Raw genomic sequence first — 281,360 nt, 5'->3', positions numbered from 1 at the left:
ACAAATAATATCTATAATAGAAATTTGTACTAAATCAATATGTTTAATATTGTTTTAAAAGTCTTCCCTCAAATTTTCAAAAAAAATATTAAAAATAAAATCTATAATGAATATCAATGGAATAAATTGGTTCACATAATATATACTAGTATAGTTTACAAAAATTAAATGGAAATAAAATATTTAAGAAAAAGAGTTTTGTTGTAGATATGTAGGTATAATATGATAATGATATAATAATTATGCAATGAGATAGTCATTATAATATTTGTTACCCGAACTGCAATTGAAATTTTAAAGCCAAAGCCATCGAATTAATATATTTAATATTTACGCAGCTTCATACTCATATATAGCAAAAATAAAAATTATGTATTAGTAATAATTATATACTCAAAATGTAAACGATTATCAAATTTAAATGATATTATTACGTTCAAAAAATATTTTATTAATTTCTTCGAATAAAAATAAATAATTTGAGCAATAGTTTATAGTTACATATTATTATATTAAACAAAATTGGATTATGCAGAACTGACTATTATTCATACTACTAAAAGCATTGGCGAACAGACAATGGATGCTGTGATGCGATCACATCCCGCCCCCGACCTCTTCGGGTCCCAACATTTTGACATTTGTGTTGACATCACGAGTTTAAAATTAATCTGATATAAATTATATCACATGATTAATTAACCATCACACAAAAATATATAAAACGAAATTGTACTATTACCGAATAATATCAAAACAGCAATACATAACATGATGTTTATTATTGTGTTATAGGTACCAAATTGATTAGTTTTGTTTTATTTTATACAACTGATCGACGATCGACCATATCTAGATAGGTAGTGAATGTCGAAACATATAGATGTATTTAAAAATTTAATATATAAGTAATTAGTATAATGCTGTGGTGGTTTTGAGTTTTTACATCAGTAAATAATGAATAATGATATTGAGAAGCGAGAATTCGTCACGATATAAGTCTGAACATATTTTACTGATTTATTTTTTCTCGATAGCCCGTGCAATCAACTTTCGAGCCCCGAAAATCCCAGTCCATCGACTTCCTTTTAATTTGTACTGTAATTGTTAATAAAAGGCATCTATTTTGGCATTTTACGATAACTACGACCGCATACCTGCAGAGAATTTATACCATTTATAATTCAGGCGTGTTAAACGCAACTTTTACGAAGTCGAGGGTAGACATTTCAGAGACAGTTTAAGAAATCATTATGTGGACTATGTGGCCTGAGGTTAATTAATCTATATAAAATATACGGTCATGACGACTTGTCAGTATATAATGAACACTCGTAAGTCAAAATAATAATAGTTAATTAATAACAGCGCACACGGTGTGCAATATTATATAATAATTAATAATATACGTGTTTATTATGAAGTCTGATAAGATCCTATGTGGTCGGTATATACACGTAAAATGATATTTTATCACTGTATGTACACTGTACAGTGTGTATTTTATTGGTTAAAGTGGTGTAATTTTTTTTAAAATTTATTTTACATAATTTTCAGTCATTAAAACACGACCTTTTTTCTATTTTTCATTTTTACAATTTAATAACCTATTTCTTTATTTTTTTAATGGCAATAACATACATTTTTAATTTCATAATAATCAAAGCATATATTATTTTTCTCACCATTTCTGTACATACAAATCGAATATTTAACCAGTAATTTATGTTAACTAGTTATACGTGTTTAAAACTTAAATGGTGAGCGGAGTAGTCAAAACCAACATTTTGCTTCCACTCCGCTCACCTAAACTACAGTTAATACTATTATAGGTTCTAAGGTACTAATTAACTATGATAATGACTTAAATTAACTGTGTAAAAATAATATTTTAAAAAACACATTCATTTAGCTGTTAAACAAATGAATGTAGGTACACCTACGTATAAAAAAGTGCTTATCGATTATGTCGACTGTCTAGGCTCCCTCCGTGCTATACTTTCGATAAATTCAATCGCGTTGTTCCTGTATTATAATATATATACGACCGCGGCATATATTATACGACAATAATTTTAAATTTTCCAATCAGGACAAAACAATATAAATAGGTTTGCCCGACAAAAGCGCCGTAACACCTAACACTATTCGTATACATAATATACGTATATAAGTTATAACCTATATATAATGATATATATTAGCTAGGTTCATCGCATAATAATACAATATATATACTGTTGATCCAATATAATATATATATTATACGAGCAGCAACAGCGTCGGTTTTACGACTGTCGTTGGTGTAGGGGGGGGGGGGGGGGTCAGTGGATGAAAATACTCTAAACCCCCAAACGAGATGAAACGTCGTACGAACGCCATGTTTAATCGATACATGTATATACACACACACAGTTACACTCGATGTATATATATATTATTGTAAATCGATCGAAACGGTGCAGGTCATAACTCGCGCCGTGATTGTACATATAATATAATATTATATTATACACAATGCAGAACAATAATATATATATATATATATATACCTATGCAATACAATAACACGTCGTATACGCACTGCAGGACTTATACAGACCTACGGTATATACTATATACCCGGTTACTGTCTTTTATATTCGAGGGGTCGATGTTTAACACAGGTATTGTACGCGCGTGCCGCAGCAGTGTCGGCGCGCGGTATACGCGCGCGTGCAGCAACAGCGACAGCAACAGAGCACTACTACGCGCGGCAGCCGCGGCGGCAAAGCGCGCGCGGCGAGAAGAAAAGTCGGCGGATAAGGTGAGACAATTGATTAACGAATGTGGGCCATTGGTTTTGCCCGGATTTTTGGGCACCGGTTGCTGGGCAACATCTCACCTGTAATAGCCGTTGCCACGGCGACCAGGAGCCCCGGCGGGGCCATCTGTTGCACGGGCAGAGCTCGGGGTATATACCATGACCAAAGCCGCTGCAAAACATTGATGTAGACTACATATCGGAGCACACTATTACTGCCTATTTATAGTAGCACTTATGTAATCGCCGGTGTCCCGTCGTCGTCGTCATCGTCGCCGTCGTCGTCGTCGTCGTCATTATGCAGCGGTCTTACAACGGCACACGGCCCGGCCAAGGTAAGCCAAAACCGACGTCCCCCCCCCACACCCCTTTGCATACAAGGGTTCGTCAGCATAAATAGTAATATCATTTTGTATAATATTATATAACATAGGTCGTATAATATTATAATGTTTCGGCGATATACCTATATTATACACGTCGTTATTGTATTAATATATATTGTATACGTGCGCACATAACGCGTAGGTATATCATAGACATATCGTCAAGTCATCCCCGACATTTGCTCTGACGTCCATATAATGTTATTCGGCGTTGAAAATTAATAATATGATGATTTAAATTTTTTTTTCTTTTTCTAATAACTCATCCCTATGTCTATCCAACTTTAAGGGCGAATGCGGGTCAATGACGATCCAGCAAGGAATTTTTTTCGTCTCGCTCATTTTTACGCGGTAAAAATGTAAAATACGTCACGATTTACATATTATTTATATATATATATATACCTATATAATATATACATATATTATATATAGATATATCTGTAGGTATGGGAACATAATATCCTAAAATATACCGTTTGAATACCTTCACCTGCACAATCCGTAATACATAATAAAAAAATATAAAAAAGACATGAGTATAATTTGTTAAAACGTTAAAGTCTATGTAATAATAATCATCTTTTTTTACTTTATCCATTATGGATCGTATCATGGCCTGTGATTATAATATTTTTTATCGTTAAATAAGAATCAACTATTACTATAATAATAATTATAGAAGCCGTATTCTATGCACCACGTCTTATTGGGACGTTTGTAATTAAACGGTACATTTATAGAAACAAATCGAAATATTTATCGTAAAACAATTAATTTACAGTCATTATACATTTAAGTACAAATAACCGCATATAACTAGATTTACATCGTCGAGACGATATTTTAAATAGGTGATTTATATTATGTACGAGTATATTTTAATCCAAACAATTACTGCTTATATAGTACAAACTGTTGACTAACTATAATTCGTTAAGATTTAAAGTATAATTATGAATTATGATTTAAGAACTTTTTAAGCGCATAACTAATAAAATGTTTTAGAAAAACGATAATTCCAATGCAAGTACGAACGTTGTTTTTACATGTTTAGAGTAGATACATTTTCAATAGTTCAGGATATACACTTTTACTTTCAGATAAATAATATAAACTCCTCTGTTCTTAGTTAATCATTAAAGTATTTAATTGATTAAATATCAATATTTTTTTGAGTAAATTAATTTAGAACGTATAAGTAATAACTTTTTTCAAAATATTATTTTTGGGATTTTCTTAATATGAGTATATTTTTTGAATTATTTGTTAACCATATAATTTTCACAATTTTTGTCATTCGTTTAAGTAACATCATTTTTTTTTTTTTTTGTCAGGTCTTCCTTGATACACCTAGCCCTGTATATTATGTGTACATAATGTACCTACACATATAATATAAGTTTTTAATTAAACATAAAAATGTTTATTAATAATTCGCTGGAATTAAACACCTAGTGGAAAAAATGTTTATATTTAAAAATCCCTATATTTAAAAGCTTATCCTCACATCGTTTAATCGTTATAAGCTTGTTGAACAGTTGATGTTACAAAAACTACCCCGAATCAACGCATGTTTAGATTATCATAATTACTATTTGTATAGTTGTATATTTCCACACGAAGTTTATGAAAATGATATTATCCGGTAACAGTTAATTATATATTTTTTCAATTTCATTGATTTATTAATGCTATATAATAGTTATGACAGTTTAAAAATTAAAAACAATATTGTAATATTGACCCATACATTTTTTTTTAACCACTTTTGCTATTTAGTACAAAAATGTATTAACTTTTGTTAGTTAAATTACATATATATATTTTATTTTTAGATACATTTTATAACTTATATGGCTTACATGGATATACGAAAGTTTCTTCTAATTAAATTTTAGATAATGGGCAGAGTTTTTTGGTATACCATATTGATTTTTAATTGTACCTAGTTTCATTTTTAAAAATATGTGAGTATTTAATATACTATATTGATATACTGTATAATATCAATGAGTCAAACTAGTTAAAACTTAAAATTCACACATAGATAAATAAATCATTTTTAGTAAACACAATTATGGAATAATTCATATCCACAATTCAAAAATATACTTAATAGTTAATATTCATTTAATTTATTTCAAATACTAAATATAATGACAGAAAGGTTACTGTGGTTGAGACATGAGACCAAATATTATGCACATTTATTTTATATATTGCTTAGATGAAATAATTTAAGAATTAAGAGTGATGGTTTGAACATTTATTGTACTAATTAATTTAAATGTTTGAATATGATATTGGCTACTTATCCTTATTATTTGTATTATTATTCAAGTAAGTAAACAATTTAAAATTGTATAAAAAAAAAAACCATTAACTTTTCAACGCATACTTATTTAATAATAATTAATAAACATTTTATATCTAAAAGGTTATTACTTTCTGAGCTATTGTTAGATTTTTGTTTGTTTAGCAATTTTTGAAATGCCGATAAAATACCAACTAGATACAATTTCAAATCCAACAGTTGGACTACCTGCAAAGTGTCAAGCACTTCTTCCGCTCAAAAAAAATGATAGCATACAAAACAAACATTAAAAAAACATTACTATAAAATCAACACATTCCACATTCCACACTAAAAAATATGTTAAAAAAGAAGATGTAACAAATTAACGCAACAGTCTATTTTGAGTTCCAAAAATGTTAACATTTAATTATTTTGATTAGTACTTACAACTGTAAAAATGAAAAACCATAATAAAACTCATATAATACTTAAAAGATACTTTCTTAATAATTATTGGAATACTTAACTTGGATAAAATTCATAAGTTACATAATAATAATGAGCCAATAGAATATCACTAATTTTCTGAACGATTCTAAGTGATCCTATACTTATGTAAAGACCAAAAAAATGTGTTTTTATTTGAAAGTTTATTTTTATACCTCCGTACACACTATTCACAAATATACCTAATAAATAATAATAATATACTTATATCCCATCTACTAAATCAATTATACAAGTTTTCAAACATTTGTATTACTTAAAAACTTTTATTCGATAATACTTAACGGTTAACAAGCACTGTCAAACTTTTGTACGAGTTTCCACTTTCACACTATACACTTATTATGATTAATTAATTTATTAATACATTTAATAAAAATTAGTCTATACTCTGTATGTACACAGTAAATCTTTTTAAACAATAATTATTACCCAACTTTTAAATGACAACGTAAATATAGTGGTTTGCGAGAGAACTCTTATATTTATTATATTTGAATGTTATTTTACTATTTTAGTAAACAATACAAATCGGAATCAATTAATTGGATTTGTTTTGTAGAAGTTTAATTATAAATTTGAATACTTACTCATTGTTATACATATAGTTATTACCTTTTAATAAAACAATTATGTAAAAAAACTTTTTAAAATTAATTTTAATGAGTTATTAATTGTATTAATTAATTTAAATTTATGTATACCTACCAAAAAGAAAAATATTTTCAATTTTTAATAAACAAATATATTAGAATCTAAATATTGTAAATATTCCCTACACAAATTTTTGAAACCTATATTAACGATTATTGTCTTTCAACTCGTAGCTTTGTCTAAAATAATACATTTTTTTTATTTAGATAATCCTCGGTAACTATGTGGCCGTTAGATTTTAAATTACCTACATTCATCATATTAATAAATAACTTATAACATAACTTCAAAATTATAGCTATATAATGTACTATATGCTATGAGTACAGACGTACAGTACAATACTACAATCAATTCATCATACTTGAATTAAAACATATATTGTTCACACACATATACGTCGTATTGATTAAAAAGTACTTGGTTTTTAAGACCAGTATTTTCTGTATTCTTCTTAGAATTTAAAAATCAATACCTACTGAATACTGATGAATAAAAAATATGCATACTGTGGCACATACTACGAGTTTCAAGTATAGGGTAATTACTAATTACTTGTAATTAGTTATATACCATTAAATTAATTAGTAATTACCCCCGCCCTCTGTTAAATTCAAATATGTGTGATGGGGTACTTGGTTCATGCTCAACATATATGAAAACACGCATATTTGAGTAACATTATTATTTATTTTCCTATTTTAATACATTTTAGTAACATTGCATAGTAATTTAAAATATAATTTTTCTACGTTATATTATTGGTTATTAATGGCACAACGTTTAAGGGTTATACAGCTATGTGAATAGGTACACATGATTTTGGCATGAACAAATACTCATACTTATATACAACAGTATAACATGTATTATTCATGTCCAAACGACTGTTCTGTACAACATTGAAAAATCAAACTGTCTTAAAATAGGGATCGATATTAATACATTACATTACTCGAATTATAAAAACAAAAAAAATATGAAAATACTACTTGTTTACTTATTCTCGTGTTACCTCCATTTTAATATTTATATATGTAGGTATACTAGTTTATTGTATACATAATACATTATTTCGAGGTATACCTTCAGAGTGTCTCCCCGTCAATAACTTTATAGCTCATTTTCAAGATAATATATATATTTACGCAGAGAACACTCATTAGATTAAAATTTAAAGATAAATATATATAGTTTATAAAGATGGTATCACTTCAAATGATTACAACAGCAAGTTTATAAAATAGCGTGCGTATTACCATTATTTATACTGTCTGTATAGATTCAATCTATATTATATATCATCCGTGTACTCAATAGTATTACCTACGTAAAAAGGTGAAGTGACAATTTACATAATTTATACCAGACTTAAGTATAGGTAACTATTAAATATAATGTATCTATATAACTCATAAATTGTGTTTTGCACAGCTTTTAATGTTGAATTAAAATAAATTAAATTTAAATCTATACAATTCAAATAGCTAGGTTCTGTGATTGAAAAAAAAATATGTATATAAATACCATAATATTGGGTCAGTTGCGTCTTATATAGGTATCTACCAAATAATATGTGAAATTATGGAATTCGAAATGTCTCATGATAAAACCTATTGAGACATCAAATGGATTACCATTAAGAGGAGTCTTACTTATACAATAATTATTATTAAACAAAAACAAAGTAATGGTTAAAATATAATGTTGCTAAGTGCTTGCTTTCTAATTAGGCAACTGACAATACATAAAATAAATACAAAACATGTAAATTATTCTTAGGAGCTATAATTTTCTTTGAATAATAGATGTACCAGATTTTTTTTAATGTTGACTTACTTTATAATTTTTATTGTGTATTAGACTAAGTTAAAATATAAATCAATAACTTTCCGGAATCGTCTCAAAGCGTCTATAATAATACTATTTATTATAGTTCAAACACACGTGCTCAGTAAAAACAAATTAAACATAGAACTAACTACTAAGTCTTGCTAAATCATGAATAATGTAATAATTTACATAATTTATCATAGTTTGTATGTTTTCTGAACACTGAAGAACTCAAAGTTTCGTTCGGCAATTAGTCGTAATGAGTAATTTGATTATACGCAGCATGTTATTAATAAATATAAAATAATATATTATGTACGCGTAGGTAGTCATATTAATGATGAATTCATAGTTTCAAAAATATATTTTACATGCAGTAATTATTATTATTGTTTAAGAGAAAATTTTTATTAAAACGTATTTTAACTGACAATGCTTTTTTATTTTCAATGTTTATTTCTTTTCTCTAAAAATAGAAGATAAAAAATAAAAAACTAATACAAAATTAGTAAACAAACCAATTTAATGTATGTTCTTGTTAAAATATCATCTGGTAGGTATATAAATACAATAGCTTATGGTTCAAAATAATTTGTTTTGTAGTGAAACTGAGTAGTACCTAATATAGTAGGTAATATTTACCACAAATCGGTATTTTAATATCTCGCATAATATACTAGTAAATAATGTTGTTACGAGCACTTAAAATTATAATATCATATTATATGGCAAGACCCACGAAATTATATGTTCCAAAAATGAATGGAATTGCATATTAGCTATACTAACTGATAAAGTAAAATTCCTCTATTTTTGTTCTATTTATGTACCTATATAATATGCAAGCTAATAAATTTAAGTGTCCACAGTTGTAGTCCCTACACTCATTGTTTAAAAAGTATTCACTTTTTGGAAATATTTTTTTAGGTACTTAATTTAATATTATTGCAAAACAACATTTTTGAAAAATATTATATTTCCTATAATTTTTTTGTACACTTTTTAATAATAACAAACTTTATTATTTCATAATATTCCGATAATTTAAAGTTTTGATGAGTGGAGTGGAAGACCAACATTTTGCGGGGTGCCCCAGTTTCACTTTACTCTGTTCAGTGCTCATCTAAATTTTAAATACTTATAAAATATAGCAACTAGGTATGAGGTAGTAGGTACCTATTTATATTTAACTAATATATAGAAATTCGAATGAAACATAATAAAATAAAATTGTATGCATCGAAATATTCATAAAAATATTCTGCTTCGGAATATGATATTAAATATGTGCTTATACTGTCATTAAAAATGGAAAATCTTAAAAAATGTAGTTTTGCAATGAAAACAAAATGTATATACTATATATTTATTATTTATACAAAGTCCACAGCTACACATGCATTTATATTTTATACTTGTTAAGTTTAAATAGGTAAATTAACGAGTTGCAAGCTTAGAGATAGGTAGTTGTTAATCTACTATATAGTTGACCTGATATCCAAGTCTTTGAATTAAATAGGTTTGTAGGTACAATACTTTATAAAACACATTGTAAAATAGTGATTGTAAAAAAAAATTTAACTTTCAAAATTAAAATTAAAATTTTTTTTTTCAATAATATAATATTTTATAGTTTCTTCACACATTGACTTTTAATTTCAACTATACTTATAATTTAACTTTAGCACACGAAAACTAGTTAATGGGAATTATAATATTGGTATAGGTAGGTATAGTATAATATTAGGTACCCCGCGTGTACCCAAGTCATTATTTTCTTTCAGAAATTTCAATTTAAAATGTTAACACTCCGATGCAATGTACATTGTAGGTCGGTGCGAAATACCTATGTAAGATTTTTCATTAAAAATATATTCTGCGTGGCATTGTTTAAAAGTTTTTTTTAGAGGGAGAAAGAAAAAAAAATTGAACATTGTTGATTTAAAAGTATTCTTACTCACGACACTTGAATTAAAATGAAATATTTTAAGTTATAAATATAGTATTTTTATTGATCCTATATATTTTTATCATTGAATTAACTACATATACAAGTATACAACATACCTGCCTTAGTTGACAGTATAATAACTAATCAGTATGTATTATACTCGAATATTAATGATACAATGACATTCGTAATTATAGTATTATACTCATGTCAAGTTAGAAAAAGTAATTTTCAATATAATAAAAACAATGATATTTAAAATGTTACCTATAGGCAGTGAACATTACGAAAGTTTTTTATTCAATTAGCACCTAAAAAATCTATCTGCCTAACTATAAATAAGATAATTGTATACTTTTTTATTTTATTAAAATGTATCAAATATAATTTGAGTTTGGAACAATAAATCTACATTAAATAATGTACAAAATTGAACTCTTACAATACATAGCAAAACATCTTATCAACATTTTAGATTCTGAGTGGAGCGATGAATGTATTGATTTTACAATGATGTGTGTGTTTTTTTTGTCCGTGTACACGATAAGTAGTTAAAACAATTCTTTAATTTTCAACTTCAGTATCTTGTTCGATGGGAAATTAAATCTAGTTGGTGCTTCAAAAAGGTCAACATTTAAAATTCTCAGTAATTTTCAAAAGCGCCAGGAAAAAAAAATGGGAAAAACAGGGAAATGGAAAGTTCTACGAGGTTTTGGTTTTTTGTGTAACTTTTAAACAAATTACTGTAGATCCATTAAATTTTCACTAAATACTAGAGTCCTAATATATTGTTACAATGGTAGTTGAAAAATATTAAAAATATAGTCACAATTTTTTTTTATAAACATTTAAAGTTTAAATTTTGACAAAATACGTAAAAATCTCGAAAATATGCAAATTATTTTGAGTTAGAATTTATAAGAAATTTTCTTTTTTAATCTAAGAGGTGAAAAATTAACACAAAATTTATCATTAGTTTATCTACTATTATCAAAAAAAAAAGTGTACCGGAAAGTCAGATTAAATCTTTATGAGCGTTTGAAGTTCAAATTTTTACAATATTGGATATTCACTCGATTTCTCCTGTAGCGATTTTCTTATTTTGTTGTAATTCAAAAACCAATAACCGTAGATACTTAAAATTTACACCCTATGTTTATTTTATCAATTTCTTTACATGATAAAATTCATCCTGACAAAAATAACAATGTTTTTGAGTTAAATACAATTATTTATAATTTCAATTCAAATATTAAGTAATAGTATATTGGTCAATAGTTGTTGTTTTATTATATCATACTTATTTTGATGATTATTTTTTATATAATTCTGCCTTTGTTAAATGGCTCACAAATTTCTTTTCAAAAAAATAATAACATGATATTTAAATAATTTAAATTACCTAATATTTAATAAATCAACAAGATCAAGAATATATGCAAGGTTTAAAATACCTGACAAATGAAATAACTTATGTTAATCAATATTTATTTTTTTTTACATATACATTTATATTACAAGGTCAGTACACCTTTTTTTTTACTGATAATAAAAATTTTAAATTAAATTAAATTTGTTTCGGAAAAATTCGAAGTAAATATAATTTATGGACTGATTTAGTAAAAAAACGTTTATTTCAGTCAAGTAGTTTGTGTTTTACAATTTTTAAAATATTAATATTTTTTGAAGTAAATTAATTTGGAACGTAATAACTTTTTTCAAAATATTATTTTTTATTATTCATATAATTTTCATAACTTTGGTATCAATTTTTATTTTTATTTTTCAAGTCTTCCTGTTACACCCTATATACTTAACTCGTTAGATTTATGTTTTTTTTATTTTAAATGCTGTTTTGAATAATTTATTAGAGTTGATGCGTGCACTGTGTTGAAAGGTTTGTGTCTTTAATCTTTATATACCGAAAATGATTAACTGCCACGTATTAAATTTATTTCCTAACAGAGTTATAGATTTTGAGAATATTTTAAACCATTTTTTTATTAATTCCTCCCAAAATAAAGTACGTTCTTCTTTTTTAAAATTCCTGAAGTACAATTTATATTTTATACCCAACTTACATATTGTTATAAATCATGATACGAGAATATTTATGTTTTATATCTCAAAATCTTGTGTAGAAAACTTCAAAATAATATAATAAACAGTTTAATTACTTTATATACAGTTTTAAATAAAAACTGCGAGTCCACAAATAAAAAAAAGTATTGTCTTTTTAATCAATTAGGTATTGCAAGACACAGGTTAATAAATAATATATTATACCTAGCATTATAATAATTGATGGTTTATTAAGTATAGGTACCTACCCATACATTTTATAGGTGCGTAGTTTGTATAAACACTACACTGGTATTAAAATCTAAAATGTTAAAATGTTAAATTGGGTCAATTCTAAAAAAATATATTTTTACCGTAATTTAAAAAAAGCAAAATATAAGATCTTACTTAAAAGTTCAAGATCAAAAACTAAAAAAAGATTGCACAAAAAAAAAAATAATTGTATCTCAATAATTGTTGATGAAACGCTAGTTCGAAGTTTACAAGTGTCCTCTCTTTCCGTGAGCTTGACATCAATAAATAAAATTATGACAATATTTATAAATGTATAGTAACTAATATTTGCGTAACAAAAAAAAATTAAATTAAATTAAGTACCCATTTTTAACCAATATAGGTGCTTATGCTTAAAACCTATATTAATCAATAGTTTTAGAAAGATTTTAATATTTATGTGGTACCTTGAAAAATACAATTATTAGAACAAAACAACTATAATAGCTTATCGAAAAAAATAATGTTTACCCCAATCTTACCTTTTAATTATTTTTATATTAATAAAAACCATTTTAAATTGTATTACTTGCTAATTTTATATTATGTTCCAAATTAAATATAATGAAAACATTTTTTTTAGTGTCAACTTTTGATAGTTGGAAAATGATTTATTTTGAGTTTATAATATTGTATTTTATAACTCTAAAACTTTAAAAATACTTTTACAACCACTGCCCAAGACATTTTTGATTCAAGTTTTTAACAAATTTAACCTTAGTACTAAAAACGATCAAAAAATTAACAAGGGCCACTGTACAAATCGATAAATAAAGTATTTGTTTTATTTAATTTGTTAAAAACTCTATTTTGTAAGTTTTTTAAATCTACTCAAAAAACTGAGGAAAAGGTTCAATTTTAAGAAAATATTTAAAATAAAACCCTTAGTCTAAATAATCTAGCTCCTATAGCTCAAGAAAAATTCAAATGATATTGCAATTACAAATAATAATTAATCATTGAGAATATTAAATCTTAATAATAATTTTAATACATTGTTCTGTTACCTACTCAAATTCTTACATTTTCCAGAAAATAACGGGTTTGTTCTAAAAATGAGTTTTTTGAACTTTGAAATATACTGCCATTTTGTTGAGTTTATAGTTTTATACCTCCTTTATAATGGCTTTATATAACTTTCTATATGAATATACCCTCGGTATCACCTACAAATAAAAAAAATAATACAAAAAATATCTGTATATTTAAAAACTTTTAAAAAAACTTGTGACATTATACTATACCTTGTAAATGATATTGGTTTTTTTCTTACAATTCAGTCACAAATTACGTAACAGTAAGTTAATTTAGCGTACATTTTACAGTATTTATTCAATAAAATAACTACCTACCTCAAACGCTATTAAATGCTTGGTTTCATATTGTTTCAGACCTGTACCCATTAATGTTCCATGCGTTTTATTGTCATATTTAGAAAGTTTGTAAATATAATTCCTTGTAAAACTTATATTAACTATACATGACATAGGTTGTATATTATATTCTGTATACATATATAAATATATAATATACATATATATGCAATATGTAATATGTGTATATATTATGTACTCATTTGTGTGTACAGCTTCCCTGCACAAATAAATTTGAAGAAAATGTTTTCCATTATAAATGTCAAATACTTACACAGGATCGATTACGTAACTGGGTTCTGTAGTTTTCTTTTGCAAACCCAGTGAACCAAAATAATTATCCCATGTCAATCAAAAAAATAACAATACAAATACACGTGACAAAATAAGTTCCTTTATGTAATCATTTTATACAATTAATTTATGCATTTGTGTAAGGATTCTTAGTAAATATTTTCTATTATTATACAGTTTGATACAAGTCAATTGTACCGCTGTATTATTAATTATTATTAGTTATTACTATAACCAATGTCCACAAAGAACACATTTTATGATTTATACACTTTAAAGACATTGTACGGAAATTATTATTACTAATTACACTTTTAAATAATTTAACTAAATGTAGGTATCATAAGAATTAACAATCCAACATTATGTATTATCAAATTATATTTTCAGAAAATTGCTACAAACTACTAATTAATAGCCTTATTTGCATCATAGTTATGACAGAATTTACTATTTTAGATACCTAATTTGTAAATTACTTCGATACAAAATTATAATACTATACCTCTCATTCAAAAAAAAATATTTTTATATATATTCCTAAAACCTTTACTCACGTTTTTTTAAAAAATAATTAAATGTTTGAAACATGACTTAAGTATGATAATACTGATATATTATATTATAATGAACTGAAAAAACCTCCTTTCGGCAACATTTTTTAATCAAACCCATTCATTATTTTTATGTTTATATAAAATAATAGATAATATTATTTTGTGATTCAACTTCTATCTTCCGTAGAACGACGTACGAAAACATATTACTTGAATGCCCAGTACACAACTTTTATACTCAGTTCGCTAAAAAAACTGTTTTCAATGTTAAACTATATGTATACATTTCTGTGTCAACTTTGTTTATAGACTATTAAGTAAAGATACTTGAGTATAGTATCGCAACTAAAATAGTAATTTGTTATAGTGTCGAAATGTATAGTTAATGCCAATTAACGTCATTAAAATGTTATTTTATTCTAATTTTAGACTGTATTAAGAATCTGGAAGACTGTAAAGATAAAATATGGAAGAAATGCAATGTGTCCAGTTCAGTGGACCATTCACCACACCCTTCGTGGGATAATGTATGCGTCGAACAACTTGTTTGGACATTCAATATACATGCATACGGATTTGCTTGTCTTTTTTTCATTTTATCATTCTATGCCGTTTTTTCAATCTTAAACATCAGGTAAGTCTATACTAGGTAATTTAATCTTTGACATAGGTACCCCTCATTAACTTCTATGCTCAGTAATTATATTTAGGATGTCTTCATCTCATACAAAAATCTTGGTAGAAACTAGAAATTAAATCTAAAAGTTTTAAAATAAATAAATACTTATACCAATACAAAATTAATTAAGGTAATCAGATATTGCTTTTTTGTTGATTGATAAGAATTTTAAATAGTTATTTTCTAAATTACCCACCATCTGTGTTAATTTAAAAATGTGTAGAGGGCTATATATAAAACTATTGGAGCACGTTTGTCGTTTACTATCTCAAAAATTGTTTTGATAAACAAAAAGAATGAAAAACGTCATATGTAAAAACTATTATAGCTACCTACACTTAGAAAACACTAAAAATAAATATTGTTTTTGCTCTCTCGTAAAATATATTAAAAGAGACATACCTTGTAATATATAGAACACACACGTTTAACTTTGTCAAGTTAGTAAATGTGTATCATAGGCAGTGAGTACACTTTTACCCACCTTTTAACGTGTTTATTTTTGCCTATATTATAATATTATATTAAAAAATTGATTTTACAAAAGCCCTATAACTCCCCCCCCCCCCCCCCACACATAAAATGTCTGACTACGCCACTGATAAGAAGTGCATATAGTACCTAGTATGTTACACGAATACTTAAATTTATTTACCATCTATTACATTAAATTCTTAAAAAGTGTTTTTAACTATATTATATGTTAATATATTTGTATTCGTTTTAATTAAAGATCACAAACAGCTAACAAAAAACCATACATGGCAGCAATTAATGCGTTATTACTGGCTACAGGTATTTGTAGGGCGTTTGTGTTATTTGTCGATCCATATAATACAAGACGAGTAAGTCGATGTCAATTAACCGTGTGAAAACATACTTAAATTATAATGTTTCAGAACATTTCATCCGTTGTCACACATTTGACATGGGATCTTGGCTTATGCAGCTTAGTGACAGCCCTGTCTTTATTACAATTAGCCTATTTACAACTAACTCAAGTACGTTTAATTTAAACACAATATCAACTTTTAAAAAGCAAATCATATTTTCAAATTGTGTTTTAACTATAGTTGCAAGCGGGGCCTTCAAATATGAGACGTAAATCAGTCGTAGTGACAGCTACTGTATTAATTGTTGGAGTTCTTGTTCCAGCAGATATAGTTGCATCCGTTGATTACAAATTATGGGTATTTTATTAACTATGTAAAAATAATTTCCAACAAATAATAATATCAAAAATTACTGTGTAATAACAGGTTTTAGGTAATGCTGTGCGTATTCTTTTGCATATTTGGGGTATTTGGCTTTGCTGTTTCTTCCTTTACTTAGGTGTTAAAGTAATGACACTTGTTAAGCGCATGCCAAAGTCGGTCTTACAAAACTTTGATTCACGACACAAGGGTAAGTGCGAGTAATAATTCCTCGATTTATAATATTTCCCTCGATAATTTTTAGACTCTGTACTGTCTGTAGTGATAATGATTAGAGCCTGGTATATTTTGTAAGTAATATTATCCTTCTGCAGATAAATATAATAAGTGTACAAATATAATTTTTTTTTTTTTAATAAACAAATTTTATAAGTCTTTTAAAAATAAAAATATTTTTTGAAGAAAAAATGACTTTATTGATTTAAGGTTTGATTAAACATTAAATGTCGTTACCCTCTCCACTCAGAATCTAAAATGTAGGATATATTATTAATGAATGTATTATATCTCGTACTAAAATATTAAGGCATAATACATGTAAAACCTAAAAATTATATTTATCATTATAACTTATAAGTAATTACCTATATTCTAAGGCATCGTAATAAAATTTAAAAATATCTTAATAATTCAAATTTAAACACTTGTAAAAAAAACCATTATGCTATTAAGCTATTCGCATATGAAACTATATTCTAGCCACGGAACTCTGTTAAAACTCGTTTTTTATAGGTAAGTAATAGTATGTTTTTCTAACATTTTGTGGTTAGGGTGACCCATGGAAAACTGAAAATGACCTGTACAACTCAAAACAACTCACTTGACTCCTGAAAAAATATTTTTTTATACTTAATTGTAGAACTCACTTTGTCACATAAAATCTTAGACTCATCTACGATTATATGAAAAGAGCAGTCACAAAATTAAACTCCCAGTAATTATATTATAAATTCACGGAAATTAACAAAACAATGTTGTACCTATTAAAGTTTCCTTACTTTTGAAATTTTATTAGCATTTTGTGAATCGTGAAATTAATCTTAGGTAGGTACTTATCCAGGTTAATTATCCAGACTTAAAAATGTAAATCAAACATTTTAAAAATAAAAAAACATCAAATAATATCTAAAAAGTAGGTAATAAGAATATCATGGAAAATGATTATAAATTATAATATAATTATGTATTATAAATATCGATAGTTAGTATTAATAGTTAATATTTGTAATACATAATAAGTATACTTAATAAGTAATAACTATAATAAAATATATATCTTAAAATAAATTGTGATACATAGGTATTATAATTAATAAAATAACTTGTTAAATTTATCATGTAGAATGACCTATATCGAATATTTCATATTTGTATTGTTTTAAACAGGTATAATGCAATTAGGAATATTAGCTCCATACAATAACTTAGCTACCTCAATGGCCGCTGCATTCGTACCAGCACTATTAGTTCCACATCAATCAAAATCAGATTCCAAAGATAGGCCCAGTAAGTTTGATTAAAATAAAATAAATTTTAGTTGAGAGTCTTGTATTAATATCAACTGATGGAATTAAGCTGTCAAGATAACGGCACCATCAGAAGTTGCTAATAGCTTTAATAGAATGAATCGACGAGCTAGTAGTTTCGTGCAAAGACAAAAAAGATCTGGATCAATTATGTTAAGCCCAACTACACCTTCAAGAAGATCGAGTGAAGTTCAAAGTATCATTCAAAGTAATTTTCTATCTAATATACTTTATATTATAGTATAAAATTTGTAATTGTATTACAAACATAATATATGATCATCGCAGAACGACTGAGTTGTGTGGAAGGAAGTAAGCAATTTCTGGTATTAAGTCCTAATAACAATGCTAGCGACAGTCCAGAACCAGAAGAAAGTTCATGGCGTAAGAGTTTCGCCAAATCAATATCATGGCAATTCCCAAAAACTGGAGAATCCGGTATAACAAATGATACTTCCCCAACAACTTCGTCATCGTTACTCACGCCATTACAAGTAAAACTCACATATACAAGTATACAACGCATTATTTTAAGTATATAATTTGCTTATGGTACATCACATTGATGGCAAGTTGGCTGTTGCCTGTTCTTTTTGGTCAAAAATATCAGAATATGTGAGGCGGGTACGGCCAATTTTTGATCTGTCGGTAACAATATCTACTAGGTATACAGAATGACGTGTTAGTTGAGATCTCCATTTTTGAACGGGTTTTTTAATATTTTTTTAAATTTATTGTCTGCTGTCTAGTCCTAATATGATTGCCACTGCTGAGTGATGATATGGTTGATTAGATATTCTTAATAGATAATATTTGTACGTTACTACATTTATTTCTAGTTTCGTATCCAGTATAGGGTTAAGGGGTTGTAACCTCTCCATCCAAAATTGTTAAATAATAACAACATTTGTATTAATAAATCTTTTTCAGAAAAAATTTGTCAACAATTAGTTTTAACCCCCCCCCCCCCCCCCCAAAAAAAAAAAAAAAATAAATAAATAAAAAATGCTGGAAGTACCACTGTTTATTTCAGTTGATTCCGGGGATGATATAGCTTGGTTTGCTTATAAGTCAAACTTCATTACCAGTGTGTGAAGGGACATACATAATCTCAGTAGGTAATACTATTTGAGTTGACCATAATGTTGAGTATCTGTTGGGAGATTTCATTAGACGGATTATCTGATAGTAGAGAAGTTATGGCGCTAAGAAAGTAACTCATGACGAGTGTTTTATTTATAGGAATGGATTCATTCGGCTTAGACAATTGCTTCTTTGATGGCAATGATTTCTGATACTGGCGTCAATAGGGTAGTTTTTAGACTCTTTTTGACTAACGATTAAACTCCACTAACCCATGTACAATGAAGAACGACACATCTCAAGCATAGACCTATTAATAGGTCTATGATCTTAATAGCCACCCCACCACACGGAGGAAGCGTAGGTGAAACCAACGCAGATGATATTTATAATTTACTAGACTTGTAAATCAACTATAAATAAACAATTCAAATGTAAATATGTAGGTACCTAGGTTTACTCTTAAAATCGTATTCACTATTATTTACATGTAAAATAATATGTTTAATTTTAGGCCCATATAAAACTTTATAGGCTAATGACCCTAATTGTCAAAACATATTCATTCCTAATATAAAAAAAATTTACTTTGGTATGGTTACAATATTTATTATTTTCAGCCACAAAGAAGTTTTAGACTTAAGTCTACCGGTCAAGCTGATCAGGAAACCAGGCCTACAACCAGACATTCGAGCAGTTTTTCAGATTTAGTCAGTATTCAATTATACGTATAAAATATAAACCTTACACTAACTGACATTGAAACGTAACACCTGTCATATTATTTTAGAGTTCTGAAATGACCTTAAGTACGATATTAAATCATATTGCATTTGTAAATCGAGGAAATGGAACAGGAGATGCTAAAATGGACAACGTTCGAAGACGTACTTCTAAAGTTGCTATTACTAAATCAGAAATCGTTTTAGTGATAAAAACCGTACATGTCTGTGCAGGATTAGCAATGTTATTATGTTTTTTCAACTTTGCTACAGATATTAATTTGATTGGTGAGTATTAGGTTGTATTAATATATAACATGCTAAATGTATAACCTATATTTAAAATAATTTACCACATCTACTTAGAGTGGCTATTTTTTTTTAAAGATAAACAAATACAATTTTATACCTTATGGGTAATATAATTTAAACAAAGGTAGGTAGCTAATCTACAGATAAAACATAAAAACCTGAAAATTGAATTACTACTGTAAATTAAACGTATTTTTACAATCTTACAACTTTGTTATTCCACTAAATGTATTAATAATACGTATAATTCTAAAATTAGGAGGACGATGAAAGTCCTTTACTTTTTTTTATATCTATAATTTGATATCACCCGTAATTCCATAATCCTTACTGATTGTTTCGGGCGTTTAGGTACTAAATACAATAGAACGGGAGAAAACACTTTATTTTTTACAAAATATTTTTTAAAATACTTTATTTTCTAATTTTAATTTTGCTGAATTCTATTAAATAAAAAATGTAATTACATTTTATGAACTATACAACTTATTTTTTTTAAGGCTTTGATGACTGAGGTCATTAGCCTCTAAGATGGGATAGGGTTGGAAATGTTGGTACGGTTGGTTAGGAACTCACATGTATATATGGCAAGGTTTTGGCACACTACGAACCCGGGAGGTCACCCATCCGAGAACTAGTAGCAGCAGCCGTTGCTTTCTCTCAATCACGTAGCGTGATTGGTTTCAGCCACTGCGCCTCGCCGAGCCACATAGTGTATTTGTTTTAATTAATGATATTACACCTATATATACGATATACCTAAATAAAATTTATGAAATGTAATTAAATTTTAATTTATATACATACCTATAAATTAATATACATTTAATTCATTCAATACCTAATGGCTACTGTAAAGTTAAGCTAATATTAATTTAAATTTTAAACATTGATAAATACATTTAGGTAGGTAGGTACCTAAATTATATTATGTTGACTTACCTATAGTAGATATTAAGATTTAAGACATGGATTACCATAAGGCAGTCTTAAATTTCAGAAATAATATACCATTGTAATTTGTTTAAAAATATTATATTGTTATTTTTTAGGAGTTTACTCATACGACAAACCATGGTGCTGGCTAATAGTGCAAAGTGTGGTACGAGTTTTGGAATTATCGTTGGCGTGCATGTTAGCCAACCTAACAAAACAACCAGTGAACGTTATACACCACACTCAATACACGCATCCGTTGAGAGCGAAACTTCGAGGGTCATTTTTCATTTAGGCCCTAAAAATCTAAAATAAAAAGGGTTAATTTTATGACCTAAAAAATAATACAATCACTGAGTTAATCTTAAGTCTGACAGGAGTACTACGCAAATGAGATCGGGACCATTATTTCAAACGTGCAATAACACATTTTACAATAACACATTTTACATTAATATACATAACAGGTACTTATAAATTTTATAATATTACCTTTATGACTTATTTACTTGAGATATTATTATTTGATTTGTTTTCAATTATTATTCACTTGAATGTTTTTAACATTATTTGCGCAGTATTCCTTAAGAAATATGCAATCGATCTTATTTTTAAATTTTTACCTAACTCACCTTACACATATTATATAGGTATCTATCACCTATACACACGAATATCTTTATAAATAATAAATATATATTTCATTAGTGGTGTAGGTATATTTTTAGAAATTAAACTACTTTATTTTACACTATACAATATTAAGTATCAGCGAATGCATTCGGGAAAGAAATCTGAGTTACCAAAAATGTATTTATGTTACCTATTATAAATGCGTATGTTATACCTATAAAGCGAGTGTGTGTGATTCGGATTCACTAAGCATATATAATATTTTGTACCATGTTCAATTTTTTTGTATGCAGTGGCGGATTTAAGATTGAATTTTATTTAAATGATAGGTACCTAGTCGGCAAAAAATAAGAAGGGCTTTGTGCAAAAGTTATCCGTGAGTCACTGTACCTACCTTTTACAAAGCCTTTTCGCTGTAATAACAACCGTTAAATCAACTACAGCTGGTCGTATGGAGAAAGAGTTCAAATAGGTACCATATAATTTAAAGTAGCATTAACAGTTTCTCGCAAACATTATTTAGGCTTGGCAATATATAATATATAAATATATGACATAAAAAATACAAAGTATAAATAATTTTTAAGGAAAAAAGTTAAGCAAAACACCTGAAAACCGTCCCCGATAAATGACCCACTCTTCAAAACCACCACTGCGTTAAAGTAAATAATATGCTTAATGAATTATTATTATACTCTATACAGAATAAACTATAAAAATAGATTGGGTATTAGTAAAGTACGTATTTATTACTATATAATATACATTATAATATTATTATTCTTTTAAAAATAATTTATTGGTTTTTTTTTTGCTTATGCCTAAACAGGTATAATATATAATATAGGTATTAGGTTCATTATCCTACGCATAGTAGAATAATAAATTATAATATCAAATATTTTAAAAATGTCAATTATAATTTTTAGGTAGGTAGGTAGTTGTTACCTATTATAGATTATGAATATAGGTGCCTCTACATTTTAAGACCATGGAAAATAGATATTTAAATTATAATGACAGATAAAATTATCAGGATTTACTATTTGGTACTTACAGCTGTACAGTAACATGTTTTTTTAGTCATATTATAAGGTAAATCTACTTACAATATAACGATAGATGTTATGTCAATAATATACGTTATCTTTGCACGTCATAAAATAATGATATTATTCAAATAACATCAAAATATTTTCTTAAAACGTTCATCATATAGGTAATCTTCAACACCTATAAATTTATTATAATCTATATTTCTATAGGTAAAAAGTAAATAAATATTCCTAATAACACAGTGACGTACACAGAAATTTTTGATTTAGGAGGGGGGTATTATAAAAAAATATTTATGTTTTATAAAAACATTTTATATATGGAAATTATCTCTTTTTTGTATAGTGAAAAAAAAAGGCAAGGGGGATTTCAACACAACCCCCCTCCCCCCCTTGTTGTGTATGCCACTAAATAGCATGTATAATTTTATTTACCGAGCATGATCACCGTTGTTTTACGCTTTAACAATGAATTTATTCTAATTAAGATTTTTAGAATATTGAAGTACTTTTACATAGGAAACATATTTTGAAATACTTTTTATATAATTTAAGGAGTGACCTGTAATGGCTTAAACTTCTTTTTTTGCAAATAAAAGCCAACCCATTCCTCTGTCAACTGCTAAGGTAGAATATTTTTTTGAAAAATAATTTAGATGTATATATAAATCAAAATTTGAACGAATTCTGAGTTATTAAAATATATTATTTACTAAGGATAGTAGACTTAAGAGGACTTAGTAGGTCTCCTGTTGATGAAAAAAAATGACTTTTAGACCAAAAAAGCCAGACAAAACTGGAGGAAATTCCTTTTGGAGGAATTTAATTTTGAAAAAGGATTATGATTGATTAAAAAGTTTACTAGGTTTGACCAGAGGCGATTTTTAACACTCCAATTATTGTTACTTGTTAGTGTCATAATGAATAATATAAATACAAAAATTTGGTAATCAATGAAAATCAGTTTTAAAAATTGAAATCCGTCAAATCAAATTCCTACGGGTTTGTCTAGCTTTTTGATTTTGGTATAAACCCCACTTTTTTAAATTTAAAAATATTATTGACAATGCCTGCGCGTACGTAAGTAAATTGACGGCAAATATAAATAACGACCAACCTACCGAGCTACCTACTGTTATAGTTTAGGACATTTCTAGAAAATATTGACCGAAAACTATTATAGATTAAACTCACACATACTAATGTCCGTTTAATATGCACACACTTACAAGTCACTTTAATGTCATCATGTTAAATTGCCTATATTAATTTCCTTAAAACACGACTGAACCCCTTAAAAAATATTTTACAAAAGTATGTAATAGAATGTGTGTTAATTCGCGGGTTTGGATCCAAAATGTTCTATGTGTAAATTTAAAATTTTTCAGAAAAGCCAATTTAAATGTATTTAAATATTTTTCAGCTTATAATTATTTGATTTGGACGCATAAGTTATCAAAACCTTTTAAATTAAATCAGAATTTGTATTATTTCGACAGTTAATTGAGAAGAAATTTTGAAATCAAAAAATAATAAAATATTTATATAGAACCTTTTGGATCCAAACCCGTGAATTGATAATTAATCTAGAATAATATACTAGATATCTCATATATACTAGGCTACCTACCAACTTATTACCCAAATTATAAAATGATAATAGATTTTTATTATTTACCTACTATCATTTTCAAATCATCATAACCCCCATAATATAATCGGCCATCCCTAACTATTATCATAACCAATACCCACAACCTACACAAAGTTAAAAGTTTACGTTCAAATTTCGATGTACATACATCAACATTTAAACAAAAAGTTATCTATTTAAAAACGAACAGGAAAATAGCGATTCTTATTTGACCAAAATAAAGTTCACAGAATAGGTATCCTTAAATGGTTACCTACTCCTTAAATGGTATAAAAAAATCAAAGTACCTATTTGAAAATATTTTCCTCAAGACTCAAGAATAGATATTTAAAAATTACGAAATGAGAATTTAATAAATAATTTACTTATAAAAAGAAAAAATGAGGTGAGCATGCTTGGTAAAACACTCTGTTATATATTATATACACCTATACATATATATTATAATATATATCAAGTTACACTAGCTAAAAAGTAGATAGATTTTTTCATTTTAAGAGGACATGATGCCCTCATGTAATTGTCTTTGTCTTACAAATGAACAAATGTATAACTTGGTAAATTTGCATTCAGCAGAACCCACTTGTGTTTTAATATTGTTGTAAATTGGAATATTATACAATTTAATGCTAAGAGCATTATCTCTGTTCTCAAGTTATTTATTTTTGATGTTTTAAACAATTTTAAATCAAATTATAAGTAGTTACGACCTACATAAACTTAAATTTAATTTAAAAATGCTATAAAATTAAAACAACAAAAAATACCAATGAGAAAAGAGTGGACGGAAAAAATATTCTTACCTTTACATTTGATAATATTAAAACTATCCATTGGTTAATTTATGGGGGGGTAATTAAGAGGATCAATCCCCCATAGGCTGTATATTATATGCAAAAGTTTTCAGTCCTAATTTAAGGCCTCTAACTATAAAGGCGGGGCTACTGGATAAAATCATACCCCCTCCCAGACAAAAACCTGAATACGCCACTGAAACTAACTACACAAAATGGGTTTTGCTGAATGGAAATTTTGTTTGTAAGATAGAAACACATGTAGGCATTGTGCCCCCTCTAAATATCTGAACTGCAATAATTATATCAATAATATTTTTAACTACTAAATATTATTTTTCATAAGTGTTATGTTTGTGGTATTTACTAGGTTTATAATTAATGATAGAGTTTAGTTTATTTTGTCATTTATTAATTATACAGTAAATTATATTAGCTATATATTAAATATTATATAAATCAATAAAAACAGCAACATTTTATTGAGATAGTATTTTTTAAAATCATTTAGTTTATAAAAATAATTATTACTCTCGGTAAGAGCCAATAGGTAATCGCTAATTTACCTATTACGAACCAATTTATTTATTGGTTTTAATTATTTTTAAGTACCCAAACGATTCATCGAAAATTAATAATAACAATAGTCTAAACAAATATAAAGGTTATATACTTATTACCTATCCATTTAAAAAGTTTTATTTATATTATAAATGTCATATAATTTATTATACAAAATAATATACCCAAAAGCCCTTTACTTACTTATCTATATCACTAAAATTAGTAATCTTGTATATTTACTTAAACAATAATTAATACTATAATTGTAATTGATCCCTACCTATTATTTATTTTATTATTATTTTACTATTTAAAATATTTTTACTCTATGAATTATTCAAAGTTTCTAAAGAAATCTTTAACACCACAGTTATAATATTACATTGTGTATAGTATAAGGGTAAAAATAATTTAACAACAATTTTAATTGTTTATTTTTTATTAAATTACATTATAAAATGTATAAATATAAAGTCTTATAGTTATTAATGTTCATTTTTAATATCATTTTGTTATGATGTATTAAAATAAGGTAATTATTAAGCATATAGTATTATATTGTATAACCAATGAATGTTTTATTAAGATACAGTATACAATATAATGATCAATATGGACATAGAAGTAGAACTAATATCTTCTATTCATTGACATTTAAAAAAATATATGTACTTAGTTCTTTATCAATAAAAAAATACATTAATTTACCTATGTAGTATGTTTGTATCTGTTATTTATATGTAATGTTAATTTCTCAAACCCTCTACAAACAGTTACTAGTTAGGACATGTAGCTTGCTTCAGTCGTTATGACGTTACAGTGTGGCTAGATAGGCCAAGTAGGGTGTAAATGTGTAATAAAAAATAAGTATGTACATTAAGTACAATATTCATCATACAAAATATAATTTCTATACATTTGATCTTTATTTCTTGATTTTTTAACATTTTAAACAAACTATATTTTGGGATTATAGCTAAAAATTCTAAATCTCTAGCATTGATGAAAATATATATTATAATACAATATATTAATATGTATAATGTATATTTAATTAATGATTCTAGTTTATGTTAATTTAGTATTATACATCTAGTATTCTATAATTAAGTAGGTACCTAGACTACTAGAAAGTAAATCAAAAACACAATTATTAATAAACAATTTTGAAAACGAAACTATGATTTTTTAAGTATTTGGCTTCAATATGTAGTGTGCAACTGTTGCAAAATTAAGTATAACATTTAAAAACATGGGCTAGTTGGTACCGCTGTGCTGTACATTAGGTGCCGTGTGGGTCTCTGTAATGATTGTGTTAAATTTTAATTTAATGATATAATATTATATCTGATTTTAAATGAAGACGTCTGTCGCTCAGCTTATATTATAATATTTTTAATTTCAAAAAGTAACTAAAATCATTATTCTCTGGTTAAATATCCAATTTTGTCAAAAATTTGAACTTGGAATATCTATTAAAAAAGACTGTTAATATAATTTTTAGATTTTTTGATGAAACATTGAAAAATTTGTGATAATCCATGTTTTAAATGTTCAATTCTTAGCTATAAAAATTTAACATGTTATACATTTTTAACTACAAAATAATTATATGGCGTATAGAAAATGTTAATATAAATATTCAGTGACCAATTCTAGTATCTAGGGTAAATAGTTTTTGAGTTACATTAAGAAACAAAATCTATTTTAAAAATTTTCTTTTTTATTTATTTTTAAGGATTTTTTTATGCATAATTATGAGATATTAATTAAATTAAACAATGTATTACTATTATTTATTTTTATTTGAAAGTTTTATAATAGTATAAAAAAATATAGTAGTATATAGGGATGGTCAACCCAGTGGTGGGGTAATAAATTGTACATGCATTGTGGCGGGGAGATAACAAATAAATACAATGTACAATTTGTAAAATTCATGTAAAGTTACTTTTACGACAACAATTGATAATTTGATTTATAATTATTTATTTGAATAACTAATGAGCAATAAAGTTATAAACATAAATTTATATTTTCTCAAAAAAATATTCATTATTTAAATAATTATCAGATAGTAAAAAAAAACTATATATCTTTAAAGAAAAGATCCATAGTATTTTGATATATTTGATTTCCTAAACATACAGGGTCTTCTTTTTTCAATGAAGCTAATACATCCAAGACTTGTCTAAAAAAAACATAAAATTCAATTAAATAGGAACTTACTACGCATTATGAATTTTTGAACATTAATAAAATCATAAGAATATTCAATAGGTAACATCTTACAAATACATAGCATAGAATACAAGACATCACTTTATGTAATAATATGAAATATAAAAGTATGTATACTGTACATCAGGGGTCACCAATTAATATTTTTCGTGGGCCACATTAAGAATTCGGAAAATTCTCGCGGGCCATAAAAATTCAAAGTTTATAATAATTATTATAATATGCCGGTTGGTCAAAAATACTTTATTTCTAAAAAAAAAATATGTACACTTATTAATTATTATGTAACTAAAACTAATGAAAATATAATTTAATTTAATAAATATATGAAACAATTATCAATTAATATTTTTAATGAGAAAAATGGCAGATCTTGCTTTCAACTAGCTGCTTTAAGTCGGGGTTATGGTTTGTGGTAGCTATCTTCATCATCATTTCAAGGTGTTCGTTGGTGAGTCGGGATCGGAATTTGTTTTTGATATAATTCATTTTTGAAAAAGCAGACTCACAGACGTATGTGGAGCCAAACATTGTACACATTTTCACTGTCAATAATTTCAACGTTGGGTATTTCTTTTCAGATACATATTTCAACCAAAATTCATCATATGTAGAATCAATTTCAGTTTTTGAATACTTTTCATTATACAAATTTTTTAGGACATCATCTGATTGAAATTCAATTATTTTCATTTGAAGATGTGCTCTATTGCAGTTGAAAACATTTTCTGCTTCGTTAATCCATTCACCATCAGGCTGCAGAGTAAAACTACTGTTCAATGGTTGTACAACGTTTTTGATTTTTCTGAAATCAGCAAAGCGTCTTTCGAATTCAGTTTTTAAACTTTCCAAAAACTTCGTAAAATTTGTCAGATCAATCTCGTGATTTTCATCTACAACTTTTTTCAAGTTATGAAAATGTAAACGTTCATTACCAACATCTTGTAAAAAAAAGTCAATTTTTCTACAAAAACAATTTACCTCAGAAACTAAATGGCAAATTAGTTTCTGATTACCTTGAAGTTTCAAGTTGAACGAATTTATGTGTTGAAATATATCTGTCAAAAACGCAATAGTTGCTATGTTACTATTATCACTGATAAATTCGTGATAGTCTTTGGCAGACAAATGTGTACTCTGAATTAAAAACAGTTCAATTTCATTCAGTAAGTTAAAAAACCTTTGCAAAACATTTCCTTTGCTCAGCCATCTCACATTATTATGAAGTAATAAATCGTCAAACTGAGTATCATTTTCTTGAACAAGTGCCTTAAATAGTCTGTGCTGGAGTGAAGATTTTGCACGTATAAAATTAACAATACTCATTACTGTTTTCATAATTTTTTCCAAACACGGATCCAGTTTGCAGCAAAGGACGCTTTGATGAATGATACAATGGTACGATAAAAGATCAGAGTTGCATTTAGGGTCATTTCTTAATCTTTGAACAAAGCCTTGATGAGCGCCAATCATCTCTGGTGCACCATTGGTTGTAACAGAGATAATTTTTTTCAAATTTAAATTTTCTGTTTCAAAATACAATATTACAGCATTGTACAAATCATTTCCTTTGCTGGTCCCTGATAACGGCAAAAGTGTTAATAACTCTTCGTAAAATGCCCCACTGATATTGCTCAAGTATCTCACGTGAATTATTAGCTGAGATGTATCTGTGATATCACAAGATTCATCCAAGGCTATAGAATAAAAATCAGCAGTAGATAGATCTTGTTTCAACTGATTGTGATTATCTTTGGCCAGTACTTCAGTATTTCTCGTGTTAGTGGATGCTGATATTGGGATATGACGAAAAGTTTCGACAATTTCCTTTTTATTTTCAAACAGTATATTTACAGATTGAAGCATACATTCTTTAACAATATCAGCATCTGTAAATGGCTTCATATGTTTACCGAGTATCCACGAAATTTGTAAAGATGCCTGTGCACATTTCTGTTGTTCAGTCATTGCATGGCTCAAAATTTGAGTTGCCGATTTATATTTCATTTTTAGATTTTCAATTTTTGTTTTACAAATGCCAGTACCCATTTCTAATCACTGTGTGACGGGGAGTTATAAGACCATTCCCTCGGGGGTTTTTACACCTATGAAATAAATGCCAGTACCCAATGGGAATTTTTCGGCAAATGACTTGTGTGTCTATTAATGACGTTTGATATTAAACACTTTCATAACAGCCACTGTTTGATTACAAATTAAACAAACAGGTAAGGCACCTACTCTATCTGATAAAATAAAACAATATAAGTCCATCCATTCAGGACAAAACTGTCTATTTTCATTTTCTACTTTTCTTCTTTTTCTATCCATAGTCAAATTAAAACAAAGAATAATATATTATTTAATTATGAAAATTAATAAACAAAACGGAACGGACGAACAAAAATTACGTCGCAGCGGACACCACCGTCTCACCGATAACTGACGGACTGACGTGTAGTACGTATATTAATATGTGTGACTTAACGAGTTGTCGACTTGTCGTAATGAAATTTCAAATAAATAATAAAACAGATAAGATAAGATATGCTTCACGGCTAGTATAATATTTGTTGCAGCCGAAAAAACCTAATAATGCAGTAATAATGTACAAAGATAAGAAATTACCTGCAACATTTATTATTACAACAGTCGCGCTTTATAATAAGTACGTATTAAATTATTGGATTTTCCTCTCAGTCTGTGGGCCGGTTAAAATGCATTCGCGGGCCGGATGCGGCCCGCGGGCCGCCATTTGGTGACCCCTGCTGTACATGAATAATATATGAATATTAAAATTTTTTATTTTATGAACTTACTTAATAGTTGATGGTTCATTTCTTCCTTTGACCATAGAACCATCAATAAATTTTTCTTTTTTCACTGAATTAAATTTGGTTTGTACGTAAGAATATGATGGATGTGTTTGTTTTACTTCACACCATGGGCAATCTGTTTCCAGCATCAAACGATTGACAGGCAATTCTGATATTGTTTTTAAATTATCGTTTGTCCGCAATGAACTAGAAAATTTAATTTAACCATTATATATTTTTAGTTCAGAAAACTCGGTGACACACCCCAAAAAAAATTAACAAATATTTTACAAGTGAAAAAATGTACATTTTACTGTGTAAAAATAATTATAATTTAATGAAAGTAAAAATATTATTATTTTAAACATTAATCAAATTAATATAATTCATAATCATGAATTACTTTTTAATTATTACTTAGTAATATGTTAGGTATATTGATGTATAAAAATATTTTCAAAATGTTTTTTTTTTTTTAAACTTACCTAATTACTGTTTCTAATTTGTATATTCAATAAAATCTAACAATTAAATTACATTTGATTAAAAAGCCTAGGAATTAAAAAAATTTAAATACATTTTGTATGGGTAAATATAGTGTATAGAAGAAAGTGCAATAAACAAATTAAGTAACAAAATATTTTATGTTACTTAAAACAATTATATGTTTTTTAGTGTTTTGCTTACCATCCATTGATACCAATATAAAACCCCAAGTTAATTATGTCTTTAGCCTCATTTAAACTTCCATCAAAAGAATGTACAACGCCTCCTGATTTAATAAAATTGGGATTTCTCTTCAGTATATCTAAAAATGTAGGAGCTGCATCACGGCAGTGTAGAAATAATGGTAAATTAAAATCTTCACTTAATTTTAACTGCATTTCAAAATATCTAAAATAAATATAATTTATAATAAGTATATGATACTTAACAGTAATAATGTGATGCAACAAACTTTTCTTGGATCTCTTTGGAGCAAAAATGCAATCGTTGATTATCAAGTCCACATTCTCCTATTGCTACTACTTTTGATCGATTATTTTTTATCAAGTCTGTTAAACTATTTAAATACACTTCAGGATTCTTGGCTTTAGTAAACTCATCACAACGTGTTGGATGACAACCAACAGTGCAGTAAAGATTTTCTATAATGCTTGTCAAGATTAAAAAATGTATTACATTATATTGTAAGTAAATAATATACCACTCAAGGATGCTAGCTTTAAAGCTTCAATGGAATCATTTAAACTGCCGCTAGTTATAATAATCTTTTTAAGATCATTTTTCCAAGCACGTTCCAAAACATCTTCTAAATCTTCTTTATGCTTTTTATTACCATTGTATATTCCTTTAAACATGGGATCTGTCAAATTTGCTCCAATATCTAAAATCATAAGTAACCAACATAGAGGTCTATAAGGTCAATGGTAACCAATAAGTAAATAATATACCAGAATATTTTTTTTTATTTATAATATACTATAGGCCCACCAAATGGTGGGCCTGTGGACAAATTTAATTGGCCATATTACATTTTTAGCGACATCTGCAATTTTGGTATTTGGAAAAAAAAGCCCCGTACTAACTAAATACATAACGCATTTTCATTATAGTGTACATTTTATAATTTAATATTTGTACATAGGTAACCTAACCTTTTTTGGACATAGGTATATTCTATAACCATGTATTATATATGTATAGTATATAATTTTACATCATAATAATATTTAATAAAATAATACACCAAATATTTATTTAACTATAGATATAAATATACATTTGAAATATAAAAGATTAAAGTATAGTAGGCAATAAAAGTAACTGACATTTGACTTTATCTTAAAAATTATGAAGGTGTTATATTTTATTGTACTCTATCTGGAAACTAGTCTTGGTATCTAAGTAGGACATAGGTATTTACAACATTGTATTGTTATAAATGTGGTTTTTTCGTTTATATAATATGTTATTTAACTATTTATTATTAATTATTGTTTAATGTCATATACTAGATGTAATTTTTTTTATAATTACCTTTTAATAAAATAAATATTAAATTAGATACATACCTAATAATATAATAATTATTTTAATAATTAATGAAAAACAATTGTTACTAAACTAGTATTTTAGAATATTATATATTTTATGGTTATAGATATTATATTAAAGAAGTGTTGGGTACATTGATAAATGTAATGATTATATTTAATTATGTAAATCATAATAAAAAAGAATAATGTATTTAGTTGGTACGGGGCTTTTTTTCTTATGACAGGGCTTTTTTTTTCAATGAATGTTGTCCGGAGCTTTTTTTTCCTAGATTCGCAATTTTGATGGCCCTGCAAACTATTTCCAGATTCTTAATGTGACCTTTCGTTACGGTTTGTCAATGAAGAAACCCATAAAAGACACGGCGACAACATTTTTGGACAAGCTGGCATAAGCCAGAGTTCAACCAAATCAACCATAAACCAACCAGCCATGACAATTAGCCAAACTAAAGTGTTAGATCTGGCCACAGAATACAGATAAGTATACCTTTAGAGTTCAACTCTTATATGTATTATAGAGGTACTTAATAACTTACCGATGAATGGAATAGAAGACATATTTGTAAACCTCCTGGGCAGGTATGACCTTAAATTCATTCAATCATATATCATATATCTATCTTAGTTCATGATTGACATCAATCCACCTTAGTATATTATATTACAGTATATCTTAATTCGTCTTAATTCGTGGTATGGACAGATTATAATATTATTATTGTGCTATGATAAAATCTTATCTGTGGTAGTATATGATCTAAATGTGTGTGATAGTAAATAGTGTGATAGTAGATTAGTTGAATATAATTGAGTGGTGCAAGTTTACAAATTTGAAAATATTTAGTAGGCACCACGAATTAAGATTTTAAATCGTGGGACCATTATCAACAGCCGTGATGCTTATAGTACATATTAGCATAGAATATTCTATGATATTAAGTGACTTAGCGCATAGATCATTCTTACTTAGAGTAAACTTAATCTGTGATTATAGACTTATTTCAAATTTCTTTAGGTCTATGCCGATAACACACTATTTTGGCGGTATTCATTGGATAGGTTAGCACTTAGCAGGGCTTGAAACCGAAAACATTTTTTCCGATTTCGATTTTGGTTTCGGTCTTTGGATATTGTCATTTATTTTTTCCAATTTCGTTTTTGGTTTTGAATACCAATATTGATTTTTTTTCGATATCATTTTCAGCTTCGATATTTATTTCGAGTTTTAAAGGTTTTAACCGGTATTCAATATCGTATTCAAGCTCTGCTAAACAGTTTTACAAAACGACTCGACAATTATAAATATTAAAATTAGATATTATAGACATTTGTTTAATAAACAAATATATAGGTACTTTTCAAAATAAAAATAGAAACTATTGGGAAAACAAGCTAACCATACGCGCTTTGGTGGCATAATCCTCAACTCGCATATTCGGAATGTATAGATATAATAATTTTATATTGGTTATTTTACTTTTTATAATAAACTAGGTTGTCTTATCTTTGTTTTGTCCGTTTGACGCAATATAATTCTGGTCGACATTTCCAGTTTCCACTTCCGATGCAGTACAGTCTGTGTATATACGTCTCAAAATCCGATCCTCGTCTTCCATCTTATGCCATTTTTTTTATCATCATTATTATTGTTATTATTATTATTGCACTGCCTAATCAAAGAAACGGTATACTCTGACAGTGGCGTATCTAGGGGGGGGGGGGGGGGGTTAGGGGGTTGTAACCCCCCCGAAAATTGTTCAATATTAAATTAATTTAATGATCGACCGACACAGCACGCGGCACCCAGCGGTCACCATTACACGTCAAAATATTATAACTTTTAGATTCTTGTAACTTTCAAGATAACTTTTCGTATAGTGTACGACGCACGTATAAAACTGACTAATAATTAGCAAAACCCGAATTACATGACATTATGATACTTTTATTTACATTGCAGTGCCCATTGTTTAAATTTAGCAATAACTTTTAGCTGTAAAGTCCCAGAAGTAAGAAATTGTATGGGTACTATACAAAGTGTACAAAGAGTACTTTTTTCGGTTATCCAAAAAGGCAAAGTATTTTGCAATTATCAATAGTAGAAATATTTCCACAGACTAATCGTTTTAAACTAAAAAATTTATGTGCAACTCGATGGGTCGATCGCCATGATGCAGTTATATTATTTGAAGAACTTCAACCAGCCATTTTACATGCACTAGATAAAATAACACTTTGGCCAGATTCTGACACTTCTAGTTCTGCAAGTCATCTACTTACTGCGATAAGACAGTTAAAATTTCAAACAGCTTTAGCTATTTTAGTAAAAATACTTTCCATAAGTTTTCCTCTCAGCCGATATCTTCAAACAGTAAATCTTGATCTAAAAACTGCACTAGAAGCTGCATCTAATGTTCAAAATACTATTCAGGAAATTAGAGAAAATTGTGATGTAGAGTTTCAACAATTATTTTTATCTGTGATAACATTGTGTGAAAAATTTGATATTACTGTTAGTTTGCCACGTCAATGTAAATCAGATAATCCATAATATTTTTTGAGAGTCTCAGTATTCATACCTTTTATAGATAATTTTCTAGACCAATTGAACGATAGATTTATATCACACAGGATTGTCTTGAATAATTTTGATTGTATTTTACCCAAGATAGAAATGAAAATATCTGAAGAGATTAAAGGTAAATTCAAACAATTAATAGAAACATATCAAGATATAGTTGATGAATGTACCGATTCAAATCTAAATGATAATTTATTATATGGAGAATTAGATTTGTGGTACACTAAATATTCAACTTTAACATCTGCTGAACTGAAGAACAAAAATGCTATTGAAGTATACTTTCAAACCTGTCCAGATGTTTATCCAATAATATCTAAGCTTCTTCAAATATTTATTACACTTCCAGTATCTACTGCCACAGGAGAACGATCGTTTTCAACACTCAATCGTTTGAAAACTTATTTGAGAAATTCTTCTGGACAAATACGTTTAAATGGTTTAGCCTTACTTAATATTCATCGTGATATTAACGTGGATATTAATGATGTTTTAGATGAACTTGCTAAAAAATCGAAACGAAAATTGAATATAAATTTAGTTTGAAAAAAAAAATATTTACATATTTCAACTTTTTATAGTCAGCGTTATAAAATAGTTATACACTTATAAAATATTTAATGTATGATGATTTATTATAATAAAAACACACAATTCAATAAAATGTTATATGTTACACTTTTATTAACCCCCCCCCCCCCCAAAAAAAAAAAAATTCTGGATACGCCACTGTACTCTGATATCGAACGGTCCGGCATAAAAGGCGTCGGATTTATCCATTAAGAGGATGTCAGCGCACTATTTATTTTCTCTCTGACCCACGCGCAACATAGACAAAACGCAGTTGCGTAGAATCGTTTTTTCTATGTTTTTAAGTAATCTTAGAGTAAAATCAACCCATTAAAAAAAAGATAGAGAATAATATTTTAGAGGGAATGACATATCGATTTTATATTTTATTGTTATTTGACTTTGTATTCGACTTTAAAAATAAACAATAAAATGTTGTAAATTTAAATGATGTTTAAATTGTTTTGAAACAATATTTAGAAAAATCTATATGTCATTCCCTCAAAAATATCATTCTCTATCTTTTTTGTAATGGGTGTTTTACTCTAAGATTACTTAAAAACAGAAAAAACAATTCTGCACAAATGTGTTTTGTCTATGTTACGCGTGGGCCAGATAGAGAAAACAAATAGTGCGCTGACATCCTCTTAAGAGCTGCTGCATCAGCAGTGCTACAGACTGCAGTTGCACAAAAATATAATTTTTTTAACACGTATAAATTAAATATATATTATAGGCTTTTGATCGGCTAATACCAGTGAACTTGTAAAATATAGTAACTGTAGACTGCAGTAGTCGGATACGGGATAAACATAATATTAAAGTAGACACTATACTACACTAGACACCCATAATCCAAACCGGGAGTCGCGTCAAATTCGCGATTTGTATATTATTATTGCCGTTCATGTTGATGTTATTATAATAATACTAGGTATATTATTTTCATTTTAAAAATCTCAAAATTTGCTATTTTTCACAAGAATTTACGGTTTTTAACTATTAATAAAATGCTATTATAATATTTGGCTAAACAAAAAGGTAATTTAATTTTTGAAAATTCGCCTTTGGTGAATTTTGGATCTGCTACTGAGTCACTTTAATGGAAGTATTAAATTTAAATTTAATGATATACAATCATTGTACATTAGTACCCATACGAAAAACGATTCTGAGAAAAGACCCAAACGGTCAGCCGCCTATATATTATAATAATATTTTTAAACTACAAAAATCTATCGTTGTTTTCCGTGTTTAAATATCTAATTTTGTCCAAATTTGGACTTACAGTGTACCTATTAAAAACTGTGTTTAAATCATGTTTAGATTTTTTGTAAAAAAAAAAAAAACACATCATTAAAAAATTAATACATTCATCACTCTAAACCTAAAATTACCGACAGTAAAACTAAAAATATAATTCTGTTTTTCATGATCACGATTTAATGATCTGCCATTGAAACAAAATAAAAACGTTCCAATAAAGCTATTGGAAATAAAATACCTATAGGTTTTATATAAAAAAAATATTTAATACATATATAGGGTGATTCGCCAAGGATACTCTGTTCACCCTCATTTTTCATTTCATATAATGAATCTATTCAATTCTTCAATAGCGTTTAGCCATTTATTAATATTTCATAAAATTGAAACCAATTGAATTATTTAACACAGACATTTATTTTTGTTAATCATTACAATAAATTTACAGCACTAATCAGGCTAATTAATTTTTATGTAAGCATATAATCATTCTATATACAATAATATTTTTAAAATTTTTTATAGTTGTAGGTGGTACCTATATATGGTACATAAACTGCATACAAAGCAACGGTCACAACAGCAATTTATCGGCACTACGCACATCCGCAGCACAATACACGCCTAAAATTTTTCTTAATGCTGGACCATATCGAACGGCGTTGAGGTTTGATCGTTTTTCCTGTTATTACTACCGTGTGGCGCGCATTAACGAGTGGCATCGCCACATAGGGTCCCGTCAGAGTCTCAAACTCTGATTGTACTGCAGCTGTATCATCATACGGTGCTTTGATTTTCATTTCAGTGGTCATCACATCGATGTTTGGAATTGAAAAAACCCGTGTCATAAGTCGACCTTCAGCGCTCATACGTTTCTTGGCCTCAACTAAATCCTTGTCATCAAGTGAAACCGTGGTGCAGAAACGCCGTCTGGGTTTAACCGTTTTCGCGGCTCATTACTAAAACATTTCGCCTGCAAAAGCAGCACTTTTCTAGCGGACTAGCAGCGTAATTGACTGCACGTCTCTTGGCCAAATGTAATGCACATCGTTCAGAGCCGTGTTAAAGGGGGGGGGGGGGGGCAAAGGAGGCAATTGCCCCTGGGCGCCATAGTTTTGTAAAAGTAAGGGGGCGCCTTTATTTGCGCCTTTATTTGCTACTTGTGGCCCAAATTGTAGGGAAGGGGCGCGAATTACCCCGGGGCGCTGAATTGCTTGACACGGCTCTGATATCGTTAGAAATAATTGAAGACATGATAACAATAATTTGACAATAATTACAATTGGTTACTGGTTAGCTATATTATGTAATAGGTATAGACAAAAATCAATTCGTAACAATAGTCAATAACTAACATTAAACAATTGTAAGACGAATGACAAATTCCATTGAAACTTAATTTGTATGTTAGCCATTAAATAAATAGTAATAAATAAATAATAAAAGTTTCTGTAGGAAGGAGGAAGGATTAATTTTTTTATCGCAACTTTATACGCTTTTATAGCTAACTGTAGGTATAACTGGTAAGTACAATTTCTACTAATATTATCAAATACATTTAAATACACTTCACTTAAGACAAAATGTATGCGAAATGTCGGGAAAATAAATACAATCTCCCACATTGAGTCCCACATCGACGTAGGGGGGTACCCGCCTAACCATCAGTAGGATAGGCGTTGACAGCGCTCCCAGTGTTAATTTGTTTTCCCAATAGGTATACAAATATTATTACATATGATTTTCTGGTGGTGCAAAAGAAGGGTTATATTTTTTCGGAACTGTTTTTTGTCTGAAATAAGTCTATAATGATCACGGCTGTAGATAGTGGTCCATTGATGCCTACTACCCACGGTCATATATAAGTAGTCTTAAAGTTTTGAGGTACCTATTTAACTTTGTGTTCTAAAAATAAAAGGTCCATGGTAATGGCCACTAATGGGTTTATAAGATTGGGGCATATTATGGAAGTTTGAAAATTTTAATCATTGATATTAGGTAATCTGGAAATCCATCAACATAAATAATTTGTAAAAATGGCTTTAGTATAATAAATATAAATTCCAATATTACGTCTATTTTATATTTTTGTACAACCATTTTTAAGGACTATTATCCTTAGTACAAACATTTTAATAAATAAGAAACTACTAAATCAATAATTATTGCATTAAATATTTTAAAACAATTAGTTGTATAAGAATACTGCAAGCTGTAACCAATAGTAACCTGCATTTATATACAAATATTTCAATCGTAAATCTCAAAATCTTTCTTAAAATGTTCAATAAAAAAAAATTAAGAGAAAACAACTAAACTTATCGAGATAACAACTATCCTATATATTTTTAAGTTGGACCAAATCACACATTGAGCATAATCTTATCAAAATCGGTTGAATAGTTTTGGAGTGCATTGCACGTAAACTCATTGTATGAGTGATTTTTATATATATTATATTATAGTTAGGTACTTTGGCCTAGGTAGTTGTCCCTATGTATAATATTTACCTAATAAATTGCACCTACTATTGCATAATATTATAATGTTACCTATAATTTATATTATTAATAACAATTTAACGTGTGGCATCTATATAATATAAATTATATGGTACCATTTTTATACGCCAAGTCAATCATATTACAATATAATATATCATTACAAAATATTGTACGTCGATTACTGGTTACGGAGTAGGGGACGAATTATGACACCACTGTAGGTTAAGAAGACGCGTTGAATGTAACGATAGAGTTAGACCAGTTACACATGAGCTATTGTCAATCTGTAAATTTAGAGTAACCCGGCTACGTGTCAGCGTCTTTTGGTTTGTATTAAAAAATAAATTATATTTTATATTTTAATAATTTAATGTACGATATTATAATATGTGTGCAGTGCTTGGTTCCTTATTGACTCCTTCCATAAGTCATAACTATAATAGGTAGTGGATTATATTTTCAACATTCATCCGGAGGACTACATTATACACAGGTGAAAGTTGTTAAATTTATTAATTTTATTATGATAGTAAATAGTATTGTATAGGGTATACCAAATAAATGCACCTGGGCCGACGATTTTGTACACAATTATAATAATTGTGTTTAAACCCCCCTCCCATTGTTTTTTTCTCTTAATGAATGTACTTACTATTTATATTATTTATTTAAAAAAAAACTATAAAAATCTTAGTTTAATTTATACTTAACCTCCTCCCCTTACATTATCATGGCTACGACACTGCCTATATATTGTAGCTTTGCGTAGGTATTTAAGGTTGTTGCTCTCACATTTTTTGTTTTTTAAAATTGATAAATTGTTTTTCATCATAATACATTATTAGCTACATGGTGATTTTTTTTTAACAATAAATAAAGAAGTAAACACTCATTATTTTAAAAAGTATTGGAGTTTATGAAAATATTTTTTTACATATTTTGAATTTTTAAGTCATTGCGAAGCAATAGTTTTAAAAGAAAAGGTTTTATCATTTTTTAGTAGTTTATTTTATCGAATAAAAGAATGCATTTTTAATTTCATACTCCAAAGAAGAAAAATAATATCCTTGAAGACTTGATGTCTAAAAATCGTAATTTGAACTAATATAGATATTTACTAAGATCGGTGACGAAGTGGATAGGTACAAATGTACAATAATGTTATCTCATCCAAACTTTAAATACTTATAAGTAGGTGTACCTACATGGCTACATAACAACGGGATGCTCAACATATATAGGATTAATAGCCAATATAATATTACATATGTGACAGATATATTACTTTTAATTTTTTTTGTGCATGATTAATAGGTTGACTACAGTTGAAAGTCGATATCGATATAGTTCATATCGATTTAACAAAAATGGTGAAATGTGCCACTTTTAAATAATATTTAAAAAAATACCTAGCTTAAAAATAAATGTAATTAAATTATACACTATAGTCCATACTCATACTCTATAATATTACCTATGTAATATGTATATTCCACCAAAATAATTGCTGGCTCACGTCGATAAAGATTGAAGAAGTGTAGTATATTTCATTTTATAATTCACTGCAATAGCTGCCAGCTGAAAATCTATTATTTATTCCTTAGGTATACCTATAGTTCATATATATACTGTTTTATAATAATAGAATAGAATAGAAATAATTGAAACAATTATATAAATAGGTACCTACTACGACTACCTACCTAGTAGGATTTTTATTTTTATACTAAGATGGCAAAAGATTCCTTTGAATTTTTAAATAAATCACGTATTTTAAAAGTAAAATATTTAAAATACTGCAGGTTCCTCCTATATAATATAATGTACGAAAAAGTATCACAGTTTATCCCAATATTGTGGTTGTGCTATTTATTTCAACTTCTTTGACGATTATTGTAGGACAGAAAGTAGTTTATCATGTTTAAAACGCACAAAACTATAATTATTGCAATCTCTAAACCAGAACGCCACACATTTCAAGCATGCCGAATAATACCGATAAAATATGTATTATGCGGTGGCTCAGTGGCGACATGTATATATATGTATATAAATGCATACATGTATAATTTAGGTATATTCAAGGTGGATTTATCCATATTAAATCCACCTTGGGTATGTGTTCTATTTAATATGATAGCGGTGAGTGCTTGTATTATTTATATACAGGTAACAGGTAACTCTTATCAAATATTCAAATAAGAATTTTAAATAAAATATCTCACTGTTATTTATAGTAGATAATCTATTTCTGTTCTCCAATACAGATTAGATGAAATCGGAGTACCAAAATTACTGTTATATCAACGCTACCCACATTTTATATATTGTCATATACCGTGTCACTGCATCAGTTCACGCACTATAATACTCGTATAGACCATAGACGTATATAGTACTTGTAGAATGTAGTTATCTATAAGAATATATTTATTAATTGAATAACAATTTTCATCAAGAGGACGCCACACCCTCATGGCCTCATGTGATGTCTCTGTCGACTGCCTTACGAACTTACTAAGTAGAAAAATATTTGAGTTCAACAAAACCAGTGTTGTGTCGTTACCTTATGAATTATAATTTTCATATAATATAATAATAATTAGTAATAACATAATTTAATTTAAGGTTAATAAGAGATATTTGATTTGGTTTTATATGAGATAAGAACGTTAGATGTGTATTTTTCTTTGTTTTTTTTTACGATAAAACAATTTTCGAGCGAGTTAAGATACATAACTGTATGAGGATTTTTATAATAATATATAATTAAACATTTAAGTAAGTATAGCTAAAAATACTAAAAACTAGAATATCGTAAAAACCCAAAGCACAAACACCGTAGTCCGTAATATAATGTTCATAAGTTTGATCAATTAATATTCTTAAAACCGGTAACCGGTTTCTAACAAAAACCGTACATTTTAGAACCGAAAACCGATAACCGCTTTTAGTTTTGGAATGCTGGAAACGATTATTGGTTATCGGTAATCAATAAAATATCTAAATATTAACATCAAAGCGGTTACCTCGTATTTTCAATCAAGGTTTTATAACCAAAACCTATTCCCGACCAAAATAATTAACTGTTTTTTCATGGTATTTAATACTTGAATTATTTTATGATTATATTATTATAGTTGAATTTAATTTTCGATCTATTTTTAAATTTTTTTCCCCAATTAATTGCCATCGAGTATTGCTCATCTGTTGTGAATATCATAAGACATAAATTATATTATATATATATATATATTATAAATACCGTCATAAACGTCGTCGTGCGCTGATTCCTATTATGAAATAGTTGGTGGAATAGGGGCTTAGTCTATATTATTTTGGTATATTTTAATATTTTGTATTTAGTACTCTTTACGATATTTTAATCAAGAATATAGTCTGAGATTTACGTCGTTTTTATACGTGTCACACTATCACAATTTATACTTTGGTCAATGGTATTATTTTATTGTTTTAACTTTTTGGTGATGTTTAAAGTTTAAATTAATAAATAATTTTAAAATTATAACAATAAAAAAAAAGTGGATAAGTTGATGTTGCTCTGCTGTACAGTAAGTGACAAGTGGGTCACTGTGATGGATGGTGTTAAATTTGAATTCAATGATATAATATCATTGTATAAGAAAAACGATTCTGAGCGAAAACAGTCAGTCAGCCTATGATATTACCAAGCATATTTGATGATATTATTGTGAATAAAGTAATTTATATTATATAACCTATTTACGTGGAACTTTGTCTTAAATTTTTAATCCTTAGCTATAAAAGTTGAACATTTTATAAATTTTTAAGTACAAAATAATTATTAAAATTTTAATTTGATTAATGTTGTCAAAATTTGAAATTTAAATGCTTATAAAAAAAAATTGGGCCTATGTATTTTTAATATTTTTCAACTGCTATTGTAACAATATATCTGGAGCCCCTTGCATTAAATTTTCACGCTTTTTTACCCAAGAAATAAAATTTTATTGTTACTTATAAAAAAAAAAACTAAAAAAATTAAAAACTGACAATGTCCGCAAACAGCTCAAAAAAGAGTCAAATTATTTTCAAAATGTTATGGTGTATAGAAAATGCTAATACAAACATTCAGTGAAATTTTCATGTATCTACAGTTATTCGTTTTTGAATAACAACAATATAGCAAAATCGTTACGTGAGAAATCAAGTGAATATCAAATGTTGTAAAAATATGAATTTCAAACGCTCATAAAAATTTAATTCGACTTTCTTGTAGACATTTTTTTTTGATAAAGGTAGACACACTTATGGATAATCTTGTATTACATTTTCAAATCTTAGATTTAAAAAGAAAAATTTTTATGAATTTCTAACTCAAAATAATTTGCTAATTTTCGTGATTTTTGTGTTTTTTCCGTATTTTGTCAATATTTGAACTTTAAATGCTTATAAATAAAAACTGTGACTAAGGATAATTAATATTTTTCAAATGTCATTGTAACAATATGGTAGAAGCCTTGTATTAAATTTTCAAGCTTTTTTACCCAACAAATAAAGATATATTGACATTCACAGAAAAAAAAGACTAATAAAATTGAAAACAGAAAATGTTCCTAAACAGTTCAAAACAAATCAAAATATTTTGAACATTTTATCATGTATAGAAAATGCAAATATAAGCGAACAGTAAAAATTTAATGTATATACGGTCATTAGTTTTAGAGTTACACCAAAAATCAAAATTAATTTTGTTAAAAAATCGATTTTTCATAAAATTTCCCGTTTTTCTTAATTTTTATATTTTTTTCCCCGGTGCTTTTGAAAACTATTGGGAATTTTAATTTTACGTCCCCAATGCACCTACAATATTCACTTTCTCATCGAATAAGATACTGAAGTTGAAAATCGAAGCATTATTTCGACTACTTATCATGTACGAAGACACACAAAAAAAAACACACATCTTTATAAAATCAATACATTCATCGTTCCACTCAGAATCTAAAATCTATAAATTATACACGATGCTAGTGCGAGTAGAACTATATTTTGTATTTTATATTGAATCGTATTTTTAGGGATCAGATAGCTGATGACATGGACTTATTATAGGCAACAGACGTCTGTATACGTGCGTAGGTATAGCCCCTACGAAATGCCATGAACACAAATACCTATATGCCATGCAGTATATATAGAGCACGATTGCATTATAATTTATATTTATTTCAATTTAACAAGTCGACTGCAGTCTGCAGTGTAATATAATATGACTAGTGAGTACTGCTGAGTAATTGTACTGAAATTAAAAAAGTTATCCCCACTAAAAAAAAAACTATCTTACACAGAAACTAATTAGGTATATTTACTGTTATATAATATATATCTAGTCTTCGTGATTGTTATTATTGTTGTCTCTGATCTTTGCGACCAGATAATGTATTATGATTTATGTCTTACGAATAAACGATTAAACTGAATAACGCTCTAACGAATAATATTATATATGATACATGTATAATTTCCTGCTAAATTATTTTCAAAAAATATAAATTAATAGACACATTATTATCAACTATAAATAATGTACAGAACGTACTAACTGTGTTGCAACAAAATGCGTTATTTCTTTGAAATGTTACATTTACAATTCTAAAGAAATATAACCATTCAGGTCGTCCAAGATAAAATAGAGTTCCGATGAAAAATTTAAAAAACTTTTTCCATGTAAGTAATAGGAAAATTGAAAACGTGGACCTACCTTATGTTTGTGTATAATCCCGGCATTTCGCGGTTGTTTACTGCATTATCGTATTAAACCAACAAATAGCAAATGTTGATTATAGGTGTACTTGAAGGTAATAACTTAATAACTAGTCCTATCAAAATATCAAATATTCAACTTCAAACATGCTCAAGCAATTGAATTGATTAAATAAAAATATTGATGAAAAGTTGGCGGGATGACTTTATTGGCTTTCAAATTGTCGATACCCAATTATTATTGTTGATCAGTATAACACTTGTAATTATCAATAAATGTTATTTAGATCTTTGAATAAACATAATCTGCCGTGTATTGACCTCTTATATAACCCCAGACCCGTTATTCAACACATATTGCTGTGTAGTGTTCTGTGTTATCTAATATTTACCAAAATGTTTACCAAACATAAATCACCAAGTTCCTTCAAAATTGCCCACGGGCCACGGACAATAAACTACTAAAAATGTTGATATGTATAGTATGTATGTAGCTATAATACCCATAAACCCATACCTATAAATAGTGTAAAATGTTGAATAAACAGTTTTTTTTATTAAAAAACATTTGGTTTAAATGAGCGGAGGAAATGGCAAAGGGTCCGCAAAAGTTATATAACATTTTTTTTTCCAAAATACAAATAAATTAAATTAGGTCTTAGATATAAATCAAAAAGTACATTGTATATAATAATAAATAATTATAATATAGCCGGCAAACGCTAGTTACATACAAGGATCGCCACGTATCAATCTGCAAGTCAGCGGGCCTCGACTATATTGCATTTTTAATAGTGATAAATTTTAATTGTCAATTATTCTTATAAAATGTGTAGTGTAGATGTAGAAAATATATAACTGTTAAAATTGTGTATAGGTAGACGACAGTCGTTACACAGTGGCGAATTTAAAATTCACAGAGGTACCTAATATAACGTCCAACCCCTCCCATTATTTTATATTGTAATAATGGATAGTGGTGTGAAAACCCCAAGGGGGGTCCACCAATTGTACCCTCCCCCCCAGATATCCACCGCTGTCGTTACAACAACTGGTACTGTTACAAGATAGATTTAGAATGTGTCATGTTGTCACGATGTAGAGAAGATATCTTCTCTACATCGTGCATGTTGTACATTGTTATGCTGTATTGCTGTTTTTTTTTTTATCTAATCCAGTGTCGCCATTTGAGAAGGGATGAGCCTTGGGGGGGTGGTGAAAGCAGGAAGGGTGTACTTTATCACCACGATTTTTTTCTGCGTCTTATTGGCCACTGGCCAGCTATAAAATTATTTACAACCAAGTCGGTCCCAGCGATGGTCGTTTATAAATCATAATATAGATATTATGAAAACTATAGGTAATGCTTAAATTATTATAATTCCTCTGTATAGGTATGGAGGACGGAGGTAAACTTTATGTTTACTATATTAATGAATTATAAATATATATATATTAATTATTACCACGATTAAAGGGTATATGTTAGGTATATATTTAATCGTGATTATTACCCTATGTCGGGCTATGTACTTAGATCATATACTAGTAATGTAGTATATGATCTAAGGCTATGCATGACAAAGCTATTTCTGACAACCAACTCAAAAAAAAAAAATTAAGCCTATACGACTGCACATATTATCACTACAATGATAAAAAAGTAATGAGGCTATGAAAATAAAATTGGCGCGTTCAAATGTTGGCACCCGCCGAACCCTTATTAAAAAAAACTCGAATGGGGCGCCACTGATCTAAGGTATGTCCATAGAATAAATACAATTATTATTATTCATTTTTATTTTTATTCTTAATTTCTTTTGTACTTCTATGACTATACGGTATGGCCCCAAGCCCAGAAATTTATTGTGCTGTCCACATTTTTTTATTATCACGATTCAATTTATCATAATAAATTATTGTCAATTGAGTGATCGATTGTACAATCACTACAACCTACAACTACTGTCTACTTTCAATATTGGCAACAGATGACATTGTGTCGGCAAGACGTCGTGGTAACCACGATTACTGATAAACGTTTATCCACAATCGCAAGTCGACGGGGACGGGAACTTTACTATAATAAAATATAAATTAACTATGTATAAATAATTATGCAGGTTATAACTTATAGCCACTATATTATAATATAATATAATAAAACATAAAATTAACTCATTCAGTTTGAACTTCTAATCTTTTTGATTATTTAAAATCATTTAATTATTTAATGGTTATTTATTCGCTTTGCCATCTAGTACCTATCGACTATTTAGAATTTAGATAGCTAGAAACATCGCAATCGGCATAATTATAATCGCATGATTGATCCGTAATATGGAACATGTGAAATGTGAGATGATGTGACAGTCTGACAGTGGCAATGACCATAAAATCAAAGTTCCGTTGAATTCAATAATAAATTGTGCTCATACTAATTTTTAAGAGTTTAAACTATAAATAAATAATCTTCCATCTACAGATTAGATTGTTATTATGTTCTTAATTTGAATTTTGAATTATATCGTTGATCTGTAGTGACTAATAATATCAGTTATGTGACAGTTCACTCAATTGTAAAAAGTAAGCACCAATAGATTTGACAGACATACAGTGAGCATAATATTTTAAGATAATATACCTATAGAATATTGTTTTGATGCTGGAGCATGATTTGGCATGTATTTAATATTTTTACATAATATTGTGTAATTTCATATTATACTTACTGTTAGTTAAATATTATTTGTTACCTATTTGTACTCTCCTCTACTTAAAGTAATTTATAATATCTAAATGGATAGTGCCCTAATGAAATTTGGCAATGACCTATTAAACCAAATTGACATTATATTAATTGTTAGGTACTAAATTAATAAATTTATATCAGTATAGTTATCATTTATTTTATTAACTATTGCTTCGTTGATTTCAGGTACCTATTTGTTACGATTGCATTATAACAGTGACCGCGATGGCGTTCGGTATAGTTGATTATATTGTGTTTGGAATAATGTTGGCAATGTCTGCTTCAATAGGCATTTACTACAGATTTACTGGTGGTAAACAGAAAACCACACAGGTAAAATTTTATTTACTCATTGATATTATTTTCAATTTTTATTATTTTTATAACTCATTTTTTCAAGGAATACATGCTGGGTAACAAAAACCAAGGTATTGTACCAGTTGCATTTTCATTGATGGCCAGTTTTATGTCTGCTATAACATTATTTGGTGTGAGTGCAGAAAACTATTATCATGGTACACAGTTTGTTGCCATTAATATATCTTATGTCTTGGGAACTCCAATAATTGCATATATATTTTTACCTGTATTCTTCAAACTTGGAAATTTATCGGTTTATGAAGTAAGATGTTATTATTGTTATTGAAAGTAGAATAGATCATTTTTGGTTTTATTTACTTACAATTTATTTATTTATTGTTCATATACTTACTAGATATTTTGTATAGTAAAATGCTTGTAAAAATAAAAATATTTATTTGAGTAGGTACTTATAACATGTATTTTATATTTACAGTACTTAGAAAAAAGATTTGGTCGTTGGACAAGGACCGTTACATCTATAGCATTTAGCGTGCAAATGATACTTTATATGGGAATAGTTTTATATGCACCATCATTGGCTTTTGGAGCCATAACTGGATTATCAATAACCTCTTCTATTACACTAGTGGGTTTAGTATGCATATTCTATTCGACAATTGGAGGAATTAAAGCAGTCATTATTACAGACGTATTTCAAGTAATTATTATTCAATCAATATAATCATGGTCGACTATATTTTGTTAACTGTATTATCTAATATTTTGTTGAACTTATGAACTATTTTTCTTACAATATTATGCTTACATTGATTGTTGTAATAGTTTTATAAATTTAAATTTTTGATTCATTCATATTTATTAATTATCTTGGGTATAGTTATCTTTTTGATGAATTAAGATCTGTTAAGATGAATTTAACATCTACAACATTTGGTATTAGGAAAAAAAAACCTCAGTATAAAAATTAACTAAATTACTATAGTTAGTATGCTTAAATGCTTAAAATGTAGCAGTATTAGAATAGTAACAAACTTTTTTTGTTGTTATTTAATATCATTAAATGTTATTAATAATTAGACTGCAGATTATATGCATGCAATAAAAATACTTTGTCGATGTGTTTAAAATACCACGTTCAAGTATAATTTTGAATTATTATATTTCATAATATCATTGAATTATATAAATTAAAGTTATATATCAATACTTGTACTTGCATTTATATTATATTTAATAAATGGTTTATATATATATATAAAAAAAAAAATCAAAATCAAAAAATACTTAAACAAACACAGTATTTTAAACACTTAAACCAAGTATCTATATTAAATTTTTAAATACTTTTTTAATTTTTTCTTATTTTTTACATATTTAATATTTTAAATTTAATCAAATTAAAAAAATATATTTATAAATAGGTATATGCTTAATTCATAAAATATAATATTATAATATCTATATAAGCATGTTTTCTGGAAGCTTCATTTTATTTTATATTATAAATATATAGCTACTATGACACCTTTATTCCAAATAATAGAAACAAGTTAATCATCTCATATTGTGTACCTAGTACTTAAATTGGGAAATCACTTATTAATAATGCCATTATACCATGTACTTTACCTTCTATAATTTACTTAATTATTAAAATTATTTATTATCATTAAAAAAGTACAAAAGTTAAACAATTTTTATATTGGGGATTTTTTTTCTGAAATTCACAACATATACAGTTACCATAATGTCATATTGGATTTAATATTATTGCCGAGTTCACACTAGTCTGTGAAGTCGTGTCACTTGTTTAATATGTTTGTAAATGTATATTTATTCACATTTAATATATAATAACATGAGTTAGCGTCTTAGCGAGAACTCGGCTTGATAATTTTTTTAATGTCAAACTTTATTTGTTTCAATTAAAATTTTAGTCATTACTTATGTTTGCTTCAATATTTGCTGTAATTGGAGTTGCCATGTATGAAACTGGTGGAATATCAAAAATTTGGAAGATTGCTGATAAATATGGACGAATTGAATTTAATAAGTACTTTTAATTTAAAATTAAGATAGAAAATAGAACAATAAAATATTCATTGAACATTAATAAAAATTATGTCCTTGTTGCACAATTCTAAAGTATATTTGTCTAAAATTGTAAAAATTATTTTAGTTTTAATATAGATCCTACAGAAAGACATAGTTGGTTTAGTCTGGTGATTGGTGGTATGTTTACCTATGTTTCATTGTATGCAATTAATCAAACACAAGTACAAAGGTATTTAACCATGAAAGACTACAATACAGCTGTGAAATCTTTATGGTGTAGCTTACCCCTCTTGTCATTGCTATCAATTTCAACAAGTTTTTCTGGGTTGGCAATATTTTCAAAGTACTATGACTGTGATCCAATCAAGTATTCAATATTGTTATATAAGTTTGGAATAGCATTGTAACACAAACATTTTCAAAGGTCAAAGCGTATATCACGCGGTGATCAACTGATGCCTTTGTATGTATCGGATACTATGGGATCAATTCCAGGATTAACTGGATTATTTGTTGCTGGTATATTTTCAGCTGCATTAAGTTCTGTTTCACCGGTGCTTAACTCTTTAGCTGCAGTTACAATGGAAGATTATCTTAAGGTATACATTTTAAATAACTATTTTTATCAATTGTGTTGTGCATATTAAAATAATAATTTACTGTTCTATAATATATTTAGCCTTTTATGAAACAAGATATTTCTGATAAAAAACGAGTATTTTATTTGAAATTATTAGTCCTTGTCTATGGTGCAATTTGTTTGCTATTAGCTTTTTTGAGTCAATATTTGGGCTCAATACTACAAACTTCATTGGTCATATTTGGAGTGATTGGTGGACCAGTATTAGCAGTATTTACACTGGGAATATTATTACCTCATGTTAATCAAAAAGTATTTTACTTCTACTATTTTATATAACAAACTTCCAGTATACAGTAAATAATATTTTATTATTTTAGGGTTCATTGACTGGCCTTGTGATTGGTTTGGTATTTTCATTTTCAATTGGATTTGGTAGACCTGCAGCCAAAAATTTGCCCACAAACATAAATGCATGCCCTACAGTGCTAAATCAAACCATCCAACAATCTCTGTTGTTACATAATGAGTAATTACAAATTAATTATATTGTTATTTGTTTTTATACTTGGTGATTCTTTTATCATAGAAAATTCATTATTTCAAAAATCTTATCAACATTCTTAATTATATTTATGTCGTTACTAAACAAAATATTTGAAAATAATATTATATTTTTTATTGTTAGTTTTTTAAATTTTTTTACTTTTTTGAATTATAAAATTATTTAATTTCATATTCCAAAACAGAATATTATATAGAGAATATTAGAGAATTAGCTATAAATATTAAAAGTTTAGACGTTGAGTAGGGGGCACTGGATAGAGGACTAACATATTGTTTAGTAACAACTTATAAATATGTAAAAAAAATATTTTTTCAATTAAGTTGAAATAATGATTATTATTTGATAAAAGTATCATAATATAAAGCAGTGCATAATAAATGATTTTCCATCAATTACTATGTAAACATAATTTAATTATATTTTTAACTTAAACTATAATATAAAGTAACTTAGTTTATCTCAAACATATTACTTTATACTTAACAAATAAAAATGTATAAAATAAAGCCGTTTTATACAATCACTGTCAGATTTTCTTTGCATATTATTGAAATTAAATATTAAAGTTAATTTTAATTAATTGAATTTGATTTTTTTAAGGTCATCAAATGATAATTATTTTTATTTGCATCGCATTAGTTACATGTATTGTATAGTTCTTGGATTTATGGTAACATTCTTAGTTGCACTTGTGGTTAGTTCAATGTTCAAAGGAGAACATTGTGATAATCCAGATTTGTTTACACCATTTGTTGCTAAACGGTTAAGGAAGAATGGATTATTGTTAAAAAAAAAATTTGTCGAAATGGTATGTTTTCAATAGTCACATTGTTATCTATCTATTTTTTGTTTTTCTATTGGTTACAAAAAAATTGTTATTGTTTTACAGGATATAAGAAGTCCAGATGAGTTAAATCAAATATTAAGTTAAGATGAATTTGTTGTTACTTTTATTTTTAAATTATACATTGTTGAAGATCTTTTTACATTAATATCATTGATACATATTGTGTTTTAAATAATTAATAAAAATGATAAAACTTTTTTAAATGTTTATTATTCAGTTGTTATTTTTAAAGACCTCTATTGTTGGTTAATAATCAGTGCGCAATAAATCTGGAAGGTAATTGTTTAAAATAGTCAATAGACCAACAAAAGTTAGTAACGTACCTTTAAATCTGTCTTATATAGAATAACCTCAGGCAACGTCAAAGGGTATGGCTAATCGAACACTCCTGAAAGAGTCACTTTATTATTTTCCAACTAACACCTAAATTTAATCGAGTGATGTTGACTGACTGTACTGGACAAAAATTTGTCACTGCTCGAGGTTACTATTATGCTAGACAAATTATAGTACAGTATTGACAATGGAACCAATAGTCCATTGTGACTATTGTAGATGGTTGTACTATCTATAATGTCACATGATTTTTATCTTAACATTGAAATTCATAGAATCATAATTACGAAATAACGGAAAACTGACCGTGGCGTCATTTATAGGGAGAAGTACGATGGACATTTGCCCGTCTGATTTTAAAACAGGTGCCCAGTGGTTATTAATTAATCATTATTATATTATATTAGCGCAAAAACATGCCTATATTTATAGAAAAATATTATATTCTATAGGTACTAAGAATTATAGTCACAATGATAAATTGGTAATTAATAATTAATAGATGGAATATATTTATATTTAGACACATGTGTGGACGTGTCTGAAAGTTGGTATGTTTGTAAGTATTTGTTTTATGAAGGAAAAAAAAACATAATATATTAATATGTGCTTGCGAGTTGTTTTTTTTAATTTAGGGCTATTTGAACTGGTCAAAACGTTTGCTCTACTATTAAAAATTATGCCACTGTTTTTCATAATGTAGGTATAAAGTCTGGTACGATAAAAGAGATCGTATCAAAAGCATACACTAAGTAAATAAAGCCACAAATGGATCATCTCAGATGAATAAATTTAATTATACAAATTCTACAATATATTTGCTATGTAATTAATTTTTATTATAATTTATACTAGATAAGATATAATAGAAATGATACAAGTATTTTATTATTCTATTTTATTTATGTTTAGTAAAAATATGAACACTATACAATTTAATTACTAAAATAAAAATGTATTGTACAATTTTGTGTTTGAAAATATATTAGAATTAAATAATGATAAGCATATTAAATGGATTTTTGGGTTTTATGATAAAAGTAAAATATTAATAATAGATATAGTAACTATACTAATTAATAATAAAATAGGTAAATAATAATGTATTATACAAAATGTAATATTAACTAATATTGGCCAAATATTTGTTTTAAGTTAACATAGTAGAAATCATGATGTTTAAGCACTTTTTGAACTTTAGCTTTTAATCTACTATAAGCTATATATAATGGATCTTCAATAGATAATTGTATTTCCCTGTTTCTGAGTAACACTTTGTCAATGTCAAATAAAAACAGGTAATATCTTAATTGAAACAATAGTTGGCCGACTGAATACTAAAAATATAAAAATATATTTCAAATTAATTAATCATTCATTCATTAAGCAAATAAATACATTTTTTATTGAAGGGAAACATATAATATGATAATATATTAAAATGTTATGAATAACAATTTCAGATTATTTCAAGATGATTATATTATAGTTGAAATTATGCCAAGTAAAAATTGTTTTATAATATATTTTATACTGAACAATTAAATTGTATTATTATTAATTACATATACTTAGTTATGAAATTATTTAGGTATATGTTACATTTTAAATAACCTTCGTTATTAAATAACCCTATGTTTAAAGAAACGTTTGGATTTCACTTATTATACAGGAAACTCGAATATCCGAGAAAAATAGGGAAAACTGAACTCCAAGCAAATTCTGTGGTTAATCTACAAAATACGAGTTGTAACTAAAAAAACTATTATTATATTATTAAAAAATTATATTATGTAATATTAAATAGTATTTAAAAAAAATGAGATAAGTATACATTCTATTTTTATTTAAACATTAATTTACTATATACTACATTTACATTTTTTTTTTCATAAAAACATTATATTGTACCCATAAACACTATTTATAGAACTGTAGACAGAGCCATGCTAACTTTCATTTGCGCCCCTATTAAACAAATATATTTAAAAATGTGCCGCCCTTTAAAATACAACTTTTGCTGCCCTAAAGAGCGTGCCCCACAGTTTCATGGAAGATCACTGATAATTATTAGCCCATGGATGATCGAGAGTTGACTGTGCATTGAAAAATATATGTTACACGAGGGAATGATATGGCAACAAATTTCAACTTACCAAGACTATGATATTTGAACATGTTTAAAATACTTAATATATGAACCACTAACAAGTAAGATTATAAATATTAACTGAGATTCTTACTTCCTTTTTTAACGTTCCTGATTCACATTGTGTACAAATTTCATCACTTGTTCGGGGTATATATTTGCTTTTATAATCACAAGTACTATCATCACATACATAATGACTCTAAAAAAATAATTAAATAAATTATAGTTGAGCGATGTGCAAAATACACATATATAAAGTAAAACCTCTGAATAGTGAACACTCTCAGTCACCGAAATGCTGTTTGCTATTTAAAGGGGCTAAATGTTTGAGTTTCATTAAATGTAAATAAAACATTAACCAACAAAATCGATGAAACATTGGCTGTCAGTCAAGACCATTAATATTTATGTCTTAATCGTTTTATGTTGTCGTAATGTTATTGTAGTAATCATTTGTGTTTTATTAATGTCCACGTTCCCAAACGTCCGCTATTGGAAGGTTTTACTATACATAGAATATCATTAAATAAAATGCAAAAACAAATTAATTACCTTATAAAACTTTATCGTATGCTTTCTTATAGCTGACCATAAAGTATTTTCCATCATCCCAATATATTTATATGGTGAAATATAACATTCTGAATTAGAACAATTTTCTAAGGAAAATTCTAATTTACCATTAGCCTAAAATATTAAATCAAATTAGTTAAAATTAAATTTTTTATTGAGATCAATAATAATCTAAATAATACCGTTTTAATTGCTGGTGAAAATATTTCTACTTCGGTTTTACAGCCAAGACATTTGAATTTAAATCTAGATTTACAATTTAAGATATTAATTACTTCAAGATAAAATAATATTGGTGTGCACATTAGGATTTAGGAATTGTACTCACGGATCACAACTACTAAATCTTGTTGCATCATCTAAATCAATTGCATTTTCTTCAAGTGAATTCTCATAAATTGTCTTTGTCCTTTGATTTTGGTACTGCGTGGGATCAAGACCTATTAAAAAAAAAAATTAGATTTTGCAAATTCATAAGATAGCTACAACCAAACCTAGATGTTCGGCAATCATTTTAGCATCAATGTCTTCTAATGGTGCACATAGTCTCATTATTACTGGATGTATTTGTTGTGATAAATAATACTTGAAATCGATTTTTAAAGTAGTATTGTTTTTTAGCTCGTCTATATGATAAACTCTTTGATTTGATGCAAAATTTGTTCCATCCTATTGATCATAAGTCATACCAAATATTTTTAACTACTGTTTATCAATCTATTTATCTTTAAAAATATAAATTTAAACTTACTTCACAAACCACATATGATACAGTATCACCTTGTCTAAATTTAATACTTTGTTTGTTAAGCCGTTGAGCAATGGCTACATGTGGTAATGCTTTAGAATCTGAGTAATCTTGAGGTGCTTTAGTTAATGTTTTACTGATGGCCAAAAGTCCCAACGGAATATTATTTCCCTCGCAATCAACTCTAAGTTTTTCCAATTGAGCACAAATATTTGATACTCTTTCTTCAGGAGATTGATCAGATAATATTTGTCTCAAGACAAATCTATAATAATAAATTATGTTTAATTAGCAACTATGTTACCTATTGTTAATATGGATGAATAAAAAGATTAATTTTACCGCCCAGCTTCTTGTGATAGTTGTGACCAATCCCTTCTTACAATATCCAACCCTTTGATCTCTTCCTTAGTTATAAATTCGCCTGAGGGAAGTTTTGATATAGAAATAGCTGCATATTTTTTTTTTTTTAATAACAACATGTATTTAAAAATTCCATCAATATCTAATTCCACTTGTTTGTACATTTTATTGACTTCAGCTTTAATCTAACATCAAATAATACATATTTAAAAATGAGAAAAAAGTATACTATATAAAATACACACTTTATAACCAATTTTCATAACTTGATCATAGTCAACACAGTTTGAGTTGATCATTAATGAATCTGTATCTCCATAAATAACATCAAATGTTAATTTCTCAACTAATGCTTTAGTACTAATTAATATCTCTCTTCCTTTAGCGGTAATTAATGCAGCCAATGGCTTAGCATAAAAACGGGAATGAGTAAATCCCAAACATCCATACATACTATTGGCAGTAAGTTTGAGTGCAGTTTGCCTCAAATTATACTATAACAAAAATAAAAACTCAAGATAATAAAATATTGTTTAAAAAACATATCTAATGGCTAATGTTTATATTTTGATTACATTTTAGTCTCTAACCCTAGAATGCTAACCATTTTATCCAATATCATTATTCCCCTCCTGTATATCTCATAGGTATATTATGTTCTATATCTATCCTGATAAATTTAACGATCTAGCATGTCCAGTGTCTTCGCAGCATTTGTTTGTTAAAGAAATACATCGCGGAATCGACAAATAGTAAGTAATAGTAGTATATTTGACGAATAGTTAATAAAATATTTACAATTAACTGAAGATTGGTTGAGATCAAGACTTTCAATTACTAAATTTCCAACAAATTTGGAGAAAAATATTGAAGATAGTTTAGGAATAAAAGACACAGTTCCACTACAATCTCAAGAAACAGAAGAGGAAACATCAATCAACAAAAGAAAAATGTGCAACAGTGGTGTGGTGAACTATTTTAATTGAAGGAGCCAAGTATATTTATTCCATCCACCCACCCCTCAAAACAGGTTGTATACCAAATTTTTGATCGCAACAAATACCATGTAGAAAACATACAAATTGGATAAAATAAAAAACATTTTAAATACTATAAAGAAAAAATAGTAATCATTTTAATTAAATATAATTTATAACAATATTTAAACAAAAGTTTCTTTAACATATCTTGTGTAGAAAAAAAACTTTAATATAAGCATTCAATTTATAATGGTAATTTCCAATTTTATCCATATTATTAGAAATAAACTTGCTTATATGCGTCAACTCGTGTGTTCATAATTTAGAAGCAATACATTTTACAAATCTACCACCACCGGGACTACCAGGCGCGGACTGGTAAAATAGGGTACGGGATACTACATAATTTAAAGGACAAATAACAAAATGGTGGGTAAGTGGATGTCGCTCTGCTGTACAGTATAGTACAAGTGGGTCACTGTAATGGATGGAGTTAAATTTGAATTCAATGATATAATATCATTGTATAAGAAAAACGATTATGAGCGAAAACGGTCAGCCAGCCTATCATATTACCAAGTATATTTGATGATATTATTGTAAATAAAGTAATTTATATATAACCTATTTACGTGGAACTTTGTCTTAAATTTTTAATCCTTAGCTATAAAAGTTGAACATTTTATAAATTTTTAAGTACAAAATAATTATTAAGATTATAATTTGATTAATGTTGTCAAAATTTGAAATTTAAATGCTTATAAAAAAAAATTGGGCCTATGTATTTTTAATATTTTTCAACTACTATTGTAACAATATATCTGGAGCCCCTTGCATTAAATTTTCACGCTTTTTTACCCAAGAAATAAAATTTTATTGTTACTTATAAAAAAAAAAACTAAAAAAATTGAAAACTGACAATGTCCGCAAACAGCTCAAAAAAGAGTCAAATTATTTTCAAAATGTTATGGTGTATAGAAAATGCTAATACAAACATTCAGTGAAATTTTCATGTATCTACAGTTATTCGTTTTTGAATAACAACAATATAGCAAAATCGTTACGTGAGAAATCGAGTGAATATCAAATGTTGTAAAAATATGAATTTCAAACGCTCATAAAAATTTAATTCGACTTTCTTGTAGACATTTTTTTTTGATAAAGGTAGACACACTTATGGATAATCTTGTATTACATTTTCAAATCTTAGATTTAAAAAGAAAATTTTTTATGAATTTCTAACTAAAAATAATTTGCAAATTTTCGTAATTTTCACGTATTTTGTCAATATTTGAACTTAAGATGCTTATAAAAAAAATTGTGACTATAGTATTTGAATTTTTTTCATCTATCTGAAAAAATATACTAGGAGCCTTCTATTAAATTTTCAAGCTGTTCCTAAGCAATTCAAAACAAAATAAAATATTTTTTAAATTTTATTGTGTATAGAGAAAATGCAAATATAAACAACCAGTGAAAATTTCATGTATATATGCTAATTTGTTTTAGAATTGCACCAAAAACCAAGATCGATTTTCTCAAAAACAGATTTTGCGTAAAAATTCCGGTTTTTTCTGAATTTTTCTTTTGTTTTTCTTGTCAATTTTGAAAACTACTGAGAAATTTTTACTTTTGACCCCTCAAAGTACCAACTAGATTCACTTTCCTATCAGAAAAGATACTGTTGAAGAAAATCAAAGCATTTTTACTGTCCTAAAAGATGACAACAGACACAAAAATTAAAAATTAAAAAAAAAACCAACACATAATTGTAAAATGAATACATTCATCGCTCTGCTAAGAATATTACCAAGTTACAACAAATTTCAATCAAAATTGTACAATATTATAGATTACTAATTATTGTAAGTTGGTAACGATCTGCTGTTCATTAGGTGTCTAGTCTTTAAATATATAATAAATAATATTAGACAAATATGCTGTAATAATGCTGTAGCATCCCAGCCAGTCTTTGCCTGGGCACCACCCTCAAAAATCAACAGAGCCGCGACTCAAAAAAAACCGCCTCGCCACTAAGCTATTGTAACAACAAAAAAATATCAAAAACTCAATGTGCAACATGTAAAAACATATTTGTGGAATGTGTAACTTGTCCAATGTGTAATGTAACCTGTGTATTATCTACACTTGTTTAATTGTTTTGTACTTTTATGAAGTTATAATTTATGTTGAGGTTGAACGACTTTATATTTTAAAAATGAGGGAAAATGTTTTTTTCCCTAATATTATTAATAATAAAGTTTTCTAAGAGATTAATTATTGTATTTTTATTAATTATATTTTTGATTTATTGAATTAAACCAATTAGTTGTTCATAGTATTTAAAGTATTCGTCATATTGACGAATGGTTAGAAATAAAGTCGGATAAATATGGTTAGTTATTTAGGGTTAATAAAATATTCATAAATACAATCTATATATTCTCTTTTGTTTCAATTTTATTGAATGTATTAATTGAATAACTCTTAAGTTAAGAAACCTAATAGTATTATGTACATGAACGATACACTTTTCATCTTTATAAAATATACTAGATGACCATGGAAATAAAACTAAATTGTCAACTACTGACACCTGATGGCATAGTCATGTTATGTTATGTTAAAATTAAATTAGTTCAACAATAAAATATATTTAATCACCTGTTCTTTAAGTGTAGCTGATATTTTTGGATCATTCATTAACTTCTTTACTTCTCTTCGTGAATCCACCAACGACTTAATTTCGGCAGGTAAGATACCACGAGCAACAGATTGATTTGGAGTTAACTTTAATAATTCAGCTATTTCATCATCACCCTAATTTAAAAAAATAATTTTTTGATAAATTAAACATAATATTTATTAAATATAATTTATAATTTATGTGAACCTCTTGAGCAAGCAATGTTCGAAAGCTAACTGTAGTGAAGCAAATATTGTATTCTTGAATTATGCTTGGATAAAGTGAATTGAAATCCATTAATAATATCATTTTGTCATAAAAACCAATTTTTGGATCAAGTACAAGACCTCCTAAATATTGAGCTTTTTTACGTCCATTTTTTTTAGTATTCTCTTCTTCTACATTATCTTCATTCTAATTTAATTAATAAAATATTAAAAACAATTATAATAAATAATGAATATATAATATATGTACACATAAAAAAAAAATGATTTACTTTATTCATTGATCTTTTTTTATACTGTTTATCGGGAAGTATATAACCTTTTTCATTAAAGGCATGCAATAATAGATACTCATTCCTTTCAGCACGACCACCAATTAGGGTTCTGGATAGTAAATTTCCCGCTACTTTAGTAATTTGAAGTGCTAAAGGCAGTACATTCATTTGACACATAAGTCGCATTATGCATGAAGTATCCATAATTGTAAATTTGATGAGCTGCATTAAAGATACAGCTGAACTGAAAATATAAATTATTATATTCTTTAGTCTTATTTTTAAGATATTAATTTATTCTAGAAACATACCAATACATATAACTAACTTCATCATCAGATAAATTAAACTGTTCATTTTCTTTGACATTGAGAATCTAAAATTAAAATTAATAATAATATAAGAACAGAACACAGAGAATAAACAGGGTGAGGTGTTTGAAACTTGCCTAACCAACCTTATTCATATGCAATGTTTACCATTATTATTATTTAAAGTTCCATATCAATTATAAATCATCTAACATTAAAAATTGTGGAGCAAAGCGCAACTATTTAGTACTCAACGCTTATATGGTGTTATTTCAAATATTAATATTCATAATTTTTAACTTTTAATAATTGTTTCATAACCATAATTTATATCAATGAAATAAAGGGCTCAACTTCATATTGCTTAAATCTTTGGATAATTACCAATGATGTTTAATACAGTTTGGTAATACTTATATTTAAAAATATAATATACCTGTTCGGATAACGAGTATAAATCATAGCTTCTTGCTTTAATCAATTCTTTTGCAGAAATTTGAGTATCACAAATCAATCTGCCACTGAGCACACTTTTTTCACTCATAAATTTCCCCTAAAAATTAATATTAGTAAATAATATGTTGATATATTAATATATGTTATAATTACTTTTTTGGGAAATAAAGTCCTACGAAGACGACCTATTTTTGACCAGTTTTGTATTTTATTTGCTTCTAAACGGCCTACAAGTGTTGATAATATATAACTACATATATCGTGTCCAATTATCATATCTGGATCAATTTTGGACAACTTGGCAAGAAAAAAAGTTAACAATGCTCGTTCAGAATCCATTTTAATAATTTTAGAAGGATCTCCACATTTTTTTAATTCTTCTTGATATCGAAGTGGCCATGGAATGTTACTTGGACGTGATATTGCTAATTTAAAAATTATATTTTAATTACAAAAATAAAATAAAATATATAGACGTATTAAACTACTGATTTACAATATAATTTAATTATAAGGTCATTAAAAAGAAAAACATTAAATAAGAATTTTGAATATGCAGGTAATGATAAAGTGTATTTTAAAGGTAAAACAATTAACTAGAAAGTAAAATAATATAAGTAACTACATATTAAACAATATAGTATAATTTTAATCACCACAAAAAAACTGATTATGAAGATGAGACGGTGGAGCTTGATCTATTGGGAAATGTGTATGCACCAAACAACTTATAATTATTATTTCATTTTGTTTTGTTTTTCTGTTATATGTAATTCTTGGATTTAAAGTCATTATGACTATCGGTGGCGGTGAAGCAGTAGGTGCTAATTGTATATTTTTCATATCTAAACACAATACCTAAAAAGTATAATTTATTAAACATTAATTGGTGAAATGCAAAATGAGGAGCAATTCAATGTATATACGTATATACATTATATATACCTCGATTTTGCACCAACTCATAGGACTATTTGAAAGTTGAGGAATTTTTATGTCCAACCAACATGGTCCTTTAATCTTTTGATCTAAGAGCAGAAGCTCTAAGAATGAAGTATTAGTACCAAATACTCTGCTAAATGTTTTACCACTTAAATCTTCAGGCAAAGGTGGATGGGAAGCCTAGAGAAATTAAAAAATATATTTATTTATGAAGATTGTTATTTAACATGCATATAAATATTTACTAACAGAATATCTTATCTCTAAATATTCACTCTCATCTGCGACATCAGCTAGATCAAATGCATATTTTTTAGTAATTTTGCGTGATTTAAAATTTTGTATTTGGTACTTGTCAGTGAGATTATTAAATTCATTATATACATCAACCATTTTTACTTCTTCATTGTCAGATGTCTGTAATGATATACATGATATTATAGTAGTAAATATTATAATATTAATACTTTTAAAATTCAATTTAGATCTTACTGTATTTCTTGGAAGTAGAAACATTCTTCTTTCAATATTTTTAACTACTACACAACAGCTTACATATGTATCAAAATTAACAGGTTTTACTTTGCCAAAAAGAAATACAACTCCAGGTTGTTTAAACACGTCTTCAAATGCATCCAAGTAAAAAAAACGAAAAACCTAAAATTAAATTATCCAAATTGTTATCTAATTAATAAATCATATAAATTAGTATTTTAATACAGTGAATACCACTTAATAGGATTGATGAAAAATATATTTTTATATTCATTTTTAAATGAGTATGACGAAAGAAACTGATTATTTAACTAATATTAAATGATGGGCACTGTATTACATATAAATACGAAGAAAAATAATGACAAACTTGAGTTCCATTCTTATCTGATGTCAGAGGCAGTTTAGAAGAAATGTCATGTGGTAAAGCAACTTGTTCTTCCTCTTGAACACTATATATAATATAATTATAAGATTTTATTTTAACAATTTTGAGTAATTTGTTTATTTGAATATCTATCTGTAGGGTACAAACTATAAATAATACAAAATTGAGAGGACTTATATGACATATCTAGTATTCAAATTTCGTTAAGTTGTAGTGTAAGTAGTGTAGTAATAATGTTACTCTATTTTATAATATACAAACATAGTTGTATTAATGTACTTATTTGGACCATCAGTGTAAATAAGTATAAATAAAAATATAAAATATCTTTAAATACCTACTAATTTAAATTTTAAATAAATATTATTGAATAGGTTTGAGGTTCTTCCACTCTCCAAATATTAGTACTGTATGATCAGGGAGGTAACAGAAGTGTATATTACAATTTACTATTTTAGAAAGAAATATATTTTTAATATTATTAAGGAGAGGTCCTTCTTATGATTATTGCTTAAAAATTTAATTAGGGTTTCTCAACATCAAATGTTTTGCTTTGTAAAATAAAACTATACATAAATAACAAATTATTTAAAAATTAAGAAAATAACATTACTTTTCAATCGGCCATTTTGTATCTTCAAAGTCAATTTTAATTTCTGTTTTTGTCAACTCTTTTTTCACACTTAATTCTGTAAGTTCCATAAAACTTTTTTCCGCCTATATAAATTTAAAGGACCAGTTATAATTACAAATATACATACTAGTAAATTTGTTTTTTTTTATGTAATATACCTGGATAGCTTCTTCAAAATCAAAATCTTCAATACAGTCATCCATACTTTCATCAAATAATTCTTGCTTTATGGGATTTTCTGTTGCCAATTCAGGCTGAAAAATAAATTAAAAAATATATTGATTTATATCACTAATTTGAATCTTATAGTCATCAATAATTCAATTTAATACAATACTTTTTTTATTGGTTCTGCATTAAGTTCTTTAGCTTGAGAAATGTTTTTATTTACATCATTGGAATCATTTAATTTAGAACTTGGACTTTCTACGTTTTCATCGGTATTTTCTGTTTTTATAATAATATTATTAACAGGTGTCCGAGGAGATTTTAACACAGTAGAAAATGATTCTAAATATCCTCTGTAAAATATTAATAATTAACTTTGTGTTTTAACCAAAAAATAATCAATCTGTTTAAGCTTCTATCGATTTCACATGGTTAAATTATTTACAGACAAATTTGAGTAATAACTTATATAAGTTTTAAATAAACTAATAAATAACTAAAAATTAGAACAATTTACTTCAATAATGAAAATCAATATACTCTACCTGGTTTGATTTTCTCTTTTAATTTTTTCTGTAACTTTATTATGAACTAATCGTGGAGCCCTTGTAATTTCTGGTTTATCCAATTCTTGAATTAAATCATCAAGAATATCATCTTCGTCTATATTAACTGGCACCTTAGTAAATTTAATATAAGAACAAAAAATATATTTTACACACAATATACTTGAATTAATAATAAACCTATTAAGTTTGGATGAAGGATTACAATTGAATTTATATAAACTTATTTTTAGAAATATGTATAAATTTAAACAAATACAAATAATATTAAGTGTTTGCTTTAAAAGGCTGACAAACACTATAATAGGTACTGCAGTAACTGCTGTAACTTTAGTCTGTATAGAATTAAATTTGAAATATATTCTATGCTAAATTAAAATTATTTAATCTACGAACCTCTTTTTTTTTTTTTATAGGCATATTAGCAAACATTTTCTGGATATCCCTATTTGAAGATGGAAGATCTTCATCAAAACTTTTATCAGCTCTACTTCTTTTTTTACCTCTTCCTTTTTTTTCTTCTTTGACAATAGATGCCTCGTCCAAATCATCATCAAAAATTTCTCTTCCATCTTCAACATATCCATCAACATCATCTAGCAGAAAACAATTTAATAATAGCATATTTATACTATATATGAGATGCCTAACATGATTATTGATTTGCATTTGTAAATTAAGTATATTTATTTACAATCATCAACAATCCAATTATCCTGTTGTCGTTTAACCACCCTATCTGTGTATTCTTGTTCTGAAATTTCTTCATATACATTTTTCATTGGTTCCACTTCATATTTATGTTTAGTTCCATCAGATTTGAGCTTTTTCAATTTTGCTAATGCTTCAAAACGACTTGTCTGCCCAGCTTTTTGTCGCTTTGGTCTTGATGTCTCTGTTTATTATATAAATATAATATTATACTAAGTACATAAATCCATGAATCACTTTCTCTAAAGTAAATTAAACTTACCTGGATTATCATTCATTTTTAAAATTAATTAAATAAAATTGTTCATTCGTGCACACAGTGGATATTACAAACAATTTAGGTTAATTTTTAATAAATAAAATATTTATTTTTTATTTATAATTAAAATAGTAAATACTAAATTATTGCAAATTGCAAAAGCCAAAAGACAAAAAGTATTATTCATAATATTGATATTATACAATAAAAACACAACATAACCTATAACAACTTAGGATTTCCCGCCAATAAGCAGATTAACCAATATTATTTTTTAGTACAAAGAGTAACCACGGTTAATGATAGAAAATAAAAACTGAATAAAATTATGTCGAATGGTGATACCACTTAAGAGATATCGATACTTATTTGTGATATGCATGTTTGTTTATGTATAATGTTTATCATTAACCATGATTAATTATTATATACTATATAGTATTAGTTGGGTATTCAGTTTTGTACTTACGTTTTTGGGTTTTATACTTTTTGTCTATTGACAATTTACAACAGGTTTGTACTCGACGTTTTAGAATTTTAGATCACCACGATCCATTGACGAATGCGCATATTTTGAAGATATTTCCTGGAGAGTTTTTCCTTTAACTCGTTGTTTAATACTTGACCGTTTCGATCATCAACTATTGACATATTATTATATTGTGATAAAGATATTTTGAACAAAACTTCACTATAAATGATTCAAAGTCATGGATTTGGATAAAACATTTGAAATAATGCAGGGAGAAAACGACAGTATTAAATCTGGTAAGAAATAATAAAATATTTTCTTAATAATTCTTTATGAATTACTAATAAAATTCTTATTTTTATTTTGTATATCATAATAACTACAACATTTTTTTAATTGTAGAATTATTCTTTTTGATTGCCAAGTTTCTGAAGGATAGTCAATTTAAAAATGCTTTTGAAGTAAGTTATTTACATGAGTATTTTTAATTATTTAGTTTAAATACAATTAGACTGATATGAATGTAAAGCATTCATAGTTTAAACATCAACTAATACATAACATTCAGGTTTAAAATGTACTCAATTTTTTTGTAATTCTATCTATTCTATTTATTTATTTTATTTTTTATCCATAGGCACTTAAATTGGATTTGAACGAATCAAATGTAAGATAAAACTTTGAAAAATTATAATTAAATTGTATTTTCAGTAAATACGTATTTTATTTTTAGATTCTACCAACACGTATTGATTTTTTAGGAGAAGAAAACCAGCAAACTTTTGATGAACTGGTATTATATATTTATATATTATTATTTATTATTTAAAATATTAATACAATATAAAAAACTTCCGATAACAAATTCATAGAAATAAATACACTTCACCAGCAGTGTGACAAAAAAAAAAAACTAGTTGATTAAAGTTTATAAGGTCCTTAAAAAGATATAATTCTAATATTAAGCATTACATCTATTTCTAAAAATTCATGAATTTCATCAAGTATACAATCATTTACTTTGTCACTACACTTATAAGTTACCTGATATGAAATAATAATAAAAAATATATTTTATAACTAATAAAAATAAAGTTAAACAAAATTTCACCTAGATACCTCAGTACCTACTTGTTGAATACCTAATATACCTATACTTAATGAAATTCATGAATTTTTAACTATATAATATATAATTATGTTAAACTCTTATTATCGGTTAATCATAATGTTTTATTGCTTAATACAATTAACGTACCAGGCAACCAATTTTTATGAAATTTTTTTTTTTGAAATTATGGTGTAAGAAACTACTGAAAACATTAATTTGAAGTTATGATTGTGTTAATAAGTTATAATTCAAATTCATAACTTTACACAAATTAATGTATTTCGAGTTAGAAAAAAGTACATTTAGTGGTTTTACTTGCTTCACAATTCACACCTCGTTGACTGCTCTGCTCCATAAAATGAAAACATTCCTCGATTTGGTATGTTAAATCATTCGGATTTGGTCACTGGGTAAAAAGTAATTTTTATGTCTGCAACTGGAGACCTGTCAGGGGCACTCATCCCTACAGACAGTTTAAATTGTAAATATTCTTCGATTTGTTTTGCCATTTGCCTAATCCTTGTGGGTTGTAGGTAGGACAAATAATTATACCAATTACAAATACATAACATCTATGCGTACATACCTAGAATCTACCAATGTATAAATAGTAATGCAACATAGCCACAAACATTAAATTCCTATAACTTTTAAACTACTTGTTACCACACATTTTATTCTGAGCAAAGCAATGAATGTACCTATTGATTTTACAATAATGTGTGTGTTAATATTTTTTTTGTACACGATAAATAGTCAAAATAATGGTTTGGTTTTTAACTTCAGTAACTTTTGTGGTAAGAAAGTGAATCTAGTTACTGCAATTAGGAGTTAAAAATTCCCAGTAGTTTTAAAAAAGCGTCTTAAAAAGTAGTTTTAATAATAAAACAATCAAGGAAAAATGGGAATTTTTGTTGGAAACAATTATTTTTTTTGTGTTACTAAACTAATAATTACAACATTGGATATTCACTCGAATTCTCAAGTAGCTATTTTCTTATTTTATGTAATTCAAAACTGAACACTTAAAGTTTATATCATATGTTTATTTTATAAATTCCTATACATGATAAAATTTTCAAAATATTTTGACTCATTTTCATTTTCAAGTTTCAATTTTTTTTAGTTTTTTTTTCTATAAATGTCAATAACATTTTATTTGTCGTGTCAAAAAGCTTGAAAATGTAAGTATATTATTTCTTACTGTATACAAATATGATAATAAACAAATAATAATAACTCAACTTAATCGGCTACCGTATTAATAATAACAATATAAATATAATGTAAAATATCCTAGGCTCCGCTCAGAATCGTTTTTTGTATACAATGATATAATATTATCATTGAATTCAAATTTAATGCCATCCAATGTAGTCACCCACTTATAACCTACTGTACAGCAGAGCAACTTTTTTTTAAATTATTAATGATAAAAAAATTTTTTCACTAAGTGAAACTTTGAATTAAAAAAAAATTTGAGTGTAAATTCGCAATAGTTTTTTTATGAGGGGCTAAAGTTAGAATTTTAACAAAATTTGTCAAAATCAAAAAAATTTGTAAATTATTTTCAATTAAAAATTCATTAAAAATTTTTTTATATCTAAGATTTGAAAATTTAATACAAGGTTTCTCATAAATATCTCTTACATTAACCTTAGATCATATACTATATGTTTAATTAAAGATGTTAATAAAAATATATATATATAAACACAGTTTTTTAGTATAGGTATATAAGTTCAATATTAGATATTTTAATGGATAATAATAATATTTTAAACCATTGTTTTTGATGTGACAAATACGCTTGTACAAAAAATACTTAATGAACTTGAACTTATTAGATTTGAAATAAAAATACTATTTATTTTAATTATAATTAATATATTTCATTTCTACTAAAATCATTTGAATTAACACCAAAAATATCATTTAACAGTTAAAAAAATTAGATAAATATAGATACATATTGTCATTGAGAAAAAATTTATGGGGGGGGGAGGGGTGGTCATAATACGTTTATATGATAATTTCCTATAAGATTTAAAAAATATTTTGACTCTTTTTCAACAATTTATGGTTTATTCATTTAAATTTTCATTTTTTTCTTTTTCTTTTTCTACAAATGTCGGTAAAATTTGTTTTGCTTGTTAAAAAAGTTTGTAAATTCAATACGAAGTTCTTCCATAAATTGTTCATATACCAATTAAAAAATACCGAACTACTGTCGTACAAATATTTTGTATGCATTTGGTGTTCAAATGTTGATAAAATGTATCAAAATCATTCTAATTAAACACATTCATTACAGCAGGGAACCCCAACTTTTTCCAACAAGTGGGCTACATTAAAAATTTAACGTACCTGGTGATTGACCATTATTTGTTTAGGTATATTATTTATATTATTACATGCAGCATAATAATATTCTTTTATTATTTATCCATAAGAAAATTGTGTTTTTCTTCACTGGTAAATAATTTACTTTGTATATAAAGCATAAAAGTGTATTTATCTCTTAAACTTTATGATTGCGCACATGATCAACGGATATTGATATAATTAATTTTTAATACAATCGTCTAAAAATCGACTAGTCTATCGCGACCCATGCAATATAGTAACCCACTTATCCACCCTTTCTTGTACCTAATTAATGGTAGGTAATGGGTATTATTTTCATAATTAGTATTACAACTTGAATTTGTTATTTACTCAAATAATACAACATTTTAACAGCTCCAATACAAGATAACAAAAAGCATTGTCCTAGATCAATATTTAGAATTGTCGAAACTGCCAACTCTGGCCCACCAATAAAATCCTCTTTGGTATACCCTTGTGTGTCGTTCCGGTTTTGATGAAAATTCGTAATAATATACCATGTTTAACTAATTATTGTTAATAACAAATATTTGAGCAGATAATAAATTAGTTATAATTCAATTAATTTAATGTCTTAATAATTTCTGTTTAGAATACTTTTAAAATGTCCAAGAATAGAGTTGACATCTAATTGTTTCTGTACTTTTTTATGGTTGAATTGATTAGTTTAAATAACATTGTAATTTTTAATGTTGGAATTATTATTTATGAACAAAGCGAGTGGTTCTAATACCTATATGTGTAATGACTAGGGTTCGGATTTAAAGGCAATATAATCAATAAAAAAAGCATTTAAAATGTAAAAAAAGGCAAATAAAGGCATTTAATTTATATAAAAAGGCAATTCATAAATATACTACAAAATAAAAAAAGTGAACATTTTTTAAACACTTTCAATTGCACACATTTTGAGAAAAATACAAATTAAAAATTAAAACTGCATGCAAAATAAACTAGTTGGTATTAAAAAAAAAAATTGACTACCATGTACTTTGATAGGCTGTCTTCAGTAAATACCAAATACTCGATAAGACGATATCGATAAATATTGCGAATAATAAAACCCATTTGTAGCGATATACGCAAGCTGTGTATAAAATTATAAATCAACTGAAAAATTAAACACAAAATAGGCATTTATAAGTACAAAAGGTAAAAAAAGGCAAAAAGGCATTTATAAGTAAAAAGGCAAAAAAAAAAAGGTTCCATCGTCTAATAAATTAAATGAAACACATTTTTGTATAAAAATTATTTTTCTATTATGATTAATAAAAGAAAGGCATTTGCCTTCAAATCCGAACCCTAGTAATGACTAATGAGCATAATGCTCAGCCCCCATTCTCCAGTAATTACACTAAATTTCTGCGTATACATGAAGTACAAAATATATCTAGGTTTATACTTTTATAGGTATGTTTAAGGTATATACTATATAGGCATAATAATATTTACAAATATAATTTATGCAGAAATTCTGTTTACTATAATCATTGATCAAAATAAATTTAAACATTCAACAATCTACAAAAATGTATGATAAATATATAATTTATCTATTAACTCACATTTTACATGTTTTAAATAAGGTGTTATGATCTATATAATTATTTTATCTTTGTGTATTTTATATAGTTTAATATAATAATTAAATTAAAGAAAAGTACTATACTAAGGATATGTATGCAGTGGTGTGCTGAACGGGGTTTTATGACACCTAGGCATCATGGTGGAATTTTTTTTAGGGGGTGGTGTGGTTGGATACATTATGGTAACCAATAACATAAAACAAAAATTAAAATATTTACAGTCACATAATAATTATGTGTACTCAATATTATATTAAGGGGATAAAGAGTGGGTAAGTACTGAAATATATGGTGGGCATCATGGTTTATAAATGTTCAGTACGCCACTATATGTATGTCCCCATACAGTCCAATTAGATCCCTCTTTGTTATTAAATTTACCTATATAAAATAGTTTTATGATCATAAATCATAGTTAATTAATGCTTTTAACTAGCAAACATTTTATAATTAGATAGAAAAATAAATTGTTATACTAATATACTATTTTTAATATATTTTTTTTTAGGAACGAAAGTATAATCATATTAAATCAAATCACTTGTTAGACATTTGTAAACGCATCAGATTATTAAGCAACTATGAAAAATCCTCAGTTCCAGTGGTTTTCTCATTACTTGGAAAAGGAAGCTTTTCACTTGTTAATACACAAAGTACATTTTTCATAAACTATATTATTTGAATTAGTATTTGAAATACTTTTCTGTGTTCTAGAAAAACGTAAATACCTATCACTCGCCGATTGTGTTACACGTCAACATAATGCTTTGCCATTGCCTCCTTTACATATTCGAGGTCAAAACATTGGTAATTATTTATTAATACCACATCTGTCCCATTTATTTACTTAAATTATTATTTCAGTTAAAGTGCTATTTGGTCGTGAAACGTCTGGTTCAGTTGATAAAAGATATTTACTTCCTGTATCTAAATTTTCAAACGTGGAGTTTCATGGGCGAGTTCTTGGCCATTTAACCGCCGTTTACTGTGTCTGTTTTGATACAACTGGAAGATATATAGCTACTGTATGTTACATATAATTACAATTTAATATTATTTAACATTTTTATTTATTTCAGGGAGCTGATGATTATTTAGTTAAATTGTGGGAGGCTAATACTGGAAGACTTTTATCAACCTTAAGGGGGGCTAGTGCTGAAATAACAGATATAGCAATCAACACTCAAGCCACATTAATTGCAGCTGGAAGTATGGACAAAGTATTGAGAGTCTGGTGTCTTCAAACAGCTAGACCAGTAAGTTTTAATAATAAGTTTACAAATAAAAATCTATGAACACAAATCCAATTATTTTATTTAGATTGCTCATATAGTAGCACACGCTAGTATGATTGTAACTGTTAATTTTTGCCCTCAAACATTTAACGGACTTGGTTATATAGCTTCTACTAGTACTGATGGTTCAGTTGTGTTTTGGCCATTTCGATCTAGTAATGGAAATACAATTTTTGAGTGAGTTGTTGAATTATTTTATCTTTGAAGTTTTAATAGTAATATATTTACATATATATATTTTTTATAATACTAAACATTTATTTTTATTCCTACAGATCTAACTTAACTGTTTACAATGAACGCATGAGACCTGGTAGTGCCAAAATACTTTGTGGTGCTTTTTCAGCAGGTGGTGTAATGTTTGCTACAGGTAGTGCTGACCATAATGTTAGAGTGTACAAAATGACTCCCCCATCACCAGATGCATCAGCTCCAGTGCGCTTAATGGAGGTCGAAGCTCATTCTGATACTGTTGACTCTATACAATGGGCTCATAGTGGTTTACGATTTAGTTCTGGCTCAAAAGATGGAACAGCTTTAATTTGGGCTTACAAAAATCAAGAGTGGAAGTACAAAACATTGCACATGACGACAAAGTTAAAAAAAAAGTTAGTTAAAGAAAAATATTTATTTATATTTAATACATATTTTAAAGAAAAACAATTAAAATAAACTATAAAATAATTTAATTTAGTCTTGGGGAAAAAAAATCTGATGAAGAACTAAAACAAATTAAACCATCTGTAACATACTTATGTTGGGATCAGAGTGATCGTTGGATTATTACTGCATGTACAGACATGACCATAAAAGTTTGGGATTCATTTACAACTGAACTCCTACAAGTGATGACTGGACATAAAAAAGAAGTATATGTTTTAGAATCGCATCCATTTCATTCTAAGGTTTGTATGGGATTCTCTGTATTATAACTTTTTTATAAGTTAATAAATTAATTTTACTAGATTTTATTGAGTGCTGGTCATGATGGCAAGATATTTATATGGAATATTATAACTGGAGAAGTATTGGTATCATTTCAAAATTCCATTGAAGGTCAAGGTTTTGCTGCATTATATGATGCTAAATGGTCACCAGATGGGACAATGTTTTCAGTGACTGATTCACAAGGTCATTTATTAACTTATGGACTAGGAATACCCTCGCCTCGCAGAAAAGTATATTATTTTATCAAAATATTTATAATTTATCTTAATTGGTAATTATTATAACTTTCAGTAATAATAAATAATAAATATGTTCTAGGTTCCATATGAAGTATTTTTTCATACTGATTATCGACCATTGTTACGGGCAGCAGACCATTCCGTGTTAGATGAGCAAACTAACATGGAACCACATTTAATGCCTCCTCCATTTTTGGTTGATTCCGATGGTTCACCTTATCCTCCAGAAATTCAAAAACTAGTTCCTGGAAAAGAAAATGAAGGTCTTTTACAATTAGTGGCAGATGTAATAATTAATGAACTGGGTTAGTAACCATTATCATATTTCACCTTCAAAAATTCAATAAACAAAGCATTACCAATGTAAAACCGATAAATTCCATGCTTTGCTCAAAATTTTAATAATATTTTATTTTAGGCCGAACTGAAGTTATTGGAATTCGAGGAACTGCTAATATGAATACTGTTGAGCATTTATCTAACAATTCACCTAATCAGTCCAGTATGTACACAATTGTTATTTATTATATATTAATATTAACTTAATGAAAATCATTATATTTTTAGGAGTTATTAGTTTACATCCATCAGTAGAACAAAATAGTAGTTCATTTTCGTTTGAAAATAGACCAAGAATTATTTGTAAGCCATTAAAACCATCAATAATGGATCAAATTCAAAATCGAATGTATGTTATTAATGAAAGTTCTAAAGGTCCACTTTATACAAGCATGATTATTGTATTATTACAGTATCTTTAAAAACTTAACACTGTATAACATTATGTTAATTAATATGTATTATATATTAATAAATGTTTTTCTAGAAAAATGTTGGGAGTTATGGAAGAAGAAGAGTTTACTTTAGAAAGTAATAAACCACTAGTAGTTGATGAAAAACCACAAGTTTTATCTGTGAAGCCAAAAAAAAAACCTCAAGCAAAACATTCATATAGTACCAGAGCAACTAATGTAGAAAATGATCCACAGGTTTTTAAATAGTTATATTTTCATTAATATTTCAATATTGTAGCAGCCAAAATATTATTATTTAAATTTTATTTTAGGAAAATAGATCATCATCTAACCCTGAATCTGAATCTGAAGATGCTGATTATACAGATGGAATTGGTTCAGATGGAAAAGTTGAATCATTGTCAGATACTGATTCTGGTACTAGTTCAGAATATTCTGATTGGGTGGCTGATAGTGGTACCAATCTTGAACCCCCTAAACGTACTCAACACCGAAGACGCCGTGTTAAGAGACCTACTACTCCGCCTTCATCGCCATCACCTCCGTCATCTCCACATGAAGGACCTAAAACTGTGCCTCCTCGAAAAGTACAAAAGGTAAATACTAAAAGTTAATACAATTTTTTTTTTTTTATAGTTTTATATAGTATATTATGTTTTTATTAGGATGTTCCAGAAATATATAGACCTTCTGAGTGGTTTTCAGAAGTGTTACCAAAAAAATCACCTTATTGTCCACAAATGGGTGATATTTTAATGTTTTTTGAACAAGGTTATAATTTATATTTAGAAGCAGTAGAAGCTAAAAAAGTTTACAAATTAAAAACAACACAATCCACTCCATGGGGGGAATTAGAACTTAAAGTAAGAAATATTTTGTAATATTTATAGAATTATATTTAATATTAATTTATTAATTAATGATAAGGAACCTCAAATGGTAAAAGTAATTGGAATAAAATATGAGATTAGACCACCTCGTTTATGTGGATTGCGTTTAGCTGTATTGAAAGAAAACGGGGATCATACTTCTTTCAGTTTTGACCTAAAGTACCATGATATGCAAGATGTAATTGACTTTTTAGTTTTACGTCAAACATATGAAGCTGGATTAGCCAGAAAATGGAAAGAAGGTTTGTTAATTTATTTCAATGTTTAAATTGTATGGTTCCAAGCTATTAACCATTTTAATTTATTGAAGGACAACGATTCCGAAGTATGATAGATAATGCTTGGTGGTGTGGTAAAATAGTTGAACAAAGTGCTTCCCGGTCACCTTTTTTGTGCTATCAAGTTCTTTGGGATAATGGTGAAAAAGAAAATTTAAGTCCTTGGGATATGGAGCCTGTAAACCCTAAAAGTATGGTTTGTTCAGTTTATTAATGTATTTTACTATTTCTTTCTAAATTTATGTTTGTTAATTATTATTATTATAAATAAAGGAGAACCGCTGAATGGTATGTCATTACCGGTGACTACAAAAGAAATGAAAGATATATTATACCGACCAGAGTCAGGTAATAAAGAATGGCCTAGTGGATCCCGAGATTTAATTTGTGACCGGATATTGAGAGGATTACATGATCTTATGGGAATGTCACTTGCAGAACCATTCCTTGCACCAGTTGACATACAAGAGTATCCATCTTATGCATATATTGTGGAATATCCTATTGATCTATCTATTATAAAAGTAGAATAATTTATAAATATTACAAACTATAGTCATAAACCTAATTCAATTATTTAATGTTCAATTTTAGGCAAGATTAGAAAATCGTTTTTACAGACGTCTAGCAGCTGTACAGTTTGATGCAAGATATGTAGCAAGTAATGCTGAAAAATTCAATGAAGAAGGTAGTGATATAGTGAGAAGTGCTCAAATTATCACTGAAATCTTATTGAAAATTATTAAGTATGTTTTACAGATTTTTATATTTATAATACTTTACTCTCAATGTGATGTATTAAATAAAACACCAGTTTATGTTTAAAAAATTAATTTAACTGTAATAACATATTAACTTTGTAATGACACAATGCGAACAGATTAACATTGTTAGTTCTATGTTATATAAAAATAATTAAAATTTAAAAAAATCATACACCCACATCGTCCCATCTTATCATATCAAATATCTATATTAAATGTATTACATTCAATTTTCAACATTTATGGTTCAAAATGTTGGTTTTCTAAAATAAAATGTATTCATGTTTAAAATTTAATTTCTCTAAATTTTCACTATGCTAAAATTTTCATTTCTCGTTATCTGTGAGGTATTGTTGGTATATAGACTAGACTACTAGAGAGTCAACTGTATTTTTTCTTAACACAATTTTTTATAATTTTGCTAAAACTTAAATTTTTACAGATCTTCTTCACCAGTTGAAGTTCCTTCTCTTTGTCGCCAATTACAACAAAATTATAAAAATAATGAAGAAGAAAAAAAAAATGTACTGACTGATGATCGATCACGTAAATTAAGGCCTAGATCATTAAGAGAAAGAAGTCGACGAGAATCTAATCAGCCATTTAATTGGAAATTGGAATGTAAAAACTTTTTGAAACTTATGTGGCTGTCAAAAAACAGTACCCCTTTCAGGTAAAAATGTAAAACTATTACCAATGATTAATCTAATTTTATAGAAAATATATTTGGTTTATTTAGTGTTGTCTATTAGCACTTATGAAATAATAATATTTAATTTATTTATGTCTTATAAAAATCAATTCAAGTTGAATCAGTTATATTCAATCTGTAAAGAATTTCTATCATGACTTCATGCAATTTTTTGTTAATCGTTTTAATAATTTCTATTAATATAGAGTAACTTACTAATGTGGAATATTCATTAAATAACTTATATTTTAGAGAACCAGTTGATTATGGTAAATATCCGGATTATGAACGAGTCATTAGTACACCAATGAATTTAACTACCATTCGAGAAGATTTACGTGGAGATAATTACAATACACCACTAGATTTTTGTGAAGATGTTAGAAGAGTATTTAATAATGCACAAACCATTTATCAATTTTATCCTGATGAAAAGGTATGTTTTATTTTTAATGATAATTTAGTTAAGATAATGGTGCATTTAAAAAAGTTATAATCTGGTGATTCATTGAGAATGGCCAGGAGTGACAAACTAGGGGATCTTTATACTCCCCAACTTACTGGTGAGGGAACATCGCACATGTATAACCCTAATATATTATAATATCCATTAGGTCGATAATACCAATATTATGTTTTAGAAATCTTCAGATTAAAATTGAATACTTTTTAAATGTTGTATTAACAATTTATTCAGGGTTATAACTTTATTACTTAATGAAAACATCTAATGAATTTTCATATAGCCACATAAAAATGGAAGATAAAAAATAATTAAACAGGAAAGTACCATGTTAAAAAATAAATATATATAATTTTATTTTAAACTTAAATCTTTATGTACCATTAAACTTAAACATAGCTATATTTATGGTTTATAACTAATATAAACATTTATTTATGTTTAAGTTGGAAAAAATTACTCAAGAAATGATAACAATGTCAGAAGAGAACATAACTCAAATCCTTAAAAATTGGGAAAAACAATCATCCAGACGTCCCACATGTATGTAAAATATTATAAGACAAATACATTTTTAAATAAATACAAATACATTTTTTCTATATAGCTATAGTGAGTCAATTAAGTTCACGCCCACAAAGAAGATGTCGCTTAAAAAGACAAAGAGACTTAGACAATAGCCCAAGTGAAGACGAAAGTGACGCTGATTTTAATTTAAGAACAAAAAGACCGCGTAGATTAAAAAGAGTTGCAATTAAAGAGGAAACTACAGATCAATCATCATCAGAAGAAGAAATAAAATTTGATCCTAACCAACCTTCAACAAGTTTTGCACATAGTAAGTTTTCTTATAAAGTTAATTATTTGTTTTTTATTTATATAATAATTTATTTTAGATGATAGAAGTGAGTCTAATCGTGTCAAAATAAAAAAATCAATGGATATGCCATCGACCAGTTATGAGATTAAAGAAGAAGTTCAAAGTGATGAGGAAACACCACTTAGGCGTCATTCATCAAGAATACGTAAATCTACTTACCGTGTACAAGAGAATAATGATGAAAGTGATGATGATGATGATTATACTCCTAATGAACCTCAGCGGCCAAAACGATTGGTAAAACCACATCCAAAAGATAATGATAATGATAGTGATGATGAAGTTATGCCTACCAAACCATCACACAGTAGGAGACTCCCAGTATGCGCAGAAAGATTTGAAGTACCACCTATTACTAGAAGACAAACTACAAGATTCCATGATGAAGAAGATAATGAGGAGGAAGATCAACCTACTAGAGCAAGAGCTACGCGATCAAGATTTCTAAACACCGAGGAAACTGATCAGAGAGGAACTAGAAATTTGAGAAAGAAAAAACGTTGGGATTATGCCAAAATGTTGGATGTATCTGGTGTAAGCAGTGAAGAAGGCGCTGATGACTGGAAACCTACACCAAAGTTTTCAAAAAAAATACCTTCCCGTCATAAAAGCCAAGCCAAAAAAAAAAGGAATTATACTGAACATAGTGATCAGAGCTGCAGTAGTGATGATAATAATGATGACGATGATGATGAAGACGATGAAGAAAATAGTGTTAATATAAGAGTATCTGTAAGTAGTAGAGGGCGGATTAGAAAATTAACAGCAGAAGCCAAAGCACATTTGTTTCGGAGATAATAAAAATTATTGTTGACTTTTATCATTTCTTTACAATTTGTATTATACGTTTTAATATTTTTTAATATTATGTTAAATTTGAATTGTCAATATAATATACAAAAAACTACAGACAAATATGATTATTGATAATAACATTCTATAAAATAATTTAATTATATTTTTAATTTACTAAGATACATTTAATACCTAATTATATTTTTATATTTATTAGTATGATATTGTATGTTGTAGAAATTCAAATTGTTGTCTTTGAAAATCTAGGTTTTATTTTTAATTAACTCTGTTTTAATAGGCGTGACATTCTTGTATTATAACATTAAATGTGTTAAATTGAGGTTACAATTTATAATATTGGTCAGGCGTATTTTGACATTTTCATTTTTATTGTTTTTATTATTTAAAATTATTATTTACAATTTTAAGAACAAAATGTAAGATATTGATTAAAAAAATAATTTTAAAATATATAAATAAGTATGAGAGCACCTATATTTTTTTTAAATATTTATTGTGTTTAAATTATTTAGTTTTTATTTTGTTAGTAACTTTAAAATACAAACTAGGAATTCAGGTGTAGTAATAGAGTGCTCTAGCTGCTCCTGATTTCCTGAAATGTATTGTATATATTTATTTAAAAGTTTTATGTAATAGGGAATGATTTCAAAGATAATTGAATTTAAAATAAAATAAAACTATTTATGTTCAATGTGCGTGTTGCTGCACCACACACAAATATTGTGTATGCCAGACGCCCGATGAATATTCTAAAAATATGTACTATTTTTTTTAATATGTTGTTGTTTTATAATATTGTTGGGTAAAAAAGCGTGAAAATTTAATATAAGGCTCCTGATATATCGTTCTAATAGCAGTTGAAAAATATTAAAAATACATAGGCACAATTTTTTTTTATAAGCATTTAAAGTTCAAATTTTGACAACATTTATCAAATTTATAATTTATTAATTATTTTGTAATTAAAAATGTATAAAATGTTTAACTTTTATGGCTAAAGATTGAAAATTTAAAACAAGGCTCCGAGTAAATAGGTTATATATAAATTACTTTATTCACAATAATATCATCAAATATACTTGGTAAAATCATAGGCTGACTGACCGTTTTCGCTCAGAATCGTTTTTCTTATACAATGATATTATATTATTGAATTCAAATTTAACACCATCCATTACAGTGACCCACTTGTAACCTACTGTACAGCAGAGCGACATCCACTTATCCACCTTTTTAAACTTCAAAGCTATACTAATATAGGCTATATTTGGTCAACCACCTCGACCTCGCTGTTTCGCAATCTTTTAATTAGTAATTTACTTAACTTTTCCAAAACAACCCCCCTGAAATATAAAACTAGAATAAATAAATATATTACAGATCACAAAGATTTCTGTAAAAAACATATGATTTATCAATAGACCAAACAGAATGTAACAGAAAGATCTAAAAAAAAAATTATGCTACATAACGTATGACAAAAATTATGTGATAAGTAAATAATTTAAGGAATATACTCATGCCAGCAAATTCCCAAAAAAAATATTTTTAAAAAAGTTATTACGTAAATTAAAATAATTAAAATAATTTAATAAAAAAAATTCTAAAAAATAAATAACTTGATTTATATAAATGTTTTTACCATCAAAAATGTTCTTATAATCAGATTCATAAAATGGCTATTTTGAATTTATCCAAAAATATTTAAATCTTATTTAATTTAATTTTTAGTATTAAAAATAAAAAAAATTTTAGTATATTATACGTGTAACGCGAGTGACTATAATTTATGTATAAAAATAGGTAGTGTAGGAGTGGTACATTTTGTTGTGAAAACATGAGAGAATAGGCCACTGTATGATAAGAAATAGTGAGACTGTGACAGTGGCTATAGAAGTTAATTTAGGGGGAAAATGAGAGGTGAGAAGACTGAAGAAGAGATGGATAGACAGAGTTAAGTTCCGGTGGGTTTAAGTTAAGTTCCAGTTGAATTAAAGTTAAGTTCAAGTGAAGTTTTATTAAAGTTAAGATCCAGTCGAATTAAAGTTAAGTTCTAGTGAAGTTTTATTAAAGTTAAGTTCCAGTTGAATTAAAGTTAAGTTCCAGTCGAAATAAAGTCTAGTAAAGTTCAACTAGAACTTTAATAAAACTACACTAGAACTTAACTTTAATAAATCTTCACTTGAACTTAACTTTAATTCGACTGGATCTTAACTTTAATAAAACTTCACTAGAACTTAACTTTAATTCAACTAGAAATTAACTTTAATAAAACTTCACTTTTAAGTTAAGTTCTAGTTGAATTAAAGTTAAGTTCCAGTCGAAATAAAGTTAAGTTCAAGTGAAGTTTTATTTAAGTTAAGTTCCAGTTGAATTAAAGTTAAGTTCAAGTGAAGATTTATTAAAGTTAAGTTCTAGTGAAGATTTATTAAAGTTAAGTTCCAGTTGAATTAAAGGTTAGTCGAAATAAATTCAATTGGAACTTAACTTTAATAAAACTTCACTTGAATTTAACTTTAATTCGACTGGATCTTAACTTTAATAAAACTTCACTAGAACTTAACTTTAATTCAACTAGAAATTAACTTTAATAAAACTTCACTTTTAAGTTAAGTTCTAGTTGAATTAAAGTTAAGTTCCAGTCGAAATAAAGTTAAGTTCAAGTGAAGTTTTATTTAAGTTAAGTTCCAGTTGAATTAAAGCTAAGTTCCAGTCGAAATAAATTCAATTGGAACTTAACTTTAATAAAACTTCAAGTTGAATTAAAGTTATAATAATAATATTAATAATAACCTACTAAAGTTGTATTATTTTTTTTTTTAATTTGATGAATTATTAACTTTTTTAGCTAATGAGTTTTTAAAAAAAAATATAAATATGGTTTAGTGCAATAATTAACATGAAAATAGATTGTGTACAGATTATAAATAGGTACCTAATATATTAAAATGTAACATTTTTTTAAAATATAAAAATGTTTCAAATTAGGTATTCTAGATAGTTTATTGATACCTAATATAAATAACCTATTCTTTTTAAGTTTCTATCACAATATAAACCTATATATTTCATATAATTTACCTATATTATCTTTTTTAAAAATCATACCATAATCTTTTTGACATTCTTCCAACGGTTTAGAAAGCGATGGAGATAATGAATGACAGTTATTGCGATTTGCGTTCAGTAATAAAAATAACACAATAATCAATACAAAATTAAAATATACAACTATACAAGTAAATAGGTTTACCAGAAACAACTTCTTAATCTGAGGAATAAAAATTAATATTCTTGTATCATTACTCATAAGTAATTTATTCACAATACATATATATAACAATTAGTTTATATTTGAAAGCTGTTGTGTAATACCAGTATAAATAGTAGGTACGATGAGATACCTATCATAATTTTTAAACATTGTACAGTACATTATTTATACATCAAATCTATAATTTCAATATCTTATACTTTATTAATTAATTTTAAATAAAGCTTATAAAACTAATGTACCTAATATATAATATTATAAAAATATATAATTTTAATATAAAATTGGTTAGAGGTAGAAATTATGACTTACGAGTTGCGGGTGGCAAGACGACTTACATGAATAGGTACATGATAGCCGATAGGTAGAACAAACTATTGCCCCAATTAGGACTTTCCAGTATTTTTCAGGAATCAACGAAGATTTATTTGTAAACTAAATCAATTGATCACAGACTTTTTATTAATTCTTATATTAAGAAACCTACCTACCAAAAAATGAACCAAAATAATAAATAATAAAAAAAAATTTTGTATTTTAAAAACAATATCAATTAAACGGCTTTTCAAATTATTATGAAACGGAGACATTGGTATTTTGTATTTATAAGTGTATATTAACATGATGTATTCGATTCCACTTACATAACCACCATATACATTTGAAGACGTTAGTGTTAATTTTGTTGCTCCCAAAACTATATCGTTTTATTTTGCTCAAGCTCATGACAGACAAAAAATAATAAAATAACTTAAACTAATATTCATATTTGGTCAGCAGTTTTAGTTAAAGTAGTTCTATACTTTTATATGGAGTTTAATAAGCGATTGATGCTGTATAAAAAACGTGATTTTGTATTAAAACTTGAGAATTGAACATTTTATTCAGTAAAATATAACAAAGTAATTTTGTCAAACAACAATATACTTATATACTCGTATACAATAGTAATATAATGTAATTACTACCATCGATAAGTTATTACATTTAGGTAAACCAAAAAACAAAGATTTTGAAAAACACCTAGCACTGCGTATCCAATAAAGACGCTGTGTGCCAGTACGACGTCGTTACAGCACCCGGACGGGTGATTTGGTTTTGCGTAAAAGGGAGAGGCGTACAAATTTTTTCTATGAAGGGTACAAATGGGTGCAAATCGGGTATAAAACAACAAGATATGTTAAGGGGGGGGGAGGGGGGTCTTGACGATTTATTCGTGCCAAGACGGCGCACCTAGAGAAATGTCTCATATTTATCTATGTGAATTGATATGTATCAATAAAAACGTCAGAGACTCGTTGCTCGCTTATATGTGATTCAAATTGTTTACACTGGTGTGCTGGGCATGGGATATGGATCCATCCATAGTATATATGATCTAAGCCCTAAGGTGTCAAATCAATAATCAATAGTTTAACTCAATAATCAAACACATAAGTTCGGCGACCAACTCAGCATCTTTTTATTCAAAATGTCCTAATAAGTCATAAGAAGGTTAGTTAGGTAAAACTATGGTTAGTTGAAGCTATGGCGATGATAGACGACTATCATCACTGGTCGTGAGCTTTGCAATGATCTTTTCCTACTATCTGTTAAGGTGTGCGATATTGTAAACATAACAATGAAAGAAAATATTTAAATATTATTCGTTAGGTAAGGTTAGGCTCCCGGGTCAGGCTATAGGGTAGGAAAATAGAACCTAACTAATTATCATCATTTTTAACACGGTTTGAAAGATTGCCGGCTAGTGTAATTTAAAAACCTAAATACAGTCAACCATAATTAATATTTTTTTTACCACAAAATACAATAACAATTTGTTTTAAAATATGACAAAATATTAATATAAAAATTAATTAGGATCGACGGTGTATATAGGGTTTTAAAAGGTACCTATCTATATGTCATTGTAAATAGAAAATATATACAACCATTAGTTTTAATTTAAAATATGGCTTTGTGTTTTGATATCCTATAGACTTAGAACTCCCAATGTTACCTCCCACTTTTTTCAAATTGTATTAAATCTAATTTCTAACCTACAACATTATTTGAAACTTCTTTTGCTTCTTAAAATTGATTAACCTCATATAATTTTCTTTGCAATAATTAAAGTTAATTCTTTAAATATTCATTTTCATACATTTAACTGCTTAAACTAATAAACTCTGATAATTACCTATGCATTTAATTGTATTTAATCTTTTAAAATTATAATTAAAAATTTACTGCAGCCCCAGGGCCCAGATTGAAACACAATAATATTTTATAATTTAACATTAAGTTATATCCATAAATTATATAAATATTTGGTGATATCCTTTTAAATATTACCTATAGTACCTAAGTACCAAATCTAGCTTCGCACCCACGCTAATTTTTCAATTTTTTTTAACTCATAACAATAAACTGGATATCACATTAAACTCTTTAATTAAATGTTCATTCAATAAGTTTAGACTTTCCGCTACAAATACTTTATATTGTGAATTAAAAATATTAAAAATGTTTTCACTTCATTTTCATTAATTGTATGTTTTCAGGGTTTGCAGTTTTGCACCTTACTTAAGCATAAACTATACAACCTAATACTACCAAATCCTTCTCATTGTATCCGCTTTAAGCACAATATAATTATAATACTATTCCTGAATTAAAAACTTTTTTTGCGCACTTGTGACCTGATTATGTATTTGTAAATTGTTATGTCAATTTAAATTTAACCTTCATATAATTTGTATTATCCAACGTATTCAACAAAAAAAATATGACCACCATTTTTTTATAATATAATTTAGATTAGGAATAGTTTTCAAACAGTATACTGTCATTAATTATTATATCATTGTAAGACTCTGTATTAATATTGTTCCATGTTCTTATTTATCCCTTTATTTTGTTCCCTATATGGCTATATAGGTACACTAAAATTTACTTAACCAATATTATTATATTAATTTAATATCTTATTTCTTATTTGTAATCCATATCATTGAAATAAAAAAATAACATGTTGTGTTTCCTAAAATATAAGAATGTGCAATTATATGGGTCAATCACGGGTGTAGATTGTATGAGTATAATATGTATATGTATACTTAACATTAAAATTGTTTAGAAAAAATATCACGTGAGAACATGGAACGCTGTTTCAGCAGATTCCAGAAGCGAGAGACCAACGAGTACTCACTTCTCACGGACGCACAGTAACGACGCAGCAGTGCAGTATTAACTAAAAATCGTAGTGTAGTAAACTTGTCCGGAAACTATTTTCTGTTTTTTAATATAGATTTTAGACGTTTGATTTTAATAAGCTGAGTGTAATTTCAACAGTGATAAATTGTTTGTGTAATTATTTGCTCATTATATTTATCAACTGCCTTATAATAGTTATAACCACTGCAGCGACGAAGACTTCAATCGTATTGTGTTTTTTCAGGTAAAACGTGCACAATCATAATATATACTGTCAAAAAAAAAAATCCAACAATAACATTCCGGTACAATATCCAATATCTGTTTTTATAATACCGTATTAGGGTACGTAGGTGCTATTATTTTGAAATTAACTTGTATTTTACTTTGTTTTAATACCTATGTATAAACCAAAAATTATATTCATACAAAAAAAGGTAGGCAAGTGGGTAGGTACCATTTAAATATCTATAATTTCGTAACAGCAGTATACTACTTATGAGAAAAACCTTGTTTGGAATTTTCAATTCATAGCTATACAAATTTATTTTTTCTTTGTAAATTAACCTACAATTTAATCTATACCTATAGGTATTATCTTTGTGTAATCTAGGAATTTTAATGTGTGTGTATAGTATATATTATGTGGTTATACGTTATGACAAATACATAAAAATCGTAAACGCGTTTTATATATGTCGTACGTGTCGTATTCACGGGTACGAATAAATGAGTCTGCCAACACTATGTAGATACCTATCCGTTTATGAAGGACGGGTAAAAACCAAGGTGTATAGTGTATGCTGTATATTGATACACCTTAGTAAAAACGTATACGTCTTTGACGAATATGGTAATGGTGGCCAAACTCAGCCGTTTTTAATCCATATTAAATTAATATCCGATAATTTATTTTTGTAACAGACCGTGGTCAGCGGGGCCTTTATTAGTAGACTTTATTTATTCCGGAGAAATCATGATCACTGAAAACAATTTACAGGTAGTAAAATATAATGTTTGATTTTATTATAGAAGACAAAATTATTTAAATTATTTATTGTTTATAGCTCAAGATTTCGTCCCCGTATTATTCGTATCGCATATAATTATTATTTTATTTAATATTGTCATCCACTCACGCTGGCTCAACTCACAGTGGGCATCTGTACACATGGCACACCACCACCCGGATCGGTAACCCTTATATTATAAATTGTACGCACAATAAGTTATTTATAATCAACGGTAGAAGTACGATTGAAAATGGTCATTATCGTCGATACTTTTTTGTCTATAACGCTTAGTTTTTATAATTCCAACGTGTTCAATCATATTATTGTAATCGAAATTATCGTTTGAGATGCAAATAACCCGTCAATAATAATAATTAATATGATAGGTAAGTTACGTCGGAACATTTGTGATGCAACACAAATATTGCTATAACATTGCAAACTTTTATCAACAATCTTACGGGACAGTGCTTACAAGTAACATGCAGCCGTTGTAATAATAATAATTAATACTCAACAGCTGTTAGCTAATCATTTTTCTCATATCGAAAACAAAAGTGCCACATCCGAGTATTTTTAGTTGTTGTTATTAGTGCGATTTGTTTGATGTGAGTAATAGGTACGTCTATGATTATATTAAATTATTTTTTCATTGTAAAAAAAGCAGTGTTTATATTATTATAACGTATGCTTAAATCGTGACTTATTTTTTTGTTTATCCGTAAGACGTAAGCGCAAAGATGCTCACGAACTATATAGATATTGTTGTATTTAGCATAAGCTCGCATAGTCTTTACTAATAAAGTGTCTTATATTATTTGTGAAACAAATATTATTAGATAGGTACTTAAATTATTTGTAGCAGCCCTAATATCTAAGGTTGGTCTATTATATTAATATATTATTATTATTATTATTAAATTTATTTCGTAGGTAGCGAAATAGCTGGCCAGTCTACTCACAGACAAAGCCGTGGGTTATTATTAATAGCTATTATTTTATGACCGCATCAAGCGATCGCTAAAGAGCCCACATATTTCCACTCGATCACTCCCATCACTTGTATCATATAATACCTTAACCTAGCTCCTATTTTGCTACATCTACTAAAATTTACTAACTAAGACGTAATATTAAATGTTGATACAAATTATACATAAATGTTTATTCATACATGTACCTACTATAATATGTATTACCTATGTATTATTATAATATGATGCATGATACAACAACGTATATCGTTATTATTATTATTATTTATCTGTTTATTTATATTTTATTCACTAACACACAGTTATACGCACAATCAAACGTAACTATACAGTTATTATCATACATAGTATACTCACCAATCATTACGAGGCTCGTCAATTTTTCATGGCGACCCCGCCCTTAATGGTTGAACTGCTTATCACTTACCAGTTACCATACACACTTCTTATAAATCGGTAAAATCAACAAGGTATAGGATCAGCGGCGTATTTAAGAATTGTTATAGGAAGGGGATGGCCATTGAATGGCATAAAATAAAGTGGAGGGCTTTGGACCCCCCCACACCTCCTCTAACCTCTTTGAGGTTCCAAAAACTTACTCACTGCAGAATGCTGTATACAGTTTACGAGTAATACAATAATACATTTTTACAAAAATAATAGTGTCATAATATTTTTTTATAAATGTTGTCAAAAATTGAACTTTCAATTTTATAAAAAAAATTGTGCTTAAGTATTTTAATATTTTTCAACTACTATTGTTTCAATATATCAGGAGCCTTGTATTAGTTTTTCATGCTTTTTGACCCAACAGATACAATTTTATTGAAAAAACTAAAAAAAATTGAAAATTGAAAATGTCCGTAACCGAACAGGTTTCGAGATGAAAACAGTCAAATTATTTTGAAAATTTTATCAAGTATAGGAATTATTGATAAAATAAACATATGATATAAATTTCAAGTATACTGTTATAACAACAGTTATTCGTTTTTGATTTACAACAAAATAAGAAAATCGATAGGTACTTGAGAAATCGAGTGAATATCCAATAATGTAAAAATTTGAACTTCAAACGCTCATAAAAATTTAATTTGACTTTCTCATTGACATTTTTTTGTTGACAAACTTATAAGGAATCTTGTAATACATTTAAAATAATTTTTTCGTGATTTTTACGTATTTTGTAAAGAAATGAACTTTAAATGCTTATGAAAAAAAATTGTGACCATGGATTATTAATATTTTTCAAATGTAATTGTAATTATATAATAGGATGCTTGTATTAAATTTTCAAGCATTTTTACCGTAAAAATAAAATTTTATTGACATTCATAGAAAATTGGAAACTGAAAATGTCCGTTAACAGTTCAAAACAATATTTTTTTCCGGCGCTTTTGAAAACCATTGGGAATATTAAATTTTGACCTCCCGAATGCACTATAGATTCACTTTCCCATCGAACAAGATACCTACTATGAAGAAAATCGAAGCAATTTCCTGCCCAATTTTGTTTTTGATGTTCAATACATTTTGAATATAATATGATGATAAAAATGTGAATTTTGATATTACTTTTTATTTCACAGAGAACTTTTAACAATTGGTATCGATAATTTTAATTGATTTCGAAATTGATAGTAAGACCAGATTTTAGTCTTAAGTCGTCTTCCTAGTGCCGAACTTAGTAATGCAAAATACAAAGCAAATTCCGGAAACCAGTAAATGTGCAACAAAAATATACGAATGTAAAAAATTGTCGAATGCGAAAATATTGAAAGTATTAGAATCCTTACGCAAGTAAGTAGTAATAGTGACTTACAATAGGTATACTAGATAAACACACGAGTACGTGACTAAATAAACATGCATGTCAGCTCGATAACACTGCGCATAAAACTGTGATAAAATGTTCCCCAGACTCGGAATAAACTCTAAAATATTGTAAGCTATAATTATAAACTACATTATACATTTTATATTATTCAATATGTCTGAGAAACATGAACATGCTCAATGATATCAGAAATGAAATTTTAGCTGACTTGTCTGTTTTATTTAGTCACGGATAAATATAAGTAAAACATTTTTGTTTTTAGAGATGAGGAGTTTGATATTGAACTAAAAACAGATGATGGTAGAGTTATTTTCGCCCATAAAGTGGTTTTATCATCGGCTAGTCCATATTTCCACGCAATGTTCACAAATTTTTCAGAAAAGAATCAAGATTTTGTTGTTATCAGAAACATAGATTATCTAGCCTTACAGCTCTTAGTTGACTTTATTTATTTTGGGAAAATAATGGTCACTGAAAAAAATGTACAGGTAATAATAGATAATGTTTGATTTTATTATAGACAAAATTAAAATCTTAACGTGTACCTATTGTTTATTTCTCAAGGTTTTGTTACCAGCAGCGAATTTCTTGCAGTTAATAGAAGTAAAAGATACGTGTTGTGATTTTTTAGAGGAACAACTGCGCATTACAAATTGTATTGGTACATATGTGTTAGCTGATTTACATAGCTGTAATAAATTGTTAACAATATCAGAATCATATATTCAACAACACTTTTCGTACGAAATATTATTTACTGTTATGATTTTATAAGGATATTGTATTTATTAATGTAATATTTGATTCTTAGAGACGTGGTAGATGCAGACCAATTCCTATCCTTATCCCCCGAACATGTAGCCAATTTGATCTCCAGTGATGAACTTATAGTTCTATCTGAAAACATAGTAGGCATACTAAAATTGATTATTGTTATATTTTAGTACTATGAAATGAACAATTATTTAACCTACTTACTTATATATGCGGGTAGTCTAATTAGTTCATGACTACCAATATTTATTTTTGTAGGTATTTGAATGTGTTATTCGATGGGTAAAACATGATTTGGTTTCCAGAAAAAGTATTTTACCCCATTTATTGGAATATGTACGTTTACCATTAACATCATTAAATTACATAATGAAAAATGCGGTGGAGGAGCCTCTTCTTAAAAATTGTCCTAATTGTAAGTTTGTTTTTTAAATATGCTTAAAGAATGAAATCATATGTTTATGTTTATAATCATTTAAGGTAAGAATTACGTAAATGAGGCATTATATTTTCATTCACTTAAGCCGGATGACCCTATTCCACAAAACATCCGGACCAAACCTAGACTGGGCGATAAAGTATAATTCCATTATAATTTATTTATCTTTCCAATATATTTTACCGTTTAGTTATAACAGGTTATTTTTGTGGTTGGTGCACTTGGGATCTTAGAAGGACATGTTATTACAGAATGGTACGACCCAAAAATCAACCGATGGCAGTCTTTTACAACAATTATGACACCACATTTTCTTGGTAGTCTAGCTGTAGTAAAAGACAATTTTGTGTTTGCTGTGGGTCGTATTGGTTATAGTCTTGATTTACCTTGTCAATCTGTTAATGTGCTAGATGTATCTTCAGAATCACCTCATTGGAAACCAACCACTAACATGTTAGTCAAACGCCGAAATTTAGGAGTTGGTGTGATAAATGATTATATATATGCCGTAAGTTGTATTGTTGTATGACTTATTACTGTTAACCGGGGGAGATAGCGTCCATGGGTATAGCTCAGTGGTAGAGCAATCGCCCGGTAAGCGAGACTCAGGCGAGTTTGAGTCTCGGTCCGGCGGCTAGATTTTTGACCTTTTTTCCCCCTGAAGAAGTTAACATTACTTAACAAATAATCTCTATTATAAAGTAGGTACATAATATGAATTATTTGATAAATTCAAGGTTGGTGGTTTTGATGGAAACAGTTCTGTAAATAGTGCAGAAGCTTTTGACTGCAGAACTCAAACATGGCGTATGATATCTAGTATGTGTACTAGAAGAGATAGTGTTGTGCTTGGAGTACTGAATAATCTTTTATATGCGGTAAATTTACATTTTATATTATGTTTTTCAATTTGTATTAGGTAGGTACATTTGTTATAATTGTAATCGAAATAAGATCTTATAGATAGGCAAATAATGGAATATATCTTCAAAATAAAAAAGGTGGGCAAGTGGGTGTCGCTCTGCAGTACAGTAGGTTACAATTGGTCACTGTAATAGATTGTGTTACTTTTTAATTCTTAGCTATAAAAGTTGAAAATTTTCTTAATTTTTAACTACTTGATAATTTGTAAATTTTCAATTTGATAAATTTCGTCAAAATTTGAAATTTAAATGATTATAAAAAAAATAAACGTGCATATGTATTTTTAATATTTTTCATCTGTTATTGTTACAATATATCAGCAGCCTTGTAATAATTTTTCACGCTTTTTGACTCAACAAATAAAATTTTATTGATATTTATTATTTATAGAAAAAAAAAACTAAAATAATTTAAATTTTCAACTCTCCGCAAACAGCTCAAAACTAGTCAAATATTTTCAAAATTATTTGTTGTATAGAAAAAGAAAATATATACATTCAGTACATTATTATATTTGACATATTAAATAGGTATATTAATAAATATATGTAATTAAAAAACACTATAAATTTATTCAAGGTATTATAAATATATTGTATTCAATCGCTGAAATTGAAATATACTTAATATTAATATATGAATCATGAAATACACATATTTTATTTTCAAGGACAACAGATTTTTAATCCGCAAATGTTATTAATGCATTTGTGTATAGGTTGGAGGTCAAATAATTCAATATAAAGATCAATATAATTCGTCAATTCAGTATTTGAAGTCGGTTGAATGTTACTATCCCAGTATCGATACATGGAAACCAGTCGCAGAAATGTGTGTACCACGCATTGCTGCTGGTGTAGGAGTCTTAGATGGTATACTGTATGTTGTAGGCGGTTATGATGGAACAAATACTCACAGGAGTGCTGAAGCATACCAACCAAGTACTGGAGTTTGGACTACTATTCCGGACATGCATTTTTGTCGATATTATCCAGGTAATTACTCTAAATTATTTTATGAAAAATATTTTGTTAAATTATTTTAAGTTGCAGGAGTAACTGTATTAAATGGATTATTGTATGTGGTCGGTGGTTGCGACAAAAATACTCCTTCTTTGGATTCTGCAGAATTTTACAACCCCAACACGAATACCTGGACTATGGTCACAGCGTTATTAAATGTTTCACGAACTTTTTTCGGAGCAGTAGCTATTGATAGATCACGATATTTTAAAACTAAGCATTCATGATTATTTTTGATTGAATTTATATGAATATTGTCTTGTACCTATTGTAAGAGTATATTATATTATTTGTTTTCCTATTAAATCATAATTGTACAGTTTTCGGTTGATTCTTTAAAATGTTTTCACTTCATCAATATTACGAAAATGTGCTGAGAATTTTTTAATAAAAATATTTAAAATATTTAATTCTTTTAATATTTAAGATTTCTCCTATTTTATCGAGATATTTAAATCTCAAATTTTGACGAAATTAGATATTTAAACAAATAATAAGGATTTTAGTTTTTTTTTGTAAATTAAACTGCCAGATCCTCTTCGATAAGAATCGTGTTTGGAATTGTGTCAGAATCAATGATTTTATATTATTGAATTTTTAAACATACATCCATTACACGACACCTAGTGACTAGTGTACACCAAATGTACAGCAGAGTGGTACCCAATTGACCGCTTTTTTTTACATTTGACCCCCCCCCCTAAAAAAGCTAAATTAAAAATGCTTTAAAAAACCACCCCCGAATTTGATGTCAGGACTTTTTGTTTACTAAAATAAGTGCAGTCTTTGGCCATTTTCAGATAAATTTAAAAAAATAACATGCATCATTGTAAAATCAATAGGTACATTAATTAACTCTGCTCAGAATCTAATAAATGTTTACCATATTGTTTAACATGAAAAAAAGTTAAAATTCTCGAAACATTCTACTATTTTCTTAAATTTAATAGTATAGACTTAACGGTCTTAACGCAATATTCAGAATATTTAGATTTATTTTAACTTCCTTATTCCACGAACCTATGAGTTCTACGATACTTCATTGATCATTTTTGAGTTTTAAGTTAGTAACAGCAAGTAATATTATATAGATAATAGGTACAAATGTACAATATTATAACGATTATATATACTATTATTGAAATGTGCGATTTGTTTTTGACACATATAAAGTACAACAAACCATTTTAGTAAATCAAAAAAGAATAATTTTGATGGTCTGTAAGTTATTGTCTGAGATTATTTACTACCATGTTTAAAATTTTAAATATAAGTTAAATTTAATACGTGTTTTTTATAGATAGTAGCGGTGCGTAAATAAAATATTTACGGGGAGACTTATAGTAAGAGTAAGGAAACCTATTTTTAAATGTATAATTTGATATTTAAGTATTTGTCGACTTATTCGTTATTTCTAAATATTAGGGGGATGCTACGATGTTAGATTTATTGCGTATCAATGAACCATTATTTACTTTATAGAATTTTATATAATTGTTGAAACTAGTCTAAATAGTAATTTCCTTTCTTCCGAACTTGGTTTTCTTTCATATGATATAATATATAGATGTAATCGTGACTATATAAATTCTGGTATGAGCCTAGGTGGTGCCGCCCCTCCTTCCCCCCCCTAATCCAGGCATAATCATCAGAACTAACAACTGACAACTAACAACTGCGTTCATGATCAAAACGATAGATCGTGAAATAACAAAGATATATAAACTATAAAATATCTATCTTATGAGTTAGAAATAATTATAAAAATTAATATTAAATTTTTTTTTGAAAAATTGTTACTTGTCGGTGCCGTAAGCTATGTAGCTTAGTTTTGAAGTTCACTCGACAATCCATAAACCACAAAATTCACTAAAAGTAAATTTTGTTTTAAAAAAGCCATCAACATGTTTATCGCCAACACCTAATCTAAGTTCGAGGCAAATTATCAATAAATCATACCAAATAAAAACATTAACAACATTGTTTACATTTTTAGAGGCAAAAAATTCTCATGTCATCCGAGAGATTAAATCTTACGCCATAAACATTATCAAACAAATAAAAATATTACATTTATAATAATTGTACACCTCACCATGGCTGTCGTATGTGAAATATTATTATAAATATCTATGAAATATCATTTGATATTAACTGTTGTCCTGTTGGCAATACTTGACTTGCAGCTATGTGAATGGCTTTTTTAAAGTCAGCATAAATATATTTCAGTGAAAATTCGAGTATGAATTTAAAGCATTTTTAATTTATACTGATATAATTAAAAACTTCTACATAAGAATTTCACTAATTTGTATCTTTATCGGGTAATAATAATAATGCACATAAAGTTATGTAGGTAATAATCATTTTTAAATCCGTGTGTACTGAATATTTGATAGAAAAATTTCGAACAGTTATACCTATTATTAAATGTCCTCACATAAATACACGTTAATGAACTAAGGAATTTAATATTTTTTTCAGTTGAAAATTAAATAATATTCTTTTCAGAGTTATATTCCAAAACAAAATTTTCTTTTTCTGCAGTTAACAATTACTTTGTTACGTAATGACGTAAATACGTAACTTTTACAATTTTTTTTATAATACTCCCATCGTGAGTTATTTCCTTTTAAAACTGTATGAAATCCAAATTTATATCCATTCACAACTTTGAAATTCTTATTCAGTTTACAGTTTTTTCAATTTTGGTGGAGGCTCCGTATCAATTAACATCTGAAACTAGGTCAAATACTAAGTTTGACTGTTGTTTTTATTATAGCACAATGTATACCAATGTAAACCACGATTTTTTTTATTAACCAACTAATAATTTTTTTTATTTTAAATTATAAAAAGTTTAATTTAATTTTAAATTTTAATGAATATGGTGGGTATGTTGTTTATTTTAAGAATGAGAAAATAAATAGTGAACATTTTGCATAGGATAATATAATATTACCAAATCAGTTAACCGAGTGAGTAAAAAGAAAAGAATTTTAAAGGAAAATATTTCAGGGGTAAATCTTTGGAGGACATCATAGACAGTTTTATTGAAAATTTGAAATAATAGCGATAGTGAATGGATGGGGAGATGCAGAAAAAAACAATAATATTACCGGCCGTTATACTTAACTGATTCAGCGGAAAGTTTTGTCAATATTCTAAAAATAAGGTATCAAAATCATAAATGGGGCATTTTAAAGTATCAATTATTATAAAAATTCCCCTTAATCGAAAAAAAAAACAGTTTTGGCGAGCACGAATATATCAAAGAAAATTAAAGGAGAGGGAAACACTTAAAGAGTATATAATAAATATGACTCAATTATGCTATAAATTCGATAGGAGTGTGACCGATGGAGAGATTTTCGAAAAAATATTAAAGGGCTTGCCTGAAGAAGTATATGAAAAAATTGGACTTTTAGAAAATAACACAATATACAAGATAAGGGCTAATATGGAAAGACATGAGTTGGTGAAGTTATTAAGAAGCATGGAAGAACCTAGTGTGGCAATAAAAAACTTACTGAGGAAGTAAATACTTAAAAAAATGTTATTAAATATTTAAATCACTTAAGGCTGACGATACCAAAACTGAATCAAAAGGTAAAAGTTATTCAAATTGTAATAATTTTTTTCAAAAGGCTGACCTTGGAAATATGAATAGTAATTGGAGCAATAACGATTATAAAAATTGTTTACTAAACATAATATATGTATAGATTTTAGGAATAATAACTATAATCCAAACAATAACGGTTATAGTAACTGGTTGCATAACACCAGGTCATGCAAAGAATAATTATAATCAATATAATGGTGGATATAGTAACAATTTTTTCATGACACTGATATCTGTTATAATCAAGATGGTAATAAATAATAATGTACAAGACACTATTAATGGTAGACCTCAGTTTCAAACTTTTTACCCACAAAGATACCCAGAACCAAATCAAAATCCTTTTCAAAACACGGGAAATAGGAGCAGTATGATAGGACCTGAGGTATATATCCAACTACCTTATATACAAAATTATACGAATGATAGAATAAGTGCAGCTAATTATTTTAATGAACGAGCTCTGCATAAAGAGTGTTTTTAGATTCTGAGCGAAGCAATGAATGTATTGATTTTACAATGATGTGTGTTTTTTTTTTTATTTTTTTTTTGTGTCTGTCATCACCTTTTAGGGCAGTAAAAGTGCTTGGATTTTCTTCAACAGTAACTTTTCTGATAGGAAAGTGAATCTAGTTGGTACTTTCTCAGTAGTTTTCAAACGCGACGTGAAAAACAAAAGAAAAATTAAGGAAAAACGGGAATTTTTACGCAAAATTTGTTTTCGAGAAAATTTTGGTTTTTGGTGCAACTCTAAAACGAATGACCGTAGGTACATGCAATTTTGACTGAATGTTTATATTAGCATTTTCTATACACCATAACATTTCCCAAATATTTTGACTTATTTTGAGCTGTTTACGGACATTTTCAGTTTCCATTTTTTTAAGTTTTTTTTTGCTAAAAATATCAATAAAATTTTATCTGTTGGGTAAAAAAGCTTGAAAATTTAATAGAAGGCTCATAGGTTATTGTTTCAAAGGCAGATGAAAAAAATTAAAAATCCTTAGTCACAGTTTTTATTTATAAGCATTTAAAGTTCAAATATTGACAAAATACGGAAAAATCACGAAAATTAGCAAATTATTTTGAGTTGAAAATTCATAAAATTTTTCTTTTTAAATCTAAGATTTGAAAATGTAATAAGTACCCATAAGTTTGTCTACCTTTATCAAAAAAAAAATGTCTACAAGAAAGTCAAATTAAATTTTTATGAGCGTTTGAAATTCATATTTTTACAACATATTTTGATATTCACTCGATTTCTTATGTAACGATTTTCTTATTTTGTTGTAATTAAAAAACGTATGACTGTAGATACTTGAAAATTTCACTGAATGTTTATATTAGCATTATCTATACACGATAAAATTTTGAAAATAATTTGACTCTTTTTGAGCTGTTTACGGACATCATCAGTTTTAAATTTTTTTAGTTTTTTTTTCTAAAATATCAATAGAAACTGAAAATTAAATGTATTCTATAGTGCATATAAAGACGATATATGTGACACCAAAATTAGTAGTACAACAAAATTTAATATAAACCCAGGTTTATCAATGGAACAGAAAGGAAAATTACACACAATAGTACATAAAAAAGAAATAATATATGAAGAGGGGGAAATGGTTTTAGTAAAAGCAGAAGTAAGAAATCGAAATTTTATTTCAGATATCGGGGCCCATATAAAATAGTTAAAAAAATTTCAAATGTGGTATACCTAGTCGAAATAGTTAGGAATTCAAAATTGGTTAATGATTATAAACACGTGAGTCGGATCAAGAAATTTAGAGATCGTATTACTTAAAATTCAGGAAAAGGGAGTGTTATTATTTGTAATTTTGCGATTAGAAAAATATATACAAATATATCATCTGTAAAGGTAAAGAAATTAAATAGTTAACAATACGAAGCAGTAAGTATAATATAAGTGAAGTGATATATGTGAAAAAAATGTATTAATTATAAGTGTGTATGAGAAAATAAAGATGTTAATATGAAAGAATATAATATGCAAAAAAAATATATTAGTTATAATATTATAAATTAAGGAAATGTATAGGAAAATATGTTAAAATATTAAAGTTAAATGTATATGTAAAAAATAAAAATATAAGAAAATAATGTATTAAATATAAGAGAAGATGTTATAATCAAGAAAAATTTAAAGTCAAAGATGTATTAAACTATTAAACATAAGAGAATATGTTAAACAAAAAAAAAATTGAATGTTAAATGCGGAATGAAAAAGGAATGTATAATATTAAAATCTTGATTAGAAACGATAGGGGTATTATTAGTAGTAAGGGGGTATATTATTATAATGTAATATCATATGTAAAAATATTGGTTAAGGTAAAATATATGTAAAGAAAAAAGTACTAGATTATATGTAAAAATAAAAAAAAATAGGAGCTACCTATATAATGTGAAAGGTATCTAGTTTTATTAAATGCACGGTATTATAGTTAATACAATACACCTAAAACCCTACAGGCTGAGCACTGTACAACTGACCAAGCGGCACGACACACAGAATCACAGCCTAGTCAACTTCGGGCAGCGATGATGAATAAATTTCAACCAAGTACAGTCAAAGGTGTCATACAGTACAAAGTGCTCAAAGATGACAAGTAGATATAGTATTAGGGTAAAAGATTTTTAAATGACTCATGTTTTTCTTTTTTAATTTTTAAGGGAGGGGATCATGCAGCGGATCACATATAGGTGACACCGTTTCATGATAAACTATTAAACTGTACAGTATAAGTATAAATAATAACAATAATAAGATAAAACAAGGCTTATATACGTAGTATAGTTATCCGGGTATACGCATATACACAAACAATTGTTAGCATATATAAGAGACACACCGTGTTAAGTTCGTTAGTTCTGGGACCAGTACCCACAGGCCGACGAACTCCGGATGACGACACTGTTAGTAAGTCTTTCGATATTTTTGTAGTTAATAAATATTGCGTATTTATTATTTAATAAGTTTAATAAGTATTTTTTATGTATTTAATGAGCACTGTGTATGTATTTAATGAGTATTGTGTAATTATATAAAAACATATCAATTAGAACTTAATATTTGATTTATCTTTCCTGAAGCTCCCGCCGAGTTACGGTTGAAATATAATTAGGGCTCTGAAAACCCTCACTGAATTATCAAAAATATAACAGGTTCCTCAATCCCGTTATATTTTGGCCCTAAACTATCTAGCTTAGTTTTGACGTTCACTCAGGGCTCAGCAATTTATAAACCACAAAATTCACTAAAAGTAAAATTTGTATTAAAAAGCCATCAAGAAGTATGTCGCCTACACTTAACTTCCAGGCAATTTGTCAAGAAATCATACATAAAAACATTGCTTACATTTTTAAAGGCAAAAAAGAAAGTCCAAAAAACTGTTTAAAAAATTTTCCATTTTCGGAGTTTGACTTATACTCATGTCATCCGAGAGATTAAATCTTACGCTACCTTCAATAAACATAATCAAACAAATAAAAATATTTAAAGTATGTGAATGGCTTTTTTAAAGTTAGCATAAATATATTTCGGTGAAAATTCAAGTTCGAATTTAAAGGATTTTTAATTTATACTGATATAATTAAAAACTTCTACATAAGAATTTCACTTATTTGTTTCTTTATCGAGTAATAATAATAATGCACATAAAGTTATTTAGGTAATAATCATTTTTAAATCCATGTTTTTTAAAAAAATATTTTTCAACTACCATTCTATATCAGGAGCATTGTATTAATGTTTTGCGCTTTTTTACACAACAAATAACATTTTATTGAAAAAACTAAAAAAATGTCTATAAAAAGCTTGAAAACAGTCAAAATATTTTGAAAATTTTATCAAGTATAGGAATTGAAAAAATAAACATATGATATAAAAAATGCAAGTGACAACAGTTATTCGTTTTTGATTTACAACAAAATAATAAAATCGCTACTTGAGAAATCTAGTGAGTATACAATGTTGTAAAAATTTAATTTGACTTTCTTATAAAAAATTTTTTTTTTTGAATAAAAATAGGAAAACTCATTAGACATCTTATATTAAATTTTTTAGGAATTCCTAAAAAAATAATTAGCACATTTTCGTGATTTTCACGTATTTTGTCAAGATTTGACTTTTGACTTTTAACTCTCCAAAGTACCAACTACTGTTGAATAAAATCTAAGCATTTTTACTGTCCTAAAAGGGAGTGACAGACATAAGAAAAAATATATTCCCATTTTTTTTAAGTTCAATACATTTTGAATATAATGACAAAAAATGTGAATTTTGATATTACTTTTTATTTTACAGAGAATTCTTAACAATTCGTATCAATAAATTTAATTGATTTCGAAATTGATAGTAAAACCAGATTTTAGCTTTAAGTCTTTCAAGTGCCGAACTTAGTAAACAATTAGCAATGCAAAATACAAAGCAAATTCCGGAACACAGTAAATTTGCAACATTAAAATACGAATGTAAAAACTCGTCGTATGCGGAAATATTGAAAGTATTAAAATCCTTACGCAAGTAAGTATAGTAATAGTGACTTAAACTACTAGATAAATACATGACTAAATAAACAGGCATGTCAGCTCGATAACACTGCGCATAAATTGTGATAAAATGTTCCCCAGACTCGGAATAAACTCTAAAATGTTGTACACAATAATTATAATCTACATTATTATACATTTTATATTATTCAATATGTCTGAGGAACATGAACATGCTCGATGATATCAAAAATGAAATTTTAGCTGAAATACTTGTTTAATTTAGTTATGGATAAATATAAGTAAATCACTTTTGTTTTTAGAGATGAAGAGTTTGATATTAAACTAAAAACAGATGATGGTAGAGTTATTTTCGCCCATAAAGTGGTTTTATCATCGGCTAGTCCATATTTCCACACAATGTTCAACAATTTTTCTGAAAAGAATCAAGATTTTGTTGTTATCAGAAATATAGATTCTACTGCCTTAAAGCTCATAATCGACTTTATATATTCTGGGAAAATAATGGTCACTGAAAAAAATGTACAGGTAATAATAGATAATGTTTGATTTTATTATTGACGAAAAAAAATCTAACTGTGTACCTATTGTTGATTTCTCAAGGTTTTGTTACCAGCAGCGAATTTCTTTCAGTTAATAGAAGTAAAAGAGACATGTTGTGATTTTTTAGAGGCACAACTGCGCATTACAAATTGTATTGGTACATATGTGTTAGCTGATTTACATAGCTGTAAGAAATTGTTAACAATTTCAGAATCATATATTCAACAACACTTTTCGTACGAAATATTATTTACTACTATGATTCTATAAAGATATTGTATTTATTAATGTAATATTTGATTCTTAGAGACGTGGTAGATGCAGACCAATTCCTATCCTTATCCCCCGAACATGTAGCCAATTTGATCTCCAGTGATGAACTTATAGTTCTATCTGAAAACATAGTAGGCATACTAAAATTGATTATTGTTATATTTTAGTACTATGAAATGAAAAATTATTTAACCTACTTACTTATATGCGGGTAGTCTAATTAATTTATAACTACCAATATTTATTTTTGTAGGTATTTGAATGTGTTATTCGATGGGTAAAACATGATTTGGTTTCCAGAAAAAGTATTTTACCCCATTTAATGGAATATGTACGTTTACCATTAACTTCATTAAATTACATAATGAAAAATGCAGTGGAGGAGCCTCTTCTTAAAAATTGTCCTAATTGTAAGTTTGTTTTTTAAATATGCTTAATGAATGAAATCATATGTTTATGTTTATAATCATTTAAGGTAAGAATTACGTAAATGAGGCATTATATTTTCATTCACTTAAGCCGGATGACCCTATTCCACAAAACATCCGGACTAAACCTAGACTGGGAGATAAAGTATAATTTCATTATAATTCCATTATAATTTATTTATCTTTTCAATATATTTAACGGTTTAATTTTAACAGGTTATTTTTGTGGTTGGTGCACTCGGGTTTATACAAGGATATGGCGTTAGTACAGAATGGTACGACCCAAAAATCAACCGATGGCAGTATTTTACATCAATTATGGCACCACATTTTCTTGGTGGTCTAGCTGTAGTAAAAGACAATTTTGTGGTTGCTGTGGGTCGTATTGGTTATAGTCTTGATTTACCTTGTCAATCTGTTAATGTGCTAGATGTATCTTCAGAATCACCTCATTGGAAACCAACCACTAACATGTTAGTCAAACGCCGAAATTTAGGAGTTGGTGTGATAAATGATTATATATATGCCGTAAGTTGTATTGTTGTATGACTTATTACTGTTAACCGGGGGAGATAGCGTCCATGGGTATAGCTCAGTGGTAGAGCAATCGCCCGGCAAGCGAGACTCAGGCGAGTTTGAGTCTCGGTCCGGCGGCTAGATTTTTGACCTTTTTTCCCCCTGAAGAAGTTAACATTACTTTACAAATTATCTCTATTATAAAGTATGTGCATAATATGAATTATTTGATAAATTGAAGGTTGGCGGTTCTGATGAAAACAGTTGTGTAAATAGTGCAGAAGCTTTTGACTGCAGAACTCAAACATGGCGTATGATATCTAGTATGTGTACTAGAAGAGATAGTGTTGTGCTTGGAGTACTGAATAATCTTTTATATGCGGTAAATTTACATTTTATATTATGTTTTTCAATTTGTATTAGGTAGGTTATATTTGTTATAATTGTAATCCAAATAACTTAACTCCTGCAGCTAGACAAATAATGGAATATATCTCCAAAATAAAAAAGGTTGGCAAGTGGGTGTCACTCTGCTGTACCATATAATACAAGTGGGTCACTGTATCCCAGCAAATCCATTGATTGTGTTCAATATGAATTTAATGATATAATATCATTGTATATAAGTAAAACGATTCTGAGCAAGGACAGTTAGTCAGCCCATGATATATTATACTATAAGCAATTTGATGATATTATTTTGAATAAAGTAATTTATATTTTTAATTTTTAGTTATAAAATTTGAACATTTTATAAAATTCCAACTATAGGTACTGAATAATTTGTAAATTTTCAAATTGATAAATTACGTCAATATTTGAACTTTAAATGATTATAAAAAAATAATATAAGTAACATTCAAAAAAGTGTATTTGTACTTTTAATATTTTTCATCTGCTATTGTAACAATATATCAGGAGCCTAAACAAATACAATTTTATTGATATTTATCTATAAATAGAACTAAAAAAAATTGTCCGTAAACAGCTTAAAACTAGTGAAAATATTTTCAAAATTGTATGGTGTATTGAAAATGAAAATATAAATATTCAGTGAAATGTTCATGTATCTGCAGTTATCCGTTTTTGAATAACAGCAAAATATAAGTAAATAGCTACATGAGAAATCAAGTGAATATCCTATGTTGTAAAAATACGAACTTAAAACGCTCATAAAAATTTAATTGGTCTTTCTTGTGTATAGAAAATGCGAATATAAACAACCTGTGAAGAATTCATGTATATGCGGTCATTTTTTTTAGAGTTACCTACACCAAAAACCAAAATTGATTTTGTCGAAAACCATTTTGCATAAAAATTCTCGTTTTTCCTTCAATTTTATGTTGTTTTTCCTGGCGCTTTTTAAATTACTGAGAATTTCAAATTTTACCCTCCCGAATGCAACAACTGGATTCACTTTCCCATCGAACAAAATACTGTTGAAGAAAATCAAAGCAGTTTTACTGCCCCAAACGGAGGTGACAAAAAAAAAAATTAAAAAAAAAAAACAAAAAAACACATCATTGTAATATCAATACTTAATAATATCGCTCCGCTCAGAATCTAATGTTATGATAAATTAAAATTTTAAATTGGCATACTATAAGTATTAAACTAATTTAAATATTTGTTATATACTTGCTCGTTCAACAATTTTGTCGTTGACCGACTATAGGTTAAATACTTTTGGTATTAAAACTATATTTCATTTTTTTTACGGATTATACACTTATATACATAAAGTGATAAAAAAAAAAATCATAATAATATTATAACATAACCTTTTGTGTTTTGTTTATCAATATTATTAATGTATGAAATGTTTTAAAATTATAATACAAAGTTAACAAAAGTAAATTAAATTTTTTTTCAGTGTCTAATTTCAACATTTCCAGCTTCATTATTTAATTTTCATTAAATGAAATACTGATTAATCGATTGATCAAGCTTAAATTTTTTTAATTTCCACAAATTTTTTGAACATATACAATAATATACAATAATATTATAATATATATTAATTGAAATATACTATGTATTAATATATATTATTTTAAAAAACAAAAGATTTTTAATCCGCAAATTGTATTAATTCATTTGTGTTTAGGTTGGAGGATGTAATGGTCGAGATAACTCAATTCAGTATTTGAAGTCGGTTGAATGTTACTATCCCAGTATCGATACATGGAAACCAGTCGCAGAAATGTGTGTACCACGCATTGCTGCTGGTGTAGGAGTCTTAGATGGTATACTGTATGTTGTAGGTGGTTATGATGGAACAAATACTCACAAGAGTGCTGAAGCATACCAACCAAGTACTGGAGTTTGGACTACTATTCCGGACATGCATTTTTGTCGATATTATCCAGGTAATTACTCTAAATTATCTTATGAAAAATATTTTGTTAAATTATTTTAAGTTGCAGGAGTAACTGTATTAAATGGATTATTGTATGTCGTCGGTGGTTGCGACAAAAATACTCCTTCTTTGGATTCTGCAGAATTTTACAACCCCAACACGAATACCTGGACTATGGTCACAGCGAGATTGAATAAATCACGAACTTTTTTCGGAGTAGTAGCCATTGATAGGTCACGATATTTTAAAACTAAGCGTTCATAATTATTTTGATTGAATTAATATTGATATTGTCTTTTACCGATTGTAAGAGTATATATTTTTTGTTTTCCTAATAAATCATAATTGTAGTTTTTAATTGTTTTATTAAAATGTTTTCCATTCATCAATATTACGAAAATGTGCTGAGAATTTTTTAGTAAAAATATATAAAATATTTAATTCTTTAACCATTTAAGCTTCTTCCTCTTTTATCGAGAATTATATTTAATGGACATTTTTTTGATAAGGATGATGTACCTCCCAATTAGAAATTCACAAATTGCCAATCACAAAGCCATCAATAGGTATGTCGCCAACACCTAAGTTCGAAAAAAGTGACATTTTCTAATTTTTTCCATAAACGTAATAAACAGATGGCCCTGCAGTTGGTTAAGTTGAGTTTCTATCAGAGTCGGACTTTCACCTGCGCTGTATAGTAGGTATAATAGTATCAGGGGCGCCCACAGAGAAAGCCCAGTGGGTGCCATTGTACCCACCGGGATTTTTTTTAATGAACAAAAAATCAGTGTATAATAAAGTAAATATGTGACTACATATGTATGTATAACATAAATTTAATTTTGCACCCACTGAGCTGATTTTCTGCGGGCGCCCCTGAATAGTATATAGAGTAGTATCACTAGTATAATATATTGTATCTATTATAAGGTTTTTCAGATTTGTGTGAACCTTATCGGTCAATGCACCGTGTCATATAAACCGAAACTAACCAGAGGACACCAAATATAAATATATAAATATAACACCCAATAATCATAAGCCTGCACTATCCATCATCTTTTTTTATAACCCTCCTTCGCTCCTCCGTAATATTATACTGATACCTCTGGCTCTCTCCAGTTGCCACCAACTTGCCCCGCACGTTTCCTCGCGAGCCACTATAGACATATTTCTCGTTGATTGCCTTCCCAACTGAAATCAGGCACCTCATATAGAAGAGGTACCTTAGATTGCCTATTCAGTACAAAATCGTACGCAGTTCGAAATCAATTCGTCCAGTCGATTTCGGCTGATTCAATCGAACATTCGTTTATCCCAGAGTAACTAACTCGAATACGATAACGGAGTATATCGCGCGTTTGTCGACCCGACACGGCGACACGTACGGGACTCCGAGAGAAATCGACTTACATACTTAGTAACTTAAGTTTTTTTTATTGTGTTCGAGCATTTTACCTTTTAAATCGATCACCATTGTGCGCCACGGTTGTCAGCCACAAATGCAACTTCGTGTTGCTCGTTTTGCTTGTTCTTGGCAGTCACTATTTTCCCTTCTTTTTTTTACTTATTATTTCTTAATAATAGTTACCCCTTTAACAACTGTTCGTTCAATATCCATTATCTTCATATATTATATTCTGTGAATATGCAATTACACTATTATTATACATTATTATTAACGTTGTTTTGATCACCATTTAGAGAACCAGATATACTGCGAAACACTTCGATACAGTACAAATTACTGTAATATTTTATTCTCAAATACAGTTAATCCAATTAATCAAAAAGTTGCTAGGCTCTAGTCACTACCTACCAGACCAGTTAAGTACTTTGACTGTTTTGGTTTAAAAAATAAAAATTAATAGGTATATGTGAAATTCAGCTGTATATAATGATTATAATAAACAATAATAAAATACTAAATAATATTACGTAACAACATTAAATTTAAATTATACGTTCTTAACCGTTATGTATTGAGTTTCATTAAACATTGTTAATAATGCTGAACGATAAAAAATAGCAAAAAAAGTGTCGTCATTTGTACCATAAATACAATCTAATATTAGAGTATTGAACATAATATTATACTCTAAAAACAAACATTATAATAAATAGATACATACGAGGATTTATATAAAATTGATCGTTTGAATATATTCACTAAAATAATGTATTGTTTATATAGTGCGCTTTATAGGAACTATACGAGAAATAATATAGTTTTGCAAGAAATGTATATGACATACAAATTAATAATTACTAATCTACTTAGACAAAGGAATGGCATGATGCAATGTGCGTGCTTCGTGTTTCAATAAAGTAGCATCTGGCGATGGGTCTTGAGCGATTTTAGACAGCGACTTGTCTAAAACTTGTCTCAGCGCCAATGCCTCGCGATTGGTTTTGGTCGTTTTGTTAATGTACGCTTGACGTCTCTTACTCTCTTCTGTCAACTGATCCCTCAACATCGCAACCTAATATACATCATATTATTTAGTCAACTCGTAGGCATTCAAATCTTAATCTTAGGAGTTATAAATTATTTTACTTGATTCTCTAATCTATGTATTTGTTGTCTATGCGATTGCTCGCGTGCTTCTAACATGCGTTCAGCTTGCAACTGCCCCGCACGATAACGTTCTAAATCGGTGTGTTTTACAGGTATATTTGAGCTGATGAAAGAAAGATATAATAAACATTTTTTTAAATAATTTTAATTTGTGTTACCATATATATATTTACCTGTAATCAGATGAAGACATTTTAAGATTTTTTAATTCAACTTCTTTTTCGTATAATTTCCTTTCTAAATCGTCACATCTACTTTTTAAATCTCTATTTTCTTCTGTAAAGCGCCCACCATGACTAAATTTTCCTTCATAATCCACTCTTTCAAAACTTTTACTCCTTGATAAAGCTTTTTTCTCCAAACTTCGTTTTTCTGATTCTAGCATACGAACCTATACAATAATTTTAATTTTCAATTACCCATCATATAACTTGTTCTATTTCACTGTACCTTATCGTTGAGTGATTGTAATTTAAATCTAAGATCTGAGCTATCATCATAAAGATCTTTGTTAGATTGTCTTGGCAGTGATTTATTTCCCAAAGCTCTCAATTGAGCTTCTAAATTAGATTTTTGTACTTCTTTGTTTTCTAAATCCATTTGTAGTCTAATAATAGAATCATTCACTGACTGTTGGTCACGGCGACAATCAGCTAAATTGTGTTGTGCTACATCCAAACGTTCAATAGCAATTTTTTTTTCATTTTCACAATTTTGTAATGCTCTTTGCAACTAAAAAAGTTTAAAATTAAATTGAAATTCCATGTGATGAGTAACCATGTATACCATATTTATCAATTAATAAAAGAAATTTAAAAAAAATTATATTTATAATCAAAACAATGTGTAAATTAAGAAATTGAGGAATTCTCGTTCATATAATACGCTGATATGAAATAATATAACATTACCTGTTTATATTTGTCACTATGTGAAGCAGAACTCATAGAAGCATCATGCAAAGATCTCTGAAGAGCTTGGATTTGAGCCTTTAAATCACATTCATTAGCAGTAGCATGTGCTAATGAAGCATTCAAACGCTCAATAGCAGCAGTTAATGAAACACATCTTTCCTCGAGTGCAGCAGAAGCTTTAGAATGACTCTCACGTTTTTCTTCAAGTTTCTAAAAATTAAATTAAAATATATAATATTATGTAGAAATGACATAATATTTTTCTAATATTATTACTTGTATATGACTATCCTTTTCTTGCAACATCATTTGTAACCGTTGCAAATCTCCATCAAGGCCAATTCTAAGTATTTCCAATTTAGTAGCTTTTGATTCAGTTTGAGTCAACTCATCTTGTAAATGTCTTTTTTCTGCTTCTAGTTGACTCATATGGAGTTTTAGCTTTTCTAAACGTTCTTTCAATTGCATTTTTTCATTTTTGTCAGCATGCATGAGAGTTTCTTGACTTGTTAATATTTCTTTATTTTTCTTAATTTCATCCGATTTTTCTTTAATTTCTGCTGCCTATAAAGCATCTTGATCAGCACAAAATGTAAATTAATAATAATAAATATATATATATATATGTACTTGAGATAAGAGTATAGATTGTTTTTGCCCGAGCTTTGATTCCAACTCGACTTTTTCGTCTTGAAGTTTCCTTAATATATGAATGGTTGAATTCAATTTACTATCAGTTTTTTTATGAATATCTCCTATTTCTTCAAGTTGCCTATTCATATTTGAAATTTGAGATTTGTAGTCATCTTTTTCTCTTTCTACTTGAGCTACTTGTTGCATCAAATTTCTTACACCTTTTTTAACTACTTCAGGATCCACGATTTTCCCATCCATACGAATTGGCTCAGAACCTTGTTCCATAACTAAAATTACAAAAAATGTCATTATATTTATTATTTAAAAATATTAAAAGTTGTTTAAAGGCATACTGAAATAATACACCTATAATCATCCAATATTTGTAATAGTAAAACATAATTATAATATTTGTAATCAGCAAAACACAATTGATTTGGTAAATTTTTAACTGACTATTTTTTTTACTTATGAGAAAAATATTACAGTAAAAATAATAAAAATAATATGTATCATGACAATACATATATATTAAAATCATAATAATTAAAATAAATAATTATGTTTTAAATTGGTTACAAATTAACATGTATATGCTATTAAAAAAATGTGTAAGTGAAGTAGTTTAAATAATATATTAATGATAAATATTATTACTTCTGCTTGGACTCCATTTCCTTATTCTAACTGACCCATCTGCTTGCATTCCTGTAACTCTTTTTAAAGTTGACCAAATAGTGTTTAAACGATTTTCCACATCACGTTTAGTCCTTTCCAAATCTCCAAGTTGAGTGTCCGCTGAGCGAAGACGACCCTCTGATGCACTCAATTTACATTTAAGTTCTTGGATTTGAACAGTTTGATCAGACAAACAGACTTCTAGGTTATGTTTTTGATCTTCAAGTTTTCTTTCATGGCCTAATCCATCATCCAATCGATCAAGTAGTTCTTGTTCACGAGTTTTCCAACGTAATTCATCTTCATCAACACGATGGCGTAACCGCATCACTTCTTGTTCATATCCCTCCAATATTCCCTCTAATTCGTTTACCTATAATAGAATATACATTAATAATTATAGTCAATTACCTATAACAGATATTTATAGTTATCTACAAATTAAAACTACCTTTCTTCTAAGTTGTTGAACAAGTTCACATGCCCGTTCTTTTTCTTCGGTTTCAGCATCCAATTTTGTCTGTAGTTGTTTCTGTTCATTTCTACGAGATTCTCCTGTTACAGCTGCTCGTTGAAGATCTTCTTGAAGAGCTTTACTTGTCTTTTCAGTTTCCTCAAGTCTTCTACATGCTTCTTTGCATTCAGCATTTAAACGAGCGCGCTCTGCTTCAACTTGATTACATTTATCTTCTATTGCAGCAATCTTTTGCAAGGCCTCTTCTAAATGTCTTCCTTGTTCGCGTTTATCTGTTTCTGATTTTTTAATAAGTTCTCGTAATTCCCTATTTGAATTTTGGTATTTTTCTTTTTCAATGCTGGTTTCATTCAAATTTCGCCTAGTCTCCATCAAATCTTTTCGAGTATGATCAGCTATTGAATCAGCTTCAAAGAAAAAAAAAATCAATCAAGTTAAAAAGTAAAAATACAAATGAAAATTAATAATACTTACATTCTTTTAACTTTCTACTTATATCATTTAAATGTGCCTGGAAATTATCGAGTTTGTCTTCTGCCATACACAGTTGAGATTTGATTTCCATACATTCTTGTATGTGTCTATCTCGTTCTGTTTGAATTTCATCTATTTGACCAATCAACTGACATTTTTCACTTTCGGACTGCATACGAAATTCATTTAATTCATTTTTGATTTTTGCTAACTGTTCACGTAATGAGGTCACTGAACCTTTTTCATTCTCTAATTTTCCACGTGTTTCTCGTAGTGAACGTTCGTAACTCTCTTTTTCTCCTTCTAATTCTTTTTTGACGCTTTCTAACTTACTAACAATAGCTTTTTGATCTCGATGAACTAAAATGAAATGCTTGAATTACTAAATGTTCAATTATTTGTGTAATTTTTTTTTTAATATACACAAATAATTTACCTAATAATAAAGTTTGTTGTTTGTCATTTTCAGCCCTCAAAAGTGCTTCATCGTGTTGCTGTGTTATTGTGTCGATATTTTTTTGCAACATATCTAATTTTTGTTTTAATTTTTCTATTTCAGAATTTTTGTTTTTACCCAATCGATTTAAATCTTCTTGAATTTTTCTTTCATAGTTAACTTTAAGAGTTTCCTAAAAATCAAGGATAAATACAATTATGCTATAACAATAAATTATAATTTAAGAAAGAACATATTTCAAATTTCAACTACTTTTTCACTAGACAATTTTTGAATATTTTCTTCAGCTTGTTTCTTCAATGCTTCAATGGTTTGCTGGAATTCTATTTCTAGAGTCCTAGATTGACTTAGAAGTTCAGACTTAGTGTGATTAGCTGCTTGCTCACAACTTTCTAAATCTTTACACAAACGATATATTTCACCTTTCATTGATTCCTAAGTAAAAAAAAAATACTGTAAATAATTGTTTACAATATAAGCTATTTTAATCTTATACTTGTTTTATTAGTAATTCTTGTTTTTCCCTTTCTGTTTGTTTACATCGATTTTCTGATACTTCCAAATTATGTTGCACATCATATAATATTGATTCGAGATTTTCTTTCTCTCCGCAAAGAGAAGATAATTGTCGTTCCAAATTATCCAATTGTTTAGAACAACTATCAAGAGCAATCTGAAGAATATTATTAATCAAGTTTATTTCTTCTTAATTGAGCAACATTCATGTTATAACTTTACCTGTTTTTCTTCACTTTCTTTTACAATACTTTGAAGTTGATTATTTAATCTAGAGTTAGATTCTAATGTATGATCAATTTTTTGATTTAATCGCATTAACTCTTCATTAAGAGATTGTTTCTTGTGCTTTTCATTTACCAACTGACTTTCCAAGTGGGATCTGTCTTTTAATAATTCTTCTAATTCATTCTCCAACTAAATATATAATTAGTTTTACATTTAATACTTGTTACTTATATATTACTGTTTAATCAATGTATTGTTAATGTTATTATTATGGAAATACACAAATAAATTTGAGTAATTTAAAATATTTAGAAATTATATTGTGACTATAGATATTATATTAAAAAACTGGCCCTGTGAATTGAAATGTATGGGTGTAAATGTATCGTAAATGTATGGGTGGCCGATGCCCACAAGCAATATTTCTTTTTTATGTACATAAACATCATGTTCCGATTATAATAGTCACTTAAGAAAGATCTCAATCTCGGTACACGACATGTAATGTTAGTAATATAGGCATAGAAAATTCTTGGGTGGTAAAATAACTTAATTTAATTAATATTTATTATTAAAGTACCTTTTCTTTTTCCAACAATACTGATTTCCATTTATCAGTTGCATTTGACCTTTCACTTTCTAATTCTTGCTTATCTTGTTCCATTTGAAGTAGTTCTTTTCTGAGAGCAACTAAATCACTAGATAAATCATCTACTTGAACTTGTAAATTTTTTTTGTCTTCAACTAATTTCTCATGTTCTTTTTGTAAATTTTTTTTCTCTGTATTTCCGTCTAGGATAAGTGACTCCGCCTTAGCTAATGATTCATGGCAATCAGTTCTGTCTGATGCAATTTTTTCTAACTCGGATTCAAGATCACCTAAGGCAATTTTATAGTATTAAATAAACAACAGGTACATTTGAAAATTAAATAAAAAATAATTTAAGAAAGTTAAACCTATTTTACAATATACATTTAAACTACACTATTTAGGTCTAGTTATAATACAATATGAGTGATGATTTATAGAAAAGCATTAAATTAGAATGTTTATACTTTATACTTAAATTGTATCTTGTGTTTCTGAAATAAAGTTATTATTATTATTATTATTATTATACTTTATGCATGTTAATGGCATGCTACTGATCTTGATTATTAATATTATTATTTATTGGTTTATGCATATTACATTAAAAATTATAGAAGTTTTAGAATTTAAGAAGTCAACTAAACATTAAATGACCTGTCACCTTGATTCGACCATTAAATTTTAATAAGTCTATAAATTGATCATACTGTTGTGCAACCTGACATAAGTGTTTCAGTTTATAACTAATTATTAATATAATATAATCATGGTTATATATTTTAAAATTCAAAAATAATATTGACCATATTTTACGTTACTTTGAATAGTTAAAAATATTTTTCATTGTACAAAAAAATGTTTAAATAACTACCTTTATTTTTTTCCATTTTAGCTTGCAAAATTTCAAGTTCCAGACATCGTTGTTCTAAAAGTTCTTTATCCAAATAAACTTGATTCAATTCTTCTTTGATACTAATCAATTCTTCTTTTAAACAACTACACCTATCTTGTACATCATTTTCTGACAACATTCTTATGTCAATTTCCTTTAGTAATCGATCTATTTCACCTTGTTGGAACATTTTTTCATCTTCCAGGGTATCATTTAATTTTTGTAATTTACTATTAGTTTTTTGTATTTTATCATAATCAGAATTCATATTTTCTACCTAAATTTGAAAAAATTATAAGTACTTAACTTCTTATTTATCTTATTAGGTATGTCGGTATGTGTTAATATTTATACAAAAAAAAGAACTTATATATAATAATATTTTTAAAAAAAAATGTATTACCACAGCGCTGACATGCATTCTGTTTTGTTGTAATGCTTGAGCCTCATTTCTTAGTCTTTCAAGTGTTTCTGCAAGCGAGTCACGTTCATGGCCTAATTGATTATTAACATTTCGACAATCATCTAGCTCTTTACTCAGTTCTTCAATTTTTACTTGTAACTCTTTTTCTAACATTTCTAATTGTTCACAATGTTTTTTTGTATCTGACATTTTATCGACACAAGATGATAATTGAACTTGAAGTTCATGAATGTTTGATTGATATCTATAAACGACAGACTGAACGGCTGACAAAGTACTATCGACAAAGTTACTAGTTGCAGATACTGGTTTTAATTTTGTGTCAGACTTCATAATTCCAGTGCTAAGATGAACATGTGGGGGAGCCAAAGGTCTAATTAGATCACCAAGAATTTCTTTGTCATGCTGTAACACTTTAACTATTTCCTGCATTCCGGACATCAATACATCAACATCAATACGTAAATTATCTGCTTCTTTTTCATTTTTATTAGAATCCATACATTTGTCTTCCTGTAATATAAAATATAGTTCAGTAAACTAGTTGATTAATTTTAAATAATAATACTAACAAATTCAGAAAGATTAGCTTTGAGATCTTCTAAATGCATTTCTTTTTGTCGCAACTGTGAGCATACAGTATCATAATCATTTTGTAGTTTTTCTACTTTGTTTTGTAATGTTGTATTTTCTTTTAACAGATGTTCATATTGTTTTTCCTAAAATTGAATAGACATAAGAATTGTGTTTAGTTTGTAATATTTTTTTTATAGGTACTGTACTTCAGAATACGTTGATCGTTTAACAGCATTCACTAAGCCACTGCAAGTAGTAACCATGTCGTTGGATGCTAACGAAAGTTCACCTCGAAGTTTATTGAGATCTTGTTGAGTTGATGATTTCATATCGGTGAACATCCGTTTTACTTGGGCTACATCCTGCCAGAGACTCATCATTCTACCGTGTTCTAATGAACAATACTCATTAAACATTTGCTCTTCTTCTTTCCATTCATCTTCTTTAGCATTCATTTCATCTCTCATTTTTTCCCAATCGCTAGTTAACTTTTGCAAATCTGTAGACAATGTTTCATTGCTTGTTTGAGCATCATCTAATTGTTCTCTAAGCGTCGAGTTTAGTTCCATGACTTTTTCAGATCTACAATTTTGTAAAGAATAATGCAATGACTGCCAATTAAAAAAAAAAAAAAGGAAAATATATTTACTTGGTTCGTTCTTGTTCTAAAGCACGTATTGCAGAATCTAAGTCCATTGACTGATAATCTCTAACTGAATCACGATAACCCCTAACATTATCAATTGCTGGAATACTAGTTCTCATCTCCCTTTCCAACTCGGAACACCGTTCTCTATACTGCATTACCTGAAAACCAAAAATCATAAATTTAATAATACCAATAGCACTAATGCATGCAGCAAAATCAAAAATACCAACCTTTGCTTGAAGCCTGCTAACAAGAACGGCCTGTCTCTGTTGTGCCAATTTATATGTATCCAATCGTCTATCATACCGAGCCGCTTCTTCCCGCAGGCGCTCGTGCAAAGCCTGGTTCTCCCGAGCTAAATCCATTGGTTGTTCAGTTTTTTGTGAACGATTAGTTGGTAATCTTAAACTTGTTCGCCCTCCATCCAACCGAACTATACCTTCAGTGCCCAATTTCGGAACGTTTCTGGATTTACCTGGTGTAGCGGTTTCTTTCTTGGAGAACTAGTTGGATATAAAAATAAAAATTGTATAAAAAAAAATAAATAGTTTCTACACATTTTGTTGCGCAATAGTGTTGAAAAATACGAGGTACCTATTATAGGTATATCTACTAAAAATGTTTCATTCAAAAGTTTCATCGTCACCCTAAAAAAGTTTTGTAAATCTGATAAAAATAAAGTTTATAATTGATTTATTACTAGGTAAACTTATAAGGTATAGGTAAGCCAATAAATCCAAAATACTTCCGCGAATAGTAAACGTGGTAGAAGGGGACCCGCGTTGTGTTTTAATCGAATGGCCGTTGAATTTAAAAATCTTTTTTTGGAAATAGTTAAATGACTTACCCTAGGCATTTTAGCAACGGCCCTGCGGAATTTCTCAATCGGCCTCAGGGACACCACCTCAACAACGAGTGTCTTTTGCGACTGTTGTTCAATTTTGGGGGATTCAGGTGCCAGTGCCATCTCCATGTTGGCGTCTTCGGGTAGGCAAAGGGGTAACCGTGATCTCGCCGACAGATACGGAGACAAATTGCTCTCGTCACGTGACACTTCTGATTCCATGACACACGACAGTAAAACCTAAAGGCGGAGTTACTGATCGCATGACTGATGCATATTTCGGCACGGTATTAAATCATAACGTTTTTCTGTCATTGATTGTTTTATTTTGGGGTGAAATATGATGGGTAATAAATGAGGGTGATTATATGATCAGATAATTTCGGTATTTTTATTATTATGTTACGGTGGCGTTTAAAACTAAACGTGATAGGTTAACCCGTAAAATCATACTGGCACTGTTTATTTATTTTTTACTCGGAGGAAAAATGTGGGTGAAATGGTTCAGCCTTTCAGACATTATATTAATCACAAAAGTTTTGAAAGTTGACAGCAGGAAGCGATTATAAAGCATTGAGAAATTGCATTGCACGTGCAACAATGAGTAAAAAAAAAAATTATTCGTGAAAACAAACCACTGGTAAATGATAATGCAGTGTTAATAGTTAATAATACTAGGTGGGTAACTAAAATAGATGCATAGTTCAATGTGTTATTTCAAAGATTATTTTAATTACGAATATTTTAAAATATTTTACCTTGGTCGGTGATCATCCATATTGACGCCAAAAATTACCTAAAACAAAAATAAATCACGCACAAGATTACGAATAGGTAAATATAATATGATATAAATGGTAGAATATATTATCATGCATAAAATAAAAGTATATAGGTACAATAGGTACGTGTTATATATAAATAATAAATATATTATACAAAAATCAAAGACTGAACATCAACTCGTTAAAATAATATAATTTGTGAAATTTACATTTTTAGTGACTTCTATAACTCAGTAATAGTTATTTTATTTACTCTTTAATCGTCAAATTTAACTATAAAACTTTTCACAAAATTTCACATGTAAATAGTAGCCAATAATTTATATAACTCGTATGTTTTTAAAAATGTACAATAAGTTAGCATTCATATTTTTCACGAAGATGTTTAAAAAAGCGTATACCGGATGGTCCGTTTAACGTAACACTCATTGTTTCAAAAAATATTGACGTTTTTAATAATATTTTTTTACATAATATGTGTAAGTCCTTAATTCGTTAAAAAGTAATATTTTTTTACTATTTATTTTTTTCAAGATCTTCTTAATAATTAATTAAATTTTTACTTTTTTTTAATAACATCATTCATTTGTATTCCTTATTTCAAAGCAAAATATCTGTATTACCTAATACTTCAATATAAAAAAAAAAAAAAAAATCAAATTTTGGGCGAGTAGTTTATGAGTTACAATTGTTTAAAGTTTAGATGAGCGGCATAGTGAGAGTGGAGCGATACAGGTGTTACCCGCAAAATGTCTACTGCTCCGTTCATCTAAACTTTAAATACTTATAAGTTATAAGAGTTATAACTTTTAACTTATAACTAATAAACTACTTTTCCAATATTTGATTTTTATCTATTGAAATACTCGGAATAATATTTTGTTTCGGAATATTAAATTAAAAGTGTGTTGTCATTCAAAAGATTAAAAAATGGTAAAAATGTAATTTTTTGATTTGAAAAATGTTATTTTGTAACTAATTATCAGTGAGGGATCCAGGGGGAGAGCAAAGGGAGAATTCCCCTCCCCCCCCAATCACCATAGTTTCTCTTTGTTTTACACTGTGTTTAGCCAATTTTGTAGCAAATGTGTGTACTTTTTGTACTTTTGCCCCCTCCATGCCCCCGCCAAAATTAAGCCCTGGATCCGCCACTGCGAATTATAATGATATAAAAGAAATATTTTCATAAACTGATATTTTCTAAAATAATGAGTATCTTACGTTAAATGGATAACCCCGTATATCTATATAGTAAATGGTTATTGTACAATTTAGATTAATCATTAATGTATATACAATTATTAACTATCATAGTGTTTAATGTTTATTATGTATTTGTTTTGTTTAATAAATACCTATTAATATGTGGTACCTTATTAATATTCAGAAAATTATGAATAATATAGTATAATTTATTCGTGATTGCGTATAATATAAATTACATAAAATTATATTAAAAATTATATTATACTATAACTCCCTAATTCTATTACAAGCTTTACATTTATATAAGATAGCCGATAGGTTAATCAAGTGTAAATATTTTGTAATTTTGATAAACCTCATTTTATTTATACGAAAAAAACTATGTTTAAAGATTTAAATAAAAATCGAAAAAACAACCCATGTGATCAATTTTTTACTCTTTCACTGAGCAAAGAATTCTACGTATTGTTAATATAATATATAAAATTAATGTAATAATATATTACAAGTTGAAATTGGATGATTTGTAAAATGGATTAAATACATATTTACCGAAATGAAAATTAATTTTATAAATTGTTTATGTAGATATTTTAATAACTAACTTTTAACTGAATTGTAATTTCTTTCATTTATGTATTATTAAAAATACTTGTCCGTTCATTTTTTAAGTACCTAACTGCAACTACCCGTCAATCACAATGGATAAATTAACTATCTTTACCCAGCCTTATGTCGAATAGAGCTGAAATTTATTTTTTGTCTATTTTTAATCTCACGATAAGATAATGAGCATCACTGAACAATCTCAAATATGTATACCTATTATGTGTTTAAAAACTATTAATTTTGAATCTCTCTTAAGCTAATGTACCTATGTAATATCATGCTTATATTGAATGTTATCTAAATATGTGTTAAATAGTTTTCTTTAAATAGTTTGTCTATCTAACTATTACTTCCATATCCGCAGTGTTAATAGTTAATACTCCTAATTTTATCGATAAAAATACTTATTAAAAACGAAAAAAACAACAATAATTAGGCGAGTTAAAGTTCAAACTACAACAATTTATATTCTCCAACAATTCATTTGTAATTGTAATATTTCTTAACATTCGTATTGTTTTTAGAGTGTCTTCATATGTTTCTAAACATAACATCGGGGTGTACAAGACAGACATCACGTTTGAGCAAAACAATTAAACACGGCCGTAGCGAATGCTACCGATGCAAGCCTTTCTATATAGAACGTACTTGACCTCTAGCGTTATAGTATGTATAGTAATAATAGTATATACAAAGATATACCTTTGAAACACAAACAACACAGTCTATGTATGCGTTATGATAAAAAGTTTGTGAATGAGGAAGAGACGACGGAATTCTCTTCTACATGTGTATGATATATAATATATTACAGTTCAACGTGTATAACATATACAATTTATTTGTATACAACAGCATATTAGTACAATCAATACATATTATCAAACGAAGGCTTATTAAAACAATTCGTTCGTTTATATAATTATTTTGATGATACGTTTAAAAATCATAATTAGATAAACCGTTATCATTATTATTATTTAAACACCATTTAATTACGTTAAGCGCTATACAAACCAAAGGTTGAGAATGAGCGAACCGTATACGGGAAAAAAACCGATAAAACTTTGATAACGATGGTTTAAAGAACTTTGACCACTGAACGCCGAGAACCAAGTCTCTCGGCTCCGACAGTGATCGTTCGTTTGTTCAGGATGCCGGACACGGTTCGCCAAGTGCCTATTTCCGACGACCGCTACCGGTACAGCGGGGCAGGTACAGACAGCTACCCATCCTCGCCGGCCGTCTCGCCGTCCCACAGCTTCAAACGCTCAAAGTCGACGTTCTACCTGCTGGACAGGCGCACGTCCCCGCCACCGGGCCGCCTGCTACAGCCGCAGAACGTGACAGCAGGTACGATCCACGGGTGTGCGACGTTCTTCTGGACTGTGGCCAACGCGCTGTTCGGCCTGCCGTGGGTGAACGTGCTGTTGGTGCGCCTGCCGTCCCTGTGCCTGTGCCTGTGGTTGCGGTGCGTCTGGAAGTGCGCACGGGTGCCACTGGTGGTGTCTAAGCACGTCTTGCGGCTGTGCATCGCGAGCTCGAGTAGGCTCGACAGGGGCCGATTCACCGTGCTGATAAACGGCGGAAGCACCGTGCAGGCGTTGCACCTAGCGAGGAACTTTCACCAGACAGGCGCCCGGGTGATCGTGTGCGAGATAGACGGTCGGGCGGAGCTGTGCTCGTTATCGGTAGCAGTCGACGGCCACTACACCGTGCCCGGGCCGAACGAGGACAACTGCGTACTGTACGTGGACGCTTTGAGGGCGATCGTCGAGAGGGAACGGGTGGACGTGTACGTGTCCACCGGCGTCACCGTGTCGGCGTACTACGACGCGGTGGCCAAGCCGCACCTGGAGCTGCTTGGGTGCCGGTGCTGGACGCCCGGGTTGGACGGCGTTGCGGTGCTCAACGACCTCTCCGAGGTGTTCCGCATATGTGAGGCGGTCGGCCTGCCGGTGCCCAAGCACCTACTCGTGTGCTCCAAAGACGACGTCATCAAGCTTTACGACAACGTGTCGTTCCGGGCCGACCGGCACTTCATCGTCAACGTGGGCCAGTCCGGCTGCAAGTCAGCGCACAGCCTGCAGCTGCCGGCCACCAGGAGGTCGCTGAGGCTACCCGGCCTCGTGTCCGACGACTGTCCGTGGCTGCTTGTCCAGCACTGTCTCGGGTCGTACTACACGACGTGCACCACGGTGCAGGCCGGTCGGGTGGTGGGCAACGTGACGTTCACCGCGCACGACGGTCGAGCCAGAGACCACAACGAACTGATTGACGACTGGACCGCACGGTTCGTGTCCGCGGTCCCGGTGCAGTTCGACGGCTACCTGTCGTTCAGGGTGTGCGTGTCGCCGTCACGGAAGGTCGTGCCACTGGGTTGTCGCGTTGGTGTGCCCATCATGTACGCGTCGTACCGCAGCAATTTCGAACACGTCGTCATGCAGTGCCACCCGCCACAGCGTGGACACCGTTCCAACGGTGCTGCGGGGGCCGGTTCACATGCGGATGCGGCCGCCAACGGCGCACCACCGCAGTCCACCGAGCTCGTCGTCGAAACGACGAACCGGTATTACGCGACGACGCTTCTCTACGAGACGGTCACCCGGATGATGACCGTCCAGTCGGTCAAGCATCTCGTGCGCACGGTGGTCACGGAGCGAGAAATGGTATTTACGTATTGGGACCCTCTGCCGTTTTTCGCCCACTACAGTCTGCAGATGATTGTGGACCGCATAAACACCGCTCTGGACGAGGCGGCGATACTGTCGTCGTCGACCCAGAAAAACAGATACACCACGTTTTAATGTGCGGCGGCAGATACTGTATAGTATAATATAATATACACGCGTACAAAATTTTTTATTTATTTTTCACTTAAGTTTTGTATGGTAGCAGTCCAATGACGTGATGTACCGAAAAAATATTATTATATTGTGGTTCGATCTACAATAGGTGTATAATAGTATATAATATAATGATCTACATGACTAGATATACTTAGGCTCGTATGATAAATTCACTGTTAAAGTCACCTCATTGTCTACATCATAGGTGCATAATATCCATTACAATTTCTGGGGAGGCTAACATTAATGTGAATGGGGGAGGGGGGGGAGGGAGGGGCTATATATTATTATTATAGAATTCACAATGAAGCCAAACACATTTAGGTAATCCATTGAAAAAATAATGGGTAGATAAAATATAGTAGGTAGTACTTCCTACTCGAGACACTGCAGAAACACGAATTATCCAATTAGTAATTCTGTTATTACTTATTATACTTATTAGTTATTATTAACCAGTTGATGTCTGTCATTTGATTTACCTTATACTTTATGACCTTTAAAATATTGTGTATAATTTATAATTCAATGACACTATAAAAACCATTTATGAAAAGATAATTTTTTTTTTGTAGATCACATATTGGACTGTTACTTGACATACCTATATTTAATCACACAAATCTATCTATGTACAATAATAAAATATAATTTATAGTTATATTAAAATGTGATATGATATTAATATAACGGAGGCGATGTGTAGGTATATATAATAAGATTTTTTTATGTAAGATTATAAATTATAATATCATCTTATTTCGTAGAATTGAAATTTCGTGGAAATGAAAACACGTAATACGCCAACTTGTTTTTTTTTGTAATATACTCCAGTAGTTAGTTGCCAGGAACGAAAAACGTATTATTAGTATATTACCTATAAGGAACTGTGTTATGGGGTAAATCATGAATATATAGTATATACATATCTGGTGAGGTACCTGTATAATATAATGTATAAAAAAGATTTGGTGCAAGGAAGTACCTGTTACGGAATAAATCCAGTGAAGCGAATTATACTACACGGTCGTTATGATGATATGGGTCATAGAAAACGAAATGCATAGTCACTTCAACACGTAATATAGTTTACAATTCGGATTTCTAAAAATGTAAATAGGTGTACTGTATACAGGAATTTGGCAACATAAAACAAAACAAAAATGATTTATCAAAAATACAAGGCCAATTTATGTAATATGTATAGTTTAGTAGTACCTATACATAGGTAGGTAGTAGGTAATAACTAATAAGTAACCAAGTAGGTAAAATAATAAATATATTAGATTGTATAAACCCAAAAAGGTACTTATTACTAATATTTAATAATCATGTTATAATTTAAAAATATAATAACTAATAATTCATTTTATAACCAAATTGTATATAGGTAATAACCTAATTTACTTTTGAATTTTCCAATTGCTTAAAACTTCTTTCAAAACATATAATTTCAGTTATTCAAAAGTTATTTAACAACAAATGTATAAGATTAATTTTGTGTATACATTATGGCACATGCATTTTTAATGTACCTACACTCAATTATGTAAACAAAAACAAATAACAATTGTCATAGTAACCGACTAGTTTATTGATTTAAAAACTAATCAAACATTAGCCTGACAAGAACTCTTTTTCTGTGAGATAATAGCTAATAGGAATATTATACACAATTAGACAAACTATATTTCAATATAATATATTTATCTTATCTTATTTAAACAATTTAATGTACATAAAATCACAGAACAAAATTCTGTGATAAAATGTCGATGTTTTATAAATATAGATAATATAAATACTTACATAATAATAATTGTATTGGGTACATTTTTAGCTATTAGATAATACTACTGCTGAGTGATTTTTAAAATTGCCCATTACTTAATTGTATTGTTATAATATAATTATTAAAATTAGAAATTACTTAATGTACAAAACTTACATAGAAATTATTATTGTATCTAATATAAATAACAATAAATAATAATAATTAAAATAATAAAAAAATGAGAATTTATTGGATTTTAAGAACTAGGTAAGAACCTATACTTGGCACTTGCACAGTTAATTATATTAATAATTAATTGAGCTCATGCTTTATAACTAGCAAATTTATACAAATTATTTAAATTTGAAACAACATACAAAAATACGTCTTATATATAGATAAATCTTAATCAACGGTTTATTCTATGCGAGGAGTAACCCCTGTTAAATGTAAATCTAATAATAAAATGTATTAAGGCGCCCGGTGCTGATGCCATTTTGTCCTCAAAAATACACTCTGCGGGAATAACGATACCGCCTTGTAGAATCAACCAAATTTCATAATTTTTGTTTTGATTGCTAGTGAGCAATATTCTACAGCCCCCATTGATCTCTGTTTTTTAATATTTTATTCTCAAACTTTAGAATATGTCTAAAAAAATACAAGATAAAAAGCATTTTTTACAATTTTTTTAAAACAACTATTTGAAATAACATACAAAATCAGAGATCGATGCGGGCTGTAGGAAGTCTTCTTCTTTCAGATAAAAAAAATAGTCATCAAAATCCGTCAATTTTACAAAGCTTGAGAGTTATTCCTGTAAAGTCATTTTTTCGATATAATACCCTATCAACCCCGCCTAAATCGGGTAGTAGATTAGTGGAAAAGTCTTATAATTGAGGGGGCAACTAAAATATAAAATTTTATTTTCAAATTCCATTGAATAGTGGAAAATTTGAAAAACTGACACCGGGACCCTTAAGAAAAAATAGTTATTACAGTATCATTGTATCATATTTTAATAGTAGGTATGAATGGGTAAATGAATTAGTTAGTAAATTATATTTTACTTTCTTTTAATTAATAATAATGTAAGCCCCTACGACCTTACCAATACTAAATATTTTTTTGTGATTTCAACCATTAACTGAAAACCAAGACTTTGAAATGTAAATAACTATAGGATAAAAATATACAAATTATAATTATATCTGAAAAAATGTGTGCGAGATGGGCAGTGCCGGCAGAAGAGGCAGCTTCCCAGGGCTCCGCCATTTTAGGGGCCTTTTTCAGGATTAAATCCCTATAATTTTGTTTTTCAAATTTAATATCGAGTTTCTATGCCATGTGAAAATGATGTATGGTGTTTTAATCTTTAAATTCAATATTATGTTTAGCATGTACCTATATTATATTAAATAATAATAAACAATAATAAATTATTGACGCTTTGATAATATCCATACTAAGGAATAATCAACTGAAAATGTTTGGCATGCCCGTGTTATTGTTTATAATGTTATACAGTGTACTCTCGGTAACTCGAATAACACGGGAAAAAAAAAATTTGACTTACTAAAAATGTTAAGTTATTAAAATCTTAATGTGTTATTGTTATTCAAAGGAAAATTGTTGAGTTATCGAGGTTTGAGTTACAGAGAGTACATTGTATTTTAAATGCAAGAATTATTACTGCTTATCTTGTGTATGCCTGCGTGCAATATTTTGTAGTTGATTTCACTATTAGTAGACAATGACAAAGAATAATATTTATTTCGAAAATTTTGCTACAACCAAGACTAGAAAAAAACCATTTAGATATTAAAATCTTGAACTTTTTTTTTTTTTGATTGTTATATAAAACTTAGGTATATACTTACTCTTAGTGTAGACATTTAATTTGTACATATTTAATATTAATATGAAAATTGTACCTCTATAAGCAAAATAATATTTGTAGTTCAATGTTTTAAAAAATAAATACATACTGAAGAGTTTACATTGAATACTTTTTTTAATTGTATGAGTAAAAAAAAATGTTTTTATATAAGTTATGTGAGACAGAAAAAATGTCATACAAGTTCTAGGGTGTCCCAAAAAAAACCTTTTTGGCTTCATGGAATAAAATTTCTTAGGCCTCGTGAAAGAATCTGTTCCAGGGCCCGTAAAACCTCCCCCCGGGCTCCTGGAAATGGGTCAATTATTTATTAATCCTTATTATTAACAATTAGACACCTATGAAATTAAAAAGGAATCTAAAGCGAAGGATCCAAAACATTCACAACTTAATTCTAAATAATAAACTTAATTAAATATCTAACGGGAAATCTATAACTATCCAATAAGTTTTAATTAATTTAATTAGAGTTAATACATGAAAATTGTAAACAACTGAACAATATTATCAATATGTTACTATAAAAAATGATCATTATTCGATAATCAAAGATTATAGATAGGAAGGTGTACCTTCCTATATATTTTATACCATATACCTATGAGTCTATAAAGTATAAAGTATAATTATATATTATGTAAAACGTTTGTGATTAGGTAAAATTATATTATATTTCATGATAAGTAATTTTCAAAATATAACACACTTACTACTTTTAATGTTAATCCCATTTTCAATTAGATATTCGATGGAATCATATTTAAAAAAAAAACATTTGTTACAACAAAACTGAATCGTTAGTTATTACTTATTACTTATTATGTATTATGTAAATGAAACAATATTCGGTAAAAAATATGAGTTGCTGTAAATATACTTTTAATTGTATGTGAAAAAAAAAATTTAACTACCTATAGGCTATAGTACCCGCAACTTACAACTATATTTTGTTTATTATTTACGTTTTATTTACTGTTTTCATTTCTCGAATGTCGGTTATCATAATAATATGCTACTATCAATATTCATGTTATTATCATTGAATCAGTCATTGCTCATTATAATATAAGACATTCACAATATTCAGATTACGCAACACGTTGTGACATATTCAGTCATCAATGATAATATTATTAAAATTGAAAATTATAAAATATAGTGTAATAATATATCAGAATAAAGATTTAAGATAATTTAAAATTAAAATTGCTCTTTAATCTCAACTGTCGAGGCATAAAGTCTTTAGACAGGGCCAATTATAAAATATAAATGCTTTGAATTATAATTTAGTTAATTACATACACAATAATGGATTTATTTGCAATTTATTTAGCCCACAGTTTACAGTGATTGCTCCACCAATGTTATAATAATATATAATTTATATTTTTTCTCATTGAAAATTCTATGCCATCATGATGTTAAGTACTGTATTTTTGTTGAGTTTGTGCGTGGCAACATGTTTTACTACTTCAATAGCCGACAACGATTGGACATTCACTTTTAACAATACAAATAATGGAGAGTTGGAAATGGGCAGCAGTACTAAAATAGTATTCTACGCACAGACAAATACAACCTGGGAGGACGAAGATTTACGACTTCAAGTAATCAGTTCTGATGAAGATGTAGCATATCCTAGTAGGCATTTTTTTAAATTACCCCAAAATAATTCAATGCCGGCAAGTTTGTGGGAAAAATCTTTTAACTTAACTTCCGAGTTTCTTGGGTACACAACATTATACCTTCAAGTAGTAAAAGTTGGTGAGTTGAATAAAATATGACAATAAGTACTCATGTACTTGCTGTAATAACCTGTTTTTTCTAACCGAACTATCTAAAATTTTTTCCAGAAAATAATACAACACGTGTTCTAAATTCAAGCCAAGATCACATGAACATTAAAGTAATTCGAAAACCACAATTGATTGATAAGATATTTGTCATTTGTGTCGCCGTTTTGATGACTATTATATTTATTAACTTGGGATGTGCTCTAGATGTTGATCAACTTAAACAGTGTGTTAGAAAACCAATTGCTCCTGCAGCTTCATTTTTTGCTCAGTTTCTAATCTTACCAATAGTAAGTTAGTTTTAACAAAGTTAACTAATAATAAGAGTAATTGATATGTTTTATTTTATTTCAGTTAAGTTTTATTTATGCTAAGCTAATATTTCCAAATTCAGTTTCAATGCAATTGGGTTTGTTTTTTACGGGAATAAGTCCTGGAGGTGGTGCATCTAGTGTGTGGTCCCTTCTTTTGGGTGGTAATATTAACCTCAGCATTGTCCTGACGACTGTTGGAACCCTGGAATCATTTAGTATGTATTTTAGAAAATAACTACAAAAATAAATATCTCAATAGCCTTAAACACATTAATTATTATTATTATTATTTAATTATATTGATATTAATGTAAATTATAATGTTGAGTTATACAATGTCAAAATTGAGAAGAATGGGAAGAATTAAAATATAAAACTATATTAATTTTTCTTTAATGAAGTGTACAACTTTGTAATAACTAATAACATTTCATTTGTTGAAACAGTTAATTAATTAAACAGTAAAAAAAAAATTTAAATAGGTATTCATTGCGTTAATTGCTTGTATTTATTAATTCAAAAATATATTTTTATTTTGCAGTTATGATACCATTTTGGATTATCTTTCTTGGTAAACGTATCTTTTCTGTGGGTGAAATGCCTGTACCGTATTCCCGAATTGGATTCTCTATTATTGCATTAATTATTCCTTTGTGTATCGGGTATTGTATTCAGCGTTTTATGCCTAGAGTAAGTCGAGTTATGACACGTATACTGAAGCCAATGTCTAGTTGTTTGATAATATTTATAATTATCTTTGCCACAGTCACTAACTTATACCTGTTCAAAATATTTTCTTGGAAAGTAAGTTTTTTTTATTTTGTTTGTCGTATTGAATTATTAAATTTCTCATGTATTTTATGTTTTAGATTATTTTAGCAGGTGCAGTGATACCATGGACAGGTTATTTAATAGGGTTATTAACATCTATCTTTGCACGTTTATCTACACCAGACATAATATCTATGACAGTCGAATCTGGTATACAAAACACTGGTATTGCCATATTCATGTTAAAATTTTCCCTGGGACAGCCAGCTGCAGATATAACAACTGGTAATAACAATTTATTTTTTAAATAGTTTTAATTATTTAATAATATCAAACTGTTGATTATTTTAGTTATTCCAGTTGCTATCGCATTAATGACGCCCATTCCCTTATTAATATGTTTTATAATTAAAAAGTGTTTTGGAAAAAAGGATGGAATAGTAAATATTCAAGATCCAGCAACTGAATCAATGCTAGACAAGAGAGAATGTGAAGTTCCATCAGCAAATTCTGATAATAATCAAGCGTGAATATAACCAACAAGACTGTTATAATATCACACAATGTTAGTTAATCTGTTAAATTTTATCTTCAATTATACGGATTGTGAATGTTTTTTTTTTTTATTATAAGAAAAATTTGTGTTTAATATTTTAATTAAATAACACAAGTGTATTTTATACGATTAAAAAAATTGTTTTTCTGGGCAGCTTTGACAATAAACGACTTAAGATAACGTCTCACCCACATGTGTTTACGCAGTCTGAGTAGAACTCGCTCAATTTTCGTTTTAGAATAAAAATACCTTTTATAAAATTGAATTGTAACAATATTTCTGAGGGTAAGACGTTATGTTTTTTTTTTAAATTATAAATTCTTATAAGTTAAAGGTATTTTAAGTGTTGAAATTTTTTCTATTTCTAAACGATATAATGAACTTTGTATTGGGTATAATGGAAAAAAAGCAACAATTTGCCCTTAGAAATATTAAAAAACTAAAATAAAAATTGAGCGAGTTCTACTCAGACTTCGTAAACGCGTTTTGTTTATGTCGTACATGTGTAAGACGGAGACAACACATTCGGGTATGACGTCCTCTACGCTCTGTTCCATTTAAGAGTGAACTGCTTTCACGCACATAGACCAAGCCGGCCGAACAGTGCCTGACCCTCCATGCGATGCCTGTGCGTTCTTTGATTGGCGGACAGTCATTGCCAGCCTTCAGGCGCCCGTGTTAATTAAAATAATATTGTTGAGAATCATTAATCATGTGAGGCTTTTGTAACTAATAATGTATTTGAATTATTATACACGTGGATATTAAATCATGTTTTTGAATGATTTTATATCTATTTATATTCATGCATGACTTGAAACAAGTAATAATAAATATTAAATACAAGAGCTAGTTAACCTATCATTAAAAGCGGATGATTTATTAGAAATTCAGTTAAACTTTTGTCCACTTTGTCAGGTAAATTAAATTACATAGTCTGTTTTTTAATGAACTAATATTAAACTGTAAAAATATGATTAAACAAAATGTTCATGTAAAAAAAAAAAAAAAATGTTACACTAATGTTAAACATGAATTACCTACATTAGATAAAATACTAGGTCACCATTACATTTAGTAAATATTGTAGCAAGATATTCAAGTACAATTATAAATATTAGATAAACACGTATTTAAAAAGTGATATATTGTGTCAAAATTCTAAAAAAAAATACCAAAAACTATAAGTATTAATTTTAAATAGATCTAGAGTAATAATGTTTATAAAAGAAAAATAATGAAACGTTGGTTTATTTTAGGTTTTTTTGTTAAAATAATTGAAATTATTACATTATATTGGAATTTAAGGTGAGCTGCTAGATCCAGAGCGACTGTGCTTACGCCTTCTTGGAGATCTCGAACGAGATCTCATTCTACGTGGACGAGGAGAACGCCGTTTAATAGGCATTGGTGATCTACGTCTGTATCGAGGTGGACTTCTTCGGCGTCCACCGCCGCCACCACCACCACCTCCTCCTCCACCACCACCTCCACCACCCCAGCCACCACGGCGAATAGGACTTCTACGAATAGCTGGACGTGGCAATAACACTGGTGCACAAGTTATTTCTTGTCCATCGATTTGACCTATAATAATTAAAGGTTAATTATTAATAATAGTTAGAATTTCCAAATAAATGAAACTTACCTCCATCCATATGTTTCATGGCATTCTCAGCTTCTTCTGGCGAAGAATACTCAATATAAGAAAATCCTTTACACAATTTATTAAATCGATCTAGAGGTACATCTACTTCTTTTATTGTTCCAAAATCCGAAAATATTTCTTGAATATGTTCCTTAGTAATGTTCCGAGTCAAACGACCAACATGAATACGGCAGGGTTTTGGAGTTGGCGATCTTTCTTTCTTACGCCGTACTGGGCTACCTGATCTAAAATCATATCATAAATAGTATTATGCTAATATGCCCTAAGTGAATATTTAAAAAAAATTAAATATTAGATTAATTATTTAAAATTAGGATTATTACCTTGTTTTTCTAGAAGTTCTAGTTTTATTTTCAGTTTTTTTTACTTTTTCCTCATCATCACGTCTTGATTTTCTTGGACTACGGCTTCTACTCTTAGTCTTACTGCCACTTTTCAATTTTGGTTGCCTTAAGTTATTTAAATTTAATAATAATTATAAAAATCTCAACTTCAGTATAATACACTGACATATTACTAAATATTAATCACTAAAACTCACTTTGTTTTTACTTTAGCTCTACCAGTAGAAGTACCAGAAGAACTAGTTGAACTTGATGAACTTGAGCTAGAACGTGAACTGGAACCAGAACTGCTTGAGCTTGAACGGCTACTAGATCCTGAAGAACCACTGCCAGAGCGAGAGCTACTTGATGAAGAACTAGATAAACCATTTAAATATTAATTCAAAATAAATCTAACAAAATAATATGAATTCATACCGACTACTACTCGAACCACTGCTTGATGAACGAGTACGTTTTTTCTTTTTTATGTTTTGTTCTTCTCTTTTATTTTCCTTATCTGAATGATCCCCTTCCATTTTTTCTTTTCGATTCTTCGGCCTATATAGAAATTAAAAACCAGGATTAAGTTGATAGTAAAGGCAATAATAGTTTAAATGTATTTATGAGAACTTGTAAAAAAATAATTCTAATTTACTAATTTAAATACTTGAGAAAAATAAATGGTAACATTATTTATGTTAAATATCTTTACTATTCATAAAGAAATCTTGTGGGAGTTAGGTTAGGAACATTATAATATCATGAAATACCTATATTGTTAACCATTCACAAAATAAGTATTAGTTAAATACATATTATATGTAATGAATTTGTAGTTATGTTAATATACAGTTTAATAGTTTGTACTTAAGAGTAAATATTTTAGTAACATTATTAACATAGTTTAAAACTTGAAAATAGTCTTCCAAATTGTTGGATGCAAAAATGGGAATGATGTTTATTGTACAGTTTCAACCATTATTGTCACACAAAATTTTAAATAGGTACGCTTTATAATATTATATGATGTAACTTTTAATCCAGATCAAATTAATAGTATTGTCTACTTAAAGTTGTTTATGCTTACATGCCCGAGTTAAGAGGGGGCCACGTATAAATGTATAGTTGTTTTTGTTATCTAACTACAATGAGACCGACATGATCATGGGTAAAAATTATAACACTAACACATGATTGCATGAAAATTGAGTATACTTACAAATCAGAAACAACCATTGCGGCGACCGCCAAAGGGTTTCTAAAGCGGAACTAAACAAATTTATCAACTCAGTTCATAAAAACGTTCACCATTCACCGACGAAAACAAAAATAAAAATTTACGGCACATAAATTAGACACTGTTTACAGACATATTTGATATTTTGTTGTCGCCAGTCGGCATTCGGCATTCGGCGGTTGTACAATGTTACCTGGTAGTCGGTTCGACAAAGGCGGGTTTCAACTATACACGTACTCGTGAACGTGCATAGAAATTACACGTTCGAACGGTCTTCAAAACGTTTCACACTGGTTAAATTGGTAACTATGGTTATATTATATATTGTTCTTGATAATTGTTGATAACGGTACACAAAGGATATCCCGCCTTTTATTAAAAATATTTTAATATTATAATTTGATTGTGGTTTGCGCTGATATTTTTTTACTTATTTACTACTAAGTATGTACTATTTACTTTATTTGAATTTATGATTAATATACACGATTGTGAAATGGAAAACGAAGATATACAATGGTGTAATTATGTAAACCAAGTGCATCATAGAAAAGTGTTACTTGTCTATTAAGCCACTTTACACAAAAAGAACAAAAACGACAGGTAATAATATTATAATCTTTTATTTCAGTATCTATTGTTTTTTAATACTAAATTATTATTTATTAGATCATAACCCAGATGGCATGTTGAACCATTTCTAAAAGAAAGGAGAGTGCATGGGCATTGTCATTGTTTGACAAGTGATTGCAATTAACAAATTCAGAACTCTACCAAAACTTTGTTCGAATGTCTGCTAGTACATTTGAAGAACTGGTATGCGTAGTTGGACCCAAAATTATGAGATTTCCAAGTCGGCCTGTTATATTATCAGTTGGAGAAGTCCTAACGGCAACTTTGCGGTAATTATAATTCATTACTATTTACTATCCATTTGCATTTTATTTTATTTATTTGAACAAATAAAAATAAGATGTATTACAATTGTACAGTCATTTGCAAATAGTGGATCTGAAAATTATAACTTTAAAGGATTTCATAGTATAATACTGTTGGCAATGTGTGACGCCAGTTATAACTCTACTATAGTAGACATTGGTACAGCTGGAAGATGCAGTGATGGTGGAGTTTTCTCTAACTCTGAAATGGGTAAGAGTTTTATGGCAAATAATTTAAATTTCACAACTGCTAAAGATATAGATAGTAACAGTGGTCCAATTCCATACTATGCACTTGGTGATGAAGCGTTTCCAGTTTCCACTACTAACTAATCTTATGCGCTCTTACCCAGGAAGAGGTAAAAGAAAACTACCATTAAACGAATCAATATTTAACTATAGGTTAGTTGTATTTATTTAATACAAAATTAAAATATAAAACTTTTTTAATAAATTAAAATATAATAGGAACAACACTTTTTTTTAACACAGACTTTCCAGAGGTAGACACCATTGAGAAAATACCTTTGGAATAATGGCCTCAAAATGGCGTGTGTTCAGAAAACCAATAATTTCCGGATGCAATACTGTAGAAGCAATTACAAAAGCTGCAGTTGTTTGCATAATTTTATAAAAATGTCTTAAAAACATGCTGGTTCTTTATTGTAAATAATACTTAATGTTAAATGAAATTTTTTGTAACTTAAGACGTGTATCATAGGCGTACTGTATTATAGTGGCCCTTTGGACATTAAACCCGATGAAGATGATCAATGGGCAACACTAGAAATGGGAGCCTTAAGACCAGTAAATCAATTAGGAACCAATACCTATTCAGCAAATGCTAAGATAATCAGAAATAAAATTTAGGATCATTTTTCAGGCTATGGTGCAGTTGCATTTCAATATGAAAGATTAGTTAAATAACTATTTATTGTAAATAAACTTTGAATATTAAAATCAAATCTCAATATGTAAATATGTTATGAATGAAAAACAAAAAACAAAGAAATTGTAAAACCTTTTCTAGACTAAAAATAAACAAAACAAAATACAAAATTGAATATGTAGAATTATTCAAATTCAAATAATAATATTTTTGAAATACTTTTCAAAATAAAATAATAAATTTATAAGAAGTTACTTTCAGTCTTATAATTTAATCTGTCTTAAATTTCATAGTCAGTCTTCCAAACTATCAATAACTTGGCATATAAATTGTGGTTGCAATCTTAATTTTTTTTTTCTGTCATATTTTTCATTAAATGTGCCAAATATTTACAGAAGTGTAAGTGCCCGTTTTCTTCATTAGTTGGTGGAGCCCTTGTTGGTGCAACCGGTCTTGATTCACGCTATTGGCTATTCCTTTAAAATTGATTCTTCAAACGTATTATTCTTTGATCCTAAATACAAATTCTATTAATTTTAATCAGAACTTCATATTATTATAACCATAAAAAAAATGTTTGGAGAAATTTAAAATTAATACGATTTGAAATGTATTAATAGTTTATAGGTAATTAATGTCTAATTTATTGGTATACATAATACATATATATAAGTGTAATTTACTTTTTGTTGGCTTAGTACTCTGTTCTGGACTGGCTTCACTATCTAACAGTGACATATTATTTTCAGGATTAATATTACTTGTAGTTCTGTTAAAAAAAATATAATATTGATAAAGTGATAAATTATTTAAAATATGCATTTATATGCAAAATAAAATTTAAAAACTAGCTTTGTTTCAGCATGAAACGTATTTGTTTCTTACTCTGCTAATTTTTGACCGTTCAAAAGAAATATGCAAATGCTACAAGTTCTTTGCCCTAATTATAAATAATTATTATCTTACCTATAATTGCCTGTAATTGCATCATTTAAAAATTCTAATGAGTTCATGTGGCGCCGCCATATTTTCCTTTTCCCTCCAACAGCACCACTTGCAGGTTTTTTTTCTCTAACAAACTTTTCTCTCAGATACTTCTACTTTTTTTTCAACACATCTATTGAATATATACCTGCATACGTTTAATAACCATATCAAAATTATAGAGAAACTTAATGAAATATTAGATAACAGATGGAATAAAACTAACCATTCAGTGCTACGTAAATCTCATTCCATAAATTTTGTTTTATGGGCTCATAACGAGCGGCCAATGGGAGACGATGGTCCCATAGTGGATTTTGTTCATTTACCTCAGCAATAAGACTGCTATAAAACTCATTATCATCATCATCATCATCATCAGAAGTGTTTTCTGAGAGGTTTGAAGGTGATACATTTAGTTCTTCACTTTCAATTTCATACAAAGTCTGAGAATAATGATGGTTTTGATGTTGAAGGCTCTGGATATGCTGATACGGTTGAAGCTAAAAGAAAAAAATATTTTATAAAAACTATTTTTTTGCCATTGTCATAATTTTATTAATTTAAATAGAAATGTAAAGCAACATGTTGGAGAATGATGGCTTATCTGTGATTTAGCAGAAATTAATTTTACTAAATTAGTAGTTACTTACATGACATTTTGGGCTCAATTTTTTTGAATTTATACATCGCTTGACCAGTACCTAAAAAAAATAGATAACAAAAAAAAATCGTATTTGAGACAAAACAAAATACCATCAATGTTATGTTATAAAAATAAAAATATATTTTTAATTTTCTCACTTGCTGAACATTTGGGGTTTTTATAATTAATTGGTATTAACTGACCGCAGTGTCTGCACAGCATTCCCTTAAACATTCAACATAAATATACAATTAAATAAATTATATAAATATGCATATAATTATTTATTTAATCATGTTTGTTTTTTATTGTTAATATGTGAATGTGTACTATTATTCATTATTATATAAAGTGTATCCCCTAATAAAATGTAAGTGTTCTAAAATTTAGCAAAATATGATTTTTATAAATTAAACTTACTTTGTTCTTTGTAATAAATAATAATATAATAATAAACACAGTAAAAATAATTAATTATAATAGTATAAGGTACTTACTAATATTTTAGAAGGATCCATACTCGATATTATTTTTTTTTATTTCAGTTTTCAGTTTTTCACCGTCCAAAAGATAGGTATATGGAAGTTAATTATCAGTTACTTTATCATCTCCTTATCACAATGGTGAGCCGTGTACACCATGAACTAAGATAGTTATCTTAGTTCGTGGTGTACACGAAAAATGTTCAGCTATGTCCAACAACACGGTAGCCTGTTAATCGTGTGGTAAGAACGTATAAATACTGGTATACCAAACGCTTACCATGTATACCAACCAATCACAGCGAAGAATTTGTATGCACGTACATGCAGCGTCATGGAATATTTATACTCAGTATACCACGGTCATAGATTGTTATTATGTTACCACACCACAGTCTGGCATATTCATATCTGTACTATCATGAACGACATGAACGGAGAGGGAATCGTTATGCACACTTACCGCTATCTAGTATCTAATAGTTTATATTAAAAAAACCGGTGAACTCTGCACGGCGATTCGTGGTCCGTTTGGTGTGGACTACTTGGTGTAACCTAACTGCCACTGGGCACGGATTATTACATATTATGTGGTACCTATATTAATCCGTGTTCGTGTGGGTATGGTTCTCATAGATAATAAGTAAATAGATAGACCGGCCGTACAGATGGCAAACACGGATCACTTTAGTTGAAATAAATGTAGCACTTCCATAAATTTAACCCAAAGTAGGCCTATGCAAAATAGGTGTTGCCTGACCCCTCCCGACAAAAACTGGCTCCGCCAAAGATCCTTCTTAGTGTGAATGAAGTATATAATAATACTCCATAAAGCAACAAAATTATAAATAAATCAGTATAAAAATAACTTGAAGTTAACACGTTAATAAGTTAAAAATTAGTTCCAATAAAACGGTTATTTAACTTAGTTAATATTAACTAAACGTTTTAAGTTTTTAAATTAATTAATTTTAATTATTAACTCGAGCTAATGCCCAGCCTTGCCACACGTTGTTTTGTATCACATCATATATTTCATTTTTCGAAGTTCAAAATTTCAAAGCACTAACATCATTCATTAAACTGTCATTCATTTCTATCGTTCGTGAGATTATGTAGGTAATAAAATTATTTTTTTTACGCACAGTACAATGTTGTTCCTTATTTTTCGTATTACGATCTTATTTATTTCAACATAATAATGGTTCCACTGAACATATGTTCGATTATTATAATCGTGTTCATGTAGTACGCCCACAAAGAATATGCTTAAGCCAAACATTTTTTGTTACCTACCAAATCTCAATGAAATGTATTGAAGGTTTTGGCCACGTGAAAGTATAAGTTCGCCGTAGTGGACAAATGGACAATGGTGACATTGTTTCTACCCCAAAACGTGATAAAAGAAGAAAAATTAATTTAAGAAAACACACACTTATTATTTTGAAATCATCCATTCATCGCTCATTCGCTCGGCTCAGAATTTAAAACAATAACAATAATAACTATTGTTTTTGTATGAACACCACATTGTGTTTACGCAAAACTAGGAAGGTACTGCGCCGACCCGTCTAAATGATTTTCGAATGAAAATATTAGGTAGGTATTAAAGCATCATCGCGATTTCGGTTCAGCATATTATAAAGAATTAATGATGTTATTAATTCTAACTATCCACGACAAATGTGAACTTAAAAAACAACAAAAAATGAGAACTAAAAAGGTGGCCAAGTGGATGTCGCTCTGATGTACAGTACATTAAAAGTGGGTTACTGTATAATGGATGGTATTAAATTTGAATTCAATGATATAATATCATTGTATACGAAAATCGATTCTGAGCGGTGACGGTTTGTCAGTGTGAATATTTTATATTATATTTATATTGTTATAACTTATTATCAATACGGTAGCCAGTAAGTTGAATTAATTTTATAAAATTACAACAAAATAACTAAAATAGGTACCTAGTTATTCTTAGTTATTTAATATGTAATTTCATATAAATTTGAACAAAAAATAACTATAAAAAAAACTGTGTTTTCATATTTTTGAGATCTTTTGGTTACAGAATGAATTACTTCCATGGCACTTTGTTTTAAATTTTTAATCCTTAGTTATAAAAGTTGAACACTTTATAAATTTTTAACTACTAAATAATTTATAAATTCTTAATTTAATAAATGTCGTCAAAATTCAAACTTTAAAAGATTATAAAAAAAAATTGTGCCTATGTATTTTTTAAAATTTTTAACTGCTATTGTAACAATATATTAGGAGCCTTATATTCAATTTTGTAGTTTTCCAGACGTTTTAAGAGCTTGCATCATTTTTCTTATAATGCCAGCAATCACTGTGGCAGGAGCAGAACGATCATTTTACAAACTAACTAATAAAAAATTACTTAAGAAACGCATGTGGACAAGTGTGTTTATCTAGTATACCAATTTTAAATATAGAAAAAGAACGAACCAAAAATCTAAATATTGAGAAAATAGACCTATAATTTAGTCTCCTCATGCTATGTCTGCTCTCGTAATCTCGTTCTTTTTATTTTACTATATTTTATTAGGTTATGCAAAATTAACATAAGCTTTTTAATTACCCTATCATCATAGTTTACAAATTACAAATATATTTTGTAATAGTAGATATGAACACTTTTATAAATAAATAAAAATATTACAATTTTATTATTAAATAATTGACAAAACTTTAAACATTTATAAAATAAAAATGGTAAATACTAAAATATATAACATGTAAAATAATATGAACAATTAATTTTCAACAAAGAAGAATTCAAAAATATTTTAACAGTTGTTTTTTTCAATATAAATATATATAACTATCTTAAGTTAATTTAAGCTTTAACTATAAACAATACGATTCACATGACATTAACAATACCGTTTTTAATTTATATTTTTATACAAAAATCTACAACTTAATATTTTACAATCATTACAATAAAAATTATGAATATTAAAATAACTTACATTATTAATTATATTACATTTACCCTTGTTATTATTGTTTTTATAATAACATTTCCTTTAAACTCTAATAATACATCGATTATAATATAGATCCTATTATACAGTTTTACCTATACCAATTTGTAATAAGTCATATTGTATATTTTATGGATTATTGATTAAATTTTATCTTATGTATACAAATGCGAAGTCTTTATTTGGTAATGTATGTAAAATAAAAAATGAGTAAAAAAATAATTAAAATGATTCTGTGATTATAATAATAAATCATAAACATAAAAATTATACAGTAAAATAATATAAAAGGGAAATACCTTTCCAAATATTTCCAAGTACTAAGTAGGTAAAGGTAAGTCTTAGAATAGTCACATCAAATGTATGTAATATTGTAATAAACACTTAATATAGGTAATGTATAATGTATTGCCTTTGATTTCTAATTTTTATTTACATATTTTTTTCAATTATTTTTATTGATATTTCATGAACTACTAATTAGCAATATCAACGAATAATAAAATATTTAGTTCAAATATCAAATGCTTTGGCAATAATTTTAATTTAGGTACATAGAGCAAGAAACTAAAAATAAACCGATTGATAAAAGTACACACTGCTGTCCCATTCATGTAACGCGAACATAATATAAGGAACTTTATATTACGGTATGTCACTAAAAACTATTGATACCTTACAATTAATTTGTATGTAGTAGTCCATATTTTGCAGTAAAAAAAAAAATGTGTTTATATAGACTATCCTTTTTTGAATTTAATCAACAGTACACTAGATGTGAGGAATACAAAAATCCATATTATTGTGGAAAAAAAACCAATGTAAACAGAAGGTTCGGTGATTGGCCAACCTCTTGCCAACATTGATCGCATCGATTCCGTAGACTGTGTTAGTGGCAAAAAAAAACTTATTGATTTTGTCGCCGCGTGCATTCCTTCCACTGGCCATATTATGCCTAAAAACACGAAGAAGGTAATCAATTATTTGATATTAAATATGATGCCCTTTCACACAGTTATCATATAATCTTGTGTATGATCAGTAAAAAACATTTTCACAAGGATTAAGGATTAAAGTGTAAATATTTAAAAGCTTTTGAAAATTTAAGGACAAATAGTCACTTATGAAAAACTGGGCTATAACTATAAAATAATACAAACCGCAAAGCATGACAATAGGAAGAAAACTGCCCATTGCCAGATATGTCGCATTCCTCTCACTGTCAGTTACACAAGAAACTACAAATCCTAAAACACATAAGAAATAATTTGGTGTTAAATTAACACGTTATATTTTTAGACTATACGTTGCGATTTCATTGTGAGATTAAAATGTATAATTCAAATAATTTCTTACCAAAACACATGCCACACAGTCCAGTCAGTATCGTTAATAAGCATATCCAAAACACATCCCCTTCGTTGGTAACATCAAAAATAACCAATGCGAATGCAATGACCATCAGTGATTGGAACACCATGATTACAAGTTGACACGCCACGTGCCCTAAAAGTACTTCAATCCCCGTAATACCTAGTAAAATTATATTGTGATACTTTTATTAATATTTGTTTTATTTCTATCCTTTATTTATATATAAGTTATGTCAGTATTTAAGTTTACCTGAAACTAAACTTCTTTCTAATATGCCTTCGTTTCTTTCGATCAACATAGCGCCAGACGTCAAAGCTACAGCCAGGAAAAATATAATCCTAGAATTTCAGAAATTAGTTGTACATTTTTCATTAACTCATTATTCATTACTCATTAGTGATATGGATGGTAATACTATAAATATAAATAATTATTACTCACGTGAGTATGACCCCTGGAGCAGCAAAATCTGTAAAATTTGGTACGTATGGGCCGTATATAGGTTTATGGAACTAGAAATCAAATAGGTAGGTACACAAATATTAATCTAAATTCTAAATTATACCTATAAATTTATAAAACCTGTGTAGGTAGTATTTTTCCATAAAAATATTGGTAAAATAACAAATTCATTAACTTAAATATATATATATATATATATATTTATAGTTTTAACTATGATTAATTATACCTGTATAGGGCTAGTTACAACTTTTGTACTGAAGTTACAATTCACCGCCAGAATTTTAGCAAAATCTTCGAAAGCAAACACAAGATCTCGCCGAAGCAGCATGGATATTTGTTGATCTAAAATAATAATTGTGGTACTTCAAAATTGCATGATTCTATTGCAAATATATAGTTAGTAATAATGGAACAAATAATAATTTCAACAGAATTTATCGTTCTTATATTTGTATAGGTGTAGGTTATTTTAATTTTATTTAGAATTACTCGCAGACAAAAAATAATTAAGATCAATTACTCGATTCGTCGAGCCAAATGGAGACAACACTATCATCTAGTGCCAACTCCGTTGTTTCCGTCCCATCATCCATACGTTGCATTAGTGACGTTGAATAGTTTGAAGTGAAAGATATAGCACCCCAAGCTTTACCACGTTTAACTGCTCGAAAAGCGGATTCTTCGTCGTCGAAATAATCCTATTGCAGAGTTTAACATATATGGTAAATATTATTATTTTTTTTTTTTTATTAAAATATAATTACAATCTATACGCATTTGATACAATTAATTATTTTGATTAAAGATAATATATACATAGCGAGACTAACAGATATTGGTAGGGCACTCGGTAGTGCCACCCGACTGGTAAATGTTACGACTTTAAAATCATAAAAAAAATTACTGTTCACACGTAATTTATTGAGAAAATAGTAATCAACGATTTTAATTCATAAAAATCACTCACTAATACTTGCCGCCGTAGTTCAATCTGACGTAGGAACTGGCAACTGAGTTGAGTTAACTCGCAAGATCCGGTCGGCGGGCACGTTCTGTTGTTGGTTTCATGGTTGACGATGGCCAAGTGCAAGCCATGAGGATCTTTTCCAACGGACAAACAAAACAACACGATTTGGGCAACTGGAAGTCCGACAATAAACATCATTACCCTGTGAGCAACAGTAAAATAATTAATAACTTCAAAGTCCAATGCAATGTATTTCAGTATTTGTATATCCAACGATTGACAACTTAGTTATAATTGCCGTTGACCAGACTCGGACTAATTTTAACGATCCTTAAGTAGCAGTGTATAGAACGGTGCTTTTGAAACGAAAGGTTTTACATAACTTAGCTATATAGGTAGTACCTATTACATGCATTATTGATTATGACGTTATAGCAACTAACAAAAAATTATAAAATAGTGTATCAAATTATCGTACCAATATAATTTTACTTTGTATTTTATTTTAAAACATACATACATGTTGAGTATGAATTTCGAATACATTAGTATTCAAAACTATATTCATTTTTAAAAAGTAGTGTGAAAAATGTCGTTTCTCAATCACTGGTAATATTACTCTCACAAGCAATATTTTGTTTTATTAGTTATTTTATTGGAGTACCTACTTATTATACGTTGGTTTTTAACATAATATTTGAAATATCTATAATTCAATATTTATTATTTACAATTTAATTTGTTTCTTTCCAAATAACATACTTACAGGTTAAAAAATAAAACAACATATTATTATAAAAATAAATCAATTGTATTTTTAAATAATTTATTATCCTAACTCTTTATTCAAATATTAATAATGTATTTTCAACAACGACCACAACTAAAATTATATTAGTGAATTTGGGTTTACATTTTAGATTCTGCGCGGAACGATGAATATATTGATTTTACAATGATGTATGTTTTTAATTTTTAATTAATTAATTAATTATTTTTTCTGTAAATATCAATATATAATCATATAAGTAAGTTATTCTGTAATCAAAAAATCTTAAAAATATAAAAACACAGTTTTTATAGAGATATTTTATGTCTAAATTTGGACGAAATTACATTTTAAAGAACCAAAAATAACGATTTTAGTTATTTTGTTATAATTTTATAATACTAATTCAACTTACCGGCTACCGTATTAATGATAAGTAATAAGTAATAACAATATAAATATAATATAAAATATCCACACTGACAAACCTTCCCCGCTCAGAATCGTTTTTCGCATACAATGATATTTTATGATTGAATTAAAATGTAATACCATCCATTATACAGTGACCCACTTGTAACCTACTGGCAACTGTACAGCAGAATGACATCAACTTACCCCCTTTGTTTTTCTTGTTAAACTCATTGCTACATTTATTATACTAAACGTAAGCCAAGGTTACATACTTACATTACCATAATTTAGTGTTAATAATTTATTAGTCCCTATCGATTATCAGATGTCATGCAAGTTTTTCTTATAATACATGACACATGTATTTAATATGGGTAGGTAACCTAGTTTTATCAAAACACGATAAAGAACTTTAAATTTAAAATATTTTTTTTCCTAAAAATAATCGGTTATATTACATTAACGTATTCGTATATTAAGGTCACTTACGCCACATTTCTCCACATCCACAGAAAGTTTTTCCATATCAATGCTCGCATGTGATGCGTCTGAAATATTTTGCATTGGTCCAAAAATTTCATTTTAGTATTTACTTCTGGTGGAAGTTCCATTTCCGCATTGTTGACTTGCATTGAAGATACAGACATACGCTTACTTAGTGGAACGGGACTAATGCTGTCTCCAAATTCTCCGCTCATTTCCGACGAGTTGTCACATATCGAATTCAGCGCTTCGATAGCAGGCGTGGGAGATGATTCCTATATGGATAGAGTTTACAAGGATTCATTATTATTATACATTATATAAAAATTAAATTTTAAATTGTTTATAATATAGATCATAATACGATATAATTTTTACCGGAACAGAAATGGAGGCTGTTATGTCATGTAAAATGCTGCTACGCCTCCGTTTTCCACGGTTTTGAATGACACTAAGCTTTAGAAAAACGTCTTCTAGTGATTGACAATTGTATTTTTGTAACAGCGATGTAGGCGATTCTTCAGCCAAAAATTTACCTCCTCTCATTAATCCAATCTGTTAAACACCGGCATTTACGATTTTCAAAATAAATGTTTTGTAATAGATTTAAATCTAACTGGTAACATGTTGAGACAATATTTTTTGTACTACCTACTTAAGGTGCGTCATGCCTCGATACAAACTTATGTTTTTTTAAATAAGAATCCCCCTTATTTACAGTAAATTATTTAGTGGATAATTTTATAAACATTTTGGTGCATCTAATTCAATATTCAAACGATTATAGTTTTTCAGTTATTAAAATGTTTATATTAAGGATAATAGTCCTTAAAAATTGTTTTAAAATAATTTATAATAGGCGTAATATCGGATCTAGTATTTATTATACTTTGACCATTTTTATAAACTATAAATATTGATGGATTTATATAAAATTATAAACTACAATAATTTTTAAACTATTATAGCACTTGCCCCCATATCTTTATAACCCATCAACATGGATATATTATCCTGACCTAGACACCTTAGTACACAAAGTTAATAACTTGAACTACTGGTTCAAATTTTGATTTTGATACGTCAATATTTAAAAAAAATTATCTGCTAAAATATTTATAGTTAACATGAGTGGTTCTCATTTTAAAAACAGAATTTGTGTCACCATAGGACTTCACCATCACTCACAGGTAGTAAAAAAACACAATCATTTGAAAATGTGGTCTACAAGTATATTGAAGTATATGTATATATTATTTATCATTATTATATATGTAATAATTACCATATGAGCTTGCCTAGTCTCATCGATGTAATGTGTGGTTACAATAATGGTTGTTCCTCCATCCTTAGTTAAATGGACTAAATGGTCCCATATTCTGTGTAAAAAAATCACGCATGTTAATAAACGTATGATTGTATAGGTATGTTATACGAACCCTTGTCGAAGAACTGGGTCAACGCCAACAGTAGGTTCATCCAAAATCAGTAACTCGGGATTGTGTAACAGGGCCGCGGCAAAAGAAACTCTTCGTTGCTGTCCACCACTGCACCAAAATGCATTGAAAAAAGTGTTATTCGTTATATTCAGCAAATAACTTACATATTATAAAGAGATTAATTATGTACCTCAAATTTTTTACCGGCCTGCTGGCCGACGGTAACATTAAGAATTTAAGTAAAAATTCTATTTCGTCATCCACTTGTTTCGGTGTCATGCCGTTTACCATGCCAAAAAACTGCATAGTTTCCCGTATCGTAAACTCTCCATAAAGAGCAATTTCCTTTAAAAATATATAAAAACCATTTTTGAGTAAAAATCGATTGCTCCGGCTGTATTCAAAACAACTGTAGAGGAGTGAGGACATATAGCTACTATACCTGAGGCATGTATCCGATACGAGGTCCTGGAACGCCGCTGCCGGCAGATCCCGGTTTACCACCCAACACCCATATTTCACCAGCGTTCAGTCTTCTGCGGCCAACTATGCAACTCAACAATGTGGTTTTTCCACATCCACTAGCTCCCAAAAGACCATATCTAGAAAATGAATGCCACGTACAATATACGTTCGGGGCCACAATATAATACCATGGATACCAAGTACCCTCACACGTATAGTCCAACTGATAATTATAATTATTTATACCTATATGTAAGTATATATGTATTATTTTCTTTGTGTTTTTTTTTTTGTTCACCACAAACACATTATAATAATATGTAACTACCGGCTATATATTTTATAATCATCACATCAATCTTGTGTAATATCTATATAAAAATATGATTAACCTACACATTATTTTTTTGTTAAGTTTTGTGTTTTTCAATGTCATATAATAAACACATTCTCGTTGATCAGTTCTCAGAACTCTAATTAAGTAACATTATACATAACTACTTCTTAAACATAACAAAATAAATGTCCTTTATGAATGATAATATACAATTATGTAAACATTTTATTTTACGTTATTCTTAGGTGATTTTCGTGTGTGCCATTATATACTATATAATTATACATTACCAACATATTATATTATTATGTAAGTATATGTTAGGTATATAAAATTCGTAAGTGTACGTTTAATGTACACTTACGAATTTTTCTTCATGTAAAAGAAAACATTTTAACAAACTTACATGCAGCCTTTTGGGACAGTCATGTTAAGCCCATCAAGTATAACATGTGGATTTGAGCTCTGTCCATATTTCTTGTAAGCACGTCTTACGCACACAGCTTGTTGGCGCCTCGTCCATATTGTTGACTGTTGTGTTTCCAACGGAGGCCGTCGCTCCGTCAATCCGATTGGCAATTCTGGACGCATCGCTATAATATCGTGTAAAATAAATGATTATTACTCAATTGTTTTTAATTAAACATAAAAATAATTTTGCTTTTGTGAAACAGAGAGGAATGGGTTTGTATTATTCTATGGAGTCCTTACTCCTTAACATGTTTCACAAAAAAATTAAACCATACCATATTATTCCCGAATAACATAAAGGTCGGTAAGATATAACTACAGAATAAATGTATACATGCACGTTATATACATAACTTTAGTCGTATTATTGCTAATATCGAAAACTCACGAGCCCCCGAGCTGTTTTAATAAAACAATTAATACTACCTAGTCGCGTTATTTACAACATCAGTCTATAATCCTCACCTTGTCGATGGGACCTTGTGAAAAGCATTAGACTTAGAAACATTTTTCGTTTGTGACTGTAACTATTATATGATTCAACTATTCAATTATCTCTAATGAGCTATAATATTATACTATTTTAACTATGTGTGGCTACACTCTAAATCGATAGATTTGTAAAAATGCATAAACCAATTAGTCTATAAAATAAATATTTATTATTTATTTATGTTATACACAAGTCACTATACCGTCTATACCTATATAATATCGCCAATGGTGGGCAAACAATTAATTACATATTATTCAAGTAATAATAATAACTCAATATATAAACTCGTAGTTTCAACAAATATATTTTTATTTCATTATCATTATTTTTGGAATGTAAATTTTCATTGTCTTCGGTTTCAACATTGTTAAGAATTAAGGAATTATAAAAAGTTATTATAATACCTACTCAATTTGAACTCAAACCGAATACTTTGCACTCAATACTCATATTTTGTAATATCTGGGATGCTGTTGTACAAAATAACTATACCATATATACCTACGTCTAGTTTTAATTTATATAGGTACATGATCAAAATCCACATATAACTATAAATCCAAAATTATGATTGAACAATTTACATGACAAATCGAGTATAATATTATTGTTATGATATCAATTCTCAAACGGTATCCATTGTTACATAAAATATAAGTATCTATGCCGTATCTAAATGTACCTTGTGTCCTTGTCATCCTTGAAAATTCACATACTTAAGAATCCAACCAGTCATTGACGTGTGCAAATCAACGTGTTACGGGTAATCATTAACGTGGGTGGAAATAATTATATGTGTAATTGATAGTTACTAATAACTTATAACACTTATAACACGTTTCGATGGTGAGAAAATTCGCATACATAACACGTGTATTGAACAAAATTAATGACAATTCACATTTCACATACTTTGTATTGAATATATATTAATGTACCATACTACCATGTGTCCATGTACGATTTCAATGGTTAATTTGATATTTTTATCCACAGCGTCGTGTTCATCTTAATAGTTAATACTATATTATACACAATCATTATTTGTCTTGTTATAAATATTAAGGTATTCAAGTAGGTATATTATAATTTATAATGCATTTGCGGTTTTTAGGTTTATTTTAGAGAGTCCAAACGTTGGTTTTCCAGGATTGTCTCGGTATCCCAAAAATCTTTATTAGGACTTTGATATATTATGATATGACCAGAAACTATTTCGTTATTATAAATGTGTGTGAAGTAATTTGATAATTTATATTACCTTTCTCGTAACTCCCGTTTTCGTCATATTTATTGTAATTTATTGTAATTTTGTTTATCACGTTTTTGTTATTAATCTGTTCACTATAATCAATTAATATAAAAATTGTAATAAATCATGAAATATAAACTTTATACAAAATGTATTGTAACACAAAAGTTGAAAACAATTAATGCATTAACTACGGCCTACGAGTAAAATATAATAAACTGAAAAACAAATAAATCGTAAATGTCAATAGGTACTATTATTATTTCAATATCATTAATTGCGATTCTGGTGTTATGTTTTTCTGTACACTTGATGGCTGATACCCTCCCCCCCTAGATATTGGCTTAGTTAAATTTTCTAACAAAGTATCGCACATGAATAATTTAGTCCCACTCATTTATAATCTCACTTTTTATGGTTTTTTTGATTTTTTGGTCAAATTTATTTGCATAACATTTTAGTATACGTTAATGAAAGTAATTTTGATCATTAAAATAAATAAAATACAATTTTGTTAAACAAAAAAATTTGTAGGTACGAATATTTTTTTATTATTATTAAAAGTTGTTTTCTTTACAATCTATTTATTAATAACGGAACGAATATATAGAATATAAATAATAATCAACGATTTAATTATTGTTTTATCTCTCTATATATATTTAAAATGTAATATGGAACCTACATTGGTTCTGGAATCTAGCCATCTAGTAATCTGTATGATAGATATTGATTTAATCCGCTGTAGATACATAGTGTTATAATTTAAATTTAAATAGGTAGGTATATGATATGATAAAATATGTATGATAATTATTATAAGAAATATTTTTATAATTATAGTAATTTAATAAAACGTCCTTCGGTACTTGTAAATCAGGGACACTGGTAAAATTTATCAACATTAGTTACATTATGTATTTATGTATCTAGACACTGAGATAATAGAATAGATGAATTGACCGTTTAAAATAAATATCTAAAAGCTTATTATAAATACCTATACTTATTTTATTTTACTATAGGTTAGTTAGTAGTTGTTTATATAAACATGAGCTACTACTACTAGAGTAGTAGAGTGCTGTAAAATATTTAGGATTGGTTCTGGTAGTTCTGGTAGAAAATTGGTTATAATTGAATTTGGGAACTAAAAGTAAAACTGTCAAGTACATATCTAAAAAAATGAAGTGTATACACTTATAAGGCCAAACATTTTTTATGAGCTTTTGTAGTTAAAATTCTGATGACAATATGACATCATTATTCAAAAAACACTTGAAATATCTATGTCAATACACTATACACAGTAAAATATTCAAAATATGTAGAATGATTTTAGCTAAATGCCTAAATCATATACCATGAACCTATTCACACCGTTCTATGCACCGCGGTGCACCGTCAGAATTGACTTATAAGTTAATGCTTCAGTAATAATAATACTATACTAAAAATATTATTTTGACGAAATTGGATATTTAAATGAAAAATAACGATTGTAATTAGATATTTTGTTGTAATTCAAAAAATATTATTGGTATGATTTTTTACCTATTCGTATATTGTTATTATTTTGGGAACTCTACACATTATTCGATGCAATTTTTAAAATATTTAAATTTATTTTAAGCTATTTATACGACAAACTTATTTATATTGTTGAACAGTACGTCTGCATTGAGTATTGACTTGTAATTTATACGTTAATAAGAGCTAGAAATATTTTATGAAATAATATTACAATAATTATTATATAATGTTTATGTACGATTTGTTGTTGTCAAAAATTAGTTCAACCTTTCGTATTACTAATATAAAAATAAATTACCTATAACAATATTAAAATTTACTTAATAAAATATCCTTAGAAATATAGGCGAGACTACACCAAGGGCGTCCGCAGGGGGACGGGGCAAGACGGCGTAGTTACCACCCACCTTGGATTTTTTCAGAGAAAATTATGATTATCATTATGTATAATACAAATATCACAAAATAAACAAACTATAATATTATTTTTACAGAGTGACTCGATTATGAATATCAAAACTATAAAAACTTTGGTTTTTATAGATTTATGGTATGTAGAGGTGGAGCCAAGTAACCAAGTGTTAATCAAGTTTTTACTTTTATGATAAAAATAAATAAATGCTCTTAGATTACATAGAATAGTTTGTCTTATCAAAGTCTGGTTTATTATATTTATTAATTCAGTTACGTTTTGTTTTTTGATTTTTTAAGTAGCCAATAAAATAAATAATAGTTCGTTTCTACCGCTTATGCTGTTTTACAGTAAAATTAAAATTTAAGATTTAAAAAATTATTTTTATTTGTAAACCAAGATAACCCTGGGCCTCCACACGAGTTTTCCTTAGTGAAGCCCAGTAATCTTTTTTATATTAATTTAAATTTAAAAAAAAAAAAATTGAATTTCAAAATGGTTTGATTGTTATTTTTATTGATTTTTTAAAACCTAGAAAATCAGTATATCATGTAGATATATAAAAAAGATTCATTCGTGAATTTAAAATTTCATATAAATGAATTTAAAATTATGTATTTATAAGAGGGTGTCAGCGCACTATCTGTTCGTTCTCCGACCCACGCGGTCACGCGCAACATAACAAATGTACGTATAGGCGTATAGCAGAACCAAATAACCAACCCTATGTTATTAGTTTATTACTTTTAATATTAGAGTCAATTCACCTTTTATAAAACTTTAATTTAAGAACATTACTTATTTACTTGTGAGTTGTGTCCCTACGTTGGCTATTTTAATTTTTATGTAAGTTATGAGCGTGTAAATTATTAAAAATTAAATAAAAACACAGAGTAGATTCTCCTAAACATAAATTTCCCATGTTCCGCGTGGGACAAAGGTTGAAAACAAATGGTGCGCTGACGCCTGACATCCTCTTAATTTAGATATAAATTCTGCCAACTGTAAGTTTTAACCAATTATCTACATAATTCATAAATAATTTTTACATTCCCTACCTATATAATAGAAAACTTGTCATAACTCACAAGAAATAAGTACTTTTTCACTTATCGTTTAGTAAATCTAAAAATTCAAAAATGAAAATATTTCGCTCCCCCTCTGGTAAATTTCTGTGTACGCCCTATGTCTCCACTCAGAAGCGTATTTCGTATGCAATGATTTACTATTGATTTCAAATTTAACATATTATACATTATATTACACTGATTTACTTAACGACGATAGACTCGTACACTCGAAACCTACTGTACAGCAGAGCTACTTCCGCGGTTTTTTTGTGTTCGTTAACAATTCACATTGTATGTTTTTGATGACATACTTAAAATTTAAGACATGACTAACACTAGATTATTATCTATCGATTAGTGACTATGAAACATTATATGTATAGTAGATTATCCGACAAGGCATTTTGTTCAGAATCACAAAGAACACAAAATTATAGCACTTTAGGAACATACCATGTTACCACACATTATTACGCATAGCGTATATTTTTAATATTATAATATTCCTTTAAAAGCGTATATGTACATTTCTATAAAAAAAATAACACTTAACCTTGTTACGTTTGTATTTACTGTTTTACTGTTTTCCAAGAACGGACGACAACATTTTATTTGTGTTTTATGAAATATGGTGTAGGTACACCTACCCACTTACTTTTTACATTTAGGGTCTGACAATATCATAATATTGTAAAATTGTAAACAGAAAATGAGAATATTATAAACAATACAAATTCGGCTTTCGCAATGTTTTATTTCCGTAGTATGTGTATCGCAATGTAATGCGGTATGTAAATTATGTGCGCGCATGTGTAGTCGTCAGACCTTGTTTATACTATTATTATAGATACATTCGTTTAGCGTTTCGTGCCTCTCATATCGTTGTACACATACATAATATCGTTGTTACCTACGTATTATTATACAGGTACTTTACACCTAATGATTTTAGTATCTGTGGTCGACTATAATAATATAATATACGATTATCGAAATGAATATTGAATATGACTACCTATAAATTATATCATGTTGTGTGCATGATTTTATTTTTTTCCTCATTTTTTTGTATATGTTTATTATACATCACTGTTATTTTCGAGCCAGATATATACCTATTATTCATTTTAGTATTTTCTTTCTTATAAGGACCACCGATTACTTCACAATCGTACATTATGATCCACATTATGCAACACAACGTGCACAGTACACACATACACCACATACGTTAGGTACCTAGGTATACTGCTCGCCGCTGTTGTTACGTCTATTATATTATATTATATTATTATTATTATTATTATTATTATCATACATCGTATTTTATCCGCAGCGCCACTGTATAATATATATTATATTATTATATATACCTGACATACTATACACTGTGTGCCTGTAGGTATAGAGAGTTTTGGTGTTTATTTGTGCATATATATTGTATATATATAAATACATTTGAACAATTGCTCAATCTCATAAGTCACAGTCTGATTGATGTCATACGATTTGTTAACCGCAGTCGCCGTCGCTGCGCTCATGAGTAAGGTTCTCGTAGTTATAAAACACTCGCTACCTACATGTATATTTTATTATTATTAAAACGTCGTTTTAGTCACAGAAATACAAATGAATAATAAGATGTGTACCTGTGTACAATATACGAGTAAGTATTGCGTATGCAAGTTTTCAATATATCAGGAAACCTCGAAGAGTGGAATTAAACGCATTACCACCCATTGTCAATGACGTGTGATATTCAACGATGTAAAAACTCAGAAAACTCAGTTCAAAAACGTTGTTGCATACAAACGCAAGAAAAAAAAATGTGCAAAAAAAAATCAATATTATTATAATATTACGGAATTGACAAAGTATGGTACTATGATTAAGTAGACAAATAGTGTATATAGCTGCAGGAGGTACGCCGTGAACTGGTGGATTGTGGACCACCTAATAAGATTTCTTCAGATATAGATCACATAACAGCTGTATGACCGACTGCTGCAGTGTATATTGGTCATAGAACATAATATATAGTTCATCATTTTTATGATTTTCCTTTGAATATTATTAGCTTATGCGTTTTAAAATTCTTGTAATTTTCAGATAGTTTTTGTTTCCCAACGAAGGAATCATCCTCCATACTATAGTATATTATTACGATTTACGAGCACATAATCTTTCCCACCTCAATTTTACTTTACTACATTGTCTTGGACTGACTGACTGAGGCACTGTGCAACTGTATGTATTATATATTTAAAGAATTAAAGTGTCAGTTTGACTTTCCCGCACCGACTTTTATCAGGATATTCTGTTAGTTAAATTATTACAATTACATCATATACTCAATAAAGTGTAAGCAGGCACGGATACAAGAGGGGCTATGTGGGCCCCCCTTTAATCTTAGGTACTTAAAATATTTCACTCTTGCCTACGTAATTATATATAATATATGCAATAAAAGGTAATTTTGTTATTAAAGTTTGTTATTGCTTATTATTATTTTATAATATACATGTATGATAAATATTTTATTCACCATAAAAGCTTAAACTTAATCTTAATGCTTATACTTTTATGAACTTGAACTACATATTTTCACCTACCTCCCCTTTTCTTATTTCTAGATCCGTACCTGAGTGTAGGTAGATATACCCATTACCCATGAAATACACGTCATGCGCGGTAAGCTAAATTAAATATAATCGAAAACGTGAAACTAATCTCACCACGTGGAACGGTTTTTGCTCTGAACAATTTGAAGAGATGATGATTATCACTACTTGATTCCAAACAAGAATTATCTATTAATTAATCCGTATGAAAAACACAATATATTCCAACAATGGAACATTATATTAATGGTAAATTTTAAATAGAAATATTCGACTAATGGTTATATTTATGGTGTTTGGTGCAGTTACAAGTTACATGTTATACAACATACCGTAGTACCGTATAGAAATAATTAAACATTTTTGTAATAATTTCCATTACCCTTTACTATACCATACATTATGGTTAGATAATCATAATATTTTAGGTCCATTGAAATAGAATTAAATTTAACTACTAATAAATATTAATATACCTACATACATCATACTGTATATACGTATAATAGGACGTAGGTGTATTATTACATACATCTGTAATGCTGTTTATTATATGATAAAAATATACAATAAATTTTCCAATCGACGATGTTTAATAGTATATAATATATATAGTATGTACTATGTATATAAAAATAATTTTACAAATTTAATACTTATGTAGTTTTATAAAATATCACGTTAAATAAATATAGTTCGTACGATATATTATTATGACCACTATGTGCATATACTTAATATTATGTGATAATGTTATATACATATATAATACATTGATATTAATTTCAGTGTAATATTTACTCCAAAATAGATAGTTAAAACAACCCTGAAAATACGAGTAATATAATACTAGTTTCAATAAAAAAAAACAGCGTTTCTGTAGATTCTTGCCTATTAGAAATCGATGACATTGCACAAAATAATTTATACTAATACATTGTAAACATTTCAATTGATATTATCCAGCGTGGTTATTTTGTCTTTCGAAAAATATTCATAAGCCATAGACATCCGTTGTCACTTAAATGGCGTACCTACTACCTACCTATACGTTTCACACTTTTGTGCTTAGAATGGTCCACAGTTCAATCAGCGAATTCATAATTTTGTTTATATTTAAAATTACGATATTCATTATTATGGTATGACTGTCGGCGGTTTTATAAGATAAATAATATATTTTATCATTGCCGAAGACTCTGATATGCGCATTTAGGAAAGGTCATAGCAAAAAAACCGCACTGTATATTTCCAAAGTATGTACCTACTACCTATGTGCGTGCACGTGTGCCTACAGAATGAAGAGGCCGATTGGAAATTAGGTCAAGATCTGGGAGGATATATGTAGACAGTGGACGTCCTCTGAGAGCAATAAAAGTCGACCGCTGGGAGTTGTAACACAACCGTGGTATATAAACTTGATCATTTTGTTTTTCGCGTATCCACGATAATATTATATACAATGTTCCTGGGAATATTAATTTTTTATACTATCGACAAATCACTATATAGTAGAACATTAGATAATATTATGGTAATTTAGCCGACCATCGTATATGGGCACATATTATATAGTCATTACTCATTAATCATTGGACTACAAAATTCGTCATCCCATCGACACCAAATGGAAGAAAATGTTTTCCCGACAATACTGCAACACACGGGTATACATAATATGTATATTTTATATTCATACCATTGGTCAAGGACACCAAATATCACACTGCAACCGCCTCAGTCATTAATAATAATATTTCAATATGTTTGTATACATATTATTATTATGGTCGTAAGCTTGCGCAAGTGCCCATACCTACTATCTATTTTTATTATTTACTATTTTATATGATTATATTTGAATACGCGTCTTGTGTCGTCGCGTATGCCCCATAAACTATCGATGCGTATCATACGCAGAGCTTTTTTTCGTATTGTACGCGTAAACCGGATTCTTTCACCTGCTCTCCATAATAAATATAATTATAACTCTACACTATAATACACACACAAACTTGAGTATATATATAATAAGTGTTTACATATAAATCATCAAAAATTCGTTAATAAATTCTCCTCTTCCATAATACGGTCTTTCACTTTCACAACAATCCGGTATATTAGGTAGGTGGGTACTACTATAATACGACCCGGTGGGATGCGTCTGCGTTTGAAACACGAACGTATCTCGTATATAGATACACTTTATGGTGGCTGTGTATAATAATATTATGTAACAACAAATGTAATAATTGGTGTAACCGCGAGAAAACTAAAATTTCCGGTCAAGGTTATGCGATTGGGATTGGTAACAACTAACAATATCATAAAATTGTGCGTTAGCCGCAAGAAATACCTTTGGTACCTATAATGTATACGGTGGCTATAGGTAGAGTCTATCTATAGGCTATAGCCAGTGTCCAGTATAGTCACTATATATAATAATAGTACCTGTGTGGTTGTCAGTAAAATATACAAGTACATAATATTATACCTATACCTACATAGGTATCTGGTATATTCGTTTAAACACGTTTAAAAATACAAAATATTACAACTATATAATTGTATTATAGTCTGCAAATCAACAAATTGTTATGGGTGGGATTGCGGGAAGATTTCGTTACCAAAAAAAAAATTGTTACATATTATAATATACTGTACCTACATGCTTGAAAGCGAAATGAAAGAGCCGAATAAAATATCTAATTACTAATTAGTAATTACATATTTTTATGAACCATGGCTCGTGTCCGGCTGTTCGAGAATCGACCAGATTGTCAAAAACTGTAGACAAGACCCTTAGTGCAGGAGGGGCAATACGTTGTAGTAGTGTAGTATAACTGTATATTTCGTAATATTGTTAAAATCGTAATAACGTATTATTATTGTGTAGAAATGGTGTTAAGAGGTATTTAACCGAATGAGAATAGATGCGATTTTACCTTGAGAATTAATTGTAATAATAATATTTTTATTTTTAATCAAACTATTATAATATGAATTTGTAATATATTTTAATGTATATTAAGTATATTGTGTATCGTGTATTTCTTTATGTAAATTTATACCACACCAGCTAGTGAAAAAAATAATGTACAAATATATTTTTAATTAGTTTGGGCATTATAACTGCACGTTGGTCGATTCAAACGGCAATGACTCAATTATGGGTAGATACAAGATCACATTACCCCGCGGTCCCCTATATATAGTTTTCCAGTTCTTGGCAAGTGTTGTAAACAATTGTTAAATTATTGTAAAATCGTTTTCCCATTGACCCCATTACTTTATTCCAGAACTAATGTCTGAATGAATTATCTGTCCCACTAATTTCGTATTTTAAATTCAAACCGTTGTTAGTGTCCGACTAATAAAATATTATAAGCCTATACGAAACGTGTATACTTAATGCACTGTGTACGGTGTATATAATGAATTCGCAACGGCTGCGGCGGTAGCAGTGGCGGCCACGACGATTTATATTAGACTGGGTGAATTTGTGACGAACATCATTTCGTGAAGATTAATTAGCAGTTTAAGTTTAAGTTACATACATCAGTTGTAGATATGAATAATCGTTTAAAAACATCGAGTCAATGAGCTATATTAATCATTGAATATTACTTCTTTCTTGTACCATATTATGTGAATATAATAAAATAATACAATGTTTTTTTACGAAGGAGTAATGTTCATTTATATACATAATATTCTAACCATATAAAAATCTAAACAATGAGCAATCGAAAACTGAAACTTTCTCTTGATTTATTTCCCAATCTTCATAACGAAAAATCAACTTTCCTAGTAATGTAATTGATAGTTGATATCTTTATTTGCATTTGTATTTTAAAAATGATTTATAATTTTAGAACAATCCTATGGCATGATTTTAAATAACACCTAACAATGCGATCTTGACAAGACATGAAAAATCGAAGACAACTCTCAGCCGTATAACAATAATATGTTAAACAGTATGCAAAAGTTATAGATACCTATTAAAGTAAATATTCAACACATACAAATACAAATATGCGGTTTAATGAGTATTTTAGTCGAGTAGAAAGAATTTGAAAAAAACAATTTATCTCTTTTTTTTTCAACATCATTGGAATGTGCAAGCAATAATAATATATGCTACTATTCGTTGTTCGCACGAAGCGCATAATATTGTTCTATTGTAGGCTACTGTGTATATACCGTATAGGTAGATTAGTTCTTGACGATAGGCAAAATATAGTTCAGAAAAATAAAAATCACAGTTGGATTTATTATTAAAGTATCATATTATTATTGCATCATTTTACACCGTTGGTCAATTTATAGCAACTGATGTGTATACCTACGTAAAAGCGTTTAAATACAAATACAATTATGAATAGTTTGTTTTGAGTAATATACTTCCGTGTTTTTAGATCTGACCAAGTTCTACGTACGCAAATTTTTATTGTCATTTCATACTTCACATACCTACTATACACACGTACAACTTATTTTAAAATGTACTTGGAAGTGGTAGCGATATTAGTATCTATATGAGTATTTGGCATTCCAGATGTAACCAATGTAAATCATGTACAAATAAGAACCATATCTCTCACAAACGCTTATTTGAAAAAAAAAGGAATATATTTCATTGAAATATAAAATCGCGTAGAGTATAGGTATAATAATATTATGGATTACAACTTCAAAACGTTTATCATTAACTATACATGTATGCATTATGGTACATTTAGATATAAAGAACAGGTGCTTGACCCAAAATGTGTAAATTAAATATTCCCATCAACCACTTTGCATACTATAATAGCTGTAATACACACAGATCATTATAATGACGTCAGTGGATTGTATCCGTCATTACATTTATGAAATAAAATACGCACACTACACGGGAAAGCCGGTATTGGTCACCCATACAAGACGCAAAATACCCACTTAAATCATGTTTACGCAATTATGTGTTGATGTAAATTTAATGTTGGCCAGTGATCGTTATTGATATTAATTTTCATAGGTAAAAACTTATGTATAGGCTATACATCTAGGTATTCTATTATAATGGCCATTGCAGGGTATGGTATATATATATTAAATTTTGTAATCACAAATTTGTTTGAACGTAAAAAGAATATTAAACATTCAAAAACCCAAATTATTAATATCAATAAGAAATAACTATACAATAATATTATTATGAACTATAATTTTCAAATTTAATATTTATGCTAAATTATTTAAATGTTTAAAAATATTGACTGACTTACATTAAGTAAATAAAACAGATCACTTTGTAGAGGCTGTTTACAGTTTGTTAAAATAAATTAGATTAAAATTGATTACATTTGTAAAAAATCGATTTAAAATTACATAATATAAATATTATTATTTTTTGATAACTTAAAATACTAAATATATAAATACTATAATATATAATATAGTTATACAACCATAATTATATATTATACAGGTACTGGTTTATCTAACAAATTTCGGTTTTTTAAATAGGTATTTTCCATGAAACGTTTTTGAAATATTATTTCTTATTTAATAAATGACAATAGCATTTATAATATTAAGTCAAAAACCTTACTTACCGATGGATACATAACAAGTAGAGTCTACTCTACTTAGTCTGACTATAATCAACAATCAGCAGACCTCAAAAAATTAACCACACGCCCACGTTTTACTAAAATGTGATACCGAACTCTTATTTCATACTTGAATTCTTATTATTATTATATATACTAGTATATACTCCTAGGTATTATATTTTAATGTTATTTGACACTTTAATACACTCATATATTGAATGGATGTGGATTTTAAGGTGATATTCTGTTAATATTCTAACGTTTTCGTTATCAGTTTCGGTATATATATTATAGTATAATGGCAAGTGGCAACCGCCACCATAATAGAATATTTTTTGTACATTTTAAACAAAATAATTTGTATTATCAAATTTCCGAGTCTTAAATTCAACGATTTGGGTAAGTGTTAATAATATTTTTTTTTATTAAGAAAACTAGACGTTATTACTATTTATTTATTTATTATAATCAATATCATATTTGATTTAATATTATACCTAAAGTCAAAATATACAATATTTCTATCATTATTGTTTACAGGTATAAACTAAAAATTGTTACTGTTATATATATATTATATGTTATCAAAAATTTACTAGTGCTAACTTTCACCGAATTAATCGATAGTTAAGTGATCTTAATTCTTATCGATTAAATCAATAACGCAATAATTTTATATATTCAATATTGATGGATATCATTCCTACTTGCAATACCCAGAATAAAACGTACATCTTCAAGTTCAACAATTTATTATACGGATATTTTAGCACGTAAAATGCGTTTAACTATTTAAGAATTAGCATTGTGTGTTAAATGATTTTTCGTACATCGTTATCTCGTTCGATATTTTGTACATTGTTGGACAAATTTCCAACATATCAAACAATATTCAAGATTCAACAAACAGGTTTACACACTTTTAACCATTTTAATGTAAAATACGCGAAGGTGAAATGTGAATCATGAGGCTAAACGTCGAAATCTTTATCTAATGCAGGTCGCAAGTAGGTCTAGGTGAATAGAAATTTAAACTTTACAGAATCCGTTATTATTACAAGATTAATACAAAAATACATACTTTTTTTTAATTCTACACAATAAATTTAAATTACCTATACGTTTGACATTATTATACTAGGTACGACTATATTGTATACTATTAAGAGGACGTCACAGCCGCATGACGTGTTGTCTCCGTCTTACACACGTACAGCATAGACACAACGCGTTTACGCAGTCTGAGTAGAACACCTATTACAAAATTCAAAAGATAACAATATTTTAGAGGGCAAGACGTTGAGTTATTTTTAAAAAATTTTAATTTTGAAAAATTAAAAGTTTTTTTTAAATGTTGAAATTTTTGCTATTTCTAAACGATATAATGAACATTATATTAGGTGAGATGGAAAAAACGCAATCACTTGCCCTCATAAATATTGTCACAATTCAATTTTATAGTAAGTATTTTTACACTAGAACCAAAATTGAGCGATTTATACTCAGACTGCGTAAACGCGTTTTGTCTACATCGTACGTGTGTAAGACGGAGACAACACATATGCGGGTGTGACGTCCTCTTAGCACGTCTATAAAATACGAATTATAATAATATATCGGTCTTCGTCTGCAGTAAGAAACTTTATCGTTACCTAGCTAGAATTTTTGAATTTTCGATATTTAATATAAACATTTTTAGTATCATGAAAGGTTAAGGTAAGTACGATATCTACGTCGAGACTATATTAATGGTAGGTAGTTATGATTAATTATTCAAAATGTTTACGTTGCAATTAAAATCGTTTGGCAAAAGTCATTAGTCCGTATCGACCAAACGAAAATTAAACAACATATATGTTAAATAGTACCTACATTAATATGCACTTAACTATACATGTTGGCAAGTGAGTACCTATAGTCTATACCATCTGTAAAGAGGTGGCCGGCTTACAATGTTTTAAAATATTTAGTTAAACCTAACGCCGCGACGAGACGATACACATTAACATCGATGCGTAATTACATATAAACAGTGAACAATACCACGAGTGCTAAGTGTATACAATATATTTTGGATGGGTTTATCTTGCGACCCCCCCTCCTCCCCCAACGACGAAATGTACCTAATAATTATAAAGACATCATTCGTATTCGAATGCGTGCACGGCAGATTTTCCATCGTGTACTTATTTTTGCTACTATATACTCGGCGGGACTACTGCGACTACTTTATTCGGTCTCGAAATCGGAAATGGCATTGTGCTTGTAATTACCCCGTATCGTACAAAGTCTATATGGTACTTACCGGACTTGCGTTACGAATCCTCCGGGCGAGTTATAATATATTATAAACGAAGTGTATATCGTGTTGCACTGCGCTAGAGGAAAATATTAATAAATGAACTGATTCGCGTGCGTGAAAACTGTCGTCCGTTCGCAAGGAATATGATAAAAAAACTAAACCGATGACGACGGTCGAGTCATTTGATCGCGACAACGGGGTGGTTCGCGTGCAGCACTCGCGGCGATCGAACGGCGGCACATCAGACACGGACAGAAAAATTGATCACAATATAGTACCGTCGTCGTAGGTAGTGATCGACGGATATAATATTATTGTATTGATTTATTAATTTATCGATGTATTATCGTTTTTATTTTTTTTTTAAACTACGTCGTGTCGTCGTCGTCGGTCGCTCAGCGTTATGCGAGTGACGGTAGTGTTCACTGCAGCGGACCGCGCAGTGGCCGTAGTGGTCTATAACGCGCGATATAGGTAAGTGGCGTGCGCCGGCACACTACAACAGTTGAGTGTGCGTAAAAACCCACCGGAGGTGGTGAATAATGTACGAGAGGCAATGTAAATGCACGTCGCGGCGTGAGCCGATTGCACCGCAAGAAAATTGTATTTCACATAATTATTATTATTATTATTATTATTAGCACCTGTACGGCGGACGTCTCTAGGAATATACATATATATTATTTTCCATGATATATAATTATTATTACGTTGCGCGTCTAATATAATATTTGATATACCATATACCATATCGTATATACATATAGGTATGTACACCCCTAATGTCGTAAACCGTAGGTACATGGATATAGACGTATCGTTGTTATTATTACTATTATCATGATTCGTCATTAATCGTTTTATTAGTACATTAAAAATAATCATAATCAATTTAATAATAATCGCCATGCATATAATAATATGTGTTTTTTAACGATCTAGGTATAGGTACCTCCGTCGGCGTGCGGACGTGTGTTCGGCCGTGTACGCGATTGTTGTTGCTGTTGTTGTTGTTGTTTTTGTTATTCGGGTTGGCCTACGATTTAGTTATATAAGCTCAGAGATTTCCTAGGTACCGGTCCTTGAATTACCCCTGGAACGCGCTTGACGTCATTCGTCTGCGCAGATTTCAAATCATTGCGATATGACGCGTGGACTTAAGTATAAGGTACGCGTGACGATAATAATGATACAACATACCTATATATAACAAAATATATTTAACTACATACCTACCACCTAAATAACGATATGAACAATAATATATAATGAGTTATAAAATTATGTCTTTATTTGTTGCACGATTCGGACGTTTGAAAGCGCGTATCTATGTATAGGTACGTTGAGAGTATTTTTTTATTTTTTTTTTTTTGATATCGAAAAAGGTAAGATACTGGGTCTTGCTTGGTTAAAAATAAAGAATATACGTAAAAATAACCACGAAATTGGTAGGTACTCGAACGAATGCAAAATATGTGCAAATGCCTAAGTTTATTTGGTGTATTACCTACAGTCGCGTCATAGGCGGATATTGGGGAACCTTGGGGGGGGGGCTTAAGCCCCCCTGAATGTAACCTAACCACACTAGATTTCAAAACAAATTGTGTATTTTAATATACTTGGTGCCTCTGCTAGAATAAAGTAGGAGTACTGAGTAGCCACTAGTTAGTAGGTTGAAGCGTTTAAAAATGTATGTTTTCGCTAATGGATAAGACAAAAATGTTAAGCCCCCCCATGGCTGTGACCAAATATCAACCTATGAGTGGCGTCTTGCACCCATAATCCGATTTCTAGAGGAAGAAAAAAGGAATACCTACTAGGTATATTATATTCTACGAATATCGTGTATATACGAGGTATGTATAAGTTACATGGTTAAGTTCTTATATATATGTGTATAAATTAGAATGTACATACCTATACGGCTATACCTTTACAACATTTTATATATAGTTCCTACACCCAAGTTAAAATTGATAATGTTTGTTCCTATTTTCATAAACAAAATTAGATAAATTTCCTTCACACTTTATTCAGACATTGGACTTATATGACTGACTTCTTGAAGTGATTTTAGAGCGGTTACAATTTATTAGTTTTGTGTACTTGATTTTACTTAGTATATCACAATATATTAGTAGCGGATTTCATTTGTCTTATAGTGGGTGGGGGCAATATCCTTTTGGTCAGACAATTGTACTTTAACTATTTACCCACTTAGGCCTATACAGAGGGAAAAACATGTATCCAATAGCAAAATTTGTAGGCCGTGATTGTAACTTATAAACACTCTGAACTTCTATACATATTTTTGAAAGAAATTATTATGTATAGGTACCTATAGTGGCTATTTTATTATGTCTAGGGGGGGAGGCATGCCTATGCTGCCCCCTTAAACGGCGGGCTTGTCACACATTAACAACCACATCGTAACCACATGTCCACGCCGGCTACTATATAAGTTGTCTGTCCTAACTCCAAAGTCTACTAAATATATTGTAACTCGACTTAACTATAACATAATCTTGACAAATGTATGGATTTACCTGACATGTCCCGTGTAGGAACTTACCTGCATCTCTCGAATGGTGTCATAAGTTGGAAAATATTCTATACGCAACCGACCCTCCATAAGTCGTGAGATGTTCTGTTTTTGCCATAGACCTTATAGTCCAAATGAAGAGCGCCCTCTATCGATTACCGTTCAACGTGTATAAAAGGCCAGTCTATTAGTATAAGGTTTATGGTTTTTGCTAACAGATAAATACATTTTATACATTTCGTTAATATTGTTGTACACTGATTATACGCAGATTATAATATAAGCATTTTGATGTTGAGTTTTTGTTTAGCAAATCTGTATTCAAGACTAAAATGTCCCCCCACCCATGGAACTGACCCGAAGACGACCTTGCATAGGTAAAAGGTAGGTATATCATTATATATAGAATAATATGTTTGCATAGACATTTTGATGTCCTTAAATAATAAACGTATCAAACATAATAACATACCTAGGTATACATATAACCTATAATAAAAATATGGTATCCCGATAAATTTGGCGGCAACTTTCAGGACGTCAGTGTATAATCTTTTAACAAACCGTTGTCAACACATGTAAATAACAATCATTGTATCCGGTTTTGTTTTCTACGATTTGCCAAAGGTAAAGATACATAAAGATTTTAAGATTTTGATTGTATAATAATGAAATTTTGTTCAATGTAAAACTGTATACCACTTGTATACCTAAGATTAACGTAGTAAAGGGAAAAACGGTGAGTAAAAAAAATAAAAATCGTTGTACGATTAGTGTTTGTAAAGTATCCTGGCTTATATTTGAAACATAATTCAAATAGTATGGTATTCTTGGATACGACATATTACTATAGTTTATTTATGCTGAAATTGTACATGAAAACTAGCTCAATTTTAAACACAACTATCAAAATAAATCATAGCAATGACGAGATGTCTGACCGATGTTTTGAATGCATATGTATAATATAATGAATAATAACAATAATAAAATGCGTGTTACGTGTTATGAGTTTTCTTATAAACTATAAACATATTATGATTTAAAATTTTTACCGTCTTTTATTAGTCGCTTAATGTTATCAGCATTGTATAAACAATAGTAAAATGATTAAGAAATCAATTAAATAATAAATTATTTCTAAATCAAATATTTCACAATATAATTTAACATGTACCTACCTATTTCCCATATAAAACATGGATTTACAATATACAAATATCATCTTAGAATATTATCGTTACATAATTTGAATGAATCAAATTTTAACTTGTTATTGCCCGTCTTATCCACTCACCAAAACAATAAACTTTTATAGTTTAGGTACTTATATGATATTAATTCAATGTCAAATATTTTACTTTCTTTTAACTATTTTATATAAATTTAATGACTAACGATAGAACTTCTATTCCATCCGACAAAGAGTCTTAAAATAGATTTCTACAGCTTATTTTGTGATCGAAAAAGTTGTTTTATTAGAAAAATGATTTTGTCCTTGAACATCTTGAACAATACAATTATTTAAAAATTCCTTTTTTATATACCAATTGGATGTACCTATGTTATTATAGTCTTAGGTTATTAGCTACCTACCTATATTTTATTATATTTTTTTGGATTATTTGTATTACTTCAGTAGCTCAATGTCACATTCACTATTTTATTATTCATCAGACAATATTGAATCTATATATAGGTTAGGTCACCCAGAAAGTAGAACTTAAAATATATGTATAATATAATGTATATTGATTAAGTAGATAGGTTGACAAAAAAAATAAAATAAATTTGTGGATCAATAAATAAAGTTAAAAATCTAGTAATAAATAAAAATTATGAATATTAAAGTACAGTATAATATTATATAGGTATAATATAAAATTAATAAATCAATAATGAGCTATTACATATACCTTAAACAGTTAAACATGAATGGTCCAATAAATTAATCAATCTATTATGAAACACGGCATAAATATAAAACCCAGAGATTTCATTCTGCTGCGTATACTGCATAATATAGTATAGGTTTCTAGTGTATACCTTGTTATTAAGTAGGTCACAGGAATTGTAACGTCAAATTTGAATTCGATGATAAATCGTTAAATACAAAAAATTTTAAATTTGGCTGTTAATCAAAGGCTTGAAAATCAAAATAACTATTATTTCTAATTATTAAAACACCAAACTGCAGTCTGCAACTCATCGACAGCGATTGAACATTTACGTTTTTTCACATCACGTGGCATTACTAGTTTCTCACGTTTTTGCTATGCGCACAGCAATTGAAAACTTGTATGATAATAATAATAAAATATGTTTTCTTTCATTCGTACATTATTCTATTGTCAGATAAGTATTTCCATTACGTGCCTCTCGATGACTGCAGTTAATCGCTTTTTTTATTTTACCCGAATGCGCTTATTATTATAATTAAGTATACCGACTTCCTCAATTTTCGCTTTTTGCATTAACTATCAAGTATAATATTTAGCCACATAGGTAGGTCGTTGACAGTAGTTAACGAATATCGTATAATAATATGATGCAATTGTTTCCATTACAATATTATTTCTTGGAGAATAAAATACTATTATAGAATATAATATTATTAGTTTGTTTAAAACACAAATTCCAAAGAAAATTCTGATAGTATTATCTCGAAAATCATTAGTCATTAGTTTCTTTAAACTCATAAATTGTTTTCGTACACAATTTGTGCACAAACACGGTTCAAAATCGTGTATAGAATTTGATGAATCATCATTAAAATTAAAAACGACAAGACAGCAAGCTCAGTCGCTCAGATGAATTATTTAGATAAGTGGCATATTAAGTTGTACAGATAAGTACCTAGTTACACAAAAAGATCTTCACAATTATTTTCAGTTTTTATTTCCTTGCTTAGATTATTGTTATGTAACAAATAAAAATGTACGTTAAAATAGAAGTTGTCAATACTCGATAATAATTGGTTGTTAATGGAAAAATAAACTGAAACATTCGAATGTATTATTTATTACTTGCCACTCATATTAATATTTAATTATTTTTGAAATACTTTTTGGTGAATCCTAACTCAGTATAGAACATCCTAACATTTTATAATAATATATTTTAAGTGTAGTAAAATGTTCAGAAGTTAAATACACTACTTTTTCCGGTCTAAGATGTTGATAGGTATTTAGCTTTAAATAACGTGGATGACTCAGGACTCTTTTTAACATCGCACATTTCTTCTAAAGTAGGTAATAGTTATACCTATTATTAAAACATATAAGACAAAAAAAAACTATTACGTTTACCTATTTATTTATAACACTTATATTTTAATCAGACTTTTATATTGATAAACCATAAATGCTTAATTATACTACACGCGAATGGCGAGTCTATACATAATTAAGTACTATCAATTGAATATTTTACATAAAATATTTGAAGTATTTTAACCGATACCAAAATATATAGTTTTACATAAAAAAAACCATATCATTGTAAACCCAGTAATATTATTATAGCTTATAATATTTACTTCCTCTATCAGTTAGAAGTCAAAAATAAAACATTTTATAGTTACAATATCGGTTTTTAAAACGTGCAATGAAATGTTAAAAAAAAATATAATTAAGGAACAACACGTAATGAATTGTTTTGTCTTTTACAACTATATGATATCTTGTTATATATATAGATGAATAAAAGAAGGACTTATGCAGTTATCGGAAAAAATATCATTAAAAAAATGTCAAATAAAACAATACTTGATGATGTGAATATTACCGTTGAAAAACAATCAATGTACGTATATAACTTCCCATAGTTCAGTACGAGTGTAGCACAGAAATTTGAATCATAAAATATGAATTATAATGTATTTAACACCTTTTCTTAATTTAAGATGACTTTGTAAATATTCTAACAAATCCAATAGCCCATACCTGCCATGTGGATGTATTTCTTTTTTTTAAATATTAAATTTTATTTTAAAATAACGTTCAATACATTAACTTTAAAGTTTTTTTTTGCTTTTTATTTCTTACTTAAAATATTCTTGGAAAAATTCTATAAACTGTGCATTGAGGTCAAATAATTTTCTTTTTGTAATTTGTTTCAAGGCAATATTTTCAAATTTCATAAAACATATAACAACGTCAATCATTATGCAAATGTAAATTGTTTATAAATACATATGTTTATTTCCTTATTTTACGTTTTGTACTTATAGAATAATACATAATGTCCTCAATCTAGCGACTAGCATAATAATATTGTCTTGATTAATTTATAATAATTCAACAGGTAACATGCTGTTTTTGTTTTATCAGAAAAACAAAAAAATAATTTAAATAGATATTACAAAAACAATCAACATGCATAATTGTAATGTATTAATATATCATTACAAGTACATAATATACCTATATAGTTCGATATGATAAAATTGTTATTAGTAAAAATTATATTCAAAATGGTTTTATTATCTGCTTTATTATCGACAATTTTAATGAATTTGTAATATCTATTTGATATAGTTATACCTATACGTAATGACAATACATATATTTGTACATCATATTTTTCTCAATTTTCCAATTTATTTTGTCTAAAATAGTGAGAAAATGTGTTTACTTAGCTATATATTCTGTGATAAATGCCGTGTCGATCGTTTTAGATGTATACTGTATATAGGTAGGTTCAAATTTATATAAAATATTTTGATTCCATAAAAGCATTAAGGCTTATAACGTACCTAGCTGTGTATTAATTTACATAAAAAAATGTTTAATCAATTGTTAAACATATTTAGTATTACAATGAAAAAAATATTTAGAAGCAGAAGATGACCTTAAAACAATATGAAGAATATTTTATGTCCTTCCTGTATTCTATTTCCTAAAACATCAACAGTTATATAAATAAGCCTCGATGGGCATCCTTCAAACGAAAATGAATCACACTTGACATTTTTTTTATTGAATTAATTATCTCTGCTGAACTTGAAAAAATAATTTAGACAAGATTAAGGATTAAGATGAGTATAAGTTTCATAAGCATATATGAAAACCAAAGTTATTCTCAGTGCATGAGCCCAGTATTTCTTTGTTATACAATTGTAGGACATTTAATAATGGTGGCGCGCTACTAAGAGGTTTAGAACACTTATTGTCTTGGTGAATAATACATTTTTTTTACAATTCATTACAATAAGTATACATGTGATTATAAAGGTATTATATCGTGATTATCTTGTGGAAGAAGCCACCCATTTTTTAAATTTTAAACTATTCGTTATTTACCCATATGAATTACGAATTATGATAGTAGTTTTATTAAGCTGAATGAGAGCACATACATAAATGTATAATCATTCAGTAAAGGTCATACTACCGATTAGCGCAAAACAATTTGTTATAAGTTTCATTATTGTGTCCCCCAAAAATCTAACCCTAAGGTTGGTTTTGTGAGAAATTCATAATCTAGTAACGCAGGTCCTCGGCTATAATTATATATTTTAACCTTTCACTTTTAATACTTCCATATTAATCTATTAATGATAAACAGTATTTTATTTTAAACAACGAGAGGAACAAATCCTCTGTTTATGGCAATGAGATAATTAGGTACTTTTTACCGCGCCAATAATGTAGTCGCAATCACGTAATGTATAAGACATAGGTACATTATAAACGTTCTTTTGACCGATTACGAAAGTACGTAAGTTTTCACGATAACTTTAAAGTTATACATGTTATGGAAAATTGAAAATATAAAATGGTACTTAAACGAATATAGGTACAAGTAACTGATGTTTTAACGTGTATTCTGTACACAACATATTATGCACATACATATAGTTACGCCGTATTGGGCGAAAATAGTTCGGGCAAGTCAGTATTGCTGAGGTGTCTGTCGGGCATTTTGGAACAAGACGGTGGTGACGTGATAATGACGGACGACGTTCCAGTGACCTCCGGTGGCAGTGGCACGACAGGTGGTCCAGGGGGCAGTGGTGTCGGTCCGGAGCAGACAGTCACGAGGCGACATCCCAAGATCGGGTTTGCCCCGCAGGTACGCATTTTTGGGGATTTGCCTATGGTGGTTAACATTGCAGTTGTGTAATTTATTTTTCACATCGTCTATAATTATTGTTTCTGTCTAATGGCCACAGAATTTCGATGTGCCTGGACCGATGCGAATATATCACCTACTGTACTTTATCGGTGCCGTCAACGGGCTAATCGTTTCCCAAATCGTAGACAGGTACAAGAGCATAGTACCGATGACCGGGCTGCCTGTGAACACGAACTTCTTGGTCGATCAACTAAGGTTCGTTTTAAATCCATGACAAAAAGCATATTGTATATAGTACATAGTTGCGTATAGTTATATGTTGGTACATATTATATAGGTACCCAATGTATTTGTATGTTTCATATGCCTAATTCAATATTATAGACAAATTGATATTTGAAAAATATGTGTTTTCACGGTAACTTGTGGACTATGAGTACGACTAGACTATAGTCTATAAGATTACCTATATTATACAGGATGATTCATCAAGTATGCTCATACCTTTTTTCTCATTTATTTCGCAACTATTCAAAATCTGATTTTTAAATTTTTAAATATACCATATTCTAAAATTCTTGCAATTGTTTGTACTACTAAAGGAGTGTCCTGTGAAAATTCTGACGAGTCAAAATCAAAATTCAAACGAGTAGTTTTTGAGTTATTTAACTTTGTGTACTAAGGATAATAGGTCCATGATATAATGGGTTTGGAAGATAGGGAGGCTATATGATTTTAAAATTTTAGTAATTATCCAAATAAATATTAATCTATCAGTGTTTATAATATTTTGTAAAAAGATGTCTAAGTATAAATACGAGTTCCAATATTACATATATTTTATATTTCTGTAAAAATTATTTTTAAGGACTATTATCCTTATAGTATAAACTATAAAAAAAAAAATAACTGAGAAACTACTAGTTTGAATTTTGAGTTAGGTACATGTATATCAAAATTTTCAAAAAAATTATTAATTAATTATTTACAGTAAAAAAGGAACGTTTTTATTTTAAAAACAGAAATTTGTATTTCCACAGAACACTAGTTATATACATATACCTAGTACAAAAATCTCAAGAATTTGAAAATATGGTCTTGAAGTATACTAAAAAATTGCATTACCAAAGTTAAAAATAGGGGTGAGCACTGAGCATGCTTGGTGAATCATCCTGTATATTATGAACACCCGCATTCTTGATTGTTTTTTTTTATTTAACACGTATTTTCGAATAGGTAACATATAGGACATAGGTATCCAAATATAATCGTATAACGGTATCAATATGACAATATATAATATATCCATTTTATAATACAATAACTTAAAATGACAGTTGATGAAAACCTTAATACCTGTTAAAAAAAAAAACACTGCAATAACATAATAATATTACAATATTTATTTTAATATTTATGTAGGTATATTGTATATTGTATAATGTATAGAATACTATTTTGTTAAAAATCCATGATACCTATTATGATTAAATATAGGCATATATCCCGTCTACAATGGTTATTTCATAATTTATTCAAATTTTGTTTATTTTTTTTTTTTTTTTAAATGTCGTTTATTTGTGAAAATTTACAATCTATACTAAAATGGTACAATAAGTAAATTTGAATGAAAGAATATAAAATGAGGCAGTGAGAAAAAGACAATGAGTAGGAGTTTCACATTAGAAATTCCTACGTGGGTGGTAATTTAGGGAGAGATAGTAATAAACACGTTGAGTTTAATGTGCGTTGAGAAGATCTCTGGGCCATTCACGTTTGAGGCGTCTGGCTGGGTTGTCTGGAAGGGCGTTGGTGTGAAGTTGAGCGATGAGGGGGTTTGAGTGATGTTCCATATTGGAGTGCATAAAATATAAACTATTATTATATTGCTCTTGTATGCATACAAAAATGCATATATTTATTTCTGATACTTACATTTTTTATAATGTACTTATATACTATATACAATAACTGAATAACAGTAAATAGGTAATATAGTATACGTACTAAATTACTAATTACAACTTAAATAATTACAATTACAAAATAGAAGTTATAAATCTTAATTCGTGTGAGTAAATAATTATGATAAATTAAAATGTAGTCTACATAATTGTATGTACAAAAACACACTTTTACCATTTACCTTTATCATGTGGTGTGTATATGTTACGGGTGAAGTACAAAAACGGTTAGTGTACATATTACCCGGGTAATGTGAACCTCATCCATACGAACAGTGTAATGTATACATTATCCAGTGTGCTGTGGATAATGTATTCGTATAACTATAACCGTAAACTTATAACGTCGGTACAACATGACCAACGCATCAAACACTTAAAATGGTACAGATTATACAAAGTCTTTCTAGTAGCAAAAACCAAATTATACTAATTCAAAAAAAAATTATTTATTATTATTAGTATTAAACTATAAATGATATATTTGAACAATTTTACTATTTACTTAATTAAAATTTAAAAGCGAAATACAATTATTTATTAGAACAATTTGAGTTTGGATGACATTTAGAATTACAAAGTATTCCCCCGAATTTGCATTTACATTTATTTGTTAAGCATTTAGTTTTACATAAACACTTCTTAAAACCTTGACCACCGGAAAAAGATTGTTCATTAGCTATTTCAAGCAAAGATTTTTTTGTGGCTAAAACTTCTAAAATATCTATTAATGGTTCAGAGCATACAGTAAATTGATGTCTGGAATAAAGTTGATGAAGAGTGCCATTTTTATTACCGAGTTCGTAATATTGATAATCACTTATAGACGTATTAAATATTATTCCGTGTGTTTCTTCATAAACATTTATCTACAATCGTTATTTTATCGTATACATTTTATCAAAGTACTTTACCCACTCAGTCGTAGATAATGTGTAAATTAATACCCGAGTAAAGTACGAAATAAACGTTTTATAAATAGTATTTTTACTTTATCCAATAGGTACAGGTATAGTGTACACATTACCCGGATAATGTGAACACTAACCATATTTTGTACTTTACCCGTAACATATACACTATACAGGCAATTACTTAAAAATATAATTTTAATTTTAATAAATTTACATATAGATATGAACTGTTAATCATATATTCATATCTGTCTAAATTCTAATAGATACTAAATACTAAATACTAATAATTATTTAACAACCATTTACTAGGTGGATAGGACGGTACCTACCATAAATTATAATTATTAATTTATTGGTTTTATCGTATGTTATATAACTATTAACTAATATAATATTATGTTCTCAAGATTAAGCCAGAAGAAAGTTTTATCTCTGGTGTTAGCAATTCTACACGATCCCGAAGTTGTTATTTTAGACGACATCACTACTGGCATGGACTCCGTAACGTTAAAAAAGTAGGTTAACCTTTTTCATTGTACTATGCATTATTGTTGTTACATGTATCAAGAATCGTTTATTATTATTCATTATATATACTTGAGCGGATTATGTATGTTGCTTAAATCGTATCTATATGACTATATCTAATATATATGTAGATTGTTCTTTAATACACATGATGATGATGTCCCATAAGACGACCCACTATCCCCTTTGCAATCATCAATATGGTGTTAACTGGGTTACATATATATATATTAATTATTAGGTAGGTACATTAAACTGTTTATGATCTCTGTATAAAGCAATTATATCCACGTACACGATAAGTTCTTTAATTACATTTGTCATAATATTATGTACAATGTCATTATTTAAATTATTATAAAGAAGAAAATAGCCTTATTAAAGCTGCAAACATAGGCGTAGGGTGGTTAATTTTTTTTTTTTTTTTGGGGGGGGCTTAGCATTTCCAGGGACAGATATGTAACGACTCGTGGGAGGCTATTATTCGAACTAGGGGGCTAAGCCTCCCTAGCCCCCCTAACTATTCCTATGCTGCAACATAATAATATATACCTAATTAAACCATATATTAAAATATATTTAAATAATATAATATAATATATTATTATTAAAACCATATAATATATATTATAGCTAATGTTGAACCCTTTTTTTCTTTCCATGTCAATACCGATCCGTACTTCAGTATGACAGTATTATTTGTAATTTGTACCTATGTCTAATATTAATTATATTATAAGTTCTTTTTTATCGTTCTATATGGTGGTTTCACTCCTTTTTACATTATCATAATATCATCAAATGATGAATTAATATGTTTGTTGTACCGCGGGCAAAACTTAAGCATATAATCAATATAAATATTATGTTAACTGTTCTCTAAACTATATATTTAACACAACGTACATAGCATTAACATAGCACATTTCCTAATTACTAGTAAATCCAAGAGGTTAGCAGTCAGTACTAGTACTATATAGGTAACGTACGTAATAATTTATACAATTATAGATCTTTCCGGTCAACTTGAAAAATTCTATTATTAAATAATATATACTTAAATACTTTACGGTTGTTTGAACGATTACGTGATATTCCTTCAAACTAACAGGTTGTGTACATTATTGGGTTAACGTATTACATTCTCGTAGAAATATTATCAGGTCGTACGGTAGCAGGATACTGGTTTGGATCATACGTAGGTATATTATGTGTTAATCTTGCCTTAAGGTAATATTTGCACCGCACGGATTTAGTTATCGAACATTATTAGTCCAAGGCCCTGCAGAGGCGCAAAACATAATAATAATTTACCCGAGTAATTTATATGGCGGGGGAAGCCAGAAATTTCCTTGAAGATTTGTTTACAGACATTTTATTTTAAAAATCAACTTGAAAAAACTAAATTTGTCGACACTAGCTGTTCTTTAAGATGTAAATAATCTGCGAGTGACAATTTATTAGTCATAACAACAACATTCAGTATTATCGCAGAATATTATACAAATAAATACGATAGTCTTTGTAACCGCCCGCGATCGACCATATTTTGGCAACCCACCTTGCGGCCATGTACTATAAAGAGGTAGACCGTATAGACTCCAAGTCTGTGAATTAAAAAAGATAAGCAAGTAAGCAACGAACTATATTCGAGTACCTATACATTTTTTCTCGATTGCAAAACAAATAAAACGAAAATTATGTTTAAATAATATTTACTCATCTATGCTATAAAATATAATATTATGTTCTCCGCATATGTAGGGTCTCTAGATTTGTTCATATTATTGTCCTTCTAGTTTCATTATGTAAATATGTGTTCATATTTTTTACATGTTCTAGTATTTGGACACTTTTAACATATATTAACTTATCCAGAAAATGTACAATAATCGTATCGGCTTCCAATAATTTTTGCTTTATGGAAACGGCAGTTACGCACGTAATGACTAATGTTCTTGTTATTTTTCACCTAAAACGACATTATTACAACTAACAAGGCTTTAACTAAAACCAGATTGGAATATTGATGAATGGAAAAATTATAAGAGAAGACACTACAAAAAATCTTATGGAAAAATTTAAAACGTCTTGCGTAGAAGATTTGTTTGCAGCAATAATATTCGCCAAAGATAAACTGCACAGGAATACTGTAACACATACAATTATAATTATTTAAGTGTCTATTTCATGTACACCATAATTAACCATACCTATATGTTTATTTTTAAGTCGGAAAAAAGAATCAGGAGATTATCGATCTTTAATGATCGTATTTCGCACCAATATACGTCATTACTAAGTTCCACGTTCAATACAGTAAATATTAAAATGTATACATTAAGTATTAAAATCAGAAAAAAATCAATAAATATTAGACGGTATTATAGATAATGGTATGTAATATATAGGTAATATATATTTTTTATGGCAATAGACAGTACCCGCGGGGCTAAAATACTGTGTCCCTTGAAAATCAATGTGTGTCCCTGAATGACAAATGTGTGTCAAATATTAATGTGTAAGGTATGTGGTATATAAAAGAGGGTGTATATTTTGGGTGTTACAGCCCTCACAGGTTTTTTTTTGCCAAAGGTATACCCAAAGGTATACCAGTAAAATTAATATGTGTATCCCCTAAAATCAGATGTATTTATTAGGCCCTGGCCCAGTAGTATTATATCATTATGCCAATGACTTGATGTATTAATATTTTATATACCGTTTTTGTTTACATTTTTATTTGGTTTATTGGCGTAATAAACTTACAAACATAAAAATTAAATTAATTAAGTACCTACTATTCACACTTTTTAATGGCATAATAGAGAGATGGCCATGGTTATCGACTCATAGGCGGAAATCCATTAAAATGGCAAGGGACTAACATTGTTAACATCAATGTGAGCGGAGGGCTAAGCCTTCTTAAGCCCCCCCCCCCCCATTTCTGCCAACGGGTATTGTGTGTTTTATAAGAATAACCATTATAAGTATTATGATAAAATAATTTCGTAGGCAGGCGAACATCGAACATGCATTATTATGAATTTTGATGTCTACAAAAATAATGATAACTATTTTAACAAATAGGTTTTGAATTATTTTGTTGAAATAATAAATTCACCATTTTGTTTGTTGATTTTAGGAACTCAGTGAACCCAAAAAACAAAAAAGCGTACTACAGGCACTAATACTAAAAAACATTTGGACTTTGATCAGAATGTATTCGTAAGCGTCCTTTAACGATATTAACTTAATAAAATATTAGTATTATATAAGTTAACACCTATTTATATACCTATATTTATAAATGCGATGTCATTGCAATTATATATCTACGCCGATTCTAATCACCGTGTTAAATGTTTGTAAGAAAATAATCTTGATTTTGTGCCACGCACACAAATACTGGGTGATCCATTTAACGTAAGACACTTATTAAGTATTTCAAAAAACAAACGTTTTTTCATACATTTTTATCTTCATAATCGAAGAGAGTATTAAGATCTATCAAAATCAAATTTCAGAAAATTAGATTATTAGTTATAACTTATAATTATTATACGTATTTAAAAACTCTGTACCACTCCACTCTCCACTCTGCTCAAAAAAACTTTAAACACTTATCGAGTTATAAGATAGAACTCATAAAACACTCATCCAAAATTTTATTTTTGTATATCAAAGTACTAAAATAAGGTTCTAATTTGAAATAAGGAGCAAAAAAATGTAAAAAATAAAAAAATATTATTTTTTTTTTTAGAAAAACCTTGTTGATCACCCGGTATACATATAATATACTACAGCTGCCTCCAGCTACACGTTATTGATGCTTTGAGTATCATGGTGGTTTATATTCACGTTAGGTACGTCATAAAATCATAATGTTTTTGAATATAGGTTATTCAGTTAAATTTAAGTAGGTATCCACAATTTTAATTTAGTGTTGTAAGCAGGATCTCATAAACGGCTAATCGCAATGTAATATGTACTGTACGTATGTACCTATTGCATTGCACGATTTCATAAATCACTTTTAATATTACAATAATACTAAACATCAAAATTTGAAGGTACCTAATAACTAATAAGATATTTATTAGTACAGTTACTTATATCGAGATTTTCAGCAATCAGGGGAGTTTCCAGGGGGAGAGGGGTCTAGGGGCCGCCCCCAAGCAGTATTTCTAAACAATTTTATATACTGTTAAAAACAAAATTACAAAATCATCTAAACTGTCTGAAAATTATGACGCCCCTGTTGGCAATCGTAACAATATCCGTTCTTCTTGGTTTATCTGATCTCCTAATATGGTTTATGGCGACCGTATGACACTAAGACACTCTCTGCAATGTAGTTGTCAATAAAAAGTGCAACATTGTTAAGCTCATAAGTTATAACAGTCATAACCGTCGTGAAAATATTATACTGTGGTTGTCCAACTAAAAGGAATTAAGTTTGTGACATACCTACATTTAAAAATATATAATATTTTTCTTTACTTATATTATTAATTATTATTCTTCAAAATATAATCTTTAATATTACACGATGTCTGCAACTGCTCATTGATTGAATACATATCAGTTAAACCTCTAGGAAACCGCGTATGATTAAACATTTTTTTTTTTGCTTTCCGGTAAAATTTAGACAAGGGGACGTTAGAAATTAGTGCTTTTGAGTTTTAATGGAACGCTTGTGATATAATATTATATATCAAGTATGAAGGTAATAATTTAATATACCTACATATATATAACCTAACCTAACCTATATATATATACATATTACATATATAAATTATTTTAAAATATGTGATAGGTACCTACGTTGCCGGTATTTGGCCAGTACAACTGAATATAATATGCATAATATTTATATAGCCCACTTACATTCCACAGCAGTTGCAGTGCATCACACGTTATTTATTAAACGTTGGATAATTTCGATCTTTCTACAATTCCAAATAACACATATACTTTACACGAGTAATCTGATATATTATATGTTAATATGCCAAATACGCAATCCGTTGTCTACACATGCAACTTGGGTGCGGCTAATGCATGCTCAACGATAATAAACGATGTATATAATAATATATATAGGAGTTGCAGGTAACGCGGGAGAATTATTCTGGTTCATTTTTATAATATCGTATATAATATTATTACCTAGCATATTATGTAAGACATTCGAATTTTAAACATAATTATTAACGATTTCTACTACCTGACTGCAACAATCGTAGTAATAATAATAATAATAATAATAACAATAATAATAATAATAGTAATTAATAAAAAATAATTCTTACTGATACCCCCATCGTTATATTTCCAGTTATAGTTATAGTTATAATAAATGGTTCAATAGTCGGCAACACATATACCGGAAGGCTTTTACATTTTTTCAACACATCGAAACTGACGAAATCGTATAGATTCGTGGAAGTGAAGGTCCAAACGATACAAAATAAAAATAAATAATCATTTGAATAATTTATTCGTATTTTTTTAATATTACTTTGTAAATTCTATAGGCTATAATATTATATTTTGTTAAAGCATTATCCATTAAACAACATTTACCTATGTTTTTTTTTTAGAAATGAACAGGTTAACGGCTTAAGAATTAAAACAACTACATTCGCTAGCTCATATCGACATAATAACAATAATATGCTTTGTCGCAATATTTTGGTATTTTTAGCTAGTAATTAGTAATTCTATTCTGTATACAGAAGTATAAATTAAGTATAATTATTATTGACAGAAGTCGAATAATAATAAATAAATGTTTGTGTTCTTGCGTATGTTTACAGCTTATCATTTTCTGCATTTGCGTGCGTAATTCTGTTTCCATTGGCCGTGCACTGGTCGTTTTCGGCGTACCCAAAACTAAACGTGTTTATAATGGTGCATAACGAAGATTTGGGTGACTACAATAATGAGACGATCGAACCTATGAGTAATATGTTCATCAGTCGTCACTTAAAATTGTTTTTCCCTGTGGTCAGTGAAATAGTTTTTATACTTATGACCTACCAACACACACGAGCCATGATAATATATTGTTTATAGGTACCAGTGTGGGCATTGTTCACTGTCTATAGGCAGTATAATAACGTGTATATAACTTATACAGCTAACTTTTGGATTAAACTCCAATTTGTGTTAGTTTCCTGAGTATTTGTTAATGCACTGTATAATGAACTTGTGAACACTTTAACAGTATGATATTACAAATTGTAATAGTAACATCACACATACACGATATATTTTTTTAGTTTTTTTTTTTTTATGAATGTCAATAAATTTTATTTGTGAAGTAAAAAACCTTGAAAATTGAATACAAGGCTCTTAATATATTGTTACAATGACATTTTAAAAATATTAAAAATCCAGTCACAATTATTTTTTTATAAGCATATAAAGTTCAAATGCTAACAAAATTATTTTGAGTTAGAATTCATAAAAATTTTTCTTTTTAAATCTAAGATTTGAAAATGTGAACAATATTCATCATAAGTTTTTCTACCTTTATAAAAAAAAAAAAATGTCTACAAGAAAGTCGAATTAAATTTTTATGTGCATTTGAAATTCGATTTTTGACGAAATATTTTTAAAATATAAAATTTAATAATTATTTTGTAGTTAAAAATTTATAAAATATTCAACTTTTATAGCTAAGGATTGAAAATTTAAAACGAGGTTCCACATAAATAGGTTGTATATATAAATAAATATATTCACAATAATATCATATTATTATATAGGTACCTACTTAGTAATATCATAGACTAACTGACCGTCTTCGCCCAGAATCGTTTTTCTTATACGCGTAATGATAATATATCATCATTGAATTCAAATTTAACACAATCCATTACAGTGACCTACTTGTAACCTACTGTACAGCAGAGCGACACCCACTTACCCGCTTTTTTTAATTTAAATTACTTTTTATATGAAATCATAGTAAAAACTTATAAATTATCATGTACCTATACACTTTCTATATAGGTACCTAGTATTATTTTGATCCAAACCAAAGATAGAATATTGATAATACTCTCTAAACCAGAAGTCTCCTACCTACGGCCAGCGGGCCGAATCCGGCTCGCCAAGGGTTTTTCACTGGCCCGCCAAGCTAATTAATGTTTTGATTAAATGACTATTATAAGCTGTTACGAATAACACCAAAAGAAAAAATAATTAATTAATTTTATTTAATTAATTCAATAAGTTATTTTCTTTTGGTGTTCTTCGTAACAGCTTATAATAATCATTTATACCTATATAGGTACTAAGTACTAACACTAACTTATAATAGAAAAACTCATTATAAAATAAAAAAGTGTATAAACAAACATTAATTTTTCTAAATAAATCTTATCTATTCTTCAATTTCTTAACCGATCTATTCCTCTAAAGATGTTGGCCCGCGATGCCAAAGCGTATCTCAATTTTGGCCGCCGTAAAAAAGGTTGGAGACCCCTGCTCTAAACACTTAAACTACAATTATTATTTGGAAAAGCAGCAGTAGTGCAGTACCTACCCTGGTGTAGATCATTTGATATTATAATATCGTTCAACTTAATTGTGAATCAGTAAGATTTTAGTATTTAAAAACACTGTTTATAGAACGCACAGTCATGACGGACTGAAACTTAATTGAGACTGGCTTTTGTCTAAATATAAAATAATATATATTTTATAACATATTTAAATTAGAGTACATACATAGTTTCATTATTATTAATTGTTAATCACATTATATTAATTATTACGTATCTAGATGTACACTTAAAAATCATCAAATAAATTATATGATTACAGAAATTATTCGAAGATGCTGATGTGGGAAGGAGTCAGTGCTTACTGTACTTTGATAAAAACTATACAATGGCTCTGCGACGGCGAATCGAAAGAAAAATAAAAAACAACGCTGATTTTGAAAATAGTCAGATAATAATCACAATGAACATGACCGGTATGGCGGTATAATACAATATTCACTTATGTATAAAACGAGCAGTAGACTTTAATGTAAGGGGCAGGGGTCTCCAAAGCTTCTAAAGTATCACGTTTAGGTACACTAAAAAAATAATATTATAAAGCAGTTCTTTAAATATATAATAGACACGTAGTTAGGAGGTAGGTACCTATTTATTTAAAAACTAAAATAAAATCCATAAGTTTATATACCTACTTATAAAGTTTATTATTATATTATAAAAACAATTTTATGTTGCCTACTCGAAAATCATTATGTAAATTATTATAGCTATCAAGTAATAAATAGGTCCGGCCGTCCGGGACTTATTACAATTGCATCATTTTTATAATAGTTTGAAAAATTGATTAGTCAGATAAATATGTAGGTACCTACTGCAATTTAACAACTAACAACACCAAAACACCAAACAAATTTGAATATTTTGTTATTTTTTTGATAACGTGCATTTATCGTGATCATAACGTATCGTACAAATAACGCATCATTTTGATTAATTTATAAAAATTAATAATATAAAGCTGATGCTATTTTTATGAAAAATAAAGGCTACCTGCAGCACTATACGTCTATAAGTACAGTTTAGAATATTATAAAATATGGCGAAAAATAAGAAGACGAACCTGAAGATTTAAGCGTAAATAATATTAAAAATAGCCCAACTTCGATTGATGAAGTTTTTCATCGTACAAAAATTTGCTGTCCTCAAATAGGTATTTATTTTAGTATGAAAACGTCAAATATTGTGAACTGTACAAGTACTTCAATAAAATTTCCAATTTAAAAACAATGTTTAAATAATTATTTTAAAATTGGCGATTCAAAATGTTCATATATTGATTTTGGAACCTATACAAGAAGACTTATAATCGATATCCCAATTAATGTATCTCGATATTATTAATTCACACATTGTTATATTCATTCATTTTGTTAATAAAATATTAGATTCTGTACTATGAAATTATTGTCACGATGATAAATTAGTAATTACTAGGGATGTGCACGGAAGTTGTTATGTATAGTGTGTATGTGTGTGTGTAAAGAAAAGGAACATATTAATATATTAATGTGTGCTTGCGAGCGGTTTTTTTAAGTTAAAATATGGCCAGTCAAAACTTGTGCTCCCTTTATTATAAACTGAAATGACACCAAATAGGTACCTATTTAACAATATTTTGATCATATTAGCTATATACAAATAGTCTAAATCCCTAGACCCTATATTATTAATTACTAATTAGTAATAACATACCTACAACCTACTTACATAGTCAAAAACAGTAAAAACAGTTCAGCCCCATGTAATGACATCACAAGGAATAAAAAAGTACATATTTACTATATATTATAATTTATAGACGGGCGAAAATCTGCTGTCGTAAAAGATCAACTAACGGAACTCTATAAACAATTTCTATCGGACTACGCGCACAACATGATGACGGAATACGTTACGGACATCAATGATGATTCTTTAAAGGTGACATTGCTGACTAGTGACTAGTACTTGGTTGTATACTTGTATTTTGTACACGTCTTGTATACTAAGCTGAGGTTTAAATTTATATAGAACTTTTATTTTATCTATAGTTTTCACAGAACATTACGTACGATGCCAACGGCGAATATCCTATTTACGGACGATTTGTTAATTCAGGACTGATTGTCATGTAAGTATAACAACCTGTCTGTCCTATCTATATTCTATAGGACGAAGCTTATCTACATATGAGACGTGCGTAGGGAGGGGGGTCACCTGTTGTGCTTGGCCATATCCTGCTATTTTGAAATTAGGACAATCAGCCGAGTCAGGGGCCTACATTTTATTTGTTGTTTAAAAAAAAAAAAAAAATGAAAAGTGAAATTGTTCCGTGTTATTATATTATGTAAGTATGTAACATTGTAACATAAGTACAGCATTTTATATTTGAGTGTAAAACCCATCGTTTATAATAGGCGAGTTACCAAGACCCAAAACTCGGTTTTTAAAACCGTTTTGGCAATTAGGTATTAAGTCTACTAGCTATTTAGTATTTAGTATTTACAGGACAATAAATAACTTCGAAATACTTTAAGTATCTACCTAATATATTGTGTGTCATTATATATTTTTATATTGAATAAATGTTAATGTTATTGTTATTATACCTATAGCTAATAGGTACGTACATATTATAAAAATAAAATTAATTAATACCTATACACACATATTATATACCTACAAATAGTTATTTTTCAACCTCGGTGACTAGACATGTAGCCAAAAAATGTATAATATAAATAATATAATAATGGCCCACGACTGACAACAGAAAGGTAGTTAGATACGTACATAAAATGTACAAGACAGGAAGTACCTATTCGCGGGCATTTAATCTTTCTCTCTCTCTTCTATTTTCCCGAGGCACCGAGATCGACGCTGCAAGTATACAATATAATATACATATTAATTATCATACCTGCGCGTTGTGTTCAAAATTATATTGTATATTCGTATCCCTAAAGACAAATTGTGCTACACCGCTCTCATATTATAATAATAATATTATGTGTGTGCATATTATATTAGTTTGGCATTCTTTTTTCACGGAGCAATCGCCGTTCGGCTACAGCAGGTCACAGGCGAAGACTGTTATTACGACGGTAGGACGTCATATCTGGCACGTCTTATCGTTCAGGTACCGATTGCCGTCGTCTGGAACGCGTTTATGGTCGTACACGTGCACTTCCTATACGATATTATCAGCACACATCTCTACTACGTGTTTTTGGGTTTGTTGCTTGTGAGCGTCTGCGGAATACACTTAGGTAATTAGATTATAACTTACTACTTAGATATAAGTATATAACATTTAGAAGTTGTACGTATGTTAAGATGTTCGACTTAGGCAATTTTGTCGTAAAACCGTGAAAATATACAATGTTTAACAGACCCACAGTATTCTATACAACAATGATCCGTGAACAAACCTTAACCAAAACTAACCACATTAGATCAATCTGACAATCTATGATTTGGTTATCGTATAAATATTAAATCGCAGCAAAATTCGTTAAAAAATGTACATTTTCAAATTTTTGAAACACAATTAAATTAAATTTGTAATTTTATTTTTTTTAATTTACTGAAAACTTGTGTAAAATGAACCACTCTGTACATAAATGTACAGGAATTTTCAGTGTCAGTCAATACAAGTGTTTTATACTGAAATATTATTAAATGCATTTTGTTGATAATAGTTATTTTATAACTCAATACTTATCGTCTATTCGCTTCAGTAATTTCAGACGACTGCCAGTTTGTAATAAATATTTTATCCAGTTTACTTATATATACAACAATTGTTTTCCTTGATTCCCACTAATGTATAGTATACAGCATAAGTTATAACACCTTAAACAGATATGGTGAAAACTATTCGTACATGTATGCGTATATTTATTTTTTGGTACTGTCCATTGAAATATAAAACTAAAATAATATTCTTATATTAATTTTTTTAGGATATATCTTATGTTCAGTTGTAAAAAATCATTTCGGTATTACAGTAATACTGTACTTAAAATTCACAATATGCGTCTACGTCTCAGGTTAGGTCCTACATTATTATTATCAATAACAATAATAATTTTAAAAATCTTATTTTTTTTTTCTCATAGGACTTTGGTGGCCCACATGTGAATTATTTGGTTGGAGATATGCGGTAAATCACTATTTCCCAATTTCAGAAGGCATTTGTTTTATCAGAAATTTGATTGAAAAACAGACTTTTGTCACAAAACCATTCATTATAATAACTTTTTGGTCTGTAATACTTGTGATGATCACAGTAGTTGATATAACTAATACTAAAAATGAGAAAAGGTACAATAAATTTAAAAATCTATTATAAATATTAATATTTATGATTTATTATTTACAAATAATATTAATTTTTATTGACACACATAACTAATTTGTGTAAAAAAAGAAGTATATATATAAATGAAAAAAAAAAAAAAAATTACTCGTTTTCTTGCTTTTTACGCAATATAACAAATCCTTCCATGACAGGTGTAAGACATTTGTATTCATCAGTAGCGAGTTCTGCCCTTTCGCCTACTGCCAATAGAACTGGTGTCGTGTGGGTATGTACTCCAGCTATTGTTTTAGGGGTACCGGCTTTTCCAATGACATCAACAGCCTACAAAATGCAATGGTTTATCAATTCAATTAAATATTTACCATTATTTTATGCTAATCATAAATAGCCATAGACCCTTTATAATCATAAGAAATATATCAAAGTCAAAAGATTAAAATATACAGTCTTGGATTTTAACCCACGAACAATATGTTTGAAATACTACATCCTTATAATTTTAATTTAAATATATTTCTATCTGGGATGGAGTGCATGCATTGAACAATTGAGGATAAAACAAGACTACTATAATGTAAAAAAAACTTACTTGACCAACTCGAACTGATACAGGGAGTGGCTCAAGGTCTTCATCCAAAGTCACCAGCCATCTTGGGTACATAGCAACGACCAAAGTGTAAAGTAAGTAATGAGACTTACCTAAGATAACTAGAGGACAACAAATATTTTAATATATATATGTAAATAATTTTTTTAAATTATAACTCATGTTAACATATATGAAAAATACCACAATATTATGTTATTAAAAGTATGGACTTACTGTTACGAGTGTCCAAGAAGCTAAATAGTGTGATAAGAAGACCTGATACAGCCACAGGATTCATTACTTGTCTGTCAGTATGGAACGGCGACAATGATAGCGTACCTTTACCCATGTGTGTCAAACCCTGGGCAATGCGCACCATGAACAAATGACCAGTGTTTTTAGCATGGTATTGAGCTAACTGACGCAACATAGTAGCTAACCTGAACATTTTCAAATTTATTATTATTTATATAAACTCATGAGTTTTACAATGACAAAAAAAAAAATAAGTTTAAAAACAATAAAATCAATAATTTTAAAAATATAAACATAAAAGTAGTTGTAATGTGAATGAATTTAATTAATACTGTGTTTCTTCTATAAACCACAAATTCTCTACTCTATTCCAAATAAGTTTGGAAAAATTGCGTAGGCTCGGAACGGTAGGACTGCTGTGATTGCCCAGTAGTCTGTAGTGTACTAACAGAATAATAAGACTGCACATGCGCGGGCCACAATCTGGTTACGTCATGATTTATACCAAACTTACTTACAATAGAGTTAAGTTAACAATAGATGCATAGATAAAATGCATTCACATTGTTTTATGATTTTTGAGTAATTATAAGAATAAAAATTTTTTTTGTTATGAGTGGTACCAAAAATGGTTTAAAAATACAGAGTTCATTTTTTAGTTCAAATATTTTGTAGTTTTGAACATTGCCAGTATCTACAGCCACTCCAGAGAGATCTTTTTCAACCTTAAAATTCTCAAACCTTAAGGAAATATTTTTATAAAAGTTATAAGTTATAACATAACTACATTAGATTTTAAGCGGAGCAATAATGTGATGCTAGTGGTTTTACAATGGTGTTTATTTTTTTTTTTTGTATGCATAAAAAATGTTTACATAGTAGATTTAGTATAGATTTCAATACTATGTACCTAATCTTTTAGCAAATTGGATCAAGATGTTACTTTAAGGAGGTCATTTTTTGATTTTCTCAATAGTTAATTAATGCCGCAGGAAAAACCACAGAAAAATACGAAAAACCACTTAAAAATAGGATTTTAATTTTTAACGCTTTGTTTATCACTATAGAAACGAATAAAATAAAAAAAATATTTTAATATTAATTCAACATACAGGCTATAATAAATAATAACAATATAAAATATCCAGACTGACAAACCGTCTCCGCTCAGAACCGTTTTTCTTATCAATAATATTATATCATTGAATTCGAGTTTAATAAAATCCATTATACATTGACCCACTTGTAACCTACTATACAGCAGAGCGACATCCACATACCCGCTTTATTTAAATTTGTTTTGTACATATTATTATTTAATAATTAAAAACTCAAACATTTTATATCATCTTATAAATATGGTATATTTATTTAATAAAGAGTAATTGGGTGGTATGGGGGGCTTTGCCCCCCGAGGCTGTTTTCTGAAAATTATCTGGACCTTCCCCATAAAAAATTCCTAAATATGCCACAGGAGGATTTGACATATTGGTTATATATTTTATCATTGTTTGACTTTATGTTCTACTTCAAAAACAAATTTTTGTAAATTTAAATTGGTATTAAATTATTTTGAGACAATCTTATAGATTAGATTTTATCAGACTGCATTTTTATACCTACTTATTTATATTTTTTTTTTTTTTATTACCTAGCATTGTTAGTACCAGCTCCAACCAAACCCATTGAAAATATAGCATTATGTGCTACTTCTTCATCTAAATCATGGGAGTATTTATTTAGCACATCGATGATATTCATTTGAGGGTTTGATATAGATAACAACGCAATTGCTAATGGAACAGCTCTTCTTACAGGTGGTTCACCATACCGACCCTAAAAATAATAAAATTATATTTAAATACAGCTCTATGATTTCTAATTGTATATAGAAATGTCTTACTAATTGTCCAAAAATTCTGGTACACATTTCTGATCCAGTATCTTCTCCCATAGCTACAACAGCTACAGCTAAAGCTGCAACAGCTTGCATGGTTGAAAGGTCCTTACTAGCAGTCTCTTTGTTTTTTTCTTTCTCCTTTTCTTTTTCTGCAGACGTAGTAGTTTCTTTTTTGTCACTATCCTTATCTTTTTTTTCACTTTGTTTTTTAGAAACTTCTTCTTTCTAAAAAACAAATTACATCATTATTAAATATTTACAGACTTATAAGAGTTTATAAGTAGTAATAACTAATAATTATTAAATTAACAATTACTGGAGCTGGTGTATAATGTTCACTACATATATGTAATAACTCTTGAATAGTCAGTACATCACCAGAGCCAGCACAAGCACACATTTTGACTGTCATTTTAGCCATGGACTTAAATGGATCAGCTAATACATTCAAATCCCCATCAAGTGCATCAGCTTTGTCCTTAAGACCTTTAAGTTGTAAAAATATTATTTATAGATTTATGTACTTTAAGGGTAGACTAAATTTTATTGAAGCCATACCAAGATAACATAATCCAAGAGCAAGCGGTAAAAATCTTGAATAATGGCCATCTTGTAGTTCTGTAGAAGGTAAATCCACCAGAGTTTGTAGAATTGTGGATATAACATCTTGGTTAGCAGCCCCTACACTAATCATTCCACAAGAAAGAGCAGCCAATGCAACAACTTCTGGTGTAGATTTATTATTGGACATAACTGGCAACAATAATGTTATAACATCTTGTCGTCTTGTACCAGCATAGGCAAGTCCCAAACCTAAGCAAATTATATGATATACACTTGTATATACACTTATAACATTTATAAAAATAAAAAAGTTACCTAAGACAGCTCCAATTCTAAGTAAAACACTCTCGTGTAAAACATAATCAGATAAAAGTGAGTAAGCTGGATCGCATTCATTGCGTACTCCAACATTTACAATTCCCAAAGCAAGGAGAGCACCAGCCTAATCATTATAGGTGGTTACAAAAGAAAAATGATTAATTTATAACAAGATATAAAAACTCAATATTTACTTTAATATATTCTTCAGATGTATAAAGATACTTGTCAATTGGAGTTAACCCACCATGGACATCCCACAAATGAATAAGTCCAAGGGAAGCAGCTGCACTCAACATTCCTGAAAATGTACACACATTGAATGAACACAGCACTTTCAAATTACATTTTCATGATCAGTTTATTTATGCAGAAAATTCCAGAAATGTACCATGTTGTTTATTTTTATACATCCATTTGTTGCCATCTTCAACAGACACCAATTTGTCTCTAGAAAATCCAGCATTGACAAAAGCGTTAACAAAAGTTGATGCAAGATTATGTCGTGCTGAGTCTACAGGCACATCTAAATTGTATGATGGACGTAAAACTAAACCTTCCAACCAAGTTTTATACACATCATCTGGTGTCTTCGGTTCTAATATATCCAACTAAAATAATTATATTAACAGCATAAATAAAAACATTCATAGCAATGCTTATCCATTCCTAATTAAAAATGTTAACTTGAAAGACTTACTTCTCTTGCCAAGCTATTAAAATGTTCGTTGATGTGAGAATTAGACATAATATTAGTAAGATCTGCTTTATCCTTAGGCTCATCATTTAATTCTAAACCAACATACTGCCGTCCAAGCATATATGCCAATTGCTTTCGTACGACTCTGTTCAGCACAAAAGTAAGGACATTAATATAATATACAAAAGTATATCAAATAGACATTACATAGCCATTATCACAGCTACAAGAATACCAAGCGCTACTTAAAAACTAATGCCGGAAAAAGTTGCCGCTAATAAAGTCATAATTGTACATTTTTAAATTATTTTTTTATTTGTAAATAAAAATATTATTTTTACGTTACGGGTATATAGTTACATTTTACATGTTACATTAAAAAAAGATATACACAGAAGTACAAATAGACGGTGTTGTGAAAAAGGGCACAAGTCAGTTTTTAAAATTTAAATATCATACTTTTGTTTTGAAAATAATTTTATGCTAGATTGACTGGTGGCACTGATATTTGGCAATCTTATTCTCAATAATATTATCTATCGAGATAGCTAAACTGCAGTGCCACGTCCAGTCGATCCGGCCTAAAATTATCTACAAAACAGAAGTATATTTAATTTTTAAGAACTAACTAGAGCCCTTTTTCACAAACTCCATCTAAATGTAATCACATTTTAGTCTTTAAGGACTTATTTTCCATTTACCTTAAAACTGTGTTGATTTTAACATGGATTTTACAACAAAATTAGTTGTTTTAGATGTGTATAAAATGGGTATGTACAAGTGTCAATTTAACACACAAATAATTGTTGTTTCTTAAAATAATGTTAAATACGTCAAGTGATTGCTACTTCTTAGACATAATCTTTAACAGTGCTGCAAAAATCTGGTGTGTTGAATGTGTACAACACACGAGAACAGGGTCATAGAAAATTTTAGGAAACCACTCTTTAATTTAAATGAATAAATTGTTTAAAACGAATATTGTGTTTTGACATTGTACCACTTCATATATATTATATCTATTTTGTATTTGTAATTTATTCTAGTATTAGGTATGTGGTTTGTGATAACCCACTAATACAAAATAATTATTTGAGAATAATATATTGATATAAAAAAACTTACGGATCCTGGCATGCAACAAATATTTTCGTCATTGTATCTGTATCATTAACAGACATAGCCAAACATAATGCTCTTGGGTATTCTTCAAAATTCAAATAATGTTTCATTACTTCATTATAAATATTAGTTCGTTCAGGTTCGACAGCGTAAATTGAACAACTGATAAAATTAACAAAATATATAATTTTATTAAGTATTAAAATTAAATTAAAATTATTATTTATTTATATTATTTATTCATAACTGGTTTAAAATTCAAATAAATTAATAATTTATTGTTAGTATTATACTGTATATTTAAGTATAATTTATTTGGATATTACAATAAAAAAACTTACTTAATTAAATACAGGCAGACTTTTAGATAATTTGATTTATCTACTTGTAAGAGATCCAATCGATCAATTTCCATCAATAAATCACAAGCTTGAATTTCAGCATTGTGTTTCATATCAAAAGCCACAATTTTTTTAATCAATGAAAGTAATTTATTTCGATTTTCTTGATCACTATTCCATTCTTCTGCTATCTCAGCTTCCAACTGTCTAAATTACATTAAAGTAAATCACAATTAAAACATTTTAATAAATAAAAATTAACCTAAGAGTTCATATTAATAATAATCATAATTATACTAATGCCAATATTATTTACTTACCTAACATATTCATGACCCCAATCACCAACATCTACTTCTCCAGCTCTCAAGCAATAACGTAATGTATCTCTTAGGTTTCTATCTTGTCCCATAGCTAATATGGATACAACTGAACAGAGTAAAGCCTTTGTTTTCTCATCAGTTTCAATGGTATCACATCGTTCCTTTAAACGTGCATAATAGCTACGCAAGAATTTCAATGGTAATGGCACACTGGTCATTGATGTTGTCGATGTACGAATTAGTTTACGTAAAGTTTCTAATGCAAGTTCATAAAGAGATGCATCTTTTTCCTAAAAAATAAAAAATTCAAAATTCAATGGATGTATATAAAATGTATAATATATATAATGAATAACAATACCCATGTACCTATATAAATAAAGTAGGATATTAAAATGTAATAACCAATAGGCAATTGTTACAGTTTATAAGAATAACTTTATATCATTGTAAGACCACAAATTATGTTTAAATCAAATATGTTTAACCTATTGATTAGTTCTATAGTTAAATATTACAACCTAGGTACCACACATTATGTTGCTATATGGATAAACTAAACATAAACAATAATACCTCCTATTAATAAAGTACAATATAACTTACTAATATTCTGTCCACCAACATATGAAGTTCTTCTTCCAGTCTCTTGTCCTCTTCGGACTAAAAACAAATTAATAAAATATAATATTTGTCATATTAAAAACATTAACAAAATAGGTAGTTTCTAATGAAATAAAAATAATATTATTGACGAAAAAGTCTCACCATTTCCTCGGTTTTCTTTTCAGCCTTCTTCATGGTTTATAACAATTAAATCCAAATGCAACGAAAAAGTAAAGCTTAAAACGGTTCACTTAGTTAGTTGGATGACAAACAATATTATCGACGATGTTGCTAAAAAAGCCGTATTCAGATTTCTGAGAGTGGATGACAAGCGAAATGTAATAACATTATAGTACCTATCATCTATACCAAGGATTGTTTGTACTTTGTATGAAAATGTTAGGTTAACATATACCACGGTATTGTTGACGATACAATAATAAATATTATATCTTCGATATTGGTATGAATACCACCAGATGGCGGTAGAGTATCGAAAACAAAACTTTTTAAATATAAAACTATATATAGGTATGCCGGGGTGCACAAAACATCAATAGCGAGCTAATGGTCCCTTAAACAAGATTCAGTGGCCCACGATTGGTCCATTCAATTTTTAGTGAATCATTAAATTTAATAAATTTTTTATTATTAATTATTTTAATCATATTATGTATCGAATGCGCCTTACTCTTGAGTCTTTCAATCTAATATAAAATCGAAATAATGTAAAGAATAATTAACCTACGGATAAAATTTTTAAAACTTCATTTAATACACATAATTTATAATGATTTTTGATCGTATTTATGAACAGTGACAGTAGCTATAGCTGAGCTGTATATTAATTTTCTCTAAGTTTTGCATCACATCAAACGCACCGGCAAGGATAAAATCACAACCATGGCAAAATATAATAAATATTTACAATCCGATGATAATTACAGTGATGTTGATACTAAAGTGGATGCAAATATGCAATCAAAAATTATCAGGGGGGAATGGCCCCTTTGCCCCTCTGCGGGCGTCATTGCATCACATCGCATGTTATTGATAAGCAAACAATAGACCTACTGCGTAACATTTTAGGTATAAAATGATTCACATACTAACGACTTTATATGGAATGATTTTTTTGTTTTCAGAATATCACGTCTGAATTTTGTTTTTGCGTTGAAAACTTTAAAATAAAGAGAAAAATTAAGGTTAACTCTGTGAAACTGACACGCGAGTTTATACTATTAATAACAATATTATCTACTAGCGTACCTGATCTAAATCCTAACGTGTAAGTTATCGACTACTTACTAGTTATGAGTATAACAATATAATAAATAAGTATAGGTGCGTCTTTTATAAGTCAATCATCGTCCGTAGTCCGGACGACCGGACAAGATTTATAAGTCCTATACCTATACAATTAATAGGACGCAATACCCGCATGCGTTGTCTCCGTCTTACAAATGTAAAACATAACAAAAACTGTTTTGCGCGGGGTAGAACCTCACCATTGGTATTTATAGTAATTACGGAAAATTCCACAACACATGGGGAACAACTTTATCTGTATTAGGATAACATAAATAATATTAAAGTTATCATTTTGAGAATAATAGGATTTTTTTTGTTTTTTTCATTTAATTATTAAAAATTATTGGTAAATGCTATCAAAAAATTAAAAACGCTACGACACAGATAAAGTTGTTCCTTATGCGTTGTGGAATTTTGGTGATTCTATTATATATACCTAGGGAGTAAGTGGTTCTATCCCGCGTAAAACAGTTTTTTGCCATGTTATACATTTGTAAGACAACCAAATCCGGCTCAAGGGGTAGGCGACATAGGCCCACGCCTAGGGCGGCACTTAAGCTGCACTTTAGTATGTGGGCGGCATTTTAAAAATACTGATAATATTATATTGTTGGGCGGCGAAATTTGATTTAAAAAAAAAAATAGCGTCCTCTTAATAGAATAATAGATGTACCTATACTTGCTATATTACATTTATACATTATAATATTATAAGTCATATAAGTCACCGATTTGTAAGTATTACAGGTACCTAAATTTAGGCACAGCGACACTTCGTACATGTTAAATACCTACTATAAGTAATAAATACTTACTAGGTATCCATAATATTTATACAAGCATTTATATTATACAATTCACATACAATTATATAATACAATATTATATAAGAATAAGACTGACAATATTTATATTATATATATTTATAGGTAGGCATGTGGCGGTGTTATCAGCAAAAGAAGGCAAATTAAATTTGCGAGCAAAATGCAAGCGTAATTTCTTAATTATCTAAATATTTGATTGGTAGGTAACTGAGAAATTATATACGACTAACCTATATAATAGAATACATATAGATACGTAGAACAATAGATCATATACAGTGCACAAAACATTTTTAATTGGGAAGTCGACCATCGTATAAACACCAGGTGTCCAGGTATAACGACATTATACAGAAAGTTATTCGATAACTTCTCTAAATATAAAATATATAAAATGCCAGCTTATAATTTCACTATCGTGGATTAACCTTATGCGTTTCATTTGTTGATAATATACGATGAAGTGAAGTGGTCAATAAAATTACTAACTCGGACGATATTATAATGTAAGTACCAATCCAATAATTATTTTCAAATACATTTTTTATTCTTTAGTATACCTAATATATTATATTTATATTATAACTTGCAATTATGTAGGTATAGTATTATAGTAACCATCTCGGTAACTATTAGTAATAGACAAGTAACATTATTTGGGCATAGAATAGATTTAATCTATATGTGGTTTGGGTATTCTAATATTTTAGCTATATGCGACATTGCTTATATAGGTACAAAATAATTGTTATATTAATTATTGATAGATAGATCCTTAAAGATAAATCATATTTAATACCTATATAATAGTTTAGCAACAAACTATAAACATGTTTAAATTATTTATTTTAAACGGACTTTAAATTCTAATTCATATTTGAAAAAAATGTATTTTTATACCTATTATAATGTCATGTGACTCATAAGTCATAAATCATAATATATGATATAATATAGTAACTTTAAAAAAAACGTATGTCATATTATATGTACTCATATAAGTTTATGACATGTGTTTTTTATATCCCCTTTTTTATAATTTTAGTATGTTAATTAATATTAAATAATGTTAAATAATTATTTTATGAAATTTATAAGTCAGCTATTACTTATTAGTTGCGTAAAACTTTCTTAAGAAGATGAGTTGATTTTTATGTTTGCTATTAATTATTATTAAAGTCATAAATTAATGATAAGTATACCTTTTATATAAATGTTATATTTAACGTGTGGTTTTAAACTCTATAATTATTATGATCTTAATATTATAAAATAACTATTTTAAATTGTTAAATTATCATACTTAAATAATCATAATTAGTAAATCAAAATCAAATATTATTCACTAATATAATATAATTAAATTTTTTTTTTTATTAAGTTGCCTATTTTACGTTTATGCTACCTATGTCATTTAAAATGTTAATTTTTTTTTACCATTAATTTATAATTATTCTTACTCATAACTCATTTTAGTTAGGGTTTACATTTACTTATATAGTTACAATAGTTACATATTACATAAAAAAATATTGATACATAACAATATTCTTTATTAAATTAACTTACGAAAGACAACAAAATTGTTAAGATGATGTCAGCGCACCATTTTGTTTTCTCTCCAAGGCGTAACAAAGAAAATTTACGTTTAGAAGAACCAATCTTTTGTCATTACTTTTAATATTAGAGTGAATTCGCCTATTGACTATTGTAAAACGTTGGCTATTAGATGATATTTTAATTTTTGTATAAGTTATGAGCGTGTAAATTATTATAATTTAAAAATGGTTATAAATTGTATAAAACTTAAAATATCAAAAAAAAGCCAAAGTAAGTATACTGGTTATGTCCTTAGCTTAAAGTTTGATAATAGGTGAATTCAATCTAATATTAAAAGTAAAAACACAGGGTTGCTTCTGCTAAATACACATTTGCTTTGTTGCACATGGGTTAGAGAAAGATTACAAAATATGGTGCCCTGACATTTTCTTAAGAAAAATAACTTAAAATTGTTTCATGTACGATGTACCTACTAAGTTTTTAAGACAGTCGTAATATTTACTATATTGTGTTAAAAATAGTGATAAATATTATATATTTCCTGTTTATCAATCCTGTTGTGTTCACGTTATCTTAATTATCACATAGTTTGTTTCTTAAGGCATAATAAATAATACAAATAAAATAAGTATTGAATAGTATCAATAAAATGCACTGCGAAAATTACATCAAAACTAGTTTCATTAAGTAAAACGGAAATAAAATATATCTTTCGAGTTTAGATAAGTACTTATTACCTGTATGAACTAAGTCTAACACAATAAATCACTAATCCGTATAGACACAATCACGATTTTGTAATAATATCAAGTCGATAAAATTAATAGTTAGATTTTCCCTATATTGACCATTGTTAAATTTAAACAGCTTGAACATTATTGATGTGAAAAAGTAATAATTTGTTAATTTAGTAAAAATGTCATGTAAATAATTCGACTCGTTATATAAATGTAAAAATATTAATTAAATAACAGTTATTTCATCTTTAAGCCTGTAAGGTCTTCCTGTTACAACCTATATACCAGAGGGCAGAGATTGATAGATGGCTATTGTCTATATGACTATATAGGTACAATGTGTATCCATAATCCAACTTCATAAAAATCATTTTAAATACCTATCAAGCTCCCACCCGAACTAGTGGTGTTACTAGGATTTATGTAAGGGGGTGTTATTAAAAATATTATACAGGAACAGTATACATAATAGATATTATAAACTACAACTTTGATTTTAATTAGCAAAAATATTTATACATTAAGTCTGTTATGATCAATATTCAATAAGACAATATAGATAATGATATTAAAAAATTATAAAACTAAATTAATACCTTTAAAGTTGAATTTATATGACACGTCTCAGTGGGGGTGTCATAACCCCCAAACATCCCCCTTGGATATGCCACTGTGTCCGGCACCCAAGCACTCAAGAAAAGTATGTGTATCAGTCGATACACTATTGAGATGAATCGCGGACATTTCCTTGCCGGACAATTCCCCCCCCCCCCCCCGACTGTTTTTGGTGTATAAGAACATTTTCCCCCCGATATATTCTCCCCATTTTTTTTGAAGTTTACTATTTAATAATATAATATTATTATTTAATATGAATATATTTATGGATATTGACTAATATTTTCAAATATTTTCATAAATACCTATAATAAATTATAGATGTATATTTTTGATCAACTGAACTACCTGAATCAAATTCACAAGTAATTATTAAATTGTTAAATATTCAAACTGGTACAGTTTTAACAAAAAATAAAAAAAATAAATATGTACAAAGGCTAAAAAATATAAGTTAAGAAATAACAAAAGAATCAGAATTCAAATGTTTTTTACGAAATGTATCATTTTTATGTCGGAATTTTTAACCATTTTTATTAATTATTAATTATATTTTACTTTATATCTTCTTATTTTTTTAAAAATTTTTATTGTTTCAAGTAAGTAGTTCAGTTGATATACATTTATAATCTATTATATTTATAAAAATAAAAACTATTTTATATATTTTATTTAAAAAAAAAATTTCATATTAAATAATAAATTATATTATATTATTAGTCAATAATTAACTTGGGGGGGGGGGGGCGAAATGTCCATTTACCTATTGAGATATAGGATAGCTACCACTGGTATACCGTATACCTATACTATAATATAATATAGTAATATACAGTATATTAATTTTTTATTTATATTGAAGTATATGTACCTATAATAAGACATTTTTTTTTATCATATTTGGATATTGGAAGACGAAGATAAATCTGACAAGATTTACTTGTCAGTTCACTTTATAAATTTTCAAAATGTTATTCTTTTAGATTCTGAGTAGAGCGATTAATGTACTTATTGGACATATAATGATATTTTTTTTTTAATTTTCATTTTGATGTGATGTCAACCTTAAGAACAGTACATTATTAACTCTGGATGGTTTCTACTTTCTGGTAGAAAATTATAGTTGGTAAAATCCACAATATTTTTCAAAACAATTGGGAAAAACAAAAAAAAATAGTAAAATAGTATAAATAGTAAATTCAATGTTTTTTTGTTATTCAAAAATGAATAACTGTAGATAGGTAGGTACAAGAAATATACACCAAATTGTTTAATCAATACCTTTATCTATATAGAGACATGATATAATTTTAAGAATATTTTGATTAGGTATTTCTGAGCTGTATGGATCATTTATAATTTTAAACTTTTTAGGTTTTTATATTAATTTTTTTCTAAATCAAAAAAGCTTGAAATGTAAAATGTAATATAATGTTCCTATACGTTGTCACTAAAAATGTTAATTACTTAAGTTAAATTTTGACAAAATAGGATATTTAAATGTAAAATAACGATCTCCTTGAACGATTTTTGTTATTTCATATTTGATATAAACTTGAAATATTAAACCAGGTACCTACTATTAAAATTATTATTTTCTATACACTATAAAATTTTTGAAATATTCACTTATTTTAATTTTCAAGAGGATGTCGTACCAGTAGATTATGTTGTCTTCGTTTTACTAACGGATAAATGTATAATATACCGAAATGTATTTCCATCAGTGATCAGTTCTAATTTTGTATTGTTAGCTTAAATATTATATTGTGAATTGACCTATTCTCAAATTTAAATGTTGCTACCTACCGTAACAACCGTTAAAACAATCGTAAAAATCAACCCACCGTACCAACCTTACCCCTACCACAGTTCATAACCCCTACAACAGCTAATGTCCATAGTCGCCGGGCTTAAGTTCAAAAAAAAAAAAAATTTAAATGTAAGAACATTATAACAATATAAATTATAATTATAGTAAGAACACTACAACTCTGTTCATTTAAATTTGATTATAGGTCTACTCACTCTAATATTTAAGCTAACAAGTAACAACACATAATTGGTACTGGTGGTCGCTGGACGTACATTTTGATATATTATGCGTTAGTAAGACGGTGACGACACGTGGGTACGGAGTCCTACCAATATTTACTCGCATTAAAAAGTCAAAAGAATATGCACAATTTTATTTTATAAACATTTATCAACATCAGAAAAATTTGAAAATTATTTTTAGTAGTTATTTCAGTTAGTATAATTCACACAATTTTTATATCTATGGCTTGAATTTTGAAAATATAATACAATGTTCCTAACAATCTTATCTTTTCTAAAAAGGTATATTAAATAAGTACATATGATGAACAATTATTTTTTTGTATATATTTAAAGAATTTAGATATTGAAATGAAAAATTACGACTTTCCTTCAACGGTTTTAGTTATTACTTTTTTATTTGGTTTTTTTGGTTTTTATTAATTTAAAAAATATATTTATCATAGCAATAACTTAAAACTTTTTGCGATGACTATTATTTTCTATACAGATTACAGAATAAAATTATTAAATAGGTAATTTAAACTAATATTAAATATAAAATATTTAACTATTTATAGCACAAACCTATTTACACCGTTCTACTGAACGTCGGTATTAGGTACCTATTAACTTATAAGTTGACAATAATTATGTAAATTGTAAGGTACATGTTTAATAATATAATATACTCAAAGTTTTCAACATTCTGTAGGTACCCATTAGTATATACTAATAGAAAAATAAACCTAGTAATAGACAATAGTATGCTAGAAAGGCATAATATATATCCAAATATCTAATATCATGGAGTTTTTCGTGATCAATGATTTATTTTGAGTTCAAACACATACAATATTAGTAACAATGGTCATTGACCTAAATAGTTAATGACGATGTACCCTTAAAATTATAGCCAGTGGTTTTTTCGTAAAAAATCTATAGGGTATACGCTCATTTATGAACTTAATTCAATGATAAAAATATGGCATATGCAATGAATTTATAAGCGAAAAACTAATCAGATTCAACATTTCAAAAAGTAGCTCACTTCGCTAAAAAAAATCTATTTTTCGAATTACGAGGCTTTTGCGTAACACATTTTCAAATTCCCAAGCTTTACAAAAAGTAAAAATACATTTTTTATTACCTAGTTTTATTCCTGCATTTTTATTTTTCACAGGTCAAATTAAACAATTTATAACGTTTAACTTAATAATTCTCTTGGCAATTCTTATTACTCTGTGGCGGCAACTCAAATGGTTTATTAAAAAAAATTGTAATAATCACTTTAATAAACGATAATTAACTTTACTATACCAATACGTTAAACATTTTGGTGGTAATAATCAATCCTCAATATTTATAATCTATTAGGTACACGGTTCTAACTTATGGATAATTAGTAATTGTCATATGGCAATAAATAATACAGAATACGGATTGCTTAATTATTTTAAATTTACTTCGAACACATACGTGCGTATTTATACTATTTTCACAGGGTATAATATGCTAATTATTAATAAAATGGTAAATAATACGCTCCGTATACCCTCAAAAACACCACTGAGTCCATAGCTCGAGTTTCGTTATTTTTTAACATTTTTAACTAAATCAATTCATAGCATAGACATTACTACATTAGACACTAATTAATTTATACTGTAATTTACCCTGTATTTAATTTATATACACAAAATTGTCTTTAAGCGACAAGATACATTCTACAGGTATAATATAATTTAATATAATTTATATAGTAATATAGTACAATATTACATATTTACATCGAATGTCATTAATTTCGATGTTAACGTATTATAATTATTAGTATTACTACGAGTAATATTTTCATCAAAAATGTTGACTGGCGAATAATAATAAAATAATAATAAAAATAATCATAAAATACTGATGGAATAATTATTATTCCATCAGTATTTTCCGTTACAAACGTGTAGCTAGCCGTGTAGGTACAAAACCCATAGATAATATCATTGATCGGACAAAAATGTTAGGTAAAAATAATTATTATTTATTAGGAAAAACGCAACAATTTGCTCGTTGTTCGCAATCGATAATGGCGCGCGTACTCGATAAAGATTAACGATATTATATTGAAGTGGATAGAACGCTATCGCATCGACGTAAACTCGTAGCGCGTTGCTAAAAATAGACGGAAGAGAGTCGGGAATCCCGGGACGAGTGCGGCGAGGCCGCTCGCGCGTTCCCATTGGCCCAAGGCCGCCGCCGCCGCCGGCACGCCGGACCGCCGGCGGTCGTGCGCGGACCGAGGCTTTTAGTACGAACACTCCGAAGTCCGAAGCCACCCGCGAACCCGTCTCTCAGAAATAAACGACGCCGTGCCACGGAGTTACCACACTCAAGAGTCCACCGGTCGCCAACGACGCGATAGTCAACGATACCCGTCGGAGGAGGGCGAGAACAATATTATAATATATTCTTTTCGTTCGGCGTCTTTCCTCTCCCATCCTCCTCGCCAGCGTTTTTCCGTCACACGTAACGCCGCCGGCAACGTCCAACGGCACGCACATTTATCTGGTTACCTTTGGCCAGCACACCATGGGCAACTCCCGTAAGTATCCATTTTAACACGTAACCCATCACCCGATCCGCCCCACTCGCCACCCACTGGAAAAAAAAAACCCCCGTGATCCGCTTTATTCGCCGTAGGTAGTCCGCCACCGCGCCGCTTCGTCATTAATTATTAATATAATTATTAATATTTTAATCGCGCGTTATATGCTAAACGAAATCCGGTCCGTACGACGGGACCGCCGCTGTGTGTGCAAGTCTCTGACGTCCGTCGTGCGTTCGTTTTCCCACCGCGTAAGTACACTGAATATAAATTATAAATCTTGCGAGTATTACGTGGCCCCCGTGATTAAAATTATATTTTGGTATTTTAATATTTTGTATTAATATTGTCTTACGTTCGACGTTTTTCACCTCCCGCAAACCATCGTTCACACCGCCATTTTGAGATTAAATATATTTTATTACGAGTTATGGCATGCACTTTCTCTAAAGACACGCGCGTAGTTCTTTTCACAATCATTATGTTATCGACCCTATTTTAAATTATTATTTATAGGTAGGTGTTACACCTATTTGTACCGTGTGTTATGTACCCTCCCCATTGTCGAATTTCATCAAACCGAATTTCTTCGACGCCCAATATCGCCGGAGACATAATTTTTTTTTTGTTCTTTTACGTCTAATAACTTTTCTGGGACTCTCTTTTATTTCTATCCCTGTGGCAGGTATAATAATTAATTATGCCCCAACCCAACCATCGTACCTATTGTAAATTTTGTTTTTATTTCCCTTCAATAATTTATTATCCATGTCATGCCTATTGACGGGCAATAGACATGATTTAATGTAAATAATATATTTTGTATTGTTAATATTTAAGATGAAATAGTTGTCAATAATTTCTATATATTTTTAATACATAATACACAATATAGTTTTTATCTAAGGAAAATCAGCTTGAAAAATATAGTAATATTAGTAACAACTAATAAGTTAACCTATCTCTGGCCAGTGAGAGAACACTGATCCTGCTCATCCGCACACATCAGACTGGTTCCATTACTGAAGGGTGGGTGTCCTGTGGGTAAGCGCAGAAGAACCAATTTATGACTGCCACAGTGTGCAGTTCTCTCGCTGGAAAGAGAATAGTGTAATTAACCTAATTAAGAATTTAACTTGCTTAAAAATTTCGTTAAAATCCCTTGAGAAAACAATTGGATGTCCTTACTTTTAAGTTATAATAGGTAAATTCTTTGTATTATAAGATGTTTTTAAACAAAATTGAAACTGCTGCACAATATTCCATGTTGTATGCTTGTAAGACTAGACATCACATGCGTGTGTGGCTTCCTCTTAAATAAATATTTATTTTTATTTATCTAAAAGTAAAAATTAAAACTAGGTAGGTGATATTTTCAAAACTTGTTTATAAATTAAATATGATAGATATTATGTAGATATTAAGTTTATTATGTTGATTTTAATAAATTCTTATGAATAATGTATTGAAACAACTTTTGTAATTTGATTAGATCTACAACAATTTCCTAACGAAGGTTTACAATTGAGAAATCCACCTAGTCCAAAACTTGTAGTTTCTGGAACCATGAGTCAACAAAAAACAACAACTGGTTCTCCAAAGAGCCCTAAGTCCTCTGATGATAATTCAAAATCTGACAGTGCCTCATCAAGCCCGTCAAAATCTGGACGTTCCCCATCTTCAACTAAATCAAGCCCAGGAAGTAATAAATCGCCTAGTCTAGCTGAACGACTTGCTCAATCAAATAAGGCCAAACTTAATCAATCATTGAGGAGTCCTGTGTCTAAATCACCACCAACAAGTCCTACTGCTGCTTTGGGTTAGTTAACAATAAGGTATATGCTAAGGCAGAGATATTCAAACTGTGGATCGCGTAAAAAAATAACTACTCTTAAATGAATATATAATAATATATTGTTTTTTTAAAACAATTAATTTCAGTTTTATTTCATAATTATTTTTAAATATATTTTCTTGATAGTATTTATAATATTATAATATTATTATCAATAATTAAATATTAAAACATTTTCTTTATGCGTATTTAATAATTTGAGTCACTAAAATGTTGCCAACAGCTGAAGGAGCCGCGGGATGAAAAAGTTTGAATGCCTCTGGTCTAGCCTACCTACTACTTATTGTGTTCAATGAATATACCTATCATGTTCATAACCTATTCATGATTTTAATTATTACCTGTAATATATGGGTATTAATCTTTTTCTTAAAATTTTATTTGGTTCTGTATTTACCAGATTCATTTTGAATGTTAATTAAATTGTAAGTTTTTGTATTTTATATATTTATAGCTTCTCCTAAAACTGAAGTGACCAAAGAATGTGATGACATTAAATCTGAAGGAACCGATAAAAGCAAAGTTTATAATGGTTCTGTTGATATGAAAATGGAAAATACCAAACTTTCAAATGAACAACATTCTGCTATAGTAGAAAATGGAATAAGTGACTCTAATGAAGAGGTTAAACTAGATGTAAGTGTGGAGTCAAACGAGAAAGAAATAAAAGATACTGATGATATGAATAAAGTGAAAGAAATGGAACATAGTAATTTAAATGATGGCAATCTTGCATTAGATGTAGGCTTAAAAAATAAACCAATGCGCATTGATGACAGTGTCATATTAGAGCAGACATCCAAGAAAGATATTCGTCAAAAAGTTTGGGAATTTATGGAAGAAAACTCTCTAGTTATATTTCCTAAACCTTGCTTTAACCGTATACCAAATTTCAAAGGATGTAATAATGTTTCACTATTGTTAGAAAAGTTGGAAGAATTTAAAAAAGCAAAAACTGTCCAAGTGACCCCTGATAAAGCTCAAGAAACAGCCCGTTTTCTGACACTTAATGTAAGTTCTTACTTCATTCAAATTAGTTTTTACATGCAGGCAATTTAAATTAACTAATTTTTACTATTAATTTCAAATTGTTACTCAATGTAAAATAATAAAATTATTTACCTTCATTTTCTAGTGGGGTAAGAGATTATTAGTTCCATTGCTTCGTTTGAAGGAAGGACTCTTGCAAAATGTGTCCTTGCCATTTGCTGAACCATCAGCAAAAATGCTGAGATCAGCTAGTACTCAAAAAGGACTTCGTAAATGGGGTAATAAATTAATAACATTGGATCAAAACAATGATGTTCATATAGATATGGTTATTCTGGGATCTGTTGCTGTTGATAAAAAAGGTAATATAACTACTTAGTTTGTTTTAATCTTCATATTAAAAAAAATGTATTTTATTTTTAGGGCGCAGAATTGGTATTGGAAATGGATTTTGTGATTTAGAATTTGTCATCTTAAGTTCTATGAATATGGTGACTGATAATACTGTAGTAGTTACTATTGTACATGATGTACAGGTATGTGATTTATTATTAATATAATAATAATTTAGCTTTAGGTGTCGCACGTTTCCTAGTACCGTAAAATGGGATAACTTTGATAATTTGTTACTGTTTTATGACAATCTTACTTTTTATTTTATGGATAACTTCAGTAGTTTTAACGATAAAACTCTCAAAATTAAATACTAGTTACAGCTAGTTATGATAAATATTTAAACGTTAAATTTCTGATGTTATCTTTTGAGATATTAATCTTTTTAATATGCTATCAAAGTTACACAATGTAGGGGGGAACTTTAATACCTATATTTCTTAATGTGATATCTAAGTAACGCCAATTTATGAAAAAAAATCATCGTGGTACTCTGGTGAATTAGAACATAAGTATATCAAAGTTACCCCATTCTACGGTATTCAGCTTTTTTTAAATTTGTAAGTTTCAATGAATTTTACTGCCAGCTGCTGTAGTTAATGTTATTTTTATAGCAAAGGATAGGGAATGCAAACTGCCTTGGACTATCACCAACGTAGTGCTTTCCCCCCCCCCCCCACCCAATTACATTTCCCCTAGTAAATTTATTTAAATTTATTCTTCAAGAAGATAATGGGCCCCACTAAACATGTATATATATAAAACCTAATAAATACATTTTTTTCATTAGAGTTAGCTTCACTTTCCATTATTTATGTAAAACTTTTATGTAGGATAATATTTGAATAATTTTTATGAAAGTAAATAAAAATTTTTTCTTTGTTTAAAGGTATTTGACACGCTTCCAACAGACATTTTCAAGCCTTATGATGTACCTGTAGACATTATTATTACATCCAATGAAATTATACGGGTGGAGAATCGTCTTGATCGTCCCAAGGATGTGTTTTGGAATTATATTTCTAAGCGTAGGTTATTGGAAATGCCACCCTTGCAATTATTACGTACTAAACAAGAACAAATTGACGACTTTGATTGTACTCTCAAAGATGTGGACAGTGAACCTGAAGAAATACCTCCTTCACCAAGAACATATAGAAAACCTAAAGGGTAAAATTTCATTTTTTTAAATGTTAAGAGTTAATTATTTTTTTTAAACTCCTATTTAAGACCAAGTTTTTATTTTTAAAATAGATATCGTCAAAAGCGTTACTCAACCCGATCTGAAACTAATGACTCAGTATTTAAAGATAGTGTAGTGTCAAAACATCGGTCTTCTTCTAAGCATTCATTAGCACCTGCTTCTAAGAATACTGACTTCAAAATCAAACATAAACGTGCTAAATCTACTTCCAGCCAACATCATCGCAGTAGTTCAACTGAAAAACGTAGTAAGCAAAATGATAAAAAAGAACTACGTTCTTCTTCAAAAAAACCTAACAAACGTCGTACTAAATCAGAATCTGCTAAGACTGTAACATCGCCGGTAACAGTAACTGAGTCCAAAAGTGCTAATGGTACACAAGCTGTTTCTCCATCCATTGATACTCCTAAAAATAAACGTAGACCTCGTCCAAAACAGTCACGCAAACGTATTAATTCAGATGATATTGATAAACAATCCATTAATCAATCTAATAGTAATAGTAAATATAACTCTCGTAGTAATTCTCGTGCTACTAGACGTGATTATATTGATCGTGAAGATCGCGGTCGTGAGATATCTGTTGGGCGTAAAGTTCAAAGAGATTATTTACCTAGTCCAAAAAAATATTTTTCACAAAATTATCGTCAGAACAGCTATTCTCAAGAAAGGACATCTTATCATGGAAGCATAAGGTCCAATAGCAGAACACATCATCATGACTCCAATAGGTCAGCCGTTATGCAACAAAACAGATATTCAAATGGTCCAACTGTTCGTCCTACTAGATATTTCAATGGCCCTATGGTACGCCATGATAACTTTAATGGCCCAGATTCGCGACAAAATGGTGGAATTAATAACCATGGTATTCGTCATAACAGTTACTCCAACGATCTATCGTCTCGTCAAAATAGTTTCTATGACGGAGTAATTTCTCGCCGTAATAGCTATTCTAAAGGTTCTGCTACTCGTCAAGATAATTACACCAGTTCTAGAGTTTTCCGTCCACCACAATATCATCGTAATGGAATGGCATCACAAACTGATGAGGTACAACATACATAAATTTAATTTTTTAATAATAATTATATACTCTAAATTAATTTTTTTTTAAATGTTATCAGAGAGACTATGTACAAGAATCAAGACCTCATTTCAACAACAATAACAACAACCATATTGGATACTACAACTCAAGTGAAAAACCAAATTATTCAAGATCTTCTAGTGGTGATGAATTTGTACTTAAAGTCGGAAATATTGCAAATAATGTTAGAGTACGTGACTTAAAGGCTGCTTTGATGGAACGTGGAGTTAAACCACTGTATGTATAAACAATATGATTATATTTATTTTCAAGATTTAAGATAACATTGTACCATTTTCTAGGCATATTACTTGGAGAGGCCCTAGAGGTTTTGCATATTTACGCTACAGTAATTCTTCTGATCTGGATAAAGATGACGTCATGGGATCATTACAAAATGTGCGTATTAAGCCAAATGGTATTGAAACTGCTCAAACTCAAACACTTATTGTTACTGAATGCCAATTTTCATAACTACAATTTTTGACTTCCCATTGATTAATTTACTTAAAAAAAATCTATTTCATTCTTATTTTAAATCTTTAAACAACTGAAAATCTATTTTGTAAATGGTATAACGATAATTTTAACTTCCATTTTCTCTTTATTTTATTCTTTTTTTTTTTTTGTGCTTTAATATTTACTGGTTAAAATAGTATAGAAAGTTTTATCAAAGCGTTTTTGATGTTTACCTTTCCTTGAAAAATGTAAGCACTATTGTTTCAAATTTAATATTTAGTTTGATTAATTAGTTTTTGAAATTATATTGTTCTTAACTTCATAAGTATGTTCATATATTTAGAACAACTTGTTTATTTTTATTGTAAAGAATTATTAGGGAACATAACAAAAAAAACCTAATCTACCATTATTAAACAATAAACTACACTAATTAATATTATGTGGGTTAAGTTCAATTAATTTGTAAAAACATTGAAAATTCAAGTTTTTAAACTTAATAATGTTTTAGTCTAGTAATTAATCTTTGTAATCTGGACAATGTTTAAAATCCATTTACAATTGACATACTGAGAAAGTGTCAAATATATAACAATCAAATGTGTTAAATATATATTTAAGAGTTTATGTCTATTAAAAAAATAAAACAATTCAAATAATTTCAATTTTATTTATTTTTTGTTCTATTCAAAAAGATAACTTTTTATTTTTATGCCATCTAAATACACCAATACTAAAGATTATCCCTATTACAAAAATCATAAAGATAAGTAATGTAACGCTCAATTTTGAATTATCTCCATCCATGGACTGACTGTATCGCAGAGATTCCATTAATTCCCAAACATTTTCTTCTTCATGTTTTGTGCTAGTTCTGTCCTGAACATTCATAGTGTGATTCTGGTTTATGATCGTCAACTCTACCTAAAGTGAAGAAAATTACACTTTAAAGTTTGGAAATTACATTTGATAATAATTTTAGTATGTATTTATTAAATATGGAACTGGACTAAGGTGTATAATATATAAACACTGAAAATGTAAAATACTAGGAAGTTAAAAATGTTCTCATCACAATTAAAGATTTTTTTTATTTTTCTAATTGATCGTAGTAAAGCCCGGCTAACTATGGCCATTAGCTTTTTTTGTTTTTGTAGGGGGCGAAATTGTAAATTTAGAAAACACGTGTGTTTTATGGTTTGGCAAATTATTTATTGGTCACCCGTAGGTATCTACCATCTCCGGGTGGGGGTTGGCAGTACTTCTCTACAGATATCGTGACTTGCCCGATGAAAAATTCCGCTTGTGGCCGAGGTTTTGAAACTGCATTATAACCGACACCTTAGTCTGCATTGCCACTCCGCCCCCCCCCCCCCCCCCCAATTAAAGATAGGATGGTTGCCCAACAAACCATGCTCCAAACGATTAAGTATCGAGTCATACATTTTCAATAACGTTTTATAATAATTGATTCATAATACTTAATTTTTATCCTATGAGTGCTAGTGTAAGTTTCTAGAGTATCGTTGATAATAAAGGTCTTCTAGTTTGTTGGGCAACTATATTATTCAAGGTTCTCATTGTATATTACACATTCAAAATGGTATTTTTACTGATTTACTTGGTAAAAAATACTATACAATTATACAACTAAATAGTTTTTTAATTTAAGTTACGAATAATATAAATTACTCAACGAACTCTATTTTTTACTGCATTTAGCTTTTTTATTTTAACAGCATATGCTAATATAATATGGGCATAATTAATATTCTCTTATTAGGATGGATATTATATCATAAACTTGTGTTCATTAACTGTGTGTATAATAACAGTTAATTATTATTTTATTTTACATACAAGTTTGAAACTGCACCAGTCCAAATTGAAACCATTAGCTCGAAAATATCTTTCAACACTTGTTCTTTTGAAATCCTTTGGACATTTGTTCATTTTTTGCAATGGACTAATTTCTTTCTCGAGATCATATAATATTGTTGAAAAATTTGATGAGCTTCCTAAATTGACAATAACACTGATGGACATATTCATTATTCAAGTGGTTATTAAAAAAATTTAACACATAAGTTGTATATTATTTTAAATAACATTATAAATTAGCAGTATATTACCTACCCCTCTGTATCATTTGGGTCTAGTGGTAATCGTTGTCCTAAATCACTTGCAGATACTAGAAATGTTACATACAAATTTGGTTTACTACCCAACCATAAATTTTGTCTAAATATATCCAGCAAGTATTGTATGCGTTCTTCATGAAACATGTCTTCCACATTCAAGTTATTAATCTTAAATCTTACTTCATTTGTTGCATATTCTGTGAAAGAATTGTATATTTATTTAATTTTAATATTAACTCATGAGTTATAACAAATTAAAATGACTTAATTTCTTTGCAGAATTTATAATTAATATTTACCAGATTTTTCAAAAATGTTAAATTGGATAACTTGTGTCTCAACCTGGTATGTTTTTTTGTTTAGTCCAATAATATCCAACTATAAAATGTAATATGAAATACCTGTTGTTAAGGTGGGTTTACATTAGAGCCCGAACACGAACGAGTTCGTACCCATATTGAACGCTATCAGATCGCATTTAGAGCGACCGCAAACAAATACTTTAAATGTTTCGCTAGACCGTTTACATTGGTTTGTTCGTGATCGAACTCTAGTGTAAACCCAGCTTTACTGTGAAGAAGCACAGAGTTAATTTGAGAATAAGTGCTGAAAGAAATAAATAATTGTGAGAAATGATTCGCGACTAAAAATATATGAAGGCATACAGTTTATAGGGCTATTCCTGACAAACTATGTTTTGAATTTAATTTGTATAATCGGCAAAATAGGTTGTTTACTATTTAACTAATTTAAACTACAAAGTATGGTCATTGGAAAATAGAAACTTTACATTCAATATTGGTTACAACTTACAATATATACAATGGATAATACACGATTAATATTAACATATTGATATCATTAAAAATCCGTCTATAAATATCAAGACGGTTTTGATATTTTCAATATAACCAATACTTGATTGTTGGTCAGTAACATTGTCAATATCGAATATTGACCGTGTACGAGTAGGTATAAACTAAACATTTTTTTAAAAAGCATTCAGCATCAAATACTAAAAATTTAAAATATAGTAGATTGCCATTTAAATATCAAAAGTTGATGGTGGTTTCTGTAACAAAGATAAGGGTGAAAAAAAATATTGGGAATATTAAATATTAAAATTGTGTGCATCTCGAATTATGCCCGTTTCTGGTTCCTCCACTTAAATAATCACCGTATGTGTTCCGATTTATAAATATTTCTACACGAATTATGAAAATATATATTTTATTTTTACTAGGATTTGTCTGTCCGACGAGTCTGCTGGCGGTGTTCCGTACAAGTATCCGTGTCTATTTTTACTGTTGAATTTGTAATGTATCCAATGTAGCAAGTCTGGATAATTTTGTAAGGACGGCGTGAACACAAACCCGGTATCCGCTCCTAGATTGTTTGAAAATTAAGTTTAAAACCGTCTGAAAGAGCCGAGAATGGTACCTAGCTATTTCAAATTATTTGAATCAAATACCAAAATACCGTTCGTCCAGTTAAAAAGTTCCGGGCGTATTTCGTAGTAAAACATTTCTGTTTCGTGCACATCTCTCGTAATAATTGCCGTCGGCTCGACATGCCCCAGTGCAGCGATAATGCACACGGTATTAAAAACCTTAGTGGTGAAATGCATCGTGCAAAACCTAAAATGGATCGTGAATAATAACAACAATAACCACAATAAACGACGCCTGAAACTTACTCGGACGTTGAGCGCCGGCGTGCACGATTAGTCACCTACCTCGGACGGCGTTTAGCGATCGGCTGATCCAATAATTATTCCAACAATCTCGCGCAACACGCTTTCGGTTGTTACGTGTCACACATTTAAATGTTTTACGTTCGTGAATCTACGGTGATTTATTATCGTAGAAAACCGTACCTGTAGAGAATACAAAAATCGGTTAAACGAGGCATAGGCGCATAGACGTGCCGGGTCTGCGGCTGTTGTTTGATCAGCCGGTCAGAGCGCGTACTGGGGACCTGCGGCACTCGTGAGTTTCCGCCAAATATTTGTTTAGCCCGTGGCCGTATTCCAAATCGTCGTTTTTTGACATATTTTTTACAATCGTTTTCAAGTTCCACAAATACGCACATCGTCGGGATATTATTGTTATTATAGGTATCCATATACGCACGCGCACTGTAGCCTGCAGCTGTCTGGCGCGTCGTCGCGATAGTAATACGCGCGTTTCAGGAGACACATTGACGTCAGCGTGGGTGGGCGTGTCGTTTAATATGCACCTTATCAATAATAGTAATAATAAATAATAATACTATAATAATAATAATAATACGTCTGTACATATTAAAATAGTAATAATGATATTATTATTATGATATAGGTAGCTGCGGGATCGACTCATTGTTTTAAAGTGTTTTAACGGCGTGCGCGGGCGTGTGTGTTACGAATACAATCGCTACTATAATGGGTACATATTATTATGGTAGCGATATTATACGACTCCGCGCGAGCATGTGCACCGGACGCAGAGTCGTTTTTTCCGGTCAAACGCAGTCGCTCCGTCGTCGGAAACGGTCTTCCGGTACTCGATTGATCGCCAAGCTAACGTGCCGTAGTTATATAAATCGTGATTATCAATTTCTCATCCATTCCAGTCCAACATGGCTTGCGAATCTTCCACTCGTGTTCTGTTGGTCACGGCGAACATTGGGTCGATATTCGAAAATGTGAGTACCAGTGTACATCCCTATCTATTATTATTGTTATTATTATTATTATCCTCTCAAAAGTAATAAAAAATATTATGTTATCTAAAAATCGCTCTGCAGCCTCTCTCCCGTAGCTCTTCTGAAATATTTTGATCAACTGGTTTTTGGAATAGCAAATACCTACCTATACTATTTGTCTATAATATTTACCTATAATAGGTACATTCTAAAATATCTGAAACATACATACAGTTATATGCATACATTTGTTATTTAAATAGGAGCAAAGAGAAAAAGTACTCATTATTGGTCTTGACTTGGTTCTTTATTAATATAAAATACCTACAACCTACTTATATACACCACTGACTTTGAAGTTATCCATCCTTAGTTATTTTCTCACACTGATTTTGTTAAAAGTCGGAATTATAGTATTATATTTTAACTATATTTACAGAGAATATAAGATATTATCTACAACATTATTTAATGCTAAATCTAATCAAACAAATTAAATTTTCATGAGTGAATAAAATTATGTCTTAATATTAATAAATAAATATTAATCATTAACTCATGTTAAAAAACTATTACTATTACAAATCACTTATGACTAACATTTTACATCTGATGATTCTAAAATGATGTATCCAACTAAAAAAGTTGAGAATTACACTATTAAATTGTTATCACATTGGATTGTTATCAATTATGATAACAACCTGAATTAGATTTCTCTTGCTCAAATAATTTATATTATTATTTATTATGTATTTTAATTTTTATACTTACAAAATATAAGAGTAATATTGTTACAACAGTAAAATTGTTATTTTAAGTACTAAATATAAACATTTACATTTTACCTTATATTAAAGTACCTTTATAATATAATACATATTTAAATATTTTAGTTAAACGTGATACACGGTGTATACTGACATTATGTTGGCTGTTGCACAATTTAATATAAACTCAAAGTCTACTTTTGAACGTATAACTAAAATAACAAATATTTAAATAAAATAAAGTATATTTTGATGCGTGATATACCTGTATTAAATGTTATATATATTTATATTTTATTATATTAATTATTAATACACCAATTTGTGTATATAATAATGTGCAGATAATAATTGTACTTTTTATACTATGCATTATGTACAATTAAATTTAAAAATAAATAAATTGAAATTACTATATTCAAAATATTCAAAATAATGTTTAGACCAATACTTTAATTTACCTCCCATTAACTTAGCAATTCATTCCCTACATAGGTATATCGTATATATGTATTTTTATATCCAGTTTCAAGTATGTAGGTCTAATTGCAATAGCTATATTATAGTACAATACAATAAAGCCTGGGCACTGTCCCACTTTGCTGTTGGATAGCTACACCATTAAAGTCCACAATTAATTATATCTTGTTTACCTAGTCAACATTTTTAGTTAGTTTTACTACTAATTATTCCATATCATGGTATAATCTACTATTCTAGTGAGATTTTAAGGATGATTTCGAGTTATCAACTTAACCATGTTTTAAGGTTAGGTATTTACTTAAATGTGAGATAATTTTGTTTTATTTTAATATAATATATTATTATATTATAATAAGTTGGTTGAACTAGTTAAAGAATACATTGAAAAAACAATAACAAATATTGTTTTCTTTTTAAATAAACTTTACATTTTCATTAGATTAATAAAGATTCTATCTAATTATTAGTTTAATTCCCATAATTGAATATTTCATTTATTATAATTATTTAAATTATTACTATATAAAGATAGAGATTAAAATACTCGCTTAAGATAAAACAAAGCTTAAATCGAGGCTTAAGTAGTGGACAGAGTGCAATTTAATTTGCTTTAAGTTAAATATTAAAGGTTTATGTCAAAATATACTTTAAATTAATGTGTAATGTTTATAATCTGCTACTATTATTTTGTTATTTTGTAGACTGTATAGTGTATTTAACAATAATATTCTTTATAATCAATAATAATAATAATAAAAATAGGTTAAATTATGATCGAGTGGAATGGGCCAATTATCAATAAATTATATTTTTTTATTTTTTAAACACGCAAAAATAATGTTAGTTTTACTTTTTACTACACCTGTTTTGATTTGTTTTGCGTACTTTTATAAAATGATATTTTAATTTCATGAATTACTGTTTTTGTACTATGTACATGGTGTGGAATAATGATTAATTATTAATCTATGGTGCGGGTACCTAAAATTAAATGCTCAACACCAAGTGAAATTAATCGTATTAATAAATATAATCTAATATTAATTAATTTCGCATTGTAAATTTCTTAAGAAGAGTTTAATATAAAATTATCTTTGAATTATTAATTATTATTAATGTCTCGAAGCATTTTGTACTTTTGTACTTTAAAAAAAACATTGGAATTAATAAAACATAGTATAGTAAATTCTACGATAGTGCTCTGAGAATATTTTATATTACGATTATTGGCTGTATAAGTATATATTATAAGACTGAAGGATTTACGCTACACCCGCACACTTTTTCTCCATCTCACCAACGCATAAAATAGCAAATTGTATGCTCTGAATAATTCGTTTAACTCTGTTAGGTTTTTTTAGAGTGAAAACCCTATTATCTAATTTAGAAATAAGGATATTACCTAGTGAATATCTAATGTTTATTTTTATACTTTAATTTTAAATCAAGTTTCATAACAAGTTTTTATAACAGAATTTTAAACTGTAAACACAATTTTCTATTTTAATAGGTATGATTACTCGTTTTAAAATTAAAATAGGTACAAACAAAAATCTACGATATTCACTAGATAATATTCTTACTTCTAAATTATATAATAGTTAAATTCATTCTAATATTAAATATAACAGAGTGTACTACGCAGTTGATGCCTTAAAAATTAATAATAAGAAAAAAAAAATGTAACAGAGTTAAATGGATTATTTAGAACGTATACTGCAATTTGTTTGTAAGACGGTGACAACGCATGCGGGTGTAACGGCCTCTGACTTCTGAGGGTTATAATAATATAATATTATTATGAATACTATGTAGGTATGTTAAAACAGCTCACAGTTTTCTATATACCTGTTTATGTAAATATTGTTTTGTATAATTTAATGTCATAATAAAACAACATTTTTGAAAAATAATAATATTTTTTATCATTTTTTATCGTTTTATCATTTTTTAAGTGTTTTTTTTTTTCAAATAACAACGTGTATTTTAATTCCATATGCCAGAATATTTTTCTGAGATCTATGATTTATGAAGTATAAAATCGAATTTTGAACGAGTAGTTAATAAATAATAAGTAACAAGTTGGACCCGGGGTAAATGCCGTTAAAAAATTAGAAACATGCATTTAAAATGACAAAATGTTTTGTTTAAATGCACTTACCGGCAGAAATAATAGCTGCAATCTCTTATTAATTTATTGAAAAGGTTATGGTTTTTCTTCTATTTTTATTTAAAAATCAATCAGTTTGTTTTGGATTCTGAGCGGAGAGACGAATGTATTGATTTTACAATGTTGTGTGTGTATTCATTTTTTTTATAGTTTACGTTTAATAGTGGAAAACAATTTTCAATCTTAAACTTCGAGGGTGGTTTCTAATAATAAATTGGATCTAGTTGATACTTTAGGGATTCCTATAGTAGGTAATTTTGAAAATAATTAGTAAAAACAAAAAAAAATAAGGAAAGGCATGCATTTTTCTGCAAATTTATTTTCGAGAAAATCAGATTTGTTTTTTTGTTGTAATGCAAAAATAATTAACAGTATACAGACTTAAAGTGTTCACCAAATATTCGTACTAGTATTTACTAGATATCATATTATAATTTTTTTTTTCATTTAATGTACGACAACATTTTTATTTGTGAGAAAAACTTTGCAAATTTAAAACAAGGCTTGTACATTGTTAATACACAAATAACAAGAAAAAGTTTGGCATAGTTGTACAGTTATATTTTATATGTGCGTCTCTACCAAATATGTTGACGACATTGGATATTCACATATTATAATAGTGATTGAGATCAAACGGTTTTTGAAATTTTGTTTTAATTCAAAAATATTTATCACGAAAAATTTAAACATTCCGCTATTACTTTTTTTTTTTTTTTATTTATTTGAGTAATTTACAATCTATACAACATTATGTACAATGAGCAAATAGGATATTTAATAATATAAAGTAACAGAATTTAACATTTGTGGGCAGGCACTCAGCAGCACCATTCCGCTATTACTTAAACTATTATTTTCTATATACTCAAATAAATATTCAAAATAATTTATATTAAATTTAAGCTATTTATAAGGATTTTAATTTTTTAGTTTTTTCTATAAATATTTAATATTATACACTCCATGCTTGGCTAAAAACCTTGAAAAATAATGCAAGATTTCAAATATTTTGTTCCTACATTAGTTTAAGAATATTTTCAGCAGTAAAGTTGTAGAAAATACATAAGCATTGAGCACAATTTTTTTCAATAACAATTTGAAGATAAAATGTTGACAACAATTATCAAAATCACGAAAATTTGAAAATTGTTTTTTAGTTAAAAATGCACCTATATATAATTTTTAATAATATTAATAACAATAGCTAAGACCTGAAAATATCAAAAATATAAATGCTCATTTTTTTAAAATTATTAATAGCCATTAATTTATAAGTGAATAATATTGTTGTGACTTATGATTCGAAACGTTTCGTTAATGTCTATATTATTAATTAACAATTACTATACTCAATGAACATTCTCAAAATATTGAGATTCATTTAAAGCTTCAAGCTACACACCGCTACAAACATACTTTTTAGCAGAGCGAGCCGGTATTTCAGTTTTTAATGTTTGGTATATTGTGAAATGCGAAATCAATTATAGCTTAAAATTACTTGTATTTCTATATCAAATTGAAAACATTTAAAAAATGTATGGTCTTTTAAATAATAATAACATTTAAAATGTTTTAATTTACTTGTTTTTGATACGATTTAAGTGTAGAACTAGAATTCTAATTTGATTGAAAGCTATTTGTATTTTAGTTCATGTGTTATGCTTGCGTACCAAGTTCAATTCAGCAACAGAAATAAATAATCCTATTATCATGTAAAATATAAATGTATACTATCTAGTTGTTTATTTCTATTGTAAGCTAGCGTATATACAATTACTACCTACTTAGATTGTGTTTTACGTTACTGTTGCATAACACACTTGACACATGACACTTGCCCCCTTATTAAGTTATACGTTATAAACTTGTAACAGTATGTCAGTATAACATAGGGTTTCGTTTGTCACAGTTAAAAATATATCTGAATAATTTAACTTTTAATTTATCACATAAAAAGTTATTTTAATTATTGTGTACCTCATACATGTATTTTCTGTTGAGTAATCGAATTGTTCATTCGAATATCGAGTTATTCCCTCAAAATCAATCCAGTTGAAACGCCATTTTTATATTTCACGGGGCTATAACCTTTCAATATTACCCAAATACCGTTATTGTTAGATACTACCTATTATTTATAGTAATATAGTATAATAGTAACAATGGTTTTCAAACTGGGTGTGCCACGACCAATCTTTAGGTGTGCTGCGATATTTTGAAAGTTTTTTTTTCTTTCTATGTCATCGATTGTATTGAACTGTGATATTCGAAGATATAACAAATCGAGAAAACGATTAAGCTGTTGGAAGTAAAGATGTATAAATATTTTCCTAAAAATAATATTAAACATTACGACTGGGTTCGAGATCCTTTCAATGTATCTATTGGTGTCCTGGTTTATTTAAAACTTGCTGAAGAAGATTAATGTTTAATTAAAAATGATCGAACATTACAGTTGAAATTAGTATACCCTCAATAAGTTCTGGATATATCAATATATGTTTCTTAAAAATATTTAAAAAAGCAACAACTATTATCTTTCCGTTTTCAATTTCATATCTTTGCGAACAGTTTTCAGCACTACGAACATAAAAAATAAGAAACGAGAAAAACTAATCTCATTGGAAGATGAAATGTGGGTATGTCTGTCAACTATAGGTACTCTTTACTCTTAACTATTGGTCCAAAAATCGAAGATATTTGTAACATTCATCAAGCATCACATTTCTCATTAAAAATAAATAATAATGTTGTTATAAAATACTATTATATTTATAATTAATATTAATAATAAATATAAATATATAATATTATAATTACAATTAATAAAAACACAATATTTTGTATTATTTTTTTTTATTCAATTTGGTGTAAAAACCAAATTAAATAAATATTTTTTCAAAATATTGAATAAAAAAAACGATCTTTAAAATGTCAATGGATACAGTCAAAATTGTATGATTATAATAAGCTATAGCTCAGTGTGCCGTAATTAAAAAAGTTTGAAAACCACTGGTATAGTGTAATACTATACATACAAATGATGGGACTTAGTCTATCTGCTGTAGGAGTTATTAATAATATGTAACGCACTTCTGTTTATGTACAAAACATGTTTAGTATGACGTTGATATTTTTAAAAGTTGTTTTGTTATCACCTTGATTAAAGTATGTTATGAAAATAATCTATTAATAATAATAACGTATTAATTAATGCGGTAATATAGGCATGACGAAGTTCCTGTCATTGATATTGGCGCTGCGTACGTCATATGAAAATGAGTACCTTTGTTATCTAATATTTAAAATTTTTAGTTCAATTTTTAAATTATGATTCAAAATAAAACAAGAATTTTCATTTACATTCGTTAGTTTAATATTGTAAAAAGGTGAGCAAGTGGGTGTCGCTCTGCTGTATAGTAGGTTACAATTGGTTCACTGTAATGGATGGTGTTAAATTTGAATTCAATGTCTCACTGATATAATATCATTGTATAAGAAAAACGATTCAGAGCGAAGACGGTCAGTCAGCCTATGATATTACTAAGTATATATTTGATGATATTATTGTGAATAAAGTAATTTATATATAACCTATTTACGTCGAATCTTGTTTTAAATTTTCAATCCTTAGATATAAAAATTGAACATTTTATACATTTCTTACTACAAAATAATTATTAAATTTTGTCAAAATTCGAACTTAAAATACTTATAAAAAAAAATTGGGCCTATGTATTTTTAATATTTTTCAACTGCAGTTTTTTTAATAAAATATCAGGAGCCTTATATTTTCACGCTTTTTGGTCCAACAAATAAAATTTATTGATATTTATAGAAAAAAAAACTAAAAAAATTGAAATTTTAAATTGTCCGTAAACAGCTCAAAATGAATCAAAATATTTCCATGTATGGTGTATAGAAAATGAGAATATAAATATTCAATGAAATTTCCATGTATCTACAGTTATTCGTTTTTTAATTACAACATAAGAAATCGCGTGAATATCCAATGTAAAAATATGAACTTCAAATGCACATAAAAATTTAATTAGACTTTCTTGTAGACATTTTTTTTTTTTTGATAAAGGTAAACAAACTTATAATGACTATTGTATGACATTTTTAAATAGAAATTAAGCATTTAGCTTAAAAAAAATTGTGACTATGGATTTTTAATATTTTATCATCTTTGAAACAATATGTTAGGAGCCTTCTATTAAATGTTCAAGCTTTCTTACTTACCCAACAAATACAATTGTAGTCATATTTATAGAATAAAACAATAAAAAAATCGGAAACTGAAAATGTCCGTAAACAGCTCAAAATAATAATTATTAATATTTGAATATGTTATGGTGTATAGAAAATGCTAATATAAACATTCAGTCAAAATTGCATGTATGTAACGGTCATTTGTTTTAGAGTTACACCAAAAAACATTTTGTCTAAAATCAATTTTGCGTAAAAATTACAGTTTTCCTTAATTTTTCTTTTGTTTTTCACGGCGCCTTTGAACTACTAGGACATTTTTACCTTTGACCCCCCCCCCCCCCTAAGTACCAACTAAATTCACTTTCCTATCAAAAAAGATACTTTTAAAGAAAATCTAAGCACTTTTACTGTCCTAAAAGACTGATGACACATAAAAAATTTTTAAAAAATTTTAATTTAAAAAACACACATCATTGTAAAGTCAATACATTCTTGCTCCGCTTAGAATCTAAAATAGGTTATGTTTAAAAAAAATTTCAGTTCTAGGAAAAAAATACAAAACAAAAAGTTCCTAATCGTCTTAAAACAAATATCCTTTTTAATTGAAAATCAGCTGTATATAATATGTGTGTTAATCAAAAAAAAAACATTTAATGAAATTAACAACGTTGAGTCTATAGTTTAAATATTAGTTGTCAAGCTCTAAATTTTTAAATATTGTCATTCTGTAAGTGAAAAAGGATTGTTTGCTGCACATAGGATTTAATATAATATACAATTTAATTCAGGGCATCAAAACGGGTTTGCACCACGGCTTTAAAACCGGGTTATCCGCTAACAATTTCACCCGGTTTTGAACACGAAACTCGACATCCGCAAAAAATGTTACCAGGTTTTGAACCCAAAATATTTTAACCCATTTTGACTCCCTGATTTTAATTTAACTGAAGTTGACCTAAGTATAGTTTCTACTATAGTTTCCTGTAAGATTTATTTCGAAAGGGCGGGACATTAATTAGCTTTAATAATGCTAATCAGCATTAATTATCTTTTATGTTGTATATATCTAATAATAATAATCATTTTATTGCAACCATACAAAATAATATAAGTTTAAGAATCTACGAATTACAATTATATAAATAAATATAGTACATTCATACCTATAATATATCTATGTCCTATACGATATGTTTTAGCGTATTTGTTTATAAAAATTCAAGATTTTGAGGGGCGTTTCCGCTGCTACAGCGTTTTACAGTTATGTTCCTATATACTTATATAACGTATATTGACGTGTGTATTTACTATTTTTGGCTATCGTATTAAACAAATTACAAAATAGATTGATAGCTATTGCTTCTTTTTGTACCTATAGGTAGGTACTAATAAATAATATATTCCTTCATATTATGTTGTGTTTTAAATATTTTATTAAACTCGTGCCAATAATAGGTACTTTTTACATAATATTTAAAATTTTAAACTATGAATACGTGTTGAACAATTGTAGGTTATATAAAACTGAATATTTAACTGAACAAAATAGATAGGTACTATTTTATAATTTATATATTAATAAAATGCGTTATATTATTATATTTATATTACGAATAATAATTTACTACTGACATTCAGTTATTAAAATTCCTTTTTGGAATATCAGTGAGTATACATATTTAAAAATAGGTTAATATTTTATTAATTACTTTTTAATTTAAAGTATATGTTTTGACATACTTAACAGTTGACCTTATAGTTGTAGGTATACTCTGGCAAAATCGAGAAATGTTTAAATTTTACATTTATGTCTTATTTTTTGTCTTTGTTGTTTACTACCTATTATATTTTTTAATAGGTAAAAGTATACCAGTATACCAAAAGTTTCAATAGTTTTATATAAACCTTTTATGTTAGAAGATGTATAATATTAAAGTACTTACTAGTTACTATTCATTTAAATTATCATTACACATAATCTACTGATTAGAAAATACCGAATAAAAATCCAGATTTCTGGCAAATTTGAATTAAAATCGTAAAATTTTGGACATTGATTTTGGAATTACTCTAGTATTTATATAAGATCGAAGATCTAAAAAATATTTATTTTTACCTACCTAATTTTTTAGTGAGAAATTAGTTTTGTACTTTAAGTGGTCTCGCTATGGCTATTATTTAAGGCTGTTGAAAACTGGACGTTTTTTTTCGTTTTCGTATATTTTTGTTTAGACCAATAACAAAAGTAAACAAATATACTTCAAGAAGTTCAATTTTGATTTTGAAAAAATAATGAAATTCCTTATTATTTTTTCTATGTTGTGTAAGAAACATTTTTCGATAATTTTTTTTATAAAAAAAAGGAAAATTATTTTGGTACTATACTAATTAAACAATACAACAAATCTAAAATCCATTTCCTACATAACCTTGTAAAGAGAATAAGGAATTCACATATATATTAAAAATTAAATAGCAGTCCCGTCCATTATACGTCTAAATAGTAGGGCAGTCCCAATTTTAGATTCTATGTGTTTTTTAATATTGATTTTTGGGTTTGTCATCAACTTTTGCAGCAGAAAAAGCAGCAAAAAATATTAGATTTTTAACTTCAATATATTTTCTGGTAGGAATGTGAATCTTGTTGGTACGTATGGTCAAAAGTAAAAAATATATTCGAATTTTCTATGCATGGTATAATTTTCAAAATGTTTAATCCTTTTGAGCTATTTATAAACGTGAAATTTTAGACATTTTTTGATTTTTTCAATAATAAATAATTGCTGGTAAAAAATGTCGGGAAAAAGGCTTAAAAATTGAACACAAAGTTACTCTTAGGTTGCACTTAATGATATTTATACAAAAGTTAAGTATAATATAATCCACGATTTTCTTTTATAAGTGTTTAAAATCAGTGAAGCTTTTAGAAATTTTACGCCCAGGTGCAAAAAAAAAATTGGCGCCCCCTTAAGAGGCCTAACCACGGGAAAAATGGGAAAGATCCTCACGAACTTATTAGATTATGAGTAAAGAGAAAAATATTTATTTTGTTTTACAATAATGTGTGCTTTTTTAAAAATATTATTTAATAATTTCACGAACCTTCCTCCTCCACCCCCTCCGCAAAGATACAGTTGAAAGTATGCCACTTGAACCCTGCTTGTAATTCATAATAGTATAAGTTTTTTTTGTTTTTCCTACATATTTAGGTAGGTACCTACTTTAAGGATCATACCAATATATTATTAATATGAACAAAATAAAAATAAATTTAATGAAACTAACTAGGTAAATATTATGCAAACTAATTTTATATTTTTTGAAATATATTTTGAATTTCTCTGCATTTGTTAATAAGTTATAACATTAAGTGGTTTTTTGTCTTTTAATAAAGTTTGTTTACGATTTTGATATCTACTTGACTCTTTTTTGCCGGTCATAATTAATGACTAATGAATAATACAAAACAAATATATAATAAATAATCAACAGCGCCGAGTAATGAAAGAATAATTATTAATCAATAATCAGTAATCACAGGTTTCACAAATGCTGTGGCTCATGTCTGTTTAATAATTTATTGTACTTTCGTATATAAGGCACGCCGCCGCATGCGTTACCAAAATATGCTGTATTAGTATAAATAACTTATGTCCATTGAATATTGGAACCACAACAAATTTGGGAAAAGTATTAAGGAACTATCATCAGATATATTAATAATTCTCGAACGCTGATAGCTATATTGCTATAAATGCATTAGCAATTAGCTGTTTTAATTTCAAACAGCACAATACATTAGTATTATATAATATTGTATTGTTATTGAGATAATTTAAATTTTAAAAGTTTTAATAATTCACAAGGGAACAAATTTTGGCGATCGGAGGAGTTGTAGCCAGTAGTGCCCCCTAAATGCGACCCTGTTTAAAGTTAACAATTTGTTAAAATTCATCAAAATTACGAAAATTTTCAAATTTTTGGAAGGTTAAAATCATATATATATTCATACAATTATAGATAGATACAACAATATAATATAATACGTTCAATTTTTATAGCTACTGATTGATAATACCAGGTTCATTTTAAGAAGTTTTTGCTAAATCCCAAAATGTTATCAATATAATATAGGTATAACTGTGTATGAAAACAATTTTATTTAAAGACATTTTAATTTAAAATTTTACTAATATTTAAACAAAGATTAACGATTTTAGTTATTTTGTTGTAATTCAAAAATATTAATGGGGACTTGAAATAGATCAATAACCCCTATCGCCCCTTGGATTATGTCTCTGGTTAGGTAACAGAAGTACCTACCTAATTTTTTTTATAATACTTAAATTATAAAAGAATAGTTTTATAATATATTATAATTTGTAAGATATTGTAAAACTATATAATGTACTCAACAAAAAGCACATTCTATTTTGTTTAAAATAATAAAGTAAATCTACTTATATTTTTTTGGTATTTACCTGTAAGGCAAAAAAAATGTTGAGGTAAAGGAGTTTATAGCCTATTAGTTATTGCTTACTTATAAATGCCCTTACGAAATTCGAGTCCTAGAACCGACCCTGATCACCGGTAACACGGAAATCCTGTAAAAAAGATAATAAGTCAAATTGTCTATCCATTCACTTTTACATTTCACTCATGTATGAGTTGATTTTTGATATTTTATTTTCAATGTCCAATATTTAGCTCAACAATTTGTGATATTTTACTTTTTAAATTTTAACTATTGAATTAGGTAATTACTAATTAAAATATTCGAAAATTTACTTTTATACACAGATTAACTTCTCTGCTAAAATATTGATAATAAGTGTTTTTACTCCCAAAGAGAGAATACATTACCATTGTAAACTATAAATAGGTAATATCTTAAAATCAATAACTAATATAAATATAAATAATTTTTATAATTATTAATAACAATATAAATATATGATAATACTCAGTAATAAGTAATAACCTACCTACTTAGTTAGTTATGCTGACTGGTTATGTCTCCACTCTCTCTCACCTATACTCTTCTCCTTTTTTGACTTGCAGCATAAAAATTGTCCACTATATTTATTTGTACCTAATTCAACTTTTTAACTATGTATACTAATGTATACTTATCTGTTATTTTCAGCCAAGTGTGATGTTAAAAATATGGACTGAAGAATTTTTAAACGTAAGTTAAAATATTTGTCTTAAAGTAAATGATATTTTTAAATATAATATATAATAGTTATCTAATTTTATATTATTTTTATTGGTAGTTCCTTACTATATTGACTGATTAATTCATAAATTCTTTATTGATTTAAACTCTAGACTGTGAGCAGATTGGATCCATATTTTATAGCTTTGCATTGTCAAGAGGTTGGTGGGAAAAATTACGAAGAAAGCATGAAACACGTCAATTTTTTTGTTAGGTAATTAATGATTTAATAAATTATTTATTGATTTGTTTAAATTTATTAGTTAATAATTTAAAATTAAATACCTACAATTATTTGTTAAATAATTTTTATTACTAGACTATTTTTTGGTTTATTTTTGTAGTTATTTTACTTAACAGCTCAGTTATTTCAGTGTTTTTATGCCTCAATGTTTCACAATTTATGATACCCTATTCTTTTTTTAACAAATTAAGTATTAACTTTCATGTGTTATAAGCAAAAAAAATTTCCTTGAACATGTGTAATCAATATTGCAGACTATAGTATTATACTTACTTTAACTAGAAAAATCATTTGATGACTTCTAATTATTAATCATAATTTATGTAAATTTATTTTTGTTTGCAATTACTTCATTAGCATAAATGTTTTATGGTTTATAATTCAAAATAATTTAAAAAATTTAAATAATTTTGTATAATAAAACTTAATTTTAAGTTTTGAATCATGGTTTTTACTAAAAACTAAAACTTTTTAGTATGAAATAACAATTAAATGTCTATACCTTTTCATTTATACAATGCTTAATTGTGTGTTAACATAATATAATATAGTGAACAGATTATTTTCTATTATACATAATTTTGTATTTAGCAACACTACTTTTTTACATTTGCTTCATCAATTATAATAAATTAATAATTATTATAAAAATAATTAATACACTAATATATGAGTTTTTAATATTAATTTTTGTAATTAAAGTAATAAAGTGATAATATGGCTGAAATTATTAGTGACTATTATAATTATTAAAATTTGTTCAAGACTTATGTAAATAAATATTTAATGATTATGTTAATGAAACTATTATGTTAATGTTAAAAAGTATCTACTTGCATTCATTTTAATTATTTTCAAAATCCAATAGATCTTTAACTGATAAAAATAAATTACAAAATATGAACAGAAATTGAGAATTTGAGGTACTGTATTGATTATACAGGAAGTTTATTAGGGGATTAAAAGTATTAAAAGTTATATTACTTTTTGTATTAAAAGTTTTGATATTCTATACTGTTATTTGTAGTAAAATATTAATTAATCTAATTACAGTTTATTGATGACAAGCAAGGAGTTAAGGATCTTCAACAGAGCTCAAGTATTTCTTGATGAAGAATTCACATCGGCAGAAAATTTTACAGTAACTAGTCAAATATAATTGTTACGGTATATTTTTATTTTCGGTTTTCGAATGAAACTCATTATTCGTTATTTTGAATATAAATAAATCAATTCAACTTAACTACTATATCATTTTAATTTGAAAATATTAAAGATTTTTGGAGCATCAAATAAATTATTACAGTACTACTTAAATTGTAAACTAATTTTCTCTCAAGTTTTAAAATATACTTCATGTGTATTTAGATGAGGTTTACGGTTTTTTTTTTTTATTAAATATTATTTTTCATTAGTCGTTTAGTACATAGAATATACACCTAGTTTCATAGTGAAATCTAGACGTTTTTGATGGATTGGGCTTGAGTGGGGCTTGAGTATCAAAAAAATAAAAAAAATAAATATTGTAATTAAAATTAAATTTAAAATTTAGGTATATTTATACAAGACTGATATGCCTAGATTTTGTAATGAACACAATTTTCATTATATAACTACTATTTAAAACATTTCTAATTTTCTAATCTATTATTCTGATTGTTATTTTAAATATTATTTAATAAATATATAATATATGTAATTAATAATTATATATATATTATATATTATACAATTACAGTTATACATGATATCTACAATATAATTTAAGTGCACAAAATTTTTATTTCTCTATCTTACTACTATACCTATTTGTTATTTATTTATATATTGTTATTATTATTATTATTTTTCAGGCTTTAGGAAACTTTTATTTTATACACGAAGCCATAAAAGAAGCATCTTTATGGGATTTTAATGGTAAGTAAATGTATCTGTTAAACTATTATGGAAAAATAAATATTATATTGATAATCCATTCAAATAACATGATTTTTACTTTAAATGTTGAAAAACTTTAGAACAAGAGTTTTTACCTGTCACTGAAAAAACCATATACTCTGGGAATATTGAACATGTTTCTACAAAAGAAAAGTCAAAATTTCCTCAAGAATTTTTTCCAGAGGTTAGTATTATGCTTAAAAATATAGTTATTAGAATTATTTTAAATCTATTATTATTTTTCATTCATTTTTAGTGTAAATGGTCACGTAAAGGTTTTTTGAGAACTAGATGGAAGTTAAATGGTTCTGTATTTGATCTCATAAATATTCATTTGTTTCATGATGCTTCAAATTTTACAGCGATGCAATCTGTGAGTTAATTTTGCTTTAAATCTATTAATAATTGTACTAAGTTGTAATAATATATTGAATGTATGTTTTAATCAGTTATTTGTCTACTATAACAATTAGATAAAATAGATAACATTTTATGTATAAAATACTATAAATATTGAACAGTATTTATTAATAATATTCTCTAATCCTTATTAACTGGCTATAAGATAAAGTTGGCTTAAATTTTTTTGTAATTATTATTCTTTTGTAGATAAATATTTTGTCATCTTCATAGTTAGTAATTATTTTTTAATTTTCAGCATTCTTCCGTTTATTCTGTTATGAGACAAAAAGCACTGGAATACACTTTAGAACGGTAAGGAAATTTATTGTAAAATAAAAGTAAATAGTTTTTTTTTCTGTATTTGTAATATATGATCTATACATAAGGGACACAATTAATACATGAGATAAGGATAGGATACATTAATATTTTAATATTCATTAATCATTTTTTATGATAAGCTTTTATGTGAGCAGTCATCCATTAATGACACTCACAAAATGTAAACATTATCACTTTTTAAATAATTAAATAGATATTCTTAAACTCTATGCATAGTGATAGATTTATTGATTTTACAATGATGTTTGTTTTTATAGTGGAAAAAATACTCTGATCATCAACTTTGGTGGAGGTTTTTTATAAAATTGGATCAAATTGGTACTTTTGGGAGGTAAAAATAAAAAATTCCCAGTTAAAATAATTAAAAAAAAGGATACAAATATTTGTTAAAATGTTTACATAATTATTAAAAAAGTGTGTGTTGTGCCAGATTGCGCTCGATAGAAGTGAAACTTGTTGGGAAGTGACATGAATTTAGAGAATTTCATTATACAAAACAAATAAGTATATTTAACGGGATTCTTTACGTAATAGCGCTGCTGGCCCCCGACCTGGGATCATTCACTGACGCGGATACATGAAGAAGCTCGAGTAGGCTTTTTAGTCGCAACAGCCGAGCCCATGATCTGACTTACACTACCTCGCCTAAAGAAGTTTCACTTCAATAATTGTTTGTTTACCAAAAAATTTGATTTCGCCCAGAATCTTTTTTCATTGTGTATAGTGATTTATTATTAAATTACTCCTATTATGCAGCAGAGCAATTACTTACGTTCCACCTTTTGTTTTATTCACAGATTAACTATTTAATACATAATTTATAAATATATGAGTATTTTTATATTATTATTAATGAATGTTATGACTTAAGGTTTCGTAACTACGATTTTGGATTTGCTCCGTTTTTTTTATTTGGAGATTTTAATTTTCGCACGGATACCAAAGCTGTCATAATGGTAAAATTCTTCATTGAAATATAGTTAACTCGTATATATTTTAAATTGCCTATTTTAATATTACATTTTATTTTACAGAAAATAGTTGAGGGGTTGGACATGGTAAAAGATGATGTTGATAAAGAGAACTTAGTTTTTCAGTATACAGACAATTCAAAAGAAGTAAGTGTTAACTGGATGATTGTATTACATATTAATATGTATGTGTAAATGGTATATAATATGAATTTAAATATGTGACATTTTTACACTCATTTTATTCTACATGTTTTTAGGTTATTTTTACTTTAAGAAAAAAAGAATTTCGCCATCTGGACCATCAAAATACATTTATGTCAAAAAGTGGATCGTGGGTAATTTATTTTTTCACAACTTGAACTATGAGTACATTCATATATTGTATTAATATTAATCTCAAGTGATAACTGATAACAGTTCCTGTTTAGTATATTATTGTAGGCTTGAGGGGAAGTAATGCCTATCATATTTAGGTTCAAATAGGAAAAAAAAGATTAATAAATTAATATAATATAATATAATATATAAATTAATATAAAACTAACTGTATATTTTTAACTATGTCTGTTGTCTTTATTAAGTTTAAGACGTTTAAGTTAAATAATATTAAATTGGAGACATACATGAAATTCTAAATTATTTGTTTTTATTTTAAATATATATTTTTGTTTGTTTCCAGTTAAAAGATTTTGATCATGAATTAAAATCTTTTGAAGAACAATTATTTGAATTTCCTATACATTTTCAACCAAGTTATCCATTTGAAGAAAATGAACATGAAGGAATGAACTATATGCAAACCAGATGCCCAGCTTGGTGTGATAGAGTGGTTTTAAGTACTGGTGCTAAACTTCTAATAAATGAAAAGGTAACTTTTATATTCAAAATGTATAGTTTATGATACTCAGTATAATATAAAATTTTTAAATTCTAAACATAGTATCTTTATAATACAACATAGTTATTAGCTTATAGGTCATATTGCTACCTTCTACATTATACCATTATGAAAATAACTCTTTAAAATTTTAATTAATGTGATATTGTTGCGATATATTTTTATAGTACCCATATCAGTTAAGATGCATTTTTTATGTCGTAGAAGTGCTTCAACATTTAAAAAAAAATGTTAGGGTTCTATAAAGTATATTATATTATTTACAATTTTTTTGTTTACTATTATATTATTTCATATTGTACCAAAACTCTAATAACAACTGATAAACACAACTTCTCCTAAAAATGTCTTCTTGCAACCAAAGTTATTATATGAAATAAATAAATCAATGATTAAATGTATTAAATATCATCATCTATCTTTAATTACCTATTATTTCAGGCATTTGAAGAAGATAATTTTGGTGAAGTGGAATATGATCTCATTGGAAAGAAAACATGCATGGGAGATCATAAGGTACCTATTTAAAAATATATAATTATGGTTTTACTCAATAGGATTTGTAATGTTGGTAACTGTTAAAACCAACATTTCCTTAAGTTCACATTTTTACAAGTTAAATTACGTAATTTTAAAGATATTCAGATTTATATAAGATATAAATTATTCATGTTTGATTTTTTTTTTTATTTCTATTTAACTATACAATTTAGTAAAATTCATGAATATATGTTATTCATTTATTACAAAGGTTATACAAACAGTATGTAAAATATTACGATTTAAAAATGCTCATGTAATTTAAAAATTAATATGAAAAACTGACTTACAAACACAAATAATGTTCTTATCTTCAAGTTTGATTCACTCTAATATTAAAGCTATTAAAACAAAATTGGTTGTGCTGAATACAAATTTTCTATGCTGTATGTTTGTAAGACACATTGTTGGTATTACATCCTCTTAACATTTTTAATTATAAATATTTTAGATTCTAATTGAGGGAGTTATTGACTGCATTAGTGCAATTAAAAACATTTAATCATAGTTCACTAGATATTATTTTCACATTATTATTACTAATAATATTATTTATATTACAGGTATTTTACTTGCTACTTTTATATGTTTATATAATATAAAATACTTATAAAAATTACGAATTATTGTGTTTTTCCAGCCTGTATACTTGAAATGTGACATTATGAACAATGCAGGTATAGTGGACAGAGTGGATTGTGCTTGTAAGCTTAACCGTGTGCCTCCTGAAACCCAAAATCCACTGCATGCTTTATTGGGTGATCATTTATGTGTAGATTCAAATGAATGTTGTATTCCAGTAGTAGATACAATAATACCAGATAATACTGTATTAGGTGAAGTTAAAATCCCTCCAGCACCATCTACATCCGCAGATGATAGTGAACTTGACATTGTATCTATAAAACAAAATTATACAGAAAGTCATTGCAAAACACATAAGCCGTTTGCTTGTGGATTTTTGCGTAAAAAAATATCTGACAAACATGGGACACATAAAAGTATATTTCCCGTATCTAATTGTATTTGTAAAACACACAAATGGAAATTCCCGACGATCATGCAAAAAGCTTGGAAGCATAATAGACGTATCAGGCTCAAGTCAATTCCTAGTTTCAATAATATGCCTTTACAAAGGTATCAAAGCCACCATAGTTCATCAGACGAAGATTGGTTTGAGGAAATTGCCGATGATGAAACTAATAATTGTGATGACAAGAAAAACAAATGCAATTCTAATTCGAACAAAACCCTCACTAATGCCGATAATTGTCCTATTAATTTTGACAATCAATCTGATAAAGTAGCAACAAACAAATTTAAATGGTGTTCTTCTTTTGCGTTTAAAAAATTTTGCGAGAAACGACCATTAACAGAAACAAAGATAGCCCGTAGAGATCCGACAACTTCTTGTCGTATTATTTAGTTAAATTATCTGGCCATGCTTGACCTTAATTATTTTTAAAATAATTGGAGATAACCTATAGAATTATTGTACCTAACTATTACTTGATATTATGTATGTACATAAAAATAATGATTATATATTTTTATCATAGTATGACTTGCGCAAAAACGTAGCAGGACTGTGTTGTTCATTAAACTCATATCTACGATACAGAGACAATTAAAAATGGCAAAATAGTAATCAGCTATAACTAATAAAATATAATTTAGTTGAGTATAAATTTAAAAACAAAAGAAAATAGTCACTAAAAAAAAAAATCAATCATAATATTGTGTCATAATAATAATTTCTTATGTCTAAATAGTATAAAATGAAAAGGGTATAATATTGGGATATTCCATTGTTTGTGTTTGTGTATAATAATATTATTAATTACAATTTATTACTAGCACGTCTTTGAAATTAGAAATTATAATGTGGGACTGTTTAACCCGTTACTATGCGCGTGGAACAAAAATATTCCAGCGGTTTTCATACTAATTGTAGAATCGGTTTTTTGAATATGAATTATCAGTTTTCCAATATTATAATATTAGCATGTAGACAATGATTTGGCTTATTAAAAAAAAAAAAAAATTCTGAATAATGCATTAAAATTTGACTTTTATTATATTTATACTGTATAAGAAAACATTTTTTGATTATTGAACACAAAGCTGGTATATAAAAATTATTATGGGTTAAAAAATTAACCCACGCGCATGGTTTTTATGAAAAAACCCACATGCATCATGATGAATCTTTATCTTGAATATTAATTATCTGACAATAAAATTAGCTTCAATGTTTACTAGGATAATTGGTTTTGCTGAATATTTATTAATTTCTTTGTTGCCCATAATAAGTCAAGTTTAAAATAAAATGGCGTTCTACACTCTTTTAATTTTTCACTTTGTTATGAATTCTAGACTGGGTGTTTCTTAAATAATAAAATGATTATATTACATAGGTAATAGCTTAATCAAAAATTAATATATTATACTATATGTTATACCTAACTTAATTTAATGTGATACATAATTTCTACTCGGATGTGTTCCTATAAAACAATTATAATTAATTTAAATATGTGTGAATGTGTGTGTGCTTACATGTATACTGAGCTTGTAGAAATGTAGTAATTAACTTAGGATATTTTATCACTTTTTTTGTGTTGGCCAGTGCAGTTTGTATTTATAATTGAGTTGCATAGATCAAAGACAAATAGTTATATGATTTCATCAAAATATTATATTTCAATAAATTGTAATACAAACTTACATTAACATAGTTTTTAAAATTAGTTTAATGTTATCAGAACTGTTCTAGATGTTTTGAACTAATCTAACCATAACAAATATTTTGTTCTATAATCAATAATATAACCTTGCAATATTTGTCTTAACAATTCACTGGTGTGTTTAAAGAGGAATAAAGAGTTTAAATTAAAATAATTTAAAGTTGCAACCTATATATTTTGTATGAGTATTTTGAACATCACTTATATAAATAAAAACGAGGATAAAATTGTAAACAAATATTATGTAAACTAATGAACTTTTAGTTTTCTAAGAACTTGTATAAAAGAATACTGAGAATTCACATAAATATTATTTACTGATAAATATTTATTTTAATAAATTGACTTTTATTCAAATATTTTGGAAACAATATTTGGGCATTCAAAAAAATAATATTCACATTTTTTATCATAATTTATAAAAATAAGTACCGATAACTATATCCTTTTACATGATATATTAATACGAGAGTGTTCAAAAGTTCAGGGAAAGCTTCTATTTTTACTTCTATATAAAAAAAAATATAAAGATAAAAAGCATATTCTTTTAATTGTTTAACTTGTGATTTTACAGTACAAACATTCTAAACTTTCCTGGTTTAAAAAACTTAAAGGAATGATTAATTTATATTACCAAACATTTTGTATTGAAAGCTAGTATTTATGCAGATAATCTAAAATTTAGAGAGATATTTGATATGATCCAATGTAACTATAACCAATTATATATTTTTGATTTTTATGACTTGTACCAAGCATAAAATATATATGCAACTAGTATAAATAAATAAACATTCATCACCTAGTTATATATTTATACATATTCTACCAGCTTCTTCATATGAATTATAATTTGTATTCATTTTTTATGATTTTGTTAATTATTTGTTGGTACACTATAAGCATATTTCATTATTTTTTTTTGTGCACACATTTTGTATTGAATTATTAATTATTTGTTTGTATTGCACTTTGATTATTTTTAGTTGATTTTGTATTTTAAAATTTTAGAAAATGTTGATATACCTTAAAACACTTAATAAATAGTGGACGCACTGAGCACAAATGAACTGTTTTTGTTTTTCAGTATGTTAAACTGTTTGATTTTTATGATTTTAAAAGGTTTTACAGAAGTAAATGTTTGGGAAAGGACATTGTTTGATTCTAAACTCCCCGATGACAAGAACTTCGTTCACTTAAAGGAGACTACTGTTTAAATCAAGAAATAGGTAAACATTATTTATAGATATTATTGGATTATGATAATGAATGACTATTCAAAATATTTAATCTGAGATTTCCGTTCAAGTTTGCCTGTACAATTTTTATATAAACAGTTTATTATTAATTGATTTTAATTTTTAGTAAAAAAAATTTTATTTATTTAAATGTAAAAGTTTATATTTCATCTATAGCCAGCCTATCATTTTATGTGGACATATCACAATGGGTTAAAATTGTGTTAAATTGAGTTTCTAGTTAGTTAAAATGTTCAAGCTTATGTCTACACTATCCAAATATAATAATTAATTTAAATAATACAAAATAAAATTTGAAGTAGGTACAAAATGTGCATTGAATTGGTTTAATTAGTATTGTCAAATGTCAATTATTTAGATAACTTCTACTACATAAAATTTGAATAGTTAAATGTATTATCTGTATCGTATCTTATTATCCAACACACTAATACGTAATTACTATCTACTTAAACCATAATAGGTATACTCTATTCCAAATTTCCAAATAAGTCGGGAAAAAATCCCAACGGAAACGCGTCGCGGTTTGCGCATGTGCAGTCTCATTGGCTGTGGTTGATGCGGCCGACCACTGCAGTCAAACACAGCGGTTCTACCGTTCAGAGACTGCGCAGTTTTTCCAGACATTTGGAATAGAGTATAGACGTTTTTGCCCAAATTCTCAAAACATTGTAGGTATTGAAGTTTAATTTTTCTTTGATTTTTTAGTTAAATGCTTATTATAAGCTGTCATCTGATAATTCGGTAAATATTATTTTCTGATATTCATTGCTTTTATTTATTGTATTAACATTCAAACACATGTATTTTGGTTATTTGGTCATACGTTATGGAATTATTTTGTGATGGAAAATATGAGTTATAACTTATAACTACGAATAATATGAATTTTTGGTATACGATTTCTAAATACAACCCTGCCCTAATAAATGTATTTTCATTAATTTTTTGTTGATTAGTGTTTTATTTTAAAATTGTATGATCAGATGTATTTAAATCGGCTTTGAGTTTAATAAGTTAATTGGGAATTTTATTTTATTTTCAGTATTAATTATGAATCAGGTTGTTTCAAATGTTTCATTAGTTAATGGTACTTATACTCCAGACTATATCCTTAATTAGAATCTTTTAAATATAAATTAGATAATTGTGTTCAGTTCAATATATTTGTAATGTATTTATATTTTATAACTATTTTAATATTCAATGATAATATTACTTATTTTTAGGTATTAGGTAAGGCTAACGTGTAGTGTTTCTGTTCCATGATTTGATTATGTTTGTTCTTATTATTTTCTTAGTAATTAATATTTTTCATACTGCAAGGTATATTTTTTAATTTAATTTTAAATACTTATACTATTACAATTTGTGTCAGAAATGTTAAAACCAAAAATTCCTTACTAAAAAGTACTAAAATATTATTTATCCACAACAATTATAGATATATATTCAATCTTTCATATTTTTGTTCTCTTGTATTGTTGTATTAGAAATTATATTCATAATAAATAAACCTGTTATAGTAGTGCATACCATTCTAGTTCACATTATTTAAATGGTTATTATTCTAAAATATTGTTATTCACTACTTTATACCCCTAGGTAGGTATATTAAATCAATGGGTAAATAGATTGGTGGTTATACATCAATTTATTCAATTTTCAAAATGCATATGCTTATTTACAAAAAGATACATTTAAATTGAAAATTCATCCATTGGAATATTATTTTGTGTGATATTTATACTAGTCACTACTAACTTAAATCAAAAGACAAAAAAAAAATTAACTCATGATAATAAGTTATAAGCTCTTATTTTAGAAAAATTTCCAAAGTTTAATTACATAGATTAGAGGTTTCCAAACTGGGTCGGGGCCCACTTTTGGGCCGCGATTATATTTTTGGTTTGTCACATTATGTTTTGGAATATTTATATACTTTTATAATATAAAATATTTAATATTCAATTTCTATAGAATACCTATATAAATATACAAAAGAAAAGACATTCCTACTATGATTGAGTATTTTCCGTGTAACAGAAATAATCTTACATTGATGTTCGAATTAAGTTCTATCATTGGCCATTTCCATTGATTTCTTTTGATTTCCATTATCATTGATCATTATCCACGACGATTACAAGTGTACCAGTGACGTGTCACCAAGACGCTGTTAGAATGAAAGTCATCACAAAATAACGATTATTAATGAAAATATCCTTAGTACCTATAGAGTAGGTTGTGGATCGTCAAAATTTGAACATTTTACAATGTGTCGTACCGTGAAAAGTTATTGGGAACCTCTGATATATATATATACATTTCATTTCACTAGGGATAAAAATAATGTAGTTGTAATTTTAATTGACTGTCGGAGAGATGTTTTTATCACGTACCTGCCTATACCTAGTAAAATGTTGATAAATAAACTAGTCATAGATTTTTCAAGATGTATAGCCTATAGTTATAGGTACCTTAAGTTTAAACAGGGCCCAAATTGCTTTTATTTTCAGGAATCATTTTATTACATTATACTGAGCCTATAGAATGAACCATTTACACGGAATTCTGAAAATGTATTATATTTTAATTTCATTAAATAATTATTGGAGATTCCTAGTTAACCATATCAAATAAATTAGTTTTTTAAATTCAAAACAATATCTAATAATAAATCCTTTTAATCGTATTACTATTATTTTTATATTTAATTTATCTTTAGACAGTTATCCATTTTTTATTCAACTCATTTAAGTATTATGCAAGTGTTCATTCATTCAATATTTCACTATTATGGTATACATTAAACGTGTTTTCTGGAAACATTAGACCTTGTAAACTATGCCTAGTACCTACACACTACGAAACACTAGGACTAGGCATTTAGTAAATGCCTATTAATAATACATTTTTGGAACCGCAGAATTATGCAGATAAAATTTATTCCGGGGCCGTATAATTACCATACCGCCTAGCCATAGTGATACGCCTAGATATACGGAATTTTCTCGGCAATAATTATTTGTTTTATTTAATTTCATTAATTATTAGGACATATGATTGAATTAAGTACTATTGTGAAGCTGAATACATAACAATTTAAAGTTAATCCCCTACTAAAAATTTTTTTTTTATTTTCACACGTTTATTTATCTAAATGAATTGTACTGATTTTAATTACTTACTGGTTGCTTATATTTTAATGGTATAACACTGTTTAATAGTTCCTACTTTTAAAATTGAAATCGTAATAATATCATGCACAATGGAGTGACTTTTTGCAAGTTGTTTAGCCTGTTTAGGTAATCCTTAATGCCCGAGCCATATGTCTATGTCGGTATTAAATAAGTGGTATGGTATAATGTAATAATTATTTTTCCAACGATACCTATAGAAAATCATATACTCACAAAATGTAACGCGTTTACTGTATTTATTTGATTATCAGGTATAGTGTCGTAAATGAAATACAAAACCTTAAACACGAAAAGCTTAGCTGTATACAAATCAACGTACATAATATACGATATACCTATATTATATAGTAAATAATAATATATGTCATTGTCCTATACTCATAAACCTAAACTACAATAGGTATTATACTGGTTACTGGTATACAAACTTTCAAGGCATAGTCATTATACTCGTTAATATAATAATATAGATAATATTTTACTATATGATAACATATAATATAATATATTATATTTATAATTATTATTTCAACTTCTTAATCGCTGTAATACGTGTCTACATAATAAGTACGCGTATAATATATTATTAATTATTATTATTAATTATCTGTGTATATAGTCGCCTAAAAATTTGATTCAATTAATGAGAATTAGTTCCTTTATTTATTACTTATAAAGTTATAAGTTATAACATAGTAGTATTACCCGTGTTTAGGCTGTGTGTTTATTCTGTATATTATTATGTACACAATAATATAATGATTATACTTATTCCATTCGAATTTAATTTGTTTGTACAATATTTACGTACCCAACTGAGTGTGTTATTAGTATGTGATACGTCAAACGCATGTATTAATTAATTCTTCAATTTAAATTAAAAGAATTGTAGCGTAAAGTTTTGGCGAAACAAAACAAAAAAAATATATTATCATTATGTAATTGTAATATTCCGTATTTATGTTTATATAATATTATTTAAATATTTGAAAACACTCAAATAGGTTTTTTGATAATGAAAATTGAAAACTACGTAGAACAATTATTATATTGATCCTTTTACCGGTGTACCGCCCAACTACATATAATAATTTGTAATTGATATAAAATAAATAATTATATATTTGTTACGTACGGATGTCGCGGGCAATTTTAAGTTTGAGAAGTTTACCGAATAGTTATTATTAACACATTGCACACAATTCACAACTGATGTTTGATAATATACCTAGGCGTGCAATGATATTGAAATTCGACTTTTAGACTATTCAATCACAATATAGATTAATACATATAATATGCATTATATATTTTCTTCAATTTCCATTGACGTCTTATATTATTATATAATCAAATAAATATTATACATCGCATAAGTACATAACATATGCATCATATTATTGGTACCTATATATTATACTATCTGCCGTCCAGAATTTTGAAAGTTTCGAAACAATAACTACGGGTTCATCGTGTTTATCAAATCAAAGCGATAAAAGACCTTAAACACCTATATAATTATATATAAGTAGGTGTTATTAATTTACTTTTCCATCTACGATATTATTATATTATTAGGTATACGGCAGGCACTTGCCACAAAGTTCACTGCGCATTTCTGCATATTGTGCGAATTGATATATTTTTATTTATCGCGCACATTAAATATAATATATGAAATATATTAATAATAATGATATCGTGAAACAAAACGTGTCTTAAGTCTGTAGGTACCTACCTATATTTATTAATTATTATCATGTATATAAATATTACATTACACACTTACACTGTTATTGATTACGATTGCAACGCGGCGTTGCATCACTTCTCATTAGACATTAATATTATTTATCAATGAGTATAATTTATACGTAAGAATGGTATTATACCTTACCTACCTTACTATACCTTACCTACCTACATATTGGGTACGTTATGGTTTTTATTCACATCACACGAGTGGTCAGTATAATATAGACAATATATAATATTATAATATAGGTAAATAATTGTATAATATAGGTAGGTAATGTTAATGTATTACGATACCATTTCGATTTTGCAAGACAGACGGTCACTCGTATTTTGTACCTATTAGTTATTAATTTATTATATTACCTAATATTATTATTTATTATTATTATACTTAGATATTAATATTACCTACTTTTTTTTGTATTATGTGGTTATGATTAATAACTATTATTATATTAATTTATTTGTTTTATTTATTTATTTAATTGTTATAATTATTATTATTTAATCGTGGCGATTCAAATCGCCACATTATTGATGTACACAGATGTATGGAAATATATTTTATTATTTTTAAATATGTACATTTATGACGTGATCGTGAAAAACTATGTATTTCGTATAGGAATGATTCAATCAAAACGGTATACGGTGACAATCAAATATATAGATATTGTTTTGAAAATCGTTTATTTCCACGCACTTTCTGATACCTACCTATCTAATATAATATTATATTATTATAATAATATATATAATTATTATAATATTATATATATGACATACGTGTTTGTTGATTGTTTCGTTTTTAAAATCATATTATTATATAATATTAAAGTATTAAACTATTATACAATATTGATATAGTTAATTGTTACTATAGTGTTAATTTTAAGTATATATTTATATACACTTATACCTATAGTATAATACTAAATACCTTTACCTGTACCTTATACCAAATTGTATTTGTATTAATTAAATTAATAAAATGTTAAATGAAAAAATGTAATTGTTTTGTGTCGATGTATCATTTTGTTGAGTGATTCATTATGGGAATTTTCATCGAGATTTTCACTTCTATAAGCAGCCCATTTACATATTCAGTGGCCCAAAATTACGTCTATAATTATTACGAGCTTATAGGTGGCCAATCGTATTTTAAACATGAATTTATTTTCACTCACTCTCACGCGACCGGCCCACAGACATTTTCTCGGTAGCTCGCCCAAGTGCCTAACCAATCCGGCCCTGTTAAGAACTATGATATATTATATACGTTACCGCGTGAACAGAATTGTTCATGGACGGCACGCTACAATCGTTTTTACTTTTGACTCACTTTTGATTTTTGAGACGTTAAGAACTTAAGGCACCTATGCATATTGCTCTGATATAGACACGAGATACACGTTAGAATATCGATTGTAGGTATGTACATAGGCCACCTATATATTATGTATTTGGATAACTATAAAAAAAACATAGGTATAGTAATAACACGCGCGGTTTCTATTCAGTAGTAAAGAACCAGTGAGGTGCAGCGTGGCCATCTCAAAACATACGTTTCCTCACCCCCCCCCCCCCCACGGTTAGGTTTGGTTAGGTTTGTGTCATAAATGAGAGATGATTTTTCATTACTCCATTTAACAAAATGTTGCTATGCAAATTATTTGTGGATTATTATCGGTTGTATTAAATAGTATATTAATGTTATAACACGTTTTACAATGTGCCTGGTTTGACATAAATTATTTTCGTCGTGGTAATGAATAAAACGATCAGACATCAAAATCATCTAGTCTCATAAAAAAACCAATGACATTGCCTAGGCCTTAGATAATTATCTTATCTTTAAATTTTATAAGAGGTCAATTCATTCTAATTTTTAAGTTAACGGAGCTACACGTGTTCTGCTGAATGTACAATTTGCTATGTTACGCACTCTAAGACGGAGACAACAAATGTTGGTGTAATGCCCTGTTAAATAGATTTTATTATTGACAAAAATGTATGAATGTAAAATTATATGAAGTCTGGTTTAAATGCCCCCCACCCGGTCTGCTCTATTTGAGAGGATAATACATTTAAATTATTTGTGATATTTATAAAACGTAAAGTAATTGAAGACTAATCTGTAGGTATGAAACACTAAACAGTATGATTAATGATTATTGATAATTTACTAACAATATTTGCCAAATAAATAAATATCTATAGTATTAACATTAAACAACAATTTTATGCGCACATAGGCAGATTGTAAACAATTAAAAATGCAATCATCAATAATAACAAATTAAATATATATTCAAAATAATATTGAGGTAACTACAATTTCCAAGTACCATTAACACTATAATTCTAAATAAATTACTTAAACATTAAAATTTAGTTATGTAAAAATATAATATTACAAATAAGATGTACTTATTTGTATACGTAATCACTATTGTTTTCTTTTTTAGAATTTTAAGTAAAATGATTTATCAAATGGACATTTATAGATAAGCTTAAAAGATAGCAGTATGACTTAAAATATTTTTAAATTAATAAATTTAAAAAAAAAAACAAAGAACAACAATGATTAAAATAAAATGAACAATAAAACTATTTGGCCCCATACTTGTGATTTTTGTTAATATTTTATTAACTTATTATAGTCTATTTTAAAATACAATAAGGATACAAAGAATGGTTAATTGACAGTGTATATTTTTCCTAAAGCTAAGTTATCTGTTACTATTAAAACTAGTTTGGCTTTCAAATATATTCTAAACCTATAAACAAATTAAGTTAAGTATAATTATTATAACAAAAGGTATAGTGCTCAAATAACAAGTATACAAAAATGAGCAGAGACCACCAAACTAAGAAAATAAGACCCAATGGTTATAAACAATAATTACATTAAAAATTGGTAAGGCCACATTTGTTTTTGATTCAATTTCCACTACTGTACTATTGGCCTTGTCGGTCATGTACATAATGGAAAAGTTTCCGATAGTTATGTTCATAATCATAAGGATAATTGAAATTTAATTTTTTTGCAATTAGATATACTCCACCTAAAGCAACAGTCTTTTCAAGCACCAGTAAGGTAAATTCATCAACTATAGTTTCTTGTGAGTTATGGTGGTGATCAAGTTGATTCATAAATCCTTCTTTGAGTAATTCCCAACTTTTCCATACAGAGCCAACACACACCACATGCAATCCACCATTTTCTTTATGTAACATCTATGTATAAACAAAGTATATATTAGCAAATTATGATTTATTATTTTTAATTTAACACTCACGTTAATTTTAGAAACATGAGCATTTTACTTTATTTATTATTTCATTCAATACCTAAATACATGTATTTTGTTTTTTAAAACATATATTATAGGTTATTATACTCACTAATCATAAAATAATAACTATCTCAATTATCTAGCAGGAAAAAATCTAGTCACCAATTTGAAACAGTGTACCTAACTAGAATGTTTGAACTTAATAAATAGATAACATGTCATACAATTAAGATTCTTGCTTAAATAGATTGCATTCCTTTTTGAATAAAGGGTTATAAAAGTATACAAAAATTATTTAAATTTATGTTTCTGAACCAGGAAACTTCATAATATATGGATAATTTAGAAAAGTAAGAAGGGATATGTTCAAATAATTTAAAAAAAAGTACTCTTTTCTCCTTATTTAAATCACTGATTATTAATGAATCAAATAGTGTTAATAATAAAATCAATAATTGAAAAAAATCATATTTGTAGATAAATTCTGTTAATTTTGAGTTGTTAAACAGTTAAACTATTGATTCATTATTTTTTTTACTTATGAAAGTTTTCTGAAATTAGTTTAGTAATTAGTTTTTTTCTTTTCAAAATTAAAACAAAATATATTTGTGTAATAAATTTAGAATCAAAACAAAAGCATTTTTACTTGAGTTAAGCAAACAGTACAGTCAAATACAAATACCATTAAGAAGTAAATTTAAATTACATTTGTATTTAAAACAATGTTAATTTCACTATGTGGTAATATTTTTTAAATAAGATCTTACTTTATCAGCACCTGGGTAGAGTGATTGTATAAATTTTGCTAACTCTTTTCCAGCTTCACTAAAGATCCACAGACTTAGTTCATCTCCATCTTCAGCTAGTTCTGATATTGTTTTACACAATCTAGCTATTTCTGATTTTTCTTTTTTTTCACCGTAAAATACATTCAACAAATCTAGACTGATTATAAATTAATTATTGGTTATTAGTACTTATTATTCAACGTCATTATTTTAATAGTTTTTTTACACTTTATCAATATTAAAATGTGCTTTAATTGCTTCCCACACTCTGTCAATTGAATAACCATTTGGAACATAATTAAAATCTTCTAAATGATCCAAGCATAATTTAATACTTTTGAATGCTATCCAAAAAGCTAAAAAATAGATACATAGTATTATCAATAAAAAACATATTTCATTTAAGACAAATTAAATTATAAACAAAGGCAATTAGAAATTGTATTCATCTTACCGCTGCCTTCGTCACCAAGTAAGTGTCCATAGCCTCCACATCTTTTTATTGAAGAATCTGGATTTATTAGTAGACTATTTGAACCAGTACCAGAAATAATAACAGCTCCACCTTTAAAGTAATAAATATTGAATTTAAATTTGTATCATAATAAATTTTATACATGAAATTCAATATTAATCGACAGTGTTGTAATACAGTTAATTATTTTCATCAAAAAGTTTTTTTTTTTAAATACCTGATTCACAAGCTAGTGCGATTGGTGCCAATGTATCACTAACAACAGTTACCGCGTCAGTAAGGTCTGGATAACATTCTATTAATTTACTCTCAAATGTTTTACAGAAAATGAGATCTTCACATCCACTTAAACTCAATCCCTATAAAATAGATAAATTTTATAATTATACAAAACTTGTACAGTCAAATCACTTTTAAATGTATACAAACCAATCCATTTAATTTTGTATTGTTATTAAGATTAGCTTTCCCGAGAGCTTCTTTAATTAAGTCATTAACTCGAGACAGGCAGGGTTCTATTCCAAGAATCTAAATTATAAAAATTCATTAACTTAAAATATTTTTTTAAATATTACATTACAATTATAATATCTATTATAATACTAAACACTTCAAAATAATATTATAATATGGATATGCTTTAAACCGCATGGATAAGTCCGTTTATTTATTTATATTGATATTATTAATTAAATTTTTCAGCTATCGGCATTTTTTATTCTGTTGTACTTGACCTCTTAAGTATTTGATTTGACGTCAATAATCAATAACCTTATATTAGATAAAAAAAAAAAATAAAAACTGATAATTTAAATACTAGTTCCATATATGATCTTAAATCTAAATATTCTTGAAAAAATTTGGCTATCTATAACATTAGTTTCTTAATTTGTTTAATGAAATTATGAGCCTTGAAAATATAATTAATTAAATAAACTTAGTCTAATTTTTCTCAACATTATATAATGAATTAATTTTTAAATGATCAACAGCAATAGCATATAAAATATAAATTATCTAAGAAAATCAATAAAGTATTAACTTAACAATGTTAACACAAACACATAAACATAGTATACAAAATATTACCAACATCAATGCCTAGCTATTTATAGACAAATTATGTTAAAGTAGTACTTAATTAAAAGGTAATAATAGTTAAAAAGCATAAGAAGATTAATGAATCAGAATAGGAAAACATGTGTTGCTTAAAATAAATCCACAATATTATATTATTATATAAGAAACCTTGGTTAATTTATGAGATGTCTGTATAATTTTCAAAATCAATGCCTATTTATCTTACTATTACCTATTTAATCATTAATGATAGGCAACCTTCAATTTATTTAGTGAGTTTAAAAAATATATATTATTGAATTATAAATTTCTATAATGTAATTTTATTTTAAATTATTATTATAATTTAAAATAAAATAAACTTAATAATATGTATATTAAATAAGCATTTAAGAAATGTCTTGATCTAATAGGTCTTTGTAGGGTTGTATCTTTTGAACGACTTAAATACAAATATATTATTATAGGCACTTACAATATATTTTTATCCATTGCTTATTTCAGTTACTTAAAAATAAATTGAGTCTTTTGAGATTGCTAAATTGATGTATTCTATTTTTGCTTGTTATACTATCTGAACTACGGATTACGATAGTGTATCTATAAGACTATCTTAGTCCATGATCAGAACTATAATATTATATTTTATTGTAACTTCATAATTTCTTTAAATAGGTGATTGTCGATTGATGTACAACAGTGCCTAATTAAAACAGTCCTACTGGAAAAATGTTAAATTAGAATAGTCCAACATTGTACGTTTACTTTTTTAATTAATTGAGATTGTCTGTATAACTGTCTACCAATAAAGTATAGGTTCATATCTTATTGTCTGTGATGAACAATTTGTTTATATAAATATAAAAATATTAACCTATGTATTTGTTAAGAAAAAGGTGAATTTCAAACGATAGTACCTAAATAATAGATACAAGATTTTATGTTTTTATAAGCAGAACTATGGCCAAGAAAAGTCTTAAAAGTTTTAAACATATTGTATCATTGTTAGTTAGGTACCTAATTATATCTATGTAGTCTGATAAGAAAATAAAAAAATGTATAGGTTGCTATATTATCATCTACCTAATATCTATTAACAGTCAACAGATAGTAGTTTTCGTGAAAATGTAAGTAAAGCTAAACTGTAATAATGTATTTCTAATTTTTGTTATCTAAACATCAAGCATAAGTACCTCCGTTTGTTCAAAAATAAATCAAATTTCATTTTAAAGTTGTATGTATAAATAATAATTAGGTACTTACCATAGACAAGTACATATATATAATATTATGATACTTACCCACGGGTTTGTGCCTTCTCCTTTAAGTTCAGCTAAAATGTCTCCGTTGCCATTGGTTATGACGACCGTGGAAACCGATGCTCCCCTGTTATCCGCACAAAATACGTGTATTAATATTACAGTAACGCGGAAGTTGGGAAGACATGTTAAATTAATACATATTTAATCGTAGACTTACCCTTCAATACCTCCAAAAATCGCGTCGGCCATAATGCAGTCGGCGGGAGGAGGAATAACGAAAATACGAAATACCGTTCTGGTCGAGGAAAATAATGATAAAAGTAAAAACAGGTAAAACGAGTTGTGCGTAAATCAAATTAACGCGGAGAGATACGCGAACGCGATTGCGTGTGCACACAATCGCCTTAAGAATATATTAATATTATTATTATTATTATTATTATTATTATATTTATGTCTATTATTATTATATCGAGTCGTATATATATTATGTATTTGTTGCGCAAAACTACCGAAGGCAAACACGCGGGCGAGCTTATATCTCTTCTACAACTATTTCGTCGTACGATATATCCCAACAATAATATTAATACAGTGTGTGTTTAATAATATTATTGTGTATGTCGATCCGAATGAATGGTAAGAATAATAATAATAACAACGACAATATTACGAGAAACGATTTCGGAGATTTCGAGGGCAACGACGACGAGGAGATGGTCAGAAAACGACGGCGGTGCGTACTACGAGTGCGGCTGCAACGTACTACGCGATAAGGCACACTGGTACACTACACGCGGACACGGCAACGAACTTACTAATAGAAAAATAATAATAATAATAATGGCAATAATGTATAATAATAATAATAATAAATCTATCAATTTTTTTAATATAATAATATTATGTTTGTTATTAACGTGTCGGCGGCGGAAACTCTTGATAAGGCGGCGTTGAAAACACGTTATTCGGCCGATATCACTTTTATCGGCATTCGGCGGCGGGTACAACGGTTAGGTAATGACATTATATATATATATATTTATATTATAGCGCCGCTGTAGCGGTAGTAGTAGTACTGTAGTAGTAGCGGCTCTCTCGGAGCGCTCGGAGGGGTGGTTGCAAGAGGTCTGTCCGCAGGTCGAGTGAGTCCAAATGTCCGGTCGTCACGATTTTCGGACACTCCGCGGTAATAGCACAGAATAGATTAACTATACGTCTATACACTATCCGGCGCCGTCGTCCGTATTTTATATCGACGGTATGAGTGCACGACAGCTATATATATGCATACTATAATATAGTAAAGTCGATCCCACTCAGAACGACCTCCCGAGTCCTATTATTATTATAATTATTGCAACTATTGTTGTCTATGTTCGAATCGAATACGTCTTTCATAATAACGTACCGATCGACGATCTCCGATCTCGCTTTCAGAAGTCTTTCCGTTATCCGCCTCCTGATCGACCGGCTTAGGTCCTCACCCGTTATAACAAAACAAAATTAAAGTACTCTTTCGTCACACACACACGGTCATCAATGGACACGTTGATTAAAAATATCGCGAAGCGTACAAAATATAATATGTAGCATCGCGCATAATAAACGTAATAATTACTTAAAATGAATTCATTAATTATTCTGTGACAATTATATAGTGCCTACGTCATAGTTAATGGGCGCACTCGCGTTATGGGTTTTTTTTACAATTTTTGTTTAACGGTCCATTACTCGGTGCCGCCGCCGTTATTGGTTAGTTTAATTAACAAATTGTGTGTTTTTTTTTTACCTCCGTGTCCCGTCGCGGTTCATTCGCAATTCAAACAAACACTCCAAATCACCACAACAATGATCGCGACGTAATAATGACCGCCTTGCTCTTGTATGCGCGATTATATGTAGGTATACAATCGCCTATTATGCTAATTTTCCCGCTATAACACAATCACGTAGTAGGTGCCTATAATAAGCGTATAATATAATATAGAAGTCAATTAGTTCAACGTGACGTTTATAAGACGTAGATGCAGGCGATTCCTTTTTTTTTCGTCTTTGATTTTCCGTGCCTAACGTAGTTAATACTATAGTTATATCGTATATATTATTATTTATTATATTATACTTCCCGATCACATGATACTCAATAAAATTAAAATATACATTATATCATATAGGCACCTGAGTATATAATATAGGTATCGCCGAGTATAATTTATTTAATCGGAATGATCGACCGATAAAGTAAATTATAAACGAGTATTTATACGAACGCGTATTATTATTTCGACTAGGTATTGTTTCCTTCAATGCGATATATGCATTCTGCATACATTAATCAGCTTTTTTTTTTTTATTCAACAGTCAACAAACCGAGTAAAAAAGTGTCCGATTTTTAATTCGTGCACTTTTATTTTGGGTAAAATGGACATATTTTTATCTCATCATACATTGTCAAAAAAAAAAATTAAAATACGATATTATACTGATTTAGAAATATACTGATTTCATTGTTATTAGAATAAAATTGGATTAATAATATAAGAGTTTGTATGGGCCCTTGCGTATACAGTATACACTCATCTTATTTAATATTTATTCAAAATTGAATCTGACAATTTTCTAGTTACTAACTGTTGCGCCAAGAACAAAACAGTATGGATTCTGATGAGCATTTATGGTTGTATAGAATGTAGACATGGTAAAGTGCATACCTGTTGTAAGAGTGTAAGATATTGTAATAGGACTGTAAGACTGAGCCAGATGTCTGGATATACCTTAAGAAATCTGTATCGATTGTTTTCATTTCTAATATTTTAAAATTATCTAATTAATAATTGATTATTAGTACCTAATTAATGTAATTTATGTAGGTAAATAGTATTGACTGTTGACATTGTATATTGGCATTTGACTGTGCAACTTATTATCTAGTTTATTGTATGGGTACACCTTGAATGAATATTATTATTTACTTAAACTTCCTAAATCTCTAAAATAGTGAACCTGCCTATACAATTACTTTTAAGTTATATTTCTACTAAAGATATCGATTTTAAATTATTCATGTACAATGCAATGTTATTTATTTTATTGACTATTATACAAGTATTAAGACGTATATGGTATATTGGATGTTTTATTGTCTGTTAAGACGACGCCATACCAAGGTTTGTTATCTTTGTCTTTCACACGTGTACAACATAGCGAAAACAAGTTCACACAGATCAGTCATAAACTCGTAAATTATTGGTAAGTGAATTTTGAGCTTATACGCTTACAAATTAAAGAAATCAACATGACAATATCTCGAGGGTGTCTTAAACATATTTTTCTGTTTCTAAACAAAATGAACCATACGTTTCATAAATTCCCATTTTTAAGTTTATTTTAGTACTTAGGTATCTAGACAATAGCTATAGTCTAAAATTGTAACATTTGTATTAATAATTATAAAGCAAAAATGATATTATGGATTATAATTCATGGATGCCCTTGAAAATATTGTTTTATGTGATATTGTGAGTCTTAACTCTAAAATCATTTCCCAATAAAATAATTACCAATTGATACTCATTAGTCATTAGGTACTTGCCTTGATTTTGATATGTTACACGTGTGAGAGACAAATTACAATTTCCAAACCATAATGTGACGTTCTCTGAGTATTTAAATTATATAACATTTGCTTTAAAAGCTTTTTACAGCCAGCTACTTGAGTGGACAATTTCAGTTGTGATTGGAAATATAAACGTATAGGTACCCATTTAAATAAATACCAATCGATTAAACTAATAAAAATTGATTAGGTATACTTTGACGCGTTATACTTATGAAAAATGACCTTCGCAATATACTAATATACTATGTTATATACTAATATATTATGTTGGTGCTTGAGGAAATTTTTTATTTACCTATTATTAGTATATACATATATCGGGCGTGTCTTACAAAATAGTTTTTGACTGTGTTGATTGTTCGAAATTCTAATTTAAACAAAAGTGGATTAGAGGGGAAGTAAGTTATTTAATGTGAGTTTGAAGTTTTAATAGATTAGTGCGAATATATGGTTGATAAAAATTATTTTTATACGTTTTTTTGTAACATGGTCAAATTAACTGGAAACTTATCAATACTAGTTTACTACCCACACATATTTTTAATTTTAGATACAAAAAATATAATAACATTCAAAAAGTTCTTATTAACAAATTTATATTGAAGTTTTTATCATTTCAAAAACGTGCTACTCATTAACATATGCAAATATAAATATCTCATCTTTCAAGACATGGTATTTTTTATTTTAAGTTATACAATTTAATAGAGTTTTGTATTTTTTCTACAGATACATTAATATAAGACTACCTTTGTAATGAATAATGATTACAGTATTTCAGATGTTATTGATTTTAGATTTATATTGTGTAGGTATACATTATATTGAAAACATAATAAACACAGAACCATTGGCTAAGTACCTATGTTAAATTTGCTCGGTAAACTCTTTGCATAAACAAAAAAAAAACTTAACTGTTTCCCAAAACTTTAATACATCTGGCTTATGAGATTATGACAATCACTATATTAGATTAATATAAATTGTGCATCATAAATATATAGCTATATAAATCACAAAAATACAGTGATTTTAATTTTATATCCAATAATTTCCTAATAAAATCAATGGTTTGGACGTATTTATATACCTACTATAGATTTATACTGTAGTCTAATTTTTAGTTATTTTACTAGTTTTTTTTTTAACTTTCAACTAACCATTTAATACATAAATAAATTAACTATTTGAATCGTAAACCTAAGGCTTGAAAATTTAAAACACTGTCCCTGATAAGTTTTTTTTAAAGCGAATTAAAAATATCGGGAATACAGCCACAATTTTTGTCATTTTACTTATTGATTCTGAGCAGAGCTATGTTGATTTTACAATGATGAGTGTTTTTTTAATTTTAGATTCTGAGCGAAGCGTGAATGTATTGATTTTATAATGATGGGTGTTTTTTTTTTATTTTTTATTTTTTATTTTTGTGTCTGTCATCAACTTTTAGGACAGTAAAAATGCTTGGATTTTCTTCAACAGTAACTTTTCTGATAGGAAAGTGAATCTAGTTGGTACTTTTTTTTTGGGGGGGGGGGGGGTCCCAATAGTTTTCACAAGCGACAAGATAAACAAAAGAAAAATTAAGGAAAAATGGGAATTTTTACACAAAATCGATTTTGGTTTTTGGTGCAACTCTTAAAAAAATGACTGTAGGTACATGCAATTTTGACTGAATGTTTATATTAGCATTTTCTATACACTATAATATTTTCCAAATATTTTGACTTATTTTGAGCTGTTTACGGACATTTTCAGTTTCCATTTTTTTTTAGTTTTTTTTCTATAAATACCAATAAAATTTTATTTGTTGGTTAAAAAAGCTTGAAAATTTAATAGAAGACTCCTAGGTTATTGTTTCAAAGGCAAATGAAAAAAATGAAAAATCCATAGCCACAATTTTATTTTATAAGCATCTTAAGTTCAAATATTGACAAAATACGTAAAAATGACGAAAATTTGGAAATTATTTTGAGTTAGAAATTCATAAAAAATTTTCTTTTTAAATCTAAGATTTTAAAATGTGATACAAGTTCCTCATAAGTTTATCTACCTTTATCAAAAAAAAAAAAATGTCTACAAGAAAGTCAAATTAAAATTTTTATAAGCATTTGAAATTCATATTTTTACAACATTTGATATTCACTCGATTCCTCATGTAACGATTTTCTTATTTTGTTCTAATTAAAAAACGAATGACTGTAGATACTTGAAAATTTCACTGAATGTTTAAATTAGCATTTTTTATACACCATAAAATGTTGAAAATATTTTTACTCTTTTCGAGCTGTTTACGGACATCAGTTTTAAATTTTTTTAGTTTTTTTTTCTAAAATATCAATAAAATTTTATTTGTAGGGTAAAAAAGCGTGAAAATTTAATATAAGACTCCTGATATGTTTTTACAATAGCAGTTGAAAAATATTAAAAATACATAGGCACAATTTTTTTTTATAAGCATTTAAAGTTCAAATTTTGACAAAATTTATCAAATTTAAAATTTAATAATTATTTTGTAGTTAAAAATTTATAAAATGTTCAACTTTTATAGCTAAGGATTGAAAATTTAAAACAAGGCTCCATGTAAACAGGTTATACATAAATTACTTTATTCACAATAATATCAAATATACTTGGTATAATCATAGGCTGAATGACCGTTTTCGCTCAGAATCGTTTTTTTATACAATGATATTATATCATTGAATTCAAATTCAATACCATCAATGACAGTGACCTATTTGTAACCTACTGTACAGCAGAGCGACATCCACTTACCCACCTTTTTTTATTTGTGTATGTACACCATAAGTAGTCGAAATAATACTTCGATTTTCAACTTCAATATATTTTCCGGTGGGAAAGTCAATCTAGTTGGTGCATTGGGAAGGTCAAAAAAAGGTTTAAAATTCTAGTTTTTAAAACCGCCTGTTTTTTTGTTGGATGCTAAAAACTGTTAGGTAGTTCTTAATTCGATTTCATCCGTGTGAAGTGATAACCTTTACTTACCCATAATACTGAGTAACTACACATCAGTTTATCTATTATGTGCATTGTGACATTGTGTATCGTGTGCAAATTAATCCAATCTACAATAGTACAAAGTTTATTTGGGTAATAATAAATAATATTAATTGTACCTATACCGTACGCCGTACTTTGTAATTAGGACAGTTACCTTTGTATTTATCTGACGTATACATATCTCTAAATTCAACACTTTATAAATATAATTGATTTAAACGCCAATGACCCGGTGACCAGGACGTAATAAAATTAATAATACAGATAATTAACAGATAATTTAGCAAGAGTTACTATATAAATATAATATAGTGTTGTCTTATGTTTTTGCTCAGATGACTCACCAAACCTATTAGATACTACTATATTAGATATTATAATTATTATTAAATGAAAACAATCCATTGCTTTAATGTGTGTGTGTATATAATATATTATATGATTATGTATAAAAAATATTTCAAAATATGTTGTTGTTTTATTCTATATTTATTATATAAGAATACGATTTCTGTACACCACGGCACTACACCGACTTTAATATACCTATTACTTACATTGACGGAGTAAATCACTAAATTTAAATTGATATATAATAATTAGTCATAACTCATAGTTATAAGTAATAACTAAAAGTAAAAATATGTTTACAAAATAAATTTGTTAACTAAATATACAAAATATAAAATTGAAATATTATTTATTAAATATAAATACATATAAATTAAAATCATTTCAAATGTATGATATCTATGATAATTTATTTAGTAAGGCTTCAAAAGAACTACCTAGTTTATAATATGTTTGGACCAATGTTAATACACAATACGTATAGTGATGCAACAAATTATAATTTTAAATGAACTAGTTAAGTTTTCTCAAGTATTATAAATTAAAACACATTTTCCTTAAAATATTTCATTATTATTCTTATATTTTAGTTAAATTAATAAAAACAAACAACAAAAAAAAGGTGGATAAGTAGATGTCGCTCTGCTGTACAGTAGGTTACAAGTGAGTTACTGTAATGGATGGTGTTAAATTTGAATTCAATGATATAATATCATTGTATAAGAAAAACGATTCTGAGAGAAAACGGTCAGTCAGCCTATGATATTACCAAGTATATTTGATGATATTATTGTGAATAAAGTAATTTATATATAACCTATTTACGTGGAGCCTTGTTTTAAATTTTCAATCCTTAGCCATAAAAGTTAAACATTTTATACATTTTTAACTACAAAATAATTAATAAATTATAAATTTGATAAATTTTGTCAAAATTTGAATTTTAAATGCTTATAAAAAAAAATTGTGCCTATGTATTTTTAATATTTTTCAACTGCTATTAGAACGATATATTAGGAGCCTTATATTAAATTTTCACGCTTTTTTACCCAACAAATAAAAATTTATTGATATTTATAGAAAAAAAAACTAAAAAAATTGAAAACTGACAATGTCCGTAAACAGCTCAAAAAGAGTCAAATTATTTTCAAAATTTTATGGTGCATAGAAAATGCTAATATAAACATTCAGTCAAAATTTCATGTCCCTACGGTCATTTGTTTTAAAGTTACACCAAAAACCAAAATCGATTTTCTCGAAAACAGATTTTGCGTAAAAATCCCCGTTTTTCATTAATTTTTCTTTTGTTTTTCATGTCGCTTTTGAAAACTACTGGGAAATTTTTACTTTTGACCCCCCAAAGTACCAACTAGATTCATTTTTCTGTCAGTAAAGTTACTGTTGAAGAAAATCCAAGCACTTTTACTGTCCTAAAAGGTGATGACAGACACAAAAATAAAAAAAAAAACACATCATTGTAAAATCAATACATTCATCGCTTCGCTCAGAATCTAAAATGCACATAACAGTTGTTGTTCAGCTATTAATTAAAAATTTCATATATTTGAATTTTGTATACACTATCAACTATTGAATGACACAAATTGTAGATGACATATTTTGCTGTTGGTTCGACATCATAGTTTTATACTGATTGATTGTAGTTTCGATTTCTGCTTTCACAGGTCTCACTAAATGTTGTTCTAAATCAAACTTCGAAAGTCGTAATCCCAAACATTCAGCCACTAACTGTTGCCAAGCAAACATTATCTAAATATAATAATTTGTTTGAATAAATAAAATGAAGCAAGCAGGTAATACATTTTTATAAATAATAATTATTTGTTCTTTAACTTACATTTTCACCAGTGCGTGCAGATACTGATTGAGAAATCGGTATTTTAAATTCTTTTGAAAATAATATTTGCTTTTCTTCAGCAACTGATCTTTTGTGTTCTAAATCACCTGTGTGTGTAACAATGTAACATAATGTTATTTATTAAAAATTAGAATTGTTTCAAAAATTAGGTACATTTGTAAATGTTCATACAATTTACAAGTTAATTGATTATTAAATATTTAAATACGTTAGGTAACTATATAGCTTATAATTTGGCAGGCGGACAGTATTTTATAAGAATAAGACAATTTAATAATTACAAATTATGTTCTTTTATTCTAATATGCTAATATCATTAAAATATTATACTATTATTCATAATTATTTAAAAAAACCAGTAGGTATTCAAATAAATTTATAAAAGTTAAAAATGTTACTGTTTCAACCATTTCTAATGTTTTGACGATTCTACTAAATATAGGTACGTGTTGTATGTTCAACTTCCAAATTTTTATGGATAGGTACTTACATTTATTTGAAAATAAAGCAAACGTTGGTACATTTTCATATTGAACACTTATTGCTTTATTGTACCACGTTGACACAGCCGAAAACGAAACACAGTCGGTTATATCATACACGAGTATGATCGCCTATATATTTATAAACATTTAATTTATGTAGTAAAAAATAATACTTCATATAAATAATGATTTTTTCTATTAAAATCATGTAGTTTAATTTTCAATGTTTTTAATTAAAAATTGTTATTGAAATTGTGTGATAAATACATAACAAAAAGTATAAAACAATATAATACAAAATATTACATCAGCATTATAAATGTATTTTGATAAAAGTCCATTAGATGATCCACTTGTATCCCAGATATTGATTCTGACGTTATGACCTTGAATTTGTGTTCTTTTTAAATAAAATTCTACGCCACACGATGGTATATATTGTCTTGTGTAATCATCATGGCAATATCTAGACACGATACAACTCTAAATAAAATGTACAAAAACTTTTAAAAATGTTTTTTTTTTTTTTTATAAAACGTTTCGATGTTTATTTACAGACTATACGTATGGATTTAATAATTTACCTTTCCTGTAGACGGTTCTCCTACTACTACAATTTTCAATTCTTTTTCAATTAATAAATTATCACCTGCATTTACAGACATTTTAATGCTTTTATGGTTATTGTAATATTGTACTTTGATAAGACTTATTGGATTTTATAATAGTACGCGCTACGTTTTACTGATTAAATGGTAGGTATTCAGGTTTCTATGGATACTTATACTTCACAACAGTCAACAATTTAAAAACCTTCCAGGGATACCGCACGCAGACACTAGTCTAGTAGTATAACAAATAACAATGTTCTGGTATTAGTTATATTATAGAGTCATCAGAATTCTGCAATAAAATCTAATGTTGTCTACAATAACATATATACCTATTTCTTTTAAATTATATACTTGGGTTATATATTTTTTATTAATTTAAGTACTGTAAGCTTAAGTAACATTATTATCACAATATTCACAATGAATTAACATTTTAGTATTAGAAATAAGACAATAAGCAGTAAATACGTGAATCTAAATCAATGATAAGTTAAAAACAATATTAAATCCAAAAGTTTCCTGAACTAATAACTGATAACAATTTTGAATATATTAATTTCTGATAAATACGTAGTTAGTATAATATCTATATTAATACAATAAACATATAATATTAGGCAATCCATTTAAATAATATAAAATGTTACCTAATAACACTTATATAAAGTAAAAGAACAATAATTAGGTAACTAAAATTATAATAAGAAATAAAAATAAATTCGTTGTATTTTTTAAATAGTCCTTTTTTAAGTTTTAGTAATATATTTGGCTCGTGTAAGTAAAAAGGTTGTCGACCCCTGACGTAGGCTAATTTATATAGGTAGGGATAATTTCGTATTTTTGTATGCTGATATTTAAAGTATGTATATAAAAATTATCTATGACAAGTATTTTTACATGTCTTAAATCGATCAAGTGCCTATTAACCTATGTATTAAAATTATAAATATTGCAGGGTAACCAAAAATAATGAAAACACTTTACTCATAGGACATTAAAATATTAAATACAATCGTAAAAATTATAGAACGTTTAAGGAATGATAAATTAAATTCATCAACATTCGTCATTTGTCACGTACTAGAAAAGAGAAATCCGTTAAAATTCCATTGGTTTCAAGTTGTATTAGTGAACAGTTATGTTATAATATTATTAGAAGGTATGGATATGTATTAGTCTTTAGTTAGGCATTTTAAATGACACAAATGTGTAGATATTGCATACATGTTGTACCGTACAATATCTTATATTATTATGTAGAGCACAAAGGATAATATGTAATTATGTAAATAAAAACTATTCATCTTATCTAAAATATGTCATATATTAATATTAGGGTTTTAGAATTTACAGTACGTAGCCAATATCTGTTATATATTTATACTTATACAGTTATACAGTTATACAAAGTTTTAAATTTGAATACCACTAAAACAAAAATTATAAATTAAGCTATTAACACATATATACCCATTTTTATTTTTGAGAGCACTTTGTACTAGTATAAGTAATGAGTTCCGTCTTGTGTACAATAGCTCTGTGATTTTAATAACTGGTTTTTGGAACTAAAAAACAGTTTCAGTTAATTTTTTACATACGAATTGAATATTGTGGACGGTATTGGAATATTTTAGATACATTGATGGTAGGTTCGGATGTGGGTAAAGTGTTATAGTTAATAATAATTATAATTAATCAAATAATATCGTTAATTAAATATAAATTTAAATAATTTTTAATTTTTTTATGTTCATTGAAGTTTAAAAAAAATGTTCAGTCATTTTACTGAATATTTTCATCGTAGTTGTGAAGAGACATTTTTTAGCGTTTCAGTATAATGTATAAATGACCGTCCATATTTAACATTATAAAATGCTATACGTAACTTTTTTATTCAATTGCATCAAGGGTGTACATATTATTTTATGTTTTCATCCTTCTACATATTTTGCCATTATTCCGGTTAGGTTATATAGTACGGTAGGTAAAAAGCTGTTGTTGTTTAAAATAAATTTTAGAAAATAAATACAACTCTAAAATATTTTATAAGAAAATCGGTACGTAAATAGACCACCCCGTGTATTTTTATTATCTTGTAGGTACTCGATAAAAACTTTATTAGTGACATATCATGAGTGTTTTTGACCTTAGGTATAATATAATATCAATACACTGAAAAAAATGGATTAAATGTACCTATGTGGGTTTATTTGTTGTACATTAAATGATATATCCGTACTCACAAGGTATCTACTATACCTATGTCCTATGTATATTGTATATTATATGAATTATGAACTATATAATAATATATTAATATCATCTATTATGATGTAATAAAATAATACAGTTACCTACTACCTATTATATAAATTTGTATTATTTTTTAATCATAATTTGGTGTACACTAATATTGTTATTTTCCAAGAATACAAATATAATTATATAAATGTTAGGTATATATCAGCGTCCAACACATAAGTACATAACTATACAAATATTATATTATATGCATATATGTATAGGTATACGTTATACACTATTTGCATTGCGAGTATTATCGGTTAAGATTATACTCGTACTAGGATATAGGTAAATTGTACATGTACATTTTATATAATATGACATTATGTGTAGTATTTAAAATTTATTAGTATTATCTATATAAAATTAATGTTTGTCTGTCTGTCTGTCTGTCTGTCTGTATGTCCTTATAATGCATTCCTAAACGGCTGGACCGATAAAATTTGGCACAGAGATATATTAGTCCTATCATTTGGGCCCATAAAAAGGATAGGACCAAACCCGGGAGGTGCTCAAACAGGGATTTTGAGATTTCCGATGGAAATTTTTGTTTATAAATGGTTGCCATGAGTTTTAAATCTAATATTATTCATGTAGAGTTGGCATTTTTAATGGGCAACGAAGTGCACGGGATCAGCTATATATTTATAAATAAAATATATTTTTTATAAATTTATGATATTGAATGATTGAAAAACGAGACTAATCAATATTATACTCATTTTTACTTCATCGCCTTATTCTTTATTAACTATTAATATTTATTACTATTTATGTTATTACTTAGGTATATTTTAATTACTAATTATGCCCTTACATTATGATGATATAATTTTTGCAGAAGATCTACATATTAACGATTATGGTCTATATCATGCGACATCGTTCTGTATAGAATATAATATTATGTTAAAATGTCATCACTAAACTATATTATGACGTCTAAGAAGCAACTCCGCAACAGCCTTCGTCAGTACACGTCATGAACGCATACGCATTTCATATTTTTAGTTCAATGATGCACGGGTGAAGTATCTTCGTCCTACAACAATAACACTACACACAATTTCCTTGTCACATTCTGAAATTCAAAAAATTCAAATAATTCGAATAATTGGAGCAATGTCGGCGTGTAAAACTGCAGAACCTACCATATAACTGCTATATTATAACACGCATTCGGAGTGTTCTTGTATAGTTGTATATGACACCATTATGCGGTCGTAAACAATATCCAAGATCTAACAGTATGTTTGGGTGATAAATAATATAAAATATGCACGACTGAAATTATATTCCGAAAATTCAATATATATACTCGGGAAAATATATATGAAGGTGGACCGTATAGAGTTGAGATTTTTGTGTGTGGGAAGGGGAACATCCTCTTCTCGCGATTAAATGTAAAATATGCAGACAAACTTTTTTTGTTTATATTTTGTTGTTTCGCTTTATTGTTGTACTTATATAGTTATATATGATTTCATATTTTATAGAATGCCAAGTAGGTAATGCATTCGACATTGAAGTTCTTTCGGTATTGGTTACCGACCAATATAAAATACCTACATAAACGTTATACACTTCAAGGCCGTATCTGAGGGGGGGGGGGTCCAGGGGGTCTGGACCCCCGAATGTCTTCAATATATCTTATTTTTAACCAAATATCAAAACCTAAATTCAATAAAATTACAATATACATGTTTTGTTTAGTTATTTTTAAAATAAATAATAATCTAATTTTTTTATATATTGCTTTCTGTTTTTTATAGAATATCTGAATGTAGATAATAGATTGGTTGCAAGTTGCAACGTAAACGTTTTAAATAATATGGAAAATAAATTACATTTACCATGATGGTAAAATAAATAAATAGTAAAAATCGAATTTCAAGTACATAAGAATTGGGTAGCAAATAAAATATTACAATTTACAGAGGATACATTTAGTCATAGTGTATAAATATATAATGTATCTAGTACCTATAAGTCTATATGCCTATATAGTATCTACTATCTATAGACTATAATTATTAATTACTTATATAATTTAGCTGGCGCTGTTCCAAATTCTATTGCACAATTATGTAATAAAAAAAGTGGCAAATGTTTAATTTTTACATTTGTATTAACAAATTAGTAAATCAGTGGTTCAGTATCTAGGTGTAGATACTTAAACCTACTGAAAACTGTATACAGTATACTACCTATGTATTTACGTTAATTTATAGCTTATAATTGAAAGTTAAATATATTATATATTTGATTTCGATTTAACAGTTTATTCAAATGATAACGGATATTGGAAAAATTAAACGTTCGTTTGTATTCAATATAATAGTACTAAGTACATTATTATTTTATTTGGCCGCTTATAGGTAATATATGGCCGAAAAGTAGGAAGGTAGAAATATATTCTGTGGTAGGATACTCTGATAATCGTACACTGTTGAGATTTCAGAACATGGGTTATATACTTATATCCTTATATAGATATATGGGCACGCGTTGGTGCAGTTCAACCTTACTCCGTTGACAATTTGAAACTACAATATAAACGTCTATATTATAGTATACAGGGTGAACAGGAAGACCTGATAAAAAAAAAATTAAAATACTTAAAGGTATGATAATAATTGTGACAGTTATATGACTAGTAAATAATTAAAAATATACTAATGTAAGGAAATTCCCAAAAATAATAATTTGAAAAAAGTTATCACGTTCTAAATAAATTTACTCAAAATAATATTGATATTTTAAAAAATTCTAAAAAATATACTACTCGACTTAGATATATAATTTTACCATCAAAATTGTTCTTACAATCAGATTTTCAAATTGGCTATCAAATTGGATATCAAATTTAAAATTTTTTATTTTCCGTAGGTATTAAAAAATAAAAATATTTTTATAATATTATACGTGTAAAGCATGTGACTTAATAATGTATAAAAAAAGTTTTAAATTATTCATATAGAACAAGTTATTTCATCTGTTAGGTCTTCTTGTTACACCCTGTATAGGTAGATAAAATTGGTTAGACGATCGTAAATTTGGGAAACTGTTTAACGCAATATTAAAAACGAAGGAATAATAATAATAATAATAATAATCCGACGACAATACAACCTTTGGTCCACTAATCGCAACGCAATATCGTGCACCCGTCATTATAACAATATTATTTTTTACTTTCATCTTATTATATTTTATTCATGACGCCCATGCGCACGCGAGACTTGGACGCGTGGGCTGTATAGTGTTTCGGTGGCGAGGGCGACAATATATTTTTCTTTTATTATTATTATCATAAAAATAAAATAAAACTGCACAACCATGATGTTTACAACGCTCGAAGAGCAGGCTGCATCTCTTCGCGTCTCGTCGCTTATAACCGCCGCCGTGCGAGAGGCCGGCCGGAGTTTCGCGACGAAAATATTATTAAAACACACATTCGTCGCCATTCATTCGTTTTCGTCAGTATAAAACGTGGCGTTTTGATCGAGTTGCCGTTAAACACCTAACAATAACCGAAAACGAAAAATTTCAAGAAAACTGACTATTACAACAGCCTCTCCTCCCGACAGATCAATCCAGAACATTCGTAATAATTAGCTATTATTCCCCGCGCGGCCCGAAAATCGGGGTTTTTTACGCGGGCGGATCAGCTGGTGACCCGCCGCAAGCAATCTGTTATCACCCGCGACGACAACGCGATACGGTCGTCAACCGGTGGAACGTGATACCATAGAACAATACGGTGATACGGTCGTGAAGGTACGTATTGAGTATTGATAAGAAAATAAAAAATGTGTTTTTGTGATATCGAAAAACAATAATAATAATAATAAACTATTAAAACAACAACAACAATAATATTATGTGAATATTGCGAACTGTGAAGCCACCGCTAATCGCTATATAATAATGCGCCGAACATTATGGTATCGACCCGTTTATGAGCACATAAAATTGGAAATTGTAAAAATTATAAAAACAAAGAACGTGTCTCTCTTTCACTCTTCCCGTTCCGTTTTAGAATAATATCCATTTGCGATTCTCCCGAGACGTCGAGTCGCGTTTCGATCGTCGCGCCGCCGACACTGCTAGGCACCGCCGCACTACACGATCGTGATTCGTGATGGCAGATCGCGTGCGACCGTTGCCGCCACCGCCGCCGTCGCCGTCGTTGCAGAATTCCAGGACGGCGCTGCGAACGGGAAGAGGAACATAAAATAATATCACAAATATATATAGTCCGACGTCGTGGCCGCTGCCAATCGCCGTGGCCGCCGGCGGAGTGGGGTAACGCGTGTGCGAGAATGTATCTTGAAATGCTAAAAATAGCCACCATCCGCCCGCCGCAAACGCTTCTATCCTAATTCTTTTTCCACACGCAAAGACTTTTATTTCGACGTTTTCCTGCGTATATTTCGATTAAATCATAACACTGCACTGGTACTATCGGTGCGGGGTTTTCGCATTTTTTTTTTTAATTTTTCGCATTTTTGTTTTTGATTTTTCGAGTTCCTCTCAGTTCTGGTTTGAAATTTTTTTTCAAAAATGTCAAATTTTTTCCATCTACTGCCCCATACATGTCCGATCGTCGTGTGACCACAGTCACACGTCTGTTGTTGTACTTGTGTGGTTGACAAAAACGAAATAAAAATTTAATATCATATGCTAGGTATTGATCGCGATTGTGCAAATGGTTTCGTGAGGGTTTCCGATCAAAACACTCAAACGGGATACTGACAACGAAACACGATACTTGTGATTTGTGAACGTGCCTTAACAAGTAAGATACTTACACATTTTATTTTGTCTAATATTAGATTTTGTGACATTTATTACAGTCAGTTATTGACGTTACATATATTAGGCTGTACCACTTTGCTATTTCAGTATTATTAATTACTATTTTTGCCAAAATTCAATAGATCATGGCATACTTGTTTGTGTCAGGCTAACAGTTAAAATAGTCATTAGCTAGTCAAGTTTTTAATCAGTCATGTTATAAAATACTTAAGAATTTGCCAACACTTTTAGGCTAGCCAAGATGTAATTCTATAATTTGTTGATATTGATAGAATAAATAAGCATATACTAAATTTTAAACCTACCTATTTGAACAATTAAATTGGTTAGTAAATTTATTAGAATGTTTAATTATTTTCATAATTTTTCATATTTACCTAGTTTAAAATGTTTAAATTATGACGATTATTATTAATTAAACTAATATATTGATAACTTACCAACAATATTATTTTTTAAATATTTGGATATTTTTTGATTTAGTTACCTTAATAAGTAATAATTATAATAGCTATTATGTATTATCTATGAAATATAGTTGACCTAAATATCTTAAATTATCGTGAAAATCAAAATAAGAATTTAGCTTATAATTATTCAATAAAAAAAATTATTAGGTATTATTAAGTTTCAAAAAACAATATAGTTAGATAATTTAAGTTTATTTAATTGATTAATGTTACAACAAAGAAATCACTAATCAATGAAGATATTCATCTCAGTATTTATATTTCAGTCAATATTCTGGATAATATTATACTTTTCAGAATCAACTGTTACATTGTAATTACATAATAAACTAATTACTAGTTATTCATAAGACACTTACTCCCTATGACTTATCTAGTACCAACCTATTTTGTTTAATATTGATAATATTTTTGTTTGTACAATCAAATTTTATTTCTTTACCATTTATGATTTATTACCTATAATATATATATGTACAAATATATTCAAATCAATTCAATTGCACGTGCTTGTAATTAAAATTATCTTATTAAACGCTAAAGTTTATTTTTTTCTTTGTTTAAATACTTGATAATTTAATAATAATAATTTGCAATAATTTATTGGGCTCAAGTGGTTATATAAATATTTTAAATTAACTTTAGATCTAACTAACAAAAATTTAAATAAATTCATTGATAAAAGTATTAACAATTTTTATGTCAATATTTAAAAATATATCGTTTCTTTAAATTTTATATGACAATTGAATATGATAGACTTTATTTTATTTATTGAGATTGAAAATAAATTAGGCATCGAGTCTTTCAAGTTTACATAAACACGTGACAGTTTGATAGGGAATTGTTTTATTTTAGATATTGAAAAAGTTAAGCTATCAAGGTCTAAGGCACCGAGAGTCACCTATATTTATTTTTGTGTATATTACGTTCTTATCTAATTACATATTAAAAAAACAGTTTCTGATAATAGTCTTTCTTGTTTTTTAATTCAATAAATTGATGGCTGATTTCATGGATACTGGAAGAGTTTGATTTTTATTAAATTGCTTTAAAACATGCTAGTAGTAAAATTTAAACCTATAAAAACAACATAACTAAAACTTTTTAGGATTGTTAGGGAAATAATCACTGTGGCAACCATAGACATATTTAATATTACTGTATTTGTTTGTTGGGAATTTATTAATATCTCAAATACAGTTAAAATAGTTAAATGATACTTGGCACTTGTATTAGGTAGGTACATTATTAATTATTATTTTTAATTTCAAAAATCTTAAATGATTATTAGTTTAAGTTTATTATATGGGAAATCCGGGGAGAAATCATAGTTTTTTATAACTATTAATTGTACCGTAAGCATGTGCCTAAAGGTCTGATCTCATCAGTGGCGTATTTAGGTTTTTGTCATGGGAAAGGGGGTGGGAATGATTTTATTAAGTATCCCCACTCTTAAAGCTAGACGCCTTATGTTACTATGTTAGGACTCTGAAAAATGTTGTATATTATATACGGCCTATGGGGTGGATTTATCCCCTTAATCCCCCCCCCCCCCCGTATCAATTCCACTGGATCTCATTAAATTTATTGCCAGTTGCCACATATCTCCAACTATATAATATTATACTGTTATATATATTTTAAAAAAATGGCAAATTTAAATGCAATATTTATTGTTACCTATACTTACAAATCGAACAAATTAATATGCATTTTTTATTTTTATTACTAATATATTGATTACATTAATTGTGATATAATAATGTTAGGGAGGTTAAGGGGGTGTTTTTATGTCGAAAAATAATAATTTGTAGTTTTTTGTAGTGTCAGATGACCAACATCATTTAAATTTGTTATTGATAGTTATAAGTTGGCTGGGGGCCGATTCAACTTTGTACACTTCCTGTTTTTATAGTTTGCACATAACTGATTTATACATTTCAGAGTTTTAGTGGTGTTTTTACAATATTTGTACTTTAAATAAAGTAAATATTAATATATATTTTAGTTTTCTCAAATATTTAAGTATAAAATTAGTTGTTACAATAATAACATATATTATTTTTTTACATTCATCTGGTAGTTGAAAATTATACATAATCAAATTGTAATATATTTTAGATTCGTAGATTACTGCGTCCAAAGTTAAATACAGTTTTATGATTTGTTTAAATATCTATTTATTTACATGATTTTAATTGGTATCTATTTTTAGGTGCTTAACAAAATGGTTGTTCCAGAAAACGGAACTTTGTGTGATAATATTATGCGAGGTATAGAAAAAAATGGTGGCGGTATACATTTGCATAATAGAAAACAAAAATTAAAACAAAAGTAAAGAAATACAAATATTATCCATGTTCATTAACATATTTAGACAGTAGTATATTTTATTGAATAATTTATTTCTATTTATAGATTTGATATACTGAAAAAACTTGGAGAAGGATCTTGTGGTAAAGTTCAATTAGGTATTTGTAAAGAAACTGAACAGCTGGTAAGACATAAATTAGTTAATAAATTATTTAGTTATCTATTTTTATTATGTTAGAACAAGAATTTCATTAACAATTTAACTACCAAGTATTTTATTATGTACATAAGTACAGTGTATATAAATATATACCCTTTAAAACCTCTATTTCTAATATAAGTCGATAGTGCAATACCCACAGTACTCTACATTTTCATTCAACTTAATTTAAAAATTTTTATATTCATTATAAAACTATTATTATTTACTGAATACATATATTTATTGTTATGATATTTTTATGTACTCAAATAGTTTCATATCTTTATTATTTGAGAAAATTTACATCATGAATCATAGTTCATAAGTCCAGAGTAATTTTAATTATTGGTATGTTGAAAAAGATGTGGGAATTACTATATTACTATAAAATCTATTCATCATGATAAAATAATAAAATATAATTACTGTTATGTGTTATTAGTTATTACTAATTTCTATGGTATAGATTATTTATATTAGCTTGTATAGCAAATATATAAGCATAATATTATATTCAATATAAATCTTATAAATTTATTAAATACAAGAATTTAATATCAATTGTTTTTAAATATTTAAATATTTTTAACAATTTATTCATAAATATAGATCGTCTAAAAAGTATTTATTAATTTAAAGTTTTTTTTTTTTTTTGAGTATGGCGCTATGTCCGAGATTAGACCTAAAGGACTAGTTTGGATGCCTATTTGGCAGATTTTCTTATTGGGCACCCGTAGGTTTCTGCCATGCCTGGTTGGGGGATGGCGGTCTCGCCGCCTAAACAGTTGCCTGCCCAGAGAGTAATCCTGCCCGTGGCTGGGATTCAAACTGGCAACAGTGCGCATTAGAACCGACGCTGTAGTCCGTTCGGCCACTCTGTCCCTCATTAATTTAAAGTGTTGAACCCATATTGTAAATTAAATTACTCCGCCATTTAGATTAGTACATTTTTATTGAACACAATTTTGAGAAAAAACATTGAAATTAGAATAGTTTTTAAATGTTAACTAAAATCATATAGCATTGACACATTTATTTTATTATGCATGTAATGTTTTAAAACCATGTTAGTACTTTCGGTTTAAATGAAGCTATTACAATTTAGTTTCATATTATATTATGTTGGAAATAATCAATGAATATTGGTTGTTGAATATTATTCCATAATTTTTTTTGGTTTTAATTTTTAATTTACTTGTTTATAGGTTGCTATTAAAACAATAAGGAAACGGAAAATAGAGACTGAAGCAGATTTAATACGAATAAGGAGAGAAATACAAATTATGTCTTCTGTAAAACATCCTAATATTATTCATATATATGAAGGTAGTTAATTTATACAAGTATATTACATTTAAGTTAAAATTCAGTGGTAGCAAAACAATCATATAATCATATTTACATGGCTTGAAAGTCAATCAAGAATAATTTATTTGAATTTCTACATACCATTCATAGATTATTTTTACCGAATGGATATGTATGTGATTATATTTAAAATAATAGCAAATATTTTTTAGTAGATTTTCACTAAAAAAATCTGGACTTCTTCTCATATCAATCAATTAAATTGATTTTTAAATATATTTTTTAATTTGTTTTAATATTTTTATTTAGTATTTGAAAATCGGGAAAAAATTGTCTTAGTAATGGAATATGCAGCTGGAGGTGAACTTTATGATTTTCTCAGCGAGAAAAAAGTTCTCACTGAGGAAGAAGCTAGAAGAATATTTAGACAAGTGGCTATTGCTATTTTTTATTGTCATAAGGTGAATATTTTAGTTTACAGTTAAACATTATTTGATTGTGATTTTCAAAAATAATAATAATACATTTTCATATTTTAGCATAATATTTGTCATCGTGATCTCAAATTGGAAAACATATTATTGGACGAACAAGGAAATGCTAAGGTGTGTTGCTAAAAAAGATACAAATATATTTGGTTATAACTTAAATATTAAATTATAATATATAGTATGAAATCAGTAAATATGACAGTTTTTCTATTATACACATAGAGATATATTTTACAATGTTATTTTAAAAATTCCCCATATTTTTTACTGATAGATTGCTGATTTTGGGCTGTCAAATGTTTTTAATCACAAAGCACTTTTGTCAACATATTGTGGTAGTCCATTGTATGCATCTCCAGAAATTGTTACTGGTACTCCTTATCATGGCCCCGAAGTAGATTGCTGGTATGCTGCTAAAGAATAATCTTACTAAAATATAAAAATACTAACTATAATAACTATGCATTAAAATTTATAAAACAATTTAATTTAAGGTCTTTAGGTGTTTTATTATACACTTTAGTGTATGGCACAATGCCATTTGATGGATCAAATTTCAAACGCCTGGTTAGACAGATTTCTCAGGGCGAATATTATGAACCAAAAAAACCATCAAGTAAGTAAACATTTTCATAGTACTATATGTATATATATATTTTTTTTAATCAAAATTATGATCCTATTTTCCAGGAGCTTCTCCTTTGATTCGTAGTATGATGACAGTAAATCCTAATGCACGTGCTGATATCCGTATAATTTGTTCACATCAGTGGTTAAATGAAGGTTTTTCTGATGGAAATCAATGTTTGCGAATTGCAGAAGAAATGGCTTCCTCGGCTCCAGTTAGATTAGACTTGTTACTATCCTTAGCACCTACTCCCAAGGAAGCCAATAATAATTTAGGTATTCCACCTTCTCAAAGTAACGCTGAAAATGATGTACGATCTGAGACAGGACCTGTAAGGTCTCAAAGTTTAGGAAGTATATCTCCATCGCGTGCAACTGCTGTAATACCCGATTCACCTGGTAAGTATTAATAACAAGTCATACTTGTAATTTTATTGTTTTTAAATATTTCAGTAAAACTAAAATAATCAATTATGTGTTTAGTGGAGAAAAAACCTAAGAAATTAAAAAAAAGAGATCGTTCCATTAGTCGTTCTAAAAAATCTAGTCAGTCTGATACAGGTGAAAATGATCTCGAAATTTCAACTTCTAAAGAATCATCTAAATCTATTAAAAATAATTCAAAGAGTGATCTACCACAATCTCCATTACAATCTACAACAAATAGTGAAGCTGACGTAGTGAAACCTGTTGAACGAGCCCGACGACGATCTAGTAGAGTTTTAGAAGCTGTAGAAAAATTAGATCAAATTGAATCCATGGCAAAAAATAATTTTGATCAAAAAAGAAGAAGTTCTCTTGGTAGTGGCTCATCAAATAGTTCCAAAAAGAGTATTGAGTCTGATATGTCAACTACTCGAGAACCATCAAAAGAACCACAATTTAGTTTAGAGTCTACAGTTGGTCTAAATAAATTAGCTGAGTCGGCATTAAATAATGAACCAATTTGTGGAACACGTTCAAATAAAGATTTTAAGAATCTTCCCGATGATTTGAGAAAAAGCTTAAATGCTATCAGGGTAAATATATTAATTAAATTAAAAAAATTGCCTGTAGTATTATGTAAAAAATTCATATTCTTCTTATTTAATTAATAAATGAAAACTTTTGGCTTATATTTCAAAAATTAAATAATTTTGAAACTTTTTTAATATACAATTCAACATAGTGCACACTATGAGTAACATAGAATTAATCGTTTTTAAATGTTGATTTTAATTGTAGCTTCTAATGGATTTTATGGTTATGTTTAGATAATTGGAGATTCCATTTCTGACAGTAATACAAGTAAAGTGGTTGAACCAAAGAGGAAAACTTCAAGAGCTGAGATAAAATTAGCTAAGCCCGAGTAAAAATAATTAAATCATACTTAACATTTTAAAATTAATGTATGTGAAGCATAAATATTTATTTCATTTTAGGTTACCAGTTAGTAGCGTTGTTAATGATTCTAAAGTTCAAGATAATGGTTCAATAGATGCAAATTATAAAACCGAAGTAAAACATTTTGTTCAAGTGCCTAAACCAACCAGACGTATCACTGAAGTATCTTTCCCAGTTGCTGGAGCTACTCCAACTGCAGTGGCACCATTACCGCCAAGGTAGAATTTATATACATAGTTAATTATTAAGATCAGGAATTCATATTTGAACATTTTTTTGATGTTCATTAATCACCTATGTATTTTATATGTATTTAATATATGGCTATTAAATATACTTATTCAATCTAGTATTGTGTTCTACTATAAAATTATTAATTTTTTTTTTTTAATTGTTGAATAATTTATTTTTTTTGATAGACACACTTATCAAATTTAAAAAAATTCTTACCTTAGCTTTATTATTTTTAAATTTATTTTAGACCTGTCTTGAGACAAAACAGTCAACTTCGTGAACACATCATACCTATACGGTTTGAAGTAGAAGAAAAACCAAAACCAAAACCAGTTCAAAGAGTTTCATCTGTTACTAGTCCCAAGACTAGTTGCAGTAATTTGTCACGACAAAGTACAGTGGACACAGATAGTAATAGCAGTATTGTAAGCTTAGGAGAACCAATAAGAAAGTCTCCCCGTGAAGTTATTATACCCATTGCGGTTGAAGGTGGAGGTTTTGTTACGCCTAGTAATAGTGCACTTTCTAGAACAAAGTAAGTTATAAATCTTTTAACTAACACATATTTCAAATTTAATATAATTAATTGTTTGTCTTAGTTCAAATAGTGATAAGGGTGATGATGATAATGGTACAGTTGGTGGTCAGCCTAGATGTTTCACATTGCGCAGCACACGCAGACAAAGGCCTTCTATGAGAAATTTACAATCAACTGAAAGTATAAGTTCAGATGAGGAGGATGACAGTTTTGAAATCTTAACTGCTGAGAATTTATTCTCTACATTACTATCCAGGGTAAAAAACATTTTTTGAATTTATAAAATTTAAATTAATTTATATACATTTATATTTTATGCTTAGGTACGGGATTTAACAAATAGATTGAGCAGTGATGAAGGAAGAACATCTGACTTTCCAAGATCATTTTTCAATCATCATCGTTCTATATTTGACCACCAAACACCAATGTATGTTTTTCTTAAAACTTATACTTTAATTCAATTTCATGTTTGTTACATTATTTTATAGTCGCCGTCTAACTGAAACTCGATCATTTAATCGGTCTGACAGTGCCCCATGGAGAAGAAGTTTTGTTTCTACCACTCAAGATACTCCTCCATCTAACGCTTCTACTAAAGGTAAACTAATACCTTTAAAACTATGGGCTTCAAAAAGTTGGTTTTATTATTTATTCGTTATGAAAGAAAAATATAATCTTTTGGCAATACTATTTAGCTACAATATTAATTTGTGTTTTTGTGACAGTAGCATAGAACATTAATGGTGTGTAGGCCTTCTTACATAACATTAATTGTACCTTATCAAGAAATATGATAATCATTGCTTTATTCAATACACACTACACAAATAAAAACACTTTCACATCTAACTACTTCTATACTCCATTTACATTAAGAAGGAACGTCGGCTGCTGATTTGTGCGCAGGGGCATGGCTTAACCACATAGATGGTTGATCAGTGGGGGTCACAAACAGGTGTTGCCTGACCTCTGCCTGACGAAAACTGGTCGCCGCCGAGGTTCCTTTTTAATGTGAATGGAGTATATAGTATTGTTTTTTATTCAAAGAAGTAAACATTAATTTAATGTTACTAAAACTGATTTATGTATTCACAAAGTAGGTAATATTTGGGTATTTAATAAATTTATGTTCATAAATAATATATAAATTAATTTACTAGATAAAATAATTGTATGTATTTATTGTTTTATATCTTTACTTTCTAAACCATATATTTTAAACTAAATAAATAATAATTAAAGTTAATTACAATAGGTATGTATTTATAATATTTTTTTAAAAAATAGCTATAAAAATTTTATGACTACTGTCACACTTTATTTTGTAACATTTTGAATACATATTGATTCATAAATAAATATTTGTATAATCAATTCAGAATAAGAATGGGCTGACTGATAAAACACGTCAAAACTGCTCATCTATCCTTACTACCGGCACTCTATGTCTTGAATGTATATTAGGAAATAGATAGCAGTCGTGGTATGAAATCGGAAACAATCATTTCCAATTTCCGGACTTGTGTGTATTGGTGGGGGGGGGGGGGGGTTGAGCAACATTTGTGGCTCAATCTGGCATGCATGAAACTGGAGTTTCTTACTCTGAATAAAGTGTAGATTATGTAAATTAACTTTTTAAAATTGTAATTCTTTGTAAGAGTTATCTATAGACATTTTAATAAGTTATTACATTTCAAATAACAAGTACATAATATTATAATCCTAACTTGTTATTTCACCGAGAACCTCGAAAACAAATATTTTTAATTTCTATATTAATTTGTTATGCCAACGGACATATTATTATGATAAATATTTCTTTAACACATTTATAATTTTACGACTTCTATTAAAAGAATTAATTTTAAAGTTTTAATCTATTCTTTCTTTCATAAATATTAAATATATTTATAACATAATTAAATATTTAATTTATTTTAAATATTTTTCTTCTAGTCTTCAATATTTTTATGAAGTTAGGTGTGTAAGTATATACCATCTAATAAATAATATATTTTATAAAATTAAAATAAAAATGTTAAACATAATATTGGTTTTAATGTTCACTTTTAACTGTTAATATTTAAAAAAGTGAAATCAATTGACGTATAATGTTATAAGTTATTATATATTACTATATTTGTTGATTTGTTTAATTTAATTGAGGCTTTATATCAGTTCAAAAATAATTATGATTAATTAAGTAATAAACAAAATAATTAATTATATCATAACTTATAACTTATAATGCAAGGAAAACCTTTTAACAAAGTATACATTTAGAACCAGTACTCTGAACTGTATTTATAATCAATATTTGTAAAAAATATTGAATTAATATAAAAAATAATAATTTGTTTGAATAAACTTTAGTCAGTGGAGTTTTTTCATTAAAAGAGAATCATATTTTTTACACAACACAACATACAAGTATAAGATTGTGCTGGAGTATTGCATGTGTGTGTTTTATTTTGTTGCAGCCAATGTGACGGTGCATGTGCCACGTGTACAAGACGAGTAATAATGATACTTCCTTCTGCCTGTCCATAATTTAAACCAAAAACAAATCTATACATATTACCTATGCCACAAATCTATAGGTACGCAACTGTCTCTCTCTTTTTTCTTAGTGATACTAACACAATTTTCTTATAAATACAATTGTTTGACTGTGTATTTATGTGACTTTGACGATGTTTCTAAACTAGTGTTTGCCAATTGTTTGTTTTTCAGAACTGCTTAGAAATGCTGATAAAACGACTAATATTCAGAAACCACCAGTGTACAAGCACATTCTGCCACGCGTTCTGGAAACCACAACTAATAATGAATACTTAAACTACCGTGACAAGATCAACGCAACAAAACTGCCGATGTCACCGCCTCCAAAACATATAACCCAGCCATCTGTGTACAACATGCCTTCAGAACCTATCAAGGAACGCCAGTCTCGCGTGGACCGAATTTTAGAGAAATACCGTCGCCAACCGTCCAACTCTTGTTCCAGGCAATTTTCAAGATCGTTTAGCTGCAATGCTTCTACTGAAACTGCGCCATCAACTGAAAATAACTTGTTGCTGCAAGTAACAATGATGGCGGAATCTGGAAATAACGAGGAAAATTCAAAAAATTCTGGGCCTCGTAGTGTTAGTCCATATGCACTTTTCGACCGTTCAGATGTGACCTCTGCTACAACTACTGCTTCCCGCCATGATTTCAAGACAAATTCTGAGAACAGTCTCTTATCTAAATCGTATTCGTTGAAGAGTTTGGGTGAATACCGAACTCGAACTTTGAGCAGCATACCGTTGTCTGTTGATCGTAGATCAACATCAAAATTTAATAGTTCAAGCATCAATAACGACGAAGACCCACCATCGTCTTCATCGTCATCATCCACTACTACTGCTACCACTTCTTCCAAGAGTTTGGTCCCAAAAGAAGACAACAATCATTATTATCACCATGGTTCTCCAGCCTTATTGGACTGGACAATAGGAAATTGTAGTGAAGAAACGGTCAGCGATCGAATCAGGCGGCGCAGCTACTACGTTAAACTCAAATAGTTTTGTCTTAAATTCAAGCTTTCATAACAAATTGTTATTGTATCGGTTACCAGTATATGTATAGAGTTTTCCCGATTTGTATTTGCCTAATATATAAACATACAGAAAATATATCTGATTGAGTCAAACTACAAGGAAATCACAGAATAACAAATATTATACCCTAGTTCATTAGTTATTTATTTATTATTATTATAAATAGTTATATTGTATTGACATTTAAATGTTGATAATTCAACGTAATAAACATATTATATTGTATTTAGATTGTTTTGTAATCTAATAACAGTATTACTAACATTTATAGAATGCAGATAACAAACATAATTTATGTTTTATTGGACATTTAAATGTAATATATTATTGACATTTTTATCACAAAATAATTTAGAAACAATTGACTTAAGTTATGATTTATGATGTTTTTATAATATTATGGTATATTCAGTTTGTTTATATATAATATTTTGTTTGGGAAAGTGGAATTAATACACTTAGAAACTCTACACAAACGGTCTCTCTTACGACTAAATAAATAATTTTCAATTGTTGATTCAGATTTATATTGTTTTCCGTTGTATGATTAATGTTTATTTGTTGTAATTTCAAATGTACTTCAAAGTTCAAACCAATAGAATTCTTTGGGATGTATTTAATTCTGAGGAGTGAGGAGAGTGTGGAGTAAGGAAGCTATTAGAAATTACCAACATAAATAGTATAATACTATTAAATACCTAGGGAATATTTCATTTAAGAGGACGTTACTCGGCCATTTGTTGTCGCTGTCTTACAATTGCGTAACGTAGCATATTTTCAATTTTCAATTTTTTTAGTTTTTATTCTAGAATTGTCAATAAAGTTTCATTTGTTGGGTCAAAAAGCGTGAAAATTTAATACAAGGCTCCTGATATATTGATATTTGAAAATTATAGGAGTTGAAAAATATTGAAAATACACAATTTTTTTTTATAAGCATTTAAAGTTTGAATTTTTACTTAAATTTCAAGGTCTACAAGAAAAGTTTACTAAAACAGTTATACTTTTCAATGTGGCCAGCTGTAGCATGCAAAATGCACTTGAAATTAATCTATATGACCACATAGGTACGCATATTTATTACTCAATTATTATTTAGTATAATATGTATATATGTAAAAAGTGTTCTTATACATTATAATATACAAATATAATAAGTGTTGTATGAAGTATGTAAATATGATCATAATTAATAATTCATATTAGCTGCATTACCTACAAAATATTAATAAAATATAATGAACCTAACATATAAACATTTTTATTTTATTACATAAGATAACAAGATATTAGGAATTTTACTCACACATTCAACTCCACATAAAGAAGTTTTTTGGATTTTATAATTTTAGATAATTAAAACCATTGAACCAATACTGAACTTAAGTTAGAGAACTTAAAAAGTAAATTTGGTGGAAGATAAGTTTTAATGTACTTAATCAGTAGAAAAAATATTATTTGGCAATCAGTAGACTTTCAATATGAAATGAACCAGTGGCCAGTGGCGTAACTAGAACTTCTAATGCATGTTGCAAAATAATTCAGCTGGCCTTTAATTTTACAAATGTGTAAGGACATCCCCTGCAGAGTTATCATAATCATAGTTTTTATTTGTAAATGTTTTGATCAAAATCATGAACTTAGATAGTTCATAGTATTTTAGTTCTGGATGAGGATTGCAATATTTTTATTTTTTCTTATTAAAATATTGGGAGTTGAGAGTTGATATCAAATATTAATTAGATTTCAAAATTATATTATCGCGGGCCAATATTTCATAATCACCACAGATAAATAGTAGGTACCTCTCTATACATATTAAAATGGATTGGCAACTCATGTTAATAGTTAAAGTCAAAATCTATTATTTCGTGGGAATTATAAGTTTTGTCATTGAAAATGTTGACCTTAGCGCTGTTGCTTACTTTCATACGGGCGTAGGACGTTTGCGCATCGCTATTGTAATGAATGACCTTTTTTGTAGGCCGTTTGCGCATCACTATTGTTAAAAAAGGCATAGGGTGTTTTCCGATTGCTATTGTTAAAAAAAATCTTTATATAGGCCGTTTGCGCATAGCTATTGTTAAAAAGGCATAGGGTGTTTTCCCTAGCTATTGTTACAAATAACCTTTTTATAGGCCGATTGCGCATTCCAAATTACCAGGTTTTATTTACACTTACGAAAATAATCGTCAATATTCATAATTCATATTTAAAAAAAAAATAAAAAATTAATATTCACATTTACCAAAAAAAAAAAAAAATATATAATATTATTTAATCATCTTTCGTATAAATCTACAACCGTGGTTGATACGCTTATAAATGATCATTTATCAGTTATATATATTATTATCTCACCAATATATCCGGTTATATCACTAATAGGTAGATAGGTAAAAGGTAGTAGGTACCTTTCTATTGTTAAAATTTGCGATGCGCAAACGACCTACAAAATTTCTTAACTAAGGTACTAATGATGCGCAAACGACAAACTCCGTTTCATACTACCTACTATCAAAAATGAAAAAATATTTACAAATTAGATCAAAATTATTTGTCTAAATTATCTAATTTTCTATTATTATAAATATGATCATATTTTTTTAGGATCTTATACTGTCATTTGAATGAGATGAATACAAACTTTTCAAATTAAAATATCTAAAACCAAAAATTAGATCTTGCGTGTTATTTTGATTCGTATTTTATATTGTGAGACAAATTATTTATACTAAGAGTTATTGGGGAATTATTTTTTGTATTTAGCTATGCATATTTAAAAATATAGGCATATCCTGTGAAAAAAGTCTGCACACAGTACACGCCAATGATAGCCTGAACTACCTTCAATACGCTTTTTGAATTATAATAGTATAACAAAGCCATGATGTCCGATTTTTAAACCAGATTTGGACACTGTAAAATAATATTTGTCTAAAAAAAAGGATCTACTGTCTACATTTTTAACAAAAGGATAACTTAATCTAACCGTTCCACAATTATTACAATATCAACAACATAGACGAGATGCTATAACAGATAAAATAATGTATAAAATATAACCGTGTCAGTCACTCACGGTCATTATTCTAAATAGTAAATGTAGTCAATTTCAGAGTGATTTAATTTTACAAGAATTTAATTTTTTTTTAAGATCATCTTATATTTTAATTTTGTAATAATGGTGATTTGTTTTTTTTGGATTTGTGACATTTCTTGAAGGGCCCTCATGGGCTTGTGGCGCATTGACGTCATGCCACCCTATCGGTACGCCACTGAAACGAACACATTATTTAAAAAAAAATATTACTCTACTAATAATAATTACTACATTCATTATTGATTAACAAATACAACTGTTTATTGCTCTAATATAGGTACATTTCGATTTAAAAAAGCATTAGAATTTTTTTAGGTTAAATAAATATTTAACATTTTTATTATCCAACAAAAATATATTTTTTCTCTTGTACTAAAAGTTAAACAATACAATTTAATAATAAAGCGCCTTAGAGCATATATTACATACACAAACATATCTAATAAAAAAAATTATGAATATAATAAATGGACTGAATATTTTAGTAAATGTACAGTTTGAACTTTAAGAATTATAAATAAATACATTTACATTTTATTTTTAATTTATAGCTGGTCCAATTCTTATGTGTTCCAAACTCTGAAATGGACTTACTCCTCTCATTGTAGTCTCAAGTGGTTTTGAATAAACATCACCTGCAAGTTCAGACAATGGAATTTCCATGTCTGCTTTTGCTCTCTTTACAGCATCATCAATTTGAGCTTTAATTTCATCATCAATTTTCTAAACAATAATACATTTATTATTATTATACAATATTATGGACATATATTGTTTACATAAAACAATTGTTTAAAACACCACAACACTATAGTTTATAAAAAAAAACAATAAACAAGATGTTGAAAAACAAGGTAGTACCTACAACAGGTGTACTGATAGGTAATAACAACTCTAAAAAAATTAAAGAAATTGCTTTATAGAACAATTATTACCATAATACCTACTATTTAGTGTTTAATATACCTACTTAAGTTTAGATTAGTATATTTACCTTTAATTCATCAATATTAACTAAATTAGCTCCTATGATTTTTTCTTTGAACGATGTTATTGGATCTCTTGTTTGACGCACTTCTTGAACTTCATCGCGAGTTCTATAAGATGTTCCCGGGTCAGACATAGAGTGTCCTGAGTATCGGTAAGTTTCTGTTTCCAAAACTAATGGTACTTTACCACTAGAACAATAATCTATGGCAAAACGAGCAGCTTCTCTGACAGCCAAAATATCCATACCGTCTACCCAGATACCAGGAATATAATCTCCTCGTGTATAATATGCTACACTAGCAGATGCACGGTTAGAGCTATAGTTCCCATGTCATAGCCATTATTTTCACAAACATACACACAAGGTTATCCAACAATTTTGCCATATTGAAAGCCTCAAATATTTGTCCTTGATTAGCAGCTCCATCACCATACAAGGTAAAACACACACCACCAGTACCTAAATATTTAGCAGCTAATGATATTCCAGTACCAAGTGGTACCTAAAAATAAAATTATTATTAAATAGAGTGCATAAAATTACAATTAAAAGTTTTTTTTATTAAAAAATATAACTGCTAATATTTCTTAAATTTTCACTGTACGAAAAACAGAATAGTGGATTTATCTGTGCTCCAACAATTCCGTTGCCTCCGTAAAAGTTTTTGGCATACATATGCATAGAACCACCTTTAGCACGAGAACTTCCACTTTTATGCCCAGATAATTCTGATAATACATTAAAAGGACCCACACCCATAAGGTACGTCCAACCGTGAGCACGATATGCCGTAATTATTGAATCAGTATCACGGAACATAGCTTCCATTCCTACAGCACATGCTTCCTATAGAAACAAATTTTATACGGATACACACTAATATTATTTAAACAACTATGATGTATGGTTTTAAACCAGCAAACAGTCTAAATTAAATAGCAATATAGCATGAAAACTATTGATAACATATTGTTTCAACTGTACATTTTTAACAAATTATTAATTTACCTGTCCAGAGTAGAGATGACAAAAACCTCGTACTATTTTTTCCTTGTACAAATTACCTGCAGATTGCTGTTTCTATTCGTCGAATAGTTTGCATCTGTTTATAATATTTAATAGCATCTTCCGAAGACACTGTGACGGTTGAACTCGGACCATTTTCAAGTTTATGCAACTTATATGGCTAAAAAATTATATATTATAGGTGCATAATAATAATTTTGGTGAAAATATCAACCTATTTCAATCTAATCATAAAATGTCTCTATACCTTAGTTTCAAAAGTCGCTACTGGTGTGCTTGGAAAGAAACGAATCTCATAGAAAGATAACACATTCTGTAAAGAACAACAAAATTAATGTCAAAATATTGTACAAAATAAAAACATGCTAAATATCTGGGTTGGTTCAACATACAAAAATATTCTATGCTAAAATGTTATGTTTATGAAATTCTAAAATAAAAGTAAATAATAATTCAACACAATTAAAAGAAAACTAACAGATGACCTGCTATAGACCAAAAATTTATAAAAAAAATTATTTTTGTTTTATTCAATAATATGATGAAGATAATAAATTAATGTGATTAATAGGGAGTGCTTCGTATATTAAAAACTTTATATCTATTTCATTCTACAAAATATAATTTTGAAATCGAATTAAAATTGTATTCCTAGTCACTGGTGTTTTGAATCCGTTACATCTTTTGCCTACTAGGAAGATCGGAATTTTGCAGAGCGGCATCAAGAAAAGCCGCAGAAAATGTATTTATGTACTCATACTCATGCCGCGCACCAAAAGCTGTTCCGTCCGCATGCGCCAATTGAACCTGTGTTCATGACAATACCTATATGACGTGCCGCACTAACGCCACTACCACCGCGCCATCGTACTACGAAAAATTTTGATATACCGGTATCCGGTATTTGTTTACTACCGGTATT

General features: G+C 28.1%; 22 protein-coding genes, 1 long non-coding RNA gene and 2 pseudogenes across 44 annotated transcripts; 13 read left to right on the top strand and 12 right to left on the bottom strand.

Moving 5' to 3' along the window:
* The first annotated feature begins 2,940 nt into the window (after positions 1-2,940).
* LOC132951829 (uncharacterized) lies at positions 2,941-25,653 on the top strand. Its single transcript, XM_061023830.1, has 12 exons — positions 2,941-3,138; positions 15,442-15,646; positions 16,425-16,536; positions 16,591-16,692; positions 16,765-16,881; positions 16,951-17,095; positions 18,292-18,411; positions 18,481-18,639; positions 18,720-18,925; positions 20,135-20,224; positions 20,305-20,524; positions 21,601-25,653. Exons 1-12 carry the CDS (start codon positions 3,102-3,104, stop codon positions 21,777-21,779), a joined length of 1,692 nt encoding a protein of 563 aa, XP_060879813.1. The 5' UTR covers positions 2,941-3,101; the 3' UTR covers positions 21,780-25,653.
* Positions 25,654-28,195: 2,542 nt separating this feature from the next.
* Positions 28,196-34,017, bottom strand: LOC132951830 (deoxyribonuclease TATDN1). The gene is made up of 6 exons (XM_061023831.1): positions 33,838-34,017; positions 32,449-32,628; positions 32,200-32,389; positions 31,929-32,135; positions 31,245-31,448; positions 28,196-28,375 (listed from the first exon to the last, which is right to left on the bottom strand). The coding sequence occupies exons 1-6, from the start codon at positions 33,896-33,898 to the stop codon at positions 28,273-28,275; spliced, it is 945 nt and encodes a 314-aa protein (XP_060879814.1). The 5' UTR covers positions 33,899-34,017; the 3' UTR covers positions 28,196-28,272.
* A 6,424-nt stretch (positions 34,018-40,441) lies between these two features.
* Positions 40,442-53,301, top strand: LOC132952674 (putative sodium-dependent multivitamin transporter). Of its 6 annotated transcripts, XM_061025027.1 has the most exons (12): positions 40,442-40,548; positions 40,620-40,715; positions 48,909-49,055; positions 49,123-49,344; positions 49,519-49,743; positions 50,984-51,099; positions 51,226-51,468; positions 51,526-51,700; positions 51,781-51,993; positions 52,062-52,210; positions 52,850-53,057; positions 53,139-53,301. In XM_061025027.1, exons 3-12 carry the CDS (start codon positions 48,948-48,950, stop codon positions 53,178-53,180), a joined length of 1,701 nt encoding a protein of 566 aa, XP_060881010.1. In that variant the 5' UTR covers positions 40,442-40,548; positions 40,620-40,715; positions 48,909-48,947; the 3' UTR covers positions 53,181-53,301. The 6 variants fall into 6 exon arrangements, with proteins under 6 accessions (XP_060881010.1, XP_060881013.1, XP_060881009.1 ...); XM_061025030.1 differs by lacking the exons at positions 40,442-40,548; positions 40,620-40,715 and adding an exon at positions 47,555-47,729; XM_061025026.1 differs by lacking the exons at positions 40,442-40,548; positions 40,620-40,715 and adding an exon at positions 47,947-47,988.
* Positions 53,302-54,235: 934 nt separating this feature from the next.
* Positions 54,236-66,600, bottom strand: LOC132952540 (DNA polymerase alpha catalytic subunit). Of its 2 annotated transcripts, XM_061024863.1 has the most exons (27): positions 66,370-66,598; positions 66,091-66,291; positions 65,793-65,992; positions 65,376-65,509; positions 65,000-65,183; positions 64,821-64,916; positions 64,642-64,745; positions 64,011-64,092; positions 63,638-63,802; positions 63,395-63,562; positions 63,149-63,325; positions 62,860-63,061; positions 62,357-62,628; positions 62,184-62,300; positions 61,748-61,812; positions 61,434-61,680; positions 61,142-61,348; positions 60,913-61,068; positions 57,514-57,762; positions 57,248-57,453; positions 56,909-57,170; positions 56,652-56,826; positions 56,486-56,597; positions 56,340-56,403; positions 56,137-56,271; positions 55,676-55,783; positions 54,237-54,769 (listed from the first exon to the last, which is right to left on the bottom strand). In XM_061024863.1, the coding sequence occupies exons 1-27, from the start codon at positions 66,383-66,385 to the stop codon at positions 54,560-54,562; spliced, it is 4,314 nt and encodes a 1,437-aa protein (XP_060880846.1). In that variant the 5' UTR covers positions 66,386-66,598; the 3' UTR covers positions 54,237-54,559. The 2 variants fall into 2 exon arrangements, with proteins under 2 accessions (XP_060880845.1, XP_060880846.1); XM_061024862.1 differs by having other exon boundaries at positions 54,236-54,769; positions 63,395-63,802; positions 66,370-66,600.
* Positions 66,601-66,801: 201 nt separating this feature from the next.
* Positions 66,802-80,416, top strand: LOC132952117 (PH-interacting protein). The gene is made up of 27 exons (XM_061024277.1): positions 66,802-67,134; positions 67,241-67,299; positions 67,476-67,505; positions 67,572-67,631; positions 72,432-72,576; positions 72,638-72,730; positions 72,788-72,948; positions 73,003-73,179; positions 73,244-73,395; positions 73,494-73,826; positions 73,913-74,123; positions 74,184-74,396; positions 74,485-74,710; positions 74,824-74,907; positions 74,973-75,093; positions 75,232-75,394; positions 75,472-75,756; positions 75,826-76,023; positions 76,088-76,292; positions 76,361-76,519; positions 76,602-76,852; positions 76,923-77,074; positions 77,535-77,765; positions 78,036-78,219; positions 78,693-78,789; positions 78,854-79,084; positions 79,143-80,416. Exons 1-27 carry the CDS (start codon positions 67,077-67,079, stop codon positions 79,922-79,924), a joined length of 5,061 nt encoding a protein of 1,686 aa, XP_060880260.1. The 5' UTR covers positions 66,802-67,076; the 3' UTR covers positions 79,925-80,416.
* Positions 80,417-89,757: 9,341 nt separating this feature from the next.
* On the top strand, positions 89,758-93,825 carry LOC132951863 (ring canal kelch homolog). Of its 2 annotated transcripts, none has more exons than XM_061023881.1 (10): positions 89,758-90,219; positions 90,519-90,744; positions 90,821-90,996; positions 91,068-91,164; positions 91,289-91,445; positions 91,511-91,608; positions 91,669-91,977; positions 92,207-92,347; positions 93,112-93,388; positions 93,446-93,825. In XM_061023881.1, exons 1-10 carry the CDS (start codon positions 90,110-90,112, stop codon positions 93,640-93,642), a joined length of 1,788 nt encoding a protein of 595 aa, XP_060879864.1. In that variant the 5' UTR covers positions 89,758-90,109; the 3' UTR covers positions 93,643-93,825. The 2 variants fall into 2 exon arrangements, with proteins under 2 accessions (XP_060879864.1, XP_060879863.1); XM_061023880.1 differs by having other exon boundaries at positions 93,440-93,825.
* A 3,884-nt stretch (positions 93,826-97,709) lies between these two features.
* LOC132951865 (kelch-like protein 2) lies at positions 97,710-106,050 on the top strand. 2 transcript variants are annotated; one of them, XM_061023882.1, is made up of 11 exons: positions 97,710-99,981; positions 101,368-101,586; positions 101,876-102,101; positions 102,177-102,352; positions 102,424-102,520; positions 102,643-102,799; positions 102,865-102,962; positions 103,034-103,345; positions 103,575-103,715; positions 105,441-105,702; positions 105,754-106,050. In XM_061023882.1, the coding sequence occupies exons 2-11, from the start codon at positions 101,477-101,479 to the stop codon at positions 105,954-105,956; spliced, it is 1,782 nt and encodes a 593-aa protein (XP_060879865.1). In that variant the 5' UTR covers positions 97,710-99,981; positions 101,368-101,476; the 3' UTR covers positions 105,957-106,050. The 2 variants fall into 2 exon arrangements, with proteins under 2 accessions (XP_060879865.1, XP_060879866.1); XM_061023883.1 differs by having other exon boundaries at positions 98,289-99,981; positions 105,760-106,050.
* Positions 106,051-107,402: 1,352 nt separating this feature from the next.
* LOC132952333 (rootletin) lies at positions 107,403-126,634 on the bottom strand. Of its 3 annotated transcripts, XM_061024614.1 has the most exons (24): positions 126,456-126,634; positions 117,384-117,421; positions 116,629-116,865; positions 116,012-116,284; positions 115,782-115,939; positions 115,339-115,714; positions 115,129-115,275; positions 114,536-115,069; positions 114,112-114,409; positions 113,229-113,527; positions 112,643-112,837; positions 112,401-112,577; positions 112,157-112,339; positions 111,884-112,076; positions 111,448-111,807; positions 110,950-111,380; positions 110,478-110,871; positions 109,815-110,107; positions 109,461-109,748; positions 109,182-109,394; positions 108,721-109,002; positions 108,444-108,661; positions 108,250-108,373; positions 107,403-108,175 (listed from the first exon to the last, which is right to left on the bottom strand). In XM_061024614.1, exons 3-24 carry the CDS (start codon positions 116,845-116,847, stop codon positions 107,966-107,968), a joined length of 5,865 nt encoding a protein of 1,954 aa, XP_060880597.1. In that variant the 5' UTR covers positions 116,848-116,865; positions 117,384-117,421; positions 126,456-126,634; the 3' UTR covers positions 107,403-107,965. The 3 variants fall into 3 exon arrangements, with proteins under 3 accessions (XP_060880597.1, XP_060880598.1, XP_060880599.1); XM_061024616.1 differs by lacking the exon at positions 116,629-116,865 and having other exon boundaries at positions 107,405-108,175; positions 126,456-126,613; XM_061024615.1 differs by lacking the exons at positions 117,384-117,421; positions 126,456-126,634 and having other exon boundaries at positions 116,629-117,325.
* LOC132952335 (uncharacterized) lies at positions 120,375-124,570 on the top strand. Its single transcript, XM_061024617.1, has one exon. It carries the CDS (start codon positions 120,380-120,382, stop codon positions 122,030-122,032), a length of 1,653 nt encoding a protein of 550 aa, XP_060880600.1. The 5' UTR covers positions 120,375-120,379; the 3' UTR covers positions 122,033-124,570.
* A 176-nt stretch (positions 126,635-126,810) lies between the features above and the next one.
* Positions 126,811-130,027, top strand: LOC132952336 (sodium/bile acid cotransporter 5-like). Its single transcript, XM_061024618.1, has 6 exons — positions 126,811-127,509; positions 127,599-127,828; positions 127,893-128,067; positions 128,394-128,656; positions 128,722-128,908; positions 128,975-130,027. The coding sequence occupies exons 1-6, from the start codon at positions 127,161-127,163 to the stop codon at positions 129,151-129,153; spliced, it is 1,383 nt and encodes a 460-aa protein (XP_060880601.1). The 5' UTR covers positions 126,811-127,160; the 3' UTR covers positions 129,154-130,027.
* A 282-nt stretch (positions 130,028-130,309) lies between these two features.
* On the bottom strand, positions 130,310-132,560 carry LOC132952337 (RNA-binding protein with serine-rich domain 1). 4 transcript variants are annotated; one of them, XM_061024619.1, is made up of 6 exons: positions 132,394-132,560; positions 131,610-131,732; positions 131,390-131,548; positions 131,172-131,297; positions 130,828-131,072; positions 130,310-130,766 (listed from the first exon to the last, which is right to left on the bottom strand). In XM_061024619.1, the coding sequence occupies exons 1-6, from the start codon at positions 132,408-132,410 to the stop codon at positions 130,483-130,485; spliced, it is 954 nt and encodes a 317-aa protein (XP_060880602.1). In that variant the 5' UTR covers positions 132,411-132,560; the 3' UTR covers positions 130,310-130,482. The 4 variants fall into 4 exon arrangements, with proteins under 4 accessions (XP_060880602.1, XP_060880605.1, XP_060880604.1 ...); XM_061024622.1 differs by lacking the exon at positions 132,394-132,560 and adding an exon at positions 132,262-132,280; XM_061024621.1 differs by lacking the exon at positions 132,394-132,560 and adding an exon at positions 132,074-132,247.
* A 157-nt stretch (positions 132,561-132,717) lies between these two features.
* Positions 132,718-134,503, top strand: LOC132952338 (uncharacterized; annotated as a pseudogene).
* Positions 134,504-135,247: 744 nt separating this feature from the next.
* On the bottom strand, positions 135,248-136,650 carry LOC132952452 (uncharacterized; annotated as a pseudogene).
* Positions 136,651-139,117: 2,467 nt separating this feature from the next.
* On the bottom strand, positions 139,118-162,331 carry LOC132952282 (ABC transporter G family member 23). The gene is made up of 16 exons (XM_061024541.1): positions 161,841-162,331; positions 146,484-146,670; positions 145,718-145,877; positions 145,466-145,620; positions 145,276-145,383; positions 145,122-145,215; positions 144,215-144,391; positions 143,843-144,111; positions 142,171-142,372; positions 141,724-141,901; positions 141,430-141,545; positions 141,180-141,250; positions 140,988-141,076; positions 140,721-140,897; positions 140,525-140,611; positions 139,118-140,319 (listed from the first exon to the last, which is right to left on the bottom strand). Exons 2-16 carry the CDS (start codon positions 146,666-146,668, stop codon positions 140,105-140,107), a joined length of 2,283 nt encoding a protein of 760 aa, XP_060880524.1. The 5' UTR covers positions 146,669-146,670; positions 161,841-162,331; the 3' UTR covers positions 139,118-140,104.
* A 7,814-nt stretch (positions 162,332-170,145) lies between these two features.
* Positions 170,146-185,782, top strand: LOC132951616 (uncharacterized). The gene is made up of 10 exons (XM_061023428.1): positions 170,146-170,454; positions 170,555-170,712; positions 173,746-173,853; positions 179,692-179,881; positions 181,709-181,862; positions 183,248-183,369; positions 183,480-183,559; positions 184,459-184,697; positions 185,394-185,480; positions 185,550-185,782. The coding sequence occupies exons 1-10, from the start codon at positions 170,332-170,334 to the stop codon at positions 185,780-185,782; spliced, it is 1,494 nt and encodes a 497-aa protein (XP_060879411.1). The 5' UTR covers positions 170,146-170,331.
* LOC132952011 (uncharacterized) lies at positions 175,788-177,098 on the top strand. Its single transcript, XM_061024123.1, has 4 exons — positions 175,788-175,808; positions 175,884-176,018; positions 176,099-176,185; positions 177,012-177,098. Exons 1-4 carry the CDS (start codon positions 175,788-175,790, stop codon positions 177,096-177,098), a joined length of 330 nt encoding a protein of 109 aa, XP_060880106.1.
* Positions 185,777-192,807, bottom strand: LOC132951615 (26S proteasome non-ATPase regulatory subunit 2). Its single transcript, XM_061023427.1, has 16 exons — positions 192,633-192,807; positions 192,471-192,527; positions 191,862-192,154; positions 191,542-191,748; positions 191,204-191,362; positions 190,079-190,223; positions 189,770-189,989; positions 189,573-189,679; positions 189,376-189,502; positions 189,055-189,309; positions 188,813-188,982; positions 188,500-188,721; positions 188,248-188,432; positions 186,576-186,781; positions 186,342-186,460; positions 185,777-186,073 (listed from the first exon to the last, which is right to left on the bottom strand). The coding sequence occupies exons 1-16, from the start codon at positions 192,663-192,665 to the stop codon at positions 185,894-185,896; spliced, it is 2,685 nt and encodes an 894-aa protein (XP_060879410.1). The 5' UTR covers positions 192,666-192,807; the 3' UTR covers positions 185,777-185,893.
* A 2,159-nt stretch (positions 192,808-194,966) lies between these two features.
* LOC132952516 (uncharacterized) lies at positions 194,967-208,815 on the top strand. 3 transcript variants are annotated; one of them, XM_061024824.1, is made up of 9 exons: positions 194,967-195,111; positions 203,652-203,978; positions 204,469-205,025; positions 205,150-205,366; positions 205,428-205,540; positions 206,287-206,567; positions 206,652-207,654; positions 207,729-207,928; positions 207,994-208,815. In XM_061024824.1, exons 2-9 carry the CDS (start codon positions 203,726-203,728, stop codon positions 208,163-208,165), a joined length of 2,796 nt encoding a protein of 931 aa, XP_060880807.1. In that variant the 5' UTR covers positions 194,967-195,111; positions 203,652-203,725; the 3' UTR covers positions 208,166-208,815. The 3 variants fall into 3 exon arrangements, with proteins under 3 accessions (XP_060880807.1, XP_060880806.1, XP_060880808.1); XM_061024823.1 differs by lacking the exon at positions 194,967-195,111 and adding an exon at positions 201,850-202,156; XM_061024825.1 differs by lacking the exon at positions 194,967-195,111 and adding an exon at positions 202,295-202,410.
* Positions 208,807-212,374, bottom strand: LOC132952518 (epsilon-sarcoglycan). 2 transcript variants are annotated; one of them, XM_061024830.1, is made up of 7 exons: positions 211,988-212,374; positions 211,771-211,928; positions 211,532-211,677; positions 210,591-210,669; positions 210,287-210,488; positions 210,011-210,185; positions 208,807-209,074 (listed from the first exon to the last, which is right to left on the bottom strand). In XM_061024830.1, exons 2-7 carry the CDS (start codon positions 211,916-211,918, stop codon positions 208,838-208,840), a joined length of 987 nt encoding a protein of 328 aa, XP_060880813.1. In that variant the 5' UTR covers positions 211,919-211,928; positions 211,988-212,374; the 3' UTR covers positions 208,807-208,837. The 2 variants fall into 2 exon arrangements, with proteins under 2 accessions (XP_060880813.1, XP_060880815.1); XM_061024832.1 differs by having other exon boundaries at positions 212,027-212,374.
* Positions 212,375-212,408: 34 nt separating this feature from the next.
* LOC132952517 (inositol polyphosphate-5-phosphatase A) lies at positions 212,409-241,152 on the top strand. 4 transcript variants are annotated; one of them, XM_061024828.1, is made up of 16 exons: positions 212,564-212,976; positions 225,764-225,805; positions 225,949-226,049; positions 227,133-227,220; positions 227,933-227,996; positions 228,098-228,201; positions 228,274-228,390; positions 228,676-228,731; positions 229,633-229,717; positions 229,796-229,879; positions 229,993-230,070; positions 230,415-230,603; positions 231,075-231,149; positions 231,814-231,850; positions 235,043-235,149; positions 238,634-241,152. In XM_061024828.1, exons 1-15 carry the CDS (start codon positions 212,911-212,913, stop codon positions 235,135-235,137), a joined length of 1,281 nt encoding a protein of 426 aa, XP_060880811.1. In that variant the 5' UTR covers positions 212,564-212,910; the 3' UTR covers positions 235,138-235,149; positions 238,634-241,152. The 4 variants fall into 4 exon arrangements, with proteins under 4 accessions (XP_060880810.1, XP_060880809.1, XP_060880811.1 ...); XM_061024829.1 differs by having other exon boundaries at positions 236,225-241,152; XM_061024827.1 differs by lacking the exons at positions 235,043-235,149; positions 238,634-241,152 and adding an exon at positions 212,409-212,542 and having other exon boundaries at positions 212,631-212,976; positions 231,814-235,035.
* Positions 231,360-239,619, bottom strand: LOC132952519 (uncharacterized). Its single transcript, XR_009665471.1, has 2 exons — positions 239,518-239,619; positions 231,360-232,072 (listed from the first exon to the last, which is right to left on the bottom strand). It is a non-coding gene; the product is annotated as an uncharacterized LOC132952519 (long non-coding RNA).
* A 1,277-nt stretch (positions 241,153-242,429) lies between the features above and the next one.
* Positions 242,430-248,272, bottom strand: LOC132952564 (N-acetyl-D-glucosamine kinase). Its single transcript, XM_061024890.1, has 8 exons — positions 247,262-248,272; positions 247,084-247,168; positions 245,132-245,230; positions 244,920-245,061; positions 244,682-244,792; positions 244,454-244,583; positions 244,207-244,384; positions 242,430-243,380 (listed from the first exon to the last, which is right to left on the bottom strand). The coding sequence occupies exons 1-8, from the start codon at positions 247,291-247,293 to the stop codon at positions 243,102-243,104; spliced, it is 1,056 nt and encodes a 351-aa protein (XP_060880873.1). The 5' UTR covers positions 247,294-248,272; the 3' UTR covers positions 242,430-243,101.
* A 7,312-nt stretch (positions 248,273-255,584) lies between these two features.
* On the bottom strand, positions 255,585-257,122 carry LOC132952357 (ras-related protein Rab-28-like). The gene is made up of 5 exons (XM_061024639.1): positions 256,990-257,122; positions 256,712-256,888; positions 256,411-256,534; positions 255,900-256,006; positions 255,585-255,811 (listed from the first exon to the last, which is right to left on the bottom strand). The coding sequence occupies exons 1-5, from the start codon at positions 257,068-257,070 to the stop codon at positions 255,629-255,631; spliced, it is 672 nt and encodes a 223-aa protein (XP_060880622.1). The 5' UTR covers positions 257,071-257,122; the 3' UTR covers positions 255,585-255,628.
* Positions 257,123-262,787: 5,665 nt separating this feature from the next.
* LOC132952057 (probable serine/threonine-protein kinase MARK-A) lies at positions 262,788-275,835 on the top strand. Of its 3 annotated transcripts, none has more exons than XM_061024186.1 (18): positions 262,788-263,103; positions 264,014-264,124; positions 266,833-266,951; positions 267,036-267,114; positions 268,338-268,458; positions 268,750-268,901; positions 268,980-269,045; positions 269,206-269,336; positions 269,426-269,547; positions 269,622-269,957; positions 270,042-270,577; positions 270,812-270,906; positions 270,980-271,159; positions 271,423-271,710; positions 271,775-271,970; positions 272,037-272,143; positions 272,205-272,314; positions 274,450-275,835. In XM_061024186.1, exons 3-18 carry the CDS (start codon positions 266,845-266,847, stop codon positions 275,280-275,282), a joined length of 3,459 nt encoding a protein of 1,152 aa, XP_060880169.1. In that variant the 5' UTR covers positions 262,788-263,103; positions 264,014-264,124; positions 266,833-266,844; the 3' UTR covers positions 275,283-275,835. The 3 variants fall into 3 exon arrangements, 2 of the variants coding, with proteins under 2 accessions (XP_060880169.1, XP_060880170.1); XR_009665442.1 differs by lacking the exon at positions 262,788-263,103 and adding an exon at positions 274,197-274,316 and having other exon boundaries at positions 263,153-264,124; positions 274,450-274,588; XM_061024187.1 differs by lacking the exon at positions 262,788-263,103 and adding an exon at positions 263,157-263,631.
* Positions 275,836-278,961: 3,126 nt separating this feature from the next.
* On the bottom strand, positions 278,962-280,529 carry LOC132952383 (probable pyruvate dehydrogenase E1 component subunit alpha, mitochondrial). Its single transcript, XM_061024678.1, is given in 7 exon segments — positions 278,962-279,144; positions 279,416-279,730; positions 279,733-279,779; positions 279,782-279,916; positions 280,042-280,258; positions 280,421-280,483; positions 280,485-280,529. Coding segments are annotated over 7 exon segments (990 nt in total). The 5' UTR covers positions 280,515-280,529.
* Positions 280,530-281,360: the final 831 nt, after the last annotated feature.

The sequence above is a fragment of the Metopolophium dirhodum genome, chromosome 9 (assembly GCF_019925205.1).
Source record: "Metopolophium dirhodum isolate CAU chromosome 9, ASM1992520v1, whole genome shotgun sequence".
NCBI classification, from domain to species: domain Eukaryota; kingdom Metazoa; phylum Arthropoda; class Insecta; order Hemiptera; family Aphididae; genus Metopolophium; species Metopolophium dirhodum.
Note: the sequence above shows the minus strand (reverse complement) of the source record. Positions and strands in the feature narration are given on the sequence as shown.

Coding starts and splice junctions, on each gene's coding strand:
- LOC132952333 (XM_061024614.1), bottom strand. CDS start 116,847: ATGGAATCAGAAGTGTCACGTGACGAGAGCAATTTGTCTCCGTATCTG. Junction 116,285..116,628: donor CCGTTGCTAAAATGCCTAGG/GTAAGTCATTTA, acceptor ATATCCAACTAG/TTCTCCAAGAAAGAAACCGC. Junction 109,749..109,814: donor AATCTATACTCTTATCTCAA/GTACATATATAT, acceptor GATGCTTTATAG/GCAGCAGAAATTAAAGAAAA.
- LOC132951830 (XM_061023831.1), bottom strand. CDS start 33,898: ATGAATTTAAGGTCATACCTGCCCAGGAGGTTTACAAATATGTCTTCT. Junction 31,449..31,928: donor TATATTGGTATCAATGGATG/GTAAGCAAAACA, acceptor TAAATTTTCTAG/TTCATTGCGGACAAACGATA. Junction 28,376..31,244: donor AATGAACCATCAACTATTAA/GTAAGTTCATAA, acceptor TGTTTTTTTTAG/ACAAGTCTTGGATGTATTAG.
- LOC132952282 (XM_061024541.1), bottom strand. CDS start 146,668: ATGCGTCCAGAATTGCCAATCGGATTGACGGAGCGACGGCCTCCGTTG. Junction 144,392..145,121: donor AGACTAGGCAAGCTCATATG/GTAATTATTACA, acceptor GGTGTTTAACAG/ATTGGATTAATGAGAGGAGG. Junction 140,612..140,720: donor ACTGTGTGGCATGTGTTTTG/GTAAGAAATTAT, acceptor TATGTGTTTTAG/GATTTGTAGTTTCTTGTGTA.
- LOC132951863 (XM_061023880.1), top strand. CDS start 90,110: ATGCAAAATACAAAGCAAATTCCGGAAACCAGTAAATGTGCAACAAAA. Junction 90,220..90,518: donor GTATTAGAATCCTTACGCAA/GTAAGTAGTAAT, acceptor TTTTGTTTTTAG/AGATGAGGAGTTTGATATTG. Junction 90,745..90,820: donor TCACTGAAAAAAATGTACAG/GTAATAATAGAT, acceptor TTATTTCTCAAG/GTTTTGTTACCAGCAGCGAA.
- LOC132951615 (XM_061023427.1), bottom strand. CDS start 192,665: ATGAAGAAGGCTGAAAAGAAAACCGAGGAAATG. Junction 192,155..192,470: donor TGTTGGTGGACAGAATATTA/GTAAGTTATATT, acceptor TTTATTTTTTAG/GAAAAAGATGCATCTCTTTA. Junction 186,074..186,341: donor TATCAGTTCGAGTTGGTCAA/GTAAGTTTTTTT, acceptor TGCATTTTGTAG/GCTGTTGATGTCATTGGAAA.
- LOC132952517 (XM_061024827.1), top strand. CDS start 212,911: ATGGCTTGCGAATCTTCCACTCGTGTTCTGTTGGTCACGGCGAACATT. Junction 225,806..225,948: donor GGACTGAAGAATTTTTAAAC/GTAAGTTAAAAT, acceptor TTTAAACTCTAG/ACTGTGAGCAGATTGGATCC. Junction 226,050..227,132: donor CACGTCAATTTTTTTGTTAG/GTAATTAATGAT, acceptor ATCTAATTACAG/TTTATTGATGACAAGCAAGG.
- LOC132952011 (XM_061024123.1), top strand. CDS start 175,788: ATGGAAACGGCAGTTACGCAC. Junction 175,809..175,883: donor TGGAAACGGCAGTTACGCAC/GTAATGACTAAT, acceptor AACTAAAACCAG/ATTGGAATATTGATGAATGG. Junction 176,019..176,098: donor ATAAACTGCACAGGAATACT/GTAACACATACA, acceptor TTTATTTTTAAG/TCGGAAAAAAGAATCAGGAG.
- LOC132952336 (XM_061024618.1), top strand. CDS start 127,161: ATGATGTTAAGTACTGTATTTTTGTTGAGTTTGTGCGTGGCAACATGT. Junction 128,068..128,393: donor TGGAACCCTGGAATCATTTA/GTATGTATTTTA, acceptor TTTATTTTGCAG/TTATGATACCATTTTGGATT. Junction 128,657..128,721: donor TCAAAATATTTTCTTGGAAA/GTAAGTTTTTTT, acceptor TTTATGTTTTAG/ATTATTTTAGCAGGTGCAGT.
- LOC132952518 (XM_061024830.1), bottom strand. CDS start 211,918: ATGCATTTCACCACTAAGGTTTTTAATACCGTGTGCATTATCGCTGCA. Junction 210,670..211,531: donor CGTCGGACAGACAAATCCTA/GTAAAAATAAAA, acceptor TACATTTTATAG/TTGGATATTATTGGACTAAA. Junction 210,186..210,286: donor GACCCAAATGATACAGAGGG/GTAGGTAATATA, acceptor TATGTCCATCAG/TGTTATTGTCAATTTAGGAA.
- LOC132952337 (XM_061024619.1), bottom strand. Junction 131,298..131,389: donor AGAGCTAAAGTAAAAACAAA/GTGAGTTTTAGT, acceptor AAATAACTTAAG/GCAACCAAAATTGAAAAGTG. Junction 131,073..131,171: donor AGAACTTCTAGAAAAACAAG/GTAATAATCCTA, acceptor ATATGATTTTAG/ATCAGGTAGCCCAGTACGGC.
- LOC132951829 (XM_061023830.1), top strand. CDS start 3,102: ATGCAGCGGTCTTACAACGGCACACGGCCCGGCCAAG. Junction 16,882..16,950: donor CCGTTGATTACAAATTATGG/GTATTTTATTAA, acceptor GTGTAATAACAG/GTTTTAGGTAATGCTGTGCG. Junction 18,412..18,480: donor AGATTCCAAAGATAGGCCCA/GTAAGTTTGATT, acceptor GATGGAATTAAG/CTGTCAAGATAACGGCACCA.
- LOC132951616 (XM_061023428.1), top strand. CDS start 170,332: ATGACGGACGACGTTCCAGTGACCTCCGGTGGCAGTGGCACGACAGGT. Junction 170,713..173,745: donor TTCTTGGTCGATCAACTAAG/GTTCGTTTTAAA, acceptor TATGTTCTCAAG/ATTAAGCCAGAAGAAAGTTT. Junction 183,560..184,458: donor AATTCAGGACTGATTGTCAT/GTAAGTATAACA, acceptor ATATTATATTAG/TTTGGCATTCTTTTTTCACG.
- LOC132952335 (XM_061024617.1), top strand. CDS start 120,380: ATGCCGGACACGGTTCGCCAAGTGCCTATTTCCGACGACCGCTACCGG.
- LOC132952117 (XM_061024277.1), top strand. CDS start 67,077: ATGGATTTGGATAAAACATTTGAAATAATGCAGGGAGAAAACGACAGT. Junction 76,520..76,601: donor GGAGCCTGTAAACCCTAAAA/GTATGGTTTGTT, acceptor TTATAAATAAAG/GAGAACCGCTGAATGGTATG. Junction 77,075..77,534: donor ATCTTATTGAAAATTATTAA/GTATGTTTTACA, acceptor AAATTTTTACAG/ATCTTCTTCACCAGTTGAAG.
- LOC132952540 (XM_061024862.1), bottom strand. Junction 64,093..64,641: donor ACAAAATGGCCGATTGAAAA/GTAATGTTATTT, acceptor TATTATATATAG/TGTTCAAGAGGAAGAACAAG. Junction 57,454..57,513: donor TTATGAAAATTGGTTATAAA/GTGTGTATTTTA, acceptor ATTTGATGTTAG/ATTAAAGCTGAAGTCAATAA.
- LOC132952674 (XM_061025026.1), top strand. CDS start 47,962: ATGACATTGTGTCGGCAAGACGTCGTG. Junction 49,056..49,122: donor GTAAACAGAAAACCACACAG/GTAAAATTTTAT, acceptor CATTTTTTCAAG/GAATACATGCTGGGTAACAA. Junction 51,994..52,061: donor TACCTCATGTTAATCAAAAA/GTATTTTACTTC, acceptor TTATTATTTTAG/GGTTCATTGACTGGCCTTGT.
- LOC132952516 (XM_061024823.1), top strand. Junction 203,979..204,468: donor AAGTCCTACTGCTGCTTTGG/GTTAGTTAACAA, acceptor ATATATTTATAG/CTTCTCCTAAAACTGAAGTG. Junction 205,541..206,286: donor CTATTGTACATGATGTACAG/GTATGTGATTTA, acceptor CTTTGTTTAAAG/GTATTTGACACGCTTCCAAC.
- LOC132952564 (XM_061024890.1), bottom strand. CDS start 247,293: ATGGCCGACGCGATTTTTGGAGGTATTGAAGG. Junction 244,584..244,681: donor ACTTGGTGACGAAGGCAGCG/GTAAGATGAATA, acceptor TCTATTTTTTAG/CTTTTTGGATAGCATTCAAA. Junction 243,381..244,206: donor TCTACCCAGGTGCTGATAAA/GTAAGATCTTAT, acceptor GTTTATACATAG/ATGTTACATAAAGAAAATGG.
- LOC132952357 (XM_061024639.1), bottom strand. CDS start 257,070: ATGTCTGTAAATGCAGGTGATAATTTATTAATTGAAAAAGAATTGAAA. Junction 256,889..256,989: donor GAGAACCGTCTACAGGAAAG/GTAAATTATTAA, acceptor CATTTTATTTAG/AGTTGTATCGTGTCTAGATA. Junction 256,535..256,711: donor AATACATTTATAATGCTGAT/GTAATATTTTGT, acceptor ATAAATATATAG/GCGATCATACTCGTGTATGA.
- LOC132952057 (XM_061024186.1), top strand. CDS start 266,845: ATGGTTGTTCCAGAAAACGGAACTTTGTGTGATAATATTATGCGAGGT. Junction 267,115..268,337: donor GTAAAGAAACTGAACAGCTG/GTAAGACATAAA, acceptor ACTTGTTTATAG/GTTGCTATTAAAACAATAAG. Junction 268,459..268,749: donor TATTATTCATATATATGAAG/GTAGTTAATTTA, acceptor ATTTTTATTTAG/TATTTGAAAATCGGGAAAAA.
- LOC132951865 (XM_061023882.1), top strand. CDS start 101,477: ATGCAAAATACAAAGCAAATTCCGGAACACAGTAAATTTGCAACATTA. Junction 102,521..102,642: donor TAGTTCTATCTGAAAACATA/GTAGGCATACTA, acceptor TTATTTTTGTAG/GTATTTGAATGTGTTATTCG. Junction 103,346..103,574: donor TAAATGATTATATATATGCC/GTAAGTTGTATT, acceptor GATAAATTGAAG/GTTGGCGGTTCTGATGAAAA.